Source organism: Aquarana catesbeiana, linkage group LG09, assembly GCF_042186555.1.
Source record: "Aquarana catesbeiana isolate 2022-GZ linkage group LG09, ASM4218655v1, whole genome shotgun sequence".
Taxonomy (NCBI): Eukaryota; Metazoa; Chordata; class Amphibia; order Anura; family Ranidae; genus Aquarana; species Aquarana catesbeiana.
The window spans coordinates 169,064,285-169,352,642 of NC_133332.1; the positions used below are offsets into that span (position 1 = coordinate 169,064,285).

A 288,358-nucleotide genomic window follows, 5' to 3' on the forward strand; every position below is an offset into this window, starting at 1 on the left:
GTTACAGTAAATAGCCGCAGACTACCTGAACTTACCAAATTATCTCTAGAGCTGCACTGACTTTACAAGCACCAAGTAGTGTCAGTTTATACTAATATAAGACCAAGATAAAGACAAGCTCTTTAAACTCTTATAATCAACAAATTTTAGAGGACATTCAAATGGGCAATTTATTAAAATCGGATCTAAGAAAGTGGAGACAAATGGCCACAGCAGACAGTTTACAGGTTTTATTTACTAAATGCATGTTAAAGGAGGAAATCCGAAGTCAAACTGTCAACAGTTGTTTTGTGTATATCTGGTACAATCATTGCAGGTGTTAATAAGCCTTGGCTACCTAAAACTGACACCAAATGTGGTGAAGACATCTAGGGAATAGGGAATCTAACATTACAGACAGGTGGCATTCCAAATACATTGATGTAAAAGATCTTAAACTTAAATAACAGAAAACGCAACATTTATAGCAACAATTTCATATTTTTTACAATGCAGAATAAAAAAAAAAAAAAAAAAAAAAACCACACACACAAAAAAACCCCCAAAAAACAAACAAAAAAACCCTACAAAAACAGTTTGAGAACAAAAAGCCATAATAATGGGATGATTTAATGTGACTATGTAGAGATTTAATGCAAGTCATGGTTTAAACATTGTGTGGGAAAAAATATCAGGTGTAGGGAAGCATGAAGCAGAAGCAATTTCCTGACGTGTGATTGGCTGCCAAAACTAAGATGGAGAAAGCCTGCATGGTAAACATCTGTCCACCTCACAAACCATTAAGTACTACATATCACAGCATGCCCTATATAAGAAATGAAGCAACTTTGTATCCTTAGGTTGCTGGCATTAGATATAAGGAATGTGCTCTTGTGGTAATATTTAGATTTTAAAAAAGTGCTACATGCCTACTTCTCTATACTCTTGAAAATTCCAGATAAGTGTTAAATGATGGTTTTCTTTATATGTAGATGCTGTGTACTTGTTTTCTCTGCTTATAAGAAAAAAAATAATACATTTCAGTGCTTGTGAAGAGAACTGCATTTATAATAAAAAAAAAAAAAAAAACCAACCATAAACAAAAAAGTTATATTAAAAAAAATGTGCAATTAAAATATCTTACTGGAAATCTGTCAAGAAAAACCATGGGAACAATATTTTTTTGATGAACCAGGTCCAATATATTTGCTCTACATGGTCAGTTACTGACCCGGAATACTTTTGTACATGCTTATTCCTGGACAGTGGCGCACCACGTAGTGAAGGATGGGTAAAGAACAGTCCTGGAGCATGCAACCTCAAAAACAAGTGCCACATATTTCTAACCCATACAGGTGATTTTAAACTCCCCAGACATGCAACACAAATCAAGCAAGTTCATTAATATACTGTACATTTGATCTATCCACCCCCCCCCCCTTCTCGTCCTTGAGAACTATACCATGATTAATCGAGGGTCCTGCAAGTTCACATTTATTTTTTTGCTTGGAAATGGTCTGCTGACATGGGTGTTAGATCAAACAAGCGATCCCTATGTTGCATGCCATTTTTAGTTAACTCCCAACTAGCTGCCTTATAGCATATGCACATTTGAAGTGATCCCTCACAGACCCTGTACACAACTTGTTATGCAAAGAGTATTCTAAAGAAGGCCTCCCTGGGATTACTTTAAATGTGGTGCTTCTCAACAAGTCCATGATCACCTGGCAGGAACCAGAACAGGAGCCTTCACATCTAAACAGATCCCAAGAACACAAGGCATTTGACATCACTATGTCAAGCTGAGCATTGCGCATACAACTTCCGAGCAGAAGTTTGAGCTGGCAGGACCTTGATGACTAAAAATCTCTTTAAACAGCATAAGAAAAAGAATGTTTTATAGCTGAACTTCTCAAAGTATGACTGAATAGAATAAGCCCCGGTTCACACAGGGGCGACTTGTCAGGCGACTTAGCCGCCTGACAAATCGCGTCCCGTTCTGTGCTACGGAATCGTTCTAATAGGAGCGACGCAAGTCGCTACGACTTAGAAAGAGGTTCCTGTAGTATTGTTGGGGCGACTTCAGGCGACTTGCATTGACTTCTATACAGAAGTCGTTTTGCAAGTTGCCGCTGAAGTCGTGTGCAGGTCACCTTGGTGAGTCGACCTGCAAGTCGTGCCGCCCCTGTGTGAACCAGCAGTAAAGGAAAGGGTTATTTTAAAACTGCAACTATTCTAGGATTTGCTTTATAAAAATTTGATATAGCATGTTTTAGTGAATCAGGAGCAAACAAAGCATTGGCTAGGTATACCAGTGCTCACAGACTACCACTAAGTCTAAATAGCTGGATCACAACACACCATAACTTTCTTTAACCACAGTGCTCCAGGTGGATGCAAAACAGACGGGGCCCAAATTTACAGCCCTAGGAAACCCATGCAAGATGTGTTCTACTCAATCCCCTGCAATAAGACGTAACTAGGAAAAATAAAAAACCATCAGCCCTTTGTGGATTTATTGGAGCATACAGACATGGCATGTAAAAAACTACAAGTAGCTGGGCAACACATTCCAGCAGCTTATGTACATGGTCTTATCCAGTCTGAATTTAGGTGGATGCAAGATGAAAGATTCTTCTGCTCATTGAAAACCAGTATACCTTGAGGCATGCATGAAATTGGATTAAACAAATAAATAAAAAGTGCACGCTTCAAGATCAATGGTTAAGAGGAAAGACAAAAAAAAAAAAAAAAAAAAGGAGAGTGTAATCCCATCCCAAAGGTCTGCGGAGGGCATATCTAAAACAACTGTTACTTGGAAAGAATTAAAACTATGCTTTGATTTTCGTGCCATCGGACTTGTTTCTTCTTTTTACATCCCAGTTATAAACTCTAGCCATATCTGGATGATTTGTTAAGGAACCAGCTTATGAAAAGATAAGGCAATTGAAACAATATATAGTTAACGTTAGACTGAAATCAAACTAATAGGGCCCAAGAGGTACACTTGTATTTGGGCCCCTTTCACACAGGCAGCAAATGATACTGCCCTCTGAGAAGCAATCAATGTGGATCACAGGGCAGTAGAACAGCCGCTTCCCAGGAGGCAATCCTGCTGTCTACTGCATGTGGGGTTTTTTTGTCTTTTTTTTTTTTTTATTTTTTTTTTTTACCAGTTTTGATTTAGTATTGATTTACTATGCTGCAACTGCTTGCCATATATTTGGCTTGTGGCACAGTCCTTTTCACCTCAGTGGTGCATTTGACAGCAAAGTATTGTGGGGCACAGCACTGGACCGAGATAAGCCTCAGGCAAGTACTTTGGAAGAAACATCCCAATAATTCTCTCAATTAAACATAGAATAAATTATTTTCTCATGGGATACTCACCAAATGGATAGACCCTTCCTGAAACCAGGTCCAACAAAGCTTGCAATATCAAACGAGCACCTGAATGCGATGAGAAGAGAGGAAGCAGATGAATTAAAAAAACAAGGCAATTCGTCTTGTTTTTTTATTTCATCTGCTTCCTCTCTTTTTTGTATTCTCACTGTGATATCGCAAGCCTTATTGGACACAATTTCAGGAAGGGTCTATCCATCTGGTGAGGATCCCATGAGAAAATTTTTATATTCAATTGAAAGACTTTGATTGAATATTGGGACATTACTCTGAGTGCTGTTTTTTTTGTTTTTTTTTAGATGATATGTTCAACCTGCCCAGAGAGGCATTGTGTTGCTAGCTGCTGTGGATTGTATATGATTGGCTCCTCCTGTGCGCTAATATTTTTTTTTAAGTATTTAGGAAGAACAGGGGGGCAGCTGCACATGAAATGTTTTTTACCTTAATGCAGAAAAAGCACGTAAAGTGGTTCTAAAGGCAGAAGGATTTTCATCTTAATGCATTCTATGCATTGAGATATAAAACCTTCTGTGTGAAGCAGCCAGCCTCATACCTGCCTAAGCTCCATCGCAATCCAACAATGTTGCACAAGAGTCTCAGCCATCTGGGGCTCTCCCTCCTCATTGGCTGAGACACAGCTGCAGGTGCCATTGGCTCCCGCTACTGTCAGTCAGTGAGCCAATGAGGAGAGAGGCTGAGCCGGGGCTCAGTTTCTGAAAAGACACACAGAGCAGCGGCTCGGGTGCCCCCATAGCAAGCCGCTCGCTGTGGGGGCACTTGGCAGGGGAGGAGGGGCCAGGAGATTGTGCAAGGGACCCAAGAAGAGGAGGATCTGCGCTGTTCTGTACAAAACCACTGCACAGATCAGGCAAGTATAACTTTTTTTTTTTTTCTAGGAAGTCTTCCAGGGCAGCATCTGAAAGATAGGGCTCCTCCCAGGAAACACAATGTCCACCATTATAAAGAGTTTGCACATTCCTGCATGCCTCAGTAATATAAAATGCCTTTTCACTTTACGCCAAATAATGTCCCCCCCCACCCCTTTTTTTTTGTAGGGAGGGAACAAGTGCTGCCCGGGAAGACTTCCTAGAAAAGGAGTTACCGGGTACCCAACTCGCTTTTCTCAAGTCGTCTTCCAGGGCAGCATCTGAGAGGATGTAGCAAGGAATACTTACTAGGGAGGGCCTACCGCATGGAAAAAGTTTGATCTTGGTTGGACAGGCAGTCGATACGATAGTGCCTTACAGAGGTTTTAAAGCTCGACCCTGACACTGTCCTGCAGATCTGTTTTTCTGCAAAGGAGGCCCATGCTCTGGTAGAGTGGGCTTTGATTCCCTCAGGCGGACGTAGACTTTGAGACAGGTATGCCAGTTTTATTCCATTATGCTATAGAGCTCTTTGAAGCTTGTTGACCTTTATTTTTTCCTGGAGTATAAAACAAAGAGCGAGGAAGTCTTCCCCCAGTCTTTGGTCCTTCCCGGGTCAGCCATCAGGATTCTCCCGACATCCAGTTCGGCGTAGTTTTCCCTTTTGTTGCTATGGAGGGAAGGTATGATGTCCTGTGACTGGAACGGTGAGGGGACTTTCAGTAGAAAGGCTGGGTCAGGCGAGAGGATTACTTTGCCTAATAGGATCGTACAGTATGGTTCCAGGATTGATAGTGCCTGAACCTCGCTGACACCAGAGATACCAATACCACAGTTTTTAGTGTTGGTGTTTTGTCTGAGCATTCATCTGGGCTCGAAAAGAGTAGAGAGGAACCCCTTTAATACTATGGATAGATCCCATGAGGGGAATTTCTTAGAACGTGCTGGTTTTGATTTTTCCACCGAGAAGAGGAATAGATTTAGAGTGGATAGAGTGGATCTTCCGCTAGACTTACATCAAGGAAGGAGGATAGGGCTGCGACCTGTACATTCAATGTGTTGTGCGATATATTGCTGTCTGCACCATCATGTAGAAAGTCCAAAATATTTGGAATAATTTTTTCCCCCTGACCTCTTGTCAAGCACCAAGATACAAACCTTTTTTGAACCTTTTCCTATATCGCTTGAGTAACTTTCTTTCTGCTGGCCAAGATGGTATTCACCACTTTGACAGGTCTTTGTTTTGATATTCGGGTGCCGGATTGGCCCCCTGAGTTAGTAGTTCTGTTTTGTATGGTAAGAGGAGGAGCGCCTGACTGCTCATGTTCTTTAACCCCTTCAGCCCCAGAAGATTTTAGCCCCTTCCTGACCAGAGCACTTTTTACAATTTGGCACTGCGTCGCTTTAACGGACAATTGCGCGGTCATACAATGCTGTACCCAAACTAAATTTGCGTCCTTATTTTCCCACAAATAGAGCGTCCCTATTCCTCCTTTGAAAGGACCATCGCTTCTTGGCTTTGTTTTGCTTGTAGCTTTTTTGTCTGCTGACGAAAGGGCACCTTGCTTTTTCTTCGGGTACGGAAACCCCTTTTTTCTATCCACTGACCTGTCAAGTACCTGTTACAAACCTGGTCCAAAGAGAAGGTTGCCTATGAAGGGGATACCACACAATTAGTTTTTTTGAGGCGACATCCGCTATCCACTCTTAGAGCCATAGGGCCCTCCTGGCAGAGTTTATCATTACCATTGCCTAGCTGTGGTTTTGACCGCCTCGGCAGAAGCATCTGCTACAAAGGCCGCCGCCCTTGTCAGGGTGGGCATGGTTATTAGTAACTGTTCTCTGGGGGTATCCCCTTCTAAGAGTTCTTGCAGCTGGTTTAGCCATAGCAGCAGGGTTCTTGCAGTGCATGCAATCACAGGGTTGAGGTGTGATGCCCCCGCTTCCCATGCCCTTTTTAGCAGTGATTCAGCTTTCTTAACCATGGGGTCTTTTAACGTACCAGAATCCTCAAACGAGAGGTCTGACTTGTTTGCTATTCTTGACAGTGATGTGTCTACCTTAGGGCATTTAGCCCAGGTTTGCGTGCCCGTGTCCTCTTCAGCAAACGGGTACCTGTGCTTTATTGCCAATGGCGTAAACAGTCTCCTTTCGGTTTCTTCCCATTCCTTCTTGATGTCTTTTAAGGTTTGGTGTACAGGGAATGCCCTGGGTTTCTTTGGCTACAAGCCCTTGTACATCTTGTCATGCAAGGACAATTATGGCTTCTGTTCTTTTATTCCTAGTGTGCCCATGATTGCTCTCACTAGTTCCTTCGTGTCCACTGTCGGAAAGAGTAGATTTTGAGAGCCTTCACCTTCTGAGTCTAAGCAAAAGCCTTCATCAGGTTCATAGGCAAGGGGTTTCTGAACTCTTTTCCTGGTCAGATCTACCAGGCTGTTCTTTGCTAGTGGACGGGGTGGCCGCCCGACTGGTGGAAGGGTTGCTCCCTGGCGCTTCTTTGGTTGGAGTTCGAAGATTTTTAATCGCCATGCGCAAGGTGTCCCACATTTCCTTTTTAAAAGTGGACATAAGATCTTTAAAGCACTCCTGTGATTCTTTTGCCACCAGCTTGCCGATACATTTTTGGCATAATGGTTTCGTCAAATCCAACACTAATTTATGACTGCATGCTTTATTGCTGGTCCTGGACTTTTTCCTCTTCTGGGGCTTTTGTCTGAATAAGAAAAAAGGACCCAGTGTGAGAAAGGTGCAAATAGTCTGCAGCATACCACTACGTAGCCTACAGCGAATAGTGGTTGGCAAGTACAGAGGTGGCCTGTGCATGCTCTGGCTCAGTGTTTCTCAACTCTAGTCCTCAAGGCGCTCCAACAGGTCATGTTTTCAGGATTTCCATTATTTTGCACATGTGATTTGATCAGTTTCACTGCCTTAGTAATTACCACTAAGACAGTGGTTTTATCTGAGGGAAATCCTGAAAACATGACCTGTTGGGGTGCCTTGAGGACTGGAGTTGAGAAACAATGCTCTGGCCAACCTTGGAGCTGTCCTGGCTTGCAGGATCTGCAAAGCAGGGCGATGCAGCTTCCGGCATGATTAGCCGACTGAGCCTCCTGCCAGGTGCTCTTTTATGGCTTCCCTGCCCCGCCCTGATAGGAGGTATGGGTGGACACATAACTCTCCACGTGATTTTCGCCTTGCATGTCTCCATTTCTATCCAGAGGAGATACTGTATCCAGGTTCCTGATCTGCAGCCAGAAGTGATGTCATCGCTGTGTGCCTGGGTTTGTTGTCCCCCTTAGCATTCAGGCACCCTCCGAAAAGATGGCGCCGGACGAAACTGCATCACTGGAAGTTCCGCCCACCGGAAGTGACCCACTCTGCATCCCGGGACTCACCCAACGGCATCTTGCTACACACCTCTGAACGCCCAGACAGGGGAGAAGTGAGGAGGCCAGATAGCGTCCCGCAGACACCATAGGAAGGCCGGTTTGTGCATGCTGCTGCACCACAGCACTAGAGGGGGACTGCAGGGAGGTATCCCAAGATACCTTTGTCGGCTGGGGGGGGTTGCTTACTCCCCAGTGGGAGGCTGATGAGGACCCTGGAAGACCTGGCCTAAGTCGCCTGACCCCCTCAGAGGCAATTAAAGACAACCGGCCAGGGGAGTCCCCTGCAACTAGCACAGGGAGGGGAAAGAAAAAAAAATAAAAATAAAAAAAGTGCTGATCCTGTTGGTCCAGAGCAAAAACACAAGAACTGAGGCATGCAGGTATGTGCAAACGCTTTATAATGGTGGACATTGTGTTTCACCCTTTAATATCACTTTTAAAAAAAGGTAAAAAAAACCTTTACAACCACTTTAAGACAGGTTCATTTCACCAATGCCTCTACCTTATCGTGGTTACCTACATAAACAGTCAATCTCCGCAATTGTCTAACAAAACAACAGCTACTATTCAATCAAGTAAAACCAACTGAAAACCACTTCTGAGAAGACCAATAATTTAACTTCACCACAAAAGGATACTGACTTCTGTTGTGGTAAACTGGTCCCGCAAAAAGTCAAGGTCCTGTTCTGTGGACTCAAGGTTTCTGGTGGCTGTAGACAAATTCTTCTCTAGCAAAGCCTGAGCTTCATCAATATCATATTCAAGCATCACATTGGCCTTATAAGGAGATAAAAACATAATTGTTAAACAAAGTACAAGTAAAAATATTTACTAAACTACAAACCTAAAAAGTGGTTGTAAACCCTATACATACACTTCGTGAAATGACTAGCCTCAGGTGATACAGAGATAAAACAAATCTAAGAGCCCTTTCACACTGGGGCGGTTTGCAGGCGCTATTGCGCTAATAATAGCGCCTGCAAACCGACCCGAAAGTGCTGCTACTTTCATTCCAGTGTGAAAGCCCCGAGGGCTTTCACACTGGAGCGATACGCTGGCAGGACGGTAAAAAAAGTCCTACCAGCAGCATCTTCGGAGCGGTGAAGGAGCGGTGTGTATACCGCTCCTGCCCATTGAAATCTCTGCAGAGGCGCTTTGCGGTGGTATTTAACCCTTTCTCGGCCACTAGCGGGGGGTATACCGACGGTAAAACGCCGCTAATAATATCGTCGTTTTACCGCCGACGCCTCCCCCGCCCCAGTGTGAAAGGGCTCTTACATAAGTTGTGTTCATCTGTAGTCTTTTCTCCGCTACATATGTTCAAAGTCCAGAATTTACATTTACAGCTTGTGTGAGCTTTCAGAAAGTAGTGGGTAGGGAGCTGAAATTAGCTCTCACTGAGCGCAGCATAGTGTGATTGGATGGAAGTTACACACCCCTTTTGATTCAGCACACAGGGACAGAGCCAAGGCTGTAAAGCAGAGACTGTCTGCTGGAGCTCTCTCCCTTATCACTTTTTTCTTGGTTTCAGGAAAACTTGTCAGAAGTGGCTCATGCAGACAGCAGAGGAACCAGGCAGTAAATGACACTTCATGCTCTGGATTGAGACACACACACCATAGGGGGGATATAATTTGTTCATATTTCAAGTGGTTTACAACCCACTATAAACAAGGTTTACATTTTTGTTGCTTCTGATAGCTAGATATATTCATATTCAAACCTCTTAACTAAAATATAAAATTACACATTTACTCATCAAGAACAATAAGCTGCAAGCACACTTTGTATTGTGTATTGTAAAATGTGTTGTGTTAAAAAAAAAAAAAAAAAAAAATATATATATATATATATATATATATATATATATATATATATATATATATATATATATATATATATATATATATATATATATATATATATATATATATATATATATATATATATATATATATATATATATATATACACATACATACATACATACATACATACACACACACATATACATACATACATATACACACCACGTCAGCCCCAGAAGGATTTAACCCCTTCCTGACCGGGCCATTTTTGCGATACGGTACTGCGTCGCTTTAACTGGCAATTGCGCGGCGCTGTACCCAAACAAAATTGACGTCCTTTTTTTCCCCACAAATAGTGCTTTCTTTTGGTGGTATTTGATCACCTCTGCGGTTTCTATTTTTTGTGCTATAAAAAAATAAAAAGTTTTCCTCAGCTTAGGCCGATATATATTCTTCTACATATTTTTGGTAAACACACACACACACAAAAAAAAAAAAAAAAAAAAATATTGCAATAAGCGTGTATTAAATGGTTTGCGCAAAAGTTAGTGTCTACAAAATAGGGGATAGATTTATGGCATTTTTATTTATTTTTTTTACAAGTAATGGCGGCGATCTGCGATTTTTATTGGGACTGTGACTTTGCGGCGGACAGATCAGACACTTTTGACACTTCTTTGGGACCGCTGACATTTATACAGCGATCAGAGCTAAAAATAATAATAGAAATACCCGCGCTATAGAGACAATTACTAAAAATCAAAATCGAAACAAATGAATTGTAAATATCTTTACGGGCTGCTGCTGTAGTGCAAGTTAAAAAACCCCAAGTGAACAAATGTGAATATTATTCTCAGCACTGCTCCAAACAATAAAGTGCCTATATTAACATGATCAATATAATGAATAATATTAAATCAACAATATAAAGTGCTTAGTGGAATCATATAAAGTCTATCCATATATATGGTATGATGAACTTGTGCAACTTGTAATGTGCAGATCCTGGTGACACTCCGTGCTCCCCACTCACCAAAAATAATCTTTAAAATCGCCTGGTATATGGGTTAGAGTATCACCTTCCACCAATGACTGGGACTGCTGGATATGTTCTGTGTATAGGTGAGGAAATAACCTTTCTTCCACTAACAAACTATGAGACATCAGGTATATCCTATATCCGGGTGAAGGTATCTCCTCTCCATCACTCCCAGTGATCAGATATCCATATTGTAGACGTATGGCAATGAAGAGAAAAAGGTGTATAGTGTAATACTACTAAAATTTATTTGTTAAAAAGGTCAAAATCATTACACTTACATCAAAGATTTAAAAACCATGCAAAAAACCGTCACTAGGTCTCCTTTGCTTGCCGCGTTTCACCCCTCACAGTGGGAGGGGCGAAACGCATCAAGCGAAGGAGACCTAGTGACGGTTGTTTGCAAGCCAAGGCGGCGTTTTTTTGCATGTTTTATCTGATCACTGGGAGAGATGGAGATGAGATACCTTCCCCCGGATATAGGATATACCTAACGTCTCATAGTTTAGGACTGCTGGATATGTTCTGTGTATAGGTGAGGATATCACCTTTCTTCCACTAATAGTCATTGGTGGAAGGCGATACTCTAGCCCATATACCAGACGATTTTAAAGATTATTTTTGGTGAGTGGGGACCTAGGAGGGGAGCACAGAGTGTCACCAGGATATGCACAAGTTCAGCATACCATATATATATATATAGTTGGACTTTATATAATTGCACTTTTATAAAAAAAAAAAGTTTGCACTAAGCACTCTATATTGTTGATTAATATTTCACTGTATTGATCATATTAATATAGGCACTTTGTTGGAGCAGCGCTGAGTATAATATTCACATTTAGAACTAAAAATAGCAGTGATTACTATATGTCACTGGCAGGGAAATGGTTAGCACTAGTGGGCGATCAAGGGGTTAAATGTGTTCCCTCAGCGTGTTCTAACTGTGGGGGGATGGGACTGCCTGGGGAAGAAGACAGATCGGTGTTCCTATATACTAGGAACACACAATCTGTCTCTCCTCCCCTGCCAGAACGTGGATTTGTGTGTTTACACACACACACACACACACACACACAGATCCTCATTCTGGGCACGTGCATCGGCTCCTCAGCAAGCGGTTAAGGTGCTAACTGACCCAAAAAATGCAGACAATGAGGTTGATTTACTGGTGGCGGCTTGTGTGTGCGCCATTCTGGATTTATATTCCTCCTTGGTCACTGGTCACGGATAAGTTTGCATGGATCATAAGTGAACACAAGCTTATATGGACTTGATGTTTATTTATGTTTATCTTTTTTCTGATTGATTGGTTTTGCAGATTGATTGCACTTTAAAAATCGATCGTTCATGGAGAAGTGCACATGGATCACAAGTGAATATGAATTTATATGTTCTTATTTATGTTTCTTGCCGTATATTGATAGGTTGTGCATATTGACTGCACTGCTTTACAACATTTTTTATCAGTTGTTCTTTCCATTGTCTGCATTTTGTGGTCAGTTTGCATCTTAAAAAAAAAAGAAGCATAGTCAAAGCTTTATTGGCTGTACTTCTCTCCTATGGATCACAGAAGTGCAGTTCATTCTGCACTTCTGTGACCGGTTTTCACCGACAGCAGGCTGACGTCAGAGCCAGTCCAGGCTGGGGAAAAATCCCGACCATATGGTCAGGATCCACTCAGAAACGGCACCTGGCTAAGCCTCTCAGCGATCCGCCAATAGCCCAAGCCAGCCCCTTCTGTCCCCTCCATAGTCCAGCGCTCCAGTGAGCGCGGGAGGGGCAGAGCAAAGAGCCAATGACTGACAGTCCAGGCTCTCTGCTCAGAGTGGAGGGGGATAAATAAGTGATCAGCTGTGTTTGATTGCTCAGTTCTCACTCACTACAGAGGCGGGGGTGGGGGGTGGGTGGAGATGTAGCATCAGGTCAATTCTGCAGCCACCTAGGCGAGTGTAATCTTTCTTGTTTAGAAAGCCATACTTCTCTTTTAATAGAGTTCATTTGTTTGGAGAGACATGAAACCCTACATGTTGAGAAGTTCATTTTTTTTAGCACAGCACGTTTTATACATCATATTCTAAACCTGTTAATGTTTTATCTATCTCTACAGACAAGTAGAAAACGCCTAGAATATTTAAAGCAGCAATGTCTGCCCCATATTTCGACACACCCTAAAATGTTTTATTTAGGAAAAGACAACTCAATTTTTTTTGCTGTGTTATAAAAACAACACAAACACACACACACATATACACACACTATTTTGTAATTCAAAGCAACATTTAAACAAACAAATTCCAAATCTCGCTATGCCTCCAGAAATCTACTTCCCTGTGACTGAACTTAAAAAATACACGCGTCCCTTGATGTAGTTATATCTTTTGGGAAATACTTTTGTAGTAGAATTTCATATTAATTTGCATATGTTTTATTGATAATATATTATTACTATTATTATTATTATAGTAGTAATTATCATATTATTAGATAGTAAAGCAATAGTTATTAGTCTTTATAAATGTATACTATGTTATCCCATAAATATAGAAGGTCTTCATTTTTAAATGTTGAACTTTAGATGACCCCTCTGCTTTATGCTGGTATTTTTTTTATAAGACAGTCACAAGTTTACTGGGTGAAAGGTTATAAGGATAGTTCATTTTAGGTTTTTCAGTCTACTACTTAGAAGGGAAACACTTTGACAGCAGTTGAATTACATCCTGATAAGAGAATATTCCTTGAGGGTAATAAATAAACATTGTCAAGAATAAGTGATAAGACGTTTTAAACTGGTGGTTTAACCACTTCGCATCCAGGCCATTTCTGACACTTCGCTCCTACATGTCAAAAATCATCATTTCTTTGCTATAAAATTAGATAGAACCCCCAAACATTATATATGTTTTTTTAGCAGAGACCCTAGAGAATACAATGGCAGTCATTGCAACTTTTTATCTTGCACGGTATTTGCGTAGCAATTTTTCGAACGCGTTTTTTTTAAAAAAAAAAACAGTTTCATGCTTTAAAAAAAAAACAAAACAGCAAAGTTAGCCAAATTTTTTTGCATTGTGTGAAAGATGAAGTTACGCCGAGTAAATAGATACCCAACATGTCACGCTTCAAAATTGCACACGCTCGTGGAATGGCGCCAAACTTTGGTACTTAAAAATCCCCATAGGCGACGCTTTAACATTTTTTACTGGTTACATGTTTTGAGTTACAGAGGAGGTCTAGGGCCAAAATTATTGCTCTCGCTCCAACGTTCGCGGCGATACCTCACATGTGTGGTTTGAACACCGTTTTCATATGTGGGCGGGACTTACGTATGCGTACGCTTCTGCGTGCGAGCTCACGGGGACAGGGGCGCTTTAAAAAAATTTTTTTTTTTATTGTTAATTTTACTTAAAAATTTTTATTTTTACACTTTAAAAAAAATTTTTTTTTTTTTTGATCACTTTTATTCCTATTACAAGGAATGTAAACATCCCTTGTAATAGGAATATGACACGATCAGTCCTCTTTACAGTGAGATATGGGGTCAATAAGACCCCACATCTCACCTCTAGGCTGGGAAGCCTAAAATAAAAAAAAAAAATAAAACGATCGCCGCTTCACAGCCGAAGCGGCGCCGTTTTTTTGAATGCAGAGGCCGGGCGTGACGTCATAACATCGCGCCCGGCCTCCGAACGATCATAGAGACTCCGGCGACCATCTGGTCCGCCGGAAATCTCTATGGTGAACATCCGGCGCCGGCGGATCCGCTATCCGACTCACCGATCGCTGAGGTGAGTTGGTAGTAGCACCGGAGGGCAGCGGGAGGGGGGGGGGACGTCCCCTCCCGCCGCCCGTAAGAACGATCAAGCGGCGGAACAGCCGCTATGATCGTTCTTATGGTGTACGGAATCGCCGGCTGAAAATGCCGGTATCTGAATACCTCAGACATCATTCAGATATAAGCCCCGAAAGTCGAGGACGTCATATGATGTCCTCCGGATGTCAAGCGGTTAAAAGCAATTATGTGGAATATGGGAAAGCTATGTACGTTAAATTTGACAGGGTCAAAAAGGTCTGCTTGTGTCCCAATTAAAAAACAGTTAAAATACATTTGAATAAGAAAACACTATTATGTGTATGTATGTATGTATGTATTAATAATTAGACAATATTGAATAAAGTAGTTAGCTTTGTGTATAATTACATACATATAGGATTGTATACTTAAATACTATAATACATATAACACATAAGGTGGGGTTATTGCAAGTCAATTTTCCCAAAGTCGTAGATCTGTTATCCTTGAGTTGGTGAAGTCTTAGGACAAGGAGGGTTTGATTTAACATGACTGGGTGCATACTGTCTTTACACAAGAATTTTAATGGGTAAAACTGAGTACTGTCCATGATACTTTTTTGATTTGCACTAACACGGCTACAATCACCTCAAGTATAATGGGTAAAACCATAGACAAAACCAGTTATAAATAATTTTAATATACATAGGAATTCTGGGAATTAATAAGTTTGTCTGGTTGTATGACAGGTGTCAGATTTATGGTTAGTTAAATTGACGTAGGTCTTAGCAACCAATCATGTTGTACCTAGTATGCTTGCATTGTTAGAAACTGTATAAAATTAGACCTGCATCTTGTAATACTTTGAACATGAACCTGTATGTTCCCAGCTGTTAATAAACCTGCATCACTGAAGTCCTGCCTGGTTCAATTCGTCATTATTCTACTTCACTTTCAAATCTCCAGTTATTTTGCAACACAGAGGCTGCTCAGAGGTGGTTCTAATGAAGACGACCCCTTGAAGTCTGTTTGAGAAAAGCTTTTATAAAAGGTTACGTCAATCTTTTCACAAAAGGAGCAGTCAAAAATACGGCCAAATGTTTCCTAAAAGCTTTGCAGTTCATCACAGATGAATAATGCTGTTTATCACTACCATATAACAGCTGTAAGAAGTAAACATTGCATAGCTTTCCTTTAAAACACAACATAAAAGTGCAAACATTTTATAAATATCTTAGCATTAAGGAGACATATTTACCTTTCCTTTAAAAAACTTACCCCAAGCCACAAGCAGACTTTGTCTGTAGGCGGTACTGATGCTTTACAATATAGATTATCTGCCAATAAAAACCTTGTTTCCATTGGCCCTGTAGTGCCCTGTCAAAAAAGAAAAAAATTTTTCACTTAAAAAGTATCTAAACCCAGGAAAAAAAAAATATATATTTAAGATTTCTATCTTAGCATTCCTTAAAGCTGAACTCTAGGCAGATCTAAAATTCCAAAAATTATTATTAGGAGCTCTGTAATTAATACACCATTAATAAACCCTTTTTTTAATGCAAGAAATGTTAAAAGATCACCTTTAGTAACATGTTACACCTGTCTTAGGGTGTAACATGTTATTAATGCAGCAGCCCCAATGACCCCCGAAGGGTTAGGTTATAAATAAAATATCCCAAGCTTTGAACATCTCACGGAGCACTGTTCAATCCATCATCCGAAAATGGAAAGAGTATGACACAACTGCAAACCTACCAAGACATGGCCGTCCACCTAAACTGACAGGCCAGGCAAAGAGAACATTAATCAGAGGAGCAGCCAAGAGGCCCGTGGTAACTCTTAAGGAGCTGCAGAGATCCACAGCTCAGGTAGGAGAATATGGAAACAGGACAACTATTAGTCGTGCACTCCACAAATCTGGCCTTTATGGAAGAGTGGCAAGAAGAAAGCTGTTGAAGGAAAGCCACAAAAAGTCCAGTTTGTGAGAAGACCTGTGGAGGACACAGCAAACATGTGGAAGAAGGTGCTCCAGTCAGATGAGACCAAAATTTAACTTTTTTCCCTTAAAGCAAAACACTAAGTGTGGCAGAAAACTAACACTGCACATCACCCTGAACACACCATCCCCACCGAGAAACATGATGATGGCAGCATCATGTTGTAGGGATGCTTTTCTTCAGCAGGGACAGGGAAGCTGGTTATATTTAATGGGAAGATGGATGGAGCCAAATACAGGAAAATCTTAGAAGAAAACCTGTTAGCATCTGCAAAAGACTTGAGACTCGGGCAGAGGTTCACCTTCCAGCAGGACAACAACCCAGACCTTAATCCAATTGGAGAATCTGTGGCAAGACTCAAAAATTGCTGTTGAGATGCTCTCCATCCAATCTGACAGAGCTTGAGCTATTTTGCAAAGAATGGGCAAAAATGTCACTCTAGATGTGCAAAGCTGGTAGAGACATCCCCAAAAAGACTTGCAGCTGTAATTGCAGCGAAAGGTGGTTCTACAAAGTACAGTAATACTTTGGTTTGTGAGCATAATTCGTTCCAGGAGCATGCTCTGTAATCCAAAACACTCATATCAAAGCAAATTTTCCCATAGGAAATAAGGTAAACTCAGATAATTCGTTCCACAACCATTTATTCATATAAAAAATGATCAAAAGCTCATATTAATACTGTACAGTACTGTAGTAGGAATACTGTACCTGTGTTGGGGAAAAAAAAAAAAAAAAAAAGAATTACACTCACAATGTTAAGGAGTCTGGACCTCATCCATGTAAAGCCGCTGTGTATATTACAGTAAAGCTGCTGGTATACAGTGCTATATGTGGCCAGAGGTTCGGGGGCTGAACACAATGTTGTTACAGTAAAACTACTGCTCGTATATTCAAGACATTTTTCTAAAAACGTTGCTCGCATTTCAAAACGCTCGTATACCTCAAACCAAGGTATTATTTTATTGATTCGGGGGGGCCGAATACAAATGCACACCACACTTTTCAGATATTTGTAAAAATTGTTGAACCATTTATCATCTTCCTTCCACGTCACAATTATGTGCGTATATATATATATATATATATATATATATATATATATATATATATATATATATATATATATATATATATATATATATATATATATATATATATATATATATATATATATATAAAAATTCTACACACACAAAATTTCAAGTCCTGCGCTACTAGCCAGTTGCCCCTAAACACGCCCTCAAATTATCTCATGGAATGACACTTAAATGTTTCATGCAGAATTAAGTTAATATTTATTTTTATAACAACAACTTTATCTATGCCCAGTGCCCACCCATGCAGACGAGGAGAGAACAGGAGAGCCGCCCGGATGATCAGAGCGCAGGGAACACAGCGATAACAGCTTTCATTTTGATTGCCGTGTTCCCGACGCTCAATGTCACAGATGTTACAGCCACACCCCGGGAACTTTGAGTGACAGATCGCCTGTCCTGAGATAGAGAGATACACACACACACACACTTTTTCATGTGACAACACTGAAGAAATGACACTTTGCTACAATGTAAAGTAGTGAGTGTACAGCTTGTATAACAGTGTACATTTGCTGTCCCCGCAAAATAACTCCACACAGCCATTAATGTCTAAACTGCTGGCAACAAAAGTGAGTACACCCCTAAGTGAAAATGTCCAAATTGGGCCCAAAGTATCAATATTTTGTACGGCCATTAATTTTCCAGCATAGCCTTAACCCTCTTGGGCATAGAGTTCACCAGAGCTTCACAGGTTGCCACTGGAGTCCTCTTCCACTCCTCCATGATGACACAGAGCTGGTGGATGTTAGAGACCTTGCGCTCATTCACCTTTCGTTTGAGGATACCCCACAGATGCTCAATAGGGTTTAAGTCAGGAGACATGCTTGGCCAGTCCATCACCTTTACCCTCAGCTTCTTTAGCGAGGCAGTGGTTGTCTTGGAGGTGTGTTTGGGGGTCGTTATGTTGGAATACTACCCTGCAGCCCAGTCTCTGAAGGGAGGGGCTCATGCTCTGCTTCAGACACGCTTGACACCATCTGAACCAAATAAGTTTATCTTGGTCTCATCAGACCACAGGACATTGTTCCAGTAATCCATGTCCTTAGTCTGCTTGTCTTCAGCAAACTCTTTGCAGGCTTTCTTGTGCATCATCTTTAAAAGAGGCTTCCTTTTGGGACGACAGCCATGCTGTGTGCGGCGTATGGTCTGAGCACTGACAGGCTGACCCCCACCCCTTCAACCTCTGCAGCAATGCAATGCAATATGACGCTGAGCACGTGCACTCAACTCCTTTGGTTGACCACGGCGAGGCCTGTTCTGAGTGGAACCTTTCCCGATGAACCGCTGTATGGTCTTGGCCACCGTGCTGCAACTCAGTTTCAGGGTCTTGGTAAACTTCTTATAGCCTAGGCCATCTTTATGTAGAGCAACAATTCTTTTTTTCAGATCCTCAGAGAGTTCTTTGCCATGAGGTGCCATGTTGAACTTCCAGTGACCAGTATGAGAGAGAGAGAGAATAATAACACCAAATTTAACACACCTGCTCCCCATTCACACCTGAGACCTTGTGACACTCAAGGGTCACATGACACCAGGGAGGGAAAATGGCTATTTGGACCCAATTTGGACATTTTCACTTAGGGTGTACTCACTTTTGTTGCCAGCGGTTTAGACATTAATGGCTGTGTGAGTTATTTTGAGGGGACAGCAAATTTACACTGTTATACAAGCTGTACACTCACTACTTTACATTGTAGCAAAGTGTCATTTCTTCAGTGTTGTCACATGAAAAGATATAATAAAATATTTACAAAAATGTGAGGGGTATGTATGTATGTGTATATATTATATATATATATATATATATATATATATATATATATATATATATATATATATATATATATATATATATATATATATATATATATATATATATATATATATATATATATCTCCCCAAAACTAGCCCTGCCCATCCTCACATACCCCAATATAAAAACACCTGTCAGGGGCAGCTATGTACGAAGACGTTGCTGCTTGCACTACACATGTTGCATATCACCATGCATGCCGGAGTGAGAGCAACAGGTTAATATATTTTGTGTGTTATAAAATAATCCAAGGTGTTAAAGACCATGTATCCAAATTAAAGCCTGATGTATTATTAAATTAGGGTAGACTTCAAATGCTAAAAATGAAAACACTTTGGAACTCAAGGGGATTTAGAGCGAAAAAGGCCTGGGGACTCAAGAAGGTAACCACTTCCCACCTGGGCCAATTCTGTCACTTCACTCCTAAATGTAAAAATCATCACTTTTTTCTAAAAAAATTATTTAGAACCCCCAAACATATGTTTTTGGTTTTTTTTTTTAGCAGAGACCCTAGGGAATAAAATGGCAGCCATTACAACTTTTTATGTCACACGGTATTTGAATAGCGATTTTTCAAACACTTTTTTTGAAAAAACAAAAAAAGAAACACACAGTTTCATGAATTGAAAGGGAAAAAAAAAAAAAGAAAAGAAACAGTAAAGTTAGCCCAATTTTTTTGCATAATATGAAAGATGATGATGTTACACTGATTAAAACACCCAACATGTCACACTTTAAAATTGCGCACCACTTGTGGAATGGCGCCAAACTTTGGTACTTAAAAATCTCCATAGGCAACGCTTTAAAAAAATTTTTTAACATGTTACCCATTTAGAGTTACAGAGGAGGTCTTGGACTAGAATTGTTGCTCCCGCTCTAACGTTCACCGCGATATCGCACATGTGCAGTTTGAACGCTGTTTACGTATGTGGGCGCAACATACGTATGCTTTCGCTTCTGTGTGTGAGCGCTTTTTTAAAAAAATTTTTACACTTTCCCTTTCAAAAAAAAAATTGCTCACTTTTATCCTATTACAAGGAATGTAAACACCACTTGTAATAGGAATAGTGCACGACAGAACCCTTCTATGGAGAGATGTGGGGTCTATAAGACCCCACGTCTCCTCCAGGCAGGAAAGACCGAAATCGAAAGAAAAAATAAACGATCGCTGCCTTTCCAGCCTAGTCCCCGGCAATATGTACATCTGCCGGGCTGGACGTGACGTCATGACGACGCGCCCGGGCCTCCGAAGTTCATAGAGATTGCCAGGGACCATCTGTCCCTTGGAAATCTCTATGCTCAACTTTTGGCGCCGGTGGATTCCTTCTCTGGCTCCCCAGTCGCACGGGCGAGCCGTTAGAAGCAACCGCCAGTAAGAACGATCAAGCAGCTGAACTGATAGTATGATTGTTCTTAAAGTACAAGGAATCGCCAGCCGAAAAAGAGGATATCTAGATGATGCCTGTAGCTGCAGGCATCATCCAGATATCTCAACTTAAAGTCCAGGACGTCATATGAGGTACCTTGGGCAGGAAGTGGTTAATCTGCTGGCCTACAGTAAAAAAGGGTAGGCCTAGGGCTGTAACCAGCACACAACATCGCGTTAAAAAGACATAACAATGGACAACCCACAACATGTAGAATCGTACATTTTTCTTACCATACCTTCCTTTCCTTTACCTTGATAGGAATTCTTCAGTTAAAGAGTACTGATATACAGTGTCCAGTCTGTCATTCCACCCCCTCCGCCCCTTATCGTCCCCCACTTTAAATGAATGAAGGTATTCTTCTCTCCTTGCCTATACTACACTCTTTTTGGGCAACGATAACCTTTTGGCATGTTGTCAAGGCCTGGACTCAAGCCTCTTGGACACTAAGCCTCCTACATTAATTGTGATCTTTGTGCATATTGTTCCGTGGTTGCAGATGGCCTGCATGCCACCGGAAAATTGCTCAATACACTGTTATTCTCTATGACTAGAGTGTGTGGTGTGAAATGCACCTGAGTGGTGTGTCTTAGGAGTTAAAGGCTGAGGCCATTCACATTCCTCTCTACCCGTTGAGCTAGTGGTGTATGGTATTCCTCATCCCGTCATGCTTTCTGGATCAAGCACAAGACAGCCTGCACCTTTACGCTGCTGTAAGACCCCAGGATTTTTTTGCTTTTCCCATCAGAGCACCTTGAGCGGCACTACAAGTGGTTACAAGATTTTGTGACTGTTTACCACTATGTCAGATGTCTTGAGATGTCTCTCAATCTCATACCTATTGTATGCAGTTGTATGTCAGTTGACCTTGTATTGGAGCAACTCACATTTCAATGCCAATCTATGCGCGCTTCACTGTACTGTTATCACTTGAAAAACTTTCTAATAAAAAAGCATTTAAAATAAAAAGAAACATAAAATAATAAGTACATTGCTTGGAAGAGATAACGGTTACCTTTTTCTTTTGCATATGCTTCAAAATTTCTAACGTCTGTTTAATTTCTGGGATCTGACTCTTTAGTCTGCCAAAAGTAAAAGAAAAACAAGTCAAAATTAAATTTAAAAAAAATACAAAACACACATACGTCTGCAAGAGTACGCACCTCCTTTTCTTCTGAGAAAGATTTAATTCCATAAACTTATACTTCTGATACTGTTCATCTAATCGCTTAAGAACTACATCAGCCGTTTCATTTCCAGGTTTCTGCATGAATGAATCCACATCTTCCTATAACAGATCAGAAACTGAAAGATCAATTTTCTTCACATTACTGCTGTACTGTGTTTAGCACAGTGGTTTTCACTGTTCTGTCAAAAACACCCTCCCACCCCCAAAATGAGCACTTAATGGGGAACTACGCTTCATCTGAGTGCCATAAACGCCTTTTTTTTTTTTTTTTTTTTTTTTAAATAGTCAAAGCAAACAATCCATCTAGGTCTACAGGCTTTATTTTGCTGAGAAATCACTTTGAAAAACACTCCCTTAGCATTTCTGGCTGCAGCCATCTTGAGTAAGGGCAGATGATTCATGTAACATTTACTTCCTAGAATCCATCTGCCCTTAGCTCAGCCTTGGAGGCAGGAGGGTGTGCTTAGCTGAGAAAACTACTCCTCCCCATCTGAAGACTCCTGGGATGCATCACATTTGCCTAGGCATGGAAACCAGAAAGAAACTGAAAAAAATTAAAAAAGTAAATATGATATACAGTCCCATCTTTTTACTAAGGCTAGCAGCATAAGGCCTCATGCACACTGGATGTTGTAAAAACATCAGTAGCATTAGCTGTAGAGTGAGTTTTGTAGCGTTTTTTGCAGGAGTACTGTTTTTCAGTGTTTTTTAGCAAAACTATACTCCCACAAAAGCTTATGACTCAAAAACGCTGATAAATGCATGGACACATAGGATAACATGCTGGGGAGTTTACTGGCTGCAGAAAAAACATCTGAAGCCAAAAATAGCAGCTGTAAAAACGTCCAGGGTGCATGAGGCCTAAGGATTACAATTAGTCAATGTTAATTGAGAGAGTGACAATGCACTTTAATATATTTCAGCCCACTAGTCCTTAAAAGTGATATTAATACCTTGTAAGCACTTTTGGGGCCCAATTTAAATCACTCGCTGAGTAAGCAGCTTTCATTTTTTTAATCCTTGCCTAGTAGAGCTGCACTATTCTGGCTAAAATGAGAATCACGATTCTCACGGTGGAACATCTTTCACATTATACAAAAAAATTGCACTAACTTTACTGTTTTTTTTTTTTTTTTTTTTAGATTCACTGAAGTGTATTTTTTCCCCAAAAAATATGTTTGAAAGACCGCTGTGCAAATACAGTGCGACATAAAATATTGCAACAACCACCATTTTATTCTCTATGGTCTCAGAGAGATGATAGATATATAGAGAGAGATAGAGATATATAGATAGAGATAGATTAGATAGATATATAAATAGATTCTATCCATCTATCTAACCTATTTGGGGTTTCTAAGTAATTTTCTAGCAGAAAATACTGATTTAAACCACATGCCGACCAGGCCATAGCCGAAAGACAGCTACAGCGCGGTCGGCTTGTTCTGGGAGGGTATCCATGGACGTCCTCCGGAACACGGGCACGGTAGAGTCCGTGCTCGCCAGGTTCACGGGACCCAGCGCAACACAGATCGCGGTAAAGGGCCAATGACAGCGGCCCTTTACCATGTGATCGCTCCCTCCAATGAAGAAGTGATCACAATGTCAACAAACTAGGGTCATGCAGAAGTCCAGCTCTCTTCTCTCCTCACACAGATACAGCGCAAGAGGAGAGAAGAGAGATCGTATGTCAAACAGTGAGTGTGACTAATTTGCAGAGTACAACAGTGCCCAGCAGTGCCATACAAGGGCCACTAGAGTGCTCATCGGTGCCATCAGTACCACATCAGCGTCACTAGAGTGCTCATCTGCACCACTACAGCACTCAACAGTGCCACTACAGTACCCAATAGTGCACATCAGTGCCCATAAGTGAGTGCTCATCAGTGCAACCATATCAGTGGATCCTTATTAGCGCCCATCAGTGCATCCTCAGTGTGGTGCATTAGTGTACAGCAGTGCAGCCTCTTCAGAGCCCAGCAGTGCAGCCATATCTGTCCAAGTGTCCCTACCACAGCAGCCCACAGTCACCAGTATTGCAAAACGATTTTTTCCGCTGAGGCGGCATACCAACTGCTTAGCTTAACCGACGAGAGCAGCGGGAAGCTCTGCGTCCGACTCTGGTTCAGAATATGAGCCCGTTGTAAGCAGTTGGGTCTGCTACAGAATCGGAGGAAGAGCAAAGTGTGCCCATGAAACTAAGGCGTGCAGGCATGGAGCAGCAGGCTACAGTAGTGCTGTGGCATCAACCAGCAGCTCAGTGCCATCCAGAAGAAATGAAGTACCACTGCAGCAAAGGCCAAGAACTGGCGGAGTGTCATCTCGGCCCCAAAGCATTAGGACCCATGCCAGCCTTCCCTATGCCCTTGAAAACCCTCTGTGACTTCCCTATAATTCAAGAGCAGCAAACATCCCCCCTTTCAGCGCCCAGCCAGGTGTTCAGGTGAACACAGAATGTTACCCCTATTGATTTTTTAAATTTCATTTTTACCCAAAACCCATTATCCTCAATCGTGGCCCAGTGCAACCTCTATGCACAACAATTCATAACAAGCAACCCTGGTTCAAGTTATGCCCGTCCCTAACATTTAATATGGGACTCGCAAAAAAAAAATGAATTATACTCCTATTGGTCCACCAACCCCATCCACCACATACCAAGATCAAGATGCCTTATGATAATGCGTTTCCCCCATTACAATGACAACACCCAGTGCCTTTCCTGAAATGACCAATCACATGACAAATTATTTAAAATTTCGGCCACTTTTTTTTTCGGAGAAATTCCCCCAGTTATTTATCCCCGACCAAAATATCTCCGTGAATGAGTCATTGGTACACTTCACAGGTAGGCTTGGCTTCAAGCAGTTTATCCCCAGCAAAAGGGCCCGATATGAGGGTAAGCTCTACAAGCTATGTGACCGAGCCACAGGGTACATCTACGCCTTCCTGGTGTACGAAGGGAAGGACACCCAACTGCAGCCCCCTGAATGTCCGGAGTACATCGGAGCCAGGAGAAAAGTGGTTTAGGAGCTCGTATATCCACTCCTTGGAAAGGGTTACCATCTTTATGGTGGATACTTACTATACAAGCTTGCCCCTGTTCCGCAATCTTTACCGCTAGAACACTCCAGCATGTGGTACAGTGCGAGCCAACAGAAAGGGCTTCCCGCAAAGGCTCGTTACTGAAAGACTACAACAACAAGGGGAGACGGCGTCTTTTCGGAATGAGGAGATACTGGCCATCAGGTGGAGGGACAGACGAAACGTCCACATGCTCACAACGATCCATAATGACACCTATGTGGAAATCCCCAGAAGAAATGGCCCAATCCAGAAACCAGCATGTGTCCATGACTATATTTTGTTTATGGAGGGGGAGTCGACTTCAATGATCAGATGATCGAACTCTACCTTCCCACAAGAAAAAGCTGCTATTGGTATAAAAAAGTCTCCATATATCTTTTCAGTTTGGCCATTTACAATAGTTATGTTATTAACCGTAAATCTACAGAGAGCCCTGTATCTTATCTTCAGTACCAAGAAGAAATTATCTCCACCCTTTTGTACTCTGAAGGCCCACCAGAAAGCATTCGCTCGGATTCAGTGAGCAGACTCCACAAACGCCACTTTCCTGAGAGACTCCTTCACCACGAAACGTCAGAAGAAATGCCGGGTGTGCTCTAGAAGGAGCTAGAAGAGACACCCTGTATTATTGTACCCAATGTCATTCCCAACCAGGCCTTTGTATTGGTGAATGTTTCTGCCGTTACCATACTTATCTACATTATTAGGGAAGTATGGTAAACGTAATTGTCATTTACCGCCACACCCCTTATGCCACTGTACATAACCCTGCCTTCTCCAGAACTGACCCTAGCCTGCTAAACGACCACGCTTCTGCCGTTAAACTGTACCTACCTCTGCCTGCTCTGGAACTGACCCTAGACTGTTTGACCATGTTTTTTGCCTGCCTCTTGGACTGATCTTTTATTTTGCTACTGGAGTAGTAGGCTTCATAACACAGGGTCTCACATATGTGAGGGACTCCAGAATTGTTTTTCTGGATGAAGAAAACTAATTTTTTAGTTTTCTCATTCCCGGATTAGGGTCTGGAGACTCAGAGGCTTCAAAGAGATTTGGGTGGGAGAAGCCTCTACCCCTGCCCCGATTCTTTCCTGGCCTGCTGCTTGTATTATGGACCATGTTCCCGTTTACTACCAGGACCAATATTTTGGCACTGCTGGCAATATCTCTATACCTATCTCTACCTGCACTGACCCTGGACTGTATATGGACAGTATCCCTGCCTGTACTGACTATGGACAATATTCCTGCCTAGACAATTCCATTCACTGTCGCTGACCACGTCCCTGCCTGCTGCCTGGATCAGGGCTCTCTTCCCGTGGAGAACTGCACTACTAAAACCACAGGTAATCTTTTGTTTACCCTTTGCTCAGCAGAATGTATTTTGGGGTGTAATTCTTGGTATGTACAAGCTATCTGTTAGAAATATCAAGGGCCTTCATAAATGTGATAGGATGTAAGGAAATTAGATGTGTAATTTATGTCCCTAGAACATCTGATGGTGCTCCTTGAATGTTGGGTCTCTGTATGTGGCCAAGCTGTGTAACGCGTTTTCATTTTTTTCCCCACATTTTCCAAAAACTTTTGGAAAAAAAAAAGAACTATTCAAAAGACTCATTATGCCTCAGATTATAAGTTGGGGTGTTTTCTTTCCAAAATGGGGTCATTTTGTGGGCATTTCCATTGTCCTGGAAAAAAAATCTTCATTTTGCAAAGAATTGTGTGAAAAAATGACAACTTCAAAAAACTAACCGTGCCTCTTTAAATACCTTGGAATGTCTACTTTCCAAAAAGGGTTTATTTGGGGGGGTATTTGTAGTTTCCTGGCTTGTTAGTGTCTCAGGAAATGATAGGCCTCAGTACATCAGGTGTAATCAGGTGTGATCAATTTTCAGAGATTGGCACCATAGCTTGTAGACTCTATAACTTTCACAAAGACAAAATAATTTATGCTGATTTGGGTTATTTTTACCAAAGATAGCAGTATAGTATAAGCAGTGTAGCAGTATAAATTTTGGCCAAAATTTATGAAAAAAAATTACTAATTTGAAAAATGTTATAACAGAAACGAAGAATAATGCATTTTTTTTTTACAAAATTTTTGGTCTTTTTTATTTATAGCGCAAAAAATAAAAAACCCAGTGGTGATCAAATACCACCAAAAGAAAGCTCTATTTGTGTGAAAAAAATGACAAAAAGTTCATGTGGGTACAGTGTTGCATGACTGAGTAATTGTCATTCAAAATGTGAGAGCACCGAAAGCTGAAAATTGGTCTGGTTAGGAAGGGGGTTTAAGTGCCCAGTTGTCAACTGGTTAACTTGTAAGCAACTGACCTTATTTACACACAGAAGTTCATTCCTTTGATCTAAAAGCTAGGAGAGATACAATGTATCTCTTCTCTATATCACAGCACTGAGGAATGTTGATAAACATTGCCGGTGTTCTATCGAGAAACGCCCTCCGTTGAAAAATGCTTCAGATGCGTGTGTCGCATGCGCAGACCCAACGTCATTCCAGCTATGTTGATCAGCTGGCGTGACGTCAAACGGGGCACATGCGCAGATCGTCAGGCATTATCCAACGATCTGCTAAGCGCCGAGAGAGAATGCAATTGTTGGATTCTTCCTCGCTATTGTGGGGCGGATTGTGAGTGTTATAACCCGCCCTTAGATACAGCCAAAACCTGCCGTTTAACATACTCAAGCCACATGCAACAGACAGAAAAAAACCCCCGTCCAATACAGCCAAAACCCGCCCCGCAACAGCGAGGCAGAATCTAACAATTTCATTCTCCCTCGGTGCTTAGCAGATCCTCAGATACTGCCTCCGATAATCTGCGTGTGGACATCACGCCAGCTGATCAACATATCAGCTGGAGTGACGTTGCGTACTGTGCAGACCCATCGTAGGCATTTTTTTAACAGGGGGTAATTTCGACAGAACACCTGCTTTTTTTTTTTTTGACAGCTCTGAGCAGCTCTGCACTCGTCACATAGAATCAAGGAAATGTCGGGTTAAGATTGTGAGGGGAGGGGGTTGAATCGAGATTGTGATCTTTTAACGATTAATCATGCAGCTCTATTGCTTAGGTTGCAGTTTAATCTGGTGCCATGATGACTTCCCCTAAGGTTTCCTGTTTCACGATGGCTCCTTTCTAATTCAGTATCCTATGTGGAGTCCTCTGAACCAGAAGTTCAGAGAAGCAGCACTGACAGAGCAAGAGCCAGCAGCACTGGAAACTGTAAACTGCAAGTGCTGGGGTAAGAATTTTAACAAAGTTTATAGTGGACTGTTTATTGTGCTCAGTGTGGTAAAGTAGTATTAAACCCTTGGGGTATTTTTAGTCTAATCATTAGCCTTTTTTCAGATTTTTCACAAGCTTAACCACTTGCCAACCGGGCCATAGCCGAAAGAAGGCTGCAGCGCGGTCGGCTAGTTCTGGGTGGACGTCCGTGGGACGTCATCCCAGAATCCTGCTCTCGTGCGCCCCCTGGGGCGCGCACCTGAGAACTTCCATGACCGCCGATCATGGCAAACGGCTGCTGATTGCGGCCGTTTACCATGTGATCGCTCCGTCAGATGACGGAAAATTGCTGCGCAAATACCGTGCGAGATAAAAAGTTCCACCAACTGCCATTGTATTCTCTAGGGTCTTTGCGAAAAAATATATATATAATGTTTTGGGGTTCTATGTAATTTTCTAGCAAATAAATGATTATTTTTACATGTATGAGAGAAATATAAGAATTGGCCTGGGTGCTCCAGAACGCCTGAAGGTGCTCCATGCATGTTGGGCCTCTGTATGTGGCCACACTGTGTAAAAGTCTCACACATGTGGTATTGCCATACTTTGGAGTAATAGCAGAATGTGTTTTGGGGTGTAATTTGTGGTATGCATATGCTGTGTGTGAGAAATAACCTAATATGAAAATTTTGTCAACAAAGAAAAAAAAAAAAAAAAAAAATCTTGATTTTGTAAAGAATTGTGGGAAAAAAAGACAATTTCAAAAAAAACTCACCATGCATCTTTTCAAATACCTTGGAATGTCTTCTTTCCAAAAAAGGGTCATTTGGGGGGTATTTGTACTTTTCTGGCATGTTAGGGTCTCAAGAATTTAGATAGGCCGTCAGTACTTCAGGTGTGATCAATTTTCAGATATTGGCACCATAGCTTTTGGACTCGAACTTTCACAAAGACCAAATAATATCCACCGATTTGGGTTATTTTTACCAAAGATATGTAGCAGTATAAATTTTGGCCAAAATTTACGAAGAAAAATTACTAATTTGCTAAATTTTATAACAGAAACAAAGAAAAATTAATTTTTTTACCAAATTTTCAGTCTTTTTTCTTTTATAGCGCAAAAAATAAAAAACCCAACGGTGATTAAATACCGCCAAAAGAAAGCTCTATTTGTGTGAAAAAAAGGACGCAAATTTCATATGGGTACAGTGTTGTATGACTGTGTAATTGTCATTCAAAATGTGAGAGCACTGAAAGCTGAAAATTGGTCTGGTTAGGAAGGGGGTTTAAGTGCCCAGTGGTCAAGTGGTTAACCTGCCAGTAACACTTCCTGCTCTAGGGTGACAATGCTCACACACTGCATCATAGCTATAGAAGAGAAGTGTCGTTGCCCTAGGTTGCTTCACCGATACGATTACAAACACCTCAGCCTCTTCATTACATAGGGAGGAGGTGTTTTCGAATTCACAGCAGATATCTAAGAAGAAGATAATATTGTTCATTTCAGTACGCAGAGAGTTACAGGATTTATGGAAGATCAACAGGGTTTTATTTTCAATACTTCTCCTAAAAAGGATATCAAAGCTTTTGAGAGAGTGATATAGATCTCAAGAGAGGTTAGCAAAACTTTTTGATGCAATATTAAAATTTTGTTTGGCAGGTTATCAGTCCTTGGATGACATCTCTAGATATTGAAAGGAAACCTCTTAACCACTTTAGCCCCGGAAGAATTTACCCCCTTCCTGACCAGAGCACTTTTTGCGATTCGGCACTGCGTCGCTTTTTGCTATAATAAATATCCCCCAAAAATATATATAAAATTTTTTTTCCCCTCAGTTTAGGCTGATACGTATTCTTCTATATGTTTGTTAAAAAAAAAAAAAAAAAAATTGCGATAAGCGATTGAGCGGTTCGCGCAAAAGTTATAGCATTTACAAAATAGGGGATAGTTTTATGGCATTTTTATTAATATATATATTTTTTTTTAAATGGCGGCGATCAGCGATTTTTATTGTGATTGCGACATTATGGTGGACACATCGGACATTTTTGGGACCATTGTCATTAATACAGCAATCAGAGCTATAAAAATGCACCGATTCCTGTGTAAATGACACTGGCAGTGAAGGGGTTAACCACTAGGTGGCAGTGTAGGGGTTAAGTGTGTCCTAGGGGCGTGTTTCTAACTGTGAGGGGGGTGGATACATGTTACATGTCACTGATCTCTGCTCCGATGACAGGGAGCAGAGATCGAGTGACACTGTCACTAGGCAGAACGGGGAGATGCTGTTTACATCAGCATCTCCCCATTCTTCCTCCCCGTGAGGCGATCGCAGGTATCCCTGCGGCGATCGAGTCTGTGGGACCCGCGACCCGACTCACGGAGCTTGCTGCGTGTGCGTGCCCGCCTCTTAAAGGGCAACGTACAGGTACGTGGTTTTGCCTGTACGAGCCCTTCTGCCGCAGTATATCTGCGTGAGGCGGTCGGCAAGCGGTTAAAGAGGAACTGCAGTCTACTCACATAATTTGTAATAAAAACATCTTTGCCATTCTGAAGCTTCCCTCCAACCACTTTGCAAATTATTTTATATATACTGCGATTCTGTACTTCCCAAATATGCTGCAGAAATCCCTCCACCGGGTATGGCTGCATCCATTTTAACTGTGGGCAGCTGAAGCTGCAGCCTGTTCACTTCCTGAATTTACACAGGCACCTCCAGTTCTGCAGCTCTCATTGGCCCTCTTATGACTCATCCACCCTCTCTTCCTGGCAAACTCTCACAAGAGTGAGAGAGAGCTTTGCAAGATGTCATAAGCCTAGGCTAATGACCAGACAAGAAACAGGAAGTGGGCTGTGTAAGGTATTTACTGGCAGAAAAAAAATGTTTTACTATCCAAAGTTAAAACAACAAGGGCAGGGGATTTAATAGATGGAAGCTTGAAAACATGACTGAAGGTCCGCTTTAAGGGAAATATCTGGGCTGCAATGGTTTGTCATGTCTACACGCCAAGGCAACAAGTGAAAGCATTCAGCACACAGCACCATGTGGGCATTACCTACTTGCCTACTAGGCACTTTTACCCCGTTCCTGCTCAGACCAATTTTCAGCTTTCAGCGCTGTCACACTTTGAAATGACAATTGTGTGGTCATACAACACTGTACCCACATTACATTTTTATCATTTTTTTTTTTAACACACAGAGCTTTCTTTTGGTGGTAAAAAAGTAAAGAAAATTTTGAACAAAAAAAAAAAAAAAAACATTTTTTATATTTTGTTATAAAATTTTGCAAACCAGCAATTTTTCACCTTCACTGATAGGCAGCACTGATGAGGAGGCACTGATAATCAGTGCTGATGCCCCTTTAAGCTGTCAGCATGGGGAAATCAAAGTTGTTAACTGGCTTTTGTTCACATTCTATTATCAGCAGTCATTGGCTGACAGCTGATTACGTGGTAAAAGGTGGCTGTGATTGGCCCTTTACCTCGATCTGCGATCCACTGAGTCCAAAGGACTCTGCGCTCACAGAGCACGCTGCCCGCATGCCGCAGGAGGTGCGTGGGCAGCATGATCACTGGAGGACATCCATGACTGCCCTCACTGCAAACTAAGCCCTCGCTGTATTGGTCTTTCAGTCTTTCAGCTATAGCGCTGGCAGGAAGTAGATAAAGGATAAGTTCCCCTTATGGAACATGTAATATATTCCAGCAACTGCAAACCCCCCCCCCCATGGCACCAAGCTAGCATCTTCTAACCCCACTCGCTGTCATGGTTTGAAATTAACATGGCCATGCGGGGGTCCGCTTGGCTGCATTCATCATACAAAGAGTTCTGTGATGGTCCCACAGTAGTTCTCAATGAACTACCACGTTAAGCACTCAGGTAGTTCATTGTCTTCTCCTGTCAGTGTGCATCTGTCTCTAAGAGGTACAAGCAGACGACTTAAGGCACGTACACACGATCGGACTTTTTGACAACAAACATGCAAATTAGCTGTTTTGGAGCAACATCCGACCATGTGTATGCTCCATCGGACAAACTTTTTCTGCTTTCATCGAACTTTTGTTGGCTGTGGGAACGCACAAACTTTCCGGCAACAAAAGTCCGATGGAGCAAAGTTCAATCGTGTGTACACAAAACCATCGGACTTTTGTACAAACCACAGTACACAGCCGCGACAATGTATCCAACGTAATCCCATTTCTCGGCGACACGGTACTGTACATCTCGCGCTGGCTGCAATAGGAAAAACACATTTTTCCTATTGCGGAATTCCCCTCTGGGAGCATACCAGGCCCAGGTATGGATTTTAAGGGGAACCCCCTAAGCCGAAAGAACAGCGTGGGGGCCCCCCCAAAATCCATACCAGACCCTTATCTGAGCACGCAGCCCGGCCAGTCAGGAAAGGGGGTGGGGACGAGTGAGCACTGCCCCCTCCTGAACCGTACCAGGCCGCATGCCCTCAACATAGGGGGTGTGGGTGCTTTGGGGGAGGGGGGCGCCCTGCGGCTCCCCCACCCCACAGAACCTTGACCCCATGTTGATGAGGACAAGGGCTTCTTCTCGACAACCCTGGCCGTTGGTTGTCAGGGTCTGCGGGCGAAGGGCTTATCGGAATCCGGGAGCCCCCTTTAATAAGGGGGCCCCCAGATCCCGGCCCGCCACCCTATGTAATGAGTATTATTATTATACAGTATTTATATAGCGCCAACAGTTTAGGTAGCGCTTTACAACTTGAGGGTAGACGGTACAAATACAATACACTTTAATACAGTAGGAATCAGAGGGCCCTGCTCCTTAGCGCTTACAATCTATGAGGGAAGGTCAAGAGATACAAGAGGTAATAACTGTGGGTGATGTGCTGATTGAGAAGATAAATGTACAGTTAGGTGGGGGCCAGATAGGCTTCTCTGAAGAGATGAGTTTTCAGGGATCGTCTGAAAGTGGATAAAGTAGGAGAAAATCGGAAGGATTGGGGTAGAGCATTCCAGAGGATGGGGGAAGCTCTGGAGAAGTCCTGAAGGCGAGCATGGGATGAGGTGACAAGGGAGTTTGAGAGCAGGAGGTCTTGGGAGGAGCGAAGAGAACGATTAGGTTGGTATTTTGTGACTAGGTTAGAGATGGATGTAGCTGGGGGCCAGGTTGTGGATGGCTTTGTAAGTTATAGTTAGTATCTTGAATTTAATTCGGTGACTGAGTGGCAGCCAATGGAGGGATTGGCAGAGGGGTGTAGGAGACGCTGAGCGGTTTGTGAGGTGGATGAGCCTGGCAGCAGCATTCATGATGGACTGAAGTGGGGATAGCCTATTTAGAGGTAAACCAATGAGGCGGGAGATGACCAGGGAGTGGATTAGAAGCTTTGTGGTGACATTGGTTAGGAAGGGGCGTATCTTGGAGATGTTGCGGAGATTGAGGCGGCAAGTTTTGAATAGTGATAGAATGTGGGGTCGAAAGGTTAGTTCAGAGTCCAGGATTACACCTAGGACCTTGGCGTGGGGAGATGGGTTGATAGTTGAGCCGTTGAATTGACAGGGAAATCAGGGGAAGTGGCACCTGAGGGAGGAAATATCATGAGCTCGGTTTTGGATATGTTGGGTTTGAGGAAGTGATGTGACATCCAGGCTGATATGTCTGCTAGTAAGTTGGTAATGCGTGAGGAGACAGATGGAGAGAGCTGGTTGATGGAGCGATAGATGTGGGTGTCATCAGCGTAGAGATGATATTTAAAGCCGTGGGAGGCAATCAACTGACCCAAGGAGGTGGTGCAGATTGAGAAAAGGAGAGGTCCAAGAATAGAACCTTAGGGGACCCCAACGGAGAAAGGGAGAGGAGGAAGTAGAGTTGTGACACTGAAGGAGCAGTGTGATAGGTAGGATGAGAACCAGCGAAGAGTACAGTCACAGAGACCAAAGGAGTGGAGTTTTTTCAGGAGGAGGGGTGGCCTCTTCCCGACAACCCTGGCCGTTGGTTGTCGGGGTCTGCGGGCGAGGGGCTTATCGGAATCCGGGAGCCCCCTTTAATAAGAGGGCAACCAGATGCCGACCCCCCCACCCTATGTGAATGTGTATGGGTTACATCGTACCCCTACCCATTCACCTAGGGAAAAAAGTGTCAATAAAAAAAAAAAAAAAAAAAAAAAAAAAAAAAAAAACACACTACACAGGTTTTTAAAGTAATTTGTTAGGCAGCTCTGGGGATCTTCTTCCGACTTCGGGGGGTCTCTCCGGCCTCTTCTCCCGATGTCCGGTTCTTCTCCGCTCTCTCCGGCCTCTTCTCCCGGTGTCCGGTTCTTCTGCCGGGCTCCTCCGCTATCTTCTGCTCTTTTGCCGCTCTCTTGCTAGCGGTGGCCCGGTCTTCTTCGTCGTCGTCTTCCGATGTTGACACAACGCACTCTCCCGCTGTAATGCTGTGTGAGCACCTCGCGCTGACTTATAGGCATGGGGCGTGGTCACTGAGTGATGTCATCTGGTGACCATGCCCCCTTATGATGTCACATCACCCGGTGACCATGCCCCATGCCTATATAAGTCATCGCGAGGCGCATACACAGCATTACAGCGGGAGAGAGCGTTGCGTCAACATCGGAAGAAGAGAAGACGGAAGAAGACGACGAAGACAACCGGGCCACCGCTAGCAGGAGAGTGGCAAAAGAGCAGAGGAGCTCGGCAGAAGAGGCCGGAGAGACCCCCGAAGTCATAAGAAGACTCCCAAAGTCGGAAGAAGACCCCCAAAGCTGCCTAATAAAATTACTTTAAAAACCTGTGTAGTGTGTGTTTTAATTGACACTTTTTCCCCCCTAGGTGAATGGGTAGGGGTACGATGTACCCCATACTCAACAACTTACGTCCCATCTCCTTGAAAGACTGGTCTACAACCGACTAAGCGACCATCTGACCATGAATAAACTTCTTGATCCCCTTCAGTCCTGTTTTCGCCCTCAACACTCCACAGAAACTGCTCTCCTTAAACTCTCAAATGACCTACTAATGGCTAAAATCAGTGGACACTATTGTGTACTACTTCTCCTGGATCTCTCTGCTGCCTTTGACACAGTGGACCACCCCCTCCTCCTCAAAAAAACTCCACTCCTTTGGTCTCTGTGACTGTACTCTTCCCTGGTTCTCATCCTACCTATCACACTGCTCCTTCAGTGTTACTTACAACTCTACTTCCTCCTCTCCCTTTCTCCGTTGGGGTCCCCCAAGGTTCTATTCTAGGACCTCTCCTTTTCTCAATCTGCACCACCTCCTTGGGTCAGTTGATTGCCTCCCATGGCTTTAAATATCATCTCTACGCTGATGACACCCACATCTATCTCTCCATCCCCCAGCTCTCTCCATCTGTCTCCTCATGCATTACCAACTTACTAGCAGACATATCAGCCTGGATGTCACATCACTTCCTCAAACCCAACATATCCAAAACCGAGCTCAAGATATTTCCTCCCTCAGGCGCCACTTCCCCCGATTTCCCTGTCAATTCAACGGCTCAACTATCAACCCATCTCCCCACGCCAAGGTCCTAGGTGTAATCCTGGACTCTGAACTAACCTTTCGACCCCACATTTTATCACTATTCAAAACTTGCCGCCTCAATCTCCGCAACATCTCCAAGATACGCCCCTTCCTAACCAATGTCACCACAAAGCTTCTAATCCACTCCCTGGTCATCTCCCGCCTCATTGGTTTACCTCTAAATAGGCTATCCCCACTTCAGTCCATCATGAACGCTGCTGCCAGGCTCATCCACCTCACAAACCGCTCAGCGTCTGCTACACCCCTCTGCCAATCCCTCCATTGGCTGCCACTCAGTCACCGAATTAAATTCAAGATACTAACTATAACTTACAAAGCCATCCACAACCTGGCCCCCAGCTACATCTCTAACCTAGTCACAAAATACCAACCTAATCGTTCTCTTCGCTCCTCCCAAGACCTCCTGCTCTCAAACTCCCTTGTCACCTCATCCCATGCTCGCCTTCAGGACTTCTCCAGAGCTTCCCCCATCCTCTGGAATGCTCTACCCCAATCCTTCCGATTTTCTCCTACTTTATCCACTTTCAGACGATCCCTGAAAACTCATCTCTTCAGAGAAGCCTATCTGGCCCCCACCTAACTGTACATTTATCTTCTCAATCAGCACATCACCCACAGTTATTACCTCTTGACCTTCCCTCATAGATTGTAAGCGCTAAGGAGCAGGGCCCTCTGATTCCTACTGTATTAAAGTGTATTGTATTTGTACTGTCTACCCTCAAGTTGTAAACTGTTGGCGCTATATAAATACTGTATAATAATAATACTCATTACATAAGGTGGCGGGCCGGGATCTGTGGGCCCCCTTATTAAAGGGGGCTCCCGGATTCCGATAAGCCCCTCGCCCGCAGACCCTGACAACCAACGGCCAGGGTTGTCGGGAAGAGGCCCTTGTCCTCATCAATATGGGGTCAAGGTTCTGTGGGGTGGGGGGGGCCGCAGGGCGCCCCCCTCCCCCAAAGCACCCACCCCCCATGTTGAGGGCATGTGGCCTGGTACGGTTCTGGGAGGGCACTCGCTCGTCCCCACCCCCTTTCCTGACCGGCCGGGCAGCGTGCTCGGATAAGGGTCTGGTATGGATTTTGGGGGGGGACCCCCATGCCGTTTTTTCAGCGTAGGGGTTCCCCTTAAAATCCATACCAGACCTAAGGGCCTGGTATGCCCCTGGAGGGGAACCCATGCCGTTTTTTTTATTTAAAATTTGGTGTGGAGTTCCCCCTCATGATTCATATCAAACACAGTGCCTGGCATTGGTGGGGATCCAAGGCGGATCCCCGCACCAGTGTGAACCCGGCTCACAGGGTGTCAATCTCGCCGATAAAAGCAGAGAGATTGACACAATATCAGACAATACAGAAGTTGACCAAAGGGTGGTGGTAAAGAGCTGAAAAACCACGTGATTTGGTGAAAGTTGGCTGAAAAAGTTCTGCCGTGTGTGTGCAATACAAACTTATGGCCAACGCCCTTTGTACAAAAATCCACGGGAAAGGTTGTACAAAGTCCTATCATGTGTATGAGGCTTTACACCCACAATCTGCAGGAATCCTGCACTGCACCCACAATCTGCTGACTACAGGTTCAATACTCTGCAGGATCCAAGTAGAAAAAAAATAAATTAAAAAGGAAAAAGCACATTGTTTTACCTGCAAAAAGATTACAATTTATTATTTTAGATTTTTAAAGGTGAACATATCCTTTAACAGCAGGGGGTAGGCAACCTTAAAGAGGTGGAGATCTACCTGAACAACATGGGAGAAGTCAGAGATCACCGGGGCACAGTGTCACCTCCTCACACCTGATTTAAACCTCTAATTGCCATACTTCCGTGTCACAATTGCGCGCATTGCACGGCAAATTATGGGTTTAAATCAGGTGGTGAGGAGACAACATATCACCTCCACTACCTGTCAAATACAATTGGAATGCTTTTCAGAGAAGCAGCAGTGCTGCACTTGCGAATGAGCCCTTAATGGCATTCAACGGTGGCGCCTTTAGGGTGCGTTCACATGTAGTAGTTTGGTAATTCATTGATTCTGTCAGCGTGAAAAGGTATGGGCAGACAGCTTACACTTATAACCTGCTGATGCAATGCTTTACAGGCTCCTGCAAAAAAAAATGAATAAATGCACATTTATTTTGTTTAGCAAAGACCCTAGAGAATACAATGGCGGTCGTTGCAACTTTTTATCTCGCGCGGTATTTGCGCAGCAATTTTTCGAACACTTTTTTTGGGAAATAAAACAGTTTTGTGCTTTAATAAAAAACAAAACAGTAAAGTTAGCCCAATTTTTTTGCATAACATGAAACATGAAGTTACACCGCGTAGATAGATACCTAACATGTCACCCTTGAAAATTGCACATGCTCGTGGAATGGCGCCAAACTGCCACACTTAAAAATCCCCATAGGCGACGCTTTCAATTTTTTTTACTGGTTACATGTGTTTGAATTACAGAGGAGGTCCAGGGCTAGAATTATTGCTCTCACACTAACATTCGTGGCCAAACCACACGTGTGTGGTTTGAACACCGTTTTTATATGTGGGCAGGACTTACGCATGCGTTTGAGCACAGGGGTGCTTTAAATGTTTTATTTTTTTTATTGTTAATTTTACTACTTTTTTTTTTGTTTGACACTTAAAAAAAAATTTTGATCACTTTTATTCCTATTACAAGGAATGTAAACATCCCTTGTAATAGGAATATGGCATGATCGATCCTCTTTACAGTGAGATATGGGGTCATTAAGACCCCACATCTCACCTCTAGGCTGGGAAGCCTGAAAAAAACAAACAAAAAAAAAACCACAGCACTATCTCAGCTTCCCAGCCGAGGCGGCGCCATTTGTTTGAATGCAGAGGCCGAGCGTGATGTCATAACATCGCACCCGGCCTCCGAATGATCAGAGAGACTCCGTCGACCATCTGGTCCGCCGAATATCTCTATGGTAAACATCCGGGGGCCGGCGGATCCTGTCTTCAAATCACTGATGGAAGCAGTGAGACAGTAGAAGGTCCGGAGGGTGGCAGGAGTCCCCTCTCACCGCCCGTAAGAACGATCAAGCGGCGGAACAGTCACCATGATCCTTCTTAGGGTGTAGGGAATTGCCGGCTGAAAAAGCCGATATCTGAATGATGCCTGTAGCTGCACCCATCATTCAGATATACCCTGCAAAGTCAAAGACGTCATATGACGGCCAGGAAGTGGTTAAAGGAGTAGAGCGGTGATGCCTCTCTGCCTCAGCATGCTGATTGGACAGTGAAGACTCAGCAGAAGACTGATGAGCTCATCTCTCTCCTAGCTCACCTGATGGAGCTGCCTGTCCCCAAAGAGGTGAAGTCACAGAAAATAAATGTGATCATTAGTGAATGCCTGGCTGTAATGATGCCTCTTCACCTCTGCCTTGTGATGGCTGGAAATGTACACAGTTTAGTAACCCATAGCAACAATTCTGTGACTAATAAGCTTTATAAATCAGGCTAAGGGACAAAGCTCCTCACACATCACCACCACCTCCCCCCCGGCACGTCTGCGGACAGGGGCGCTGCCATGTGCTGTACAGGAGAGGAGGGGCGCTCCGCAGTACGGGGCAGCCAGGAGAGTCTTCCTTGTATGGACACGGAGCACTCAGTACAGCAACATCCACAGCCGCCCCCCCACCACACATCACATCACATCACACATGTCCGTCCGTACACCGCGCCCTCACCACAAACACGGCCTCCGGGATCCCGAGGTGCGAGCTCTTTATACCGCCGGCACCAACACCCTCATTGGCCGCCGCCATCTTGGAAATCTTGCGTGCTTTGCGTCCCCGCGTTTTATTACAACATTCGCGGCGTCTGTTTAAACCCGCCCCCTAGAACACTGATTGGCCGAGTTGTGTAAGTGGCTGGAGACGTGTGTGGTGGAGAGAGCTATAGATGAGTATAGAGGAGTGGGGCTCTTCTAGGGGTACACACACTCGTCATATACACACATAAGGAGCTCTTCATCTCTGTACTTACATAGCTCCAAACTGTCCCTGATTTGGAGCAATGCCCCTCATTTTGGTCTGATCTATATAGTTGTATATAAAATGCACTTGTTATCTTTCAAAAAGTGTTTCCCAGCACTAAACCTTTCATCTAATTTCTAAATTGCTGCATTTGCAAATTTTAAAAACCAATATAAAGGAAAAGTAGTGTTAAAAAAAAGTCCTTGTGGATTTAATTAACCTTTTTTTTTTTTTTGGTTAATTCTCCTTTAAGAGGGTGTGGCAGGGGGCGTGTCCTATGCCTACATACATTTGTTTGTAGGTGTCGCTCATTCCCATCTCAAACTGTTGGGATGTATGTACTTAGCACACTCATCACACATGTTCTTCATTCTTCTCTGCAGTTCACATTTAGGCTCCATTCACACCTGAGCCTTATCAGCTCATAAAATGCCCAACAAGCAAAATCCCATTCATTTCAATGGCACTTATTCACATCTCAGCGTTTTGTCACCTGAAGCAAAATGCCTGAAAAACGCCAAGCTCAAAAAAAAACCCCACAGGCTTCTCTGGGGCAGATTACAGGTGTTTCTCAGCTTTTTACATTGGTAACCTGTACAAAAACGCAGTAAAATTGCACAACTTTGAAACGCTCAGGTGGGAATGCAGCCCTAGTGTTTATTATCTGAATTAAAGAAGAAGTACAGCCAAAGCTCGCTGTACTTCTCCTGTGACCCCGTTTTCAACAGACAGCAGGTTGAAGTCCGCTGTCTGCTGACGTCACAGAGCCGGTCCAGGCTCGGGCAAGATCGCAACACTGGAGTCGGGTTTCCGCCCACATGCCTGGACCAGCACCTGGCTCAGCCCCTCAGCAAGCTGCCGAGATCCTGAGCTGGATGTTCCCACCCCTCCACAGCCCAGCGCTCCAGTGAGGGGGCAGAGCAGAGAGCGATGACTGACAGTCACCAGCTCTCTGCTCGAGTAGCTGTGAAAACCATGCGATCTGCGGTGTTTGATCACTCAGTTCTCAGTGTTAGAGTCGGCGATGCTGCATCCACCTAGGTAAGTATAAATCTGCAAAAACCCCATACTTCTCTTTTAAAGTTTCTTAAATATGATCTCCGTCATAAAGTCATTTAGATATGATGTGTATTACTTTCTTGTCTTAAAGTGTAACTTAAAGCGGAGTTCTACCCAAAAGTGGAACTTCCACTTATATGCTTCCTCCCCCTCCCTTCCCCACTTCCAGGAGAGGGGCCACAGCCCGGTCTCCCAGAAGTTCAGCCCCCCTCCTCCTTCCCCCACCGTCGGGCCAATTAGAAAGCGCAGCGCACTTCTGTCAAGCCGAAAGGTTCCTTACCAGGAATGGTGGCGGCAGCACCCGGGAGTAAATCCGAAGATCGGCTGGGGTGCCGACATAACGGGCTCCCTGGACATGTAAGTGCCCTAATATTAAAAGTCAGCAGCTACAGTATTTGTAGCTGCTTGCTGACTTTTACTTTTTTTTTTTTTTCTAGCTGGACCTCCTCTTTTAAGGCATTGTTTTCATTTTGGATAGCATAAGGGAAGGTTTTTTTTCTGCAATCTGTATTCCATTGGGGAGATTTCCCTTCACTTCCTGTCTCTTAGCCAAAACAGGAAGTGAGAGTAAATCCCTCTAAAAAGAGGGATTCCCAGGGAGTCACAAGAACTCCCCACTGGAAGATTTCCTCTCTATTACTGTTATGATGTCAAACCAAAATTTTTGGATTTCCTGTTACTTTCACTTTTAATTGGGAGGTTAAATGTCCCTGAAGAAAATACAAACAGCAATAAAAACTGAGAGGGGATCTAATCTCCACTCTATCCAAAACGAAAAATAAAAAATAAAAATTGGACTTTAGCTTCACTTTAAAAGATAACGCCACTTTTGTTGATAAAAAAATATTCCCCTCTGGGTAATCTATGTACATTGCAAAGATTTTAACAAACTTTGTTGCAGATTCCTACCTTTTTCTTATTCAGAAGAAATCACTGTTTAGGTCCATGTGCAGAGCGAATCTAATGGGAGTGGTTTTATAATTATCAGTCAGCTGCTGCACCTGCATGGCTGAGGAAAGTGGCAGGGTCTGCATACCTTTAGATGTGATTTCCCTTGGAGAGTATCTCACCAAAAAGGCAATTTTTGTTGCAGAGGATGCCCAAAATCTGACTTGTATCTTATTGCAGACTTCTGGGAAATCAGTGAGCCAATCACACAAGCAGGAAATGAGTTTTCTGGGGAAGTTCTGCACACATTCTGTGTAGCCATATTGCATTTTATAGAAAATTAGGGCGCTGCAGATTGAAAAGGAAAGATAATTTTTAATATAATTGAAGTACAATATACACTCACCGGCCACTTTATTAGGCACACCTTGCTAGTACCAGGTTGGACCCCCTTTTGCCTTCAGAACTGCCTTAATTCTTTGTGGCATAGATTCAACAAGGTGTTGTAAACTTTCCTCAGAGATTTTGGTCCATATTGACATGATAGCATCACGCAGTTGCTGCAGATTTGTCAGCTGCACATCCATGCTGCAAATCTCCTGTTCCACCACATCCCAAAGGTGCTCTATTGGATTGATATCTGGTGACTGTGGAGGCCATTGGAGTACAGTGATCTCATTGTCATTGGTTCAAGAAACCAGTTTGAGATGATTTGAGCTTTGTTACATGGTGCATTATCCTGCTGGAAGTAGCCATCAGAAGATGGGTTCACTGTAGTCACAAAGTGATGGACATGGTCAGCAACAATACTCAGGTAGGCCGTGGCATTTAAACTATGCTCAAATGGTACTAAGGGGCCCAAAGTGTGCCAAGAAAAAATCCCCCATACCATTACACCACCACCAGCCTGAACTGTTGATACAAGGCAAGATGGATCCATGCTTTCATGTTGTTTGTGCCCAATTCTGACCCCACCATCTGAAAGTTGCAACTGAAATCAAGACTCATCAGACCAGGCAACATTTTTCCAATCTTCTATTGTCCAGTTTTGGTGAGCCTGTGCAAATTGTAGCCTCAGTTTCCTGTTCTTAGCTGACAGGAGTGGCACCGGGTGTGGTCTTCTGCTGCTGTAGCCCATCTGCTTCAAGGTTTGATGTGTAGTGCATTCAGGGATGGTATTCTGCATACCTTGGTTGTAACGAGTGGTTATTTGAGTTACTGTTGTCTGTCTGTCATCTTGAACCATTCTCCTCTGACATCAACAAGGCTTTTTCATCCGCACAACTGCCGCTCACTGGATATTTTCTCTTTTTTGGACCATTCTCTGTAAACCCTAGTGATGGTTGTGTGTGAAAATCCCAATAGATCAGCAGTTTTTGAAATACTCAGACCAGTCCATCTGGCACCAACAACCATGCCACGTTCGAAGTCACTTAAACCCTTCTTCCCCATTTTGATGCTCGGCTTATACTTCAGGAAGTCGTCCTCGCCACATCTAGATGCCTAAATGCAGTGAGTTTCTGCCATGTGATTGGCTGATTAGCCATTTGTATTACCAAGCAATTGAACAAGGTGTACCTAATAAAGTGGTTGGTGAGTATAACTTGTGTAGCAATTGTACATGCTATAATATTTTTTTGGTTTGCTATATTTTTTCAATGACAGTGAAGTTACCTTTTAAGTAATGATCAATACATCACTAAATAAACCAGCCAATTCTCCCTCAGTAAGGATATAAATCCACTTTTGTGCACCAAATGCAGGGCCGTCTTTAACGCAGGGCAAAAGGGGCAGCTGCCCTGGGCCCTGTCATTGCTGTGGGGCCCAAAGCAGCTGCCACTTAAGCCCTGCCCGCAGTTTTTCCGGAGTAGCGGGGGGAGCTGATCTCCCCTGCTCTCCCAAGCGGCGGCCACATTAATTATACAGGAGAACGGGACAGCTGCGGGCTTCATGTGTTTAAGCCCTCTCGTCCCGCTTCTCCCTCTGTCAGGAGCTGCGGACCGGAGTCAATGACAGAGCGAGAGCGGCGCTCCATGTTCCTCCCACCCCTGCCTGGCAGACCTGTGTAGCACACAGCCGAGTGAAGTTTTCTGGCTGTGTGCTGGGTCTGATAGGCTGGGACTGTGTTGCACCGCCGTGTGATCAGGTAAGAAAGAACAAGGCGGAGAGAAGGGGAAGAGGATTCATATGTGCAGACTGCAGAGACTTGCTGGTACAGAGGTGGACAGGAGGGGGGGTACAGAATTGAGAAGACATGGGGGGTACAGAGGTGGACATGGGGGGGGGGGGGGGAGTACATGGGTGGAGGGGGTACAGAGATGGACATGGGGGGTACAGAGATGGACATGGGGGGGTACAGAGGTGGACATGGGGGGGTACAGAGGTGGACACAGGTGGACAGGGGGGAACAGAGGTGGACGGGGGTACAGAGGTGGACGGAAGGATATAGAGGTGAACGTGGATGGGGGAGATACAGAGGTGGATGGGGGGGGGTACAGAGGTGGACGGGGGGAACAGAGGTGGAAGGGGGGTACAGAGGTGTACACAGCGGTGGAGGGGGGGGGGTACAAAGGTGGAGGGGGGTACAAAGGTGGACATGGGGGGGTACAGAGGTGGACGGAAGGATATAGAGATGAACGTGGATGGGGGGACACAGAGGTGGATTGGGGATACAGAAGTGAGCTGTGGATGGGGGGGATGCAGAGGTGAACATGGATGGGGGGTACTACAGAGGTGGATGGGGGGTACAAAGGTGGACATGGGGGGGGGTTACAAAGGTGGACATGGGGGGGTGGTACAGAGGTGGACGGAAAGATATAGAAGTGAATGTGGATGGGGGGTACAGAGGTGAACACGGAGGTGGATGGGGGGTACAAAGGTGGATGGAAAGATATAGAGGTGGACATGGGGGGTACAGAGGTGGATGGGGGGTACAGAAGTGAGCTGGGATTAGAGGGGTACAGAGGTGAGCTGTGGATAGAGGGGTACAGAGGTGAGCTGTGGATAGAGGGGTACAGAGGTGAGCTGTGTATGGGAGGGGGGGGGGGCAGAGGTAGACAGGGAATACAGAAGTGAGCTGTGGATGAGGGAGCAGAGGTAAGCAAAGCGATGTGCAGAGGTGACCAATAGATAGTTACTTTGCAGGAGGGAGGGGGATATGCAAGTACTGCCCCTTGTGCTGATTTTTTTCTGTGCCCTGTATGATACAAACACCTCAAAGTACACCCCCCCAATCCCTGTGTGTCATCCTGGACTCCTATCTCCCCCCTTCCCCCCATCATCTTGAACTCCCCCATCTCTGCCCCCCCTCAATCATCCTGGACTCCCATATCTCCACCCCCCACCCATCATCCTGGACTTCTCTATCTCTTCCCCCATCATTATTATTATTATACAGGATTTATATAGCGCCAACAGTTTTCGCAGCGCTTTACAACATTAGGGCAGACAGTACAGTTACAATACAATATATAAGTTTACGTGTGTTTTGTTTTTTCGAATGTTGGGGTGGAGAGACAATTTGCATGGAGGGGGGCCCAAGATTTTTTTTTTGCCCGGGGCCCAATCAATAGTAAAGACGGCCCTGACCAAATGCGTTTACAAACACAGTTATTACCTTGTAAAAGTGGTAGTGACATCAACACTGTGCTGTACATAACCTATACAGAGAGCAGAGCTGTGGGAGGGACCCAGCCAGCTCCACCTATTACCGACTGCCTGCAGAAAATGACATTAGTGGGTGAAGACAAGACCAGTCACCCTGCACAAGTTGAGAGAGCAATAGTGACTGCTCTTTGTTACAGGAAGCTTCTGCACAGAGGTAAAGTTTCACAATGGATTACTGCACAGATGTGGAAAAAAATACACAAAACACACCAAGATTTAAGGAAGAGCACACATGGCGAATAAATTCAGCTAATTGGTTGGGAAGGGTGTAGGTGTGGCGCTTATTCCTCTTAGAAAGACTAATATATGTGATGTTAAAGTGCTAGGAGTGAATAAAGTGACAAGTGCTTAAAAATAATAGCCGAAAAACCTGTGTGGTATACTAAATGAATATGTGTGACATTCTTTGCATGTAATTAAAGTGATATGTGCTTATGTTACACCCTCTACAGAGTGCAACGCTCAAAAGGTTTGAATACCTTCAGGGTTAATGAGGACGTGTGTGAAAATTACAGCCCCCGTGTGCTTTTACTCCTGCTTTTCGTTCCACGGGTATTAGTGAAATGTAAGGGGGTTTGACCCCCTGCTATTAGGGTAACAAATACTAGTTACATAAGCTGGTGTTTGCACCGTTCAATTGTTATAATCGATAAAATGACAACTGAAGTGTATTAAGAAAAAACTTGGTAAAAGAAATACACACAAGAAAAATATAATAATAATAATAATAATAAAAAACTAAAAAGTTATAAAAAATCCTTTTCACATTAATTGCAGTGATAAACAAAACAAAGTGACTTGTGCTCTTTAAAAGTGTTCAGTGCTTTGCAAAGAATGTTTCTTCTTGTCCTCTTAATTAGATGATAATGGTGTTGGTGGTCTTATCTGTGCTCTTATTATGAATGTACTCACCGGATTGCCTTACACCCCCCCCCCCAGGGGTGCTGCGCAGCCACAGTGTATGCCACTGTGTAGCACTCTGGAAATGATCGATCCATGATTTGCTAATAGCTTTCCACCAGTGTTAGCATATAAAGAAGAGAAGAGTGCCCATAGCGTAATATCGCTTTATAAACTTTTTATTGTATTAAAAAATGGAGATATACTCACACTTGCTCTAAAGGTTACAGACATGTAATGAAAAACCACAGGCACAGAGAGAAAAATCCTATCTGCGGCCCTGACCGGAAGTGACGCGAGGAGCCCATCACTACAGACGAAGTTGCTAAGGCCATAGCGGCCACCCTGGCTGGAAAAAAAAAGCCCGGGCCTGGATGGCTTCACTCCTAAAATTCTATAAAAAAAAAACTTTGCGCCCCTCCTTACCCCCTTCCTAACTAAAGTGTTTACCTCTCTGTCGGACGGTTCAAAGTTCACACCACAAACATTAGAAGATCATACCTCCCTCATCCCTAAACCTGGCAAAGACCACACTTTGTGTGCAAACTATCGACCTATCTCGTTGATAGGGGTAGACCTTAAGGTATTCGCCAAGGTGTTGGATAACAGATTGCAGCCCCTACTACCTAATCTGATACATTTGGACCAGGTTGGTTTCGTTAGTGGTTGCAAAGCTATGGATAACACCCTGAAAACTCTTCTCTTAGCTGTCTATGCCCATGCCCATGACATCCCGTTCTGTCTCCTGACTGTTGATGCAGAAAAAGCATTAGACTGGGTCGACTGGCAATTTCTTAGACTGTCACTACAACAAATAGGAGTGGGTCCCCATATGTTATCCAAGATAATGTCTCTATACTCCTCACCGTCTGCCAGAATTCGTATTAATGGTTTATTATCCCCTACATTCGCCATCCATAACGGGACTAGACAGGGGTGCCCTTTGTCTCCCCTCCTATACGTCCTCACCATGGAACACCTTGCTGTAGCCTTATGTAATAATACCTCTATTACGGGAATCACGATAGGTCCTATTCACACCAAACTCGCCCTATTTGCGGATGACCTGCTGATGTATGTGACAAACCCCCAATTATCCTTGCCCTCTATACTAAAGGAGTTTGAGGACTTCAGGACAATGAGTAACTTTAAAGTAAACCACAGTACAGGGGGTCCCCTACTTACAAACATCCGACTTACAAACGACTCCTACTTACAAACGGAGGGAGACAACAGGAAGTGAGAGGAAATCTACCCCTAGGAAAGGAAATTCACTCCTGTAAGAGTTAATATTGGAAAAAGTTTTTTCCACTGATGCTTTATCACCTATCTTTATTTCCCTAATAACCCCAAATTTTCAAAATCCAATTGTCATTGGGACAGAAAGTGAGGTGAAATCTTCTGAACAGGGGCACAGACAGCAAAACAAATGTTACAGGGGTGATAACCCTTCCCTATGCTATCTACAAAACTTAAAAACAGATTTTTTGGCTGGAGCTACACTTAAAAAATTTACCTGTTCCGACTTACAAACAGATTCAACTTAAGAACAAACCTAAAGTCCCTATCTTGTTTGTAACCCGGGGACCCCCTGTAAATCAGAAATTCTCAATATCTCCTTACCCGGGACGACCTTTCAACATCTCTCGACTTTCTTCCCTTTTAAGACAGGCTCCAAGTCTATTCGATACTTAGAGATCAACATCCCCACAGAAGCTTCCCGTCTTTTCTCTACAAATTTTACTCCCCTTCTTCTCAAAACCAAAGCTGATCTCTCCTCTTATGCAACCAAACGGCTCTTGTGGTTAGGTAGGGTGAACGCTTTGAAAATGGATGTGCTACCCCGATTCTTATACTTATTCCAAACCATTCATATTCATATACCGATCTCGTATTTTAGGAAGATTCGCCGACTGTTTTCCAGTTTTATATGGTGAGCAGCTCGCCTCAGAATTAAAAATGAGACCCTCTCTTCCGAAAACTGGGGAAGCAGGAGCCCCAGATAATTCTTTGTCCCACCAGGTGGCGGTACTTACACTGATTGCAGATTGGTGTCATAATTCTACATCTAAACTCTGGGTGCAAATAGAAGGCCTCTTGAACTCGATTGAACTTCATGCTCTACCATGGACCCCTGTGGATGATCGTAAAGATCCATCACTGCTGGCGGATCCTACCCGTCAAACAATTCAAATGTGGGAGCGGATGAACTTGTCCGGTGATGTCTCCAAACGGTTGGGACCCATGACTCCTTTCTTTGGGTCCCCGGCATACAAGCCTGCTATGCATAGGTCAAAATTCGGGCCCTGGAGTAAAGATGAACACAGGAGACTTGCCCAAGACCTCCGTGCTGATCCAGCCCTGATGACTGACTCCCCCACCTGTTCGCTTCCTTACTCCCCGACACACTGGCTTCAAAAACAAGAAGTCTTATCATACATTCGCAGTTTTCACTCTGTCCGCTATTTTATCTGAACCGTCAAGTTTTGACAATCTACTTCTACAGACTGACCCCCCCGACCCATGTAATCTCACAACTTTACTCTACGCTACGCAACATCTCTTCTCCTGACCTTCCACCGTATCCGCAGCCCTGGAAATTAGAACTACAACATTCTATTTCACAAATAGAAAATGTTTCATACTGACACACACACACTCTCTTCTGCGACCTCAACTCAAGAGAAGGGATTTAAATTGGTACAGATGCCCTGTAAACATAAAACGTATAGACCCCTCCCGTTCAGACGCCTGTTGGAGATGCTTGGGTTCTAGAACTATGCTCCACGTCTGGTGGGATTGCCCTGTAATTCAAAAGTTCTGGCAAACAATATTTGTACTGCAAGCTGATGGCACAACCCTCCAACCTACAGAAGAAATAGTCCTCCTCTCCATGATACCGGCTCCCTGAGTTGGGGATCATGGAGAGGAAAAAGATGTCAAAAAAGATGTACTCCGTAATTTCCTTGTGGTGGAGCGGACAGTAATCCCCCGCTTTTGGAAATCAACGAGCGTGCCCTCCCTTGCAGATTGGGCTATTGAAATAGACTGAATAAGAGACTTGGAACGCCTACTGGCCCAGGAAAAAGACAAAGAGTAACAGTTTTTCATCACGTGGACCTCTTGGTCCATGTTTCTATATTCTTTTGAATTTGTGACATGGGCTAAGGGTGAACCACCTATTCCCACCCCACAGCCATGATGGAGTGCCTCTATTCTCGCCCCTCTCTCCTGATACCCTCTTTCTACTTTACCACTCTGCCTTCTACCAATGAAGTGTTCCCATTGCCTTTGGAATGAGTTGTGATCCCACAAGCGATTATTCTTTGTAAGCATAACACTTGACTATTATAATTATTATATGTTTCTACTATTTGCTCATGTATCCTGACCCCTATGAGGATGTTAAGTATATCCCAAAAACAATGGGGTTTGATTTACTAAGTGTTATATGTTAATTGTATAAAAGAACATAAGGCCCAGACGAACTTACTATAACTGTTATGAACGTACCTCATGTCTACGATATAATTGTATACCTTTGCTTTTATTTTGAACTGTTCATATGGTCTTGTTTCAACAAAATAAGATTGAAGTAAAAAATAACAGTTCTGCCAACAACTTAGTCAGAAAAAAAACTCCACAACAATCTACTGAGAATTTTCCATCTATGAGTAAAAAATGCTTTGCTCCAAAATGTCTGAGTGATGCACTAGGGTTTATTTACTAAAGCTGGTGAGTGCAAAATCAGGCTCACTTCTGCATTGAAACCAATCAGCTTCCAGGTTTTATTGCCAACGTTTAATTGAACAAGCTGAGGTTAGAAGCAGAAATGAGTCTGATTTTGCACGCTCCAGCTTTAGTAAATAAACACCACTAAGTCCTTCAAATCCACACTTTGTGTGTTCCACACTGTGGTAAAAATGTCCATGCTCTCAACATATAGTCAAATGTGCCACTTTACTCCAACTTTAATTTTCAGTGCTATGCTCCACCGTGCTACACGTACAGTATATATGCACTCACCAAAACATTTGACCCTTTTAGATAAATGGGTCAAGGTGCGCTTCAAGCAATATAAGGCTCCGCCACTCTTACAATCCAACCACAAGGGGGGCCCTGGAGCAAACTCTGGTTAGGATAAAAATAAAAAATATATATATTGCCACTCACATTTTACAGTACCATCCACCACTCAATATGTTTATTTGACGTCAAACAAGAGGCTCCTGCGCTGCCAACGTTCAGTGCACATGGAACTGGCATGCTCTCCACAAATAGGAAATGTGTTCAATCTTAGCTTATTAAAGTTTTTCAGGTGGGGGGGGGGGGGGGGAGATAAGAGGAAGGAGGGAAAAGATGAGAAAGAAGAAAAGTAAGAAACAGAGGAACAGAAGAGAGAAGAAGAAACGTATTGATGTAGCCTGAAGTGGGCAACCAGATAAAATGTCAAATTTCTGTACACTAGGGCCAGGGCTTACCCCCTGCCCTGCAAGGAGGTTTTGTAGCTCAATGGATTCACAAAACATCTTCCAAGAGAGCCAAAGTGGGTGGTATTGTTCATAAATATTATGTTTACGAGCCAGAGGGGACTCCATCCTCTCAATATGGTCAATTTCTATAACCCTCTCAACCAGGAAGGTGGGTGGCACAGTGGTGTAGTGGGTAGCACTCTCACCTAGCAGCAAAGAGGGTCGCTGGTTCAAATCCCAACCACAACAACACTTGCCTGGAGTTTGCATGCTCTCCCTGTGCCTGCATGGGTTTCCTCCCACACTCCAAAGACATGCTGGTAGGCCAATTGGCCTCTGTCTAAATTGGCCCTAATATATGAATGTGAGTTAGGGACCTTAGACTGTAAGCTCCTTGAGAGACCAATGTGAATGTACAATGTATATGTAAAGCACTGCATAAATTGACAGCGATATATAAGTACCTTAAATAATAATAACCTGAGTCCTCTGTCAATGGTGAAGCATGGAGAGCATGGCTATTTGGGGAGAATTGGGCACAGCCACCCCAGCAACAGTGGTATAAAGCTGCAAGACCAAATCCCAAAAATTGTGGATAGGAGGGCATTCCGACCAGAAGTGTAGTAAGGATCTTCTTTCAGCATAGCAGCATCAACATAGATCAGGTACAGACAGATACATTCGGTGTAATAAGGTCAGGCAGCGGTACCAACCTGAAATAATTTTAAAGTTCATCTCCTGTGCCCTAGTCTCCAGAGATAGGAGGTGAATGAGGGCAAATGACTTGTCCTAGTTGTCCGAGGTGAATGGGACATTGAGATCAGCCACCCATTTTGTGGTATATCTTGGAGGGTCAAGGTGAAGTTTTGCTAAGAGAACCTTGTAGACCACTGAGAGGACATGAGCAGGTGGAGAGTCTTGCAGGAAGTTGGAGTAAATGTTCCTAGAAAGAGATTCGCTGAAGACAAAAGAAGAAAAGAAAGATGTCAATTGCTGATATTACAGCCATTGCTTGAAGGAAAACCATCGGACAGATGCCAGAGTGGAACACGAGGGGAGGTGCCCCTGGCAGAGAATTTGCACTAACCGGCGAGGGGACTCCTTCCATAGTAAATTCTAGTCACTGCAAAAAGGAATCACAGATTCCCAAAGGGAGGGGGGGGGGGGGGGTCATAGGGCCCACTGGAAACAAGAGTTCCAAACAGGCACTAATAGGAAATTATGTCACCAGAAGTGACGTATGTGTCCAGTAATCCTGCATGCTGGACACATATGTCACTTCTGGATATGTCGCTTCTGGATATTTTGGTAAACCTGGGAATTTATAGTTGATAATGTCAAGTGATCAAGGCCTGAGGCAGCAGAGCAAGCCCAAATCACGTTGTTCCCTCCACCATTGGGATGGTATTTTGATATTGGTAAACTGTGCTCCTTTTGGGCCATACATAGTGCTGAACATTCTTCCCGAACAGTTCAACCTTTGTTTCATCAGTTCACAAAACATTTTCCCAGTAGCGTTGCAGTTTGCCAAGGTGCCAAATGTCAAGCACCCAGAAGTGTTTTTTTTGGAGAGCAGCATGGCTTCCTCCATGGTGTTCTGCCATGGCCATCCTGACTGTTCAAAGACTTTTGTATGGTAGTTCCAGTGATGTCTTCCAGCCTTTAGCTGTTACTCGTGGGTTCTTCTTTACCTCATTGAGGATTCTGCATTGTGCCTTGGGAGTCATCTTGGCTGGGTGCCCACTTCTAGGAAGAGTAGCCATAGTACTGAACTGTCTCCATTTACAGTATAGACAATTTGTCTGTCAGTTGATGGATGCCTAAACACTTTGAGATTACTTTGTATCCCTTTCCAATCAATGCAGATCAACTACTCTTGATTGTATGTCTTCAGAGACCTGATGCGTCTTATGAAAAGCACCCTTAAAATGCTTGAGTGTCTTTTATTAACCAAAGTAAACCACACCTCCAAACTCATTTAATTCATTGGACTCCAGGAATGCAAACTACTGACTTCAATTAGCTTTCGTTGAAGTAATTAGTCTATGGGTTCACTTACTTTTTTCTCCTGCACTGTGTTTAATAGCTGCACTCAAATACACAAAAAATTAGAACTGTATGTGTATTATCAGCTTAAAGCGGAGTTCCACCCGCCCCTTTAAAAATGACACATACTATAGCTGCTGACTTTTAACATTAGGACACTTACCTGTCCTAGAGTCCAGCGATGTCGGCACCGCAGATGATGTTTCCATCAGCTGGTCGGGTTCTGCCACCATTACGGGTAAGGGAACCTGGCAGTGTAGTCTTTCAGCTTCACGCCCGTGTCCCTACTGCGCATGCGCAAAGCACGCTGCCCTCACTCACTGGCCCAGCAGAAGGGGAGGGAGGAGGAGGAGGAGGAGGGGGACCGAGCTGCTGACTTAATTCGCCGCAGCCTGGTCTCCCGGAAGTGGGGACAGGGTACCTGTAATAAAAAAATAATAGTAATAAAAAAGACCGGTATCTGCACCCCTCCCTCCCCCCGAAAGCTGCCAGATGTGGCACCGGAGGGGGGGAGGAATTAGATAAGCAGAAGTTCCACTTTTGGGTGGAACCCCGCTTTAAACATATTGTGTTTGTTTATTGTTGTGATGTAGATTAGATCTTTTTTATATATATATGTATATATATATATATATATATATATATATAGCAAATTACAGGAGGAAAAACAGTTAATCCCAGGGGTTCACATACTTTTTCTTGTCACTATGGGGGAGATTTACTAAAACTGGTGTACACAGAACCTGGTGCATGGTAGTCAGCTTCTAACTTCAGCTTGTTCAATTAAGCCGACAGTAAGCCCCAGGTTCACACTGCCGCAACTTGTCATGCAACTTGAGAGTACAGAGTCGCATGACAAGTCTTGCCCCATTAATGGCAATGAAACCGTTCTAATCTAACTTAGAAAAAGTTTACTGCTCTACTTTTGGCGCGACTTCAACAGGACTTGCATTGACTTCTGTTAAAGAAGACGTATACAAACCGCAATGAAGTCGCGCAGGGATGTCTGATTTAAAGTCGCAGCATTGTGAACTAGGGCTAAAACTTAGAAACTGATTGGTTTTCATGCAGAGCTGCACCAGATTTTACACCATGCAGTTTTAATAAATAACCCCTTGTATGTTTTGCAGACTGGTGATCTCTTGAGCCTCAATGTTCTGGATGTGCACAATCAGTATATCAGTGGCTGCAGTTAAAGCAGATTGGGATTGGAATTTGTCCCAAATCCTTTAGGTCTCATGCACACTAGGTGTCAAACAAACCCACTTTTAAGGGTGTTTGACTTTTTTTTTCCTGCCTCTAAAAGCCCCTCTGCATTAGGTGTTTAGAAGCAGGAAAAAAAAACAAGGCCAATGCTTTCAGAAGAGGAGCATCTTGCTGCAAAAAAATTGCCCAATGTGCTTAAATGCATGTAGAGGAGTCTAAGCACACTTAAACGCTAGGCATGTTTAGCACTTGAAAGTTCATTTATTTCAATGGCCAGAATACATTAATATTCTGGCCAATTAAATGAATTAATGCCAAAGCGCTTGATGCACCTGAACGCATCTAAACACATTTGAAAAAAAAAAAAAAGGACGTTTTTAACGCTGCTTTTTCCTGCCACAAGAAAGGCGTTCAGAAGAGTTGCAATGTGCACGAGGCCTTATTCTTCATTCTGAAAATGTATGTAAAATTCAATAAAAAAAAAAAAAAAAAAAACACATTGCAAAGTATTAAAATGCACTTAAAGTATATGCATTTTTAATGTGTGTGAAATGCAGAATTGTTATGTATTTCACCTCTGTGAAATAGAAAAGGATTTTGTATAGGTAATTAAATCTCAACATTGTTTTAATGAAGCACTCTTAATACGTTTAACTTACCTAACCATAACCTTCCTGGGTATACCATTTGTTATGTAAGGCAGTAACTGCGACTAAAAGAGAAGGAGTGTATAGATGTTAAAAGTCCTATTCATAAGTGATAATAAACCCTCAGTTTGAGCACTTGCACTAGCCAATTACTTACTGAGTATTCAGCTTCTTAAAGGGCTTGTAACCCTACATTTTGATTTTCTGCCAACCCCCTATTTTTTTTACCTTCCATCCTGCACTGTATAAAAGTGTTAAAATCGAAGTCTCTAAATACCTTTTTGTGAAGTATCTGCAGGCTGGTCACGTGACTCCTGCCGCTCTAATACTCCACTCCAGGGTTACAGCAGGAGGAGCCAAGCTCTCCCTCTGATGTCTGCCGGGAGTTATGTGACCGCTGAACTGATCGCTCGGCTCCTGCAGAAGCCCTGGATCGGAGTATGAGAGCGGCAGGAGTCACGTGACGGGCCTGAAGATGCATCAGAAAAAAGGTATTTAGAGGCTTAGTTTCCAATAAACACTTATACAGGGCAGGATGGAAGCTTAAAAGAGCAAAATTTTAGTAATTTACTAACAGCATTGGGAGGGGGGGGAGGGGGGAGACAGAGACACAGTCTCCCGAGCTGACAGGCAGGGAGGGGAGAGGGGAGAGCACAGAGGAGAGCTACGGATGACGGAGGCACGTAAACTGACCACGACGTCAGGGCTCAGCAGCCATGATAAACTGTGGTCAGTTTACAGGGGAGGGGAGCAGAAACTGGCAGGATCAGTCAGGTTTTTTACAGTTTCCAGAGGGGCAGGTTAGACAACACAAGCACTGTGCCATTTAACCTGCTAAGGAAACAGGATTTATTTATTTAGTTTTTTTTTTTTTTTTTTTTTTTTTTTTTTTAGGGAAACAACCACTTTTAGACTCCATTCCCGATTTTCTGTAACGGGCGACAAAGCACACAGAAAATGCTTGTTGTGCTGCGTGTTTTGAAATTGCACTGCAAACGCACATTGCGCTTGTGGTGCCATTAATGGTTACAGACACCCCAAGCGGAGGTAGCAGTCACACAGCATACACACTACAAAGAAGCCAAAAACGCAGTGTGAAAATCTCTCCACTATTAAAAAGGTTTTGGGGCATTTGTTGCATGTAGGGCTTTAGATGGGCAGCCCTTTGCACAACAAGCGGAAACACTCCAAAACGCACACAAAAAAAGCATTCGGGAACACTGGTTCCTGCTATGCTCAGGATTGAACCCAGCCATAATCCTTGCCTACGTTGGCGCCAGTGAAAGCATCAATGTTGGCTACAGCGTCCAGCACATGGCAGCGGCCTAGCCAATGTGTCAGGGTGCCGGATCATGCGACGTCCGTCACATTATGCCGTGGAGGGGCTCGCATCTCTGCGTTGTCCTTTCTTCTATGGCGACCAGGGCTGGTGGGGTTAACCATCTGTTCCACCCTCTCCCTGGGCGTCGAGCACCCAGCGTTGGGAGGGAGCCTTTGATGGGTCTGGGGAGCTATAAATAGGAAGGCTCAAACACCAGTCTATGCAATGCCTCTCAGGTGGTTGGACACACAAAATTTTGGTTAGCATTTTTTTGAATTTGGCAAGCATAAATCTTTATTTTTCACACTTTTACTTTTTAAACCTATTTTGATCTTGCATATTGGGGTATTCCCAGGCACTGATGTCACTGCTTCACCAAGTTGCACTTTATACTATATAGCACCTTATACTGTACAACACTTATACTTAATCTCACATGTGGATTCTCATTCAACTCAGCTGTGCAGGTCATTTTTACTATTCCCAATTGTACCATGTGGCTGCTTCTGGCCATTCTATCATACTTTAAAATTTTTAACCAATTTTTACCTCCCTATTATTTTTACCATTTTTCAATACAGTAGTGCACATAATTATTTCCATACACTCTTTTCTAGCCACGATGCTGGACGGTTTTGTTTGCCTGTTTTTGCTATGCTGGCCCATCATTGGATCCTTTACCCACAGCTCCCAGACGAGACGTCTCTGGCGCCCGCCGGTGCGACTTTGGCACGCAGCACCCTGCATCTTTGTGAGCATGGATCCCTCAGTTTGATTTCTACAATTCAATTTATTTGACATATTTCCATGTTCTTTACTATGTTATTTCCTGTTACTATTTTACTTTTGTAGATCATGTCTATGCATCAACCCCTGAAGAGTGAGACTAAACTCACGAAACATGTTGGGTCACCATAGATGCTATGACACACCTACTATGGATTATTTGATGACTGCATGTAACTATGTAATGGATATGTACATTTGGCATTTTGACATTTTCCCCAGTCCTATTGCTGGCATATTCAATAAATATTTTTTTATTAAGTACAGTACAGGACACAGGCTGCATATGCGTAGACCCAGAGATATAGGCTGATAACATCAAGTGATTGAACACTGCCAAAGCTTTTGGACACACCCCCCTGGGCACACCCTTGTAACCCTACCCCACATTGTGTGACCTCAGGGTTTTTTTTTTTTTAGCAAGCAATGCAAAGTAACGCAGGAACAGAGGAGAGGTTGGCCAGTGTCCAGTACTGTACTCCAAGATATGGAATTTACATGTCAGTCAAAATTCCTTTTATCTTAAATCGAACCGTTTGGGACACAGGCAGGATATCCACAGACCCTGGGCACTTCCAAGCAACAAACCAGAAGGGTGGGCAACAGCAAGGCTAACAGAACCCTACCAACAGGCCCATTAACAGAAAAGGACCCAGATCAGAGTGCCCCTGAAAGAACTCTGCAGCCAAAAGCTGTATCCACAGAGGCCTGGATATCCACCTGATAGAACTTGGAGAATATATGGAAAAAAACCTTGAATGGGGTTGTATCCATGACCAACTCAGATACTTTAAGCCACAGGTGTCAAACACAGGGCTCGTGGGCCAGATCCGTCCCGCCAAGCCTTGTCATGGGGCCCTCAGCGACTTTTGGCAACCACCTCCCGTCTCTCTTCCTGCCGTCACTTGTAAACACAGGAACTTCTGTGTTTACAGTGACAGCTATGGTCTAGGCAAGTCCCGGCTCCCGTGCATGCGACGGTTCCAGGCTATACAAGCCGAGCGTGGAGATGCTGCTGCCAAACAGGCAGCTTACAAAAATTAACTCCTTACATGCTGAGCGATCGGCCAGGCGCACAGGCTGGAACGGAAGACACACAGGCTGGATGAACCACTTGAATGCCAAAATTTGAGTGCTTATCCCTGGGGATTTCACAGGGGTTGTGGTCTGCTAGTGTGTGTGGGGGGGGAATAGTTGGGTGAGTGGTGGTCTGCTAGTGGGTGGGTGGTGATTTGTCAGTGGGTGAGGGGGTCTGTCAGTGGCTGGGCAGTAGTTTGGGGGGGGTGGGAGATCTGGTAGCGGAGGGGTGTTAATTGGTGGGGTAAGCTGAAGAGAAGGGTCACATATTGGTAAAGTTGTACACCCACAGCAAAGTGCAGGTAGTGTCAAGGGAGGATAGGAATGTGTAAGTATGCATGCCTGATGTCCACAGAGGATAGAAAACCTCATGAATAGAAGAAAGCAATGACCGGGTAGAGTCCATAGAAAATGTTTTAACCCATAAAAATCTGTTAGGCTCCTTTCACACTTGTGCAACTTGCAAGTGGTGCGATTTTGCCGCCTCTTGAAGCAATGCCTGTGTAATCTTGAGGTTTATGGACCTCAAGTCCCATCAAAGTCGGACCAAAGTAGCACAGGGACTACCTTGATGTCGGTTTGATCCGATGCTTTGGAGGCCAGCGGTAAAAGTATGGGGTCTAATAGACCCCAGGTCTCTCCATAGAGAGGATCTGTCACAGCCGTGTTCAATCAAGGAAAAAATTAAAATAGTAGGGTTTTAAAAATTTTTTGGGATTTTTGTATCACCGTAAAATCTGACTTTGGAATAGATGCTGTGGATGAGGAAAAAAAACCCATCATAGCTCTGACCACATCCGGGCAGTGAAGAGTCGCTGCTCTTGGATGAGGACACAAGGAAAGCAAAACTATGCCCCTGTTAAGTTGAAAGGCCGACACCACCTTGGATAGGAAAAGAGCCTGGGATGAAGAACCACCCTGTCTTTATGCAACACCAAAAAGGGCTGCTTACAGAAAGAAAAGTGTCTTGCGCTCAGACACTCGACAGGCAGAAGTGATGGCCACCAAGAAGGCCACCTTTTGCAACTTGGTTGAGAGAGGAATATCCCAGATATTTTCAATGGATGTTTATATAAGGGTAACAAAACAAGATTCAAGGCAGTAGAGGAGGCCTAGAATGCAGAGCCAATCCAGGTGAGCCCCCGGATAAAAGTGCACCATTAAGCTCTTTTGCTCGTTTTTTTTACAGCTTGAACAGTTGCCAGCGGCTATCCTGCAACAGCATTATTTAATGCAGGATTCTACTTAAATCCCTCAGTTGCTCATTTTGTGATATGTGTTGCTTAAAAGTATAAAGGTAACTAATGACTCCCCCTCATTACTATAATAGCTCACTCTCCTATTTATGGTAGCGTTTTTTGAATATAAAGGGGGACTCAGCAAATTCATTGGCGTGACAGATTAGCTTTTGGTATTAAATTTTCGTTTTTTTCTTTTTTATCTTCCATAAAGCTATATGTCCGTGATGTACCAAAAAACTTCTATTGGAAGGACCAGTTCATCTGATCATATCCCACTGCGTTAATATCTTTTCAAAGGGTTTGGGTTTTATAAAACCTTTATACCTGCCATATTGATAAACAATATATTTTGCAAACTCTTGCCGCAGTATCGCCACTTTGGGTTCTTGATTATGATGCCACTCATCTTGTCTAGGTAGGTTGGTTTCCCCTTATTTTTTCATTTAGGTAGTCTTTTTCTCCCTCTTACACTCTATTTCTACGTTAGTCCCTGCTACTCCCTCAATGAACTTAGCTGCAACATGTTCATGATGCCTGTTTTAACTATGGTTCTGTTTCAAAAAATTACATTTTACTTCTCTGTTTATCAGAATATAAATCCTCCTATATAAATTACCCCTGATGAAAGGACTTTGAGCCTGAAACGCGTTGGGTACTGTTAGGACTTATCCCGGATGTTGGACACTGCAGAGTACTACCAGACATTGGATTGAAACTACTTTGTGTATGTATTTTCATTACAAGTTACTGTTATCTGTCATATGTGCAATTGTGTTTTCTGTCAATGTTTTGTTTTATCAATCATCACATGTAGGTGATTTTTTAAATAGTTCTTCTTGTCTTTTATATGTAATAAACCAAATTTTTAACGAGATCCTCAGTGTTTTTGCCAATTTAAAGTCCCAATTTTTCAGGGTGGTACAAACTCCTTTTTTCCTGGATGAAAGTGTGAACAAAAAAGTTAGAGACTAAGGGACGACAAAAACATAACATGAATCCTGGGTTGCAGATGGGGGGGGGGGGGGGGGGTTTGGCCACCATCAGTGGACCACCCCCCTAGGCATGCTTTTAGTTTAAGTTGAACTAACCTCCTGCTCCTGAAGGTTTGGTGTGCGTGTGTGTGCCAAAAATGCCGCAAAGCCATTTCAATGTTAAAAATGATAAAGTATTCAGATTTATTCTTTCACGCAAGAAAAAAAAAAAAAAAAAAACACAATTGTTTCAGAATGCCATGTTTGTTTGCTGTAGCCAACCCTTACAAGATGGGGAGGTCCCCCAAGAACAGATACAAATGCTAAAAGTTCACATATCATTTTTATTGTAACATACTGAAATTTCATTCTTTGAGCTCTGAAATTGAAAAGGAGATAAACTTGTTTTTTCCTGACTAAGGGATATCCAGTTTTGCTTGGCGACCAGTGGCACGATTCACCTTTGCTTTGATGTCCTTTTTACCCACTGCCACATTGCTATAATAATAATGAAGTCAAGTGGCATTCTGGGCATAGTCTGATGCTTCATTGAGATTAAATAAATAGATACATTTAATCTACGTAATTAATTTGGCATTAACTAATTTTTTCAAAGACAATTAGCACATTTTCAAAATCCTTTTTGAAAGGACTTTTTTTTTCAAGAAAAAGAGCTAAAGATAAGGATGCATCAGCATTGAAGAAATTATTTCAGGTATATATAATATATATTTACACAATAAAAAAATTTACTTACTGTATTTTAAGTAAAGTGGCACAAATAGTAAGAGCTATAGGGCTCTTATTGAATGCTTACAAAGTACAAACTTTTTTTTAAGTGGTGGCAGAAAAAAAAAGAAAAAGAAAACGTCCTATTATATGCAATGCCTCCAACACAGTGAACTCATGGGTGGATTTAAAGGGGAGAATACACAGAAAAGGAAAGCAAAGTGTTATTAGAGCCAGGTTGCACAACATAAACAGTTAGTTTGAACGTAACAGAGGAAAAAGGTTTTCATCTAATGAAGTGATCATAAACATAGACTGGAAAAAAATACAAACTTCTGAAGCGATGAGACATCTTATTGCATTGTCATTGGCTTCTCTACTGGTTTTGTGTATTTCCAAAGTTCATTTTCATGTTATCGCCACAGTATAAAATTGTAAGCTTTCCTGTCGTTGACTTCATGAAGGTCATATTCTGTTCTCTAGTTACACAATATGGATTGTGTGGGAGTATTCCAGCGCACATAAAACCTGACAATCCGATTGTTCAGTTAACTGAGCAGACTAGCAGAATAGCCAAACAGTTATATGATCAGAGAGAAAAACAGGAAGAGAAATTTAAAAATAGAGAACAGGAAAAAAAATCCAATTACTTTACAAAACCCTTTCATGAGTGTTGTTGGACAAAGGCACCTCAATGTTCACATAAGGAAATGTTTTATATCCGATTTTTGCCTGTCACCAGTATAATAGAAGGAAAGTAAAATGTGGTCTTAGAGCAGCTTTACACAGTCAAAGCAGGTCACATCAGATTCCATGGTAGAGGGACAGTTATAATCAGCATCCTCTAAAGCACTGCAGTTCAAAGAATGGGTACTTTATATTACACCAGAAATACGTTGGTGCCCTAGTAAAGACCATGTTGGTGAGAGACTGGCCATTCACTTGTAGCCAGATTTTGGTTGTCGACGCATCCTTGCTGCTTTGGTGGCTTTACATGAATTGCATCTGTTCACAAAAAAAAAAATAAGTGATCAAGAAAATCTAATTAACAAATTACAATAAAATGTAACCTATTTATTATAAAACGGACATTGTGAGAGACATATTTCAGGGTTATACATTTAGACACATGCAGGCTTTTGCAATCTGTTCCTGGGAGTTGGGTAGGTGGGGCTTTAAAGCAGTATTAAACCCAAAGCAAACATTACCAATTATTAGATGTGAGGGCTATGTTAGTTTCCTTTTTTTTAGGCCCCTTTCACATAGGAATCATCTGTTCAGTCACTTCATTTAGAAGTAAAAACAGATTCAGTTTACGTGCATCACCCCTCCCTCCTGAACCATACCAGGCCACATGCCCTCAACAGGGAGGGGGTGGGGGTACTTTGTCAGGTTATGTTAGGGTCCTCATGTTATGAGGACAAGGGCCTCTACCCCACAACCCTGGCCCGGTGGTTGTGGGGGTGACTTATCGTAATCTGGAAGCCCTCTTTAAGAAGGGGGCCTCCAGATCCTGCCCCCTTATTCATTCACAGTAAAAATGACCAGTGTAAATAAACACACACCACAGTTTTTGACAAGTACTTTAATAATAATACAAAAAAAAAATTCACTTCTTCCTTTTCAGCCCTGCAGCTAACGTAAACAAAGCAGCGGGGTCACCCAGTGATGTCACCTGATGGCTCATCCCTTTGGTTACTTTAGCTGCGTGGAGAACAGACAATGCCATTAGTCTCCGGCAAGCAATGGGAGAGGTCGGTTTAGCGGGCTTCTTTTTCGTTTAGACCATCATGATTGACATGGACCTACATCGCTGGACAATGTGATATGTGATATGTGATTAATGATGGATCTACATAGGGGGACTATGTGAAGGTGCCCCTGTGAAAGGGTCCTTTGGTTTTCTTTCTTCTGTTTTCATGTGGTGATCCAACCAGCAAGTCTGTTTTTCACAAGCTCTCCAGCGGAATGTATCAGTTTACATGGATGAGACAAACCACCCAAAGAGTTTATTAACCCCCCCCCCCCCCCAAAAAAAGGATCCTGCTCCTTTAAAGCATTTTATACAGCACAGTGTTTGTGCTGTGTCATTTGGCCCCCTGTAACACCTAAAAAACCTGGCTGATTCTGCCAGTTTCTACCATCCCATCTGTATGCTGACCACGATATATCAGGGCTGCTGAGCCCTGACACCGTGGTCAGCATACTTGCCTCCATCATTCGCAGCTATCTGAAGCTCTCCTGTGTCTCCCTCTGTCTTCTCCTCCCTGCCTGCCTGCTCGTCAGCTCTCACTAGCACTGCTCTGTTTCTCTCCAGGCTGCTTAAAAATGATCTATCTCATCTTTAAATCATCCCCTCTGTCAGATAAAAAGCTGTATCCTAGTGCTAGCCCCGCCCACTGGAGCCATCAGACAGGGAGAGCAGGGAGAGGCTGTTAAAACAGGTAGAAATTGGCTTTTTCTTTTAAAGCACAGAAACTAGGATACAACTTTTTATCTGACAGAGGGGATGATGAGATAGTGGCTTAACAACCACTTTAACACTGGCAGGGGCGATTAAAATGATCCGCTTTTATTTGTTCATGAAAAATCTCCCAAAAGGAAAAAAAACTGTTTGCTGTAACTGATTATAACGTGCGAGCTGGAGTTTGGCTTGTTAGCTCATTTAGCTCTGCTAATACATTTAACACTAACTTCCCCTTACAACTGACAATGCTGCTGTCTTCATTCCTTCAGAGTGGTGTCTCAATAATACAGGAAGTGTTACTGGCCAGATCACCAGGTGAAAAACTGAGGGGGAAAAAAAGCAAAATAAAATAAACTGATGCAGTCACCACATCGAATGACTGGAAAGCTGCAATATATTACATTTTTGGTTTTGGGTTTAATACTGCTTTAACACGAAGTGGCTGCATATATCCATCTATAAAGAATGTTTTTCTGTGGTGAAGGCTCGCTCACTGCATGCAACCAGCACAGTAACTAAGATGCCATGGGAAGCTCCTAATGCATGCTTGTGATTGGAAGATTCCAATCAAGTGACAGCCTATCACAGAGGTCACATGATTGGAATGCCCACCTCTGCCTCCCAGCATTTAGATTCTCTAAAGGATCGTAGAGTCGCGGCAGTAAGAGGCTATTAAGCCGGTGTAAAAAAACAAGGAAGAGGCAGAAGCTCATGGTAACTAGGGGATTAGGATTACTGAGTACGGTCATTGGAGCATGAATTTGTGATTGGCTAATGTGCATTAAAAGCATGCTGACACTGCTAGCAGCATTTGATATGCCAGTTAAAGCGGGGTTCCACTCAAATTTTTAACTTAATCTTACCCCCTTCAGTTAATTGCATAGATGTTCAAATGCCGCACGAAAATTTTTTTCATCGCTGTAATTACCTTTATATTGTACTTTATTGTGGCACTTCCTGTCTCTCCTCCCATGGGAGTAGGAGTGTTTATTGCCTTTCCCTGGCGCCGCACTGTCTCCTGGGAGCTTAGTGTCAGGCTTCCCAAGATTCAGTGCGGGAAACCATGATCATGCGTGTGAACAAGCTGTGAAAGAACAGCATTCACCGCATCCAGGAAATCAATGCTTGTGGGCTTCACATGCCCACAAGCAAGATGGAAACAGCCAGCATCACATTTTTTAAGTTATTCTTCAGTACGAAAACAGACAGAGGCGGAAATATTACACCCAAACTGTGAGTATTATTTTGGGGTTAGCAAAGTGTCTCAATGACCTAAAAAAAAAAAAAAAAAAAAGAAGAAGATTGGTCGCCGGACTCCCGCTTTAATAGCAAGAACTTCTGAAAAACACCCATAAAAAGTTACAGATAAAAAAAAACCCAGGGTCTATTACATTTTGTTACAACAATTCTGTACCATTATATGTGTGCATTTTTTTTCAATTCTAAATCAACCTTTGTTGAAAAATACATATCTGCTACTATTGCTGAGCTAGTTCTGAAAAAGCTTGTTGGCTAGCTGCATCTGGATTTAATATTTCTAAGTCACTGACTGGGGAACAAGTATGCTGTAAGTCAGGGGTCTCAAACTGGTGGCCCTCCAGCTGTTGCAAAACTACAATTCTCCTGAGGGATTGCAAGGCTGACAGTTACAAGCATGACTCCCATAGGCATGATGGGACTTGTAGTTCTGCAACAGCTGGAGGGCAGCCAGTTTGAGACCCCTGCTGTAAGTGAACTCCTGAGCTGGAGTTCACCAGGAGAACAGCATGACTGCCAAACAACTAGCATTTGCAGAAGGAAGGGTCAGCAATATCATTCAATGAATTCCTCATAAGTTTAATGTGTACGTGTTCACAGTGCCTGAATACTGCTAAGGCATCTGGGAATGAAACTGAGTGTGAAGTGACAATCTGTGGATAAACTCCACCCAAAGCCTGGTCCTGCAAAGACTGTAGGAATAAAACAGCAGTTCTGTGAACACAAAAAAATTAACCCTTTTTTTTTTTTTTACACCCAAACAGGCACTTTTATCATAGTGCATGCCTTCACTATACCCTATGTGTTTGTAAAAATGGGGATCACTCCAACTTTAATTTCATAAATCTAACCATTACAGAGTCATGAGATCATTAAAAGGTAATTGGTATTTCAAAATAGTACACCTACCTGAGCTCCAGTTACAGGTGCAAATGGATTTGTTGGTCTGATTCCAGGCTGTGTGTAAAGAATTGGTTGAGGGACCATGAGAGGATTTGCCCCGATCTGTGTAGGAACCTGAAAAAGATAGGGAGATACAAAATCATAAGAATCTTAGGATTTTTGTACTAATATGTAAAATCCTTTTCTTAGAGCCCCATAGTTTTGAGTTATTAAGCAACATTGGGTTATACTGCCGCCTACAGGACAACTGGACACTAGGCATATAAAAACATCAAGGCCTGCCTCTTTAGGGCTTTAACTCCTCCCACCTTGCCTTAAAGAGAAAATATAATGAAATAGGTGACAGAGCTTTGTTCCTTAATAGACTATGAGAAAAGGATTTTACAATAAAGTACAACAATTTTATTTTCTCCATCATCCATGCAGTGACACAGCATGTTATTAAAAAACGTAAGACCGTCCCAAAGCTATCCAAGAAAAGAAAAAGGAGGGGGGTACACCTAAATAACACAGATGAACCAGGCCACCAAAAAAAAAAAAAAAAAAAAAAATCCAAAATGAGGCCAGGGCATTAAACGGTTCACGACCGGCTCACGTATTTTTACTGCAGCACAATGGTACCGCTGCGCGAAACCCCGTACGGGGTTCCCTTTAAGAGCCGCTGCACGGCGGGGGGAAGCAATGCGCGTGGCCTGCAGGTGCGATCCCATGCACGAGTGCCAGCAAGGGGATTTGTGTGTGTAAATACACAAATCTCTGTTCTGTCAGGGAGAGGAGACATATCGTTTGTTCCTACCAAGTAGGAACAACGATAAGTCTCCTCCCCCAGTCAGTCCTATCCCCTCACAGTTAGAACAGATCTAGGGAACACACATTTAACCCCTTGATCGCCCCAGTGTTAACCTCTTCCCTATCAGCCTATCAGTGACATTTACAGAGTAATCAGTGCATTTTTATAGCACTGATCGCTGTATAAATGTCAATGGTCCCCAAAAAAAAAAAAGTGTCAAGTGTCTGATCTGTCTGTCGCAATACCGCTAAAAATCATAAAAGCCATAAATCTTTCCCATAGTTTGTAGACGGTATAACTTTTGCGCAAACCAATCAATATACGAGAATATATTGAGATTTTTTTTTACCAAAAATACGTAGAAGAATATATATATTGGCCCTAAACTGATGAAGATTTTTTTTTTTTTTTTTAATTTTTGGAGATATTATAGCAAAAAGTAAAAAATATACATATTTTTGTTCAAAATTGTCGCTCTTTTTTTGTTTTTTTTAAGCGCAGAGGTGATCAAATACCACCCAAAAGAAATAGGATTTTTACATCATACTTACCTGTAAAATCCTTTTCTTTGAGTATATCATGGGACACAGAGTCGGGCTAATATTCAATATTCATTACCTGCTGGGTTATACTTCATCATTAGGTGAATGGACACTGGTAGACCAAAGGTCTTCAGACATGAAGTGATCCCCTATATAACCCCTCCCATACAGGAAGTACTTTAGTTTTGCAGCAAGCACTAAATCCTCAAAAAAGGAGGGGAGGGATCATGTGTCAGGCTAATATACATTACCTGCTGGGACGTCCCAGAGCAAGAGCAGAGCCTTGAGGGGAGGGAGACACCCTGCCAAACAAAAGCCATCAGAACTTATACGGCAGCCTGCAGTACACTGCGGCCAAAAGCCGAATCCTCGGCTGCTGGAACATCCACTTGATAAAATTTGGTGAACATATGCACTGAAGACCAGGTAGCAGCCTTACAAATCTGAGCCACAGATACCTGATGGCGAAAAGCCCAGGAGATTCCTATTACCCTGGTAGAATGAGCTCTCACCCTAAAAGGGAAGAGCCTTATGTTTCAGACCGTAGGCCTGAATGACCAATTGATGGACCCAATTGGCAATGGAAGATTTGGAAGCTGTCTGCCCCTTCTTGGGTCCTTTTGGTAAAAAAAAGAAAAAAAGTCTGATCCTCGGATCTCCGCAGATCTAGACAAATAAACCTTGACTGCCCGGACAACGTCCAAAGAATGCAGTCTCTCTTCCATCGAACAGGGCTGAGAGAAAAAAGGCAAAATAATGTCCTGATTTAAACGAAAGACGGACACCACCTTTGGCAAAAATGATGGAACAGGTCGTAACATGACTGTCATATTGAAGGATCAAGTACGGTTCCCTGCATGAAAGGGCCACCAGCTCAGACACCCTTCTAGCCAAGGTGATAACCACCAGGAAGGCTAGTTTGCGTGACAGCAAGTCTAATGGAATTTCCTTAATAGGTTCAAATGGTTGTTTCTGCAACACAGACAGCACCAAGTTCAAGTCCCAAGGACACATAGGTGACCTATTGGGGGGAAACAAGCACGTTGCCCCTTGCATAAAGGTTTGGATCAGTGATGGGAGGCTAAAGCCGTTTGGAAGAATACCGATAGGGCCGAAACTTGACCTCTGATTGTACTCAAAGCCAATTTGATTTCCACAGCTGACTGTAGAAAAGACAGAATTCTCCCAATCACATATTTCCGAGGATGCCAGTTTCTGGATTCACACCAAGCAATATAAGTCTTCCAGACCTTATGACAAATCTTCCTAGTGACAGCTTTTTCTACCATTCACTAGAGTAGACACCACTGGTCCCGAGATGCCACGGTCCTTTAACACCCTGGCTTCAATAGCTATGCCGTCAAAATTTAGAGACTGTAAATTGGGGTAGAATATTAGGACCTTGAGACAGTAGATCGGGGCGACGTGGAAGCGTCCATGGCCTGTCTATTGTCAGTCTCACAATCTCCAGGAACCAGGGCCTTCTGGGCCAGGCTGGTGCCACCAGAATGACTGCAACCCCCCTCTCTCTCTGAATCCTGTGCACCAAATGTGGAAGTAGAGGGATCGTAGGGAAAGCATAAACCAGAGAGTATTGGCTCCATGGAACTATCAGAGCATCTGTTCCAATTGCCAGAGGATCTCTTGTTCGAGACACAAACTGCTGTGGCTTGTTGTTGAACCTGGATGCCAGTAGGTAGACCTCTGGCCATCCCCAACGTTGGCAAATTTCCTGGAACACCTCTGGGTGTAGGGACCATTCCCCCAGGCAGATCTGCTGGCGGCTGAGATAATCTGCCTTCCAGTTCTCTAATCCCGGGCTATGGACTGCCGATATAATTGGCACATGTCCCTCTGCCCAGGCTAGTATGTAGTTCACCTCCTTAAGAGCTGAACGACTCCTGGTTCCGCCTTGGTGGTTTATATAGGCCACTGCCATGGCATTGTCAGACTGAACCCTGATGGGGCAGTCCTGAAGCTCCATCGTCCAGGACCATAGGGCCAAACGTACTGCCCGTAATTCTAGGATGTTGAAGGGCAGGGTCTGCTCTGTCCCTGACCATTTCCCCTGAGCCCGTACAGGGTCGCTCCCCAGCCTGAGGGACTGGAATCTGTAGTCGGTACTCTCCAAGTTACCGGGAGAAAGGATTTTCCCTTTCGCAGGTTCTGATCCTGCAACCACCAGTTTAGGCTTAAGCATGCCTGAGGAGATAAGCACATTGGATAATCCAGGGCTTTTCTTCCTCTGTTCCAAGCCAATAATATGTCTTGTTGTAAGGGCCTGGAATTGAACAGGGCATAGGGCACTGCCTCAAAAGAGGATACCATCCTTCCTAGAAGACTCATACAGAGCCCAATGGAGGGTTGTCTGGTGCCTCTTATTTGACGCACCTGATCCTTCATGACACAGATCCTTACGGGTGGCAAGAATACTCTTACTTGGACCGTGTTTAGGATCAGACCTAAATACTTTAGACTTTGAGCTGGTCTCAAGGCTGACTTTTCGGTATTTATGATCAGCCAAAGCTTTTCAAACACCGCACTGTGTATAATATGCTCTGTTCTAGAGCCTGTAGCGAGTGATCTCTGAGCAGGAGGTCGTCCAGATACCCGAGCACCAGGATCCCTTGGGCCCTTAAAAGACCCCGGTGCTAGGACATTTGTGAACACCCGTGGAGCTGCAGCAAGCCCGAAGGGTAGAGCCACAAACTGAAAATGACATTCCTCTACTGCAAAACGTAGGAACCTCTGATGAGGCTGAAAGATTGGTACGTGTAAGTATGCGTCCTTTACATCGATGGAAACTAAAGTCTCCCCTCTGGAGTAAGGTTACTACTGAGCAGACAGACTCCATCCGAAAGGACTGTATCAATAGATACTTGTTTTCCAAATGTCCGCAAAGTGCAGCAGCCTTCTTCCCACCCGATGGAGTGGGGGAGTCCCCTCAAAAGGATGGCTTGGTGCTAGGTTTAGAAGAATTTTGGACCCAGGGTCTTTTCTGGCTCTGGCCTTGCAGCTTGCCCCTGGCCCTAGCGCCCTGTTGGCTGCGGGACCGCCCTGACGCTGGCATTTGAGGAAGCAGTCCCTGGGTTTTTAAACTAGGGACGTCTGGTGCTTTTCTTCACGGGAAGCAGGGAACTCTTCCCTCCGGAAATCTTTTGGAATATATTTCTCCAAGTGATCACCGAATAAACATTCCCCATGAAACGGGAAACCTGCCAATAACTTTTTACAAGGAAGCTCGGCTGACCGGTTCTTAAGCCATAAAAGTCTGCACATATGTACAGACAAGAGAGCCAGATGAGAAACCTGCTGTATTGAATCCTTTAATGCATCAACAGCAAAACACAGCGCTCGAGGAATATCTGTCTTACTTCAGGCAGATCATCCTCCTGGTTAGGCATATCAGGCCGTTTGACCTGATCCTTTACAGACTGGCAAATACCAATTGCTGCAACAGCTGGCTGAATAGCTCAACTGGCCAAAGAAAAGGAAGCCTTTAATAATAACACCAATTTCTTGTCAACGGGGTCTTTCAAGCCCTGTGCATTATCTACCAGACAAGTTAAGTTCTTGTTTAAGGAAGGGACTGCTGCATCTACCGCTGGCATGCTCCATTTTTTAACGAACTTTTCATCCATTGGATATAATAGGGAAAACCTTTTAGGAGACAAAAAAATCCTGTCAGGATGTTCCCAATTAGCATACACTGCCTGTTCCAACAGGGGGTGTAGACGCAAAGTCTGTGTGACCTGAAAAGGTCTCAAAGATCCCAAAGAGGACCAGGGGGGCTCAGTCACCTCTGCAAGAGGCAACTTAAAGGCAGAACGAACCATTTCAGTCAGAGTCAGGATAAAAAGCCTCTGCGACTGAGAGGCAGACATCGAGTGGATATCTGCTTGTCCAGATTGCTTGGAAGCAGACTCATCTGCCGGGCACTCCACTGAATCCTGAGCTTTAAGTTCTTCCCCATCCTCAACCCACTCCTGCTCCAGACTAGGAGACTCCGGGGAGGGGTATCTGTCACACTTCCTGCCACCTTTGGGATGGAGGCAATCATGCCAGCAATCCTGTGTTCTAACCTGGCTAGGGCTGAGGACGATTCATCCTTGGTGATAAAGTGTGAAGCAGAAGCATTGACTGTAGGCACAATACCAGATAGGCGCAGTGGCTCAGATTGCCCCGGAGCCTCTGGTCCTTCAGGGGACACAACACTAGGGATACGACTAGGTTCATCAGGAACTACTGATGACATAGGTGTGCCCTTCCCTGTGGTGTTAGTCCCACTCCTCTTTTTGGAAGACATTTAACAGCCGCAAACAAAGAGTACTTGGGTGTAGTATTAAAACACCTCAGAAGAGAGACCCTTTAATAGGGCTCACCAAGCCCCTATGCAACAATCCTGCTAAGCACCTTTAGCCTGCCAAGCAACAGCTGGTGACTCACGTGACCCGGGTAAGGAAAAATTAACCACTGCAAGTGTCTCTTCAGAGCCTGCTCTGTGTCTCACAGCTGCCTTCTGGAAGCACCACATGCTTGGCCTACACAGCTTAAATAAGCTGGGTGTGAGCCGAAACATTCTGTGCGTGCGCGGTCTCAGCGAGCTGGGGTGACTGTATTCGCGTACAACGCAAATCTTTGTGCGCCCAGATAAAGGCTATGGCGCATATGCCGCGAAGCAGCATGTGCCATGGCCCCCAAACTGCTGAGCCCAGCAGCGCTCTTGCGAATGCACGTGCGCCATGGCACACCAAGGCGAAATTGCGCACCGTCGTGCACCATCATACAGGTAAAAAACAGCCAGACACAAGCCAAAAAAAAGGTACATTTTGCAAACGCCCACAGCTAGCCCAGAACTCCCCCGTATGGTCACCGCACACAGGTGTCCCAGCCTTTAGCTAGCTTGACTGATTGTTACAATCACTGGGACACCCCGCAATAAAATAAAGAGGTTTCACTTACCTGTACAGGCACAGGGCCACTTAGAAACTAAGGGCCCAATCTTCACCCTTCACGGCGGGTTCCTGTCACTTGGATCTTCAAGGTCTGGGTACCCTTTCATGTTTAGGGTCCACTCCCTTGGACCTGTACAGCACCCTGCAGGAAATGCCTTCGCGCTGTAGTGTCCAGGATTTCCACTCTGCAGGATCCAGCGCCTGGAGGCCACATTACAGGCAAAACCTCATCGGATCTTGAGTCTTCTTTGCGAGGCTCAGGTACAATTTATCTAGGCATAAAAGCCAGTGTCAAATGGATCGGATCAGGCAATCCCTTGATTCATTTTTGAACCGTTTGTGGGACTAGAGACCTGGAGCTCAGAGAGCTCAAACAAACTGTGCCATCCACCTTGCAGACACTGGTAAAACAACTAAAGTACTTCCTGTATGGGAGGGGTTACATAGGGGATCACTTCCTGTCTGAAGAACTTTAGTCTACCAGTGTCCATTCACCTAATGATGAAGTATAACGCAGCAGGTAATGAATATTAGGCTGACTCTGTGTCCCATGATGTATGAAAAACAAAAGCTCTATTTTTGGGAAACAAAGGACGCAAATTTAGTTTGGGTACAGCGTTGCATGGCCGCGCAATTGTCAGTTAAAGCGACGCAGTGCCAAATTGTAAAAAGTGGTCTGTCAGGAAGGGGGTAAAATCTTCCGGGGCTGAAGTGGTTAAAGAGCCGCTGGGAGAACTTTGTGCCCGAAACAAACATATGCAGCTGCAGACACATTGACCTTGTAAAACTTAGAAACGTGTGATGATGAAAAAGCCCAAGAGGTAACTCAATGCTATAGCAACTCATAGGCCTCAACAACAATATGTTGAATCCACTTAGAGGTTTTCTTGCTCTCAAATCCAGAATTTCTTTTAGAATGTGGATAACTTGGAGACCAGTTTAGATAAAGTAATGCCCACCAGAAGGCTAGCTTATGGGATATCAACTTCAAGGAAATGTTCGGAAAAAGCTAGAATGGGGTTTTTGTAATGACAACACAGCATTTAACATTCAAGAGCCGAAGTACCGGTAAGTAAGAATTCGTGAATTAGGAGCAAGAGTATGTCTAAAAGAACATCAAAGGCCAGACCTGAACTTTGAAGGTGCTAAGGCCTAAATGCCAAAAGAAAAAAAAACAAAACAAAGGCCACCAAAGAAGCATGCGGGAAAAGCCCTCAAAAACTCACAGCAGCGAAAATAAGCTTTCCGCATTTGATAACTCATTATGAGAAGCAGATTTACAAACTTTAGGCAAAATTGAGATAACAGAATCCGCAATGGGTTTCAACCAGTAAACTTTCCAAGCCAGTTACTAAGAAATATACTGGAAGATTAGAAGATGGGCAATAATCTCTGGGATGATAGATCTGGACGATCTGACAGATGCCACCGAGCATTAGCTAACAAACGTACGTATCACACTCTGAGGCCAGTTTAGAGCTAAAAAAATGACTGGAATGCCCTTGCATTCAATCCTGCGTAGCAGAAGAGGTCATAGCTTCAGCAGAGAAAATTCACAGAGATCAGGGCATACTTATGCCACGGTGCTAACAAGGCATCCCCTAATTCATCGTCAGACCTCCTGCCCTGGAAACAAATCTATTAGGCTTCTTGTTAAACCTAGATGCTAGCAGATCCATATCCAGCATCGCCCAATGTAGACATGCCTTATATTAATAGGAGTATGGCGTATTCCCGAAATACTTCATGTGCATTTTACGCTGATACACCAAAGCATCAGTGTACATCCAAGTAAACATGTAAACAACCATCCACTTTTATGGCCAGATGTATGCTCCATCTACGGCCCTCGGGCACAGAAAACTGCTGGGATTTTACTCTACACAGATTTTTAGTCTTTAATCCGTCGGTGTGCACGAGGCATAAAACCCATGAAACCTTTTAGATAAAGGAACAATAACTCCCAGATTTAACAATCCCTGAATGTCAGAAAGAAGGTCCATCAAAGTGGAGAATGAGGCCAAAACTGTTTTCTAACCTTTGAATACTACTTTCCACACCGAAGTGTCAGCTATGCGTACTTACCAGATCTGCACAAAGGCCATCAGATGTCTCCCCACAGGAGATGAAGTTAGTGGGACGGCCCTACACGCTGAAGCGAATTTATCGGCAGGTTTTGCTTTCCAGGATTGCTATGGGCATCTTGAAGCCCCTGAACCCAAGGAGGTGGAAGAAGACTTGTGAGATTGGAAAAGAGTACCTTAGAAAAATGAAAGGAACATTTTGATGCATCTGGGGTAGGCAAGTACTCTTACCCCATCGCCTTTTTAATGATTTCATCAAGTGAAGAGCCAAAAAGTCGGTCTCCCATGAATTTCGTTCTAACAAGCCCCCCTTAAACTGTGGCTACTCCAACCAGCACTTAAGCCAGATCGCTCTGCACATCTGAACAGAAGAAATGGATACCCCAGACAAAACAGGGCAAGCATTAAGTACCGTGTTGCACATAAAATGTGATGTAAAAGTTATCTGGTCAACACAATGAATAAAATGAGGATCAACACAAGCAACTGGCTGATCTCCACTTTGATTTAGACCAAGTCTGGGAAATAAAAAACAGTGGCTAGCAAATATTAAAGGGATGATCCCACTAAGCAGTAGAGGGATTGAGAATGTGCTTCCAACTTCTTGTCTGTAGGGTCCATAAATGACAGAGCACCTTTGACAGCAATGGAGAGAGCCTAGTTTAAGATGAGACACTTATGAGGATAAACACTGGGAGGAGTACATCATTTTTGACAAAATCTTCTGGTAAAAGTGTCTGGAACCATTTAGGGACAAGGGATTGCTTGTCCATGAAATCCCAATTTTTGTAAATAAATGGGCAATGAAGAGTGAAAAACCTTTGCAGCACATTCAGGTGTACGATAATCCAGGCTAGACACCATAGCAGGTGAGGCAACGATGGAATCCTCAAAATTTTAAGTGGAAAATACAGCCTCAAAGAAAAAGAAAAAAAAAAAGTTCCTTCTGATGCTGTGACACAAACAGTGACTGAAAGACAGCTGGTGGTTCAGTGGCACACCTAGCACATCTGGCATTCGGGGCCGGTAAATAGTTTTTAACCCCCCACCACTGCAAGGAATTGTGACTGTAGCCAAACTACATTAACAGTGGGAGGGGCATAGGTAAATAAAGCCTGAGCCCACTCCCCCTATAGTCAGCACACGTGACAGAAACATCGAAACCTCAGCACAGCGATTTTAATGAAATTACACCGTTCCATACATATTCTTTTCTACACACAAGCTACCTTAAAGAACTACTTCAGGAGTATTGTACTTATAGTTAGGAGTACGAAATGTAAAACAGTTATGGGGAATTGATAAAAAATGAAGCAGCTATGTATGGCAACCAATCAGCTTCTATCTTCAGCTTGTTCAGTTAGGTTTAGAAAATGAAAGTTAGCAGTTGATTGGTTGCCATGCACAGCTGCCTCAGGAAGGCGATGGGGGTAAAACCACTAAATGCTTCAGTTAACACACAAGATTGACATTCCTAGAAGTGTTTATCTTTCAGCAAATAATTCTTCTTAAATGGAGTTCGGTTTGTCAGCACAGGTAGGTGCAAAAGGCAACTTTTTACCATCTTGTTTTGCAGGTATTCTTTTTTGCCTGAACTGACCTCACTGACAAGGTCGACCTAAACAAAACTGGCTTATCCAGCATATAGTTTCATTTAAAATCAGTGGAAACCAAATAACGAATGTAAAGTTGGAATAATTTACAACAGGATAACCTTGAAGTTAAACCAAAAAAAAAAAAAAAGGAACTGTGAATAGAACCAAAAGAAAAGTGACTGGTTTTCCTACCATTCCATACACAGGCACTTGTGGTGTTGGTACTGGATAGGTCATTGGTGGAGGTGCCTTGACACAAAAAAATAAAAATAAAATAAATTAATGCCACTTTGTGACTATTTTCAGAAATTTAGTGACACAATAACAAACAAAAACTGAAACAACTGAAAACCATCCAAATGCAAGTTTACCTTTGGTATTTGTTTTTCCTACTAAATTCCCACTATGTAATTTTAGATCTCACAACTCGTATATACCAGCGGTCCTCAATTAAAAATGCTGCTTCTGCTTTTTCTTACGCAGCTGTAGGGGGCCTCTCCACAGAAACAGGCCTCTCAATCCCCCTCCATTCTGCTCTTTGCAGAACAGGCTGGACCCTACAAGTGTACGCCCCCTAGCAGCAGTGCAGCATGCAGTTTCCTTCTCTAGCTGCAGCAGCTGAATGAACAACAGTGTAAAATACAGTATTATAATTATAACAATTCAACATCTAGATTTAGAGTGATGACCGAATTAAAAATGTTTGCCTGTTTAGGACTGTTGAGGTCTAAAAGGACAAGCATCTAATGTTTTACAATGTATAAGCTCCTAACAGCAACAACTATAGCACAGTATAAGTAGCGAGAAGGCTTAGGTGTGCCTTCTGGTTATGCAGTAGGGAGGACTGCAGTCAGAATCGAAACTGTTCACAAAAATTCAAGGTTTACGCAAAAATTTGTGGTGTGTGTGTGTATGTAATTATATATATATACACACACACACACACACTTGTATATATACACGTTACATACATATACACTATATTACCAAAAGTATTAGGACACCTGCCTTTACACACACACAAATGAAAATTTTAATGGCATCCCAGTCTTAGTCCTAGGGTTCAATATTGTGTTGGCCCACCCTTTGCAACTAGAACAACTTTAACTCTTCTGGGAAGGCTGTCCACAAGGTTTAGGAGTGTGTCTATGGAAAAGTTTGACCATTTCTCCAGAAGTAAACTTGTGAGGTCAGGCAGACGAGAAGGCCTGGCTCGCAGTCTCTGCTCTTATTCATCCCAAATGTGTTCCATTGGGTTGAGGTCAGGCCTCTGTGCAGGCCAGTCAAGTTCCTCCACCCCAAACTCGCTCATCCATGTCTTTTTGGACCTTCTGCTGTGCACTGGTGCGCAGTCATGTTGAAACAGGAAGGGGCATGGCCAGACTATGGAGGAGCGAGGACGTGACTTCACTCAGCTCTGCTTTCACCACAGCTATACAGGGGAGATTCCTGCCGTGACTGACTAACGGGCACACTCCCAGCCTCTGAAGACAGATCAGGCGAGGCCAGGGGTCACTTGTCACATACTTCTCAGAGACCTGCCGGACCAGGAAGGGAGGACCCAAGATGGCGCCAGAGGAGGAGAAGGCTGCTCAGCAACACGCTGCTCCGCTCTCTGAGATGGCGGCATCTTCGATTCCAATACATAGAGCTCTGAAGCCGTCTTCCCAGGACCCCGATACCCCACGGGACATTATTTGCAAGCTCCATAAATACACACTGAAAGATTGCATTATGCAAAAAATGCGGAACAAACCATACTTTGATTTTGATGGGGCAAAGCCATTTTTCTACCAGGACCTCTCAAGGCGCACCCTAATGCAACGCAGAGCTCTGCGTCCTTTGCTAACAGCCATTCAGGATGCAGGCCTTACCTACCGCTGGGGTTTCCCCTTTAGCCTGCAAGTGCTGGAGGGGCGACAAGTTGCACTACGCAGCAAGGATGATTTACCGCACTTCCTCTCTGCTCTGTAGCTCGGAGACGTGAACTTTCTGGACTGAAGGGACAGCCTGGATTTCCCTGCTATCTTCCTCCCTCAGCCATAGTTAACCGCAAGAGGCAAAGGCCGTTCCAGAGGCGGCAAACACCATATTACCAGCCCCTCTCCCGGCCCTTCTACCACCAGAGACTGATGGAACGTTTCCCTATGGCTCCGGGTGACCCAAGTGCCTTCTCTCGTCTGGCCCAGCCACTCCTAGCCTTGATGGGCCAGGCTGGGAAGCCATGGTCCCATACTCAGGTTTCACTACTGGGATTGTGCCGTTGTTTTCCTTAGGTTACTGGCATATTATCTCTGCCCTAGCTGTAAGACTCTGGACATGAACAATCAGCGTCCCCTGCATACGTTGATACCCTATATAGGCAGTGGGCAGAGCTTGGGTTCTTAATTTTCCCCATGTTGGTTTATGTTCCCCCAGTAGGCCTATCCATAAAAGGTGTAAATCCTATATGGGATGGTGGGCCAAGGCCCTCCTTGTAGTTGGGGAGTGCCCTGTGCCTGGCTCGCTGAATTATCTGATAGCAGGCTGGTTAGATTCTACCTATTATGATATGTTCCGTCTTCTAATTGTTCAGTTGCTCTGATTTATGTGGTTTTTTTTTTTCTACTCCCTCTCTCTTCTCCACTCGGAGTTCTCTAGGGCACGCTACCCATCACATCGCTCACACCATGATCAGTGGTGCTCATCCGGTCTGACAGTATACCTGTGCCTCCATGGCGTCTGTTAAGGTAATATCTTACAATGTTCGGGGTCTCTGCTCTCCACAAAAATGAGGCAAGCTGTGGTTAGAATTGAAAAGCCTAGGAGCTCAGGTATTGTTTCTACAGGAGACACATTTAACTTCCCAGTCTACACCTAAACTACCCACCCACTTATTTAACCAATGGTTCCTGAGCTTCTCCATGGTCCCTCCTGAGCTCCTCCACGGTCCCTCCTGAGCTCCTCCACGGTCCCCAAGGCAAAAGGTACGGCCATAGCTAGCCACAAATCATGCCCCTTTAAACCTATATGCCATTTTTCAGATCCTTTGGGCAGGTTTGTCTTCCTGAAAGTGAAAATAGCCAAGACAGTATACACCTTTGCTAACGTATACGCTCCTAACTCAGCTCACCTTTCTGGATGCCACTTTGGAGAGGCTGACTGAATTTAGGGAGGGCCAGCTAGTCTTGGGGGGAGACTTTAATGTAAGCCCGAATCCCTTGCTTGACACGTCCCCATAGCTGCCCGACTCACTTGTACGCATTCCTCAAACATTTTAGAAAAACTCTCCAATCCCACCTCCTGATAGCTGGCGGGTACCATTTCCCTCGGCTAGGGACTACAGCTACTATTCTAAAAGTAAATTATGTATATACCCACATAGATTTCCTCTTTATGGACCAGTTTACCCTCGAGCTACTGCAGATAGCATCCATAGAGGGTATTAAATCAAAAATATGTTTAAAATAATTCAAACATTAATAGCGATAAAATATTCTTAAGATTGATACACAGTCCGCTTTGCCAGTGGAAATAGCCCAATGTAAATGAAAGATTGTCCACTCCAGGAACCAGCAGAAAAAAATCCTTGCAGATTATTGTTCCGACCAATCACTTTCATCACACCGCTTGTGTAACAATTCCCCAAAAGGAAATTCACTTACCAGATATTACTGGGTTATAAGCATGTCTTTAAATAATTGTTATCAGCAAACACTGTGTGTCTCCATTAGATAATGCTGGGTTAGCAAGTGGATATTAGGTGGCTGTTATCAGCAATCACTGCATATCTCCATATAGATTACTGCTCATCATAAGCAAAAAACAAGGGCGCACATAGCGTAATCCAGTACCAGAAGGTTTGTTTATTAAAATAATTCCTTATAGGTGTACACTTACATTTAAACAAAGTATTAAAAGCATAAATTAAATCTACTTATGTGGTTATCTCCTGATATACCTCTCACCACTACCGTGGTGTTCCCGGGTAAGACTAGCAGGGAATCCGACGACAAGGGTTGCTGTGTGGTCACGCTCTGACGCGTTTCGTCATTGCTTTCCTCAGAGGGCGCGGCCACACAGCGCAGCTCCCATCTTAATATACACATCCGAGCGCTCAGAAATTAACCCGCTCATGCGTTAATGGTACTAGTGTGCAGCTCTCCCCACCCATCAAACCAAAAACTTAACTACAATCATATGTTTTATATATGATAACAAAATACACTATAAGGCTGATCACAAAGGAGTCAAAATGCTCTTTTGTGCTATAAATGGGTGTATTCTAAGAACTACCAACATGGCCCATACTTAGATCAGATCAGTAAAACAAAATCACAATCTTAGTCGGTCGTTCGGTGTATGACACCCTAACACACTGCTAAATACAGAACGGCGGAGCAACTACAATTGTAATTCAAACTCAATACGGATGTACCTTCCCAAATGTGTTTTATCCATCCCCGGCTTCTAACATGTCAATTAAATGAACTAGCCCAAAATGAATATAGCCGGTTAGAAGTAATGTATAACAAACCATCCAAAATATACATATGAGCAAATTGTCATCTCACATCTATATACTAGTAACATGCACTATAAAATGCGTCATGTGAACAGTATAAAATTGCCTCAATGATTGGATGTATAAAAATACATACACCAAATACATGTCACTATATTACATTTTTTAGGACATAATTACTGTATGCTGCAGCTATGATTATTTCCCTACAACATTGTTAAATCAAAAACCGCATTATTAACTACTTCAATACAGGGCACTTATACACCTTCCTGCCCAGACCAATTTTCAGCTTTCAGTGCTGTCACAGTTTGAATGACAATTGCACGGTCATCCATCACTGTACCCAAACTAAATTTTTATCATTTTGTTCCCACAAATAGAGCTTTCTTTTGGTGGTATTTGATCACCTCTGCGGTTTTTATTTTTTGCTAAACAAATAAAAAAAGACAGAAAATTTAGAAAAAAAAAATAAAAGTTTTGCTTTTGTTTCTGTTATAAAATTTTGTAAATAAGTAAGTTTTCTCTTTCACTGATAGGCAATGATAAGGCGGCACTGATGAGGCGGCACCAATGAGCGGGCACTAATATGAAGCACTGATGGGCATTGATAGGCGGCACTGATGGGCACTCATGGGTGGCACTGATGGGCACTGAAAGGCTGCAAAGATGGGTTCTTATGGGTGGCACTGCTGGGCATTGACACGTGGCACTGATAGGCATCCCTGGTGGCACTGGCAGTGGTAGGCATTGTGAGTGGGCACTGATTGGCAGCTGCCTAGGCACAAATTAGTATTTCCCTGGGGGTCTAGGGGTGGCATACCTGGTGGTCCAGTGTGGATGGGCATCCTGGTGGTCCTGGGCGGCATGATTGTGGTCCTGGGTGGGATCCGAGGGGGGGCTGTGCTGATAAACAATCAGCACAGACCCCCCGTCAGGAGAGCAGCCGATTGGCTCTCCTCTACTCGCGTCTGTCAGACATGAGTGAGGAAAAGCCGATCACCGGCTCTTCCTATTTACATCGTGATCAGCCGTGAATGGACACGGCTGATCACGTGGTAAAGAGTCTCCGTCAGAGACTCTTTACCTAGATCGGAGTTGCGGTGTGTCAGTCTGATTGCCGCAATGCGCGCTCCCGCCTTAATATCCTGAGGACGTCATATGATGCCCAGTCAGGACATTGAAACCACTTAGCTGCCGTCATTCTGCTATATGGCGGGCGGCAAGTAATTAAATGCCTAAAACACGTATCAATGGGTACATATGAAAAATATAATAAAATATGATCGTTCATTACATAAAACCATATCATTATAATATTATACTACATTATAAAATTCATAAAACAAGTCAGATCGTTCTCAAACGAATAAAATTTCATTTATAAAATATCCCCTAAAAATCTATAAAAATCAATCATCACTAATAACAATTTAAATCTAACGCAACGTTCATTCCTCTCGGATTAAGGGCATCGGTTAAATAAATCTGCTTTGTTTTGCATTTGGAAAATTCCCTTACCCTATTACTTCCCCTCCAATCTGGGTGCATTTTTGTTAACCACTTTATCTCCAAAGGATTGTCCCTTTCTGTAAATAAATATTGGATTTTCTGAAATGAATTTCGTTAAAATTTTATCAGTGCTCAATAACTCCCAATATTTTTAAAAAATCACTTCCACCTCTTTATACTGTGCATGATAGGCGCTTATAAAGCCCCATTCATGCTTAGTGTCCTTTTGCTTGATTTTATAAAATAAAGCAACCACTCTGGGGTACTTTATGCATCTCATTTATAGACTTATCTAGGACTATAGTATCATAACCCTTCTCAACAAAATGCTTTTATAGGACCTGAGCTTGTATTGCATAGTGACCATCTTGTGTGCAATTCCTCCTAACTCTTGTAAATTGGCCCTTAGGTATATTTTTTTAGCCAAGCCATATCGAATGGTGTCCACTGTGGATTGACAAATAACTGTTTTGATCCGTCGACTTGAAAAAACATTTGGTCACCAGTTGGCGATTAATGAGCATCACTGAGACATCAAGATAATTACTGTATTTAGTGGCGTATAACACTCATTTTTTCACCATGAAAATCGGGTGCAAATAGCACGTGTGTGTTATACGCCAATACTTCAATTTTAGCTGCCTCGGAGGGGACAGGGAGGGGGGCGGGATGAGTGCGGTCAGATTACATAGAGTGAGAATCTCCTGTTTTTACTTGGCGGTTTCTGTAATAGGAATTTCCGTGTCCTTGGCCGCCATTGGACCCTGTTCTGTCTATCATAGGAGAGTCTCACTGTATGTAAACTGTAGGCGCTCATCCTGCCCCTCTCCCTGTCCCCTCTAGGCTGCAGATGGGCATCGATCAGGCTGCAATGATGGCAAAGGTGAGGCTGCTGCATTGATGGCAATGGTGAGGCTGCAGATGGGCACTGACCCTTATTTTGCTTCAAAGTTCCATATTTAAAATTTAAGTTTTTTTCCTGAAACCTCCCCCTTAAATGAATGTGCGTGTTATACGCCTGTGCGTGTTATACGCAGATAAATACGGGTAATTGTTTTCCGACTCCATTGGCACTCTAATTTGATACTATTATCATTGGTATTAGGATCATTAAATGTTTCTAGAGAGGATTCTGAACCCACCCATATGAAGAAGAGGTCATCAATAAATATCTTGTAGAACAAAAGTTCTTTTGCGTTATACATAGGATTTATCTTTATTGTAGCACACTGGGGCTGTTTGATTATGGACCTTCCTTTTTGACATACACAAGGGCATTTTGCTGAAGTGTCACTTATTGGAGACTCTGGAGCAGCTGTGCTCTGTTTTCAATCTTGTTTACAAGGCTTTATCAGCCTTCAACAATACACTTTGATTCAACCAAAAAGGTAAATTATACTCTTAGCCCTTTATGATAGCTACCCCTTTGTGCTTGTATGGGTAATATATCAACAATATGTTTTCTTTTAACATTTAGACTTTGGTTAGTGTATTCCACATATAGCCCCTCTGTTGACCATTACGTTCGGGAGGTCCTAGGCGGGTGAGACATATCAAGTTACCCTTGAATGTGAACCACTGGGTTTTCAATTTCTACGTTACTTCTCTTCAATTTTCGATTGGCTGGGTAAGCGTGTCCCACTTATGATGGTTTAACTCTTTGACTGTACGGATAATTTGTTCACAAATGTGGGCATATTTGACAATATATACAATATGATTATTATAATTGATTGTTTGAACTTTTTGGTTAATTAACATTTTGTCAGAGACATCTGTTTGAATTATATGATTACTTCTTCTTTTTGTATGCAATAAGTATTTGTTTATTTCTTTTGTTTGCCCTTTTTTTGCTTGTTTTCTTTATTTTAGATAGCATATGTACTGTATGTGCTGTTTCTGAGTCATCTGATTTGTATATTTTTTCTTTTTCATCTATAGTATGCCACATATGTACCAAAAACTCCAGATGAAGCTCACGAATTGAGCGAAACATGTTGAGTGGTATTCATTGAGTGGTTTTGTCAAATCTCCTGTCTTAATTGATTGATTCAGATTGATAGATTGGCTGTTTTTAACCTTTTGATGATATTTTTGTAAGAATAAATGTTTGAATAAAAGATTCATTTTACATAGTTTAGATTTTGCATACATTATTTTATTTGTATTTACTTGATACTGTAAGCACCTTTAAAGTCCCTGGGGCAAGTTTACCCCAATCCCTTTACCTTCGTATCTCTACTGGAAGCAGACTCAATTGCCTAGACGAGAGGCATGGACCCGGAAGGTGAAGGAGATTAAGGAAGCGGAAAAATTGGCGGCAACCTGCAATGGCACTAGGGAACGTTTCAACACTATTTGGGCCCCTTGGCTAAAACACACCTCTGACCCGAAGAATATTTCTTACAGCCTGGATGTCACCCTATTAGAGCTTGCCGAGCCCCCCCCCCTTAAAGGAAGTCTTGTTCAGCATAGCTCATCCTCTTAGGTCTCTACCCTAGACCTGACAGGACCACCATTTTCCATACACTTCACTCTTTTGCAGAGCTGATCTTTGGATGTGAGCAATTACCCGCATTTTTCTCTTCCTTCCCTTTTCTCTCATTTTTCAGGTCTTATTTTTGGGCTTTTATGTGATGTTTTGGATTCGCACATGTTTACCTAGACCATGCTACCTGGTGGCAATTAGTTATTTTACCATCACTAGGTTCACTTCTTACAAGGGTTAGCGCTCCTTCTCCTTTCTGTAATGAAGACGGGGGTTCATAATGGCGCCTTCTTCCTGCTTGTCCATGGGCTAGATACTGGCCGGAGAAGGAGGTTCTTCACACCCCCCCCACTAAGGACATGCAGGATAGAGCCTCTGCTGGACCTGGAAACCTAGAATGGCCACTCATTCCTGGAGGCAATACATACCCGCCTAAACACACCTCTATTAGCCTAGGTAGCCTCAGTGCCAGCCATGTAGTTTATCCCTTTATGGGAAAGGTCAGTTTTGCATTGGTAAGATGGCTCACGACCTACTGCTGCTTGTATTCATCGGTGTAATTGATTCATGCCTTCCAGTATGTTGGTGACGAAGTTCATTATGTGTATCCTCTTTATTTTATTTTTTGTCATAAAGATTACATTAAAAAAAAAAAAAGGAAACCGGAAGGGGCCATCCCCAAACTGTTCCCACAAACTTGGAAGCATTAAATTGTCCTGTCTTGGTATGCTGACGCCTTAAGAGTTCCCTTCACTGGAACGAAGGGGCCAAGCCCAACCCCCGAAAAACTCCACACCATAATCCCCCCCTTTACCAAATGATTTGGACCAGTGCACAAAGCAAGGTCCATAAAGACACAGACGAGCGAGTTTGGGGTGGAGGAACTTGATTGGCCTGCACAGAGTCATGACCTCAACCCGCTAGAACACTTTCGGGATGAATTAGAATAGACACTGCGAGCCAGGCCTTCTCGGCCAACATCAGTGCCTGACCTTACAAATGCGCTTCGGGAAGAATGGTCAAACATTCCCATAGACACACTCCTAAACCTTGTGGACAGCCTTCCCAGAAGAGTTGAAGCTGTTATTGCTGCAAAGGGTGGGACAACTCAATATTGAACACTATGGACTGGGATGCCATTAAAGTTCATGTGCGGTGGCTACGCACGGCATGTGATAGGACGTGTCTGAGCTAGCTCCACTGGGAATCCTGCACAATCCTGCTCAAAGCACCGCCATCCTTAGCTGCACCGACCCAGGACTACCCACATTTGCTCCCGTGGCTAATCCGCTACATCCGGCTGGGTGTATTACTGCACCACCACGTCCAGGAGAGGAGCAGGGCCTAAGCTTCTATCTGACACACCCGGCCATGATGGCGGCCTCCCGCCACGTTCAGCAAAAGAGGCAGCACTACGATTGTTTGGCAGGGGCTCTGCCCTGAAAGATCTAGCATCCCTCCAGCAGCTGGATTCTGGGGAAGAACACAGCGAGCCAGAGATGGGATCCCTGGATGGCGTCCCCAGGCTTCTGGATGATACCCAGGCCGCATCGCATAGGAATACCAGGCCTCAGGCCTTCAATATGGCGGCGATGTCCCAGCAAGACAGAGCTGACCCCAAGCCTACATTAAGGGACAAACTTACAGCGGTGACTACATGTAGCTCATCTATCGCAGACCTCACAGGGGAGGTGAAGGGAATGAAAGTTGAGATATCCCTGGTCAGGCAGGACATGCAGAAGTTGCGGGAGCGCACATCTGCCCTGGAGGAACGCCTCAGCACATTAAAGGATGAACGGCAACCCCTGCAAAGAGATGTTAAACACATACAGTCCGTGGCCTCAGCTAACGCAGGCCGTTTGGAGGACATGGAGAATAGTTTATGTAGAAACAATATTCGCACAGTGGATGTCCCTGAAAGGGCAGAGGGTAAGAACCTGGTGGCCTTCATAGAAGCATGGCTCACAAACACCTTCGGCCATTTTTCACCTATGTTTGCTGTGGAGAGGGCGCACAGGGTCCCTTGCAAGGCGCCCACCACAGGGTGCCCTGCCAAGGCCCTTCTTGTTTCGCTTACTAAATTATAAAGCCCGGGACGCCATATTGAGTAAGGTCAGGGCTGCTGGTGCACTAAAAGTTGATAGTGCCAAGGTCTCCCTATTTCCAGATTTTTCAGCGGAAGTTTAGAGACAAAGATCCAAGTTTATGGTTATTAAAAAGAGGCTGCGCGCTCTCAATGTCCAATATTTTATGCTCTATCCTGCAAAGCTGAAAGTTATCGCCAATGGCAACTCACACTTCTTTGATAATCCTACGGCTGCAATGCACTGACTTCACAGGGAGGAATCGCATCTGGCACAGCAACCACCCTAGGAATACTGGGAAGTTCACAGCCCATTACATCCACTTCAAAGGTGCTTTTGCTGACCCCTAGAAAACCAGCGGGGATGGCTCATGCAGTCTGACATCCCTATATCACACAGAGTTTTGTTTGGTTTGTTTTCTCTGTGTCCTGTTTTTCTGGCACAAGTTGTATTAGCCTCACAACTGCTATTAAGCCCCCACAAGATGGCCCTGCAAGGACTGATCCCCCTATGAGTTTGGGGGTGTTATATTGTTTTCTTCTGGGCCCAGTTGGCCGAAGAATGTACAGACTTATACCTCACCAATGTGCCGCTTTCTCTCTCTCTCCCCTTGACGCTTATCTCTCCACAGAAGATCCATTTGATGTCTTCGAAATTGCTGGCCATGTTCCAAACATCCACTAGGTGGTACAAGAACACTTTCCCTAACCGTATGGTAATGTTGCTGTACTCAGGCACATTTTATATGTACCTCAACTTAAAGGGGTGTTCCACCCAAAAAACAAAACAGAAAAAAAAAAAAAACACATTTGGAAAAATGTTTTTTTTAAACTCACCTCTAAATGGCTGTTGCTAGGGAGTCCCTCGTAGTCTGTCTCCTTCAGTGCCTGGGCTGGTGACATCACTTCCCCTCGGCGCAGGAAGGGCTCAGCTCTGCCCCCTCCCTCTTGTCAATCATCTGGGACACATTACAGGTCCCAGATGACTGAGCGGCCAATCACGGCGCGCGGCACCGCTCGCGCATGCGCAGTGAGTGCCGACACAGTTACAATGCCGGTGCCGCCAAACGGAGGGGGAGACGAGCGGGGCTTCTATCCCCTGCATCGCTGGACCCTGGGACAGGTAAGTGTCCGATTATTAAAAGTCAGCAGCTGCAGTATTTTTAATTTTTTTTTCTTTTAAGATGGGAACTCCTCTTTAAGGTTTGCTCTGAATGCTGTGGTAATTAAGCTATGGGGAGGGGATCTATTGGCCTCCTCTCTTAGGTGCCATTTCTAATGGCTGATGTAGCTACTACGGGCCTACTGCTCCTATCATGCAATGTAAGAGGCATGGGGGACAAGGTTAAGAGAAACGCAATATTTAAATATTTTGGTAGGCTGCAATCACATCTAATCTGTCTCCAAGAGACGCACTTACAGTCCGACTCTGTCCACCTTCTGCGCTCCCGCAAATACCCAACACAATTCCATTCTACACATTCCTCCTATTCCAGGGGGGGATGGTCAGTGTACTGATCTCTGCCACTATCTCATTTGAGTGCATTCAACAGCGGGTGGACAGAGAGGGCAAATATGTCTTCTTATTGTGTAAGCTAAATGGGTTCACGTGTATCACTGCAGCAATGTATATCCCTCTGCAGTTTTCAGCGGCCCCCCTCAGGAACCTAGCTCAGTTTATGGCATGGTTCCCGGATGTGCCGGTGCTAGCCCTCGGTGACTTTAACAAAACCCTGGACTCACGTCTGGACAGGTTGCCTTTGACACCTAGACCGGCTAGACCTACCACAGGAAGGATGGCTTTTGCCTCCTTGCTCTCTGAATTGGGGCTTCATGATGTGTGGCGAGAGAGGCATACTGAGGACAGATGCTACTCGGCTACACATGGACTCTCCCGCATTGACCTAGGGCTGGGAAACGGTACACTTATGCAGCGGGTAAGGGACTCAGCGTATGAGCCATGTCTCCTGTCTGATCACTCCCCATTTTGGATACGGCTGGATGCTACTGCCTCCACGGGCCGCCCATTGTGAAGAGTGAATCCCTTTTGGCTGACCCTATTCCCATCTCCTGATGGGGTTTTGGGTGCACTGAGTGAGTTCATACAATTTAATAGATGGTCTGCCAGTGCAGCGGTGGTTTGGGACTTGCGCAAGGCATTCCTGAGGGGCTGCCTTATTAGAGAAATCACGGGCATCAAGAACCGTTCTAGGGAATGGGAGGATAGAGTGCGGGACGAAATGAGGAAGAGAGAACAGGCGTTGGTTACGGATCCCTCCCAATCCAATAATAAGGCTTGGACTGAGGCGCAATCTCTGTATAATTCCACTCTAATGTCCACAGCAGAGAAGAGGAGATACTTCCTCCAACAGAGCTATTTCGAGGAGGGGGATAACTCAGGCCAACTCCTGGCTCTAGTAGCTAGGGAACAACGGGTCCACCGTGATCAGTCTGGGTTTATTCCTACCCAGTTTACAGCCGATAATATTCGGCATCTGTTTGTAAACCTGCAGATCCCGGTGGATAACCCTGGGGGTAGGGCCATTTTGTCACTGGATGCCAGCAGGCACAAGCCAAATTGCCAGCAGGGACAAGTCAAATTGCCATAGCACACAGCTTTAGATACTTGGGGGTAGTGGTGTCCCCAAACCCGACAGATTATCTTCGCTTGAACTTGGCCCACTACTAGACAGAAAATTAAATGTAATAGTTGGTGTAAGATTCCCTTGTCGGTGGTGGGACGAGTGAATATAATAAAAATGGTATGGGCACCACAACTCTTATAATTGTTCCACAATTCACCTATGTGGATTTTGAACAAATGGCTCAAACGCATAGATTCTTTAATGCGAGACCTAATATGGAAGAAGAAAAAAAAAAAGCTAGGATCAGCTTGACCACTCTACAATATGGAAAGGATAGGGAAGGACTGGCTGCACCACACCCTTAAATGTATTTTATAGCCTCACAAATCCAACAGATGGCGGGGTGGGAAAGGGATGCAGGTGATGACCGCATAATTAACCTGATAACTATGTCTAACCCATCACTGAAGGCAGCCTCTCATATAGAGATGGACTTGCCCAGCATTCCACGCTCTACCCCCACAAATGACCTCCTTAGAAAGGTGTGGAAGGAATTTCAGAAAGCTTTGGGGCTTAAGGGCCCACTGCCCTTTAACCCTTTGTGGAATAACCCTAGATATCCAGAGCTTCATGAACCACAGGGGTTCTCCTTCTGGAAAGAGGGGGGGGGGGATCTGGTACTTCCCACAGCTATATGAAGGGACAGTGCTGAAAACGTATGAACAATTATGTAAGGTATTCCAATTAGTTTCAATGGGCTTCTATAAATACCTCCAACTTAGACATGCTCTGTGGGCACAGCAACAGACCTATTCTCTAGCTGTATCAACATCTCCTCTGCTGATGGATGTCCTCCAGGCTGAGGCCCGGAAGGGACTTATATCTAAGTTATATGCGGAATTGTTGTCCTCTGTTCAGGATTATGCCTCTCTCAAATGTAGAAGTGGGTAGAAGATATTGGAGATATAGATGGGGATCAGTGGGACATGGCGCTGGAGTCAATACCTGAGGTATTCGTTTCAGCCTCTCATAAACTGTCACAATTATTTATCTTACACAGAGCCTATAGAACACCAATGCAACTCCATAGTTGGGGAAGTAGAGACTCTCCCCTGTGTCCAAAATGCAAAGTACATCAGGGTGACTTCATACATTTGCTCTGGAGGTGCCCGAAACTCCGCCGATATTGGGCGGAGGTATCCCAATGCATATCCAGACTAGCTCAGATTCCTGAACCCCCTGGTGTACTTGCTCGGGGCAATGGATGTGGAAATGTATCCGAAAGGAGTGTATTATTTGATCACTAGGCTGATGTATCTAGCCAGGAAACTTATAGCGAGGTACTGGATGGCATCTGCGGTCCCCACAGGGAAACAGTGGATTGCATATGTTAACTCTTTACTTCTCAGGGAGCATTTGGCTTACACCCGCAGGAAGGCTGTTAAAAAATTTGATCTCATTTTGCAGCCATGGCTGGATGACCCTAGCCTTGCCCCACCACAACTGGTAATAGACAGACTCCTTCTGTAGAGGCTAATCGCTGATGTGGGGGGGGGGGGGGGTGAGAGAGAGAGGTAGAAAACACAGGTGTAGTCACATTCAAAGGTTATGCACTAGACTCTGCTTTATCCGTAGGTTGAAGAACTGTCTAATAATGTTATCTTATAATGAGTTGAAAGAGCTGGTTGGTGTTTTGGGTTGGGGGGGGGGTAAAAGAAAATATATGGTCTGCTATTGTTCAGACACTATGGATGCTCGAAAAGATATGTTCTGAAAATAAACTGTTTTTATTTTCTTACTGCAGTAATTGCATGTATCATATGAGCAATTGATCAATAAACAAATTTTGATTAAAAAAAAAAGTTCATGTGCATGTAAAGGCAGGCATCCCGAGAGAGAGAGAAAGAAAATACAATTTTAAATTGCAGCAGAAAGAATGAAGGCAAATGTTAAAAAAATAGTGGAGAAAACTATGTAACAATCTAACAATATCACAGGATGAGCAAAACTTACATATCCAGGATAGTGGACTCCATTCTGTGATGACATAATTAAAACAAAAACACAAATCACCAAACACTAATACATACTAAAATGATTTCATATATACATAAAGTTTTTTGGGTTTTTTTTGTCCATATCAAAATACTGAAAACTTTCATAGAAAGTATCCCAAGTACAAATGACCAACAGCTTTATACCGTACAGATGCAGAATGACTACTACTACATCCAGTATGGGCAATATGTTGGTACAGGAAGGGAGGCTCCCATTCATTACCGGTGAACAAAAGTATTCAATATGTCCAGTATATTCACCTTTCGCCATAGATGTGAACTGTGGCCCCATTCTGCACATGCCAAAGCATAACAATGTACAAGATGCTTAAACATATCCCTTTAGCCCCTGTTTACACCGGTGCCGCTTTGAAATCATGTTACTTCATTACAATTCCAAAACCGCACATCAGTGTGATTTGCATTGCTGATTTAATTGTGGGTTGCGACTTCATACAACATGCAAATGGCAATGAAATTGGCAAATAGTAGTGCAGGAACCTTTTTCTGAGTCGCGGCAATTTGAATAGTTCCATTGCCGACAATGGGGTGCGACTTGACATGCAATTTGGAGCCGTCAAATCGCACTTGTGTGAACGGGGGCTTAATGTTACAAAATGGAGACCGATCAGGTGGTTATAATGAAGGTGGGTCCTGCCCATGGCAGTGCATTTGTGGAAAGACTTGGTAAAGCTTACAGCATTACATAAACATCTTCAGAACAGAAATAAGTAATAATTTGTATTTAAGTTTGCTAAAATCCTTGTAATGTATAGAACACACCTGGATGGAAGCAATTTTATCTTAACAAAACTTGAGTTTCACTTTCATCCTCGTTAAAATGTATGCAATTGTGGAGAAACATCCAATTTTTCCTTGTTATTAAAGTATTTGTTAACCTGTCACTGCAAGCCCCTCTATTAGAGGCTGGCACAGCACACTATGTATGTTGTTTTAAAAAACGAGCGTTGTAAATACTAAAATATGAGCAGTCTTCAGGCCGATCACATAACTCGCGGACGCTTTACAGCTCTGATGGATGGCTTCTGTGGGAGGGGCCGTAATCTCCCTCTGACGTCAACCTGGGTCACTTCAGGCCGGTCACGAGTTACATGACCGGCCTGAAGACAGCTCAAAATCGGTATTTAGAACACTTGTTTTTGAAAAAAACAACTTACATAGTGTTCTATGCCAGCGGCGGGGACAGATGCAGAGACAGAGCCAACAGGCAGGAAGGAGGGGGGTGAGGGGAGAGAGGAGAGCAGAGGGGACAGCAGCGTATGATGCAGAGACGCACTCTGACCATGGTGGTCAGGGCTCAGCAGCCCTGATTTTCATGGTCAGCGCAGACAGGGCATACAGGAAGTGGCAGATTCAGGGAGGGTTTTTTTACAGTTTAGAGGGGGGCAAATTACACGGCACATGCACTGCTCAGTGTAATCTGCTTTAAGGGACCAGGATCTGTATTTTTTTTTTTTGGGGGGGGGTTAAACACTTTAATAAATCAGCCCCAAAAGCGGTTTCAAGCCCACTTGAGAGCAGTCAAGGTTCTAAGAGCTACCTGACTGTTTCCAAAGGAAAAACAATGCTAATCATCTCAGTCTTCAAGCAGCCTACAGCAGCTGATGAGGAGAATCTATCCATTATTATATATGTGCTCAAACTTTGGAGGCTCTTAAAATTTATAGTTAGGACTGCAGTACACTAGGGTGCGTTGAAGTGGCCCTGCAGCTTACGCATATATTTGCAAATGTGTGCAAACTACACCCTTGTTTTTAATGTGAAGGCCAGTTGTAGGTTGGGGTGGTTGCCATTTGTTGTATCCAACACTAATGACACGAAGGATTTTAGTGCCAGCTGTGACATAGGCGGAAGCAGAGAGGGAGTACTTGAAAAATGAGTATCAGGGGTTTAGGGGGCAATTTACAAAAGGTACAGCCACTTTACCCAGAAGGGAAAATGTGGCAGTGTCTCTTTAAAGACATTAGTCTTCCATAAATTTCAAGTCTACGCATTTCTTTAAAGAAAAAAAGTTGTCCCAACTGAGTAAAAAAAAAAAAAAAACTACAAATTAGAATTAACAAACTAAACCCTATATAAATGGCACAAAAGCCCACAAAAATAGTCAAAAACTTCTAAAATGTGAAACCTTCTATGTAATGTCCAAAACGTATAACTTACCACTTGTGACACAGGAGCTACAGGGGCAGTGTTCCATGTCGTGGAAGTGCTTGTTCTGGCTTGCCAGTTTGTCCCACCAGTAAGTTTCTTCTCAGTAGGCTGATTCCACTGCATATCAGATCTAAAAGACCAGTAACAAAATACTTCAACTCTCTTCTATATTATTCAGGGTGAAAATATCAAACATCACATAATCCAGCCTTTAAAACTCGCCCGCTCGCATTTGACAAGTGAAAATATGTAGGAGTGGGAGTATGGACAGGGCTGTGCTGTCCTAAGAACTTATAGCCAGTGCCCCCCCGCTGCGCACAGACTCACAGCGTGGGCATTTTAATAGGAACAGTCAGCCGCCTTGGACCGCCTCTCTCCACCTCCCTCTTGCCGCACATCCCTGCCCCACACAGGCTTGTAGCATGGGCATTTAAATACCAACAGTCAGCCGCCTGGGTCCGCCCCTCTCGACCTTTCCCCGTGGCTGCAGGAGAATGGTAACTATGACAGTGTGCTGTGATTGGAAGCAGTAAATGTGCTTGAGGGGGTTGTAGACATTGAATTGGGGATTGAACAAGATGTGTGCATACCTGTGCCTCCAATTCCACCCCCCCAATCTATGATACCGTATGGTTGGGGAGGGAGGGGGGTGAAGCGTGTTGGAATTGGAGCCACAGGTATCATGGATTGGAGGGTGGGGGGGTGGGATGGGAGTCAAAGGAATGATGGATTGGGGGGGGGGGTTGGCATAGGTATGGTCAGCCCTCAAAATTTCCACTCGCCTGCCTAAATTTTGCGAGTGGAAAAAACTTGAGGGCGAGTGTAGAGCTGCCTTGAAGGGGGAGGGGGGGTTGGGCGAGTGCTGCCGGATCACACAGAGCTGGGATCTCCCGTTGTGACACAGCTTGGATTTGAATTGCCCGGCAAAGTCTCGCCTCCTATGATAGACAGCACACTGGTCCAATACCGGGAAATTTAAGTAGAGTGACGTCTATCATAGGAGGCAGGACTTCGTTTGACTGCGGCTGCCGGGCAATTTAAATCCAAGCTGTGTCACAGGGGGGAGATCCCCACTCTGTGTGATCCGGCGGCACTCCTCTCTAATCGCCAGCACTGGTGAGGCTGCATTGATGGGGTGGCACTAATATGCTGCACAGATGGGCACTGATAGGCTGCACTGATAAAGTTGTTAATTATTTTTGTAACTTAATTCTGCATAAAACAGAAAAAGGATACTCCTGCACCATCACTAAAGGTGAAGATAAAAATAAATAGTGCAACTGTTGCAAACACCCAAAGGTGAATCTGGGACCAAGAATTGGACAATATCTGTGAATGGTGCTGCGCTGTTGTAAACAAAATATTAAAACTAAAAAAAATAAGTGTAATACTTTGTTTACAACAGCGCAGCACCATTCACAGATATTGTTTAATTCTGCATAAAACATTTAACAGTGTAATTTCATGAGATAATTTATGAGGGCTTGTTCAGGGGCGGAATTAGGGGTTGGGCGGGGCAACTGGTGATGAGTAACTCTTAAGAGAAGTAAAGGGTTTTTAATTTTTTTTTGAGAATCATACTTACCTAGGTGGATGCAGCATTTGTCCCCGGCACCTCTAATACTGAGAACCGAGCAAACACCGCCGATTTTTCTGTGTTCAGAGAGCTGGTGACTGTCAGTCACAGCTCTCTGCTCTGCCCCCTCCTTACTCACTGGTGCGCTAGACTGTGGAGGGGATGGAGTGGGCGTTTTCATACTCTCACTGAGAGCCTGAGCCAGGTGTCAGTCCTGGCATGTGGGAAGATCCAGACTTTTGGGTACCTGTTTTTTGTATGGCTGAGTATTAACATTGAAGGATCATTTATCATCTCATCAGTGAACCTGCCATCCTGCAACATTCCTTGGATATTGCTACAAGCCTTTACTGACTCCCAGACTGAAAGGCAGGGTGTCATTGTGGTTTGGTAAGTGGGGACACGTGGGGGTGCCTTGGTGCACCTGAAAATTTTTCTGCAACATTTTCTCTGCACTTTCCACACACCAGATGTTTTTACACACTATTTGTGAAGCACCTTCATAGTTTTGTATGGACTTTATGTTTTTGTTATCACTAACTATGGGTTTTTGTTTGTGAGCACTGTATTTATATATTTTACCACTATGTTTAAGTGTCTAGCACTTTGTGTATAGCGGCTTCATTCAATAATTTTTTACCACCCATTTTTTTAACACCCATTATAAAAAAAATTTTTTCACACCATCAGTGCGAGTTTATATATTTAGTTCATATATTTTCCCAGGATCCAGACTTTGTCGCGATGACGCGATGCATGGACTGGGGTGCATGACGGTGACTTCAGCAGAGAATGGACTTCAGCACGCTCTCTGTGGAAATCGGGTTGCACTCTTGTGATCCATAGGAGGAGCACAGCCAAACGATCTTTGGCTGGACTTCTCCATTAAGGCCTAGCTAGTAGCTCAGGATTTGACATTTTTTATCAATCCCACTTTACTGAATTCATACAAACAAGTATGCAGACACAGTGAAGGAAAAAAGTATTTGATCCCTGCTGATTTTGTACGTTTGCCCGCTGACAAAGAAATGATCAGTCTATAATTTTAATGATAGGTTTATTTTAACAGTGAGAGACAGCATAACAAAAATATCCAGAAAAATGCATTTCGAAAAAGTTATAAATTGATTTGCATTTTAATGAGTGAAATAAGTATTTGACCCCTTTGCAAAACATGACTTAGTACTTGGTGGCAAAATCCTTGTCAGCAATCAGAGGTTTCTTGTAGTTGGGCACCAAGCTTTGCAGATCCTCTCCAAGTCATTAAGGTTTGGAGGCTGATGTTTGTTAACTCGAACCTTCAGCTCCCTCCACATGCTTTCAATGAGATTAAGGTCTGGAGACTGGCTAGGCCACTCCAGGACCTTAATGTGCTTTTTCATGAGCCACTGCTTTGTTGCCTTTGGCTGTATGTTTTGGGTCATTGTCATGCCGAAATACCCATGCATGAGCCATTTTCAATACCCTGGCTGAGGGAAGGAGGTTCTCATCCAAGATTTGACAGTACATGGCCCCGTTCATCGTCCCTTTGGTGCAGTGAAGTTGTCCTCCTGTCATCTTAGCAGAAAAACCTCCATGTTTGACGGTGGGGATGGAGGTCTTGGGGTCATAGGCAACATTCCTCCTCCTCCAAACAAGTCGAGTTGAGTTATTCTCAAAGAGCTTGATTTTGGTCTCATCTGACTAGAACACTTTCACACAGTTCTCCTCTGAATCATTCAGATGTTAATTAGCAAACTTCAGGTGGCCTTCTTGAGCAGGGGGACATTGCAGGCGCTGCAAGATTTCAGTCCTTCACCGCGTAGTACGTTACCAATTGTTTTCTAGGGGACTATGGTCCCAGCTGCCTTGAGATCATTGATCAAATTCTCCCCTGTAGTTCTGATTCCTCGCCATTCTCATGATCATTGAAACTCCATGCTGGGAGATATTGCATGGAGCCCCAGACCGAGGGAGATTGACAGTTATTTTGGGTTTCTTCCATTTGCAAATAATTGCACCAACTGTTGTCACCCTCTCACCAAGCCCAGTCCAGCCTTGTATAGGTTTAAAATCTTGTCCCTGACATCCTTGGACAGCTCTTTGGTTTTGGCCATGGTGGAGAGATTGGACTCTGCTTGCTTCTGTGGACAGGTGTCTTTTATACAAGTAACAAGCTGTATAAGAGAGTGCGCCTAATCTCAGTTCATTACCTGTATAGGAGACACCTGGGAGCTAATCGATCAAATACTCGATCAAATACTTATTTCACTCATTAAAATGCAAATCAATTTAAAACTTTTTTGAAATGCGTTTTTCTGGATATGTTTTTATTCTGTCTCTCACTGTTAAAATAAACCTACCATTAAAATTATAGACTGATCATTTCTTTGTCAGTGGGCAAACGTACAAAATCAGCAGGGGATCAAATACTTTTTCCCCTCACTGTATATCAATTGTTATAGTGTCTCAGAATGCGTTTTGGTGTCTCAGCAAAACACACATTGACAAGAACTCCAAAATACCTATTATCTACAAGTGAAGGGCTGTGTCTTTCTAGCTGGAACATAAATGCTGGTGTCACACTTGTGCAGTGTGGTTAATGCTAACATATAGTCAGTGGCATTCGTTTAAGTAACGTGCAATGTTCCTGTACTACACAGCACACCACACTGCATTCTGATGTGTTGCACTGCCGAAAATACAACAGGCAGAATTTCTTTGGCATTGAAATGCACAGCCAGCCTATTCAAAATAATTGGGCCAAACTAAAAGCAGTATGCCTCTAAGCAAGAGAATACATGTGTTGCACATGTGCAAAGGGGCTCTTAACTTCAAAACATTTTTTGAAAGTATCAGCACAGTAAATCCCAATGTAATAATGTGCACAACTATAAACGAGGAGCAGAAGATCAAGATTAGGAGCCCTAATGATCTGGACATGCCTTCCCAAAGTTAATCCTTGAAAATCAGGATTTTCATACTCCCTGTAAAATCCTTTTCTGTGAACTCCAGGAAAGGAAGTTTACTGTGAGTACAAAAATCCTGTTTTCTTCATCGTCCATTGAGGGACACAGCTTGATGATAATTAAGCAACCTAGGGACTTCCAAATGCATTCTAGAGGGGTGGGCACAGCAAGACAAATACAGATCCAGCCCAACAAGAGAAAAAGAAGGTCACTAAACAGTACCTTTCAGAACCTTTTAGTCAAAACTAGCATTTATCATATAGGACTTAGAGAACATACAAAAAAACAAAAACATGTTCAGAAGACTAGGCTACAGTATAGTACAGATCTGGGACAAAGAGGCCCGATGATGACAAAACCTCAAATTTACTCACTGCCCTAGTTCAGTGGGCCTAATAGTGAAAACTGCCTAATAAAATCAAATTGGGAAGCTAGAGAACCTCTTTTAGGACCTTTTGGAAAAACAAACAATGGGGAATCGGTTTGTTTAAGGAAGAGGTAAACTCTGATAGTCCTTTACCACATTCAGGCAACGGAGAGAGATCTCTTTTGGATGAACTGGTACTGGAACACATGGAAGACAACACAATAAGATGATTTGTGTAGTACAGGGGTAGGCAACCTCAGCACTCCAGCTGTGGTGAAACTATAAAGACAGGATACATGCTTGTGATTATCAGAGTCTTGCAATGTCTCATGGGTAGTTTCAAAACAGCTGGAGGGCCGAGGTTGCCTACCCCTGGTGTAGTGTTTACTTCCTGGAATCCATCTGCCCTTTGCTCATCTCTCAGGTTACTATCCTGGAAGAGGACTGGGGAAAACTTGTGCTCAATGGCCGACTGGAGAAACTTTCAGGATTTTAGCATTTGGCCCGAATTTACCAGTAGCTGTTGATAGTACAAAAATAATCCTAAAGCTGGATAAACACTATACAAATTTCTTTAGATTTTTTCCTTTAGCTTTACCAAAACCATATAATATGATTTCAAACTTAAACACCTTCAATTTGTATGTAATCAGGCAGGCCCTTGCACTACATAGTTGAAGGTAAATCTAAAGGAATATGAACAACAGTAGTATAGTGTGTATCCAGCTTAACAAAGAGAAAAAAATAAAAGCTGAAAAAACACATCCACTCTCCTGAGGACGCTAAGCAAAACCGGGCACGTGGGAGGGGTTAAAACCTTAAAAAGAACAGGCCTTCAGTTTTTATGTGCCTGGTGTCTCCTGTAAGAGGAAATATAACCTAGGTTTCTTAAATATCATCAAGATGTGTTCTTCAATGAACAAGAGAAGAAAAAAAAATGAATTCTGCAATATAAGTAGAGAAAAGAACTATAAATATTTAAGCATATATATTCCGATTACCCAGGTCTTACAGTACTGAATCAGGTAGAATTTTCAGCACCAAGTGTTTGTATGTTTGTCAGCAGTATGCACAATGCTTAGCATTAGGTAACTTGCCCTCCATTTCAAACTATAATAGTATATAAATCTACAGTTTTATAATGTAATTTTGTTTTTAAAAGTATCTTAGTCAAGACAAAAATTTCAAAGATTTAAATCTTGACACAGTGAACTGCAAAATGCCCAGATGCACTCAAACAGGTGTTACACAATAAATGGTGCAATACTCTATATAAAATGTTTTGTTTGATCTACACAATGCAAGACGCAGAAAAACATATGCTCACCTTTTTGGTGTTCCGCCAAAACCGAGATCTACAAAACATGAATGCAATTACTTCATATATTGCTCTACAATACAATGACAATAAAAATGAACAGCGACCCCAATCCGTCATGAATTTACCCATTAAATATGAACATAAATATGTCAAATTTAATTTCTCAGCCTTCTTTCTCATTCAATACAGTCAAATTACCTGCCCCAAAGAATCGGGAAAATATGTGCAGATAATGGGCTATTGAAGTCAGTTAAATAATTGGAAAAAAAAAAAAAGACTAGTCTAGCCACTTGCCGAACGGATCACGTCGATATACTTCGGCAGAATGGCACGGCTGCCAAAACAACGTATGGGTACATTGTTCCCTTTAAGAGCTGCCAGAGGCGTGTGACCACGGCTCGGCGGGGGACCCGAGGCGCGTGGCCGGCGGGCGCGACCCGCAAATCGCGTGCACGAGAGCAGGTGCGGGGATTTGTGTGTGTAAACACACAAATCCCTGTTCTGTCAGGGGAGAGGAGACATATTGTTTGTTCCCATGAAGTAGGAACAGCGATATGTTTCCTCCCCCAGTCAGACTCATCCCCATACATTTAGAAACACTAACTGTAGGAACACATTTAACCCCTCGATTGGCCCCCTAGTGTTAACCCCTTCCCTAACAGTGACATTTACACAGTATTCAGTGCATTTTAAAGCCCTGATCGCTGTATAAGTGTCAAAGGTCCCAAAAATGTGTCAGATCTCTCTGCCGTAAGCCATAAATCTTTCCCATAGTTTGTAGACGCTTTAACTTTTGTGCAAACCAATCAATATACCCTTATTACGATTTTATTTACCAAACTTATGTAGAAGAATAGATAGTGGCCTAAACTGATGAGGAAATTTGCTTAAAAACATTTTTTGGGGATATTTATTATAGCAAAAAGTAAAAAAAAAGTTGTTTTTTAAATTGGTGCGTATTTTTGTTTATAGCGCAAAAAATAAAAACCGCAGAGGCGATCAAATACCACCAAAGGGAAGCTCTATTTGTGGGAAAAAAGGTATGCAAATTTTGTTTGGATACAGCGTTGCACGACCGCACAATTGTCAGTTAAAGCGACGCAGTGTCAAATTGTAAAAAGTCCTCTGGTCAGGAAGAGGGTAAAATTTTCCGGGGCTGAAGCGGCTAGACTAAATTCTTGATATTTTTCTCTGTATCTGATCAGACTGGATCAAATTCAAAATAGATCTACCGAAACACATACATTTAAATTAGATATTTTAAATAAAGACCACTTACTTCCCACTAGATTAGCAAGTGAGGAATCAAGATCGCTGGCCAACAACATTCCACTCTGCTGACCTGCAGATACAGAGCTTTGGCTTTGTAGAGAAACAGTTGGCTGCAATACATCATCTGTGAAGTAGGTAGCTGAAAAAAAAAAAATTAAAAAAATGTCAAAAATGTTTTTTATATACAAAGGAGTAAATTCTGCAGAGTCTTTAAATGAAAAGGGACCATATCCACCCATGAAATGTACTTTCTTGCTGACACAGTGCTTTGGGGGCAGCTTAGACATACTCAGATGGCCCTGTGCACTAAAGCAGATGCCCATAAGTACACCTGTAAAGGGTTTCATTTATTTAGGTCATGGTTTCATTAGCTGTAGTTCACACACATTCAATTCCTCAGTCGAACAGATTCAAATGCTAATCATTGCATAAACATGAACGTCTCTTTATCTACTCAGAAATGATTTGTTTGTAACATGCATTTGCTCATATCAAATAATGTCAGATTGAAAACTATGAATAGGAAATAGACATGTGTACAACTATTCAATTATCTAAAAATAGAAAAATGTGCAAAAGGGTTGTTCATCTTACAATATTCAAAACTGAAAAAAGTTTCCGGAGTGAAAAAATTATTTATAAAAATAGACCTTTTAGACACTTAAAAGTCCATTTCCACTTTTATAGACCCCCACTATATATCCATGAGGTGTTTCCATTAACAGAGCACATACTTACAAAATAGGATTTTTGGTTGATCAATAAAATCCTTTTCTTGGAGTACAAGAAAGGATGCAGGGAATCTTCCTATCCATTACAATAAGGTTATGCTGGCACCTTCAGGTGACTGGACAATGGCACAAAGACAGGAAATCCCCTCTCAGGGATAACCCCTCCCAGACAGACACCACTTCAGTTTTTGAGTAAACCATAAATAAAGAAAAGAGGAAAAGGGGTGCGATTGTTGTGTACTATGATGTACTCCAACAGGATTTTACAGGCAAAAAAAAAAAAATCACATTTTCTTTATCATACATCCCAGGACATAGGGCATCTTCATATCCATTACAATAGAAATGTCCCAAGGCATGCACTGGGGGGTGGGGGGCAACAGATCCCAAACAACTAAACCAGAACAGGTTACAACCTCATGCAGCAGCCTGCAAGACTCACCAAATCAGAGGTCACGTCCTCACAGACTCAAACATCCACTTGGTAAAACTTCATAAAAGTATGAACTGAGAGCTAGGTAGCGACCTCACAAAGTTGAGTCGTCAAAGCCTGAGGTCTAATAGCTCAGGAAGCACGAACACTCCTGGTAGACTGAGCCATCATTAAGAATGGCAGAACTTTGCCCTTTAGACCAGTGGTCATCAACCTTGTCCTCAGGGCCCACTAACAGGCCAGGTTTGCAAGATAACTGATATACATCACAGGTGATATCATTTGCTGCTCAGTGATTACAGTATTCTAGTCTGCATCCCCCCAAGGTAATACATAAAACCTGGCCTGTTAGTGGGCCCTGAGGACAGGGTTGATGACCACTGCTTTAGACCACAAACCACAATCAAGGTATAAAGAGCCTTGTCCCCCGGTATCTGAGGCTTGGGACAGAAAGAAGGTAACACAGCTCCCTGGTTAAAATGGAACGAAGAGACAACTTTATGTAAAAAGAATAGCTGGGGCCATAAAACGTCTCAAATTTATTATATACGTCACTGCTGTAACCACCCAAAACAGCAGGGCAAGAAAAAGCGCCCTCTATTTAACCACTTCAATATCGGGCACATCCTTTTCTTCACACAACTAGAGCTTTCTTGTGGTGGTATTTAAATCACCGCTGTTTTTTTTTATTTTGTGCTAAAAATAATAGACAGAAATTTTTTGAAAAAAAAAAAAAAAAAAAAGGTTTCTTTGTTACTGCTACAACATATTAATAATAAATAATTATTATTATTCATAAATTTAGGTCAAAATTTATTTGGCTATATTTCTTTGAAGATAACCAAAATCAGTGTATATTATTTTGTCTGTAGGAAAAGTTATACAGTCCACAAACTATGGTGTATGTCTGAAAATCGATCAATCCTGATGTACTGATGGCCTCATTTCTTGAGGCCCAAAAATGTCAGGACAGTACAAAATATCCCCTAAATGACTCCTTTTTGGAAAGTAGACAGTCCAAGGTATTTAGTAAGAGGCATGGAGTTTTTTTTAAGTTGTTTATTTGTAATTTTGGAAAATAAATTAAAAAATAAATTAAAAAAAAAAACAAAACACACATTTTTTCTTCTCTTTTACATACGGTCACCAGTGCAGTAGAGCGTTATCATATAACTGGTGTGGCAGTGACCAGGGACACTACGACACGATAGCAATGAATTTCATTGAATGAAATGGAGTCAGTGTGCTTTGTTGTGATTGGCCACAGCTAATCACATGGTACAGATGGACTGTGATTGGCCCTGTCTGTACCAATGTAACCAATCACAGATAGCAACAAAATTTTACAAAATGGATGGCATGAAAGAAAGCCATGCATTGTTTACAATTGTCATGTGATCTGCTGTGATTGGGTGATCTTCTGTTATTGGGCACAGCAGTCACACGCTACCAGCAGCGAGCCGGTACACTGATCAGTCATTGGCTGGTGACCGATCATCACAGCCAGTGACAGAATGTGCCGTTCACAAGGCGGAATCCAGGACATTATATATATTATATTAATGTTGATGGCCAACGACCTCTCCTGTGGTGACCAAGTCCCCTGGACTGGGACAGTGTCCAGAACTCTACTAAAGCCCAACAAGGCTGGTGTCCATTGTCAAGACCCTCCAGAACAGAGGGAGGAATGTTTTTTCCACTCCCGCATTGGCAAAGAGAGCCACCAATTCGATCTGGGGTGCAGCTGCATTGTGAAATCCAAACAGCCGTTCCATGTTAATAAGACATTCATTGGAGGGCCTGAAATGAAACTGGGCAAAGAGAACTGCCTTAAAAAAGGAGGCTACCATCTTTCCCAGGTCCCTCAGGCAAAGTCGAATCGAAGGATTTGTCGGTGTTTGATGCAACTCTGAGTCCTCGGAGCAAAAAACATTTGCCTTGGGGGAGGATCATTCCCGAATGTCCAGCATTAAACCCAAATATTCCAGCCTTTGGGTTGGGACTAAGGTAGACTTTTGAAAATTCAAAACCCATCAAAATCTCTCCAGAGTTTGCACCATTTGAGTCACATGCTCCAGAAGCCGAAGCAAGTTGTTCAGGTAACCTATGACAGGAATACCCAGAGCCTCAAGACCAGGGCTAGCACCTTGGTGAATATTCTGGGAGCAATGAGGTGGACAGCAAAAACGGCAGGGCCACAAATTGAAAGTGATGGTCTTCCACTGCAAACTGCAGGAATTGCTGTTGAGGTGGTAATAATGAGATGTCTAGATAAGAATTCTTGATATCCACAGATTTTAGAAAATGTGCCTGCTGGAGGGCGGCAACTACACCATTTCCATCCAGAACTTCTGCACTCGGAAAAACTTGTTGTGCCTCCTGAGATTCAGGACGAGATGTACATTTCGGTTTAGTTTCAGAAACAAGATGAGGTTTGAGGATTAACCATGCAACCTTTCGCTCGCTGGAACCAAAACGATCAATTCCTGAGACAACAGGTGATCAAGTGCCTGAAAAAAATATGGACCGATTTGTGGATTCAAAGAAACATTTGAATGCATAAATTGTGGAGGAGGAAGGCACTGAGATTCGAGCTTGTGACCTTCAACTACTATGATGCAGATACACTTGTCCACAATATCCCTCTGCCAAACGTCCGCAAAAGCCTGCAACCCTCACCTTACCCAAATGAGGGCGGGAACCCCTTCACTGTGAGAAGGGCTGGTCTCATGGCTTAAAGGGCTTTGGAGTCCATATACTCTGAAAGAACTGGGCTTGGGGCCCTAGGCTTGCAGTTTGCAAAAGGAATGCTTTTTGGGGGAGAAAAAAGGCACGGCTTTTTCGACTTTAAGCAGCAACAGGCTACTCGCACACAGTTACCTTTTGATGTAATCCTCCAGAGCAGGATCGAACAAGCGTTGCCCTTCAAAAAGGTAAGTAATCAACCTGTTTCTTACAAGGTAACTCGGCCCAACCATAAAATCCTGCCCATGTGCATAGACAGGACGCTCAGCTGAGAGAGCTGTTGGATGGAGTCAATTAAGGCACCCGAAAAACTAAGAACATGAGGAAAATCCTCCAGGTATGTACCTGACTTGGTATCACCATGGTCAGGGTCAATAACTTTGACAAGCTCAAACCTTGAGGCTTTGACTCACACCAACAGCTGCAGTTGGTAAGGCTGCTCCTACCAAAGAAAAAAAAGGTTTTAAATAAAGATATTGGCCTCAAGACGTTTGTCTGAAGCATCCTTAAATACCAGGACCTCATCCACAGGTACCACAAGGGTCTTCTTGACATAGGAAACTGTTGAATTTACTGCAGATATACTCCATTTCTTATACTTTTTATCACGTATTGTTGAGCAAAGCATTTTGGCGGAACAAAACACCTTTTCAGGTGAAAAGAGGATGTACAGAGAAAGATTGGGGATGCTGCCACAATCTCAAAACTTTGAAAAAGAGAAAGGCAATTTTAAGTTTGTCAGTTCCCTCACGGAGGACATCTGGACCAAGGCCTTTTGGGTCTGAGATATAACCTGGTTCTGGGATTCCTCTGAAGAGGAATTCTCTGCATCTGCCTCTTCCAGCAAAGTTTCTCGTCTTACATCTCTTCCTTTAGCAGTTCTTCAGTAGGCTCCTATTAAAAGGAGGGAGGAGGGGAATGAAAACATTTTTATTTGCAAACAAGATGATCTAATCAAGAAAGGCTTCCGGAAAGCTGGTGTGGTAACCCAGTAATTGCAGATGAGAATTTCTCCCTTGAGACAAAGGAACTGGAGGAAGGTGCCTCAAAGGTAATGGAATGACCATACAGGTGAATGGAAATACAACCACAAGGAATTAACTCACCCCCAGGAAATATACCTCTCTACCTGATAAAGGGAATCTGGGAACAGTCTCCCTCCTGATCCCCCCCCTCTTAATGGACTTGTGCTATTTTTCAGCAATCCCAGTCAGCTGAGAGGAGTCGGTGCTGTTTGTTATTAAACACCTGTGTTAGTCTCTACCTCGTTGCGGGGGTACCATGTCCTACGTCCTATCTTTTTATGCCAGTGGTCCCCTCTGTGAACATGAAACAAATATAATGCGTTCTCAATTTAGCTACAAAAGTGTAAATAAAATCAAATTTCTGAAAACTCACCAATGGCAAAAACACCAGGTTCAGCACGAGAAAAGCATGCAGCAAAAGAGAACAGAAGACATTTTATTAGGTTAAGCATGCATAAGCGAACATAATTGCATGCATGTTATTAGCAACCTTTCCCAACTCAAAACAAATATTGTATACCAGTGGTCTCAAAACTGCGGCCCTTTACTTGCCTTTATCTAGCCCTTGAGGCACTATTCTTCCCACTTATACAAGATGCTATTCCTTCCACTGACACAATGAGGCACCATTCCTTCCTATGACACCAACAATGGGGCACCATTCCTCCCACTGGTACAAAACTATGAAGCACTATTCCTCCCACTAATAACAATAAGGCTCCATTCCTCCCACTGAAACCAATGATGAGGCACTGTTCCTTCAACTGATACCAACATTAGGGCACTATTTCTTCTACTGACAATAATGGGTCACTAGTACTCTCACTGATACCAACGATAGGGTACTATTCTCCTGGTAACACCAATGATGGGGCACTGTTCCTCACACTGACACCAACAATGGGGCACTATTCCACCTGTTATTACCAATAATGGGGCACTATTCATCCCACTGACACAAACAATGGGGCACCATTTTCACTATACTCACCAGACACGATGCAATTATTTATATCCCAATGACCAACAAGCCCCAGGGAATGTTTATTCCCACTAACACTGGGGCATTTTGTACTCTCACTGGCCAACGTCTGGTCCCCTTAAAAGTCTGAAGGACAATAAACTGGCCTGGCCCTTTTGTTTTTTTAGAAAGTTGGAAGACCCCTGTTATATACTGTAGTTACTAAACAAGAAAAGTAAATGTTTTTTTAAAGTATGCATCAGCAATAATATAATTTCAGCAAAGAAAATAGGGATTGGCATGCATTTTTTATATACTGCAATTCAATTTAGGGTTCAATTTAATAAAGAATGACCAGACAAAAATTAGTGCCTCTTAACAGAACCTTTTTGTGTGAGAAACTACAAATGCAAGTTGCTTGGCTGTCTGACTCCTTCTGCTTCAATACTGTGTGAATGACCTGTACAAAGTATTCAGATAAGAAATTGTGACTATTCTCCAATCTTCCTGACTTGCTTTCTGGTCACTGACCAGTGGCAGATTTACTAAAAGTGGTGCAGTTATGCATGGTAATCAGCTGCTAGGTTTTAGTGTCAAAGCCTAAATTGAACAAGCTGAAGTTAGAAGCTGGTTGGTTACTAGGCACAGCTGCACCAGATTCTGTGCGACGCAGTTTTAGTAAATCTCCCCAAGTGGATCTACATAACAACCAGGCAAGAAGCACCTTCACAAAGGGGGTCACCATTTAGAGACCCCTTCGCTCACTGTTTAATGACAAGTTTACGTTAACTACTTTTGCTCCCACACCTGTATACCCCCAGAGCAATTTTTACATTTTTGCTATGGACCTGTCTTTACTTAGGACAACAAAGTAATAGTGTGTGTGTGTGTATTTTATTTTTTTTGTTTTAAATACAAACAAGGCTTTCTTTTTGTGACATTGTCTTGCAAAAAAAATTTTTTCTGCAATGCTTAGATTTTTTTTTTTTACCTTTTTTGACCAATGTTAGTTTAACCCTTTTGCTTTCAGCTGACCAGGCTATACACATATGGAATTTTTCCTTTTGCTATAAGCCCATGATGAGTATCTCCTATGTTTCTCGCCATTTTGCATCACTTGTTGCTCTGTTGCATTTTAGAGGACAACACGCTCCTCTTTTGTGGCCCCACCCCCCAAGCACCGCATAGCCCCCTGCTGCACCGATTGCCTTGCGGCTCCCCTGCTATCAGCATCTACTCCTCTTCTCTCCCACTGTCACTGCCTGCACAGGGATGTAATGAAAACCTGTGCATCCCCCCCATGTGGTCAACAACATGGCCTTGCAAGGGCATTTCCTTTATTATTCCCCATGCGAACAAGGTTTTAACAAGAATTTAGCAGGAATTTTGTTATGTTACATTTGAAGTTGTGTTGCGTTTGTGTCCGCTAATAGTACAGTTTTAGCTTTTAGATTTAGTAGGAATTTAGCAGAAACTTTGAAAGTTCTGCTGTGTTTGTGGCCGATAAAAATGACGCTAGTGTATATTTGGAGAAAAACTGGGTTTTTTGTTACTCACTATAAAATCCCTTTCTCGGAGTTCATTGAGGGACACGGTTCTTCTTGACCACAGGGCATGGTTGGGCAATTACTTGCTCCCAAGAAGCCACATGAGACACAGAGACTCTTGTGGAGGGCCGAACCAATATAGGTTGAACTTAATTCCACCCTGCCAGCCTCTAGCGCTGCTGATGCACTTCTTGTGCCTCCCTGGTGGTTGACAAAGGCCAATGCAGTATTGTCCAATTGGATCCTGACCAGGAACCCCCAAAGAAGGTCTGTCCAGTGCTCCAGAGACAACCTGATCGCTTGCAGCTCCAGGACATCGATGGGCAGGTGAGCCTCCTCCAGAGTCCAACGTCCCTGTGCTGATCTTGAACCTGGGACTCCTCCCCAGCCAGACTGACCTGCATCTGTTGTGAATACCGTCCAGTGTAGGGGGAAGAAAGGACTTCCTGGCCCTCGTCAACCAGTTCAGACTAATCTAGTTGTCCAGGAAGGCCGTAGAACAGTCCCATTTGGACAGGATTTCCCTCTGCAGAACTCTCGTATGGAATGGAACTGGTCATACGAGACCGCCTTGAAGGTGGTCACTATAAGACCCAGAGCCTGCAAGCAAAAGTGCAGGGAAGACCATTTGTGGGACAAATCAGACAGCTAGATGGGTGAGCAAGGATAGCTATACAACACCAAAGCTCAACAAAACCTGCATGGATTTAGATGGGGACAAGTGCTATGTGTGCAGGATCTTCTAGGAGTTTTACAAAGGTCTGTTTTTTTAGTAATAGATCTTTAAATGTCTTTACAGATCATCAGTTTAGAGTTAACAGTAAACGAGGGACCTACATTTATTGTGGCAATATATGTGTAGCGCCCTTAATCACATACATGTGTACACGCACTTTGAGGGTCAAAAATTCAGAAACTGTTGTGGCCGGCCCAGTTTAATCCCTCCTATTTCCAGCATGTCTAGGTTTTATGGAAAAGCAATAATCAAAGCATAATCATAGAAACAGGGGGTGGGATCTTCATTTATTAATGAACTCCAAGAAACAGACTGTATTGAAAGTAAAAAAAAACTATTTTAAGTGATATTACGCCAACAGAGATAACAACGAACGGCGTATAATTTTAGCACCAAAAATAAGTTCACAAACTAGGTAAGAACACACACACACACACTAACTAATATGTCAAAATAAACATGCACAAAGTCTGTTATCGTCTTCAGAATAGAGGATCTGTCTGTATGCCCTACACATAAAATAACTTATGTAGATAAACATATGAAAGATTAACTGCCTGCACTGCAAATAGCACAAAAGACACAACAGAGTCAATTTACATGAGGATTATTACTCACATTGGGTGGCAATCCTGAAAATAGCTAAAAACAGTCAATATGGCAATTAATGTTCATTATAGTTTAGCATACAGAACATGTGGTCTGTCGATAATGTGGGTGAGGTAGATTCAGATGTCTGGCATGTGATCCAGATAAGACAAGCAACAGCAGAACCTGGCACATTACCCTACTAAACAGAGATATGAAATTACCAAATTCTCTCATATTCTCTACTTCAAATATACATTATTGCATGGTGGAGTGGAAATCACATACCAGTTGTGTCTCTATTTTCATGTGCAGTGGATTTTGCTCCAAACACTGCATCAAAATCCACATTCATTGCAGTAGATGTGTTTTGTATGCCAGAATGCAATGGGAAACCTAAATTTAATAACACATAAACAAATTAATTTGTGACAAACATTAAAAAAATTGCAACAAATATTGTATTGGAAAAATACTTCATCTTTTAAAAGGAACCTTGCCTTTAAAATTGAATACAACCATTACCGAAAACAGCAGTAATGGCTGGCTTTAAACCACACTGCTCAAAGAGAAAATAAATATTGGTTATTAAAGAAAAAAAACAAAATCAAAATTAAAATAAGTTATCTTACATACTGATATGAGCTTTACAAGTAACTGCACAAAGATGTCACCACAAATTAATATCTACAATGCCTTGCAAAAGTATTCACGCTCCTTGGCTTTTTACCCATTTTGTTACATTACAGCCTTAACCTGAATTATATGTGATGGATCAGAACACAATAGTCTAAGTTGGTAAAGTAAAATTAGAAAAATATATACATAAAACTATTTTTCAGAAATAAAAAACTGATCATTGGCATGTGCGTATGTATTAACCCCCTTTGTTATGAAGCCAATAAAAAGCTCTGGTGCAACCAATTACCTCCAGAAGTCACATAATTAGTGAAATTATGTCCACCTGTGTGCAATCCAAGTGTCACATGATCTGTCATTACATATACACCTCTTTTTGAGAGGCCCCAGAGGCTGCAACACCTAAGCAAGAGGCACCAGTAACCAAACACTACGATGAAGACCAAAGAACTCTCCAAACAAGTAAGGAACAATGTTGTCGAGAAGTACAAGTCAGTGTTGGGTTATAAAAAAAATATCCAAATCTTTGACGATCCCTAGGAGCACCATCAAATCTATCAAAACCAAATGGAAAGAACATGGCACAACAGTAAACCTGCCAGGAGACGGCCGCACACCAAAACTCACGGACCGTGCAAGGAGGGCATTAATCAGAGAGGCAGCACAGAGACCTAAGGAAACCCTGGAGGAGCTGCAGAGTTCCACAGCAGAGACTGGAGTATCTGTACATAGGACGACAATAAGCTGTACACTCCATAGAGTTGGGCTTTATGGCAGAATGGCTAGAAGAAATCCATTACTGTCAGCAAAAAACAAAATGGCACGTTTTGAGTGTTTGTGAAAAGGCATGTGGGAGACTCCCAAAATGTATGGAGGAAGGTGCTCTGGTCTGATGAGACTAAAATTAAACTTTTTGGCCATCAAAGAAAACGCTATGTCTGGCGCAAACCCAACACATCACATGATCTAAAGAACACCATCCCCACAGTGAAACATGGTGGTGGCAGCATCATGCTGTGGGGATGTTTTTCAGCAGTCAGGACTGGGAAACTGGTCAGAGTTGAGGGAAAGATGGATGGTGCTAAATACAGGGATATTCTTGAGCAAAACTTGTACCACTCTGTGTGTAATTTGAGGCTAGGGCAGAGGTTCACTGTCCAGCAGCACAATGACCCCAAACACAGTGCTAAAGCAACACTTGAGTGGTTTAAGGGGAAACATGTAAATGTGTTGGAATGGCCTAGTCATAGCCCAGACCGCAATCCAATAGAAAATCTGTGGTCAGATCGCTGTTCACAAGCGCAAACCATCTAACTTGAAGGAGCTGGAGCAGTTTTGCAAGGAGGAATGGGCAAAAATTCCAGTGGTAAGATGTGGCAAGCTCATAGAGACTTATCCAAAGGGACTTGGAGCTGTGATAGCTGCAAAAGGTGGCTCTACAAAGTATTGACTTTAGGGGGGGTGAATAGTTATGCACATCGACTTTTTCTGTTATTTTGTCCTATTTTGTTGTTTGCTTCACAATGAAAAAAAAAAACATCTTCAAAGTTGTGGGCATGTTCTGTAAATTAAATGATGCAAATCCTCCAACAATCCATGTTAATTCCAGGTTGTGAGGCAACAAAAACACGAAAAATGCCAAGGGGGTGAATACTTTTGTAAGGCACTGTATAGTATGCCCTATATTAACTGACTGCAATTTTACAACAATTACCGGTGTGAAGACACAAGTGCTGAAATACATTCATGAATGTTGTGCAAAGTCCACTCATCAAGTTCTAAATGCAAATTGCAATTGTAATGCATTATCTCAAATAAATCCTGAATTCACAGTGCCCTTTCTAAAAGTATCTATACACGAAACCCGCAATAAAAAAGATTTAGATTTTAAAGAATGAAGTTACTACTTTGCAACACAATGGGGTTTATTTACTAAAGCCAAAGAGTGCAAAATCAGGCTCACTTCTGCGTAGAAACCAATCAGCTTCTAAGCTCAGCTTGTCCAATTAAGTGAGCCCGATTCTGCACTCTCAAGCTTTAGTAAATAAACCCAACAGGGTATAGGGCTGCTATGGGCAGCCTTAACCACTCAAGGACCAAGCCTATTTTTGACACTTGCTTACAAGTTAAAATCAGTATTTTTTGCTAGAAAATTACTTAGAACCCCCAAACTTTATATACATTTATTTTTAGCAGAGACCCTAGAGAATAAAATGGAGATTGTTGCAATACTTTATGTCACACCGTATTTGTGCAGCGGTTTTAAAAACGCAATTTTTTTGGGGGGGGGATACACTTTTTTTAAATTATCAAATAAGAAAACAGTAAAGTTAGCCCAATTTTCGTCTAGAATGTAAAAGAAAATATTACGCCAAGTAAATTTATACCCAACAGGTCATGCCTCAAAATTGCGCACGGTGATGGAACGGCGGCAAAGTTGAGTACTTAAAAAATCTCCATAGGCGACTTAAAAATTTCTACAGGTTATCAGTTTAGAGTTAGAACTCTTTCACACTGAGGCGCGCTGGGCGTTAGCGCTAGTTTTAGCGGCGCTTTACCGCCATTTTAGCAGCGCTTTTGAGGTGCTTTTAACCCCCGCTAGCGGCCGAAGAAAGGGTTAAATGAAAAGCGGCTCTTCGGCAGCGCTGCCCATTCATTTCAATGGGCAGGGACAGGGGAGGAGTGCTGTATACAATGCACCTCCCCCGCCCCAAAGATGCTGCTTGCAGGACTTTTTCTAACGTCCTGCAAGCGCACCGCTCCAGTGTGGAAGCACTCTGGCTCTCACACTGGGGCTGCAGGGGAGGCGTTTTTCAGGCGCTATTTTTAGCCTAAAAGCGCCTGAAAAACGCCCCAGAGTGAAAGGGGTCTTAGAGAGAGGAGGTCTTTTGCTAGAATTATTGCACTCGCTCTAACAATCACAGCGATACCTCACGAGTGGTTTGAACACTGTTTACTTATGTGGGCACGACTTGTGTATGCTTTCGCTGCTGTGTGTGAGCTCTGAGGGACAGGACACTTTAAAATTTTAATTTTTTTTTCCCTTATTTTACTTTATATTTTTTATTTTTACACTGTCCCTTTAATTTTATTCCTATTACAACGAATGTAAACATCCCTTGTAAAAGAAAAAAAAAAAAAAAAAAAAAAAGCAGGACAGGGCCTCTTTAATGAGAGATCTGTAGTCAAAAAGACGTCAGATCTCACATTTACACTTAAAAGCAATAAAAATAAATTTAAAAAAGTTCCTTTAAGGCCGGAGGGCGGAAGTGACGTTTGACATCGCTCTGGTCCTCCAAGGGCATAGAGTTGAGTGGGGGCCATCTTACCCTCACTCAACTTCCTGCCCTTTCATCTGGGGATTGTATAGTTTCTGCCACTACTATGGCTCCGGTAAGTGGCGGAGACTACGGGGAAGCGGCAGGAGGGAATGGGGCAAATCTGCCACTGAAACCACTTTTATGTGAAAGCGGACCGCCCGTCGTTTAAAAAAATACTGGGGTTAATGGCAGCCATCTGCTGCCATAACCCTGGTATTTAATGTCAAAGTAGCAACATATATCCACAGTGGGCAGATATTAAAGTTTATCTACAGGCTGCAGTTTTCTTATTCGTGTAATAAAAAGGTATTTTCAATGCAAGCTGCCATTTTAAATGTCTTCAATAAATGTTATTTACCACTTATATGTCCCAATAATGGCTTAGAAGCAAACGTGGAAGTATTAAACTGAGGTGTTGACTTTACAACCTCTTCAACTGGCTGCATGTCAAAGATGTCCAAGTGTGGAGGTGAACTAACACCATTGGATGAAGAGAAGGGCCCTAAAATACATTTAAAAAAAAATGTGTTACCTTACATGCAAAACAGTATAAAACCATAAAAATTTTTATCAATATTTTTATTTATTACAGGTATTTATACAAAGCCGACAATTTGTTCAGCCTTTTACACATAGATGGTACATTCACATCAGTTCCTGTCTATAGGGAGCTTACAATCTTAGGTCCCTAACTCGCATACACATACCAGGGCCAATTTAGAAATGTCAGTTAAGCTAACGGTACTGTATGACTTTGAAGTGCAAAGGTCCCCAAAAGTTAACTTAGCCTTCAAGATGCATCTTTCCGGGAATCAAGCCGTATGAAAAAAAAAAAAAACAAACAACAAAAAACAAACATATTTAGTACATCTGTGAAATACATGCACATGGTTCTGAATTTCCATCAGCCCCTTTCTAAATTAGAAAATAAGACAACAGTAAAGTTATCCATTTTTTTTACATTGTGAAAGATAATGTTACACCGGGTAAATTGATATCCAACATGTCATGCTTCAAAATTGCGCCCGCTCGTGGAATGGTGACAAGCTTTTACCCTTAAAAATCTCCATAGGCGACCTTTTTTTTTTTTTTTTTTTTGAAAAGTTTTGTTTATTGCTTTTATAACATAAGAATTACAATTAAACACAAGACCCAATGGGCCACACGCACACAAAAAAGAACTATTTACATCCTTCAGCATTGACTCTCTCCTCCTCCTTCCAGACCCTCACTCACTGACCTGATCAGAACAATGATAGTAAGGCCCCTTACCCCTAATAGCAATTAACCATACATTTCAATATGTCAAATGATTATAAACATGTTAAGTCTCACATCAGGTGCATTTCATTATGTGCCACTTAATCTGCCACCGTATTGTCGCTATTCATCCAACTGCCCCACACTTTGTAAAATTTCTGTGGTATGCCCCTGCTAATAGATGTAGCTTTGTAAAAAGGAGCAGCTCTATTTACCACACCCTTCCATGCTGATACAGATAGAGGATTGGGCTTTTTCCATGATAACACTATTGTTTTCCTAGCATAATATATTAGTATTGTCAGTAATGTACGCGTTACTCTCTTTGGGGCTAGATTGTCTACCAAGCCCAAAAGACACACCTCTATCGTAGGCTGTCTATTAATGGCGGTTACTTCAGCTATACATTCTGTGACCCCCTTCCAAAAAGCTTGGATGCTCGAGCAATTCCAAAAGATATGCATGATATCAGCATTGAGGGAACTGCACCATCAGCAACTGGGCGACTGGGTAGGGAACATCTTAGCCAATCTAGCTGGAGTAAGATAAATACGATGCAGGAATTTAAATTGGATGATGTGTCCCTGGCGGAGACCAATCTAGCAAAATTAATGTCCCATACATCCCCGTCCATCTGGGGGAACACATCACCCCACGCCGCCCTACACTTTGCAAGGATATCTCCTCCCCCACTGAACATTTGTTTGTAAATTGTAGACAAGGCCTTGTCTAAAGTGTCCTCTCTCAGCAGAGACTCCAAATCACTCATCTTCAGGATAACACCAACATCTCCAAACTGGGCATTGTATGCATGCCTGAGCTGAAGATAACGAAACAAGTGAGTGTTGGGAAGATTAAACTTAGTTTTCAGGGCGTCAAATTGCAAAAAAGTTTTCCACCACCCACTATGTCCCCCAGTGTCTTAATACCAAATTTAGTCCAGATGATCGGATCACGGTACTCACAGAAGTGTATTCATTTAGGATGCTTTCAAAGTGGTGTGTGAGGAGAAATCTCAGAAGTGCTACCCATCTTGGTCACTGCTACCCATGCCCTACTGGTTGCACGCATGGATATCGAGAGCCTATATGGAGCCCTGACACCTCAAAGTGGGAGGTGTGTCAGCGCCTTATACGAACCAACAACAGCCACCTATAGAGTATTGCCAGTGTCATCCTCAGGTAGCGTAAACCACCTGTGTGCGAATACTAGCTGACCTGCTAAGAAATATCTGTGAAAGTCCGGGACCGCCAGACCTCCTTGTTTCCATGGCAGTTGTAACACCCGGAGTTTAATTCGGGGGTGTCGCCCCTGCCACAGGAAATTCGTTATAAGTTGATCTATTCTTTTAAATATATATCTCGGTATCCATACAGGAGAATTCCGAAATATATATAAAAATAGAGGTAGAAATTTCATTTTTACTAAATTCACCCTACCTATGAGTGTCAGAGGTAGATTCTGCCACACCTGCAATCTGGATTTTAGTTTAGTCAAAAATGGATCGATATTCAAAGCAATAAAATCTGATACGGAGTTGGAGATATGTAACCCCAGATATTTGATCACCTCTACCCTCTGCAAGGGACAATTTACGGGAATCTCACATCTGGGAGATGGCGTCCTGAGTGATAAAATCTGGGATTTTCCCCAGTTGACTTTCAAACCCGAAAAACAAGCAAATGAATTAAGAATGTCTAAAGCTGCCGACAGGGAATTCTTGGAGTCGCGCAAAAAAAGAACCATATCGTCCGCATATAGTGCCGTTTTTTCGGTCAAGCTACCCACCGTAATCCCTTGTCATAGGCGACGTTTAAAAAAAAATTCTACAGGTTGCATGTTTTGAGTTAGAGGAAGTCTATGGCTAGAATTATTTCTCTCGCTCTATCAATCGCGGCAATACCTCACATGTGTGGTTTGAACACCATTTTCATATGCGGGTGTTACTCACGTATGCGTTCGCTTCTGCACGCGAGCTCGGCGGGACGGAGTGCGTTTAAATTATTTTTTTTTCTTATTTTACCTTTTTATTTTTACACTGTTCTTTTAAAAAAAAAAAAATGTCATTTTTATTCCTATTACAAGGAATGTAAACATCCCTTGTAATAGAAAAAGAGCATGACAGGACCTCTTAAATATGAGATCTGGAGTCAAAAAGACCTCAGATCTCATAATTACGCTAAAATGCAAGAAAGAATAAATAAATAAATATAAATATGGCCCTTTAAGAGCTATGGGCGGAAGTGACGTTTTGACGTTGCTTCCACCCTGCAATGGTATGGAGACGGGTGGGGGCCATCTTTCCCTCACTCGTCTCCATACCCAGCAAGGCCCAACATCCGATCGCACGGCGGGAGGGCCCCTCTCCCGTCGCCGATAAAAGTGATCTCGTGGGAATCTGCCACAGAGACCACTCTTGTCGGAAAGCGGACCGCCGGCCGAAAAAGTTACTGGGGTTATGGCAGCTAACTGCTGCCATAACGATATTCCTCTTCGAAGTCAGGACGTATATTGGCGTGCGGCGGTCCGTAAGTGGTTAAAGAATAAGTAAGAATCTGTGAATGAGAGAACTACAAGGCCAGTCTTCCACCACAGCAGATGGCTTGTTGTTCTCAATGAACTGCAAGGTTGCTGATGAGCACACTCTTAATTCATTCATGAGTCCTGAAGCTTTCAAACTGACAGCCCATATAAAAGGTACGAGCTGTAGGGTCTGTCTACAGGAGACCGACATTACACCCCTGATCACTGTTCACAGGTGTAATACTTTGCAGTCTCCTGTGGAGAAAGAAATAGTAAAAACGCATATTTATTTATTTTCTGCAAAAAATATGCATTTATTTTTTTCCCAAAAGGTCAACTTAGCCCTTAACTCACAAGATTTCGGACATGATCAACGGGTATTGTTTGCACTTACTAAAACAGATATAACAAACACTTTCAATTGTATATTTACATACTGTAGTTATAGTTCGGTTAAATAAGACCATCTAGTTCAACCAATAGAAAAACATAACATACATAAATACATTTTAATATATTGCCTACTCCCAGAACTACACAAACTTTACTCCAATGTGGAAACTGACAATTTGTAGGTTCGGTGTTATTTTAAGTTTTACAAATTGATGCCTCCCCCCCCCCCCCCATCTAAAGAACCTTTCCCTAAAACAAAACAAAAAAAAACATTTAATAAAGGGTGCTTTCATGACCATAGCATCAAAAAGCATTATACATTTTTTAAAGAAAGAGAACACCAAAAGCTATGTCCTCTGTCTGACTTGCCCTGTGGAGGACCCAAATGAGAACAGTAGCAGTGAAGTTCTGGGGATTTCAGGTGTCCTGTAACTTTTACATTATTCTGTGTTGTTCCTGGTGATTGTGCCATCTTAAGTTCATCACCTGAGCCCTGAAGATGGATGAATTTCTTAGGCCCTCCAAAATTTTGGATTCTTGGACATTTGTTTGGCCCTCTCAGACTGGAAAAGCGTAAATATTCTCAACTATAGGTGCTCCCTTTTTCAAGGGGTGCCCCTGTTAAGTGGAGGGCAGCCGCACTGGAGCCTTTGTGCTCTCGGTGTAATCTGAGTGACCAACCAAAATTTCTTATCCGGACAGAACCTCTTAACATTTATTTGGACTACAGCAGAAGAGGGGTGAGAGGGGGCATGAGTCACTGCTCAGTCTCATTCCTCTATATACAAAATTTTGCGATATATAGACGCAGGGTTGCCAACTGTCACCAACTTCACGGACAGCTTGTGAAATCCATTTTTACATCTGTCCAGAAATGTCCATTACAGACATGCAGATTGTATGTCCGCAATGGACATTTTACAGACAGATGTAAAAATCATGGATTTTCCAAACTGTTCGTGAATTTACAGACAGTTGGCAACCCTGCGTCTCTATATCACAAAATCTTGTACATATACATTTTGTAGTGATAGAACATTTTAATGGCTACTAGAGGAATGTATAACCTTACCTCCCCATGTGCTATTTACAGAAGTTGCAATGGCAGGTGTACTCTGTACAGTCGGCACGAATGCTGGTTGCAGGTCGAACAGATCACTGCTAAGGTTGGGCATGCTGAAAGGACAAATTTGGGTATTGACTGCACTGAACACAAAATATCATGTAACTGAATAATATTAATGTAATTAGAAAAGTTTACCTAAATGTATGAAATTACATAGCAATGTAAATTAAAGTGTAAGGATTTAGAATAACTTAAGTATCTAACAAACTGTAGTCAAAACATCACTTTACGCACATCTGTTTACCAACTCCAAATCATGTTAAGTCAGATCAGATCGACTAATAAGGCTTCACTTCTGTGCAGCATTCACTTCTAGTTTTGCAGCACTTTTATAGTTGACTCAATCTACATCAGCCCGCCCATTCATAAACTAAAAGCTTAACAAAATTCCAGGTATTGCATTTTATGTCTAGTTACAGTTGTCCAGCTTGGATCTGTGGGATTTCTCCATAAGCTGGAAATCCCTGTTGTAGACATTGCGATTCCAGTGATCTTTACTAGCTTCCTGTGCCGAGTGGCTGCCCTATTGCCTTCTGAACACAGGTCAATCGCTCTGCATGGGCGCCATTCAGACAATGCTTTGCATTTTCTCAATGAATGCAAAGCATTCGAAGATTGGATGAGGTGAAGAGTATGATGTCACTGCCCCATCTCTCCACCTTGTCCAATCAGAGAACACTCTGAGATTATGGAAGTAGCGATGCCTACTACAGTGATTTCCAGCTTCTAGAGGGATCTCACAGGTATGGTATATGCATTGTTACATTGGTCCAAGCTAGACCAATGTAACTATGTTAAAAATTACATCTCTGGAATTCTTCATTAAAGAATTGAGATATGATCATTTCATAGTGGCAAAATAAACTTTAAAATGTAATAAATGTTAATCCATATTAAAAAAAAGAATAAATAATTGATATGAGATATGCAGCCTGCCATTGCTGACCTCTCCTGAAAATGCTAGTTACCGTGCATTCGAGTCACTAACCTGGAACAAGTATAGAAATAAGCGATTCTCACTTTTTTCTGACTTTCAAGCACCAAATGCTTGTTTTGGGATCGTGACTTCAAAGTACTGCAGCCAGATAAAGTCAGGGAACTATATTCATTGTGTCTATAGAGTAATAAATATAGTGACTGACAAAAAATGCATTTTGTGCTGAAACCCCATTAGATAATTAATGGGTGCACTGGAATGGAGAATGTGAGTACAATTCTGGTTTTACTTTAAAGCACTATGGAGTTTGTGTTCTTTTTGTGACATTATATGTTGGAGGAGTGGAGAGGAAAGCATGTTGCCTGCAGAGGATACCATTTTAAAGGAGCCATATACCTCTGGATTGGATCAGTGGTGGATAAAAGGTGCTGGAATAAAAAGCATCCAATTTAAAGGGGACACATGCATTTTATGACCTTTTATTAAATGGGAGTCATATATTTAAGGTGAGCCCAAACGTGGTGTTTACTCTTCACCCTTCAGTGAATAACCGAGTGGATGCACTACAAGAATACGCATTCACGTTTGTGTGCTTAATAGAAGACACTAAAAGACTGTATTTAATATGGACAATATTTTGCTTGTTTATATTGTATACACATTCAAGGTTTGAAAATTAACAGTTGGGACAGAGCTCTAGACCTATTTGATCTATATTAACCACTTCCCAATTCTGACATTTCTCTCCTACATGTAAAATTCATTAGCCCAATTTTTTTTGCATCATGTGAAAGATAATGTTGTGCCAAGTAAATAGATACCCAACATGTCACGCTTCAAAATTGCACACGCTCATGGAATGGCACCAAACTTCGGTACTTAAAAATCCCCATAGGCGACGCTTTAAAAATTTTTACTGGTTACATGTTTTGAGTTACAGAGGAGGTCTAGGGCTAAAATCGCTCTAATGTTCGCGTCTCTACCTCACGCGTGTGGTTTTCATATGTGGGCAGGACTTACGTATGCGTTTGCTTCTGTCTGCATGCCAGCACACGGGGACAGGTGTTAATTTTACTTTTGTTTTTTAGTTTGACACTTTAAAAAAAAAAAAAAAAAAAAATTTGATCACTTTTATTCCTATTACAAGGAATGCAAGGAATGTAATAGGAACATGGCACAATCGGTCCTCTTTACAGTGAGATATGGGGTCAATAAGACTCCACATCTCCCCCCTAGGCTGGGAAGCCTGAAATAAAAAAAATAAATAAAACTATCTTGGCTTCCAGTCAAGGCGGCGCCACTCGTTTGAATGCAGTGGCCGGGCGTGACGTCGCGCCCGGCCTCTGAACGATTATAGAGACTCCGGCGACCATCTGGTTCACCGGAAATCCCTATCGTCACCATCTGGGGCCGGCGAATCCTGTGCCCGACTCACCGATGGAATCGGTAGAAGCACCGGAGGGTGGCGGGAGGGGCGTCCCCTCTCGCGGCCCGCAAGAGTGATCAAGCGGCGGAACAGCCGCTATGATCGTTCTTATGGTGCAGGGAATCGCCGGCTGAAAAAGCCGATATCTGAATGATGCCTGTAGCTGCAGGCATCATTCAGATATACCCCCTCGCAAAGTCAAGGACGTCATATGACGTACCTTGGGTGGGAAGTGGTTAAATATAGTGAAGAATCCTTTTCAGCCTGCCATTGTTTAACCTCCTGCCCTATTAGAGGTGTTATAGGACAACAAAAGCCTGGACAGTTGGGAACCTTTCACACTTGTACGACACGACAGTCGTATGACTGTGGACTCGACTTTGCCCTGCGACTTGAAGTCCGACTTCATCAAACAAGGATCCGACTTTGATCCCCGACAATACCATGCACTGTCGTGTATGAATCTTTAGGGGGAACTCCATGCACAATGTAAAAAAAAAAAAAAAAAAAAAGTCATGGGTTCCCCCTCCAAGAGCATACCAGGCCCTTTGGTCTGGTATGCATTTTAAGGGGAACCCCCACGCCGAAAAAACTGCATAGGGGTCCCCCCCAAAATTCATACCAGACCCTCATCCGAGCACACAGCCCAGTAGGTCAGGGAAGGGGGTGGGACAAGCAAGCGTGCCCCCCCCACTCCTGAACCGTACTAGGCCGCATGCCCTCAACATGGGGGGGTGGGTGCTTTGAGTTGAGGCAGGGGGGGCCCTGCCCCCCCACCCCAAACCATCTTGTTCCCATGTTGATGAGGACAGGGGCCTTTTCCCAAAAACCCTGGCCGTTGGTTGTCGGGGTCTGTGGGCGGGGAGCTTACCAGAATCTGGAAGCCCCCTTTAACAAGGGAGGCCCCCAGATCTCGGCCCCTCCACCTTATGTGAATGAGTATCGGGTACATTGTACCCCTACCCATTCACCTGAAAAAAAAAAAAGTAGTGTCAAAAATAAAAACACAGTACACAGGTTTTTAAAGTAATTTATTATTAGGCAGCTCTGGGGTCTCTTCCAACTTCTTCTCCCTCCTCCACTGATGTCTTCTTGCCCTCGCCGGATCTTCTCCCTCTGTCCGCTGTCTTCTGCCTCTGCCGGGTCTTCTCCACTGTCTTCTCACTGTCTTCTCGCTGTGTTCTTCTTCCGATGTTGACTCAACGCTCTCTCCCGCTCGAATGCTGGGTGCGCAGGGTGCCACTACTTATATTGGCATGGGGCAGGTCACTGGAGGCCCACCCCCTTATGACGTCACTGCCTGGGGCATGTTGGGTGGTGACGTCATAAGGGGTGGGCCTCTGGTGACCCCGCCCCTTGCCAATATAAGTAGTGGCACACCGCATTAGAGCGGGAGAGAGTGTTGCGTTAACATCGGAAGAACAGAGGGATCAGACCGTGGAGAAGACCGTGCAAAAGAGCGAAAAGACAGCGGAGAAGACCCAGAGAGGGCTAGAAGACATCAGCAGGGAGGAGACCCGGAGAGGGGAAAAGAACCGGCAGAGGCAGAAGACATCAGCGGAGGAGGCAGAAAATGTCGCCAGAAGAGGGAGAAGAGCCGGAGAGACCCCAGAGCTGCCTAATAAATTACTTTAAAAACCTGTGTACTGTGTTTTATTTTTGACATTTTTTTTGGGGTGAATGGGTAGGGGTACAATGTACCTGATACTCTTTCACATAGGGTGGGGTGATCTGGGGGCCCCCCCTTGTTAAAAGGGGGCTTCCAGATTCCGATAAGCTCCCCGCCCACAGACACCGACAGCCAACCGCCAGGGTTGTCGGGAAGAGGCCTCGTCCTCATCAAAATTGGGACAAGGTGCTTTGGGGTGTGGGGCGCAGGCCCCCCCCCCCGTCTCAAAGCACCTACCCCCCCCCATGTTGAGGGCATGCGGCCTAGTACGGTTCAGGAGTGGGGGGAGGGCATGCTCGCTCGTCCCCAAGCCCTTTCCTGACCTGCCAGGCTGTGTGCTCGGATAAGGGTCTGGTATGGATTTTGGGGAGGGCCCCCCCCACGCAGTTCTTTCGGTGTGGGGGTTCCCCTTATAATCCATACCAGACTGAAGGGCCTGTTAAGCTCTCGGAGGGGGAACCCATGCCGTTTTTTTTTTTTAATTTGCCGTGGAGTTCCCCTTCAAGATCTTTACCGCACAAGTCACATGCCAAAGTCGGATCAGGTAATACAGCGATCCAACTTCAGTGATATCCAATGGGCTGAAGTAAGATAAAAGTCGGCAGGACTTGAAGTCGTAGTAATATGAATGGTAGTCATTGGAAATCATGGGGAACGACTTGTCATGCGACTTCGCAGTTCCAAATCTTAGGACAAGTTGTACAAGTGTGAAAGGGGCCTAAAGGAACTGTTTTTATTGAACTGTGGTATGGCCGAATTGCTACATAATTAGGAGTAATTGGTTACTTTTGAAAACTAGAGAGACTCTATGTTTATTATTAAAGTTCATATAGGTTATCAGTATTGTGGAACACTGTTGATTATTCTAGAAATGCAAATTTCGATGTATGTTTTCATACAATGACAATAACATATTATTGATTTTTATACACATATTTGCATTATCAGTAGGATCTTTACATAAAACATCTTTCATCTGCATCCACTGATCCTTGAAGTGCATAGTTATTAATTTGTGCAAAACACTAGTTACAGAATTAGGGCTGAAACAACTAATCGAGTAACCACTTAAGGACCAGCCTCGTTTTGGAATTTAGGTGTTTACATGTTTTAACAGTTTTTTTTGCTAGAAAATTACTTAGAAAAAAAACAATATATAATGTTTGCGGGTTCTAACACCATAGAGAATAAAATAGCGGTCATTGCAATACTTTTTTTCACACCGTATTTGCGCAGCGGTCTTACAAGCGTGCTTTTTTTTGGAAAAAATTCACTTTTTTGAATAAAAAAATAAGACAACAGTAAAGTTAGCCCAATTTTTTTATATTGTGAAAGATAATGTTACGCCGAGTAAATTGATACCCAACATGTCACGCTTCAAAATTGTGCCCGCTCGTGGAATGGCGTCAAACTTTTACCCTCTTCATAGGCGAAAAATTCTACAGGTTGCATGTTTTGCGTTACAGAGGAGGACTAGGGCTAGAATTATTGCTCTCACTCTACCGATCGCAGCGATACCTCACATGTGTGGTCTGACCACCGTTTTCATATGTGGGCGCTACTCACGTATGCGTTCGCTTCTGCACGCGAGCTCGTCGGGACGGGGCGTTAATTTTTAAAAAATTTTTATTTATTTTATATGATTTTATTTATTTTACACTGTAAACATCCCTTGTAATAAAAAAAAGCAAGACAGGCCCACTTAAATATGAGATCTGGGGTCAAAAAGACCTCAGATCTCATATTTACACTAAAATTCAATTAAAAAAAAATTAAAAAAAAAAGTCATTTAAAAAAAATAAATATGCCTTTAAGACGTATGGGTGGAAGTGACGTTTTGACGTCGCTTCCGCCCTGCAGTGTCATGGAGACGAGTGGGCGCCATCTTCCCCTCGTCTCCAGGCACAGCAAGAGGACAGACGCGATTGCCTCCACCGCTACTGACGGCTCTGGTAAGCGGCGGGGGGGGGGGCTCTCCAGCCACCGATAAAAGTGATCTTGCGGCAAATCCGCCGCAGAGACCACTTTTATCTTGTAGCCGACCGCCGCGCGAAAACGGGGATACTTACTGGGGTTATGGCAGCTAACTAGGACGTACATCAGTGTGCGGCGGTCAGCAAGTGGTGAATCGACAACTAATCGATTACTGTTTTCATAATCGATTAATCGGCCAGCCGATTAGTTGGCCTACATACAGAATGCATTATTTGTTTACATATTGGGAAATACAGTGCAGCACACATACAGCTCTGTACATCATCCATAAATGTCAGTAAATGCCTGAGAACTTGTGAATGTGTGAGGAGCAATGCCTCATGGGACATGTAGTCCTGGGCAGGAAGTGAGTGGTTCTAAAAGGCAGAAGTTTTCTTTACCTTGCTATTGGGGCACTCTATACTGTACTTCACGCACAGCAAAAAGCAGTGTAGAAACAGATCAAAAGCAAACTGCATAGGTGTGTACCGAGCCTTATGCTGACCACATGGATCAATTTTCAGATTAGAATATTCATATGAAAAATCTTTGTACATTTGCTGAATGAAATAATGTTTGAAAATTTTCACTTGCTTTTAACATTCTGTTTTAAAATGAGTGCAATATCTGAACGAAAACCACATCACATACACTGTCTGAAAATTTTTTTTGATCAAGCAGTTTTCTATTTCTAAATTTTCCTGTCACTGTGGTTGAAAACGAACGTCCATTTGACCCCACTAACGATTCGAAAATCAAATGAACGTTCTTAACCACTTCAATACAGGGCACATAGACACCTTCCTGCCCAGACCAATTTTCAGCTTTCAGTGCTGTCGCAGTTTGAATGACAATTGCGCGGTCATCCATCACTGTACCCAAACTAAATTTTTATCATTTTGTTCTCACAAATATAGCTTTCTTTTGGTGGTATTTGATCACCTCTGCGGTTTTTATTTTTTGCGAAACAGATAAAAAAAGACCGAAAATTCTGAAAAAAATAAAAGTTTTGCTTTTGTTTAAAAATTTTGTAAATAAGTAAGTTTTCTCCTTCACTGATGGGCACTGATAAGGCGGCACTGATAAGGCGGCAGCTATGAGGTGGCACCAATGAGCAGGCACTGATATGCGGCACTGGTAGGCGGCACTGGTAGGCGGCACTGATGGGCATTGATAGGCGGCACTGATGGGCACTTATGGGTGGCACTGAAAGGCTGCACAGATGGGTTCTTATGGGTGGCACTGATGGGCACTGATAGGCGGCACTGATGGGTGGCACTGATGGGCATCCCTGGTGGAACTGGCAGTGGTAGGCATGGGAGTGGGCACTGATTGGCAGCTGCCTGGGCATTGATTGGCAGCTGCCTTTGCAGAGATCAGTATTTCCCTGGGGGTCTAGGGGGCATACCTGGTGGTCCAGTGTGGCTGGTTTCCCTGGTGGTCCTGGGCGGCTTCCCTGGTGGTCCTGGGTAGGATCCGAGGGGGGGCTGTGCTGATAAACAATCAGCACAGACCCCCCCCTGTCAGGAGAGCAGCCGATCGGCTCTCCTCTACTCCGATCACCGGCTCTTCCTATTTACATCGTGATCAGCCGTGATTGGACACGGCTGATCACATTGTAAAGAGTCTCCGTCAGAGACTCTTTACCTAGATCGGTGTTACGGGGTGTCAGACAACAACAGACAACAACGATCGCCGCGATGCGCGCCCCCGGGGGCGCGCAGTGGCTCAATATCCTGAGGACGTCATATGACGTCCAGTCAGGATATTGATACCACTTTGCCGACGTCATTCTGCTATATGGCGGGCGGCAAGTGGTTAAAATTACATTTTTTTTTTTTTGAAGGAAAACATTGTTTTTGTATGGCCAGCATATAATATATTACAGTTCTGTTTGAAAATCTGCAAAACAGTCTTTAACCTTTTTTTTTCTTTAAAAAAAGATCTGAGTCTGATGATATTTACCAGATTCAACCTCTAATAGTATATACAGTATATCTCTTCTGTCTGTTATTCTCAGAGTGGATTAGAGATTTTGCTCTCTAACCATATAAAAAATATATGCCACACTTAACTGATTAATTGAAATCATGAAAAGAATCGTTAGTTGCAGCCCTAGACAGAATATTTACTTTGATTTGTTACAAACATAGATAAAATATCATGAAATTTTATGTTAGTCATAGATCTTAGAAAGCAATCAGATGTTTAAACCCAATCGTACTGCCTAAAGGGCTTTCTATAAACATACATGCTTGTATTGCAACAGCATGCGTTTATGGGCAAGCAGTAGAAAAAACAGATGACTCCGGGACCAACTTTACTTAGGGAGAAACCAGAATTGGATACAAATAACCAGCTATGCTGCTCTGGATTTCTCCAGAAAGTTAACAGCTAAAACACGTAGCACAGCCTGATGAAGACAAATCAACCAGATTGGGGTACAATGATAAAACCCATAGAAGGCAATAGCTCACCTGTTTGTCGTTGGTGCAGGTGTTGAGAACAAATCAACAGCTGTGGTATTGACACTTTTCCCAGATAAAGTGCTAGGTGAGGCTGATGTAGAAGTAGAATTTGACACAGAAATTTCTCTCAGTCGTTGCTCCTAAAAGTAAGAGAATTCATATTAATGCATAACACTGAGGTAACGTCAAGTATATTAGAGAAAGCTAGCATGACTTTCACGAAGAACAGAATATGAAGAGCGTGCTAAAAAGTGTGTTATTTTAAGTTATGAATGTTGGCAGACCTGAACAAAGTTATCAAAAAGGTTATCAAACATTTCTTCCTCCCTTTCTTGACAGAAGAAAACAAGTCCTTGTTGTGCATAATGAATATGCAGGCATTACACAGGGCAGTGCTGTCCACATTCTTAGGCAAGAAAGCCAGATTTGATTTCCTATACTAGGCAAACAGCCAGATAAACAAATGGCATACTTGTAAAAATCAATGAGACTATTATAGATTTGTTTTAAAAGGACAATCACAGTAATAGATGTTACTTTTCAGTCTAAGTAAACCATGTAAAATATTATCAACAAATCACAATTTTATCAATCTAATATTATAGGATTTGAGGATTCCACGCTATATGTTTATTATGTGTTCCCACTCAAACAGCATAGCGAACCACAATTTAAAAGAATATTCTGAATCTTTTTTAGTAATTTCTTTGGAGCAGGTTTATACATAGCATTATATAGACAGACTAAGGGGCAGTTATTTTTAAGTGTATTAAAATACAATAGACAGTGTACACATCTGGTTTAAAACTGATAATTAGATCTGCCAGCACAGTACAGACAGGATTAAAATATGGGAGACTCTCCAGCCCCATTCATAGCATTATAAGTTAGGTCCATATACATCTGGACACAGGCACAATTTTTATACTTTTGGCTCTGTATGCCACCAGAATAAAATTAAAATGAAACAATACAAATGAATTTGAAGTGCAGACTTTCATCTTTAATTCAAGGGGTTGAACATAAGTATCAAGTACAAATTTTATGAAACTGCAACCATTTTTATACACAGTCCCTCCATTTTCAGAGGCTTACATGTAATTGGACAAATGAATATAATCATAAATAAAATGTTCATTTTTAATATATTGTTGAGAATTCTTTACTGGCAATGACTGGAACTCATGGACATTACCAAAGGCTGGGTTTCCGCCTTTCTGATGCCTTGCCAAGCTCTAACTGCAGCTCTCTTCAGTGGTTCTTAGTTAGTTTTTAGTTCTTAGTTAGTTTTGCCTTCAGCAAGTAAAATGCACGATCAACTGGGTTGAGATCAGGTGACTGACTCGGCCATTGCAGAATATTCCACTTCGTTGCCTTCAAAAAGCTCCTGAGTTGCTTTTGCAGTGTGTTTTGGATCATTGTTTATCTGTACTGTGCAGAGCCGTCCAATCAACTTTGCTGCATTTGGCTGAATCTGGGCTGACAGTATATCTCTAAACACTGCAGAATTTATCCGACTGCTTCTGTCTTCTGTCACATCATCAATAAACACCAATGACCCAGTGCCACTGGAAGCCATGCATGCCATCATTCTGCCTCCACCATAATTTAGAGATGATGCTGTGTGCTTTGGATCATGAGCTGTTCCAAGCCTACTCCACACTTTTCTTCCCGTCATTCTGGTACAGAAGTTGTAAACCGTCGTGTTTTTTGCCTTAATGCATCCCAAAAACCTGGCAGTGACCGGCCCCCAGCCCCCCGTTTTACTTACCTGAACCCTCAAACTCAAATGCGCCGTCTCTCGGCTAGGGGGTTCTCAGCTGTTGATTGGATAGATTGATAGCATCGCAGCCATTGGCTCCTGCTTCTGTCAATCAAAACCAATTACGTGGCCACCGGGGGGGCAGGGCCGAGTCCTGCATTCGGTGTCTATGGACGCCGAATGCTGGACTCGGGAGCGCTCCCCGCAAGGTAACCCCCCGGGAGAGCGCTTTTCCCAGGGGGAAATCTAATGCTGAGAGAGCTGCCGTGGGATCCCAGAAGACGAGGCTCGGGGCCACTCTGTGCAAAACGAGCTGCACAGTGGAGGTAAGTATGATAGGTTTGTTATTTAAAAAAAAAAAAAATGTAACTTTAGTGTCACTTTAAGCTGGATACACACTATACAACTTTTGTTGTTTGATTTCCTTTATACTTACCAAAACCATGTAGTGCAAGGGCCTGCCTGACTGCATATAAATTGAAACTGGTAAGGCTTGACCTATTATATGGTTTTGATAAATCTAAAGGAAAAATCTAAAGAAATCTTTTTTATAGTGTGTATGGCCCCTTTCATTCGTCCAAAGAATGCTTTTCCAGAACTTGTCTGGCTTTTTTTGACAAAGTCTAATCTGGCTTTTATATTCTTCAGGTTTATGAATGGTTTGCAACTTGTGGTGAACCCTCTGTTATTTGCTCTTGTGAAGTCTTATCTTGATTGTAGACTTTGACAGTGATACGCCCACCTCCCTGGAGAGTGTCGTTCACTTGTCTGGATGGTGTGAATGGGTTTTTCGTTACCATAGAGTGGATCCTGCGATCATCCACCACTGTTGTCTTCCATGGATGTCCAGACCTTTTTTAATGTTGCTGAGCTCAACAGTGCGTACTTCTTTCCTCAGAATGTACCAAACTGTTGATTTGGCCACTACTAATGTTGCTGATATCTTTCGGATGGATTTGTTTTGGTTTTTAAAGCCTTACAATGGCCTGTTTCACTTGCATGGACAGCTCCTTTGAACACATGATGTAGGTTCACAGCAATAGATTGCAAATGCAAATACCACACTTAGAATCAACCCCAGACATTTTACCTGCTTAACTGATGAAGAAATAACGAAGGAGTAGCCCACACCTGGCCATGAAACAGCTTTTGATTCATTTGTCCAATTACTTTTGGTCTCTTGAAAAAGGGGGGGTTGACTATTCTTAAGAGCTGCAATTCCTAAACCCTTCCTTAGATTTTGATGTACATGCCCTCAAATTAAACCTGAGAGTGTGCCCATATCCATTATAGAACTATAGCTTAAATATGTTTTGGTAAATACCTGAAAAAACTAAAATTGTGCCTGTGTCCAAATATATATGGTTCCAACTGTACAGAAGGGAAAAACTAGGCAGGATTTTATGCAAGCTAAAAAAAGGTAAGCAGCAATTTAAAATTGTGTTTTAAGTTATGCGAATTGGAACATGTGAAAAACGTAGGCGTTATCCCAATTTGGCTGCAAATGTAGAAACGCAATTTAACCACATGCCGACCAACCGCAGCAGTTATACTGCGGCAGAATGGCACAGCTGGGCGAAACGACATTATGCAACGTCTCTTCGCACTGTGACCACTAGGGGCGCGCGCGTGCCCACGGAGCCGATGCGAGTGCCCGGCGGTCGTGATCACCGCCGGGCTCCCGCGATCGCTCGTGGCACACCGAGAACCGCGATCTGTGTGTGTAAACACACAGTTTCCGGTTCTCTGAGGGGAGAAGTGACTGATCGTCTGCTCATACAAAGTATGAACAGCGATCTGTCATATCCCCTACACAGTCCCTTCCCCCTATCAGTTATAACACACACTAGAGAACACAATTAACCCCTTTATCGCCCCCTAGTGTTAACCCCTTCCCTGCCAGTGACATTTTTGCAGTAAACAATGCATTTTTATAGCACTGATCGCTGTAGAAATGCCAATGGTCCCAAAAATGTGTCAAAATTGTCCAATGTGTCCGCCATAATGTCGCAGTCCCAATAAAAATCGCAGCTCGCCGCAATTACTAGTAAAAAATAAATTAATAATAAAAATGCCATTAAACTATCCCCTATTTTGTAGAGGCTATAACTTTTGCGCAAACCAATCAATATATGCTTAGTGCTATTTTTTTTAACAAAAATATGTAGAAGAATACATATCGGCCTAAACTAAGGATAAAAAAAATTTTATATATATTTTTGGGGGATATTTACTATAGCAAAAAGTAAAAAATATAGCGTTTTTTTCAAAATTGTCACTCTTTTTGTTTATAGCACAAAAAATAAAAACCGCAGAGGTGATTAAATACCACCAAAATAAAGCTATAGTCAATTTTGTTTGGTGCAACATTGCACGACCGCGCAATTGTCAGTTAAAGCGACGCAGTGCCGAATCGCTAAAAGTGCTCTGGTCAGGAAGGAGGTAAAATCTTCCGGGGCTGAAGCCGTTAAACATCACCTCAACAATTTACACAGTCAAGTCTATTTTTATCCTGTCCGTCATTTACTACGTACAGTTAAAAGAGCCCTCAGGGGGGGCGTGGCTTGGCCATGAGACGGTGAGGACGCTTCTCATGTGAGCTCCGGCACCTTCTTCATTAGCCTTTAACAGCACTTTTTAGCACTTCCACACGGATGGCAAGTATGGGGAAGAGAGCGGGCAAGGCTCAGCCTAAAAAGGGGACCCCCAAAAACACTATTAAGCGGTTCCTCGCTACGGAATCGGAGGACCCCGCTGAAGCAGATGGATTAGGCCGCTCGCCATGTGGATCGGGGGTAAGCTCTGCCTCTCGTCACAGGCTGGACTCCAAGCGCCGCTCTCCAGTATCCTCAGGAGGCTCCGACGATGAGGGAAGCCCGATCAGACACACGGGAGTGGCGGAGCTAATGAGCGGACTCCACACGAAGTCTGACCTAGTCTCTATGCTACATGGTCTGGAGAGGGTGATCAAAAAAGAGTTATCAGGTGTGAGAGCGGATCTAGCTCAGGTACTAGAACGTGTGGAGGAGACTGAACAGCGCCTCGATAGACACGCAGCAGCCATTAGGGATCTACAAACCTCCACCCGCAACCTCAATCTGGCGCACAGCATGGCTTTATACAAGATCGAGGATCAAGAAAATCGCAACAGGAGAAACAACATTCGCATTAGGAGGTTACCGGAGGCAACAAGGGACGATGACCTAACAGCCTCGGTACGAGGAATCTTCAACAGCCTCCTGGGAAACCCTGCAGACCACCCCTTGAAGCTAGACAGGGTCCACAGAGCACTCCGTCCTCGCAACATGGCCTCTGATACCCCTAGAGATATCATCTGCAGAGTGCATTATTTTGCGGAAAAAGAACTCATAATGCGCAAAGCAAGAGAAGCAGCTACACTGGAATTTGACGGAGTTACCCTGTCCTTCTTTCCTGATCTTGCCAGGGAAACGTTGGAAAGACGTAGAGCACTCAAACCCCTCACAGAAAAATTGAGAGTAGCATCAATTATTTACCGATGGGGGTTCCCGGCCGCCCTTATAGCACACAGGGATGGTAAAACTGCTATCCTCCGGTTCCCAGAAGATATGGATGCATTCTGTATGGATCTTATTATAGACCCTCCAGAACTTCCCGGATGGCAAGACACCATTCCCGCACTCCCTGCATCTTCGGAAGTTAAGTGGCTGAAAGTTTCCAGAAACCGACAATCAACCACATCGGGTGCTTCTCCTCAAGTGGGCTGAACACGCTAATATGCAAATCACTGCTCAGCCTAATGGTCGGTAATTTTGACAAATTCCCTTGAGTTTCGAAAACCGGATGCCCATTTTTTGTTTCTGTTTTTCTCTTTTTAGTTTTTTGGGCTTATCCGCGGATTATTTTTTATTTTTATTTTCATAGACTGGTTAAATATGAAAGAGATCTTTCAAGCAAGCTGTTCGATCTCTGCACCCAGTCTGGAAACTATTTCAGGTCTATAGTTAAAGTTATGGTTCACACTGTTAAACTTATATGCTGTTTCATGCGTCGGCGCCAGATCGCGCAGATGACGTATGTCGAGTTTTGGCATGCGTGGTCTGGGTCCTGCGTTTACTCCGCTCCCCAGTGCGGGGGGGGGGGGGGGGGGGGGGGTGGCGATCCCGGTGTTCCACAGCGTCTCCCCCTTCAAGGGGTGGACGCTCTGGGTGGCCAGGCTTCTCGTCATCCCGCATGTGGCACCGCAAGGCTTTGCGTGCACAAAAGAAATGTGTACATAGATGTTCTTGTATTTTTTCTCTTGATTTCTCTCTTCCTTTTCTCTCCCTTTTCTATTGCTATTCCTCCCTTTCTTACCAGCCTGGCAGAATAAGAGTAGAGGTTGAGTATCCTAAAAGTATCCAATGGCCACGATTAAGTTAATTTCCCTTAACGTACGCGGACTATATGCCCCTGGCAAAAGGCATTCACTATATAGAGAACTTAATCGCTTACATGGAGACATTGTATTCCTCCAGGAAACCCATCTCACGCACACAACCTCAGTTAAGCTTTATGCTCACTATTATCCAACATGGTACTATAGCCTCTCTGATGTCACAAAAGCAAAAGGAGTGGCCATTGAATTCCGGACGGGATCCTCTTATTTTGGAGGATACTCTTGCAGATCCACTAGGTAGATATTTGTTCTTGAAGGGCAGTCTGGGCAACTTACCATGTACTTTAGCCACGGTTTACGCCCCTAATCAGGGACAAGCCAGCTTCTTGGCTTCCACTTTAACGAAACTAAGGGATTTTTCACACGGATGCATTATAGTAGCAGGAGATTTTAACACTCCCTTGGAACCCTCCCTAGACACCTCCCAAGGTAGATCTAGTATTCCTCATAAACGTCTTACATTTTTACGAAAACAACTGCATGAATCACAACTTATAGATGTGTGGAGGATAATGCATCCGTGTGAAAAAGACTATACGCACTACTCGCACCTTCACAATTCTCATTCGAGAATAGATTATTTTTTTATAAACCATTACCATTTGGAGTCGGTCACTAGCTCTCACATTGAAACTGCAACGATATCTGATCATGCCCCAATTAGTATGCAACTACATATTCGGTCTCTACCAAATAAAACTGCAAATTGGAGGTTGAATGATTCACTCATCTCTGAAGAGGTGGATAGGGTAGAAGTGGAGAGAGGCCTATCTGAATATTTCCGAGAGAACACATCCCCAGATACGTCCCTAGGAGTTCTTTGGGAGGCCCATAAAGCCTACATTAGGGGAAAGCTGATTGAATTAGGCTCTAGGAAAAAAAAAAGAAAGAACAAAGAACACATACACAATTTCAACTTATTAAAGATATAAGTGCCCTCAAGAAAAATCATAAACTCTCTAATTCCCCACAGATTCTACACTCTCTCACACAGAAAAGAGAAGAATTGAAAGCACTATTCCACACAGAAAATACAGCCAGATTGCGTATAATATCACAACACTTCTACGAATGGGGTAACAAACCTAGTTGCTTGCTAGCCCGCTCACTAAAACAAAAGAAATCAGCTTCCTATATATCTAAAATAAAAACACCAGCAGATGTCTTCTTACACAAAACGTGCAAAATCACGAAAGAATTTCGCTCCTTTTATCAACTTTATAATGTTGGCAAAGGTGTAACAGAAGGCACATCCAGAGATACACTTATCAAAAACTACCTCACACAGGCCAATTTACCCAAACTTCCCGCTCAGGTGTTTGAGGCTCTGGAGGGGGGGGTTCCTCTGCAGAGCTTGAGAAAGCATTGAAATCTATGGCTAATGTAATGGTAAAGCTCCAGGCCCTGACGGCTTCACAGTCGCATACTACCGTGCATTTTCAGGGATTTTGCTCCCACATCTAACATCGTATGCTGATTCGATCTCCGCTGGGGGGGTAGGGGGGCCTTCCGTCCGGAGACTCTCCACGCCCATATTACAGTTCTCCCCAAACCAGGGAAGGACCCGAGCCTTTGCGGTAGCTATCGGCCAATTTCCCTGTTGAACTTAGATGCTAAAATATATGCAAAAGCCATTGCAATCCGTCTGTTACCCCTACTCCCTCAATGGGTCACTAAGGATCAAACGGGATTTATCCCAGGTAGGGAGGCGAGGGATAACTCCCTTAGAACACTATCCCTGATTTCCTATGCGCGACGGAACTCCCAGCCCACCCTCCTCTTATCTACGGATGCTGAAAAAGCGTTTGATAGGGTGGACTGGGAGTTCTTGATGACAAAGCTATCGCACTTGGGATTGGGACCACACATGTTAGCCAGAATTTCAGCATTATACCAGTCTCCCTCTGCTCAACTGCGAATTAATGGTACATCGAGTGAATCCTTCTCCCTCTATAATGGCACCCGTCAGGGCTGTCCTCTCTCGCCGATACTATCCGCCCTTTCCGTAGCAACGATTCGCCACGACCCCAACATCCATGGCATAAAAATAGGCTCAACGGAGCATAAATATGCAGCATACGCAGACGATATTTTATTTTATGTTCAACAACCCCTTTAACAAATTCGGAACCTTAGCTAACTTTAAAATTAACATATCCAAGTCGGAAATCTTAAATGTGTCTATCCCTCATAACATGGCTGCAACGCTAAAACAATCCTTTCCTTTTAGCTGGCAGCCCCATTCACTAAAATACCTAGGAATACAACTGACATCTAACCCATCCTCGCTTTTCCACAGAAATTACATACCACTATTGAATTCTACAAAATCAGACCTGCAAAGGTGGACCCAACTAGCTCATACATGGCTAGGTCGAATTAGCATAGTGAAGATGAACATGTTGCCCAGGCTGCTCTTTATGTTCCAGATGATACCGTATAAAATTCCACCTGTTTTTTTTAGACTAGTACAATCTATGATCTGTAAGTATGTTTGGAACCGCAGACGGCCCAGACTCGCTTATAAATTTCTCATCGAGCATAAGCGTGAGGGAGGTTTAGCGATTCCGGACTTTAAGAGCTATTACCTCGCAATTATATTAAACCGGATATCAGACTGGAAATACCATAGGAACTCCAAACTATGGGTGCAATTGGAAATTGAATTAAGTGGCACAATACCGTTCTCTTTAATCTGGGTACCAAACAGATTTCATAAGCTAGCAAGTACAACCTCGCCACTCACAAAATCAACCCTAGCAGCATGGGACTCGCTGGGTAAATCACAAAATTGGCGCTACAATTCCCCACTCATGCCACTTTCTGGTGATGATTATTTTCCCCCAGGAAATATGGATTCGAGGTTTAGCAGCTGGATATCGGAATCTCCGCTTTTATTACATCAAGTGATCACAGATGCAGGAATCCTCCCCATTACCCGCCTGATAACAACGACCCCAATTTCATTCATGGACTATTGGAAATATCACCAATTATCACAATTTGTCAAATCCCTCCCGCTGCCTTTACGATCTGAAACAGAGCTGAATCCAATAGAGTGCTTGCTAGCGGGGGACCAACCACCAGAGAAACCCATCTCATTCTTTTATCAAGCTCTACTGTCTTTATCCCCATCAATACAACTGCCTTTTCTCCACAAATGGGAACAAGAATGTCAAAGTCCATTAACGGACATTCAACGCACCACCATACTGCAGCTTTCTCATATTTCCTCAATATCCTCAAAAGCAGCTGAAGCAAATTATAAACTTTTGACAAGATGGCATTATACTCCTGCAGTGCTCCATAGAACTTTCCCAACCAAATCAGATCTTTGTTGGAGAGGTTGTGAGGAAAGAGGGACTCATGCCCATATCTGGTGGGGGTGCCCCCTAATCAAACCATATTGGTCCAACATTTTGCTCTGGATTAAAAAAATTCAGGGGAGTGAAGTTGTCAATGATCCGTGGGTAATACTATTTCATTGCACAATTGAACCAACGGGAGCATATAAAAAAATCTATTACACCCCATCTCCTAAACGCGGCTAAAATGCTTATACCAAAATATTGGAAACTACAAACTATCCCCACGTTGCGCCAATGGCTAAACGAGGTTGATCGTATCTACCACATGGTAAGCAGCACGCTCACATTACAAAATAAATCTGAATTGGCTAATAAAATATGGTCCTGTTGGTTCGCATTTAAGTTCTCAGCAGAGTATGCAGAAACAATGTCTCAATAGAGAAAGTAGTTAAAAATACCTGGAATTATAGAAGGAATTCTGCTAAGGCTGGAAGATACCCTTTTTGTCCCCCCCCCCCTTCTCCCCCTACGTTCATTTTCTCTTCTACCCCACCCCCCCCCCCCCTTTTTCTGCTTTTCTTTTCACTGTCCACTTTACTTTGAGTACAGTATGTGGTAAGAAATGTTTCCTAAATGGAATAGGTATTATGGATGCCTTGTACTAATATAAGATATGATGGTACCCCAATATTGGAGAGTACACAGAAGTTAGAAGTAATGATCGGCCTTATATTACGGTTTTCTAAAAAGAAATTCAAAAACATATGTATGTTGGGTTATGTCATAAGTAGGAAAACATTTTCATGGTATTTGTTTAATGGGGTTTATGTACCTTACCCCCATATTTGTATTTCAATACTGTACAATGTTCGAATAATATTCAATAAAAACTTATTGAACAAAAAAAAAAAAAAGAGCCCTCAGGGCTCTTCAAAACTTTACCATTCTGCTATCATTTAGCTGAAACTTCCTGTGCCTTCTATCTGTGCTGCAGTCTTATAATTAACCACTTCGGGACCAGCTCACGATGATATACGTTGGCACTTTGAAGAGGTATATCGTTGTTATGGCAGCAGCTAGCTGCCATAACCCCGGGATCCTCTTCTTCAGTAAGGCTCGGTTCACACTAGGGGCGGCACGACTTGCAGGTCGCCTCACCGAGGCGACCTGCACACGACAGGGGCGGCGACTTGCAAAACGACTTCTATATAGAAGTCTATGCAAGTCGACTCAAGTCGCCCCAAAAGAAGTACAGGAACCTTTTTCTAAGTTGGAGCGACTTGCGTCTAGGTCGCCTGACAAGTCGCTCCCGTGTGAACCGGCACTTAACGGTCCAGTTTTAGATAAAAGTGGCGGTTTCAACACGAGATCACTTTTATCGGCAGAGGTCCCCCCTCCCGCCACTCTCCAGTGCCCTCCACCGCTTACTGGAACAGTCGGTAGCGGCGGAGGCAATGGGATCCTTCTCCCTGTTAGATATGGAGATGGGGGAGGGGAAGATGGCTCCCACCGATCCCCATACCATTGAAGGGCGGAAGCGACGTCAAAAGAACAGTGTAAAAAAAAAAAAAAAAAAAAAAAAAGGAAAATTATAAAAATAAAAAAATAAATTTTTTTTGTTAAACGCGCCCCATCCCGCCGAGCTTGCGTGCAGATCGCATACGTGAGTAGCGCCCACATATGAATATGGTGCTCAAACCATACGTGAGATATCACTGCGATTGTTCGACCGAGAGCAATAATTCCAGCCCTAGACCTCCTCTAACTCAAAACATGCAGCCTGTAGAATTTTGTTAAACGACGCCTATGGAGATTTTTTGGGTAAAAGTTTGTCGCCATTCCACGAGCGGGCGTAATTTTGAAGTGTGACATGGACATGTTGGTTATCAATTTACTCGGTGTAACATTATCTTTCACAATATAAAAAAAATTGGGCTAATTTTACTGTTGTCTTATTTTTTTAATGCAAAAAATTGTATTTTAAAAAAAAAAAAGTGCGCTTGTAAGACTGTTCCGCAAATACAGTGTGACAGAAAGCACTGAAATTACCTCCATTTCATTCTCTAGGGTGTTAGAAGTAGGCATGAGGAAGGTGTTAGGGCAGGCATGTCCAAAGTCCAGCCTGCGTTCCAGTTTGATGTGGCCCCCACTTGGAATTTGCAATATATATATATATATATATATATATATATATATATATATATATACACACACACACACACACACACACACACACACACACAGGAGCGTGTTATGTTTTTTATGCTATTAATATATCTATCTTCTTTAGCCTGAAAAATCCCGAGCGCTGCGCCACTCATTGTTAGTATGAGCTGGGGCTTGTGGCTGGGCGTGTTCAGAAGTTGATGTGCCAGAGCCGCTATGAAGCTGACAGAGAGAAGAGCCAATCACAGGCACTGTGAATATTCCTGATCTCTGCATGAGCGGACTGCAGATGCAGAGATCAGGGAAATGTCACAGTGCCTGTGATTGGTGGTGGTGCTGCACGCTGTCAACTTCCTTGCGGGCTCGGACACATAGACTTGTGATTTAGAGACATAGAGATTTATATATATTTTGTTTTAAACATAACACGCCTGAGCTCATTGTTACCCTGAGCGGAGAAGATATATTATATATCATCATATATTGTCATCAATATTATGAAATGAATAGTATGCCGTTTGCAATAAACTTTGCATAAAATATTTAATTTGCATTTAATTTTAATGGTTAAAAAAAAAAAATCAGGCAAAATGGTCGGCCCTCACGCATGTTCACTTCATTAAATCTGGCCCTCTTTGAAAAAAGTTTGGACACCCCTGTGTTAGGGTGACTGACTGCCTCTCTACAGATACAATAAGGTAAGTAAACGTTGTCACCCTAGGACAAAAAGTGTGTCACTGGCAGGATCATCGGGTAAAAAAAAAAAAAAAGGGAAAGTTGGAAAACACTAATGCAGATCCATATCCAAGGACTGGTAATCTGCAATATATTATTTTTTGTGCTGTAGTTCAGACACACTTTATTAACCAGTTCGGCTCCAGAACTATTTTTTTCTTTGGTGCAGAGATGTAAAAATCCAAATTTTTGGCAATAAATTTATATAAACCCCCAGAACATTATATATTTTCTGAAAGCAGAGGCCCTGTAGAATAAAAAGGTGATAGTTGCAAATTTTTGTTTGACGTGATATTTGCACAACTGTTTATTAAAACGCAAATTTCCCGGGAAAAAAAAAATATAAAATGAGTTTTAGTGCAAAACCACGCCATATATTACCCATTTTTGGTTAAAATATAAAAGATGCAGTTGCACTGATGAAATAGATATTATGTGCGCCTGCAATATCGCCAAAAACTCACCATAGGTGATGCCTTAAAAGCAGTTGCAGTTCATCAATTAACTAGGAGCTGTGCAAAAAATTATTGTTCTCGTTCTGATGTTCGCGTCGATGTCACAAGTGTGGTGAGACTGCGGTTTACTGGGCAACGGGGGTTTTGCAATTTTTTTTTTTAATTGCAATATATTTTATCGTTTTATTTATTTTTTTCCTTTTTTTAATGTAATTGCCATCACAAGGGGTGACAGGTACTCCTTTTGGAGACATAAGGGGTTTAATAGACCCCAATGTCTCCCCTGCCCTTCACACCATCTAACCAAGTACAGACTGGCTTGGTTAGATGTCTCCTGGCTGTTCTGGTCAGGAAAGGGTGCATATGAAACAGGAAGTGACATCACTTCTGGTTTCACTGTTTGCATGCGAGATCGAGGCATGGATTTGACACGGTCTCACTGCAGTCTCTCTCCCTCCACCGGCGGATGTGTTCCTGGGCGTTGGTAAGCACAGGGCAGCCCGGGAATCACGGGAGGACAACGGGCGGCACCATGCGTTCGGCTGTGTGAAAGTGGTCGGCAGCTATGGAGCTGCCGCATCACTTTCACTTTGAAGCCGGTCGCTGGCTCTACAAAATCCACACAGGCTGATGGCTGCTACTGGTTCACTCTTTGGACATACATAGTACACCCAAAGAGCTGAACTGGTTACGGTCCTTTTTCCCCACCTGCAGAATGCTGACAAGATGGCTCTAATCTCTGCGTGCATGCTGCCCTGTGCCATGGTGGAATGTAGTAGTAGGATCAGTACCTACTAAGTGGTTACCAATCATGGTGATGGTACACAAACCTCCTCTACTGCATGTCACATCATATCTCTTCTTATTCACAACAGCTACAGCTGTGAGGTGAGGAGATATAACAGGAAGTCACAGAAAAAAAAAAAAAAAAAGATAAAAATTGATAAAGCTAACAACAAAATTAATATGTCAGGTAACAGGTTAGCTAGTTAGTCAGTTAATAAATAGGTTAGTGTTTGAGGCAGAAAAATGTTCTCCCTGATTTTTAAGCATCTGAATTACAGCCAGTCCAATACTAGTAACGTCTAATATCTAGACGTCTAAAAATGTACACACACTTGCTTATCAACCACACAGCACTAATGTATGTATCAAAACCTAACCATATTTGTGGTCCCTGCATTTAGGACAAATAGGAGAAATTGTTTACTAACATATTTGTAGTAGTATTAATATTACAAAATGCACAGCAAATTAGAACTGCATGTTTGTGTTTTGTCCAGTTCTCTGCTTATATAAACAAAAGTTTTTTTTTTTTTTTTTAAAGTGATTGAATTAAGGCCCCATATATGAAATTGTAAAGATCAACTGGTATGCTGGTATGTTAAAATAGCTTAACCACTCTCAAAATCAGCAAAGAAAAAAATATGCATTTTGGTTTTTGCTAGAAAATTACTTACAGCCCCCAAACATATACATATATATATATATATATATATATATATATATATATATATATTTTTTTTTTTTAACGACAGGCCCGGAGAACAAAATAGTGGCTGTTGCAGTCTTTTATGTTGCATGATATTTGTCCTGCGTTTTATCACGCAAATCAAGGAAAAAATAACATTTAAAGGATCATCTTTTAAAAAAAGAATGAAACTTTTTTTTTTTTTTTTTTGGTACAAAGAAAAGGGAAGGAGAATGATAAATGCACACCTTTTTGCAGTTAAAAAAAAAAAAAAAAAAAGTTCATTTATTTATTTTTACTTGGAGCCTGTAAAGCATTGCACCCATGATTAGTAGATCGCAGGTGCCATACAGGACTCCTGCAGACTTGTCAGTGTATCTGTCTGCTCGTACCTCATACGGGCAGGCAGATACACACTTACAGGAAGAGACAAAGAACTAAAAGCCGACAGCCACAAAGGCTGTCGGTACTTGTAGATTCCCATTTACAGAACTCTGTGACTGATTGGTGCGGCCAGGCAAGCAGAGCCCCGCACGGCCAAATTTTTTACAAATAGTACCTTTCGAGTGGGAGGAGAAGATCCCCCATTTGCTGTTACTAGAGACAGCAGAGTGGGAACATGTTACACCCTGTGACTAAGGTGGTATATTGCTTTCTTGGTATTACCTTAAGTGCTTGTAATCTTGCCTGCTCCTCTTCCAGAGCCAGTTGCTTTTCTTTTTCATCCATTCTAGAAAATGATAAACCAGTGGAAGCTAGAGAAGATACTGCACTGGATAATGTGCTGGCTCTAACGAGATAAAAAAAAATACATATCATTGCACAATATTTCTTCCTCATAGGTTAAATGTAAATTTGAAAGCAAGAAAAAAGTAATCTTGAATCCAACACTACAGTTACCAATTTTTCATCAAAGCAAAACTCCAATTTTGAGAAAAAAAAAAAAAAAACAGAACTACAAAACAAGTAATTTTAACTGCATGTTAATAAACATTACCTTTCTATTTTAATCAGCACTGATTTTACAGAATAGGGGGTGAAATGCAATATGGCTACCTGGAGACTTCTGTAATCTGTATGGTTTAAAAAAGGTATGAATCTGCAAAAACTGCTTTAAAGCTTTTTTTTTTAAACAACAAACACTGTATACTTACCTGCTCTGTGTAATTGTTTTATATAAAAAAGTGTCCCTAAACCTCATCTTCTGGGGTCCTACACCTGCTATGGGGGTATTTGTGTGGGCTCAATTCTGAGCCGGGCTGTGTGTGCCCATTTTGAAACATATAGCACCGCTCGACCCTGCCCCCCTGCTCAGACGTTTTGACTGACAGCAGCAGGACCCAATCGCTCCCTTGAGCTCAGTCAAGCCTATGAGAGAGGGCAGAAGAGCTGCTGCAGACAGAACAGCGCTGGATCAAGAGCTGGGCTCTATTTAAGGGGGGGTGCCACCACTGAAAGGTTTTTTTTTACCTTAATTTATTTATCTATTACAGGTACATATATAGAGCTGTCAATTTAAGCATAACTTTACATATTCGAGGTAACAAACCTTTTCCCTTTACAACCACCTGTTTACATTTGCATTATCTGCATCTACCGTGGATCGCTCTTTAGAGAGCATTTGACATCACCTGGTTTGTCACCTCCTCACAGCATGTATTGCATGCAGTTGTGGGTGCTTGAAGTGTGACCTGCAATGGGGGAGAATATTTGGTATGCATGTGTATGCCCCCACCTGCTGCCTTTGCAGCTTAAGGGGAGCGGATGGGGGCAGTAAAACGTGGCTCAATTGCATGCATTTACCACCCCCAAACACAAATGTAAACAAGGCCTAACACAGTTGAATAACTATCTCCTAGAAGGGATTTTATTATATTCAACTGAACTCAACATATATTTTAGTGACCAAACAAACTATGTTACAGTGCAACTCACCTGCTAGCAGCTGACAGTTCCTTTGTCTTTTTACCTTCAAGGGATGCCAAGTGCTGTTCAAGTGCCTCCAGCAAACTGCTGGGTGCCTGAAGAGGAATAGTTGCCAGTTAGTGATAACCAAACACTGGAAATAAAAGTGCAGTCTTAAACAAAAGTCCACGTTTTTTACATGAATTCCAACTAGATACCAGGGCATATGTTTCTATATAGCTGTTCCTTACAAGCAATACATACATTTTATATACAGCTGAATAACTTGCTACATAAAGCAGCACAAGTTCTCGGAGATTACTTAAATCACATAGACATGTAGCAATACCCTCTCTGGGACATGAATAGCTAAAATCAATGAGCCTTGACCATATTCCAATTATGTAGGTCAGTTACATCCACCATTATTGTTTGGAATAACTTTAACTGTTTTCTATAGATTATATACACACACACACAAAATCTTTGTTTTACAGACAATCATGATATGCAATACATGACTATGGCTTAGCTAAAGAGACAGTACAGCACAAGTTTGCTTTACAGCCCCTCTTGTGTGTATAAACCTCCTAATGAGGTGTGTGATAACAGATGGAAAAAGGTTTACTTTTTTTTTTTTTTTTTTTTTTTTTAGACCTAGCCATAAAGAAAAAAAATATACACAAAATCACTAAACAATACCTTTAAAAAAATAAATAAATAAAAAGGCCCGTATACACTTATTTCAGGGTTGTACATATTCCAATAGCCAGGTATATAATCTGTCTATAACATTTACACCTGGTAACTTTTTCTATCATTGTCAACAGGTAGCATATGATCTGGCCAAAAAAAAAAAAAGCCCTACAAAAAGCCCTATAACTACCACCGACTGATCTGGAACATACACTAGTCTGTCCATCCACTGTATAAAAACGCTCCTTTAAAGTGGTATTAAAACACTGACAGGCAGGGTTTTTTTATGACATTAGAGGCCTTAATGATCACTTGTTATGCTTCCACCTTACTCAGCAGCAGCTTAGAGTACATTTACAGCACCAGATCTGTGTGGTGATGAAGTAGCTGCCCTGTGCATGCGCGGGAGTGATGTCATCATGGGCTAGCCATTAAAAAGACTGAACAGACCAAACCCAGAAGGAAGACCGGGAGAAGATGGAACTGCCCCAGCACTGGAGGGCATCTTTTGACAGGTAAGCCTGTCATAATGTGCTAGTATGTATTGCACTCTTGCACTTTATGGCATAAACTTGCAAATAAAATAATTAATTTTTTTAATGAGAAATTCACCTTTAATAAAAAAAAAAATAATAAATGCACATTTTTTTGCAGGTAAAAAAATGCATTTATTTTATTTTTTCTAAGGAGCCTGAAGAACATTGCACCCAAATTTAGCAACCTGTGGGTGAAATCTCAGGCTCCTGCAGAACTCAGTTAGCTTGCTTGGGGCTTCTTTATATTTGCAGTTGACTTTGGTGACCTCTGCTTGACCAGATTTGTTTGGGGTGCGACTGCTGGTGTGATTTCCGGTCAGCATCATGGATGTTAACCTTTGGTTTTTAATGCCCGATGGCTGTTTATAAATTGTGATCCACCACACCAGTGATAATATTCTGCATATTTTACACCCCTGAAGAAAGAAATTAATTTTGGAAAATGTGTCGGTTGATTCCTGTTTGATTGGTCCATGAGAGACTATTGTAATATCAACAGGCATTGTGGAAAACCATTCCTTTATTATTCGTGTTATTCCAGTGTGAATCATTTTTTATTGTTGGTAAAAATAAATTTTGTACAAATTATTTTATATATATTCAACTTTTCCACACATTGACTTTTGTTGCTTATGGCTGATAACATCCTCTGGGGGGTTAGATTAGATTTATACATTGTATTTGGAATGATAGCCTAACAGGTTTCTGACTATACCTCTATTTGTTATGCTTTTCTATGGGTCATGATCTTTCAGGAAATGTATGGCTTAGGGGGGGTCTTTTACAAAACTCTGAAAGCTGTAAATTAAAAATGAAAGAATTTTAGAGAAATTTGATTCTTTACATTTTTGCATATGTTCAAATTCAACCATTTCGCAAAAAGGCGCAATTGAAAATTTACAAATATTTGTTATTTATTAACACAATACAGATTACGCTTTCATATTTAGTAGGAATTTAGCGGGAATTTTGTAAAATTTGCTGTGTTTGTATCTGCTAATGATGATTGTAGTGCATTTTTAGCAAAAATATTGTTTTGATAAATATTTGTGCAAATATTGCGGAGCCTTAAAAATCAGTAGGACCTTTTTTTTATTCTACTGGTCATTTACTTTCAGACAATGTATGGTGTGGGGTGGGGTGTCTTTTACAAACTCTGAAAGCTCTAAGGAAAAAATGGTCTGGCCACTTGAGTTTAAAAGTGGAGCACAGGGCCTGGCAGCGAGAGGGTTAATTCCACTTTAGGATTATAAAACATTTCTTTATTTTCATTAATATGATCACTGTTCATTCACACAGCCACTCATTTTGATACAACACCCAGATCAGTGTATTGCTATCTAGTTTCAGACTTTACAAATCAATGGCAGGTTGAGAGGCTCTGCAGTTCTGCACATGTAATTGCACATGGAGTGATTACCTTCAGTTAGGGACAATTTGTAGTCCTTGGACACAGTCTGCTCATCTGTCCCTAGCCGGATTAATCAAATACATCAGTTGTGAATGGTGTCATCCTGTTATTGATTTGCACAGGCTTCCTGTTAACAGCAGAACGTAAACCCTGGCCACACCCATCGCAGATGGGACAATGTTCTTGACACTGTACTCACACGGCTGTATGACTCACCCCCAATGCTGTATCATGGGATCAAAAAACTACTTAAGAATGGACTAGCTGAAAAAGAGACACCTTTATGTTCTGCCCTAACAATGAAGGAAACAAACCCAAATATAGATCAGTTTTCTATATGTTTCCTGTAGATCTCCAGTACAGAGTTATAGTTCACATGTATCATTTTTTTGGTGGTAACCATGTTCAGATAAAAAAAACACACACACACACACACACACACACACACACACACACCTTGTAGCTTTACCTAGAATACACTTATATCAGTCAATAAACAAATCATGAATCTGCATCTCAGAGAGGCATAGTAGCTTTAAGTATTTGGCTCACTGCTATAAACTTTTACAAAACACATCTCAATCCTCAGCTACCTGTTGACAATACATTTTGACCAGGCCCAGTCTTATGCATTCTTACCGGAAGAACGTGACACTGTGTTAGAATGAAAAATCATGGAACAGTTACGACCCGAACCCCCCCCAGTTGATGATGACATACGAGTTCACCAGTTCACATGAATAGTTTCCATATATAAAAATTATATGGAAGAGAAAGCTTCTCAGGAGAATGGTTTATGGCTAAAGCAACAAACAGAGGAAGGAATTGGAAATGATAATATATAGATGAATGTGAAATGCACACTGACCTGAGTAAGATCTGGAATATCACCCTGATCAATTCCAACTTGCTGAGTTCACAATAAAGGGGGAAAAGAAAAGTGTACATTATTTCATGCAGTGGCAATGGAGAGTGCTGTGGGTTCTGAATGTTTACACACACATATTATGATGGAAAAAGGGACTTTACTAAGGTAATGGACTGGTACAGTGGCACTTGCTAACCACAAATATCACAAGCGTTACAAAAGTAATCAGGCAATTTAAAACTTGCACGCATATGCCAATCGTTGAACTGTAAATATCATGCAACTGCTGCTAATGCAATTCAATACAAGTATGAAATAGAGTAATCAAACTTTACATTTCGGCAAGAAATGTTATATAAAAATAACAAAACAAAGGTTGCTGTTGGCCACAAGACAAACCTAAAGGATGACAATGGTATTAAGCAGGATAAGCATTACTTAGGTGGTAGTAGCTTTGTGTTCAATGACAGTTTGCAAACCAAGATTCTTTTTGCAGCATTCAAATTGTATCGTCATGCACAATCCATGCTACTGTACCAGTGCCAAGAGCTAAATAAGGCCCCTTTGGTGCATGACTGACTGGACTTACCTCTGCCACTTTAAGGAACTCTGACAGTTTGGTCATACGGGCTAGAAATTTCTTATAGATATCTAATGCTTCTTTACACTGGTTCTTCTTCATGTCAAAGTACTTTTCTACAGGAAGTAAAAATGGCACACAAATATATTGGGATTAAAACTGTTTCAATGGAAGTAAAAACTGAAATGTGAAAAGGGTAAGTACACTCATAAACCAGGGTTAAAATCAACAACATACAAAGACACCCACAACTGCATCACCAACCTCATCTCAAAATGTCACTTAAACCATCCTCTCTACTCCTCCCAAGACCTCCTGCACTCTAGATCCCTTGTCACCTCCTTCAATGCTCGTGACTACAGCAAATCTCTTCTCCCTGCCTCTCACTGACAGGAGTGACTGCAATGTGACTCCCGTCAGCAGGGCTTTGTTTCCCCCCCTAGAGTGCAGTGATACTCAGTACCCCCATCTCTGTCACCAGCCATGTGCTCACCACTGTCACTTGTCCTAAAAACAGAAGCTTGCCTCCTGTGCTTCTTTGCATCAGCATTTACTGCGCATACATTTTTTTCCGAATGCGCATGCACGGGTAAAGCTGATGCAGAGAAGCAGGTGTTTTTACAAGAGTAAGGTCATGATGTACAGTCTTTCATCCAAATTTAGGGGCTATAAGCAGCACGTGCATCTCCCTGGGATGGGAAAGCACTGGGAGATATATATATTGGGCATAAAAAATGTCTATTTTAGTCCGTGTGCATAAACCCCTTAAGCTGTACACAGAGATAAGACTCTGGCTATTGAGTGAACCATATTAAATAAATAAGCATCCCATAATGTGTAGACTCTAAGCTGACAATCTTCTGCAGAGAGTAGCAGGCACAAGAACACCTACAAGGATGCTCTTTACACATCAACACAGCTGAAAGTTCTCTACCACTCCCACCCCGCCATTTTATTTTCATTTATGGTTTTGCTTCCAGCCATCGCTCTTTCCAGAAAATTTAAAAGTGAATGTTCTACATGCAGTTGAGCATGTGTCAGAGTATAATTCAGGAGTATAATTTTACACACATCCACCAGCTGCTTAAAATGAAAGCTATACATTATACAATTTTTTTATTTAATTTCCTTTAGATTTACCTTCAACCATGTTGCACAAGGGCCTGCCTGATTGCATACAAACTGAAAGCATTTAGGTTTGACCTTATATGAATTTGGTAAGTCTAATCGAAAACTGTAGAAGAAAATTGTATAGTGTATGGCCAGCCTTAAAGAAGAAACTTTTTATAAAACATGGCAATAAAACTTGAGCCAAACATACCTAGCAAATTAATAACACCTTCATTGTAGGCAGCAAACAACCTTATAGAATCCTTGAACAGAAGCATGAAGCCTGTATTTATGACACCATTCGTTAATTCGTTTGGATTTGCCTTTAAATGAAAAAAAAAAAAAAGAATTCAGAAAACATGAAAGTAAAATGGTAGAACAAAAAAAAGCCTCATATTAAAGTATGCAAAAGTATGGCAACTATCAGCCACAAGGAAGGCTGTGGTCACATTAGGTTACAGACTTATAAATGAACTACCAATACTGATATATAAATAACATAATACGAAGGCCGGCCATAGATAGAGCAATTGGAGGAAAGAAATTTGCTTGATTCTCCCATCAACAGACAGTGTTTACAGGGGAATCCCTCCTGCTGAGCCATTGTATGCTCCCGTCAGGGTGGGGGAACGATGACTACATAGGGATTATTGCTAGCGGTCTTGCATAAGAATACCCAGGTATAGCCCTCATTAGAATAGAGTACAACATAGTTCTATTTTCTATAACCAACATAATGCTCATTCTGAGGATTCAAACTTGGGAACAAAGCTGTGATTTTACATTATCCAACCTTATACAACAGGGAGAGATAGATTATATCTATCACACACATACATGCACACACAAAGGGTATACATACACTACTGTGCAAGTGTGAAACAATGCTGTAAATTAAAAATGAGAGAAATCTAAATCGAATATATAATCACATTTGGTGTGACCACCTTTTGTATTCAAAACAGCATCAACTCTTCTACATACACTTACACACCGTTTTTGAAGGAACTGGGCAGGTAGGTTGCTCCAAATATCTTTGGCGCACTAATCACAGATCTATTGTGGATGTAGGCCGCATTAAATCATTTTGTCCCTTCATGTAATCCCAGACTGACTTTGATGTTGAGATCAAGGCTCTGTAGGGGCCAAATCCTCACTTCCAGGACTCCCTGTTCTTTACACTGAAGATAGTTCCTAATGACATTGGCTGTATGTTTGAGGTCGTTGTCCTGCTGCAGAATAAATTGGGGGTCTTCATGATGGTATGGCATGATGGATAAGTATCTGCTTGTATTTCTCAGCATTGAGGACACTATTGATCCTTTTAAATCAAACCTCCGATTCTATTTGCAGAAATGCAGCTCCAAATTCGCAAGTAACCTCCACCATGCTTCACTGTTGCTTGCAGAAATTCATTATTGTAATGCTCTCCAGCAAACAAACTACTACAGCCAAATATTTCAAATTCAGTCGAGAGCACCTGCTGTCATTTTAACTGCATCCTAGTCCCTATGTTTGCATTGAGTCGCTTAGCCTTGTAGACAGTAGATGGGTGTACCTGGATCACATCGGTTTCTGACAGTTCTGTGCTGATGGAACTGCTAGACATCTTCTGATGTCAAAGGGAAATAAGCATGAGGTGTCTCATCTGCCACATTAAATTTCCTTGGCCGACCACTGCATCTACAGTCCTCAACGTTGCCCGTTTCTTTGTGCTTTTTCAAAAGAGCTTGAACAGCATGTCTTGAAACCCCGGTCAGCTTTGAAATCTTTGCCTGGGAGAGACCTTGCTGATGCAGTATAACTACCTTGTGTCTTGTTGCTGTGCTCAGTCTTGCCATGGTGTATGACCTGTGACATGAAACGGTCTTCTATACCCTCATATTTGTGGCAGAGTTTGGCTGTTCCTCACCAGCCTTCTACTACACAGCTGTTTTTAATGACTGTTTCAACCTATATATGAATGATGATCATTAAAACCTGCTTGGTATCATTGGTTATTCATTCACCTGACTATAATCCTACAAAATCCCTGACTTTGTACACTTGCACTAAGTGTGCAAATGTAAGAATTGATGTTGGTTTGAAGCCACACACCAAATTTTCATTGGATTAAGATTTTTCTTCTGTTTGCTCATTTTTTAAATTGATAAAAAATAAGCAATTAAAACATTTTTTCTTTGCAGCATATCTTCACACCTGCCTAAAACTTTTGCACAGTACTGTACATACATACACACACACACACTTACATCAAAATCTAGTAATGCATCCAGTTGGTTCTGAATGATTGGAAGAGTTTTCAACAGCTTTTCTGTGGCCATAGTTCTCATCACCCCATCTATCCTAAAACACAGAGAAAATCAGTTAGTTATTGAAACCAGCAATAGCTATGCAGACTGCAGCTAAGAATGAATGCTTCGGTGACCTACCCTCTTTTCATTTTGGTAAAGTCGACAGCTACAAGTCTGTAAGAAAGTGCTTTTTCATTTAAATATCTGCTGTAACGCCTTATGAAAGTTGACATGTCATAACCTAGGAAAAAAAAAAATGTAAAACATATTTACAGAAGAAATTATATTTTCATCAAAGACTGTACACATAAGTTACACACAAAGGAAATAAACCAAAGAAACAAATGATCTACTTACCCTGCATAGCACCTTTATCAAGGAAATTGTTGAGGTTAAACAATGTGTTTCTGGATGCAAGATACTGAATAAATCGCTGAAAAGAGTACAAACTGCAATAAACATACTGTGTACTATTAAAACAAAAGTGCTAAACATGTAACACAATAAGCTACATGCAGAGTGACATATCTAGAAGTAATTTCTATAAGTCTAAGATCTATTCATTCTGTTACACAAAATTATTTACCAAAAATCGTACATGGACCATCAATAAAGATTTATTGACATCGTTCACAGCAACACCATGTAAAAAGTTCTTGTTTCTACTGTAATCACTTAGGCCGCCACATGCACCTTGGACAGCAGGACAGTCAGATGAACCATGAAAATGTGATGGCCTTCTCAGTAGGGGGATAAGCAACATACGCTGATCCCCGCTGAGCAGGCGGATGACATGTCCATGTCTGCTCGGGCTTATGCAGAGCGGACACCAACACAGCCCCCTGTCCTCTATGGGCAGTCGGATGTAAACGGACTGCCTGTCCATTTACATCCAACTGCCATCCGATGCGATAGAGGAATCCCCCATCCATCTGTTTTTAGCGGATGGGATTGGATGTCGGTGGGTGTCCGTTTATATCCACCGCTCCATGGAGGGCAATGGATGGTCCGATCAGGCGGACCCAATCGGTCTGTCCGTGTGAAATTTAAAATTTGGCCAGTTCAGTAGGGACTGCTCAACAAATGTAGGAAGACTTCTCTTTGTTTATTAACCAGCCTAGAGATTCAAGGAAGTCCTGTACAGTCTGGACATCCGCAAATAACTTTTGGTATGAATCCACCACCACTAGGAGGTCGCCCAGGTAAGGGATAATAGTTATCACCTTAAACCTTAGTGGAGCCACCGCCTCCCCCAACACCTTTGTGAAGATGCGTGGGGCTGAGGACAAACTGAAGGGGAGGGCTTGAAATTGAAAGTGCCGAATCTCTGTTCCCATCTTGACTGCTAGTCTCAAGAATCTTTGGAAGACTGGATGAATAGGGATGTGCAGATAGGCATGCCTCAAATCCAAAGTGACCATGAAGCAATTTGGGTAAAGCAGCTTTTTGATTGAGAACACCGTCTCCATACGAAAGTGCGTGTTCCTGATAAAAAGGTTCGGGATAAGCCGATATTTTCCAGACGGTTTTCTGATGACAAATGTATGGGTATAAAATCCCTTGACCTGATCCGACCAGGGAACTGGGACCAGGACATTTTGATCTATCAAGTCTACAATTTGGAGAGCCAGGGCCCCCGCTTTTACCTGATCTTGGGGAGGAAAGGTGACCAATAATCTTTCTGTTGGCTGGCAAGAAAATTCCAGCCTGTACCCATTGGTCACTAGGTCCAGGATGAAGGGACTTGAGGTGACTGCTGCCCAATGTGGGAGAAAAACCCTCAATCTTCCTCCCACTGGGAGACACGAGTCACTGTGGCTTGGCGGCTGTTGAGGAGGGTTAAACAAGACTCCCCCTCTACCTCTGCCCTTGTGCCCTGCCCAATGCTTTTTGAGCCTATTGTCCCTTTCTCTAGGACCTTGCTGCCTACTTTGGCCACGAAAAAAACTTTCTGGCTGTCTGCTTTTTCTTATTCTCTGGAAAGGTCTTTTGTCTATTGGCCGTGCGTTCCAGCACCTCTTGCAGACCTGGGCCAAAAAGATGATCGCCTGTTAAGGGAAGACCACATAGGCACAACTTTGAGGCAGCATCGCCTGACCAAGTTTTAAGCCATAGGCTTCTTCTGGCCGAATTCACTAAGGCTGAGGTCCTGTCATTCTTACCAACTCTGCAGAAGAATCAGCCAAAAACCCTACTGCACGAAAGATTTCAGAATCTGTTCTCTAGGAGGTACCTGCCAACAAGTGTGTTTGTATTTGTGTCAACCATACTTATAAAATTTCTGGCTACACAAGATGAGGCCAGAGCTGGTTTAAGATTACCAATGGCTGAGTCCCTGGCTCTGTGAAGAAGGATGGTTGAAACAAATACACAATTTTATCCATCGGATCCCTAAGCGTGCCCATATCATCAAACACTAGGTCTGAGTTTTTTTAAACTTTTGAAAGAGGTGCGTCTAACTTAGTATTTTTGTTCTATGGCTGCGCTGTGTTCTCTTCAAATGGAAACCATCTTTTTAGGTTACCGGAAAAGAAAGATTTTCTCTCTGGATTTTCCCACTTCAGCTTGATAGTATCAAGAAGGGAACTATGCACGGGAAAAACTCTAACCTTTTTCTTATGCAAACCCTTGTACATAAGGGTCATGTTTAGACAATTGTATCTTTTCTTCTATATCACGTGTCATATAGATAGCCTTTAATAAGTCATCTACATCTTCCAATGATAACTTATACCTCGAGCCACTTGCGGATTCTCTATCCATGGGCCCCGTATCTGACCATGATTCTTCCAGAGAAGAATGGGCAGATACGGCTTCAGCCTAAGTCTTCTCTCCGCACTCTGCTGTGGAGTGCTAGGACCGGATGAAGTCCAAACTGGAGATGGACCCTCTGAGGGGACTTGAATCTTGTCAAATAGAGTTTTAAACGAGCTAAACGTAGACGTAAGTTCATCTAACAGAGGTCAGCATTTTCTGACAGGAGACTACCGGGTCATCCTTAACTAGGATGTCTATACAGGTGTAGCAAACTGCTTTGCTCCATGAGGAGCTCAATTAGTTTACGCAAACCGCACATTTCCTTTTTGGTGGCTGCGCTTGGGCCTTGTACTGAGTCTTGGCCTGCAAGAGAACAAAATGACCCCAATGAATTTTATGCCACATACACTCAATAACACCCCATATGCACCATTCACTTAGTCCCTACTGTGCAAGCAAGTAAAACACACTTCAGGCTTATCTGTGAGGTGCTGGCGTTAGGGCCTGCTTCCGCTGTCCGTGCAGGCATCGCAGAGGAGTCCATCCCACCCCTGTAGTGGTCCGCAGCCTCTGCTGGGTTTCACAGTTCTTAAAACCACTAGCCTCCCAGCATCCCTGTTCGTGCAGTTTACAGCCCACCGATGACGTCACACGCTCCGGAAGTGACCCTGCCGGGTACCTTCTGTGGGCCAGCTTGGAGCGCATAGGCTCCGCCCCTACACACACACGGCTTCCTCTCTACCCCTGCACACTCCAGCTCCGCTGTTTAACAAGGAGAGACAACCTATCTGGTGGGGGTTAACGTGTTTCCTGTCCTGGTAGGAGGAGCGCTAGGTCTCATGGCTGTCCTGGAAGACGCTTAGAGAAAACGCTGTTGGCATTAAAAACCCACCTAAGCGGGGGGCGTGTCTAAGATGGCGAAGTGCCTGGATGTCTTTCCCGGAGCTCTGCTGGAGTGACCTCCTGCAATTATCTTTACCTGGGGTGCTGCGTTTCCTGCGTTGCTGTAATGACTGCAGATGCCTTTTAGATCCTTGGGCCATGGAAAAGGGGGCAAGAAGCGTTTTCCCCTGGGAATACCCACTTCACCCTGCCCGGAGCCTCGGCCTAGCCCCGATCACCTGCCACGCGCCAATATGGCATCCCAGACGGATCCCTTGGCGGAGCCTGCCACATCCACACCGGGGATTCTGGAGGTCATGGCAGCGATCACCTCCTGTCACTTAGCCTTAGCTACCTGCCAAACAGCGCTCACCAGCAAAATTGAAGCAGTGCAGATAGACGTGGGGCTTATCTGTCAGGACCTGGACAAGGTCCGTTCCCACCTGACTGCTGCTGAGGTGAGGGTGGGCCATGTAGAGGACACAGTGGCGGAACATGATGGGGCTCTCCGCACTCCAAGATAAAGATGCTGGAATATAGAGCCGAGGATGCTGAAAACAGATGCCAGCAAAATAACATCCGCATCACTGGCCTGGCGGAGGGGTCTGAGGGTAGAAATCCTACTGCGTTTGTCTAAGTCCTGCGTTCCATCTTGCCTGCGACCCAGTTGTCACACTATTTTACTGTGGTGAGCACCCATAAGGTACCACCACAGCCAAGGCCACAGGGAGCCCCTCCACGCACCTTTATTCTCCAGCTTCTTGATTTCAGAGATTGAGATGAAGTTCTGAAGGCCACGAGACTGGCGGGTGAGCTGACATACAAGAACAACCAGCTGCTGATCTTCCCTGACTACTCCCTGGAGATGCAGAAGCTCATTGAACTCTGTCAAAGACACTATGCGCACCAAGGGGATCAAATACAGTGTCCTGTTCCAAGCTGAGGGTCGTCGGAGAAACGGTCCGTTTTAATACCTCACAAGATGCGGCGGATTGGTTAGAGTCTCTGCCTCTGTAGGGTTGAAGATTTCCAGCTTAGTGCAGGAATGGTTGCTGCTTTCAATGTTACTCCTACCTGTTGTGCTTGAATAAGGCTACACAGCCACCTTTGTTGGACATGGGAATGGGGCCCCTTTCTGTTTTCATGGAACCTTTATACTTTTGCAAATGCCCGTTCTATTGTTCCTTTGGTTTGTCCCAAGTTTTTTGACTCCCTACTGACCTATGAAGGGCGCTACCGAATTATAACTATACAGGTTAGTCCAAGTGATCACCCAGACTCGGGTAATATTTTTCTGATCCAGCGTCTCCTTATGGGAACTCTATGCACTTTGTCAATAGAAAAAAGACTGAGAACTGTCACAGGGTAATTGCTGCTCCGCATTCTATTGCTCGTCTCCAGAGTTATCGTTGAATTCGGACTGGTTATAGGGCATCCAAGCTGCCTCACATTATGTGGGACTTGCGGGGTGGGAGGAATGGGAGGTCGGCCGTTGCGGATCGAGGTTGGACAAATGGGTTTTATCTCTATCTTTTTTTGTGTTCCTGTTTATTTCTATATTAAATGTCCGTTTAAGACATGGAATGGGAGTTCTCTATGATGTACAATATATTATGCTGCAGACTTGGATTGTTGCGGGGTGTGGCGTGGTCCTACATGGGCAGATCTGGGAGTATGGTGCCCCTTGGGGGGGCTGGAGTATATGTTCCCTCGTTCACCTTGTACTTCATTTATATGACACTGGTACAATGTCAACAATATCGGTAATTTGTCAGAATGCGAAGGGATTTAACTCACCTATTAAGCAATCTTAAAAAAATACAACCCTCAGATTTGTATTCTGCAGGAGACGCATCTTGTAGGAGCATACTAGGCCTTAAGCGGGCGTGGGTTGGTTTGCATTACCATGCACTATACTCCAGCTACTCCAGGGGGTTTAGTGTCCTGGTGCACAGATCACTTCCTTTTCAGCTTGTGGATGTCAGGACAGACCCAGCGGGTCGCTATATTGTGATGCATGTCTTATATGCAGATTCTCCCTTAATTTTGGTGGGCCTTTACATACCTCCTCGGTATACGCTCTCCTGGTCTAATGCAGTGGTGTGCCTTGAGGCAGCCATTTTGGGATCTCTTCAGGAGCTGGTGAAATTAGTTTACCGGGGGCCCCGGGCATATCCCAGTTTGCGATGTCCCACTAAGACCACTCTTAGGGTTTGGGTGGTAGCTAGGAGCAGATTTCGAAAACTCGATAGATGGTCCCCCTTTATGTGGGGCAACCCAAACTTTCCACATCTCCGTTCCATCCCTGATCCTCAGCTTTGGGCTAGACATGGGGTCAGGACTCTGCGTGACGTTTTCAGGGCAGGCACACTTCTTTCTTTTGCAGAACTCAGAGCCAAATTTAAACTGCCCAGCTGGATGCTTTTTCGTTACTTCCAGCTACGACATGTGGTACAAGCCTAGTTCCCTGTTAAACCATGTCTCACTATGGACCCTCTTTAGAGGAACTGCTGGCCTAACATTCATTGGCTAAACCCTTGTCTTCTCTTTACTTTGACCTGCTTAGCATTGACTCTTCTAAGATGGAGCATCTGTGGGACCAGTAGAGGGCTGTCATACCTGATCTGGACAGAGGACTGGGAGGACTGCCTTGAGGACAGCATTAAATTATTGATCTCATCTCTGGACAAGTTAATCCAAATAAAATTCTTGCATAGGGTGTACTACACAGGATATATCCCCAGAGATACCCAGAATATACCCGCTGTGGGAGGAGATGTAGGTACCTATCTTCATATGTTCTGGAACTGTCCAAGGGTGGCTCGCTTCTGGGGAGAGGTGGTAGAGCTCACAAATATCCGTCTTCAGCTGACCCTTCTGACTACCCCCGAGTTGCTTCTAGGTATCCACAATGACAACCAAAGGCCTAGACGTACTAAGTTTATTAATCTCATACTTGTTTTACTATGCTAAAAGAAAAATTATTGTCAAGTGGAATTTGCATCGCGTTCCCCCACCCCCCCTCCGTAGCTTCCTGGGAAAAGTTTATTGATGATGCTCTTCCTCTTTATAAATTGACCTAAGAAATTTGATAGCCATGGACTGCATAGGGCAGCTGTTTACCCGCTGCAGTGGCTGCTATGCCCTCTCACTGTGATCTTTTAATGGTTTTTGGTACACAGGCAATGTTGTAGCAGGACTTTCACATTTTACCGTGCTTTTGTATATGCTCCGTTATGACGACTATGCTCTGCATTTGTTATTCATGTATACCATATTTCTTTGTTTATTTCCATTTTTGGAATTTTTGTACCATGCTTTTGTTTTAATAAAGAACATTCTGTTTGCCTAAGCAATTTTTTTTTCACACCAAATTAGCTACGTTTAGCAGTGTTTGGGCATTTTTCTTTAACCAGAATCCTATTCTGGCCATTGAAATGAATAATCAATTAAATGCTTAAAGCGGAGTTCCGCCACCCCGCCCTGGCAAAAAAGTTAAAAGTCAGCAGCACTTACATGTTCTGGAATCCAGCAATGTCAGCACTCCAGCCGATGTTTTCATGGGCTTTCGGGTGCTGCCTCCGCCATTGTCTGTAAGGGTTTCCTATTGCGCATGCACGAAGCGCGCTGCGCTGTCTGAATGGCCGGGGAAGGAGGAGGGGGGAGCTCTCGGAAGTGGGGACAGGTACCTGTCAAAAACAGGTACCCGCACCCTCCTCGTGGTGCCAAATGTGGCAACGGAGAGGGGGGGGGGGTTAGTCAGATAAGCAGAACTTCCACTTTTGGGTGGAACTCAAAATGTGGTTTCAAAATACTAAAACTACACTATATAGTTTTCATAAACCATATCTATCCGACTATCTGCATTTGTCAAACCTGATTCACTGCCTTCAAATATGCAGCAATTAGTCCTGAATATGGAGATTTGTACTTCAGTATACTGACAAAAAACTGCAAAGAATTACTCTCACATCACAGGTTGGTTTATTTTACAAAATGCCTCTTTCATACAAGCTGTTTAGGCAAGGTTATAGCTCAGACACCGAGGGGGAGAGGGAAATCACCAGTTGGTAGGAGTTAAAGAGAGTAAAAGAGAAGGACCGGAAAATGGAAAAAAAAAAAAAAAAAAAAAAAAAATCAGGAATAAAACTGATAAAAATGCTAACCGCGACATGAAATGCTGCATAAATACATGGGTGACTTGTGGAAATGAATGTAAAGAACTTGGCTTCCTCCAGTCAAATTCTAGCTGGATTTTTTTTTTATCTAGAATAATCTGGAAGATAAAAGCCAATATATGTTTGTCAGATTCTTTTGTTCTGGCTAAAATGAATAGGACCCACTTTAGTCAGTTTTACAAAACTTTAGATAACATTACTTGGTCTTACCTCATTACCATACATCATAAGGTGATGCGTTGTGATAAGGGCTTTGAATACTACAACCCAGCTACCATTGGCAGTCCGTTCAAAGAGTGTATCAGCAAGCTGTGGTATATTAACATTCATTTCATTTGTGCACTGGATAAGATCTGAAAAAAAAAAAAAGTAAACATACTGCATAAAAAGTAAATAGCTATGGGGTCCTCTATAGCACTAACACCAGTTTCAATCAAGAAAAATAAAAGAGGTATCAAAATATTAACATTTTATGTATAATTCCCTGCTATATGTCCCCCACAAAAAAAAAAAAAAAACTGTTTAAAGATATTGATTCTATACACTTCTTTACATTCCCTTGGTACCTTTAACCACTTCCCGCCCAGCCTATAGCAGAATGACGGCCAGGCGTGGTTCAGTTATCCTGACTGGGCGTCATATGACCCTGTGGGGGCGCGCATCGCCACGAGCGGTAGTGCGGCGTGTCAGTCTGACACACCGCTACACCGAGCCTGTGACGGAGGCTCTTTACCACATGATCAGCCATGCCCAATCACGGCTGATCACAATGTAAACAGGAAGAGCCGTTTACCGGCTTTTCCTCACTCGCGTCTCACAGACACGAGTAAAGGAGAGTCGATTGGCGGCTCTCCTGACAGGGAGGGTCTGTGCTGATTGTTTATCAGCGCAGCCCCCGCCCCCGCGGATGCCCACACTGGACCACCAGGGACACCATTAGGACCACCACAATAGATGGATCACCAGGGATGCCACCCTAGACCGACAGGGATGCCAGTAAGTGCCCAAACAATGCCAATCAGTGCCTACACATATTGCCAGTCAGTGCCTGCCAGATGTCTCCTCAGTGATGCCCAGCAGTGCCATCTATCAGTGTCCATCAGTACCATGCATCAGTGTCCATCAATGCCCACCCGTGCCACCCATCAGTGCCACCCATAAGTACCCATCCATCAGTGCTGCCTGTCAGTGCCCAGTGCCGCCTATCAATGCCCATCAGTGCTGCATACCAGTGCCGCCTATCAGTGCCACCTCATCGGTGTCCATCAGTGCCACCTTAGTGCCCATTAGTGCAGCCTCATCAGTGCCCATCAGTGAAGGAGAAAACGTATTTATTTACAAAAACAGAAACAAAGAAAAACTTTTTTTTTTTTTAATGTTCAGTCTTTTTTTATTTGTTGCGCAAAAAATAAAAATGCCAGCAGTGACCAAATACCATCAAAAGAAAGCTCTATTTGTAGGAAAAAAAAATAATTAAAAAATTTGTTTGGGTACAGTGTAGCATGACCGCACAATTGTCAAAGTGCGACAGCACTGAAAGCTAAAAACTGGCTTGGGCAGAGAGGGACAAAAGTGCCTGGTATTGAAGTGGTTAAAAAAAATTAAATAAAAAAAAAAAAACAAAAAAAAAAAAACTTTCCCTAACGATACTACAACTCCCACCCTTTTAGGGCGACTTAACATTCTAATCCTTCAGAAATATTATTATGCCTCCCAATTGGTTTACATTCCTTGGTGGTTCTTCCCCCAACTAAAGAACACATCCACTGCTGCAGAAGCCGTCGTATCCTCAACTGACGAATCTCATACGATGTACACTAACCACAACCGCTGGAATTGAGATTTTGGATATATCCCTAATAATCTATAAACCAAAAACTGACCAATGTATCTCTCCAAACCACCCATTTCATACAATCTTTTGCTTCCACATTTTTACTCATCACCTGATGGTCTACAAGGGACACAGAAGGGTCAGAAAGATGTTCATCAATTATACAGCTGTGTCTCAAAAATTGAGATCATCAAAAAGTTTCAGTAATTCAATTCAAAAAGTGAAACTCATTGTATAGATTTATTACACACAGAGTGATATATTTCAAGCATTTCTCTCTTTTAATTTCGATCATTAAGGACTTGCAGCTAGTGAAAACCCCAGATTTCAGTATCTCAGAAAATTTGAATAATGACAAAAAAAAAAGAAGGATTTTTAATTCAGAAATATGGGCTTAGCGAAAAGTATGTCCATGTACAGTATAGTATGCACTCAATGCTTGGTCGGTGCTTTTTTATGAATTACTGCAACGATGCGGTGTGTCATGGAGGCGATCAGTCTGTGGCACTAATAAGGTGTTATGGAAGCCCAGGTTGCTTTCAGCTCACCTGCATTGTTGGGTCTGGTGTCTATCATCTTCCTCTTGACAATACCCCACAGATTCTCTATGGGGTTTAGGTCAGGCGAGTTTGCTGGCCAGTCAAGCACAGTGATACCATGATCATTAAACCAGGTATTGGTACTTTTGGCAGTGTGGGCAGGTGCCAAGTCCTGCTGGAAAATGAAATCAGCATTTCCATAAAGCTGATCAGCAGAGAGAAGCATGAAGTTCTCTAGAATTTCCTGATGGAGGGCTGCACTGACTTTGGACTTGATAAAACACAGTGGACCAACACCAGCAGAGGACATGGCTCCCCAAATCATCACTAACTGTGGAAACTCCATAGTGAACCTCATGCAATTTGGATTTTGTGCCTCTCCACTGTTCCTCCAGACTCTGAGACCTTGAATTCCAAATAAAATTCAAAATTTACTTTCATCCTAAAAGAGGACTTTGGACCACTGAGCAACAGTCCAGTCCTTTTTCTCCCCAGCCCAGGTAAGGTGCTTCTGACGTCTCTGGTTCGGGAGTGGCTTGACACAAGGAATGTGAGAGTTGTAGCCCATGTCCTGGATACGTCTGTGTGTGATGGCTCTTAAAAGCACTGACACCAGTTGTAGTCCATTCCTTGAGAATCTCCCCCAGAGATTAGGAAAACATTTTTTCCCCCCCCAAGTTTTTTTTGTGTGCTTATTTAGCAAAAAATAAAAAACCCTGCGTTGATTAAACAACAACACAAGAAAGCTTTATCTGTCTCAAAAAAAATAATAAAAAAATTAATTTGGGTAGTGTTGCATGACTGCTCAATTGTCATTCAAAGTGTGATAGCACTGCAAGCTGAAAATTGGCCTGGGCAGGAAGGGGGTGAGAGTGCCCGGTAGGCAAGTGGTTACCACCTGGGGAAAAAAAAAAAACCACTTTAGCTCTGCTGCGGGTAAGCAGCAGGGCTAAATTTTTTTTTCCATTTTCCGAGTGTAAACCTATGTCGTGCATCTGTATAGAAACATCAGGGCTAAATAAGAGAAGGGGCTTGGTCGTTGAAAATAAAGCTTTGTTAGTTTAAACTAAGCAAATATATTTACCTATGCTGATGGTGTTTTGGACCAGTCACCAGATTTCTCCAGCAGCTGGCTTCAGTGAAGAGGAGGGACAGCTGTAGCCAGCGGCTGCAATGCTTATATGGTGACGTCACCCACAGGCTTACTATAAGGCCCCTTTCACACGATCGGACCGTTCAGGTCCGCCTGTCAGTTTTGACGGCGGACCTGAACGGGCGCTCCATGTTAGTCTATGGAGCGTCGGATGTCAGCGGAGACATGTCCGCTGACATCCGACCCGGTCCGATCCGCTGAAGGGCAGACGGATGGCCCTACATCCAGGTCCGTCGCTGGCGGATCGGATCGGGGGAGATCTGACGAAAACGGACACGCTGTCCGTTTTCGTCCGATCCCTCCATAGGTGTTGGTGTTTGATCAATTTAGTTATTGATCCATTTTATTAGGGCAGGGTCATATTTGGGCAATGCTCTTGCATATATCTCCACGTTTATCAATTTTGTACCAATAAATATTCATTTCGTATTTAATACATATTGAGTTTGCCCCTCCTTTGAGCCCCGCTTTTCTTCTTGGTCCCCCTCTGTTTGGGAAAGTTTGGTGTTATATGTTGATGGGGGTTGGAGGGCAACCATAGTCTTATGGTACTGAATTTATTTACATGATAAAACAAGCCTCATCATACCCCACTTGTTTCATGTTCCTCCATAGGCGGCAGCGGCACCTGACAAGCCCCTCCCCGCTCAGTGAGCAGAGAGGGACCTGTCATCCGCCGGCTCAGTGGAGATCAACGGACAGATCTCCCGCTGAGCCGGCGGACCGAGGCGGGCTCCGTAGAAACGGAGTCCGCCTCATGTGAAAGGGGCCTAAGGCATCCATTGTCAGCTGTCCTTCCTCTACACTAAAGCCAGCACTGGGAGCTGATCATGTGACCAGACCAAAGTGCCCTCAGCATAGGCAAGTTTAGACATCTTTGCTTTACAGGGCAGTTAGAATAGGCTTAGGATAGGGGTGGGAGCAGGTATAATTATAGTTAGGATTTAACTGTTACTCCCAACACTTTTCATATTCCTGATGTGTGCCTGCTGTACCATGTACTTGTATGAAAAAAGTATCCTGTTCTCATTGTATTTCTTTCTTTGTGTGAAACCTCTGGTGTTCCTGCCAGTAGCTCTACTTTCCTATTAAATAACTGACCACACTAAGCAGGAGAGCACAGCGTGGCCAGTTCTCTAGCTATGCTCGGAACTGAGTCTGCTCTACTCCAGTGATCAGACTTGTCCTGACACACCCCTACTGCATAGCCATTCACCAGGAAGCTCAGTGTGCTGCTGGTTCTCCTCCCCCCAGCACTTATGCAGCTGAGAACAGAGGGGATGTGATCATTTATAAAAAATGAAAAAAAAAAAAAAAGTGAAAAAAAGGCATTTATACATCTTTTTGTTTATCTCTATACAAACATGTTTTGCCTTTCATTTGTTTTAAACTGAATTGGTTGTTTTACAAGGTGATCGTTTACAAAAAAAAACTTTAAACCCAAAACCAAAAATGTAATATACTGCAGCTTGTCAGTCATTAGATGTGGTGGATGCATTAGTTTCCTTTTATCCCCCGTTTTCACCAGGTTACCTGGCCAGTAACACACCTGCATTAAAGTGCACCCACTCTGGATGAATGAGCAGAGGGGACACCTCTGAACAGCAGCATTGTCAGTTTGGGGAGAGGGAAGTGTTAGATGCACTAGCAGATTTAGAAACACTAACAAATTCAAACCAAACTTCACTTAATAATTTACGAGCAGTTACAACTGATCTTTTCCTTTTGTGATAAAGGTTATCCATAAATAAATGAAGGCTGATCATTGCAAGCACCACTGTCAGTGGTAAATGGGTTGTCTTATCCCTGGAACTGGACACTGCAAGACAGCGTGTGGTTTTGAAAAACAAGCTTACTAGCTGGATGACCAGATGAAAATATAAGAGCCTAAAAAAAAAAAAAAAAACATGAATGCAACCATCACACCTAAAAACTTGTAAGCTGCAATATAATGTTTGCTTTTGAATTTAACAACTTAACACTGCTTTAAGGTATAAAACCTTCCATTGTGTGTTCTCCCTTTCCCTTATACTTACCTGACTCCAGCGTAGATCCAGCACTGTGCCTGTCTTCTCTCTTCTCCCCACTCTCAAAGGCTTGGCTGAGAGCAGCGAGAACCATTGGCTCCTGCTGCTGTCAGTCGAATCCTGCGCTGTGTGTTTATGTGCGTCTATGGACAAACACAGTCCAGAGGAGGATCACAGCGGCTTGCGATGAGGGCAAACATAGAAGAGGAAGAGCCAAGATCTCTAGCGGGGGACCCCAGAAGAGGAAGCAAGGGGCGGCTCGGTGCAATACCACTGCACAGAGCAGCAAGTATAAACCTGTTTATTTTAATTCATAAAATAGACTTTAGGCCGACCATAGAGGGTGCGAATTTCTCCCATCAGGAAAAGACAGGGATTATTGTTAGAGGCTATAGCAACTGGTAGCGATAATCGCAAGTGAATCCAGCAGGCTGGTTGTACCCAAGTTCCTGCGGAACCGTCCGAGATTTACTGCCCGGCCTTACTTTAAACAGAGGGAAGGAATAAGGCCCCTTTCACACGAGGCGGGCTCTGTTTCTACAGAGCCCGCCTCGGTCCGCCGGCTCAGCGGGAGATCAGTCCGTTGATCTCCGCTGAGCCGGCGGATGACAGGTCCCTCTCTGCTCACTGAGCGGGGAGGGGCTTGTCAGGCACCGCTGCCGCCTATGGAGGGATCGGACGAAAACGGACAGCGTGTCCGTTTTCGTCAGATCTCACCCGATCCGATAGCGACGGATCTGGACGTAGAGCCATACGTCTGCTTTTAGCGGATCGGACGGGGTCGGATGTCAGCGGACATGTCTCCGCTGACATCCGACGCTCCATAGGCTAACATGGATCGCCCGTTCAGTTCCGCCGTCAAAACTGACAGGCGGACCTGAACAGTCCGATCGTGTGAAAGGGGCCTAAGAAACAAAAACAATGCTCCATAGTAAAAAAAAAAAAAAAAAAAAAACACACTTTAAAATAAATGAATTACTGTTCAAGAATACATTTTCCTAAAGAAAGAGAAAGGACAATCCAAGAATACAAGCAGAAATACTTATATCTGACCACAGGCAGTTTGTTTCCAAATAAATTTCCCTGTTTCAAACAGGAACAGGTTTCTAAAATGTACTTGGAAAGAGGTTTTCATCATGTGCTAAATGTTTCGCAATCACTAGTGAATATGCTGAGAACAGCTGCAACAGATAAAAATAAGACACCAAAGTCAAAAAACTTTTCTCTGACTCCACATTATAATGGTAGATATAAGCTGCGGTTGTTGTCACAGTGTATGGGGTGAATGAAAGATATGCAGTAAAACCTGCATACAGGATGAAATAGGCATCCAACAATGGCTGGGCTTCAACAAAAAGATCTCATGCACGCTGGGCGTCTGACAAAAACCCTCTAAGGGTCCTTTCACATTGGGGCGGTTTGCAGGCGCTATTGCGCTAATAATAGCGCCTGCAAACCGACCCAAAAGTGCCGCTGCTTTAATTCCAGTGTGAAAGCCCCGAGGGCTTTCAAACTGGAGCGGTGCGCTAGTAGGACGGGAAAAAAAGTCCCGCTAGTAACATCTTCGGAGCGGTGAAGGAGCGGAGTGTATACCGCTCCTTCACCGCTCCTGCCCATTGAAATCAATGGGACAGCGCGGCTATACCGCCGGCAAAGCGCCTCTGCAGAGACGCTTTGCAGTGATTTTAACCCTTTCTCGGCCGCTAGCAGGGGGGTAAAACCGTCCCGCTAGTGGCCGAATACCGGCGGTAAAGCGCCGCTTACAATAGCGGCGCTTTACCGCCGACAACGCCCCAGTGTGAAAGGGGCCTAAATGCCAGAACTCCTGGTAGGAAAATGCTGCTTAACAAAAATGTATTAAGGTGTTTAGGTGCGTATGGTGTTTGAATGTAAATGCATTCTACTGGTCAGAATATTAACATAGAGTATATCACAAAAGTGAGTACACCCCTCACATTTCTGTAAATATTTTATTATATCTTTTCATGTGACAACACTGAAGAAATTACACTTTGCTACAATGTAAAGTAGTGAGTGTACAGCTTGTATAACAGTGTAAATTTGCTGTCCTCTCAAAATAACTCAACACACAGCCATTAATGTCTAAACCACTGGCAACAAAAGTGAGTACACCCCTACGTGAAAATGTCCAAATTGGGCCCAATTAGCCATTTTCCCTCCCCTGTGTCATGTGACTCATTAGTATTACAAGGTCTCAGGTGTGAATGGGGAGCAGGTGTGTTAAATTTGGTGTTATCGCTCTCTCACTCACTCATAACGGTCACTGGAAGTTCAACATGACACCTCAAGGCAAAGAACACTCTGAGGATCTGAAAAAAAGAATATTGCCAAGACCCTGAAACTGAGCTGCAGCACGGTGGCCAAGACCATACAGCGGTTTAACAGGACAGGTTCCTCTCAGAACAGGCCTCACCATGGTCGACCAAAGAAGTTGAGTGCACATGCTCAGCGTCATATCCAGAGGTTGTCTTTGGGAAATAGACAGATGAGTGCTGCCAGCATTGCTGCAGAGGTTGAAGGGGTAGGATGTCAGCTTTGTCAGTGCTCAGACCATACTCCGCACACTGCATCAAATTGGTCTGCATGGCTGTCGTCCCAGAAGGAAGCCTCTTCTAAAGATGATGTACAAGAAAGCCAGCAAACAGTTTGCTGAAAACAAGCAGACTAAGGACATGGATTACTGGAACCCTGTCCTGTGGTCGGATTAGACCAAGATAAACTTATTTGATTCAGATGGTGTCAAGCGTGTGTGGTGGCAACCAGGTGAGGCGTACAAAGACAAGTGTGTCTTGCCTACAGTCAAGAATGGTGGCGGGAGTGTCATGGTCTGGTGCTGCATGAGTGCTGCCGGCACTGGGGAGCTACAGTTCATTGAGGGAACCATGAATGCCAACATGTACTGTGACATACTGAAGTAGCGCATGATCCCCTCACTTCAGAGACTGTGCCGCAGGGCAGTATTCCAACAAGATAACGACCCCAAACACACCTCCAAGACGATCACTGCCTTGCTAAAGAAGCTGAGGGAAAAGGTGATGGACTGGCCACGCATGTCTCCAGACCTAAACCCTACTGAGCATCTGGAAGGTGGAGGAGTACAAGGTCTCTAACATCCACCAGCTCTGTGATGTCATCATGGAGGAGTGGAATAGGACTCCAGTGGCAACCTGTGAAGCTCTGGTGAACTCCATGCCCAAGAGGGTTAAGGCAGTGCTGGAAACTAATGGTGGTCACACAAAATATTGACACTTTGGGCCCAATTTGGACATTTACTTAGGGGTGTACTCACTTTTGTTGCCAGCGGTTTAGACATTAATGGCTGTGTGTGGAGTTATTTTGAGGGGACAGCAAATTTAAACATGGGGGGAAACATGTAAATGTGTTGGAATGGCTTAGTCAAAGCCCAGACCTCAATCCATTAGAAAATATGTGGTCAGACTTAAAGATTGCTGTTCACAAGCGCAAACCAACCCAACTTGAAGGAGCTGGAACAGCTTTGCAAGGAGGAATGGGCAAAAATCCTAGTGGTAAGATGTGGCAAGCTCATAGAGAGACTTATCTAAAGCGACTTGGAGCTGTGATAGCCGCAAAAGGTGGCTCTACAAAGTATTGACTTTAGGGGGGGAGAATAGTCATGCACATTGACTTTTTCTGTTATTTTGTCCTATTTGTTGTTTGCATCACAATAGTAAAAAAAAAAAAACACAACATCTTCAAAGTTGTGAGCATGTTCTGTAAATTAAATGATGCAAATCCTCAAACAATCCATATTAATTCCAGGGCAACAAAACACGAAAAATGCCAAGGGGGTGAATACATTTGCAAGGCACTGTATGTCTTTCAATCCATTTCTGACACTCAGGGAGGCCAAAAATTACTCTATAGAGCAAACAACTATTTATATAAAGAGACCCTGTCACCTTGTCCATTACCAGCAAAGTGACAGTGTCTGTGTAAAGCCTCCCCCCCCCCCCCCCCCGACCACCTTATACTTACCCCCTAAGGGGTCCCATGCCACACCTCCTTACATGGCTGCCACTGAAAAATACCCAGTGTCTAGCATTAGGGGAAGCACGTGACCACCTTCCACGATGCAGTACTTGGGGCTATTGGCCAATCACTAAGCCTGAGTGCTGTCACATGCCAAAGATGTCAATGCTCCCTCAAAGCATTGATAACTGGTATTTTGATGACATCTGCAATGAAGAAAGGGGCAAAGGCAGCACTGAAGTGGCGAGTAAAAAGTAGATGAGGGGTGGGCTTTACAAAAGACTGTCAGTCATCGACAGCTTTGGGGCAAGGAAAGATTATAGACTATAGATATGAGTAAAAATATGGATCCTTTTTTAAAAGCCATAACGGGTGATCTTTCTACTCATAATGAAAACTGAAATGGAGATCATGGTCCACATGTGCAAGCCCAGTGGAGTCTGTTTGGGAGCAAGCTGTGCAACACCGAGGGCTATACACAGCAAAGATCTCAAAGAAGGGGCGAATAGAGACTTGCAGGTGAGGGCTGGAGGTGATCAAACAGAACCAAGAATTGCAACTGAAATTGCAAATACACTTTAAACTAGGAATTGGCCGATATTTTTTCTGTGCCGACACGATACCGATATTTCGGCCACCTCTCCTGCCCATAGCCGATATTATTTGCCAGTATTTTGTACATTTAAAAACTTTCTCTTTTTTTTTTTTAACACTGTCCTTTTACATTTTTTTTAGTTTTTTATCACTGTTATTGCTTGTGACAGTAATAGGCATTGACAGGTACTCTTTATGGTGTCTATAAGACCCCAAACCCCTCCTCTGCTCAAAGTATTTAAAAATGTCAAGATCTGCTTTTTAGAAAACTTTAATTTTTAAAACTGGCGCCATTAAGATGCCAGTAATCGGGAAGTGATGTCATGACATCTCTTCCGGGTTACCACATACAAAACCCGAAACACTGGCTTTGTTCGGGTCTTCGGCCAGCCGGCGTACATGTGGGACTGGTTGCTCGGGCCTCCCAATGGAACAGGAGAGCCTGGGTGAGCGGCGGAAAGCAGCGGGAGAGAGGGGATGTCCCCTCCGGCTGCTTATAACAGCCAAGTGGCTGCTGAGCCGCATGGATTGTTATTAGAATAAAGCAAACCCCTTGAAGCAATATCGGTTCGTTTTATGACAGATACTTCTGAAAAAGTGAATATCGGCCGCACCAATAATCGATCGATCCCTACTTTAAACTAGATCCTCAAACTATCAGCAGTTAAATAAAGCTTAACACCAGGCAGATATAAAAGACCCCAAATTATTGCAGTTCTCTGTTCATTAATACATCATTAAAGTGGTATTAAAGACACAAATACTAACCTACGCTCCAGAGGTCTGACACCCACAAGGTTCCCGTGCTGGCATCTTTTCTCCGGCTTCCCCTATGTGCCACTCTTCGGCCGTCTTGATTGCCCTTTTTTCTCTGCGATTCTAGGTTTTGTACTTTTTGCACACCCTCTTTTCAGGTGGTCTGTAATATATTTTGATTGGGGCAGTTTACACCCTTGTAAAAAACAGAAAAGCTACAGTACCTAAAACTACTTCTGAAAAAAACTCTCGATAGGCGACACTTTAAAAGCCTTTACAGGTTACCATTTTAGAGCTACACCGGAGGCCTGGTGCTAGAATTATTGCTCTTGCTAGGACATTCGCGGCGAGATCTCACATGTGTGGTGGGATCTCCATTTACATATGCATGCGGAGTGATGTATGCGTTCGCCTTTGCACGTGAGCATTAGGGGAGGGTGCTTTAAATTTATTTGATTTCAATTTTTATTTATTTTTTTTTTTTTTAGGACTTAAACATATTTTTTTAGCAACTTTATGGCTGATTGCAAGGGGTTGAACCACATTTCTTGTGACAGCATGTGCCGTGACAGGTCCAATTCTTAATAGGGAGATCTGAGGCCTATTAGGCCCCAGAGCTCTCCTCTGCCCTCAAAAGGATCTGATCAAACCAAGATCGGTTTGATCAGATGCTATTACAAGCAGGCTCCCGTTCCCTGTATGAAGCAAACTGGAAGCACCCATAAACCTGGAGTGACTTCAGGTAGCAGCGAGTGCCACCAAGTCGGGCAAATCTCCAGGGCCAGATGGCTTTACCATGCAGTATTACAAGCCCTTGTTACCCAATTTGGGCCCCTACATGGTTAAAATGTTTAATGCGCTCGGCACTGCAGCGTCATTCTGCCCAGAGTCTGAATGCTCATATCTCGGTCTTATCCAAAAAAGGCAAAGATCCAGCCTCCTGTGGCAGCTATAGGCCAATATCTTTATGAAATATAGACCTGAAACTGTTCATAAAAATCTTAGCCTCCCATTTCCAGCAACATGTGCCGCTATTGATGCATTTGGATTAGGCTGGTTTTATCCTGACCCGTAAGTTGAGGGATAACACGATCAAGGTTCTAAACCTCATAAATGTGGCCAACAAGAGTTATACTAATGTATACTCTTTGCGGACGGCAAATTCATTTTACCAAATCAGAGGCAATCGGAGTGACGATACTAGAGCCCTTGGGTTGGACATTGCAGCTCAGCCATCTTCTCATTGCCGCCAAATCATGTATCCCTTTCACCTAGAAAAGTACGCAGCCCCTGTCCATTGGACTCTGGCTCGAGGAGCTGAATCTGATGGAAGACCTGGTACTCACCTCAAAACAAACGAGACGTGTACTCCAAAACCTGTACTTTGTGGACAAGGTTTATCTACTCTGAGGAGGGTAAACCCCGCTTTGATGTGAGCTCCACTGGATGAGGAGGTATTTTAGGTCTTTTTTTTCTCTGCCCAAGGATAAAACCATCCTTGGGCAGATGGTATGAAGTCATTGATGGTTATTCAAGGTTTTGTCTTCTTCTGCAGGACGAACCCCTCGTCAGCCCTATATGTGCTTTTGTTACGTTTACAGTCCACAATCTCTTGTTTGCCACAAATTAATCTTACTGCCAAGTCCACTTGATGTTTGCATTTGTACTCTGTAACCATGGATGTACCGTCTTTTGTATCTTATGTCTTTTGGTTTGATCACCTTAGATACTGCCTTTTCTTAAAAAAAACAAAAAAAAAAAAACAAAAAAACGCAATCCAGAAGCTCTATAGCCGCTCAGATCGCTTTTACATTATTCAGCATCAATGGCTGGGGGGGAAAAAAAAAAAAAAAGTAAGTTACCGTCTGCAGCCATGACCCCAGTATAACCACTGAAACCTTAGGACACAGGGGTACATCCTAAGGACGGAAAGTGGTTATATCACACAGGAGGGGTTAATAGCCAGGAGAAAGGAAGCCTAAAAAAATAAATTAAAAAAAAAAAAAAAAAAGAAGAAGGAGGGGGGTTACTATTTCTTTAAAACATGTTAAACCGCATAGTGCTTGTGCCTTGTCATTTTTTCCCTTTGTTTGCTGTAAAAAAAAAAAACAAAAAAAAAAACTGCTTGATCCTGCCTGTTCCTGTCCCCTCCCACATTTGTGTGCTGACCATGGTAATTATGGCTGCTGAACCATGATACCGTGCTCAAGTTACGTGCCTCTGTCAGCCCGCAGCCACTCCTTCTCCCCCTCCCTGCCTGTAAGCTCCTGTGTGTGAGCCGCCCCACCCCTTCTGTCGCTATTCCATGTGGCAGTAAAGGTAGTGTTCTCAATCACTGGCAGCACCTCTGTATAATAGGATACACAACTCAGTGTATGTTTTTTTTTCCCCTTTTAAATTTGAATCTTAAATACCTTAATCCACATCGCCCATGTGCGATCACGTGACCGCCTGGCTGACGTCAGAGGGAGATCTCAGCCCCTCCCAATGAATTCCTTAGGTCGGGGAAGGAGAACAGTGGGCGGTCACGTGACCGCACATCGGCAATGTGGATTAATGTATTTAAGATTAAAATTAAAAAACAAAAAAACAAAAAAAACAAACACACACAAAAAACACACTGGGTTGTATAGCTTGTTATAACAGAGAGGCTGTCAGTAATTGAGAACGCTGACTTAATAACCACTTTAAATCCCAGGCCTGAGCAAAAACTCCCCCACCCCTAGATCTCCCTATATCACCAGTCCATACATATTCACAAATTTATTTTCTAAATGTACACCCTTTAGTTACCAGAGTTCATCTTCACATGATCCTCTGCAGCACCTTTGCCATGTATGGAGACCAGTGATCTGCTGCTGCAGTCCTGGTCCTGTTTCCACACCACTGCAGAAAGTCTTTGAGATCCTGTAAGGACCTTGACATTGGCATCTTTATCAGCCAGTAATGTAAGTAAAGTTGGGGACCACTGTATCAGACGCATACAAAACATACAGTGCTGACATACCGTACCAAATAGTACATGATGTGTGTCATACTATGACCCTAACGCAAGAGGCTCTTGTTAATGTGTTGCACCCATGGCATCCTTCGATTACCTGAAAATGTTAATCCCCTACTTGCCACACTGGCCCTGGCCCAAATAACTTAAATTGTTTTTATGCCAAAGGCTTATAAGAACTATGCAGAGGAACTGTTCTTCCTGATCTGCAAGTTTGTCAAAGGTCAGATCAGTGACTTAGAAAGCATTAAAGCTAAAGACAGACATACAAACTAGCATTTCTAAAAGAAGGTCAGCAATAGAAGCACATTTCTCTCAGTACAGGTTTCCTTAACTTCACCTGCTAAAATGCTTTCAGCCCTGCTTGGCACTGCGAAGCCTTTAGAAAATGAAGTCCCAGCTGCATCCAGCTCCTACTACACCTGTGCACTGCTTTCCATAATTCCTATGGCTGGAGTATGGACCATTCAATAGCAATGAATGTGCCAAGTTAAATTGTCCTTTAAAAGCAAGCGTGGATCAAAGGTGTACATCCACTGGCTTAAAACTGGAATTACGCATGTAGAGTTAGTTTTAAAAGATGTTGTTTTCAGAACATTCTTTCATCTAAGTTTTAAAAAGGGGAAGATCCAACAATCGGATTCAACGAGACCGACTGAACCCCCCCCAAAAAAAAAAGAAGTTTGTAATATTTTTTTTTGGCCAGGAGCAAATTAAACTAACAACTAGTCATAAGTCATAAGTGCATGCACTTGTCAGGCTGCATTCACACCTGAGGCAGAAAAGGCAGAAAAATGCCTGTAATTAGTGCGTTTTTCAGGCGTTTTGCTTCAGGTGACAAAAACACTCAGATGTGAACATGTGCCATTGAAATGAATGGGATTTTGCTTGTTGGGCATTTTTTGGGTGTTTTACAAGCTGAAAATGCTCAGGTGTGAATCCAGCCTCAAAGTTATCTGGAAGTAGAATGTTCGTTTTACGGAAATTGAGACACGGACATGGGACTCAAGCAAAACGTTGTTCAAAATTAGTGGAGTCCACGGTACCTTCGAATGGTCAGATGAGCAATTATACTTTTTCATCTGAACATTCTACAGGTTTAAGGCCACCTTAACAGGCCTTCCCCAAACGTTAAAGTAGAACTAAAAGGCAAAACTTTTTCTAGATGTACTCTAGATACCCCTGTACAACTACAGCTTCAGCTTAGGGAGGTTGTAAAAACGCATCTCAACCACCTGTTTATTCTACCCTCAACTGCAAGTATAAACTTGGCCTCAAAAATCACAGCAAAGACTCTAAAGTCCACTTTCAATCATTTCTAACAGTTTAGAAACATCTTTTGGCTGTTCACGAGGGGTTGGCAGGCTGTCAAGATTTGCTCTTCATATAGAGACTTTGAAAATTAATTTCTTCACAATGCTTATAGAAACAGATTAACGGGGGCTTGTTTCAGGCTCATGTACACAGGACGTTTTTACAACCCCTCCTGAACAATTTAACTCGACAGATAGTAACCCAGGTTATAAACCGTCCGTTTTGCTGCGTTTACATGTCGCGCTTAGCAGCGTTTTGCGTTTAGAAGAGTTTTAAAAAATGAAGCATTTTAATTCTCCTCAAAATAGGCAAAAATGAAAAACGCCTGTAAACGAAGCGCGGCTAAACGAGAGTTATTGCTTTTAGCCTAGTTTAGAAGTGTTTGGCGTTTGAAATGCCTCTAAACTGACCTCTGAATGCTTTTTTTTGCGTTCCAAAAAAAAAAAAAAAAAAACCTTCTAAACTCAACTGCCTAGAAACTACTGTAAACAACCCTGTGTACATGGACAGATAAGATAACAGAGGAGAGTTCAGGAGCAGTTGAAAAAATGCCCAACTGCTCCTAAACATCCATTTAGCAGCAGCAGCAGTGTACATGAGGCCTTACAGTGCTTTTACTGACCATTGAGAATATAAATACAGGTGTATGGCCATACAGCACCTCCAGATGATTTATCCCCCCTTACTGACCAGGCCATTTTTTTGCGATACGGCACTGTTACTTTAACTGGGACTTGCGCAGTCGTGCGACGCTGTACCGAAATAAACATTGTCCTTTTTCCCCCCCACAAATAGAGCTTCCTTTGGTGGTATTTGATCACCTCTGCAGTTTTTATTTTTTGCACTATAAACGAGAAGAAAAAAGACTGACAATTTTGAATTGCTCTAAAACATATCGAATAAAAAAAAAAAAAAAAAAAAAAAAAAATGCAAAAATCTAAAAATGTCTTCATCAATTTAGGTCAATATGTATTCTGCTAAATTTTTTTTTTTTTAAACAAAAACATCTCAACAAGCCTTTATGGATTGGTTTGCGCAAAAGTTACAGCATCTACAAACTATGGAATAGATTTATGAAATGTAATTCTTTTTACTAGTAACGGCGGCGATCAGCGACTATTAGCGGGAATGCAATATTGCAGCAGACAAAATCGAACACTTGACACTTTTTTGGGAACCAGTGACACCAATACAGTGACCAGTGCTAAAAAAAAAGTATGCACTGTCACTGTACTAATGACACTGGCTGGGAAGGGGTTAACATCAGGGGCAAATGGTTAACTGTGTGCCTAAGATGTGTTTTCTAACTGTGGGGGAGGTGCTTTTACTAGTGGAAGGCATGGATCGGTATTCCTACTTTACAGGAACACAGGATCCATGCCTTGTGTGGTGACAGAACGGCAATCTGCCTGGTTTACATAGGCAGACTGCCATTCTGCCTTTGTAACGAACAATCAGCCGTGCCGGCGGACATTGGGTTCCGTGGGACCCTCTGTGTAGATTCACAGCAGGAGTGAGCCGCCGGCGGCACGCACTCGATACCCAGAAGTGCAGGATCTCTCACACACACACACAAACGTGATCCTGCGCAGCGCGGCCCACTGTAACAGTAAGGCAGTATTCACACCTGAGTGTATCGTTTTTCAGGCAGAAAGTCGCGTGATTTTGCAGCTTTTTTGAGCTTCAGGCGACAGAATGCTCAGATGTGAACAGGGTAACTTGGAACTTTTGAGATGAGCGTTTTATGAGCTGAAAACGCTCAGGTGTGAATGGGTCCTAAATGTGCTATGGGGCGGTCGTCAAGTCGATAAAATACACCTGTACTCGCAGGACCCGAGAGCCCCAGTTGCAGTGTATTTCTGCCCAAATAACTTCATTAGAAAATTCACTATGCCCCATGAAATGCAACTGCCGGTGCTCACAATTACACATGCAATTAAGTATTTTCCTAAATGTGCAGTTCTCGCATTCAGGAAAATATGTCCATGCACTGTAACCATTGGCATTTAGAGAATACAGGAGCACACCATATTTTGTAATACAGGCAAAATTTTGCCCAGGCGTAGTAAATACAGGCGTATTTTGTTCTGTAGGGCCATACACTTTTATTAATGTCCATGTGCATGAGCCCTAGGTGAATTACTTCCCAGTGTCTGCAGCTATAGTGGTTCATAGCCTGGCTACAGATCTATTTTAAAAAGAGTAAATTTTACAGCTAACAAATTACAGGCATTTTAAAGGAAAAACAGAGGCTGCTGTTTGTAAAAACTCTCCTGAAGTTACTATTTGATTGGATTTTCACACTGACCCTTCTTCTAATACTCCGCTTATTCCGCTTTTTCCTTTTTGGGTCAAAAACATAGAAATGATTAAAGCCAGAAGAATATAACAGAAGCACCCATTTATTTCTCATGACAGGCTCTCTTTAAAAGTAGAACTATAGGCATAACTACCCCCCCCCCCCCACACCCCCATTATGGATAGCGTAAAGGAGGGTTAGAACCCGACAGGTTTTTTTTGCCATCATTGTACCATTGGGGAGATTTCTCTTCACTTCCTGTCCCATCACCAAACAGGAAATCCCTGCAAATTAAGGGCATTCCTTGGGGACCCCCCAAGCCATCAGAACTTGGGTGTCCCCATTGGAAGATGGAAGATTTGGAAGATTTGTTCTCTATTACGTTTCTGGTGACAACCCAAAATTTGGGATTTTCTTTTACTTTCAATGATAATGGTAAACAGGACAAATAGAGCGGATGAATCTCCTTGAACAGAGGAACAGACAGCAATAAGAACTGACAAGGGGTCTAACCCCTCTCCACTCATACTTTAACGCTACTGCAGATCATTAGGTATAAACTATTTGTTCAGATATGTATTCCCAATACAATTAGAAAAGTTGCACATCTCAAATGTGAAAAAGTGGGTGCTTGGTTTATGTAATGTGTACAACAGCTCACTAGAAAGAAGTATTCAACAAGGTATTTGCTTCCTTTTAATTTGTTTTATGTCAAAGAAAATGTGCTGGTCCAAGTCGATAATTCATTGAAAATGCAGGCATAGTACAGTCACCTACATGTACAGTGGTAGCATTTCTGCCTGGCAGCACTAGGGGGTCGATCCTAATCCCAACCACGGCACTTCCTGCATAGAGTTTGCATGTTCTCCCTGTGCCTGCGTGGGCTTCCTCGCACACTCTAAAGAGGTAAATTGGCCCTAGTATGCATATGTATGGATGCAAGTTAGGGACCTTCGATTGGAAGCTCCATGAGGGCAGGGCTTTATGTAAAGTGCTGCATAAATTTACAGAGCTATATAAATACCTGTAATAAATACTGTAAGGCTTCATGTACACGGGATGTTGTTCAACCACTCCTGAAAGATTTAACTTGACAGCTAGAAACCGGCATCTAAAAAACTGCCGTTTAGCCACGTTTACATTGTATGTTTGTGTCTAGAAGTGTTTTTTGAAAAACATCTGTAAATGAAACGCTGCTAAACGCAAGTTACAGCGTTTTCAAGCTGTTACAGGCATTTGGCGTTTCAAATGCCTCAGAACATCCGTCTCCACCCATTTTTTTGCTTTCCAAAAAAAAGCTTCTAAATTCAACTGCCTAGAAATGACTATAAATGACCCTGTGTACATGTACTGATAAGATAACAGAGGAGAGAGTTCAGGGGCAGCTGAAAAAAATGCCCAACTGCTCCTAAACGTCCGTTTACCAGCAGCATCAGTGCACGGAGATAAGAAGCCAGGAAGAAAGGCTAGTTTCCACCCCAGGGCAAGGCAACACAAATTGCTTCAATATACAAGAAAGTGTGAACCCATGACTAAAAGGAGGGCTTTTGGTGTAGTGGCTGTGGGTAAAAAGAACTGGTAATCTTTCAATTACGCTTAAAGTGGATGTAAACCCAATGTCATCCTTTCTAAACTACTGCCATAGAGGTTTTCTATAAGGATATACATGCCTCCTGCATGTATCTTTACCTGTCAAAAGTCTCCCCTCTGTCTGTAATGAGACCCGAAAAACTGCAGATTCTGTGGGTGGGTCTGTTGTCTGGAGCTCGGTGGGTGGAGTTGTGATGTCAGTAGACTCCCCGCCCACCTCTACACTCCCCTTGTCAATATGCATTTTCTCCTGTGTTTCTTACACTGAACTTCTGCTATGATCTCTAACATCCAGTGAAAAGACAGGAAAGTAACCACATGACTTCAGCATGCCAAATCCTGCTGAGGTGTGGAACACCCAATCCTTGCAGTGCTGCTGAAGAAAGGAGTGGGGGTGGGAATTAGAAAACAATGCATGTCTTAGGCTAGTGCACGAGATATGTAAATCACCTGTCACTCACAGCAAGGGGGAGGATTTGACAAAGTTTTTCTGTTTGTCAAGATTTATCTCACTGAACAATAAAAGAGGATTGCTCAGAGCTGGATTAACTCTGTGTGGCAAGACTGGGCTCAAATGATAGGAAATCTTATACTCTACATTATGACATAAAATAAATAAATAAATACATTTCGGGTTTAAATCCACTTTAATACTAGAGATGCACTGAAATTTTGGCATTTTTGCTGGTAGAGAAAAAAGGTGCCGATAATGCACACGATTTTGCCGCAATTTTACTGTGCTTATGGTGTGTTTTTCATGCGACTCAAAAACTGCTTCAAAAGCGGAAAACAGATGCGTTATTGATGCGTTTTTAAGGGAGGTGCAGTTTTGGTACTTTTTTTTTTTTTAACTGACCAAACACGCAGTAAGCAAGATTTTTAACACCAAAATGGAAGCGCAATGGACCAGTGTGAAGACATAGAATTTAAAGGGATGCATTTTTTCTTGAGGTGCCGATAATGGCCGACAAATTCATGATATTGATAAAAAGTAGAATATATATATATATATATATATATATATATATATATATATATATATATATATATATATATATATACACACACACACACACATACATACATATACACACACACGTCTTCAGCGGCTGCCTATGACGAAACACGTACGGCGTCACTACGCACACCACGTGACTTTCAGTAACCTGAGTGAGTAGGTGGAACGCAGTTGGAGTGCAGGCCCTCACCCATAGCTCGGTTGTCTTATGCTTTGTACTGGCAAGTGCAGCCCCTTATGGGAGAAGCATTTAAGCTGCACGAACTGAAAAACTTTTTGTCTACTTGTTTTTATATTTTTTTAAACATTTTTAATAAATTGATTTTGTTGAAATACTACACTATGGGAACCAATTTCTCTTTTCCATGAGGATTATGAGCATTTACACTTACTACCACTCGGATATCCCAAGGCTGCTCGAGGGACTGCAAAGACTGACACCTGTGGCTACCGGTCTACACTGAGGATTTACATGCGTATCACCCCTGTAGGGGTAATAGGAGTTGGTGAGTGGGGATCCTTGAGGGGGAGCACACAAGTCACCTGTCAAGATTCTGTGAGCACTAAAGGTCACCTGCTACAATCCTAAGCACGAACAGTCACTCTTACTGGAATGAATGCACCTATGCATTTTTTGCACATGGTGCGATTAAATTGCATTTTTCAGTTTTTGGTGCGATTTTTTGGTGCAATTTTTTGCATTTTTTTTTTTGTTTTGCTTTTTGAGTTTGCAATATATATCTTAAACACATTTTTGGTATACTTACTTTCTATTTTTTTTTTATTCTGATTTTCACACCAATATATATTGATATCTTTTTCTGTTATTTTTTTTTTTTGAAACAATAGAAGTTGGTGTTTGGACATTATATGCACTGTCATAAGCAGAGGATCATTCTACTGTCATGCAACTAATGTTTGGACTTTACATGCACCGCTATAAGTAGAGGATATATTATTCTTCTTACACAATATTGTTTGGGATTTACTATTTATAAGGTGTTATATAATTACACTGCTGGTGCTAATTATCCTTTTTAGGATTGGTTCCCACAATCAGAATATCTTAGCACTTCCCTACTTTGTAGGTGAGCTGTAATTATTTCACTTTACCACTGTGTTTTTCATTAACTGTTTGGAGCTGTTCCAGCCACTAAAGAGTGATCTGCTAGATCACTCTTTGGTACATAGGTAGCGCCACTCACCCCTCTTAATTCTCTTTTTTGTTTACTTTCAGTATTCGATGGGGCCACTCTTAAAATCCTCCGGGATCTCTCCAGAGCCACACTACAGCGCCGAGCCATGCTTCGACCGCTCCTGGATCTCGCCAGAAGGAAGGATGCCACGTACCGATGGGGTTTCCCCCTATCGGTTACTTTTCGCAAGGACCGGAACAGTCTTTCACCCTCCGAACACCGGACTCTTTACCGGCTCTCTATGCTTTCCTGGGGGCTCATCCGATTATGGTCCTAAATTGGCAAGCCCTCCTCCCAGGATCCTCTGGGTGACCGAACCCCTCCGCGCTCGGAGGTAACTTTCAACCTAGGCCGCAGAGAATCCACCACTGTCCAAGACCACCATCTCCGGAGGAACCACGCGAGTCAAAAATATACCCACACTTTGTGAACGCTGCCCCCACTAAGTGCACTTTTGGCCAACTTCATTGGAAATGCATCTGATCCAACTATCCCCTTGTTCTCGTGACACCCTTAAACCGGAACTCTGTCCTGGCTCACGCAGTGACCCTTCCTCCATGATCATAGTACATTCTCTTTACACGGAGCCCTCCCCTCCACGAGAGATACCCTCTGCTGCCGTTACCCTTCCTGAGGTCTCCAACTACACACCGATGACTAACCCCCACACGAGCAGGATTCCACAGCTCAAGGTAATTAATGGAGTTTGCACCCCAACTCCCCCTCACCCCATACAACCACCTTGGAGGTCTTTCGTGCCTCAATTTTTCAATTGGCACTTCGCCAGTGCCACTTTTCAACATGGAACTCTGATCTTCCGATATATCCCGCTGTCTTACACATTGCTTAATGCACAATGACTATAGAAATGTACCCTAACAAGTGGTTTCTTTTCTATACGGGGGGATGCTGAAGGTGGAGACCCTCCTGGGGAGGCGCGCACCCACCTCTCTCCCGAACTACACCGGGAGGAGACGGGTCTAGTGCATACTTGACCTGTAAGGAACTTGACTACTGGGAATCTCCGGATCTGGGGGGGGTAGATTAGATGGCGCCTCCTACTTTGAGATTGACCACCTTGGACACCCTGCGGAGTACCTGCTCACTGTCGTGTTGACAGGCGTTTAGGTGGTCGCATACGGTGTGGGGGGAGAAACCCCTCCCCAGATATTCTAATACAGATATATGCCATGTCATGCTAATATGATGTCATACCTTCGGCTACACTAGATGCTTTAAAATGTTTGCACGCACAGGGGGAAAGCGGATCCACACTCATAGCCACACACTCCCAGGAGTGCCCTGTCTCACGTATAGTTGTCTCTCCAGGGCCATGACCTATTTTAAGGTCGCTGTGGACCCCCCGTACGTAACTTGACGATTGGGGACGCCGAAGAAGTAGACCTAATGACCGCCAAGACACCTTCCTTGATCGTGTCCTAGAAAAGCTTCTGGAATTTACAGAAGGACAAGTGATCCTCGGTGGGGAAACAACAATATCTGCCGACCACAGCGAATTGGCTGAAGGATGGAGGATTTGATTCTGACAGCGCAAAATAAACGTGAGACTTACACGAAAACCTGGGGTCTCTGGAACAAGTTTACACTCTCAGATGAGGGGAAAGCCCTCTTTCGGACATAAACCTCTCAAAAGCTTCATATAGATAACTAACTTTACCGACCTGAGCCATAGTTGTACCAATCTCCCTATCCTCCCCCCCTTTTTTCTAGCTATTCTTATTCTACTTCTCTCTTTCCCTCTCTTTGCGTATATTATTTAAAGTAAAATAGAAAAGAAGAATGGGCAGCCCTGTCTCCTTTAATAGCTATTATACCTCAGTCATCAATAGTACAGGAGACGTCAACGTACAAGATAACCGCAAATTTTATTTTAAGTCTTTTCAATATATGTAATACAGGGGGTCCCCGGGTTACAAATAAGATAGGGACTGTAGGTTTGTTCTTAAGTTGAATCTGTTTGTAAGTCGGAACATGTACATTTTTTAAGTGTAGCTCCAGCCAAAAAAAATATTTTTAAGCTTTTTGGATAGCATAGGGAAGGGTTAACACCCCTGTAATGTTTGTTTTGCTGTGTGTGCCCCTGTTCAGAAGATTTCACCTCACTTTCTGTCCCAATGACAATTGGATTTTGAAAATTTTGGGTTGTTGTGGAAACAAGCCTTGGTGGTAAAGCATCAGTGGAGGTACCTTTTCCCCATAATAGCTCTTACAGGAATGAATTTCCCTTCCTAGGGGTAGATTTCCTCTCACTTCCTGTTGTCTCCCTCCGTTTGTAAGTAGGAGTCGTTTGTAAGTCGGATGTTTGTAACTAGGGGACCCCCTGTAATTGTTTGTTGTACATCCAGATTCATTGTGATCTGTTGATATGCGATTGCGACCTCATCTGTTTGAATGTTACTGCTGTGATATTTGGGCCTTGCCCTTTCATGAAATTTTATAAAAGTTATATTTCAAAATTGAGAGATTAGATTGAGAGCGTCTAGCTGTAGCTTGTTCAGGTACACTTTGACAACGAAACCTAGAAGCTGATTGGTTACTATCCACAGCTGCTCCAGTCTTAGCAAATCCCCCTCATTGTCTCTCTCTCCTAGCAACCCATCCCTTATATGCTCCGACTGGCTATAGCAACAGGAGAGAAACTGGATGCGCCATAAGACTGTGCAGTCAGGTACCGCCATCCTAGATCTGCTATTGCCAATTAGAACAAGTACAAAACGCACGCGTGCTTGATAAATACACAAAGTATTTGCAAAAACATCCTTGATTCTGGAATTACAATGTTTTGCTTTAAAGTGGTAGTAAAGTCTCGCTCTTTATTTAAGAAATGGTCCCCTGTGCAGGCTTAGATCATAATGTACTAGTATGCACTGTATACTAGTACATTATGACAGACTTCCCCGCAGACGGAGCCCTCCAGCGCTCCACAGACACGGATCTCCGGCAGCTTCCATCTTCTTCTTTCCGGGTTCCTGATCTTCAGCTGCTTGAATGGCCGTGTCACAGATAACGTCACTCCTATGCATGTGCAGGGGAGTCACATCGCCGCAGAACGGACTGTAAATGTGATCTACACTGCGTATGTGTGGCTGATCACATTACCCGCTGAAAGGCAGAGGGGGACATTTATGACAGAAGAGACCACTAGAGTTTACTACCTCTCTTTAGGGCTGCAAAAAACAATTAGGTTTTAACCACTTGACCACTGGGCACTTAAACCCCCTTAATAACCAGACCAATTTTCAGCTTTTGGTGCTCTCACATTTTGAATGACAATTACTCAGTCATGCAACACTGTATCTATATGAATTTTTTGTCCTTTTTTTCACACAAATAGAGCTTTCTTTTGGTGGTATTTAATCACCGCTGGGTTCTTTATTTTTTGTGCTATAAAAGAAAAAAGACCGAAAAATCTGTAAAAAAATAAATTTTTCTTCATTTCTGTTATAAAATTTTGAAAATTAGTAATTTTTCTTCATATATTTTGGCCAAAATTTATACCGCTACATATCTTTGGTAAAAATAACCCAAATTAGTGTATATTATTTGGTCTTTGTGAAAGTTATAGCGTCCACAAGCTATGGTACCAATATCTGAAAATTGATCACACCTGAAGTACTGACGGCCTATCTCATTTCTTGAGACCCTAACATGCCAGAAAAGTACAAATACCCCCCAAATTACCCCTTTTTGGAAAGAAGACATTCCAAGGTATTTAGAAAGATGCATGATGAGTTTTTTGAAGTTGTCATTTTTTCCCACAATTCTTTGCAGAATCAAGTTTTTTTTTTTTCTTTTTTTTCTTTTTCACAAAATTGTCATATTAGCAGGTTATTTCTCACACACAGCATATGCATACCACAAATTACACCCCAAAACACATTCTGCTATTACTCCCGAGTATGGCGATACCACATGTGTGAGACTTTTACACAGCGTGGCCACATACAGAGGCCCAACATGCAGGGGAGCACCTTCAGGCATTCTGGAGCACCCAGGCCAATTCTGACATTTCTCTCCTACATGTAAAAATCATCATTTATTTGCTAGAAAATTACATAGAACCCCAAAACATTATATATGTTTTTTTAGCAAAGACCCTAGAGAATACAATAGCGGTCATTGCAACTTTTTATCTCGCACGATATTTGCGCAGCAATTTTTGGAACGCGTTTTTTTTGGAAAAAAAACTGTTTTTTGCTTTAAAAAAAAACAAAACAGTAAGGTTAGCCCAATGTTTTTGCATAATATGAAAGATGAAGTTACGCCGAGTTAATAGATACCTAACATGTCACCTTTCAAAATTGCACACGCTTGTGGAATGGCGCCAAACTTCACCACTTAAAAATCCCCATAGGCGACGCTTTAAAATTTTTTACTGGTTACAAATTTTGAGTTACAGAGGAGGTCTAGGGCCAAAATTATTGCTCTCGCTCTACCGATCGCAGCGATACCTCACATGTGTGGTTTGAACACCGTTTTCATATGTGGGCGGGACTTACGTATGCGTTCGCTTCTGCATGCGAGCACACGGACAGGGGCGCTTTAAAAATTTTTTATTTTTTTTTATTTATTTTAGTTTGACACTTTTTTCCAAAAAAAAAAATTTTTTGATCATTTTTATTCCTATTACAAGGAATGTAAACATCCCTTGTAATAGGAATATGGCATGACAGGTCCTCTTTACAGTGAGATATGGGGACAATAAGACCCCACATCTCACCTCTAGGCTGTTCCTGAAATAAAAAAAAAAAAAAAAAAAAAAAAAAAAAGGATCCTGGCTTCGATCATAGCGGTGAGTCGGTAGAAGCACCGGAGGGCGGCGGGAGGGGGGGGCGTCCCCTCTCGCCTCCCGTAAGAACGATCAAGCAGTGTAACAGCCGCTATGATCATTCTTATGGTGTAGGGAATCGCCGGCTGAAAAAGCTGATATCTGAATGATGCCTGTAGCTGCACCCATCATTCAGATATCCCCGCACAAAGTCAAGGACGTCGTATGATGGAAGGCGGGAAGTGGTTAAAACGCTTTTTTTTTTTTTAACACAAAGTTGTCCATTTATACAATATTTCTAACACATAGCATGTATATACCAAAAATGACCCCCCAAAATAGATTCTCCTACTATTCCTGAGTACGGCGATACTGAGACTTCCACAGCCTGGCCACATACAGAGGCTGGGTACGGCTGAGCATGGTTGGGTATTGCAGAGTATCGCCGAGTATGACTGGGTATGGCAGAGTATGGCTGGGTATCACCGAGTATTGCAGAGTATGGCTGGGTATTGCAGAGTATGGCTGGGTATCACCGACTATTGCAGAGTATGGCTGGGTATCACCGAGTATTGCAGAGTATGGCTGGGTATTGCAGAGTATGGCTGGGTATCACCGAGTATTGCAGAGTATGGCTGGGTATCACCGAGTATTGCAGAGTATGGCTGGGTATCACCGAGTATTGCAGAGTATGGCTGGGTATCACCGAGTATTGCAGAGTATGGCTGGGTATTGCAGAGTATGGCTGGGTATCACCGAGTATTGCAGAGTATGGCTGGGTATTGCAGAGTATGGCTGGGTATCACCGAGTATTGCAGAGTATGGCTGGGTATTGCAGAGTATGGCTGGGTATTGCAGAGTATGGCTGGGTATCACCGAGTATTGCAGAGTATGGCTGGGTATTGCAGAGTATGGCTGGGTATCACCGAGTATGGCTGGGTATCACCGAGTATTGCAGAGTATGGCTGGGTATTGCAGAGTATGGCTGGGTATCACCGAGTATGGCTGGGTATCACCGAGTATGGCTGGGTATCACCGAGTATTGCAGAGTATGGCTGGGTATTGCAGAGTATGGCTGGGTATCACCGAGTATGGCTGGGTATCACCGAGTATTGCAGAGTATCACCGAGTATTGCAGAGTATCACCGAGTATTGCAGAGTATCACCGAGTATTGCAGAGTATCACCGAGTATTGCAGAGTATCACCGAGTATTGCAGAGTATCACCGAGTATTGCAGAGTATCACCGAGTATTGCAGAGTATCACCGGGTATTGCAGAGTATCACCGGGTATTGCAGAGTATCACCGGGTATTGCAGAGTATGGCTGGGTATTGCAGAGTATGGCTGGGTATTGCAGAGTATGGCTGGGTATTGCAGAGTATGGCTGGGTATTGCAGAGTATGGCTGGGTATTGCAGAGTATGGCTGGGTATTGCAGAGTATGGCTGGGTATTGCAGAGTATGGCTGGGTATTGCAGAGTATGGCTGGGTATTGCAGAGTATGGCTGGGTATTGCAGAGTATGGCTGGGTATTGCAGAGTATGGCTGGGTATGGCAGAGTATTGCAGATTTTTGTGGGGTATTGCAGAGCATGGCTGGGTATGGCAGAGTATGGCTGGGTATCACTGAGTATTGCAGAGTATGGCTGGGTATCACTGAGTATTGCAGAGTATGGCTGGGTATTGCGGGATATTTCAGGGTATTTCAGGGTATTGCAGGGTATGGCAGGGTATGGCAGAGTATTGTGGGGTATTCCAGGGTATGGCAGAGTATTGCGGGGTATTGCAGGGTATGGCAGAGTATTGCGGGGTATTCCAGGGTATGGCAGAGTATTGCGGGGTATGGCAGAGTATCGCGGGGTATGGCAGAGTATCGCGGGGTATGGCAGAGTATCGCGGGGTATGGCAGAGTATCGCGGGGTATGGCAGAGTATCGCGGGGTATGGCAGAGTATCGCGGGGTATGGCAGAGTATCGCGGGGTATGGCAGAGTATCGCGGGGTATGGCAGAGTATCGCGGGGTATTTCAGGGTATTGCAGGGTATGGCAGAGTATTTCGGGGTATTGCAGGGTATGGCAGAGTATTGCGGGGTATTGCAGGGTATGGCAGAGTATTGCGGGGTATGGCAGAGTATTGCGGGGTATTCCAGGGTATGGCAGAGTATTGCGGGGTATTCCAGGGTATGGCAGAGTATTGCGGGGTATGGCAGAGTATTGCGGGGTATTCCAGGGTATGGCAGAGTATTGCGGGGTATGGCAGAGTATTTTGGGGTATTGCAGGGTATGGCAGAGTATTGCGAGGTATTGCAGGGTATGGCAGAGTATTGCGGGGTATGGCAGAGTATTGCGGGGTATTCCAGGGTATGGCAGAGTATTGCGGGGTATTGCAGGGTATGGCAGAGTATTGCGGGGTATTCCAGGGTATGGCAGAGTATTGCGGGGTATTGCAGGGTATGGCAGAGTATGGCAGAGTATTGCGGGGTATGGCAGAGTATTGCGGGGTATGGCAGAGTATCGCGGGGTATGGCAGAGTATTGCGGGGTATGGCAGAGTATTGCGGGGTATGGCAGAGTATTGCGGGGTATGGCAGAGTATTGCGGGGTATGGCAGAGTATTGCGGGGTATTTCAGGGTATTGCAGGGTATTGCGGGGTATTTCAGGGTATTGCAGGGTATGGCAGAGTATTGCGGGGTATTGCAGGATATGGCAGAGTATTGCGGGGTATGGCAGAGTATTGCGGGGTATTCCAGGGTATGGCAGAGTATTGCGGGGTATTCCAGGGTATGGCAGAGTATTGCGGGGTATGGCAGAGTATTGCGGGGTATGGCAGAGTATTGCGGGGTATTCCAGGGTATGGCAGAGTATTGCGGGGTATGGCAGAGTATTTTGGGGTATTGCAGGGTATGGCAGAGTATTGCGAGGTATTGCAGGGTATGGCAGAGTATTGCGGGGTATGGCAGAGTATTGCGGGGTATTCTAGGGTATGGCAGAGTATTGCGGGGTATTCCAGGGTATGGCAGAGTATTGCGGGGTATGGCAGAGTATTTTGGGGTATTGCAGGGTATGGCAGAGTATTGCGAGGTATTGCAGGGTATGGCAGAGTATTGCGGGGTATGGCAGAGTATTGCGGGGTATGGCAGGGTATGGCAGAGTATTGCGGGGTATTCCAGGGTATGGCAGAGTATTGTGGGGCATTGCAGAGTATTGCACAGCATTGCAGGGCATGCAGAGTAGTGGGGATGGCTGAGTATGGATGGATGGATGGCTGGATGTCTCTGTGCAGCGCTGTGGGCACTACAGATGCAGCCCACAACGCTGCAGCCATCCATCCATCCGCCTCTTCGGTCACTGTGTACCGATCGGTACACAGGAGGGGAGGAGAGGGGGAGGAGAGGAACCGGCGTCATCAGATGACGCCGGTTTGTTTACATGTGATCGCTCCGTCATTTGACGGAGCGATTACATGGTAAACGGCCGCGATCAGCGGCCATTTACCGGGATCTGTGATGCGCCAGGTCCTGTGGACCCGGCGATCACGGATGCTCTCGAGTGCGCGCCCTAGGGGGCGCGCGAGAGCAGAATTCTGGGAGGACGTCCCTGGACGTCCTCCCAGAGTTAAACAACCGCCCTGTAGCCGTCATTTGGCTATGGGCCGGTTGTTAAGTGGTTAAGCTTTGAAAGATAACTTCTCTTGATTTTGATGCCATTACATGCTGAGTGTAACAGCATAATGCAAAGCGGTGTTAGAAAATGCTATATGCCCCATACAAGACTTTGTAACAAAAAAGAGCTCTTAGACCCCTGTCACACCGAGGGCGTTTTGCAGGCGATATAGCATTAAAAACAGCGCCTGCAATCCGCCCTCAAACAGCTGGAGCATTGTCTCCAGTGTGAAAGCCCGAGGGCTTTCACACCGAAGCGCTGCGCTAGCAGGACGTCAGGAAAAGTCCTGCCAGCAGCTTCTTTGGAGCGGTGTGTTTACCGCTCCTCCACCACTGCTCCCCAATGAAATCAATGGGGCAGCGCTGGGATACCGCCGGCAAAACGCCGCTATTCCGGGTGGTTTTAACCCTTTCTCGGCCGCTAGCGGGGGTAAAAGCGCCCCGCTAGCGGCCGAAATGTGCTGCTAGTCCGATGTTAAAACGCCGCTATTTTTTTTACTGCCGACGCTATGGGCGGCCCGCTGTGAAAGGGCTCTTAAAAGTAACAGAGAAAGTTTGCTATATAGAAAAAAAAAAAAAAAAAAAAAAAAAAAGAAGTTTTTAGGAACCCAGGTATTAACATGGAGAACATACTGTACTTTCCTAGTGGACGGTGCAAGAGCAGCTCAAAACACATCCCGACTACAGAAGTACAGACTAGTTCAGTGCTGTTTAGATAAGCACAGACAGAACATTTTAGTTCAGGTGCAAGCACTGATAACAACAAATTAATGGCAACATAGCATGCACATAACTCAGATAGGCGTGTGGAGAAAAATGTTAACGGAAAAAAAAACACCCAGATGAAGTGCTAAATAGAAGGCACCATATAGGCATAGGGACAGAAAATGTGTGTGGTAACATGCCACAATGGCTGTTCTCTTCGTATCCCATAAGTTGGGGTATTTCAGGAACACTGATGGCAATGGAACAAAAGCTATAAAATGCTTCGTCTGATTCATTTGAAAGCAGCACTCCACCCAAAAGGGAAAGTTCCACTTTAAGTCCCCCCCCAACAGTCTTCTGGGACATGTCAGGGGACCATTCACAAAGCGCAGTATGGTTCACACATGTGCAGTAGGCAGTGAAGCCAAAAGTCACACAGCCGGGTGCCCACAGTTAGGATGCCGGCACTGGGAAACTGAAGGCTAGCTAATAACTAACCAGGGGGTGAGGACGGAGCTGGATCCCTGGACAGGTAAGTGTCCTTTTATTAAAAGTCAGCAGCTACAGGATTTGTAGCTGCTTACTTTTCTTTCCCCCCTCCCCCAGAGTGAACAACAACTTTAACTGATTCAATACCAGGCACTATTACCCCCTACCTGCCCAGGTCAATTTTCAGCTTTCAGTGATGTCGCACTTTGAATGACAATTACTCACCAAGTCATGCAACACTGTACCCAAACTACATTTTTATCTTTTCATAAATAGAGCTTTCTTTCAGTGGTATTTAATCATCACTTTTTTTTGGAAAAAAAAATGAAAAAAAGACCGAAAATTAGGGGAAAACTATTCTTATAAAAGCATTATTGTTCAAATTTTGCAAATAAATCTTTCTTCATAAATTTAGGCCAAAATGTATTCTGCTACATTTCTTTGGTGAAAATAACCCAAATCAGTGTATATTATTTTGTCTGTAGAAAAGTTATAGAATCCACAAACTATGGTATATATCCTAAAATTGATCAATCCTGATGTATTGACACCCCATCTCATTTCTTGAAGCACGAAAACATCAGGACAGTACAAATACCCCCAAATGTCCCCTTTTTGAAAAGTATACGAGGAGGAGGAAGGAGGGACAATTTTGAAAAAATAAAAAAGCAATACTTTTTACTATAATAAATATCCCCCAAAAAAATAAATGTATTTCTCTGTTTAGGCCGATATGTATTCTTTTTAATCTTTTTTTTTTTTTTGTAACCAAAAATATCGCAATAAGCTCATATTGATTGGTTTGCACAAAAGTTATAGCGTCTACAAAATAGGGGATAGATTTATGGCATTTTTATTTTTTTATTAGTAATGGCAGCGATCTGCGATTTTTATCGTGACTGTGACATTGCGAACACTTGACACTATTTTGGGTCCATTGTCATTTATACAAAGATCAGCGCTAAAATGCTCTATTACTGTGTAAATTACACTGGCAAGGGGTTAAACACTAAGGGGCGATCAAGGGATTAAGTGTGTCCCAGGGAGTGATTCTAACTGTGGGGGGGATGGGCTCACTACAACATGACAAAGAGCACTGCTCCCGATGACAGGGAGCAGTAGATCTCTCATGTTGCTAGGCAGAACAGAAAAATGCCTTGTTTATATAGGCATCTCCGCGTTCTTTCCACTTCGTGACACGATCGTGGGACACCGGCGGACATAGAGTCCGCGGGACCCGTGGGCACAGCACGCGCGCCCACTAGCCCCACAAATTAAAGGGGACGTACAGGTACGCTTATTTGCCTACCACTGCCATTGTGCCGACGTATATCAGCGTGCAGCGGTCGGCAAGTGGTTAAAAATGCTTTAGATATTGTCACCAGTGCAGTACAGCATCATCATATACAGTGCCTTGCAAAAGTATTCTCCCCCTTGGCAGTTTTAGTGTTTTGTTGCCTCACAACCCAGAATTAAACATGGATTGAGGATTTGCATCATTTAAATTTACAGAACATGCCCACAACTTTGAAGGTGTTTTTTTTTTTATTGTGAAGCAAAAAAAAAAAAAAAGCGACAAAATAGCAGAAAAAGTCAATGTGCATAACTATTCACCCCCCCTAAAGTCAATACTTTGTAGAGCCACCTTTTTCGGCTACCACAGCTCCAAGTCGCTTTGGATATGTCTCTATGAACTTGCCACATCTTACCACTGAGATTTTTGCCCATTCCTCCTTGCAAAACTGCTCCAGCTCCTTCAAGTTGGGTGTTTTGCGCTTGTGAACAGCAATCTTTAAGTCTGATCACAGATTTTCTATTGGATTGAGGTCTGGGCTTTGACTAGGCCATTCCAACACATTTACATGTTTCCCCTTAAACCACTCAAGTGTTGCTTTAGCAGTGTGTTTGGGGTCATTGTCCTAGCCTCAAATCACACACAGAGTGGTACAGGTTTTTCTCAAGAATACCCCTGTATTTAGCACCATCCATCTTTCCCTCAACTCTGACCAGTTTCCCAGTCCCGACTACTGAAAAACATCCCCACAGTATGATGCTGTCACCACCATGTTTCACTGTGGGGATGGTGTTCTTTGGGTCATGTCACATGTTGGGTTTGCGCCAGACATAGCTTTTTCTTTGATGGCCAAAAAGTTCAATTTTAGTCTCAGCCCAAAACACCTTTCTCCATACATTTTGGGAGTCTCTCACATACCTTTTCGCAAACTCAAAACGTGCCATTTTGTTTTTTTTGCTGAAAGTAATGGATTTCTTCTGGCCACTCTGCCATAAATCCCAACTCTATGGCATGTACGGCTTATTGTCGTCCTATGTACAGATACTCCAGTTTCTGCTGTGGAACTCTGCAGCTCCTCCAGGGTTACCTTAGGTCTCTGTGCTGCCTCTCTGATTAATGCCCTCCTTGCCTGGTCCATGAGTTTTGGTGTGCGGCCGCCTCTTGGCAGGTTTGCTGTTGTGCCATGCTCTTTCCATTTGGTTATGATAGATTTGATGGTGCTCCTAGGGATCAAAGTTTTGGATTGGATTTTTTTTATTATAACCTAACCCTGACTTGTACTTCTCAAGAACATTGTCCCTTGCTTGTTTAGAGAGTTCCTTGGTCTTCATGGAAGTGTTTGGTTAGTGGTGCCTCTTGCTTAGGTGTTACAGCCTCTGGGGCCTTTCAAAAAGGTGTGTATATGTAATGATAGATCATGTGACACTTAAGTCTCATACACACGATCGGATTTTCCGCAGCCAAAACCGCTGACTTATGTCCAAAGGGCGCTGGCCAGGAACTTGTCTTGCATACAAATGCCAACAAAACGCAAATGTAGTGACGTACTACGTGGTTTTTAAGCTCTTTAGCGCCACCCTTTGGGCTCCTTCTGCTATTTTCGTGTTCCTTGAAGTTTGGTGAGTGTTGATTCACGCTTTTCAGTTCATCAACCAGCCATGTTGCGGAATCGGAGGAGATAACATGTTATTTATTATTGGCCTTGGAGTTATTGCTTTGACCCAAGTGCAGGAACATGAAGAGGAGCATTTATTGGACCAAAAATTGGTTGCTTTATTAATCGTGACCAATTATGCCTTTGCTGCGGGAGCTCCAGGAGAATAATCCGGATGATTTTCGGAATTATCTCCGGATGATGGACCCCTGCTTTCACCAACTCTTGGCATTATTGACCCCCTATATTAAGAAGCAGGACACATGCATGAGGCTTTTATTTTATCTTTTGGTTGAATAATGATACGAATTGGTATACAACAGACATTTGTCCGCGGAAAATCCGGCAATTGTCCAATGGAGCATACAAACGGTCGGATTTTCCGCCAACAGCCTGTCATCACACAATTCCCGTCGGAAAATCTGATTGTGTGTACGGGGCTTTAGACTGCACACAGGTGGACATCATTTCACTAATTACAGTCAGGTCCATAAATATTGGGACATCGAAACAATTCTAATCTTTTTGGCTCTATACACCACCACAATGGATTTGAAATGAACCGAAAGATGTGCTTTAACTGCAGACTTTCAGCTTTAATTTGAGGGTATTTACATCCAAATCAGGTGAACGATGTAGGAATTACAACAGTTTGTATATGTGCCTCCCACTTTTTAAGGGACCAAAATTAATGGGACAGATTAACAATCATCCATCAAACTTTCACTTTTTAACCACTTACCGACCGGCTCCTGTACATATACGTCGGCACTTTGAAGGTGGATATCTCGATAATGGCAGCAGCTGCTGCCACAACCGAGGTATCCACCTTTACAGTAGCCGGTCGTGTTTCTGATAATGGTGGTCTCTGCGGCGGGTTTGCCGCGAGATCACCATTATCGACGGTGGGAGAGGCGCCACCCCCCTCCCGCCGCTCTCCCGTGCCACTTACCGGAGCCGTCGGTAGCGGCGGACGCGATTGGGACCTGTCACTTCCTCGGTATGGAGATGAGTGAGGCTAAGATGCCCCCCACCCGTCTCCATACCATAGGAGGGCGGAAGCAATGTCATAACGTCAGCTCCTCCCATTTGCCTTAAAGGCATATTTTTTTTTTTTTTTTTTTTTGCATTTAAGTCCAAATATGAGATCTGAGGACTTTTTGACCCCAGATCTCATATTTAAGAGGACCCGTCATGCTCTTTTCTATTACAAGGGATGTTTACATTCCTTGTAATAGGAATAAAAGTGATCCAATTTTTTTTTTTTCTTTTTTAAACAAAATAAAATAAAGTAAAATAAATAAGAAAAAAAAGTGTTTTTTTAAAGCGCCCTGTCCCGACGAGCTCGCGTGCAGAAGCAAACGCATACGTGAGTAGCACCCGCATATGAAAATGGTGGTCAAACCACACATGTGAGGTATCACCGCGACCGGTAGAGCAAGAGCAATAATTACAGCCTTAGACCGCCTCTGTAAACGCAAAACATGCAACCTGTAGAATTTTTTAAACGTCGCCTGTGAAGAGTTTTAAGGGTAAAAGTTTGACGCCATTCCACGAGCGGGCGCAATTGTGAAGCATGACATGTTGGGTATAAATTTACTTGGCATAACATTATATTTCACAATATAAAAAAAAAAAAAATGGGCTAACTTTACTGTCGTCTAATTTTTTTTTTTCAAAAAAGTGAATTTTTTCCAAAAAAAGTGCGCTTATAAGACCGCTGCGCAAATACAGTGCAAAAAAAAGTATTGCATTGACCGCCATTTTATTCTCTAGGGTGTTAGAAAAAAACAAAAACAATATATAATGTTTGGGGGTTCTAAGTAATTTTCTAGCAAAAAAAACTGTTTTAAACATGTAAACACCTAAAATCCAAAACGAGGCTAGTCCTTAAGTGGTTAATACTTGGTAGCAAATCCTTTGCAGTCAATTACAGCCTGAAGTCTGGAACGCATAGACATTACCAGACTCTGGGTTTCATCCCTGGTGATGCTCTGCCAGGCCTCTACTGCAAAAGTCTTCAGTTCCTGCTTGTTCTTGGGGCATTTTCCCTTCAGTTTTGTCTTCAGCAAGTGAAATGCATGCTCAATCGGATTCAGGTCAGGTGATTGATTTGACCATTGCATAACATTCCACTTCTTTCCCTTAAACTCTTTGGTTGCTTTCGCAGTATGCATCGGGTCATTGTCCATCTGCACTGTGAAGCGCCATCCAATGAGTTCTGAAGCATTTTGCTGAATACGAGCAGATAATATTGCCCGAAACACTTCAGAATTCATCCTGCTGCTTTTGTCAGCAGTCACATCATCAATAAATACAAGAGAACCAGTTCCATTGGCAGCCATACATGCCCAAGCCATGACACTACCACCACCATGCTTCACTGATGAGGTGGTATGCTTTGGATCATGAGCAGGATCCTTTCCTTCTCCATACTCTTCTCTTCCCATCACTCTGGTACAAGTTGATCTTGGTCTCATCTGTCCATAGAATTTTGTTCCAGAACTGTGAAGGCTTTTTTTAGATGTTGTGAAGTCTTCTGTTGATTGTTGACTGATACACATACACCTACCTCCTGGAGTGTTCTTGATCTGGCCAACTGTTGTGAAGGGTGTTTTCTTTGCCAGGGAAAGAATTCTTCGGTCATCCACCACAGTTTTTTTCCGTGGTCTTCCAGGTCTTTTGGTGTTGCTGAGCCCACCAGTGCGTTCTTTCTTTTTAAGGATGTTTCAAACAGTTGATTTGGCCACACCTAATGTTTTTGCTATCACTCTGATGGGTTTGTTTTGTTTTTTCAGCCTAATGATGGCTTGCTTCACTGATAGTGACAGCTCTTTGGATCTCATATTGAGAGTTGACAGCAACAGATTCCAAATGCAAATAGCACATTTGAAACGAACTCTGGACCTTTTATCTGCTCCTTGTTAATGGGATAACGAGGGAATAACACACACCTGGCCATGGAACAGCTGAGCAGCCAATTGTCCCATTACCTTTGGTCCCTTAAAAAGTGGAAGGCACATATACAAACTGTTATTCCTACACCGTTCACCTGATTTGGATGTAAATACCCTCAAATTAAAGCTGAAAGTCTGCAGTTAAAGCACATCTTGTTCATTGTGGTGGTGTATAGAGCCAAAAAGATTAGAATTGTGTCGATGTCCCAATATTTATGGACCTGACCGTATGTAACTTCTGAAGGCAATGGGTTGCACCAGAGCTTTTTATGGGCTTCATAACAAAGGGGGTGGATACATACACATGCCAATTATCAGTTTTTTTATTTCTGAAAAATTGTTTTATGTATATATTTTTCTAATTTTACTTCACCAACTTAGACTATTGTGTTATGATCCATCACATATACCGTATTTATCAGCATATAACACGCACTTATTTCCCCTTAAAATCAGGGGAAAATCGTGGGTGCGTGTTACACGCCGATCCCCGCTAATTGTGAGCTATCGGCGGCGATCGCTGCCGACATTCACATAGCGAGTAGTTTTAAATATGGCGGCGCGGAGTTCGGAGGGACTCGGCGGAGCTGAACGAGCGCCGCTGAAATCACAGAGCCGAGATACACATAGTCGAGTGTATTCAGCTCTTTCCGGCTCCGCTCACAGTCACGCCCATCCCGCCATTGGACCTGTGTTATGTCCATCATAGGCCGGCACCGGGTCCCTCCGAACTCCGCGGCGCCATATTTAAAACTACATGCAGCTATGTGTATGGCGGAGGCGGTAGGCATGGACACTGGGGGCAAGGCTGCACTGACCACTGGGGCAAGGCTGCACTGGGGCAAAGCTGCACTGACACTGAAAAGGCTGCAATGACACTAACAAGGCTGCAGATGAACACTGATGAGGCTGCATTGATGGGTATTTTAATGTAAGTTTCTTTTCCTTAAACTTCCCTCCTAAAAGTTTTTTTCCTTAAAATTCTCTCCTAAACTTGGGGTGCATGTTATACGCCGATAAACACGGTAATTTAGATTAAAAAAAGATTGAACTAAAGGCTGTAATGTAACAAAATAGGTAAAAAGCCAAGGGGGTGAATACTTTTGCAAGGCACTAACTGGTGTGGCGGTGAACAGGGACATTGACTGGTGACAGTATGTAAAAAAAACTTTATAATTTTTTTCAATATTCATTACTTTTTTTTTTTTTTTTTTTTTTTTTTTTTTTAATACAGTGATCAGAGCAATACAGGTGTTACCATAGTTACCAACACTCTACTACTTTGGGGAGGTGATCAGGAATTTTCACACACTACAGTTGCCTAACTTTGCATTTTACAGAGATAAGCAACCATTTTTACTGAATGAAAATCATTTAGTGTTTTCTATTGCGATTAGCTGATCATTGGCCACAGTAATCACATGGCACAGATTAGCTGTGATTGGCCTTGTCTGTACCATGTGATGACTGACCAATCACAGAGCTCATCACAATAGTACCAAATAAACGGCATGTAACAAAGCCTTTTATTGTGTACAATTGTCATGTGACCTGCTGAGATTGGCCACAGCGGTCACATGGTACTGGCAGTAGGCAACGGGGTCCGTAGGGAGCATTCCTGGGAGGACATCATACGACGTCCTCCTGTCCGGCCTACTATACAGTAGGATTGCGCCCTACGGGACCCAGTGCCTGCTTCCAGTACCATGTGACCGCTGCCAAGGTGTTAAAAGTGATATTTAAAGAAAAAAAAAAAGCCTTTACTATCATATTATACTTTCCTGCTCTGTGCAGTGGTTTTGCAAAGAGCAGACTGCATCTGCTTCTTCGAGTTCCTCGCCAGAGCTCTTGGCCCCTCCCTCCTGCCGAGTGCCCCCAGTGCAAGCCGCTTGCAATGGGGACACCCAAGCATGGCTCATTCCTGAGCCACGGCTATACATGTCCATTCACTCACAGAGCCATTACTCAGCCCTGCCCCCACTCTCTCTCTCTCTCTCTCTCATTGGCTCCTGTTGCTCTCTCAGCATATAAGGGGGGGGGGGGGGGAGAGTGTCCCTGGAGAGCTGAGGCTCTTGTGCATATCGCTGGATTGAGAGGGAGCTTAAGAGCCAGTTCACACTGGGACTCACTGTCGCCTGAGGCAGTCGAGCTGCAAGTCGTGCTGCCTCAGTGTGAACCGGCTCTCAGTGAGTATTACAGCAGGCTGCTGCACAGAGGTGTTTTTCTTTTTTACCTTCATGCATAGAATGCATAAAAGTAAAAAAACCTTCAACCTTTACAACCACTTTAAGTACTGGAGTACTTTAAACAGTTTTTAAAGACAAAGTAATACCATACCAGCATTGCTTTCTAGAACAGATATATTGTTGCCAATAGGTCTAGGTAATTTTCCAGAGACATTCTGTTCCTGAATCAATGTTTTTTTTTCTTTTTTAACAAAGACTGAACAAAACCCAACAGCCAGAATGTTAGTTGAAAGGTAATGATCACACCACAAGCAGCCAAGGTGCACATTCCAGTGGTGTGTCAGAAACCTCTTTATAAAGCTGCATCTATCTTCCCTAGAAAATCAGGGAGTCTGGCTTTGGGATCACATGCACAGCCTTTCATAAACAAAAGGTGTGTACTGCCCATAAAAAAAAAAAAAAAAAAAAAAAACTTAGCAGCACCTATATTTAAAGTGCAAGCCCAACATTTCATCTTCCTGATATGTGCCTGCTGTACCATTTACTTGTGTGAAAACATATCCTCTTTGTACGAAATCCCTGGTGATTCTGCCAGTCCCCCCCTCCTTTCCTATCAAAAACTGACCACACTAAGCAGAACACACTGTGATCAGTTATTTAGCTGTGCTGGGAACTCCTCCAATAAATCAGATACAGAACAGAGGGAATGTGAACACTTATGAAAAAAAGTTATTTATAATGTTTTTTTACAGTGCCTTGAAAAAAGTATTCATACCCCTTTAAATGTTCCACATTTTGTCATGTTACAACCAAAAATGTAAGTTGATCTTATTGGGATTTTATGTGATAGACCAACACAAAGTGGCACATAATTGAGAAGTGGGAGGAAATTATAAATGGCTTTCAATATTTTTTACAAATAAATATCTGAAAAGTGTGACGTGCATTTGTATTCAGCCCCCTTTACTCTGATACCCCTAACTAAAAGCTAGTGGAACCAATTGCCTTCAGAAGTCACCTAATTAGTAAATAGAGTCCGCCTGTGAGTAATTTAATATCAGTATAAATACAGCTGTTCTGTGAAGCCCTCAGAGGCTTGGTAGAGAACCTTGGTGAACAAACAGCATCATGAAGGCCAAGGAACACACCAGACAGGTCAGGGATAAAGCTGTGGAGAAGTTTAAAGCAAAGTTAGGTTATAAAAAAATATCCCAAGCTTTGAACATCTCATGGAGCACTGTTTAATCCATCATCTGAAGATGAAGAGTATGGCACAAATACAAACCTACCAAGACATGGCCGTCCACCTAAACTGACAGGCCGGGCAAGGAGAGCATTAATCAGAGAAGCAGCCAAGAGGCCCATAGTAACTCTAGAGGAGCTGCAGAGATCCACTGCTCAGGTGTGAGAATCTGTCCACAGGAGAACTATTAGTGCACTTCACAAATCTGGCCTTTATGGAAGAGTGGCAAGAAGAAAGCCATTGTTGGAAGGAAGCCTTAAGAAGTTCCGTTTGCAGTTTACGAGAAGCCATGTGGGGGACACAGCAAACATGTGGAATAAGGTGTTCTGGTCAGATGAGACCAAAATTTAACTTTTTGGCTTAAAAGCAAAACGCTATGTGTGGCGGAAAACTAACACTGCACATCACCCTGAACACATCATCCCCACCGTGAAACATGGTGGAGGCGGCATCATGTTGTGGGGATGCTTTTTCTTTAGCAGGGACAGGGAAGCTGGTCAGAGTTAATGGGGAAGATGGATGGAGCCAAATACAGGGCAATCTTAATAGAAAACCTGTTAAGAGTCTGTAAAAGACTTGAGACTGGGGCGGAGGTTCACCTTCCAGCAACCCTAAACATACAACCAGAGCTATAATGGAATGGTTTTTATCAAATCAAAGCATATTCATGTGTTAGAATGGCCCAGCCAAAGTCAATCCAACCTGACAGAGCTTGAGCTATTTTTCAAAGAAGAATGGGCAAAAATGTCACTTTTTAGATGTGCAAAGCTGGTAGAGACATCCCCAAAAAGAATTGCAGCTGTAATTGCAGTGTAAGGTGGTTCTACAAAGTATTGACTCAGGGGGGCAGAATACAAATGCACACTACACTTTTCACATATTTGTAAAAAAAAAAAAAAAAACAAACAAACTTGAAAACCATTTATCATTTTCCTTCCACTTCACAATTACGTGTAACTTTGTGTTGGTCTTTCACATAAAATCCCAATATAATACAATTATGTTTTTGGTTGTAACATGACAAAAATACTTTTTCAAGGCACTGTTTATCTACACAAATGTTTTGTCTTTCATTTCTATTTTAAACTAAATGGGCTGTTTTACAAGGGGAGGGCTTACAATCACTTAAAAAAGCAGCAAATACAATAGAGAGCAGCTAGACATGTTCACATTCACACCCATTTTCAGAACCCTGAAAATGAACAGCTGACAGGAGCAGGCTCGACAAAACCCCTTCAATACCAGCTTATCAGGGGAAAAAAACATAACTACCGAGATTTCAAACCTTTCCAATCACTTCTCCCAACAAGCCTCAGCCAGCAGGTGTCCAAAGACATTTTCCAACCCCAAAAAAAAAAAATGTGTTGACCATCAGACATATCCTATGGCTTTCGTTTGGTAGAATCTGGCCTGGCCTATATCCTACTATCCAGTATTTGATGCTGATTTGCAGCACCCATAAGGTGAGAGGCCCACTCAGCAATCTTCACCAGCTCACAATCATTCACTGCAAAGCACAGCAGGACTGAGAACGCATCAATGTCCCCAAACCTTGACAATGACCATGCACACTGTCCCTGGTGTCATACATGTATAGATTTATTTCAAGCACAGCACAGACAGAAGAATCCCACCTGCTGGGCTATTGTGTTCTCACAGCTGGCACAATGGCCTGTCACCACACCCAAAAAATGCCTCCCTCTAAATAGATGTTCAGTCAACCGGCCCCTTCATCAGAAGTTGATGGAACAATCTAGTTTTGTTGAATGAAGCGCTGCCCGTAGGACCACACACTGCTGGATTCACTCCTCAGCACAGCATATTCCCGTGGACTTTGAAGTGGTTTTCTTTATCAGGCGATTTTCAGCCATATTACAGGTGTATTTTACATGTATTAAGCTTCAAGAGTTTGTTTCCTGGGCTGAGAAAAAAAAAAAAAAAAAAAAAAAAAAAAAAGGAGAACAGTTCTATAGCAGGAGAAAAAATACATGCACTGCCGAAGTGCTATCTACAGGTTCTCCCATTGAAGTCTATAGGATGGTAGGGCTAAGAGCAAAGGGGACCAGGCCAAGTGTGGCCATGGACAACCAGACGGAGAGGTTGATTTATTAAAAGGAAAATATACTGTGCACGTCAAGTGCATTTGCTCTAGATCTGAGGGGAACCTCTACTGATTTCTATCATCCAATCATGTACAAGCAAAAATGCTGGTTATTTTTCTTGCACGTTATTGGGTATTCTTTGCAAAGAAGAGCTTTACCTCATTTACTAAGCTCAGGAGGAAATGCACTTGCGGTGCACAGTAAATTTGCCTTTAGTAAATCGTTCCCTTAGAGTGACCAGGGACAACCAGACTTATGCCCCGTACACACGGTCGGACATTGATCGGACATTCCGACAACAAAATCCTAAGATTTTTTTCCGACGGATGTTGGCTCAAACTTGTCTTGCATACACACGGTCACACAAAGTTGTCGGAAAATCCGATCGTTCTGAACGCGGTGACGTAAAACACGTACGTCGGGACTATAAACGGGGCAGTGACCAATAGCTTTCATCTCTTAATTTATTCTGAGCATGCGTGGCACTTTGTCCGTCGGATTTGTGTACACACGATCGGAATTTCCGACAACGGATTGTTGTCGGAAAATTTTATATCCTGCTCTCAAACTTTGTTTGTCGGAAAATCCGATGGAAAATGTGTGATGGAGCCTACACACGGTCGGAATTTCCGACAACAAGGTCCTATCACACATTTTCCGCCGGAAAATCCGACCGTGTGTACGGGGTATAAGTGTGAATGGGACATACGAGAGAGAGCAGCCGGACTTAATTCATAAACGCTGGGCTCTGGTACACCTGCTACTATACGGCGGCAGTACGATCACACAGCGGAGTGCACTGTACGGCGGCAGTACGATCACACAGCGGAGTGCACTGTACGGCGGCAGTACGATCACACAGCGGAGTGCACTGTACGGCGGCAGTACGATCACACAGCGGAGTGCACTGTACGGCGGCAGTACGATCACACAGCGGAGTGCACTGTACGGCAGCAGTACGATCACACAGCGGAGTGCACTGTACGGCGGCAGTACGATCACACAGCGGAGTGCACTGTACGGCAGCAGTACGATCACACAGCGGAGTGCACTGTACGGCAGCAGTACGATCACACAGCGGAGTGCACTGTACGGCAGCAGTACGATCACACAGCGGAGTGCACTGTACGGCAGCAGTACGATCACACAGCAGAGTGCACTGTACAGCAGCAGTACGATCACACAGCAGAGTGCACTGTACAGCAGCAGTACGATCACACAGCGGAGTGCACTGTATGGCAGCAATAGGATCGCACAGTGGAGTGCACTGTACGGCAGCAGTATGATTGCACAGCAGAGTGCACTGTACAGCAGTAGTATGATCACACTGGGGGGGGGGGGTTCTCCTCCAGGCTGTGTAGTGAGTATGTCCCCCTGTCAGTCCACATAGAGCACACTATACAGCAGTATTGGGAAAGGCAGGGGGTGCCTGTCAGTCCACATAGAACACATTATATAGAGGTAATGGAAAGGGGGAGAGGTCTGTCCCCATAGAGAACACTATATAGGAGGTATGAGGTATTGGGAAGTGGGAAGGCGGGAGGGAGTCTGTCCCCTGTTAGTCTCAGGGGCGGGCTGGGCATTTCCCCCCAGGCCGTCCCAATTTATATGCAAAATGGCCGGCAGCCACCCGCTGATGATTTTTTTTTTCAATTTTTTGAGGTCAGGGGCACGTGGCATTCTGGGAGCCGTAGTCCATGCAAGTGCCCTGTGATTGGCCGAACAGGGTCATGTGCGGACGGCCGACTTGGGCATCTGCGATTGGCCCCTGTGCGGGACCACTTTGCTTTCTTTTTCTTCAAGCCGGTATTCTGGCATTGTTTTGTACCGGGGGGGGTCTGTCCCCTGTCAGTCCCCTGTACGGCGGCAGTACGATCACACAGCGGAGAGCACTGTACGGCGGCAGTACGATCACACAGCGGAGAGCACTGTACGGCGGCAGTACGATCACACAGCGGAGAGCACTGTACGGCGGCAGTACGATCACACAGCGGAGAGCACTGTACGGCGGCAGTACGATCACACAGCGGAGAGCACTGTACGGCGGCAGTACGATCACACAGCGGAGTGCACTGTACGGCGGCAGTACGATCACACAGCGGAGTGCACTGTACGGCGGCAGTACGATCACACAGCGGAGTGCACTGTACGGCGGCAGTACGATCACACAGCGGAGTGCACTGTACGGCAGCAGTACGATCACACAGCGGAGTGCACTGTACGGCAGCAGTACGATCGCACAGCGGAGTGCACTGTACGGCAGCAATAGGATCGCACAGTGGAGTGCACTGTACGGCAGCAGTATGATTGCACAGCAGAGTGCACTGTACAGCAGTAGTATGATCACACTGGGGGGGGGGGGGGGGGGTTCTCCTCCAGCCTGTGTAGTGAGTATGTCCCCCTGTCAGTCCCCATAGAGCACACTATACAGCAGTATTGGGAAAGGCAGGGGGTGCCTGTCAGTCCACATAGAACACATTATATAGAGGTAATGGAAAGGGGGAGAGGTCTGTCCCCATCAGTCCCCATAGAGAACACTATATAGGAGGTAGGAGGTATGAGGTATTGGGAAGTGGGAAGGCGGGAGGGAGTCTGTCCCCTGTTAGTCGCAGGGGCGGGCTGGGCATTTCCCCCCAGGCCGTCCCAATCTATATGCAAAACGGCCGGCAGCCACCCGCTGACAATTTTTTTCTTCAATTTTTCAGGCCAGGGGCATGGCCGCAGCAGGGTGTTCTATCAGAAAGCCACTACGCTGTGGCATTCTGGGAGCCGTAGTCCATGCGAGTGCCCTGTGATTGGCCGAACAGGGTCCCCTGTCAGTCCCCATAGAGCACACTATATAGGAGGTATTGGAAAGGGGGAGGGAGGACAGACCCTCTGACAGTCCCCATAGAGCACACTATATAGGAGGTATTGGGAAGGGAAGGGGGGGCCTGTCCCCCTGTCAGTCCCCATATAACACACTATATAGAGGTATTGGGAAAGGGGGAGGGGGTTCTGTCCCCCTGTCAATCCCCATAGAGCACACTATTTAGGAGGTATTGGGAAGGGAAGGGGGGGGGCCTGTCCCCCTGTCAGTCCCCATATAACACACTATATAGGAGGTATTGGGAAGGGCTGAGGGGGGGTCTGTCCCCACAGAGCACACTATATAGAGGTATTGGAAGAGGGGGGGGTGCCTGTCTCCATCAGGGAGAAGGGGGGGAAGAGGGGAGGAAAAGGGGGGGGGGAAGAGGGGAGGAAAAGGGGGGGGGGAAGAGGGGAGGAAAAGGGGGGGGGGAAGAGGGGAGGAAAAGGGGGGGGGGAAGAGGGGAGGAAAAGGGGGGGGGGAAGAGGGGAGGAAAAGGGGGGGGGGGAAGAGGGGAGGAAAAGGGGGGGGGGGAAGAGGGGAGGAAAAGGGGGGGGGGGAAGAGGGGAGGAAAAGGGGGGGGGGGAAGAGGGGAGGAAAAGGGGGGGGGGAAGAGGGGAGGAAAAGGGGGGGGGGGAAGAGGGGAGGAAAAGGGGGGGGGGGGAAGAGGGGAGGAAAAGGGGGGGGGGAAGAGGGGAGGAAAAGGGGGGGGGAAGAGGGGAGGAAAAGGGGGGGGGAAGAGGGGAGGAAAAGGGGGGGGGGGAAGAGGGGAGGAAAAAGGGGGGGGGGAAGAGGGGAGGAAAAGGGGGGGGGGAAGAGGGGAGGAAAAGGGGGGGGGGGGGGAAGAGGGGAGGAAAAGGGGGGGGGGGGAAGAGGGGAGGAAAAGGGGGGGGGGGGAAGAGGGGAGGAAAAGGGGGGGGGGGAAGAGGGGAGGAAAAGGGGGGGGGGGGAAGAGGGGAGGAAAAGGGGGGGGGGGGAAGAGGGGAGGAAAAGGGGGGGGGGGAAGAGGGGAGGAAAAGGGGGGGGGGGGAAGAGGGGAGGAAAAGGGGGGGGGGGAAGAGGGGAGGAAAAAGGGGGGGAGAGGGGAGGAAAAAGGGGGGGAGAGGGGAGGAAAAAGGGGGGGAGAGGGGAGGAAAAAGGGGGGAGAGGGGAGGAAAAGGGGGGGAGGGGAGGGGAGGAAAAGGGGGGGAGGGGAGGAAAAGGGGGGGAGGGGAGGGGAGGAAAAGGGGGGGAGGGGAGGGGAGGAAAAGGGGGGGGAAGAGGGGAGGAAAAGGGGGGGGGGGAAGAGGGGAGGAAAAGGGGGGGGGGAAGAGGGGAGGAAAAGGGGGGGGGGGAAGAGGGGAGGAAAAGGGGGGGGGGGGAGAGGGGAGGAAAAGGGGGGGGGGGAAGAGGGGAGGAAAAGGGGGGGGGGAAGAGGGGAGGAAAAGGGGGGGGGGAAGAGGGGAGGAAAAGGGGGGGGGGGAAGAGGGGAGGAAAAAGGGGGAGGGGGAAGAGGGGAGGAAAAAGGGGGAGGGGGAAGAGGGGAGGAAAAGGGGGGGGGGGAAGAGGGGAGGAAAAGGGGGGGGGGGAAGAGGGGAGGAAAAAGGGGGGGGGAGAGGGGAGGAAAAAGGGGGGGGAGAAGAGGGGAGGAAAAAGGGGGGGGAGAGAAGAGGGGAGGAAAAAGGGGGGGGGGGGGAGAGAAGAGGGGAGGAAAAAGGGGGGGGAGAAGAGGGGAGGAAAAGGGGGGGAAGGGGAGGAAAAGGGGAGGGGAGGGGAAGGGGAGGAAAAGGGGGGGGGAAGGGGAGGAAAAGGGGGGGGAGGAAGGGGAGGAAAAGGGGGGGAGGAAAAGGGGGGGAGGAAAAGGGGGGGAGGAAAAGGGGGGGAGGAAAAGGGGGGGAGGGGGGAGGAAAAGGGGGGGAGGAAAAGGGGGGGAGGAAAAGGGGGGGAGGAAAAGGGGGGGAGGAAAAGGGGGGGAGAGGGGAGGAAAAGGGGGGGAGAGGAAGAGGGGGAGGAAAAGGGGGGGGGGAAGAGGGGGAGGAAAAGGGGGGGGGAAGAGGGGAGAAGAGGGGAGGAAAAGGGGGGGGGGGAGAAGAGGGGAGGAAAAAGGGGGGGGGGAAGAGGGGAGGAAAAAGGGGGGGGGAGAAGAGGGGAGGAAAAAGGGGGGGGAGAAGAGGGGAGGAAAAAGGGGGGGGGAAGAGGGGAGGAAAAGGGGGGGGGGAAGAGGGGAGGAAAAGGGGGGGGGGAAGAGGGGAGGAAAAGGGGGGGGGGGAGAGGGGAGGAAAAAGGGGGGGGGAGAAGAGGGGAGGAAAAAGGGGGGGGAGAAGAGGGGAGGAAAAAGGGGGGGGAGAAGAGGGGAGGAAAAAGGGGGGGGGAGAAGAGGGGAGGAAAAAAGGGGGGGGGAGAAGAGGGGAGGAAAAAAGGGGGGGGGAGAAGAGGGGAGGAAAAAAGGGGGGGGGGAGAAGAGGGGAGGAAAAAAGGGGGGGGGGAGAAGAGGGGAGGAAAAAAGGGGGGGGGGAGAAGAGGGGAGGAAAAAAGGGGGGGGGGAGAAGAGGGGAGGAAAAAAGGGGGGGGGGAGAAGAGGGGAGGAAAAAGGGGGGGAAGAGGGGAGGAAAAGGGGGGGGAAGAGGGGAGGAAAAGGGGGGGGAAGAGGGGAGGAAAAGGGGGGGGAAGAGGGGAGGAAAAGGGGGGGGAAGAGGGGAGGAAAAGGGGGGGGGAAGAGGGGAGGAAAAGGGGGGGGGGAAGAGGGGAGGAAAAGGGGGGGGGGAAGAGGGGAGGAAAAGGGGGGGGAAGAGGGGAGGAAAAGGGGGGGGGGAAGAGGGGAGGAAAAGGGGGGGGGGGAAGAGGGGAGGAAAAGGGGGGGGGGAAGAGGGGAGGAAAAGGGGGGGGGGAAGAGGGGAGGAAAAGGGGGGGGGGGAGAGGGGAGGAAAAGGGGGGGGGGAGAGGGGAGGAAAAGGGGGGGGGGGGAGAGGGGAGGAAAAGGGGGGGGAAGGGTCTGTCCCCGTCAGTCCCTGTAGAGCACGCTATATAGGGAGGTATTGGGGAGGGGGGTCAGTCCCCATAGAGCACACTATATAGGAAGTATTGGGAAGGGGGGAGGTCTGTCCCCCTGTCAGTCCCCATAGAGCACACCATATAGGAGGTATTGCGAAGGGGGGAGGTCTGTCCCCTGTCAGTCCCCATAGAGCACACTATATAGAAGGTATTGGGAAGGGGGGAGGTCTGTCCCCATAGAACACACTATATAGCGGTATTGGGGAGGGGGAGAGGTCTGTCCCCTGTCAGTCCCCATAGAACACACTATATAGCGGTATTGGGGAGGGGGAGAGGTCTGTCCCCTGTCAGTCCCCATAGAACACACTATATAGGAGGTATTGGGAAGGGGGGAGGTCTGTCCCCTGTCAGTCCCATAGAGCACACTATATAGGAGGTATTGGGAAGGGGGGAGGTCTGTCCCCTGTCAGTCCCATAGAGCACACTATATAGGAGGTATTGGGAAGGGGGGAGGTCTGTTCCCTGTCAGTCCCCATAGAGCACACTATATAGGAGGTATTGGGAAGGGGGGAGGTCTGTTCCCTGTCAGTCCCCATAGAGCACACTATATAGGAGGTATTGGGAAGGGGGGAGGTCTGTCCCCCATAGAACACACTATATAGCGGTATTGGGAAGGGGGGGGGGTGTCTGTCCCCATAGAACACACTATATAGAGGTATCGGGAAGGGGGGAGGTCTGTCCCCATAGAACACACTATATAGCGGTATTGGGGAGGGGGAGAGGTCTGTCCCCTGTCAGTCCCCATAGAACACACTATATAGGAGGTATTGGGAAGGGGGGAGGTCTGTCCCCTGTCAGTCCCATAGAGCACACTATATAGGAGGTATTGGGAAGGGGGGAGGTCTGTCCCCTGTCAGTCCCATAGAGCACACTATATAGGAGGTATTGGGAAGGGGGGAGGTCTGTTCCCAGTCAGTCCCCATAGAGCACACTATATAGGAGGTATTGGGAAGGGGGGAGGTCTGTTCCCTGTCAGTCCCCATAGAGCACACTATATAGGAGGTATTGGGAAGGGGGGGGTCTGTCCCCATAGAACACACTATATAGAGGTATTGGGAAGGGGGGAGGTCTGTCCCCATAGAACACACTATATAGAGGTATTGGGAAGGGGGGGAGATCTGTCCCCATAGAACACACTATATAGAGGTATTGGGAAGGGGGAGGTCTGTCCCCTGTCAGTCCCCACAGAGCACACTATATAGGGGTATTGGGAGGTTAGGGGTGACACTTACAGTCCAGGTGCTTCTTCTTGGGTCCCATTAGCTCATGGGTGGTCGCCTTACACACAGCCTTGGCCAGGGCCGATCCGGTAACACTGTGCTGGGCCGCCGTGATCCGGTCTGTGATGGACTGTCCGGACATCTTCCCCCGCCGGGCCTACACTCTCACGGCTGTCACTGTATGCCGGCTTCCTTCCCTCACCCTGTGCCGGGGCTCCGTGTTCCCTGGAGGAGCTGTGCCTTGTAATATGACCCGGCCAGGGAGAAGAGTCACCTCGTCCTATCTCCGGCTCCTCTCCTCTCTCTTCCTCCCCTTCTTCCTCCTTTCCGGCTCCTCTCCCCTCTTCTCCCTTTACCTCACACTTCACTTCGAAGACAAAATGGCGGCGCCGTGTCACGTGACCGCTGTCCGCACAGCGCCGGCTGTTGTTAAGGTGACAGTGCCGCTCGGTGCCAGGACCGGGATGGGGAGAGGAGAGAAGCTGGATGCCGGCCGGGGGAGGGTGACGTCTCCCGTATTACACAAGACTCATTAATGGAAGTGTCCGGGAATGTGGAGAACATTTCTAGGTCTGTGCTGTGGCTGGGGAGAACGCTCTGTCATGTATTGGGAACTTCCAATCTCCTCACAGCTCCCTCATTGACCTCTATCTGGAACCAAGTTCCTCTGTCCCTCTCTTATAGTTCATTTAAAGGGACAGTCCCTCCGGTAGAACCCGCACCCTCAGTCCCTGGAACTTCCCAGCTGTCCCTAGTTCTCTGTCCCTGTGTCTAGCTGGTAATTATATATCTCCACCCCCGAGGAGCTGCGGGGTTCATTGCGTTCCTCTGTCCTCCAGTGATGACCTGGCCTGATATTCATCCCACTGATGCCAACAATGGGGTACTATTCCTTCTACTGATGCCGACGACGGGGCACTATTCTGCCCACTGACACCAATGATGGGGCACTATTCCTCCCACTGACACCTATGATGGGGTACTATTCCTCCCACTTACACCTATGATGGGGCACTATTCCTCCCACTGACACCTATGATGGCGTACTATTCCTCCCACTGACACCTATGATGGGGTACTATTCCTCCCACTTACACCTATGATGGGGTACTATTGATCTTTTATTAAAAGAATCAAGCAACCAATTTTATACAAAAGTAAAAAACAAAACCATAGTACAAAACTTCAACAGAAATCCAAGGAATACACATCCATGTTCAGAATATATACAATATATACATAATCCATTACCAAAACATTTTTAGAAAACTAAGGGCCTAAGAGGCACAACCCATCACCTATGTACGCAGCCATTTATCAAAAATTAATCCAAAAAAAAAAATAATAATCTAGGGTGATAAGAGACAGACAGCCACACCCGGGAAAGAGACTCCTGGCAGTCAGGGAGGCTTGAAACCCCTCCACGCCTTCAACCAAGCCCCCTGACTCCGCTTGTCTCTCTCGAGCACCCAAATCTTCTCCACCTCATGCAAAATGTCATACACCACCACCTGAACAGGAAGGATTTTATGCCGAATGCTGACCTGACACCGTGCATTCCAAGTGAAATAACAGACTACTAGGCTAACTAAAAACAGTGTATCCAAACAAAAAACACCACCAGTATTGAATGCTCCATACACCCACTCAGCATAACCCAGCCTGGAGAGGAAAGGGACACCGAGGGCCCGTCCCACCTGTTTGTACACCTCTATGTTAAAAGGGCAATGAAGCAGAAAATGGTCCATAGTCTCCTCCTCACCTGCACACTCCTCCCGAGGACCCCTACGATCCATCCCACTGCGGAATTTCAAATTGCCCCTAACATAGAGCCTCCCATGGAAGCACATCCAGGCCAGATCCCTGAATTTAGGAAGTACTCTGTCCAAATTAATAAGTCTTAACCCTGCCCTCAAAACTGGGCCTGGGCAATCCCTTAAGGCCAGTGGGTCATGAAAGACTTCGCTCAAGATTCGACTCATAAGGACTTTCCTCGGGACCAATCTGAGATCTTCAGCCGACAATCGCCACTGCCGTAGTAACTTCAAGCACGGAGCGACATAGGCTGGTAGCTGACCACGATGACCCCTGAGATTCTTCACTTGGCCATCTTCTTCCCAAAGTCGTAGAAAAGGCCTAAACCAAGATCTAAATATGCCTGCCCATCCAGGAGGTTCCACTGCAAGTATATTACCAATATTAAACTTGAGAAAAAGCAGTGAAAAGAAAAGAACTGGGTTGACCATACCTAAGCCACCCTCCCTCCTGGATAGATAGGTGACATTCCTCTTGATGGGGTTCAGTCTGTTCCCCCACAACATCTGGAAGAACACACTACTGACCCTGGCATAAAGAGACACTGGCAAGATGCAGACAAAGCTGACATACAAGAAGATCGGAATCATGTAAGTCTTAATCAGATCAACCCTTTCCCTCATAGATAACTTCCATCTCTTCCAGCTGACCACCTTAGTATTGGCAATTTCCAGTCTGCCTTCCCAGTTTTTGAGGCCATAATCGCCGGGTCCAAATCCAATGCCTAAAATCTTAATTCTTTCCTGGTGCACTGGAAAGGTGTCCGGGAGATCAAACCCCTCTTGCCCTTTTAACATCCAGAAAACTTCACTCTTTTCCTGATTGATCTTGGAGCCTGATGCTTCAGAATACTGTGATGTCAGAGAGACCACCTCCTCTGCTTCATCCGCCCCGGTGACAATCACCGACACATCGTCCGCATAGGCAACAACCCTCAAAGGCGGCTCACCCGGGAGCCCCACTGGCACCCCACACAACATGCTGCTCTCTAGCCTCCTGATGAAGGGGTCAATTGCAAACACATAGAGCAGGGGACTCAGGGGACAACCCTGGCGCACCCCGGAGCCAACCTCAAAGGACTGCCCAACCCAACCATTAACAAGAGGAAAGCTCTCTGCCCCCTTATACAAGACTTTTAACCAATCGACAAAACCACCCGGCAGACCGTACTTACTAAGGAGCAACCACAGGTACTCATGGTTAACACGATCAAAAGCCTTTGCCTGATCCAATGTCAGCAAATACTTTCCCCAGCCTGCAGCCCTGCACTGCTCCAAGGCCTCCCGGACAGCTAAAACTGCTGTGAAGGTGCACCTACCCTGGACCGAACAGTGCTGATGGCGAGAAAGCAAAGACTCTGCTAATGACGATAGGCGCCAGAAAATGATCTTTGCCAGTATCTTTCTATCGACATTAAGAAGGCTGATGGGGCGCCAATTCTCAATCATCGAAGGATCTTTACCCTTTGAAAGAAGAATCACAGCTGAGTGCCTCATGGAAGGGGGAAGTACCCCATCAGCAAGGCAACTGTTAAAAACCTCTACCAGATGTGGGGCCAGAATAGACTTAAAAGTTTTGTAAAACTCAGCCGTCAAGCCATCCGGTCCAGGTGACTTTTTGATGGCAAGCTGTTCAATTGCCCTTATCACCTCTTCAACTGTGATCTCTTCAACCTTCTTGACCCCTTACAGTCTGGCTTTCGCTCGCAGCACTCCACGGAAACTACCTTACTAAAACTCACTAACGATTTACTAACTGCTAAAACCAACAGCCAGTACTCCATACTCCAACTACTTGACCTCTCTGCGGCCTTTGATACTGTTGACCACCCGCTCCTTCTCAATAAACTACATTCCCTTGGCCTCCGAGATTCTGCTCTATCCTGGTTCTCTGGCTATTTATCACAGCGCTCCTTCAGTGTCACCTACAACTCTGTCTCCTCTCCATTGCCCCTTTCTGTGGGGGTTCCCCAAGGCTCGCTTCTTGGACCCCTTCTCTTCTCTATCTACACCTCCTCCCTTGGTCACTTAATAACTGCCCACGGCTTCCAATAACACTTATACGCTGATGACACCCAAATCTATCTGTCTACTCCTCACCTCACTCCTTCAGTCTCCTCTCGCATTACTAACTTACTAACTGACATATCAGCATGGATGTCGCACCACTTCCTTAAACTAAATCTCTCTAAAACTGAGCTATTAATATTGCCCCCCGCCCGTGCCCCCCTCCATGACTTTTCCATCAAATCAACAATGCAACCATCAGTCCCTCCCCTCACGCCAGGGTACTAGGTGTAATCCTAGACTCTGACTTGTCATTTCAGCCTCAAATCCAATCGCTGTCAAAAGTTTGTAGAATTCACCTCCGTAACATCTCTAAAATTCGCCCTTTTTTAACAAATTAAACCACCAAGCTCCTCATTCACTCCCTTGTTATCTCTCGCCTTGACTATTGCAACTCCTTTCTCATTGGCCTACTGCTCCATAGGCTATCCCCTCTTCAGTCTATCATGAATGCTGCTGCCAGACTTATCCACCTTACCAACCGCTCAGTGTCTGCCAACCCTCTACTCCAATCCCTACACTGGCTCCCAATCACCCAGCGAATTAAATTCAAAATTCTAACCACAACATACAAAGCCATTCACAACTCTGCCCCAAGCTACATCACTAATCTTGTCTCCAAATATCACCCAAATCGGCCTCTCCGCTCTTCTCAAGACCTCCTGCTTTCAAGCTCTCTCATCTCCTCCTCCCATGCTCGTCTCCAGGATTTCTCCAGAGCCTCTCCCATCCTCGGGAACTCGCTACCTCCATCTATCCGGCTATCCCCTACTCTTGCTACCTTCAGGCAATCCCTGTAAACTCATCTCTTCAGGAAAGCCTATCACGTCTCCAACTAATCTCCTACCACTTCCACCAGCTCATTCCCCACATTTTCAACCTTTTGTACCACCTGCCCCACCCTATTAGATTGTAAGCTCTTCTGAGCAGGGCCCTCTTAATCCTATTGTATTGTATTGTATTGTATTATAACTGTATTGTCTCCCTTTTATATTGTAAAGCACTGCGTAAACTGTTGGCGCTATATAAATCCTGAATAATAATAATAATAATCATTTAGACCTGGAGTAGAGTCCAAAAAGCTTTCCATCTTGTCACGGTCAAGCTCTTTCCTCCCAAGAAGGTCAGCATAAAAGGACCTCACGACCTCCAGTATCCCTGACCTGGACTTTGTCAAGGAACCTGTACTGTCCTTAAGGCCAACGACCGCTTTAACTGCTACACCTTGTTTGCAGTTCTGGTAAGGGTCAGGCGAGTGGTACTTCCCATAGTCCCTCTCCAGAACCAAAGAGGCGTGCCGGTCATATTGACACTTCCTGAGAAGGAGTTTCACTTCAGAGATTGCCCCAGGATCTCCTCCTCTCGAGACAAGAATATCCAGCTTCCTCCGTAAACGTTGGTAGGTCATGTATTTATTAAACTATTGGCTAGGCCCCTGAAGAATCCAGCGATCCTCTTTTTGGTCAGCTCCCACCACTCAGCCTTGCTGCTACAAAAGTCCAGGATGGTCACCTGTGCCTGAAAGAATTCCTCAAAGGATTGTCTTACATGTTCTTCCTTGAGTAGAGTTGAATTCAATCTCCAGATGCCCTTGCCCCTCTGAGGGGCGTCTGAAGCATTCAGGACCACAGATAGCATACAGTGATCAGAGAACTCTACTGCCTGCACCACTGGGGGTGAGAAAGCAGAGGTCTCCTTAAAAAAAAACCTATCTATTCTACTCTGACTATTACCTCGATGAAAGGTGAACCCGGTGTCATCCGGGAGGTGCTTAATGTGCACATCCACAAGACCAGCATCCCTAACCATACTATTTAAAAAAACGCTATCATATCCCAGCCTGTCCTTGAAGTCCTTCCTGTCCTTGGGCCTAGTTACTGTATTAAAGTCACCTCCAAAGACCACTTGCCGGGATGTAAAAATAAATGGCTTGATCCTTGTAAAAAGGCACTTCCTGTCCCACTTTGTGTGCGGCCCATAGACATTAATTAGGCGCAGGTCCTGCCCTCCCACAAGGACGTCTAAGACCATACATCTCCCAATCTCCACCTCAATAACCCGCCGGACAGTTACCATGCCGGTTTTAAACAACACCGCCACACCGCCGTAAGGCTCGGCCGCAAGAGACCAGTAAGATGGACCATACCTCCACTCTCTATTGGCCATATGAATATCTGCCAAGGAGGTAAGCCTAGTCTCTTGCAAAAATAAAATTTCAGCATCTAATTGGCTGAACAAAAAGAAGGCCATAGAACGAGCTCTTACTGACTTAATGCTGGCGACATTTATTGTCACCACTTTTAACGGAGGGGGAACCGCCATTTGGGTTATTGGGTGGATTGCTTCTTAGCTCCCCTCTGCTGCTCATCACCAGATGCCTCTCTCTTTCTTGAGACCACCTCAAACTCCATTTCGGAATCAGAACTTCGCTCCGAAGAAGCTCCAGATGAAGAAATATCCCAATTAGAGGACCTATAACGGTTGGAGACAGGCACTGGAGCCTGTCCCGTCCTTACCACCTGCTTCTTCCGCTTCCCAACCTTCCTTCTCTCCTCCAGGTACTGCAGGTCAGCTTCAGAGATGCCCTCATCTCTTACTTTTTTCTGTGAAGTCTTTCCACAAGACTTCTTTACAGAGGAAGAAGCAACCTTTTTAGTACATGTTACCACTCCTGGTGGGGGGGGTGCTCCCTTTGAGTCAGACTTAGTAGGGGTAGACTCCTGGGGGGGGCACGGTCTCGGGGGGCACAGACTTGGAAGGTTCTGACACAAGAGGAGGGGATACAGTAGGCTGGGGGGGACACAGAGACAGATACAGAAGGAATACTTACAGACACAGGAGGGGTGGCCACAGGAACTGGAGAGGGACCCTGAGCAGGACCAGGGGAGTCGGTCACCGCAGAGGAGGATGGTACACCAGGGGCCTCACCCTCCATCCTGTCCAGCCCTGACAAGTCACCTAGTACCTCCTTCTCCATATTGTGCCAGGCTTCAGGACATCTGCTGTAGGGGTGGCCAAGGCGCAGGCACAGGTTGCACCTGATCATCTCGGTGCAGTCCTTGGCCATATGACCCTGACCCCGACACACTGAACATATCAAGGCTGAACAGGAGGAACTCAAATGCCCCTTTTCTCCACAGCGGTGACACAGCTTTGGCTGACCAGGGTAGAAAATAGCCATCCTATCCCTCCCTATAAAAGCTGAGGAGGGCAGGTGACGGACAACATTCCCATCCCTGGCCAACCTGACTGTAACCGACCAACCCCCAGTCCAGATGTTACGCTCATCAAGTATTTTATCGGGCTTAGTCAATACCTCACCATAATTCTTTAACCAGACCTCTAAATCTCGAGCAGGAACACTCTCATTAGTGAGAATAATTGTGATTTTTTTTCACTGTAGACCTTTGTGAAACCGCAACTGGGGTCAGACCTTCCCATTCGGGTCTTGACCTGCACCGAGCCTCATATCTCTCCCAGAACAGGTCAAGACCCTCTGGCCTGGTGAAACTAATAGTATATTCCCAGCTCCCAGCAACATGTATTAGGGCATACAGATCGTTTGCCCCAAAACCCATCTCCTAAATCATGTCCACCACCGCACACCGTGCTGGAGGGATTGCACCACCTTCCCATTTAAGAATCACTACATTTCGTCTCGGACCCCCAGCAGAAGCCAGAGACCCAAGACCAGATCCTGGGGTGCTCAAGGTGGTAGGTTGCAGGGGAAAAACCCTCTTGGGGGCGGAGCTACCAGGAGCAGAGCGTACCACCTGAGCAAATGTAGGCTTATCAGGGCCAAGGCCCCACACTGATGTCACATTAGTCTGTACATTACTATTATTATTATTATTATCTGCTGGAATGGAGTTGGTAGGACTGTCCATCACACTTGCACTGGGATAATTTTTATCAGTCACACAAACATTCACATTCCCATCAGGAATAGTCACAGTTTCTGCTGCAATACCAGCTGTCTCCTGAAGCTGTGCTGTAGAGTCCTCAGCAGCTGTGGGGCAAACAGCTTCAGACTCAGAGTCCTGGGAAGGCATGGGGCTGCTTACCTCTCCCTGAGGGGGCAGGGGGTCTGAACTGGGGGTCTCCTCCTCCACCTCTATTTTTGTCATCCTGGCAAACCTTCGGTCATTGCAGAATTTTTCCTTAAAGGGCCCATCTCTGCCTTCCATCATGGCCACAATGGTTTCTTGGTGTTCCACCCGGACCTTGGCCAGTTGGATCTCCGGATCCATGGATCCACGTCTCTGGCTATGTAAGCCCTCACGCTGCCTTCTCAAGCGCTTCAGCTCTGCTCTCAGTTTGTACAGCTTGTCTCTTTCTCTATTCAGGACCTTAATCCCAGCCACCACTCGCTCCTGAATGGCCTCTGAGCCTTCACCCTCACCAGGGGCAGAAAGATCACAAGCCATGGTTTGTACAGGGGCAGGCATGTCACCTGATGGCCCAGGAGATGGCTGCGAGCTTCCAGCAGGAGAGGCCCTGCTGGCCTCCATGGCTTCCCCAGAAAGGGGCCAGGAGAGCTGGGATAGATTTCACCACCACTCCCCTCTCACACGGATCACCTGGAGCAGCTCCAGAGACAGCTTCCTCCTGACACACCTGTGCTCCAATGATGGGTGGGGTGCTATTCCTCCCAATGATACCAATGATGGGGTACTATTCCTCCCACCGAACCAATGATGGGGTACTATTCCTCCCACCGACACCAATGATGGGGTACTATTCCTCCCACCGACACCAATGATGGGGTACTATTCCTCCCACTGACACCTATGATGGGGCACTATTCCTCCCACTGACACCTATGATGGGGTACTATACCTCCCACTGACACCTATGATGGGGTACTATTCCTCCCACCGACACCAATGATGGGATACTATTCCTCCCACCGACACCAATGATGGGGCATTATTCCTCCCACTGACACCTATGATGGGGTACTATTCCTCCCACTGACACCTATGATGGGGTACTATTCCTCCCACTGATACCAATGATGGGGTACTATTCCTCCCACTGACACCTATGATGGGGTACTATTCCTCCCACTGACACCAATGATGGGGTACTATTCCTCCCACTGACACCAATGATGGGGCACTATTCCTCCCACTGACACCTATGATGGGGTACTATTCCTCCCACTGATACCTATGATGGGGTACTATTCCTCCCACTGACACCAATGATGGGGCACTATTCCTCCCACTGACACCAATGATGGGGCACTATTCCTCCCACTGACACCTATGAAGGGGTACTATTCCTCCCACTGATACCAATAATGGGGTACTATTCCTCCCACTGATACCAATGATGGGATACTATTCTTCCCACTGATACCCACCATAATGTATTCCTCCCACTAATACCAGCGATGGGTCACTAATCCTCCCACTGATACCCACCATGGGGCACTATTCCACCCACTAATACCAGCGATGGGGCACGATTCCTCCCACTGGTATTGAAGATAGGGCACTATTGCTATTCACTAATACCCATTATGAGTGACAATTCCTCCTCCTAGTGACCACAGGCCCTATGTAATTTTCTTACTCCCACTACAGTCTGGCCCCCCTAAAGCCTGCAGGGCAGTAAACTGGCCCTTTGTTTAAAACGTTTGGAGGCCCCTGGCCTAGTTGATCTGACCAGAAGTGGGAGCGTGCACCTAACAAAACTAGGTACTCACTTCCCCAACACAAAAAATGTTCCAAAAAAGCGGGTGGCTTAAAGCAGACCCTCCCTTTTTAGGTAAAGTTCCGCTTTAAAGTGATTGTAAAGTCTTGTTTTTTTGTTTGTTTTTTTTATTTAAAAATCACAAACATATCATACTCACCTGCCCTGTGTAATGGCGATGCACAGAGCAGCCTGGATCCTCCTCTTCTCAGGTACTCTTCGGCTCTCCTGGCCCCTCCCTCCTGATGAGTGCCCCAACAGCAAGCAGCTTGCTATGGGGGCACTCGAGCCGAGCTGCAGCTCCGTGTGTCCATTCAGACACGGAGCCCCAGCTATGCCCCGACCCCTCTCCTCATTGGCTCACTGACTTTGATTGACAGCAGCAGGAGCCAATAGCGTTCCGCTGCTTGTTTAGCCAATGAGGAGGAGAGTCCCGGGCAGCCAAATCTCTCCTACAACATCGCTGGATAGAGATGGGCTCAGGTAAGTATTAGGGGGGCTGCTACACACAGAAGGTTTTTTATCTTAATGCATAGAATGCATTTAACCACTTTAAGTACAATAATAAAGGACAATAAAGTTAAGCTGGGTATACACTAGTAGAATTCTGTTCAACATTTTCAGTTGTAAGAATGTTATAAGAATAGTATTATCTTATGATTATCTAATCGTTAGTGGAGTGTTGGAAGGCCCAACATGTTTTTAATATCAGATAATTCTGGACTGTTGAGATCTAGTTATACCTAAGCCCTCTGGACAGACACGAAGTCTTTGAATGCCAGTAGAGCAGGATTACCTAGCAGGGTGTGTATAACAGAAGAGTGCATAGGATTCCTTATCTGGAAGAGGATTCACGCATACCCCCTGGCTATGGTGTATGAGAATAAGAGAGCATGGTCTCAGTCCTCATGGTGATGTAGAGATTAAAGTGTCTAATTGCTTTGCCTTCAACATCGAAAGGGCCAACTGTTGCTGGAATGCTGACCTCGTCTAAGGAATTTGCCTGCAGTACCACAACGCCATCTGCTGGAGGATGTTCAGGACAGCGCCATACTTCCTGGAGGTTATCAAGGACAGCCCTCATAGTTTACAGAGTGTTGCTCATTGGGCAGAGGGTGTCTGTGTGGGTGTGCTTGTGAGGGCCAGTGATGAACACCCCCTCTTTTTTCCTAAAGCCCAGCCAAGGTACATGACTTTGAGGATTACTTACATAATGTATCATCTCTGCTCTTTTATTTCTTTATATATTCTGTAATCTTAGCTTTTAATGTTAGGGGTTTTCTTTGTAAAAAAATAAGAGCTTTGCTTTTGTGAGCAGTATCTCTATTATTATAGATATTATTATTCCTAATATCACAATTAATATTATCAGAGCTCTAAAAGAATAATCCATTATAGGGACAGACAAGATAGTACATATTTATAATTTAAGTAGCGGAAATCCAAAAACCACCCCCTATTTATTTAATCGGGTCAAATCGAACTTAATTTTTGACCGAAGTGATGATAAAATTTAAAGTTGCAGGATAGAAAGTTTTTTCTCGATTGTACCAATTTCTGTCAGTGTATATGGTTTTCATTCACTCCAAAATCGAAAGTTAAGAGCAAATGAAACTACTTTCAAATAATGTTTGAATGCTCTGCGAATATTCATAAAAATTTTCCTAAGAATTTTCATAAAAAATGTTTGATATTCTACTAGTCTATACCTAGCTTTAGCAAGATGACCTATCTTCAAATACAAGGTCTTTGCTATTCACCTGCCCAGTGGGACTAAATAATAATAAAGCAGCTGTGCCAGAGGGGGAGCTTTATTCCAGCAGTGGAGGTCTCAGCTGAACAAAACAAGATGGCGGCCAAGAGGCCTCTACTCAACAGCAGGTCTCAGGGTTCCCAGCGGTCCCTCAGTGGCCAGCAAGAGGGCCCTTTCTCTCGAGCCAAGTTCTAGCAAGTGTTCTGGGCATCCTCTACTTGAAGTTCAGGAAACAGCAGCCACCTCGCACTGGACCAGGGTCTCTCCAGGGCAGGTAACAGACAACTGGGACACTGTACAGGGGTAGGCAGTCTTTGAGACACGGAGATCTACTTGAACAACATGAAAGAGATCAAAGATCGCTGGGTTTGGCTCCCTTATTTTTTTAAAGAAATTAACTAGCAAGGCTTCACTAATTAGTAAGGAAAATTTAGAAAATTATACTAAAACAAATGCCACAGTAAAAATTTAAATCTATCCTACATTAAAAGTGGAAAGTGTAAGTCATTAGGGCAGTGGACTTAGTCACTACAGCAGAGGACAGTGTCAGTGCTTTTTTTAATTGTTATTTTATTTTTTACAATATTATTCTTTTATTTTTTTTTAGGAGAACTGTTGGGGGGCTTTGGTGAAATATCAGGGGTCTAAACAGACTCCTTATGTCTCACTTTTGAAACAGAGAAAGGGACTGAGGACAAAGATACCCAAATCCTATTCTCTGCAGCCTCAGCTGCAGTGGACAGTGAATGAATGGGAAGTGGTCTGTGCTGAGCCGCTTCCTGTTCATTTAAAACCCGAAGCATAGTAAACACAGTTTACTATGCTTCAGTTATGAAAGAACACAGTAAGTGATCAGTACCGATCATTCACTGTGCTCATTCTGAAAAGAAAGGCCTCTTCCCCTGCTCTCAGTTCTGAAACATCCCCCATAACAGCGAGAGAGGAGGGAAGCTGACAGCACTGCAGGGGGGGTGGACAGCCAAAAGAGGAGAAACAGGGTCAGGAGGGGCGGCATTTACTGGTACCGATCCCCTTTCCTCCTGCAGATGCTGAATGCCAGCAGGAGGAAGAGAAGGAGAGGTGGCTTTCAGCGGCTGCAGGGCATCAGTGCCAGTAAATGCTACCCCTTCTATGCAGGTTCCGGGGGTTGGCAAGGAAGGATCGTGGACTTCTGCCACCTAACGGCGATCGATGGGTAGAATACGATCAATGGTTTGCCGACTCCTGCTCTAAAACAATCTGACAGTGACCAACCAGACACTGGATTAAGTGAACATGGGGACAGCACCAGACTAGCACAGTTCAGAAACGTGACCTTGGGGCACTTCAGGCACACTCACCCTAGCACAGCAGTCACAGGCTCTCAACAGCACATGGTCTGGAGGGCATTTAAGAACCAAATATCAGCCCTGAATAGCAGTAGTCCTCCTCTAGTGGCCACCACATATTTTTTGCAGCTGTCTCCATGTGTGGCAAGGGCCCTGACCCCTAGAGGCCTAAGGGTGACCTCCAGAGTCAGGGAGAGCTGACATCCTTCCTTGTGAAATGGGTTACCAGGCACGGTGGGTGTGATGCAAGTAGAAATGATGGGCGCCTGTCACGTCTCAGGTGCGAGGCCGGATTGCTGAGACGGAGCCCCTTGCGGCTAAGTGCAATGTACCCCTGGGAGTGAGACAGGGAATACGGTGCCCAAAGGAGCACGGATTGCCGGTACTGCTGCTGGGTGAGCTGGTTAGCAGAGGGCAGCTGGGGTGCACTGGGTGAGCTGAGTTGGCAGCCGTGCGAGGAAGGATCCCAAGATTGGAACAACAGGGCAACCAGGAACAGAGTCAATAGCCAGGCCAGGGGTCATACACAGCAGGATCAGTCCCCGCACCCCTGCATGCACCTACATGTGCACGGGGGTTCGCCTGGCGCAACCATGATGGGTACTGGCAGGATTACCCATCCTTCGGCCATTTCCCTGACAGTGCCCTCCTCAAGGGGCAGCCTCCGGATGCGTAATCGGGCCCATCTTTCGGGGTGTCGGACCCGGAACCTCTGTAAAAGTCTAGGAGCGTGAATGTCATTACATGACACTAGGAAAAGGAATGAGGAAGGGAACCCATAATTTGACCAGAAAGGTGACTTCTTAGCGGTTGTATGTACTGAATTGTTGTATGCAAACTCCGCACAGTAAAGAGATCCGATTGTCCTGGGAAAAAGAGCAGAAGCAGTGTAAATATTGTTCTAAGGTTTGGTTAGTTCTCTCGGTTTGACCGTTGCTTTGGGGATGATAGGCTGAAGATAGGCACACTTAAATTGACAGCATTCTGCAGAGCTCTCTCCTGAATCTGGAGGTAAATTACACCCCTCTATCGGACAATGTTATCGGGTAGGCCGTGTAGTCTGACTATCTCCTTTATGAAAATTTTTTCCATGTCCACAGCAGATGGTGTACTTATCATGGGCAAACAGTGTGCCATTTTGGACAGATGGTCAACGAATATCAGGATAGTTGTAAACTCTTCTGAGGGAGGTAGCTCTACTATGACGTCCATAGATTTTTTTCTCCATGGTTGCTCTAGCACTGGCAGTGGTCGTAACATACCCCAAGACTTGACGTTGGACCCCTTATTTCGCTGACAGTTAGTGCAGGAGCTAACATACTCCCTACAGTCGGATTTCAGAGTAGGCCACCACAAAGATCGTTGGATAAGTTCCATTGTCTTTCGCACCCGGAAGTGGCAAGTTGGTGATCATGTAATGTCTTTAGGACCTGGATTCTGGCTTGCTGTGGGACAAAGATTTTATCCTGATACCAAAGGAACCCTTCCTGGTTTCTTAGGGAGGATGCCTCTGGTTCTGAGCATTGGAAGGAAGCCTGTTTAAGTGAAGAGTTTAGATCAGATTGGATCATGAGAAAGTTTTGTGGTGACAGGATTGTGCTGGGAGCTGTCTCTTCAGGAGTATCAGGAAACATCCGGGATAGAGCATCAGCCTTCCTGTTCTTGGACCCAGGGCGGTAGGTAATGTGAAAATTGAGTATAAAAATTTTTTGCGCCAACTCCTACAAAGTAGAGCAGCCAACACAACAACCTGACCCGTGTAAGTATGTGAAGAAATAAATAAAGTGTGGCGCTAAAAGTGATGTCATTTAGAAATAGTGATAACAATATTACATAAATGAGAGTGCACAATCCTGAGGTGTGTACAGAAAATATTGATCTTAATATTGTGGGGTGACTGCAGAGGTGGTAACCTCCACAAGTGTATGTCAAATACACCAGTAGTGATCCAAAAACATGTATAGGGAGATATTAACCTCCCCACCTAAATTCTCTCTTGAACAAATTCAACAGTGATGAGATTACTTGTACAGTGATATAACCACATCCATATGCCAAATAAATGAAAGGAATGGACTAATATTCAGTATCTCAGCTTTGGATGAGATAACTCAGGTAAGTACTTGAAGATTCAACTACAAGATATAAACATCAAAAGAAAAAACAAAAAAAAGGTGTAAATTATTTGGAATAACACAGTGATGTGTATTAAGTAACCTATAATCCTATGAATAAACCGAAATATAGGATCAAAAAGTCCATCAGGATGGTAAATACACAGATATAAAAATATTTTAATATTTGAAGTCCACCATCTCAAGTTCTGGATTGCTTAATAACTGTATGGGTGCAGTCAGTTCTTTTAAGTGTGGTAGACAGAAGCTGTTGGACGTATCCCTGCACACAGGTAGGTTCTTTCCTTAAACTGGTGACATTGGCTCAAAGGAATAAATACACAGTGCCCTTACCAGATAAGGTGGACTCACAGGCCCTTGGCGGTGAGTCAAACGAGCTTGTACCTTCAAGCGGTGTAGGGCTATAAAGCCGTATGCTGGTCCTGGGAAGAGTTTCCACTGATGTCACCGAATGGCACGTCTCTGGCCCAATGAAGTTCAACAGGTGTCGTCTAATAGCGTGTCCTTGGTGGGACTCGGCTGGAATCCGGGGTCATCCTCAGTCATCAAAATGAAGAAAGAGTTTCCTCAGCGACCAATACCATATTGATAAGTAGAAAAAGAAAAAAGCTTCCACATAGTGTTAAGCTTTCTCAAACGTAGCGACGTTTATTAAAAATAAAGGTAATTTTGCAGTAAATACAAAAATTGGGCGGTAAAAACTTGGCTCAAAGTAATATCAAAAATGCCGGATTTTAAAAAATTTTGCGCAGTAGGTGTAAAATACACAGAGACCCGACGCGTTTCGTCCTCAAAGACTTCTGCTGGGGTATGAATTTGCCCCCCATCCACTGCGCTTATATATGCTATAACAAACAATCAAAAAAATCTAATCAGCGGTAATGCCGGACATGACTTCCGGGTGGGGCGGCGTCAACAATGACCAACGGGTCATGTGGTGTTAGTAAGGCCAATCATATCCCACTTGGTTGGTCAAAGCCAAACCTCACTTCCATCCTCCAATCCGCGGTAGCGCGTCAACCCTTGTGTTACATTGATCACGCCGCCATCACGTGATCTATTCAATGCGGGATGACGTCAGACCGCTCGGGGTCTGCGTACCATAGGTAATAGGAAGCGAAGGTTTGCCAGACTGAGGCCTGGTGCGCAAACAACGTGGCGATCATGGATAGGGAGAGTATTTAGAAACTAAATATGCCAAGTCAGATAACCCGGAAGCCATATCGCAGGATATTTACATGCCAATTGTAAACAATCCACCATTGTTATGCCGACAAAGAAGGATCTTTCTTTAGAACATTTACATGCCATATAATAAAATAATAGAAACATAAACCAGGATATTTGTGAATCTCTTATAAGACGTTTGTATACAGCATCAGAACATATAAAATAAAGTAATATGGATCTGTCATGCAGCATCAGAAAGAATAGAGTCATAATGTAGCTGTGAAAATCTAGGATTTGTGAGTCTCAACGTGCCTGTCAGTATAGGCAGACTCGATGTACATGTAAAAATAAAGCCATTAATAAAACATTAATGGCCCAATTGTGTATGTAAAAACGAGGGGCTGTTTACATAGAGCCCAAAGGGGTGATGTGACCAAGAAGAAATATCTATATAACTATATATCAGCCAGAGTCAACCCCACCAACTTAAATATAAATAGTATTGGTGTAGAGAGAATAAAAGAAACCAAAAGAGGTAAAAAACAACAAAAATAGAAGAAACAATGGTGTGGGAGCCCACCAATACCTCTAGATAATAGACGATGATCTCAGTGACTATTAGATATGAAAAATACTAATCAAAAAAGGGGAGAATGGTAATCTCCCAGCTCATTCAAATCAAATGATCTTATACAACTCCCAAGGACTCACCAAGAGGGAGAAGAAGGAGGAAGAGAAGGAAAAGGGGGGGAAAAGTTTCAACGGATAAGTCTAACGCTATGTGCCCAAAAGACTCATTGGGGGCGGCCATTGAAAAGGGACATCAGTGTTCATGATTGATTGATAAAGGCATTGATGTCCCAATCAACATTGAGTCCGTGGGGCACATAACATTTGATGAGATGTATCCAGAAGGTCTCTAACTTAGAGACACCTCTCACATTCGGTTCCGGTTCCCTCCAATGTGGTGTAAATTTATCTATAATTTGAAACTTTGTTCCAGATGGATTTTGGTTATGATGGTATAAATAGTGTTTTGGTACACTATGGTTTGTGCGTCCTTTTCTTATAGCTGTGATATGTTCGTTCACTCTTATGGCAAAATTGCGTTTTGTGCGACCTATGTATTGTTTTCCACAAGGACAAGTGATGAGATATACAATAAACTTTGTGGTACAGGTGGCAAATCTTTTCATCCTATATTCCTTCCCGGTCGTGGTTGAAGTAAATGTTTCGATCTTTCGTGCTTTGCAAGTATTAAGTTTGCATACTGTGCATTTACGACAGGGGAAAAAACCTTTCAGGTCATGGAAGAAAGATGGAATTTTCGGAGGTTCTATCACCTCTGGCACGATCTGCCCTCCTATTGATGGTGCGCCTTTGTAAATCACTCCAGCGCATTCAGGGAGTAAAGGGCCCAGTATACGGTCGTTTTTCAGTACTTTCCAATGTCTTGTAATAATATCCCTTATCTGTTTGTGTTGGATGGAATAATTAGTGAGGAAAGCCCATCTGTTTCTGTTTTCAGTGGGTCTTCGAGGGTTCTCATCCAGTAGAGATGATCGATTGATACAAGCTACTTTTTGAATTTCCTGATCGATTTGTCCTTCATCATATCCTTTTTCTTGGAATCTTAATTTGATGGTCTTAGCCTGTACATAATAGTCCGATAGACGAGAGCAATTGCGTCTAATTCTCATCAGCTGGCTGCGAGGGACTGATTTCAGCCAGGCTGCATGGTGACTGCTGTCGGTTGGGATGTATCCGTTGCGGTCGGTAACCTTAAAAAACGTTTTCGTTTCCAAATGACCATCCACAGCCGTAATCTCTAGATCCAAGAAATGTATTGAGGAGGCACTGGCTATAGATGAATCCCAATCTCGTTCTCATTGAGATGGAGCATGAAACTATTTAATGATTCCATAGTGCCTCTCCATAGGAGGAGGATGTCATCAATATACCTAGCCCAAAGAACCAGTTGGGGGGGGGTTCAGGGCTCTGACGACATCCTCCTCCCATTTGGCCATGAAGATATTGCCCCCATAGCAATCCCCTTAATCTGTAGATAATATTGATTATCGTACCAAAAGTAATTCGACTTGGTGGCAAAACATAAAAGATCCATAATGAACCTTTTTTGTGTCCTGGGAATGGTCTTGTCTCTTGACAGAAACAGTTCAACAGCTCCCAGACCAAGCTCATGGGGGATATTAGTGTACAAAGACGTCACGTCAGCTGTGACTAGTATAAGATCATTGCTGTAAGTGTTCTGTTGTAGCTTGATGATAGTGTCCCTAGTATCCTTCAGAAAAGACGGTATGTTTTTAACTATAGGCTGCAGGTAATGATCAATATATTTCCCTATACGTGATGTTATGGAATTAATCCTGCTAATAATCGGGCGGCCAGGAGGTCGGGTGGTATTTTTATGTACCTTGGGCAGGTAATATATTATAGGGATCCGTGGGGTAACCGGAACTAGAAAACATATAAAAAATGTAATATATGTAATATAAAAAATGCCAGATTTTAAAAAATGTTGCGCAGTAGGTGATGGTAGGGATAAAATACACAATGTGAAAATTGAACCTAGCAAAGAACAGAGCCCATAGAGCCTGTCGGGGTCTTAAGCGTTTGGCAGTGCGAAGGTACTCTAGATTTCTGTGATCTGTGAATATCATAATAGCGTGAGTGGCACCTTCAAGGAGATTTCGCCAATCCTCTAGCGCAGTCTTAATGGCCAAGAGTTCTCGATCACCTACATCATAATTCTTTTCTGGCTGGCTCATCTTACGTGAGGAGAAGGCCACGGGATGAAGTAAAGACTTAGGCCCCTGGCATTGTGATAAAACTGCCCCTGTGGCTACTTCTGAGGCGTCGACCTCTAAGATGTAAGGCAGAGCAGGATCAGGGTGTTGTAGGATTGGTGCAGAGGTGAATAAAGATTTCAGTTATCAAAGGCGGATTGAGCTTCTGGAGACCACAGGAACCGAGCATGTAGACGGGTTACTTGGGTTATAGGTGAAATGATGGAAGAGAAGTTCTTTATGAACCTTCTATAAAAGTTTGCAAAGCCCACAAATCTTTGCACCCCCTTTTTGTTTGATGAAGTTGGCCAGTCTAGGATTGCCTGCACTTTTTGTGGATCCATAGCTACACCACCAGAGGAGATGATTAGCCCCAAAAACTGTATTGATTTCTTTTCAAAATCACATTTTCTGCTTTCACTTAAAGTCCATGCTTTCTCTATGTGTGCAACACTGTCTTCACATGTGTTCGATGAAGCTCTAGGGTAGTTGAGAATATGAGGATGTCATCCAGGTAAATGATAACAAAGTAGTCTAGATATTCCCAGAAAATATCATTTACAAAATGTTGGAACGTGGCCGGGGCGTTACAGAGTCCAAATGACATTACTAAATACTCGAAATGTCCGAACCGCATTCTGAACGCTGTCTTCCATTCGTCACCCTTTTGGATGCGAACAAGATTGTAGGCCCCCCGTAGGTCAAGCTTGGTAAATATCTGAGCAGTCTGGAACCTCTGAAAGAGCTCAGGGACTAGAGGAAGTGGGTAGAGGTTCTTTATGGTGATTTTATTAAGCTCCCTGTAATACACACATGGTCTTAATGTCTTGTCCTTTTTTTCGACAAAAAAAGAAACCGGCACTGGCAGGAGAGGAAGAGGGATGGATGAAGCCTTTTGAAGTTTTCATCTATGTATTGTCGCAATGTTCCTATCTCCATCTCAGAAAGGGGAAATATGCGTCCTGGGAGTAATTCAATAGGACAGTCATATAGCCGATGTGGTGGTAGAACATCAGCTTTGCTCTTGTCAAAGACATCCAGAAACTCCTGGTAGGCTGGTGGTACACTCTGGCTATTTGCAGGTACAGGTTGAACTGTCAGGAAACTGGTAGCATCTCTGGATTCAGGAGCAAGGCAGTGCTGCTGGCAGTAGGGAGAGGTGAACAAAACCTCCCTCTTGATCCAGTTGATCTGGGGATTATGCGCTTGGAGCCAAGGAACACCCAGGTTGACTGGGAACATAGGTGAACTCAGGACATCAAAGCTTATGAATTCCTGATGGCCATCAGGAGTAGCAACAAGGAGAGGGGCAGTCTCTTTCTGTGATGGGGCCAGAACTAGGCATGGTACCGTCAGCCAGAAGAACTTCCAATCTACGTTTCTTGTGGAGAAGGGGCAGACTAAGTTTTCTTGCCAGGCTCAAGCCAGGTTCAAGTCCAGGAAGCAGCTGCATGGACCAGAATCAATTATTGCCCGAAGCCGAACCCCCTCTTCTGCAGTTCCAACTACAATGTGATGGGGAGAATGGGATGAGAAGGGGACGTTCCGGAAACCTGGAAGTACACTGGGGTGTAATTGAGTGGCTTACTGAGCATTATGGGGCAGTTGCATAGGAAGTGCCCGTTTCCTCCACAACAGAGGCAGAGATTGGCTAGACAACGTTGTTTCTCTTCAGGGTTCAGTGCAGATCGCACCGGGCCAACTTGCTTAAGTCAATTCCAGGGGTAGATGTATTGGAGGGCACAGGCATTGATGGAATGGGAATCTTAGGTGGCACCCAGACAGGCCTGGAGGTGTGTAATCGTCGGCCTGTCGCTCTTGCAAGCATCTATCCAGCTGGATGGCCAATTGAATGAGACCCTCAAAAGTAGTAGGGGTCCCAAACCTGGCCAACTCATCCTTGAGGGATTCAGAAAGTCATAAGCGGAACTGGTGTTTTAAAGCGGCTTCATTCCAGCCTGCAGACCATCGACGGAAGTCCACGGTATAGTCCTTCACCGACCGACCGTCCCTGCTGTAGTGAGTGCAGAGCGGCTTCAGCGGTGACCGTATGCTAGGGATCTTTGTAGAGCTGTGCCATAGCTGCAAAGAATGTGTCCACTGTGTTAATGACTGGGTCTTTCCGTTCCCATAAACTGTGGGCCCATGCATGGGGTTTATTGGACAAAAGAGAAATGAGGAACCCAACTTTAATAGTCTCAGTGGAAAAAGTCTGGGGCTTCAAGGCCAGATACAGTAAGCAGGCATTCTTGAAGGATCTGAACTTTTGAAGAAACTCCAGAGCATCGCTCAGGAGTTGGTACTCGTGGTTTTGGAGGAGGGGCTACCACCGTAGGGCCACAGAAGGTCGTTCTTGGGCCATGGCTGTGGAGCTGGTGGAAGATGGACCTGAGCCCACAGAAGCAGATGGCACTGTCAAGTGTTGCAGCTGACCTTCTAACTGGAGGTATCCTTCCTGTAGTCTTTGGGCTGCTTGAGTCAGAGTAGTGGCCTGTTGGCACAAAGCCTCTATCGGGGATGCACCTCTGCCGGCCTCAGACATGGCTGGATTATACTGTCACGTCTCAGGTGCGAGGCCGGATTGCTGAGAGGGCGCCCCTTTCAATTAAGTGCAACGTACGGGTGCCCAAAGGAGCACGGATTGCCGTACTGCTGCTGGGTGAGCTGGTTAGCAGAGGGCAGCTGGGGGAGCTGAGTCCGCAGCCGTGCTAGGAAGGATCCCAGGTATGAAACAACAAGGCAACCAGGAACAGAGTCAATAGCCAGGCCAGGGGTCATACACAGCAGGATCAGTCCGAGATGGGTACAGCAGGATAAACCAGGAACAAAGTCAATAGCCAGGCCAGGGGTCGTACACAGTGCGGTTAGATAAAGTACAGATGCGGAGACTGGAGAATGGTCAAAGTTCAAGCCGGGGTCGATGCAGGGGGAGAGCAGGAATAGTCAAACCAAGCCGGGTAGGTAACTGGAATCAGATGCAGATAAACAGGTACAGGACGATAATCCAGCAACATGCATGTGTCAGCGGCAGGTTTAAATAGGCCAGAGGTTGCCAACAACTGTCACGGTGTGCGCGCACCCACCATTGCGCACCTGTCGTCGCGCACCTGCGTGCGGGCATGCGCACGGGGGCTCGCCTGGTGCAACCATGACGGGTACTGGCAGGATTACCCATCCTTCGGCCATTTCCCTGACAGCGCCAGTCACTTTTGGATGCGAACAAGAGATTTATTGTCTCTTAACAGAACTGGGGGAGAGAGGGTTAAGGCCAGAACACCCTTGAGTAGATGCAATGGTAATTGGCAGACTCCGAGACTTCTATAGGTAGACAGCTATACAGTGGAAGGCCTCCAGTCGGATGACACTTCTGTATAGGTAGGACCGCTATCTCCTATGGCAACTAATCTTGTAACAGTCACTAATGGTAGTCGTACATAACTCTTGGTAACACCGAACAGTCCTTTACTTATCTCACAGTATCCCACTGTAGATCTTCACTCACTGAGCTCCCAGTTTCTCACTAGACTTCCAGATCCCAGTTGTCACTGGATCCCCTGAGCTCTTCCACGGCTACTCCGCTGTATACTCCTCAAGCGTCACCCCCGCTTTCCTGCTGGGTCCCTGGCTTGGCACTTGCGGATGCTTTTCCACTTCTTCACCGTCTGTCCCCAGCTGGTGAGAAGACTGCTCAGGTACTTGCTTCAGTTTACTCACAGTAGTCTCTGGTAACAAGGTGAATGGTCCCTTAGTGGCGACAGCTTCCCCTCTACCTTCGACCACATACCAACGTTGAGTCCCCATAAAACCATGTGAGGAAGAGATAAGAAGTTAATCTGTACCCCGAAACATGTGTAATTTGTGTCTCTTGTAGGCATATCACATTTGCCGCATAATGCTGTAATTCTTTATTTACCTTATACCTTTTACTGCTGGTATATCCCCTAACATTATAGGTTACTAAATTTATTGGAGCCATAATGAAGCAAAGGAGCAGCTGGCAGAGCCTTTACTGCAGCAAGATCCTGAAAGGGAGGGGAGAAGAGAAAAAAATATATATAAAAAGAACACCACCCTCTCCCAACCCCCCCACCTCTCGACCACCCACCCACCCACCCTCCTCTTCCCTCAATAACCCTTCCCAGGAAGATTAATTCTTCGATGGACTGAATGAGTAACCCGTTCTTGTTCAGTGTACGGATCTGGTAGCACCCCCCTGGGTGCCGCCTCCTGTTAATACCTTCCTAGGGGCAACCACTCCTCACATTTCTGACTGCCCAGGCTGCTAGATCCTCAAACCCCAATCCCTCCCTCGCTGTCCCACCACCCCCATTACCCTTTTCTGCTTTTTTTTTTTTTTTTTTTTTTAAAGGTAAATTTTTATTTGGTTTTGTGGTACAAAACAGACGTACAAACACAAATACACACATTTCGAGCAAACATTGCTCATTACAATACAGAGTGTCAGACAATGGTATATATTTGGCATACATGTTTTCATATTGTACAGCTGCATATGTCTATTCAGTTTTCATCAAACTTGGTATCATTGACTGGAGTTTCTTTATTAGCTTTATATGGTAGGTGTAATAGTGTTTTCAGAGCTAGTCCACAAACCCCATATTTTGTAAAATTTTTTAGGGCATCCTCTGGCTTCGTATGTTAATTTGTATAATGGTATAGCCTGATTAACCATGTTCAGCCAGAATGCTATCGTAGGTGGGGATTGTGATTTCCAATGAGTAGTAATAGATTTTTTGGCATAAAATAATACAATTCTCAGGAAAGTTTGCTTGTTTTTAGATATACTCTCATCGTCCACATATCCTAGTAGGCATCTCAGGGGGTTGCAGATATTAGGCAATTGGGTCAGGGAACTGACAAAAGCAGTAACCCCTGACAAGAACCGCCTGATCTCGGTGCATTCCCACATCAAGTGGAAGAAGGTGGCCTCCACAATGCTGCATCTGGAGCACATTGCCGATGGTAGTTTTCTAAGTTTAAATAATAAGGATGGCGTAAAGTATGCTCTGTATAATAGTTTGGTTTGTATGACCCTATCCCTGGAGGAGATGACAAAGGGGACCTGGAGGGGAAGTATGTCCTGCCAGATATCCTCCGTCAGCTCAGGGATATCAGCTTTCCACTTAGTGAGCGTGTTACTGAGTCTGTGCGTTGTGGTGTGCAGTAGAGTTTTATAGTATGTGGAGATCAGTTTGTCATGGGAAGGATCTATTAGTAATTGCTCTAGCGGAGATAATCGGACAGTTACATTAAGCAACCCAAACTGGGTGGTTGCTGTGTGGCGTATTTGCAAGTAATGAAAATAGGCTGTGCGTGGCAGCTGGTAGTCCTGGCGAAATTCCTCAAATGACCTAAACATATTATTTGAGAATAAATGCATTATGGTTTTTACCCCTTTTTTCAACCAGTATTCCCCATCTGTCCTACGGGCGAATTCCTGTAGATTTGGGTTCCCCCATAATGGAGTATTTGGAGAGTAGGTACGGTGCTCAGTATCTGGCTGCATTTTAGTTAATTTGAGAATTCGTAGAGTCATTTCAAGGATTTTAGTGCTTTCCCTCCCTCTAAGAGATAGACGGTGAACCAGATATTGTAAGGATTCGTACGAAGTGAGTATGGCTGCTTCTAGGGACGTAGCCGCATTGTTGGCTTCAGGGAAGAACCACCAATGGGCATGAACCAGTTGTGCGGCTATATAGTATGTCTGGAGACATGGTAGTGCCAATCCTCCCTCCAACACCGGCAGTTGAAGAGTATTTTTTGCAATTCTCACTGCTCCCCCCTTCCAAATGAAGGCGATAAGGATAGAATCAATCTCCTTAAATTTAGTTTTAGTGATATATACTGGTGAATTGCATAGGAGGTATAGGAAACGTGGGAGGAATATCATTTTAAAGATATTTATCCTACCTAAGATCGTTAAGGGAAGATTGGTCCATGTCTTCAGTGTGGTCTTCATTCTGTTAATAAGTGGGTCTAGATTATATTTGCTATAGGAGGACAGAGGATGTTGGATCATGACCCCCAGGTATCTGAAAGAGTCAACTATTTGTAATGGGCAGGAGAAAGGGGGTGTAAACACCGCTTCCTGATCTATTTTAAACATGAGGGATTTGTCCCAATTGACTTGAAACCCTGAGAAGAGGCCGAACTGTCGAATCATTTCCAGCAGGGTTGGGAGAGACGATTGGGGGTCCGCCAGGTATATTAACATGTCGTCAGCGTATAGAGATACTTTCTCTTCTAGGCCCCCAATCGTCAATCCCTTTATTTCCCCACTGGATCTTATCAATGCCGCCAGAGGTTCTATCGCAATTGCAAATAGCAACGGCGACAGGGGGCAACCCTGCCTAGTACCCCTTTTAATCAGGAATGGATCGGTTACTGATGTATTTATCCGCAGCCTAGCAGTAGGCTGTGAATATAAAAGTTGAACCCACTTGATAAAGGTATTTCCAAACCCAAATTTCGCCAGGAAATCCAGCAGGTAGGGCCATTCGACCGAGTCAAATGCCTTGTGCGCATCTAAGGCCAGCACCGCTCTATTCCCTAAAACATCATGGGTGGCCTGCATGTTTGTGAACAGTCTCCGTAAATTTATGGATGTTGATCGTCCTGGAATGAATCCAGTCTGATCCGCCCCAATAATGGTGGTGATAACTGAGTTCAATCTCCGGGCGAGCACCTTGGCTAGAATCTTGACATCTGAGTTAATTAATGATATTGGTCTATATGACTCACACAATAGGTGGTCTTTATGAGGCTTGGGGATGAGGACAATCAATGCTTCTGACATAGAGGGTGGTAACTGTCCCGTTTTTATAGCAAAATTATAAACTCTCAGTAAATGGGGTATCAAAAGTTCCTTGAACTGCATATACCATTCTATGGGGAAGCCATCCAGTCCCGGTGTTTTGTTTCTGGCAAAGGACTGCATGGCTTCTCCAATCTCCTCCTCCGTTAGAGGGTCATCAAGGAGTGAGGCCTGTTCTTCTTGGAGCCTTGGCAGCGTGATGCCGGCCAAGTAGTCATCTAGTTCTACAATAGTATAGTGAGCTTTGGTAGCATATAATGAGGAGTAAAATTTCACAAAAGCATCGACTATTTCCCCACTCTGTTCCACCACTGTACATATTGTATTTTTAATTCTTGGGATACTGCACGGTTGATAATCAGGCCTAGATAAATACGCTAGTAATCTGCTATTTTTGTCTCCAAACTCAAAGATTCGCTGGTTTTGATACAGCAATTTCTTCTGAGTGTGCTCTAAAAGGACTAGATCCAGGTCTCTGGATCTATATTTCCAGGCATTGTGTGTTGCTGGGGAAGGGGTGGTGGAGTAAGCAGCCTCGGCTGCCCTAAGATCCTTCTCCGCGTCCTTTAATTTGGACCGGGATGCCTTACGGGCCTGCCCAATCGCCGCAGCAAAAGTGCCACGCGTGGTGGCCTTAAAGGCATCCCAGGTCAATGGGACAGAGACACTCTGACGGTTACGTAACCAATATGCTTTCATTTCCACTGTGCCCTGATCCACCACCATCTGATCTGCTAGCCACAGTGGGCTCAGTCACCACATGCGGTATGAGGTGGGGGGGCCCAGGGCAAGATCCACCGTTAAAGGGGAATGATCAGACACCGCTCTTGGGAGATATCTGGCCTCAGTCACCTTGTTCAATAGCTCAGATGAAACCAAACATAGGTCTATTCGGGACAGAGTACCATGCGTTTCAGACTGACATGAGTACTCCCTCCCGTCTGCGTGCTTCCACCTCCAGGTCTCCACCAGATCAAATTGGGCCAGAAAAGAGCACAGGGGTGTGGGGGGTAATGTAGAACACTTGAACCTGTCTATGGAATTGTCGAGTACCGTGTTGAAGTCCCCTGCTATCAAGAGAGGGCCTTCTGCTATTGCTAGGAGGGAGCTCATTACCCGTTCAAAGAACAATTTAGTGAAGGGTGGTGGGACATAGAGGCTTGTGATCGTATAGGGCTTACCCCATAATTCAAGTACCACAATAACAAAACATCCATTAGGGTCAGTTTTAATATGTTTTATGGTGATAGGGGCCGATTTTGCTATAAGGATAGACGTGCCTCTTGCATACGTGGAGTAAGTAGAATGTATTGCATAGGCAATTTTAGCTCTCTTTAAAGCCATTACTCTTGATCCCTGTAGGTGGGTTTCCTGGAGGAGGATCACGTGTGGACTATGTCTTGCCAAATAATCAAACATCAGTGACCTTTTGACCTTGGAGTTAAGCCCCCTAACATTCCATGAAACTATACGGAGCTTAGACATGCATATAAACAATTTATAACTATTCGTGTCCATTTCCCATTGCCCGCCAGAGCCCAGCCCCGGACGAGGTCCAGCGAGCCCTGAGAAATAGACCCAAACATAAGTATCTTTGATATGTTACTCATCAATCTATGAATCTCACTCCTAGATTGCAGAAACTGTAGAACCAAAAAATCATTTTTAAAGTATGCATATACCATTGAACACCAGCGTCTTTTGTAGATCACCATGACGTTGTAGCAAAACCCCTCAAAGTATTCCCCAACAAATTTTCCCCCCTCCCTAACCCTCCCGGCTCTCATCCCCCAACATATGAGAGCTTTGTTCCCATAACCAAACCTATTTGGCAGGAGGGCCATGGCTCAGACCCCTAGCCAACTAATCTCAGGAGACGTGGAAAGGTCCACAGCTCTGGGTCTCCATCCGCATTTGTCCGCACAAAATAAAGAATGTGTGGTGTCTCTTGGCCTGTAAACTCATGGTGATAAAGAATAATAATAAGAATAATAGAAAAAGGAAAAATAAAAGCCAGGGAGGATGATAGGTTGCTGAGTGGTATCCGAGGGTAGCGTGGGAGATGTCTTCTTCTTCAGAGAGGTGCAGGATTTATAGTCCCGTCTCGACTGTGTGTAGTTGGAGATGTATTTTCTGCTTCTGGGGGTGCAGGAAAGAAAGTCCCATAACAGCTGCAATGGGGTGTAGTGAAGGCCGCCAGGTGGGCTTCATGTAGAGTGCGGCTCTATCGGGGAGGAGATCTCCTATCCTGGTTCCTGCGATTCGGATGTGCCAAGGTGTCCACCCATTGTGATGCCTCTCTGGGATCTGTAAAGAAATAGGCCTTGCCCTGGTAGATGATACACAAACGTGCAGGATATAACATGCCATATGGAAGGTGAAGCTCACGTAACCTGCGATTAATTGCCAGAAAAGTGGCTCTCTGCTTCTGCGTAGCTACGGAGAAATCTGGGAAAATGGTGATGTTGTTGCCATTAAAGGAAACTTTGCCCTTCTCTCTAGCTACTCTGAGAATAGCCTCTCTGTCACGGAAGTGTAGCAGCTTTATAATCATGGCACGTGGTGGGGACCCAGGTGGTAAAGGGCGCATGGGGATTCTGTGTGCCCTTTCTATGGCGAACATTGGTGAAAAGGTGTTTGCCCCGAACTCATTCAGCAGCCATCTTTCCATGAATGTTTCTGGTGTTTTGCCCTCAGCACCCTCTGGGAACCCCAAAAAACGCAAATTGTTCCTTCTTAGGCGGTCTTCCATATCCGTGAGCTTATCTGTAGTATACTCATGGGCCTGCCGCAGTTCCTTCACAGAGCCTTGTAAGGGACGTGTCTCATCCTCCATATCACTAATACGTTGCTCAGCATTAGACACTCTATGGCGAATATTGTGGACATCCTGTTTCAAAAAGGATAATTCTGTTTTGATGGTGTCCATTTGTGTAGTGAGAGATGCATGGCTGGGCTGGATGGCTGCCATAATCTGGGCTAGTGATGGCTCTGCAGGGCCTGCATCATCCCTGTCTGCTCTGGGGGATTGAGGATCATGTCCCTCCGCAGGGGAGAGTAAGAGAGGGTCTTCTGGGCTTATGGTAGGGGGGGATCTTTGTGACTCACCCTTCCCCTTGAGCTGCTTCCAGGGTGTGGATGTGGAGGCTGCCTGCCGCTGTGTGTCTCCCTCATGCTGATCAGCGCCATTTTGGTGCGGCCTGCATGGCGGTATCGACGGCCCGATTCCCGGGGCCTCCTCCATCGGTGGACCGTATTTGACAATCCCCGGATGGTCTCAGTGCTCTCCGGGTACTGTGGGGGTATATGGGACCCTCGGATGTCGGCCTGGATCACAGGATTTTGGCAGGATGTGTGCGGTGTGGACAGAGCTCAGGCTGAGCACGTCCTCACATCCCAGGTGCTGGCCACGCCCCCCACCCTTTTCTGCTTTACTTTTAATTTGCTGTCTCAAACTTCAACATTCTCCTTAAGACAAAAAAAACCCTCCTCAGCCATCACCTATAAATGGAAAGAAAAACACAAACTAATTATTTGGTTAGAGGAGGGGGTCCATCATTATCAAAAAGGGTCCTTCTGCCCTGTTATTATATCTCAATCCCCCTTGCCACCTCCCCCTCTTTTCCCTCCAGCCCAAGTCCATTGCTTGATCCGAGGACACCACGTTGTTTCCCTGTTTGCTTCCTCTCACTGCGGCAGGGCTGGGGGGTAATATATCCAGCTTGTTGCAAAAATCCTTTAGTTCCTCTGGGAATCTTAAAACTGCGGCGCGACCCTCTTTTTTTCCTTTAAGACAAGCTGGGAAGCCCCAACGATGTGGGACAGTCAATACCCTCATTTGCTCTGTCAGGGGTTTAAGTAGCCTCCTTCTTGTCAAGGTTTCTTTTGATAAATCATCATATATTTGCAGCTCTGTACCCTCCAAAGAGATTCCCTCAGATTATCGGGCTTTTTCCATTATTCTTGTTTTCTCTTCTGCATAATGGAGCCTAACTGTCACATCTCTTGGGGTGTCAGCGGCTTGGTTTTTCTATCTCATCACTCTATGCACTCTGTCAATTTTTAATGCTGATGTGGTCTCCTTACCCAACGTGGGATTAAATAGACCCCTCATTTTAGCTGGCAACTCTTCCTGTTTATACTTCTCCAGTATGCCTCTTTTCTTGATCCTCGATTTTGTATAGTAGGGATCTATTAGCCCCCTGCAAGATTTTCATATGTTCACTTATCTCCTCCAATATCTGGTAATGCTTGTCCAACCTTTCCTCCATCTCTTCCACCCAGGCCAAGGACCTGTCCTATATCTGCACGAACTGCTACATTGTTTGTTTTGAGGGAGATTTCAGTTTTAGACAGCATCTCCGCTAGGGCCTCTTTAATTAGGGGCATACTTTCTTGAAACCCTTCGGCCCTTCTTCCCCTCCAGCGGATGAGGTTAAGCATCCTTTTTTAAGCTCCCTACTTCATGCTTTAGGCTTCCTAGGGGGTTCCTCCCCATGCTTCTTGGCCGAGTCAACCCCATCATTAGTCCATACAGCTGTAGTTTCTTCCATTATCGTTTTGTTTTTTACTTGTCCCCGTCCTTGCTAGCCCAGTCTGTCGGAGGCTGCCAGACCCATCTTCCGACATACTTGTCTCTGTTGACATGTATCGCTGGATATTTCCAGGGCTGGCAGCGGGTTGAGTTGTTTTACCGGCCCCTGCTTTGTTTGCTTTACCTCTCATCTTCAACCCTCAATATTTTACATAAAGGATTGGTAGATAGTAAGCTTGGGTGTAGCCAGTAACTGAGTAACTATTTAGCTGATCAATGCGGGGACAGGGGTGGGCACAGACAAGAATCTTCTCCAAATAACTAACAGACTACACTGTCTCCCTTTGGGCCACTGATTTAGCTACAGGTTTGACTATTTACTTCAAGCCTCCCTTTTGTTGCTCTTCATCAAGTAGCATGTATAGTTTTTTATAGTCCTATTTACAGTATAAAGTAGTAGTTTAAGGACTGCTTAATAGGAGGGGTCTCACAGCATGCCCAGATTGACAGGTATGTCACAGGGTGAGGAAGCTAAGCTTCAATGGCCCAGAGCCGGCCAAGTGCACACCGGAAATAGGAACATATCAGTGAGAGATTTTTTTTTGCTCTGATAGTTACTCTTCGCTTATCTGATAGCTGGAACTCTAGTGTAAAATATGCAGTTGAAGAAAAAGAGAGCGAAAAAAAGCAATTAATTTCAGCAGGATAAAACAGTTCCTACTTCAGTATATCCAGACTTAGCCAAGCTGTATATCAATCTTCACAATGTTTGAATTCTTAATCAAGGGCTACTGACTTCTTAAGGGGTCTCCACCTGTTTCTGGTTTTGGGGTCTACCCTCTTCGCTTCTCCTGGTGCTCTGCTGAGGAATCCTCTGTGTTAACCTCACAGCTGATATAGACAGTAGAGGCCTGGGGTATCTTCTCCAGGCTTCAGGCTCCAGTCTCCTCTGGAGACATGACAGAGGGACTTAAAGTGAGCTCCAAGCTAGCAGATCTTTACCTTCTCCTTCCGGGTTCTGGATATCCCCTGCACCTCCACCTGAGATCGCATTCCGGCGGGTCAATGGGATGCGCCAAGCCTCCGACCAGTCAGTTCAGTGCCAGCAATACCCGCCGGGGGGGCTGCCTCAGATACATGAGCTTCCCCGGTCTCCTCCAATGGCGACGGCAGGTGAGAGGCATACAGAGCAAGCAAGGCTGGTGTAGCGGGGAGCATCAGCGTCTCTGCCTAATGGAGTGTCATGTGGCTGGACACTAATCTCCACAGGGCACAACTCGTTTGCTTCATCAGGCAGCGGAGGGAGGTCGGACAGTGGCTCACTAGGAGCACATGAGCGTCATCACGTGATGGAGCTCCCCCCCACCCCATCTGAAGTGGCGTGTTTTAAAACTGTCATCCGTATTTTTGTTTCACTAACGAAAAAGTTGCTGACCTGGAACAAGCATGCATGCAGCAGGTTTTTGACACACGTGATATGCATGTTCTTGTTCCAGTTCAGTTGCTTACTAGGTAGTAAAAAAGGACAAGTGTGACAGCCTGAAACATGCACCTGCAAAAAACATTTAGGAATGGCAATTTATTTTTTCTTAGCATACTCCCTTTCTCTAGGGAACGCCTAGTGTATTTTTAGATAGTGCTTAGTGAGTTACTGCATGTGAATCCCGATTAGGCTAAGTATAACAAAAAAAGACAAACACTGTTGGATAAAAATAATGTATATGCAAGTTTGATTAACCAAAAATTAAACTGAAAAACAAAATGGCACAACTTGCCCAATAATACAGTGGAGTTTTGTTAATGCTCTACCATCTAAATAACATGAGAGTAAAAACGTTGAGTCCAACAGACCTTACTTTTTCGTAACAGCCAGTCTCGATCACCACTTATGTGAGGTCTGCGCAAACATTTAATTACCTTGCTTTTATCTCATGCACCTAATGCTGGTTTTCCACAAAATGCATTGAACAGGCTTTTTGATGTCCAAGCCCTTGCTGCACAACAGAGCTGTTATTGTCATTTTAATATCATCCAAAGGCTTTTGAAAGCATCTCATGAGAGGGCTTACAGTCTAACCATCATTTGTCAGTGTGCACAGACATTTCAGCAAATAGAATGGAGACATTATCGAGTTTCTTGACTATGCATCTGAACACCACAAAACAGAAATGCTATTTAATTCATTTTTAGTATTCAAAGCAAACTCCCCCATCCATTCATCCATATCTCCATTCTTTACTTTGCTGAGCAATCACCTTGAAAAACACTCCCTGGCATTTCTGGCTGTGGTCATTCTGAGTAAGGGCAGGTGATTCACTTAGGATTTACTTCCTGGAATCCATCTGCCCTTAGCTCAGGCATGCCGACAGGAGGGTGTGCTAAGCTGAGAAAGCCCCCGCAGAACACTCCTGGTATCTCTGCCATCATTTGCCTAGGCATCATGGCGGGTTGTGCTCAATATTTTAGGGGAGCGGCAGACCAAAGCCAACCTCCCGTGGGAGACAGACAGATATGCGGCGATGCCCCCTCTGCAGGAGACGGACGGGAATGCGGCAATCCCCCACCCACGCGAGAGACAGCTCTGGCCAGTGATCCATCCTCAAGTCCCAGTAACCCAGAGGATTTTCAGTGGGAAAGGTGTCCAAGTCTGAACTTGCCCCTAGATATTCCTGCACCATGTGAATCAGACGCTGGCGATGGTTGCTGGAACCGATCATACCTTGGGGCTGCGGACTAAAAAATTGTCTGAACGCATCGGTCAGACGGCCACCTTCTCCACCGCTCCTTCTGTGACTGACCGAAGCCTCAGCAACACGTTGTCCAGGAGGACCAGGAAATTGTAACCTCCCAGGCTCTGGAAACACGTTCCACAAACCTTTCTGCAAGGCCTCCCGAAGATATTTCATCCTCTGCGACGGCAAGATAAGGTCCACAACCTTACCCTTGTAACGTGGATTAAGGAGGGTTGCCAGCCAGTAATGATCACTCCCCTTGATACCACGAATACAAGGATCCTTTCACAGGCTTTGCACGATCAGGGAGGCCATGCAGCGTAGGTTTGCTGAGGCATTCGATCCAGAGTCCTCTGGGTCACTAAGGACGACATGATCCGCAGCCACTTCCTCCCAGCCACGTACAAGTCTATGGGTTTCTTCGGACTGTAAATGATCCCTCGAAGACTGCTGCTGATGCTGAGTGCCAGCCTCCACCTCCATGCTGACACAATCCTCCTCCTCCTCGTCCTCTTCCTGTGTGATCGGCGGGCACGCAGGAACACTGTCTGGATAAAGGGGGCCCTGAGAGGTAAGGAAGTCCTCCTCTTCCTCCCTCTGTTCTGCCTCAAGTGCCCTGTCCATTATTCCATGCAGAGTGTGCTCCAACAGGTTGACAAGAGGGACAGTGTCACTGATGCATGCACTGTCACTGCTCACCATCCTCGTGGCCTCCTCAAATGGTGACAGGACAGTGCATGCATCCCTGATCATGGCCCACTGGCGTGGGACATCCTGTAAGCCCGGGTACCTGCCCAAGAATCGCTGCACCACCAAGTTAAGGACGTGAGCTAAACAGGGCACATGGGTCAGTTGTCCCTGTTGGAGGGCGGAGAGGAGATTGGTGCCATTGTTGCAAACCACCATACCTGGCTTAAGCTGGCATGGTGTCAACCACCTCTGAACCTGCCCCTGCAGAGCTGACAGAATATCTGCCCCAGTGTGGCTCCTGTCCCCCAAGCACACCAGCTCAAGCACTGCATGGCATCTTTTTGAACACCTACGGAGCACCGCTGGTTCCGAGGCTAAATCAGCACAGGAAGAGGCCATGGAGGAAGAAGAAGAGGAGGCAGTGGAGGAGAGAGGTGTGGCAGAATCATCACTAGTAGAATTTTGGAGGCATGGTGGCGGAACAACCTCCAACACTACTGCACCCTGTCCTGCATCCTTCCCAGCTGCCAGAAGAGTCACCCAGTGCGCTGTGAAAGATAGGTAACATCCCTATCCATGCCTGCTGGACCATGAGTCAGCGGAAATATGCACTTTACCGCTGACCGCCCTGTCCAGCGAGGCCAATACATTGCCTTCCACATGCCAGTAGAGAGCCGGAAAGTGGCGTTTGGGAACCTGCCACTGAGGAACCGCACATTCCACAAACTCACGGAAGGGGGCAGAGTCTACCAACTGAAAAGGCAGCAGTTGAAGTGCTAGCAATTTAGCCAAGCTAGCATTCAACAGCTGGGCATGTGGATAGCTGGGAGCGAACTTCTTTTGGCGGTGCAACAGCTGGGGCAGGGAAATTTGCCTGGTACAATCTGACATCGGTGTAACAATAGCAGATTGCCCGCAAGTACTTGGCTGTGACACACCTAATTCTACACCTTCATTCCTCTCAGTGCAGGTTTCAGAGAGGACTGAAGGTATAGTGGGGTTGGAGATCCCAGCTGATGAGGAGCAAGGAGAGGTCCGCTTTGTTCTTTGGTGTGGGTCTTTTAGGTACGCTTGCCAACGAACTGCATGGCAGGTCGACATATGTCTGGTCAAGCATGTGGTGCCCAAGCGGGTGATGTTTTGGCGACGCAAGATACGCTTGAGACATATGTTGCAAATAGCAGCGGTGCGTTCTGATGCACTCATCTCAAAAAAGGCCCACACCAAAGAACTTTTGGAATAACGCGCAGAGACAGCAGAGTCCTGCACATGCAGAGCTCTGCGGTGTGATGCAGTTGGTGTGCTGCCCTTAAGCTGGCCCCTGGAGGGCATCCTGCCTCATTGGAGATGTGCCTCCTCCTCCTCCTCCCTCCTATCAGGCACCCACGTGGAGTCAGTGACTTCCTCATCATCCCCTCCTTCCTCATCACTGGGGAAAACCTGGCAGTATGCTGCAGCTGGGGGAACATGACTGCCAGATTGCTGTCCTTCTTGGGCACCCCCTCTCTCTGGGCTCACATTTCTGCCTTCCTCTAGCTGGGTACCATCATTGGAGCCTTCAAAACGCTGGGCATCCCCCTGGAGCATGTATCCAACACTGTGGTCAAACAGTTCGGGGGACTCCTCAGGAGGACATGGTGGGGCTAGGGAAGGAGTGACTGATGCCATTGATCCGAGGGAAGAGGCCGCATTGGCAGCTGCTTTGCCAGGCAAAGCACTCTGAGCCGTGTCCATGACCAGCACTGTTGCCTCTAGACACAGCCTGCTTGCCCTCTTTTATTGGTTGTGACTGTCTGCCTCTCCTTATTGGCCTTCCAGACATACTAATGGCCTGCAGTGAGATGTAGCTGCACAAAGCTGGGATGTGTATATATATATATACTGATTATACTGCAGTTAGCAGAATCAACTACCTGCCTGTAGTATTATTAGTATGAGAACACCAGCAATTGTCTTCAGGTAGCTTTAGGTGAACACTGTGCAGAGGACATAGTACACTAACTGTAAATACTGCAGCTGCCTGCCTGTGGTACTAATAGGATCAGAACAACAGCAATTGTCTTCAGGTAGCTTAGGTGCACACTGTGCAGAGGACACAGTACACTAACTGTAAATACTGCAGCTGCCTGCCTGTGGTATTAATAGGATCAGAACACCAGCAATTGTCTTCAGGTAGCTTTAGGTGCACACTGTGCAGAGGACACAGTACACTAACTGTAAATACTGCAGCGGCCTGCCTGTGGTATTAATAGGATCAGAACAACAGCAATTGTCTTCAGGTAGCTTTAGGTGCACACTGTGCAGCGGACACAGTACACTAACTGTAAATACTGCAGCTGCTTGCCTGTGGTATTAATAGGATCAGAACAACAGCAATTGTATTCAGGTAGCATTAGGTGCACACTGTGCAGAGGACATAGTACACTAACTGTAAATACTGCAGCTGCCTGCCTGTGGTACTAATAGGATCAGAAGAACACCAGCAATTGTCTTCCGGTAGCTTTAGGTGCACACTGTGCAGAGGACACAGTACACTAACTGTAAATACTGCAGCTGCCTGCCTGTGGTATTAATAGGATCAGAAGAACACCAGCAATTGTCTTCAGGTAGCTTTAGGTGCACACTGTGCAGGGGACACAGTACACTAACTGTAAATACTGCAGCTGCCTGCCTGTGGTATTAATAGGATCAGAAGAACACCAGCAAATGTCTTCAGGTAGCTTTAGGTGCACACTGTGCAGCGGACACAATACACTAACTGTAAATACTGCAGCTGCTTGCCTGTGGTATTAATAGGATCAGAACAACAGCAATTGTCTTCAGTTAGCCTTAGGTGCACACTGTGCAGAGGACATAGTACACTAACTGTAAATAATGCAGCGGCCTGCCTGCGGTACTAATAGGATCAGAAGAACACCAGCAATTGTCTTCCGGTAGCTTTAGGTGCACACTGTGCAGAGGACACAGTACACTAACTGTAAATACTGCAGCTGCCTGCCTGTGGTATTAATAGGATCAGAACAACAGCAATTGTCTTCAGGTAGCTTTAGGTGCACACTGTGCAGAGGACACAGTACACTAACTGTAAATACTGCAGCTGCCTGCCTGTGGTATTAATAGGATCAGAACACCAGCAATTGTCTTCAGGTAGCTTTAGGTGCACACTGTGCACAGGACACAGTACACTAACTGTAAATATTGCAGTGGCCTGCCTGTGGTATTAATAGGATCAGAACAACAGCAATTGTCTTCAGGTAGCTTTAGGTGCACACTGTGCAGAGGACATAGTACACTAACTGTAAATACTGCAGCTGCCTGCCTGTGGTATTAATAGGATCAGAACACCAGCAATTGTCTTCAGGTAGCTTTAGGTGCACACTGTGCAGAGGACACAGTACACTAACTGTAAATACTGCAGCTGCCTGACTGTGGTATTAATAGGATCAGAAGAACACCAGAAATGGTCTTCACATAGCTTTAGGTGCACACTGTGCAGAGGACACAGTACACTAACTGTAAATACTGCAGCTGCCTGCCTGTGGTATTAATAGGATCAGAACAAGAGCAATTTTCTTCAGGTAGCTTTAGGTGCACACTGTGCAGAGGACACAGTACACTAACTGTAAATACTGCAGCTGCCTGCCTGTGGTATTAATAGGATCAGAACACCAGCAATTGTCTTCAGGTAGCTTTAGGTGCACACTGTGCAGAGGACACTGTACACTAACTGTAAATACTGCAGCTGCCTGCCTGTGATACTAATAGGATCAGAAGAACACCAGCAATTGTCTTCCGGTAGCTTTAGGTGCACACTGTGCAGAGGACACAGTACACTAACTGTAAATACTGCAGCTGCCTGCCTGTGGTATTAATAGGATCAGAAGAACACCAGCAATTGTCTTCAGGTAGCTTTAGGTGCACACTGTGCAGGGGACACAGTACACTAACTGTAAATACTGCAGCTGCCTGCCTGTGGTATTAATAGGATCAGAAGAACACCAGAAAATGTCTTCAGGTAGCTTTAGGTGCACACTGTGCAGCGGACACAGTACACTAACTGTAAATACTGCAGCTGCTTGCCTGTGGTATTAATAGGATCAGAACAACAGCAATTGTCTTCAGGTAGCTTTAGGTGCACACTGTGCAGAGGACATAGTACACTAACTGTAAATAATGCAGCTGCCTGCCTGCGGTACTAATAGGATCAGAAGAACACCAGCAATTGTCTTCAGGTAGCTTTAGGTGCACACTGTGCAGAGGACACAGTACACTAACTGTAAATACTGCAGCTGCCTGCCTGTGGTATTAATAGGATCAGAAGAACACCAGCAATTGTCTTCAGGTAGCTTTAGGTGCACACTGTGCAGGGGACACAGTACACTAACTGTAAATACTGCAGCTGCCTGCCTGTGGTATTAATAGGATCAGAAGAACACCAGCAATTGTCTTCAGGTAGCTTTAGGTGAACACTGTGCAAAGGAAACAGTACACTAACTGTAAATACTGCAGCTGCCTGCCTGTGGTATTAATAGGATCAGAACAACAGCAATTGTCTTCAGGTAGCTTTAGGTGCACACTGTGCAGAGGACACAGTACACTAACTGTAAATACTGCAGCTGCCTGCCTGTGGTATTAATAGGATCAGAACACCAGCAATTGTCTTCAGGTAGCTTTAGGTGCACACTGTGCACAGGACACAGTACACTAACTGTAAATATTGCAGTGGCCTGCCTATGGTATTAATAGGATCAGAACAACAGCAATTGTCTTCAGGTAGCTTTAGGTGCACACTGTGCAGAGGACATAGTACACTAACTGTAAATACTGCAGCTGCCTGCCTGTGGTATTAATAGGATCAGAACACCAGCAATTGTCTTCAGGTAGCTTTGGGTGCACACTGTGCAGAGGACACAGTACACTAACTGTAAATACTGCAGCTGCCTGCCTGTGGTATTAATAGGATCAGAAGAACACCAGAAATTGTCTTCAGGTAGCTTTAGGTGCACACTGTGCAGAGGACACAGTACACTAACTGTAAATACTGCAGCTGCCTGCCTGTGGTATTAATAGGATCAGAACAACAGAAATTGTCTTCAGGTAGCTTTAGGTGCACACTGTGCAGGGGACACAGTACACTAACTGTAAATACTGCAGCTGCCTGCCTGTGGAATTAATAGGATCAGAACACAAGCAATTGTCTTCAGGTAGCTTTAGGTGCACACTGTGCAGAGGACACAGTACACTAACTGTAAATACTGCAGCTGCCTGACTGTGGTATTAATAGGATCAGAACAACAGAAATTGTCTTCAGGTAGCTTTAGGTGCACACTGTGCAGAGGACATAGTACACTAACTGTAAATACTGCAGCTGCCTGCCTGTGGAATTAATAGGATCAGAACACCAGCAATTGTCTTCAGGTAGCTTTAGGTGCACACTGTGCAGAGGACACAGTACACTAACTGTAAATACTGCAGCTGCCTGCCTGTGGTATTAATAAGATCAGAACAACAGCAATTGTCTTCAGGTAGCTTTAGGTGCACACTGTGCAGAGGACATAGTACACTAACTGTAAATACTGCAGCTGCCTGCCTGTGGTACTAATAGGATCAGAAGAACACCAGCAATTGTCTTCCGGTAGCTTTAGGTGCACACTGTGCAAAGGACACAGTACACTAACTGTAAATACTGCAGCTGCCTGCCTGTGGTATTAATAGGATCAGAAGAACACCAGCAATTGCCTTCAGGTAGCTTTAGGTGCACACTGTGCAGAGGACACAGTACACTAACTGTAAATACTGCGGCTGTCTGCCTGTGGTATTAATAGGATCAGAAGAACACCAGAAATTGACTTCAGGTAGCTTTAGGTGCACACTGTGCAGAGGACACAGTACACTAACTGTAAATACTGCAGCTGCCTGCCTGTGGTATTAATAGGATCAGAACACAAGCAATTGTCTTCAGGTAGCTTTAGGTGCACACTGTGCAGAGGACACAGTACACTAACTGTAAATACTGCAGCTGCCTGCCTGTGGTATTAATAGGATCAGAACAACAGCTATTGTCTTCAGGTAGCTTTAGGTGCACACTGTGCAGAGGACATAGTACACTAACTGTAAATACTGCAGCTGCCTGCCTGTGGAATGAATAGGATCAGAACACCAGCAATTGTCTTCAGGTAACTTTAGGTGAACACTGTGCAGCGGACACAGTACACTAACTGTAAATACTGCAGCTGCCTGCCTGTGGTATTAATAAGATCAGAACAACAGCAATTGTCTTCAGGTAGCTTTAGGTGCACACTGTGCAGAAGACACAGTACACTAACTGTAAATACTGCAGCTGCCTGCCTGTGGTATTAATAGGATCAGAACACCAGCAATTGTCTTCAGGTAGCTTTAGGTGCACACTGTGCACAGGACACAGTACACTAACTGTAAATATTGCAGTGGCCTGCCTGTGGTATTAATAGGATCAGAACAACAGCAATTGTCTTCAGGTAGCTTTAGGTGCACACTGTGCAGAGGACATAGTACACTAACTGTAAATACTGCAGCTGCCTGCCTGTGGTATTAATAGGATCAGAACACCAGCAATTGTCTTCAGGTAGCTTTAGGTGCACACTGTGCAGAGGACACAGTACACTAACTGTAAATACTGCAGCTGCCTGCCTGTGGTATTAATAGGATCAGAAGAACACCAGAAATTGTCTTCAGGTAGCTTTAGGTGCACACTGTGCAGAGGACACAGTACACTAACTGTAAATACTGCAGCTGCCTGCCTGTGGTATTAATAGGATCAGAACAAGAGCAATTGTCTTCAGGTAGCTTTAGGTGCACACTGTGCAGAGGACACAGTACACTAACTGTAAATACTGCAGCTGCCTGCCTGTGGTATTAATAGGATCAGAACACCAGCAATTGTCTTCAGGTAGCTTTAGGTGCACACTGTGCAGAGGACACGGTACACTAACTGTAAATACTGCAGCTGCCTGCCTGTGGTATTAAGAGGATCAGAACAACAGAAATTGTCTTCAGGTAGCTTTAGGTGCACACTGTGCAGGGGACACAGTACACTAACTGTAAATACTGCAGCTGCCTGCCTGTGGAATTAATAGGATCAGAACACAAGCAATTGTCTTCAGGTAGCTTTAGGTGCACACTGTGCAGAGGACACAGTACACTAACTGTAAATACTGCAGCTGCCTGACTGTGGTATTAATAGGATCAGAACAACAGAAATTGTCTTCAGGTAGCTTTAGGTGCACACTGTGCAGAGGACATAGTACACTAACTGTAAATACTGCAGCTGCCTGCCTGTGGAATTAATAGGATCAGAACACCAGCAATTGTCTTCAGGTAGCTTTAGGTGCACACTGTGCAGCGGACACAGTACACTAACTGTAAATACTGCAGCTGCCTGCCTGTGGTATTAATAAGATCAGAACAACAGCAATTGTCTTCAGGTAGATTTAGGTGCACACTGTGCAGAGGACATAGTACACTAACTGTAAATACTGCAGCTGCCTGCCTGTGGTACTAATAGGATCAGAAGAACACCAGCAATTGTCTTCCGGTAGCTTTAGGTGCACACTGTGCAAAGGACACAGTACACTAACTGTAAATACTGCAGCTGCCTGCCTGTGGTATTATTAGGATCAGAAGAACACCAGCAATTGCCTTCAGGTAGCTTTAGGTGCACACTGTGCAGAGGACACAGTACACTAACTGTAAATACTGCGGCTGTCTGCCTGTGGTATTAATAGGATCAGAAGAACACCAGAAATTGACTTCAGGTAGCTTTAGGTGCACACTGTGCAGAGGACACAGTACACTAACTGTAAATACTGCAGCTGCCTGCCTGTGGTATTAATAGGATCAGAACACAAGCAATTGTCTTCAGGTAGCTTTAGGTGCACACTGTGCAGAGGACACAGTACACTAACTGTAAATACTGCAGCTGCCTGCCTGTGGTATTAATAGGATCAGAACAACAGCTATTGTCTTCAGGTAGCTTTAGGTGCACACTGTGCAGAGGACATAGTACACTAACTGTAAATACTGCAGCTGCCTGCCTGTGGAATGAATAGGATCAGAACACCAGCAATTGTCTTCAGGTAGCTTTAGGTGAACACTGTGCAGCGGACACAGTACACTAACTGTAAATACTGCAGCTGCCTGCCTGTGGTATTAATAAGATCAGAACAACAGCAATTGTCTTCAGGTAGCTTTAGGTGCACACTGTGCAGAGGACATAGTACACTAACTGTAAATACTGCAGCTGCCTGCTTGTAGTACTAATAGGATCAGAAGAACACCAGCAATTGTCTTCCGGTAGCTTTAGGTGCACACTGTGCAGAGGACACAGTACACTAACTGTAAATACTGCGGCTGTCTGCCTGTGGTATTAATAGGATCAGAAGAACACCAGAAATTGTCTTCAGGTAGCTTTAGGTGCACACTGTGCAGAGGACACAGTACACTAACTGTAAATACTGCAGCTGCCTGCCTGTGGTATTAATAGGATCAGAACAAGAGCAATTGTCTTCAGGTAGCTTTAGGTGCACACTGTGCAGAGGACACAGTACACCAACTGTAACTACTGTAAAAACACCTGCCTGCCTGTCAGTAGGAAGAGAATAACAGGAACGGATATAGCTAAACTGAATACAGTATATATATATATATATATATATATATATATATATATATACAGTGGGGATGGAAAGTATTCAGACCCCCTTAAATTTTTCACCTACTCTATCTAACTTAAATCAAATGACACTGTCTATCTCTCTCCGCCGCCGCAACACACTACATAAGGCCGCCACGCAGGCGGCCTTATGTAGTGTGGGGCGTGTACTAAACCCCCTGAGCCATAATTGGCCAAAGCCAACCTGGCTTTGGCCAATTACGGCTCTCTGTACAGACGGCGCTGTGATTGGCCAACCATGCGGGTCTTAGTGCATGCTTGACCAATCATCAGCCAGCAATGCACTGCAATGCCGCAGTGAATTATGAGCCGTGACGCGCCACTCGAATTTGGCGCGTACGGCCCATAACGTTCGCAATTCGACGAACGGTCAAACAGGGCGATGTTCAATTCGAACATGGGTTCGACTCGAACTCGAAGCTCATCCCTAGTCACTAGTATGGTATTTGTACATTAAAATCATATCCTCTCTCAAGTTTCTCTTCTCCAGAGAGAACAAGTTCAGTGCTCGTAAACTTTCCTCATAACTAATGTCCTCCAGTCCCTTTATTCGTTTTGTTGCCCTTCTCTGGACTCGCTCCATTTCCAGCACATCCTTCCTGAGGACCGGTGCCCAGAACTGGGCAGCATACTCCAGGTGCGGCTGGTTCGGAGTCTTGTAGAGTGGGAGAATTATCGTTTTATCTCTGAAGTTAATCCCCTTTTTAATGCATGCCAATATTCTGCTTTCTTTGCTTGCAGCAGCTTGGCATTGCATGCCATTGCTGAGCCTGTCATCTACTAAGACCCCCAGGTCCTTTTCCATTCTAGATCCCCCCAGAGGTTCTCCTCCCAGTGAGTAGATTGCATTATTTTACATTTTCCTACATTAAACCTCATTTGCCATGTAGTTGCCCACCCCATTAATTTGTTTAGATCTTCTTGCAAGGTTTCCACACCCTGCAGAGAAGTTATTGCCCTGCTTAGCTTAGTATTGTCCGAAAATACAGAGATTGAGCTGTTTATCCCATCCACAAGGTCGTTTATGAACAAATTACATAGGATTGGTCCCAGGACAGAACCCTGGATGACCCCACTTTCTGGACCATTCTGAGTACTCCCCATTTATCACTACCCTCTGAACTTGCCCCTGTAGCCAGTTTTCAATCCATGTACATCTCACCCTATGGTCCATGCCAACGGACCATGTATGCAGCATCACAAAGTGGGCTTTCTACCATAGTACAGTGGGGACGGAAAGTATTCAGACCCCCTTAAATTTTTCACTCTTTGTTATATTGCAGCCATTTGCTAAAATCATTTAAGTTCATTTTTTTCCTCATTAATGTACACACAGCACCCCATATTGACAGAAAAACACAGAATTGTTGAAATTTTTGCAGATTTATTAAAAAAGAAAAACTGAAATATCACATGGTCCTAAGTATTCAGACCCTTTGCTGTGACACTCATATATTTAACTCAGGTGCTGTCCATTTCTTCTGATCATCCCTTGAGATGGTTCTACACCTTCATTTGAGTCCAGCTGTGTTTGATTATACTGATTGGACTTGATTAGGAAAGCCACACACCTGTCTATATAAGACCTTACAGCTCACAGTTCATGTCAGAGCAAATGAGAATCATGAGGTCAAAGGAACTGCCTGAAGAGCTCAGAGACAGAATTGTGGCAAGGCACAGGTCTGGCCAAGGTTACAAAAAAATTTCTGCTGCACTTAAGGTTCCCAAGAGCACAGTGGCCTCCATAATCCTTAAATGGAAGATGTTTGGGACGATCAGAACCCTTCCTAGAGCTGGCTGTCTGGCCAAACTGAGCTATCGGGGGAGAAGAGCCTTGGTGAGAGAGGTAAAGAAGAACCCAAAGATCACTGTAGCTGAGCTCCAGAGAGGCAGTCGGGAGATGGGAGAAAGTTGTAGAAAGTCAACCATCACTGCAGCCCTCCACCAGTCGGGGCTTTATGGCAGAGTGACCCAACGGAAGCCTCTCCTCAGTGCAAGACACATGAAAGCCCGCTTGGAGTTTGCTAAAAAACACCTTAGGAATCCAAGATGGTGAGAAATAAGATTCTCTTGGCTGATGAGACCAAGATAGAACTTTTTGGCCTTAATTCTAAGCGGTATGTGTGGAGAAAACCAGGCACTGCTCATCACCTGTCCAATACAATCCCAACAGTGAAGCATGGTGGTGGTGGCAGCATCATGCTGTGGGGGTGTTTTTTAGCTGCAGGGACAGGACGACTGGTTGCAATCGAGGGAAAGATGAATGTGGCCAAGTACAGGGATATCTTGAACGAAAACCTTCTCCAGAGTGCTCAGGACCTCAGACTGGGCCGAAGGTTTACCTTCCAACAAGACAATGACCCTAAGCACACAGCTAAAATAACGAAGGAGTGGCTTCACAACTCCATGACTGTTTTTGAATGGTCCAGCCAGAGCCCTGACTTAAACCCAATTGAGCATCTCTGGAGAGACCTAAAAATGGCTGTCCACCAACGTTTACCATCCAACCTGACAGAACTGGAGAGGATCTGCAAGGAGGAATGGCAGAGGATCACCAAATCCAGGTGTGAAAAACTTGTTGCATCTTTCCCAAAAAGACTCATGGCTGTATTAGATCAAAAGGGTGTTTCTACTAAATACTGAGCAAAGGGTCTGAATACTTAGGACCATGTGATATTTCAGTTTTTCTTTTTTAATAAATCTGCAAAAATGTCAACAATTCTGTGTCTGTTAATATGGGGTGCTGTGTGTACATTAATGAGGAAAAAATGAACTTACATGATTTTAGCAAATGGCTGCAATATAACAAAGAGTGAAAAATGTAAGGGGGTCTGAATACTTTCTGTCCCCACTGTACCAGCATGAGTTAGAACACTTGATTGAGAGCCCCCAGCACCAAGAATAAGCTGTTAACAACAGCTCCTGGTCTCAGATTATTAATCAGGAGCTGGTCTTACCAGCATCCAATCACTGTGATAGGCAATCACTGTGATTATGGTGTTAGAACCCACCCCTGTACTGTTTCTCTTCTGTGACATTTATCAAGTAAATTAGCAATACAATTGATCACAAATCAGGCTGCCTCTTATTTACCAAAGTATTTTTGACAAGTTTACAAACTTGCGCATTTGGACTCCTTGGCAGCCAAGTGCAACAATTTGCAATGTTCTGAGACATATTTTCACTCTAAGCAGGCGAACAAATAAAGCATTATTATACTCACCTTCTGGGTTCCAATCTTCGGCCATTTTGCTTCGCCAGGCTTTACACATTACATATTTTGCCAGGCTGAGATGATGTCACTTCTGCATATGCACAGATTAGTGTACATTGTGAACTTGTTAACAAACAGGTAAACATACTTTATTGCAGAAGAGCAAAACTGGAGCAGCCAGAATTTACAGCAGGTGTGTATGAACATCAATCAGCTTCTATGTTTAATTTTCAAAACTTACGCAGAATTCAAGCCTAGCACTAACTATTCTTAAAAATGTTCTCTACCCCTCCTCCTACCTATCTTGCATAACCTGTGTAAAAAATATCTGTATACACATCTTTTTTTAGTCTTCTCCAGTCCAATCACATAGCATAATCCTGCAGGTCAGGCTTCTTTGTGTTAGTGAGTGACAGCTATATGGGAGAGGTGGGAGCATCCACAATGGCTGGGATATGGAAACATATGGGTGACCTCACAGCTCCTGGAATTCCCATCCATTGCCAAATGCTCCCTAAGACGGAACTGCAGGATCGCATAAGTATACACATCTTTTTTACACAGGGTAGGCTGGATAGGTAGTTGGAAGGGGGAGGGAACATTTTTAAGAGTAGTTACTGTACTGTGGGTTGTCTGTATTGAGGGAGGTCCATACTGGGTGGGGTCTATATTCAGGGGGTTCTGTACTGAGAGTAGTGTGTACTGGGGGAACTCTGGGGTGTCTGTACTGATTGGATCTGTACTGGGGGGGAGGGGAGGGGGTCTGCACTAAGGAGTTAGGCTGGGAGGGAGTTGTCTGTACTGGGGGATGTCTGTACTGGGTAGGGTTCTGTTATGAGGGGTTAGGTTGGAAGAGGGGTTCGGGGGGGGGCTTGTGCTGAGGGGTTAGTCCAGAAGGGGGATTTGTACTGAGGAGTTATACTGGAAGGGGGATTTGTACCTTTGTATTGAAGAAGGGGTCTCTACTGGCAGAATAGAATGGGAAGGTGGTGGGAAGGCATATTTAGGGCTGTGGGTACGATTGGGAAGATTGGGGCCTGGTTGGGATTTGTACTGTGGGGGATATGGGCTTGGGATCAGGGGGAGATTTATATTTGAAGGAAGGTGTAGATTCTGGTTGTATTATGTGCAGTGGTTGGAGTCTATGTGTTATGCACTCTTGAGAGTGTATGTACAAGTACCATGGAATATGCGTGCCATATATAAAGTAAGTAGGCTCGGGTTTTATTTAACTATGGCCCTTTAAGTCACTCACATTATTAGCACAATTTGGCCACACTCACAAAACAACAAAGAAAATATCGCTAACTATATAGCAGCCATGGAAGTAGGGTGGCAGCAGGTGGGACAATCAGAAGAGCCTCCTTCGGGAAGGGCTTGATGGTGCATGTAGAGCAGGTAGAATGTGTGCTTTTCCTAACATCTGAGACTGACAATACACACCCTGCTGATTCCTGAGACCTACAGTACACAACCTCCCAATACCTAGGGTTAATAATACGCAACCCGCTGATACCTGGAACTGACAGTACACAACCTGCCAATACCTGAGACTGAAGCCCCATACACACTATCAGATTTTCTGCTGATTTTTTCCTTCAGATTTACCAAAACCATATAATATGAGGTCAAACCTTAGGAGTTTCAATTTGTATGCAATCAGGCAGGCCCTTGTACTACATGGTTTTGGTAAATCTGAAGCTAAAAATCAGCAGAAAATCTGATAGTGTGTATGGGGCTTGACAGTACACAACCTGCCAATACCTGGAACTGACAATACAGAACCTGCAAATACCTGGAACTGACAGCACACAATCTGCTAATAACTGAGACTGACAGTAAACAATCTGCCGATACTTGGAACTTACAATACACAACTTGCCGATACCTGGAACCAAGGCCGGACTGGCCTACCGGGATACTGGGAAATTTCCCGGTAGGCTGCCTGCCCTGGGGCCGCTTTATGTGCAGCGACTGCAGCGCTCTCCTCCCTCTGTCGTCCGGTGCTCGTATGTCATGGAGCTGGGTCTGTGTGCAAGGTGCCGCCCCCCTAGACCGGCTCGTGTGATAGTAGCTTGAATCAGTGTTCCAAGAAAGTGAAGTAGATGTGGCGCTGTTCTGTTGTTCTATACACCTGATCACATGCAATCTTTTATGATAAAAGTGAATATATACTGTAACTAGGATGAAAAAAGAAAAATGTGATAACTTGAGTAGATATGTGAATGTGCACTAGTGAATTAGCATACACTAGATTCCTGGTGTTTAGACATTGGCAATAATTAGCCTAAACCTTATCAATAATCTATACTGGTTAATAAACATCCCAATTGATTGTAAAATTACGTAAAAAATACAAAAAATGTGACAATAGTGAAAATAGTGAATAATAAAATTGATAAGTAATAAGCTTATATAATGGTGAGCTTGAATTCCAAAAAAAAAAACACAAGGGACAGATCACTCACATATAAAAACATGCGTTACAACCAAGTAAATTAGAGTCCTACTTTTTAAATTGTGTGCAATAAAGTGCTTCTGTGCTGGTGAGAAATAGCGCTAATATATTCCACTTTTCAAAGGTGACCACAGCACACGTGTCTTATCCGTGCTCTTATTGTGGCTGCACTTACCGGAATTTTCTCCCCCTCTTGGGGTGTGGAGCATTCACAGTATCTGCCACTGTGTAGCACTCTAAAGACTGCCCGATCCCCGATAGTTTGATAGTCCTCCAATCATATATCATATATCATACAAAGGAGAGAGGAATCTCAATAGTGTGATACTATTTAAACTTTTTATTCAATTAAAAAACGTGAAAAGGTACTCACATTCAATACAAAAAATAGTAAAGCATTTGATGCTGACACTAGCGCCGACGACCGGAAATGATGCAAGAGCGTGTGCTGACCCCGCCCTACGCGTTTCGTCACTCTGACGTCATCTGGAGCGTACATTCGTGTTTGCCTCACCTCCTTTTTATACTGTACCGTTACCTGTGTAATTGCAGTGGTTATTAATTACGGTGATCATTTTTGGTAAGATATTTCAGACCGAAGACCATTAGTGTCTGTACTATAGGTGCCTCCTGCGGCCATTTTTGATGAGATTATTCAGACCGAAGTCTATAGTCTGCACTACTATATATGTGTTATCTAAATATTACTCCGGCGGCAATTTTTGATGAGATTATTCAGACCGAAGTTCATAGCCCACACTACTATATATATATATGTTATCTACATCTTACTACGGCGGTCATTTTTGGTGGGGTTGTTGTGAATCAGTGTTCCACCTATCACACAAGCCGGTCTAGGGGGGTGGGACCTTGCACACAGACCCAGCTCCGTGACATACGAGCGCCGGAGGACAGAGGGAGGAGAACGCTGTGTTATCCAGAAAATGGTGAGACACAGAGGCTGCAATTGGTGGGCAAAGTGAGGCTGCATTCATGGGCACAGAGAAGCTGCATTGGTGGGCACAGCGAGGCTGCATTGGTGGGCACAGGGAGGCTGCATTGGTGGGCACAGTGAGGCTGGATTGATGAGCACAGTGAGGCTGCAATGATGGGCACAGAGAGGCTGCATTGATGGACACCATGAAGCTACAATGATGGGCACAGTGAGGCTGCAATGATTGGCACAGAGGCATTGATGGGCACCATGAAGCTACAATGATGGGCACAGTGAGGCTGCAATGATGGGCACAGTGAGGCTGAAATGATGGGCACAGGGAGGCTGCATTGATGGGCACAGGGAGGCTGCATTGGTGGGCACAGTGAGACTGCATTCATGGGCACGGTAAAGCTGCATTTGATGGGCACCGTGAGGCTGTAATGATGGGCAGAGTGAGGCTGCAATGATGGGCACAGTGAGGCGGCACTGGTGGGCACGGTGAGGCTGCATTGATGGGCACCGCGAGGCTGCATTGATGAGCATGGCAAGGCTGCATTGATGGGCACGGCAAAGCTGCATTGATGGGCACAGTGAGGCTGCATTTGATGGGCACTGATGAGGCTGCATTGTTCTCTTGTATCATGTCTGCAGTCTCTGGCCATCTCTTGTCACATGTCTGCAGTCTCTGACCATCTTTAGTATGATATCCTCAGTCTCTAACCATCTCCTGTACCATGCCCGCAGCCTCTGACACCTCCTGTATCATGTCTGCAGCCTCTGACATCTACTGTACCATGCCTGCAGCCTCTGACCATCTCTTGCATCATGTCCGCAGCCTCTGACCATCTCTTGTATCATGTTCTTAATCTCTACCCATCTCTTGTATCCCGTCCTCAGTCTCTACCCATCTCTTGTATCCTGTCCTCAGTCTCTAGCCATCTCTTGTATCCTGTCCTCAATCTCTAGCCATCTCTTGTATCCTGTCCTCAGTCTCTAGCCATCTCTTGTATCCTGTCCTCGGTCTCTAGCCATCTCTTGTATCATGTCCTCAGTCTCTACCCATCTCTTGTATCCTGTCCTCGGTCTCTAATATAAGGGGGCACTGATATAAAGGTTTCCCCCTTATATCAGTAACCCCCCCCCCATTCTGTCTGCGGAAGGTGGTCTCTGGAAACCAGAGTCCCCCCCACGTTCCTGGGGTGCCCCTTGATGATGGACCAATTTTACCACTTTTAATATATATATATATATATATATATATATATATATATATATATAAAAAAAAATATATATATATATATATATATATATATATATATATATATATATATATATATATATATATATGTATATATATAAAGCCCTATGTGCTTTCATATCTGCCTTCTATGTATATATATAATACACTCTTCAAATGTGCTTTGAAATGCAAGGTTTTCCCTTTCGTGAACAAGGAAATAATGACATTATGATGTTGGGCTGGTATAATAATGCTATGGGGCTGGTATGATATTTTTTCCAGGGCTTGTTTTTATTCCCAGTCCGGCCCTGCCTGGAACTGACAATACAAAACCTGCAAATACCTGGGACTGACAGTACACAATTTGCCAATACTTGGGATTGACAGTCCACAACCTGCTGATACCCGAGAGAGACCTACAGTACACAACCTGCCGATTCCTAGGACTAAGTCTGGGTTCACACTTAGATGTGAACGACCATCTTTGAACACAATGTGTTTTTGGATGACATGCGAATCTAGGTTTTTCTTAGCGCATCAAATTCACAACAATTTTGCATCAGTGTGAACTGGCACTGACAGTACACAACCTGCTGATACCTGGAACTGGCAGTACAAAACCTGCCAATAGCTGGGACTGATAGTCCACAACCTGCTTATACCCAAGACCTACAGTACACAACTTGCCGATACCTGGGACTGACAGTACACAAATTGCCATTACCTGGGGTTGACAATACACAACCTGCTGATACCTGAGACCTACAGTACACATACTGCCCATACCTGCAACTGACAGCACACAGATAAAAGAGACAAGCGGAGCAGATCTAAGTGCAGCATGCAGTAGAAAATATACATTTATTTGAAATAGCACACACATGTGGACACAATGTGAGTGCTTTTTCAGATAAATGTGTATTTTCTACAGTATGCTGCACTTAGATCGGCGCCACTCATCTCTTTCATCTCTCCACATACAAAGCTGCTTCTTACTCTGATAGCTGGCTTCCCATCTTCTCCAGTGTTCTTTAGTGCAATCCACACCAGCACTTATGAACTTTACTATGTATATTATGTAACCATATTATGAACTCACTATGGACTCTTTATGATTTTTTCTATGATTTTTTTCTATATTTTTAGTACTGTCACCATCTTATACTGACCTGCCCCTCTGATTACCATTACCTATGGCTCACATCCAATGTTACTCACCCGCAATCTCTCCTCTTTAGCGCTCACCGCTAACACCAACTGACAGTACACAACCTGCTGATACCTGGGACTGACAGTAAACAACCTGCTGATACTTGGGACTGACAGTACACAATCTGCTGATACCTGAGAACAACAGTATACAATCTGTCGAAAACTGGGGCTGACAGTAAACAACCTGCTGATACCTGGGACTGACAGCACACAGCCTGTAGATACCTGAGAACTACAGTATACAACCTGCTGATACCTGAGGCTGACAGTACACAACCTGCTGATACCCGGGGCTGACAGTACACAACCTGTTGATACCTGGGGCTGACAGTACACAACCTGCTGATACCTGGGACTGAAAGTACACAACCTGCTGATACCTGGGGCTGACAGCACACAACCTGCTGATACCTGGGGCTGACAGTACACAACCTGCTGATACCTGGGGCTGACAGTACACAGTCTGCTGATACCTGGGACTGACAGTACACAATCTGCTGATACCCGTGTAGTGGAGGGTTTTGCTACCAAAACTATCATGCTAAGTAATGTACTGTTTCTTAAGCAAGGGTTTGTCTCCCTCTAGTGACCGCTAAAACTTTGTCAGGACCTTTTCTTTAATTAAGAAGCAGACAGCTATGCATTGTGGGATTTGTAGTTTGATGAGGAAATTACTCATGTTGATAACTCAGTCTAGGAACTACTAGACCCACAATGCCAAGTCACAGAACAGCCTGCTGGGTAAACAAATAAAAGGACAGGCGTGGCCTGCTTTCGGCCTCTCCAGACGCCATTCAACAACCAGCAGGGGGGCCTGTGTGTGTGACCAAAAGACTGCGGCCTACACGGCGCGGAGCGGGATTGCCAGCCTCTGAGGGACTTCAGAATACAGCCCCACCAGCTTAGCAAGCGGATCGGTGTGTAGTGCCAGGACATCTGGAAGTTTCCTGCATCCCAGCTATCCGGAGGAGTGGTACATCGCGGCGGCGCCATCTTTCATTAGACTGAGACATCAAGAGGAGAGTCTGGACAGAGCCTCACAGCCTCTGGGTCTATTGTGGTGAGAGGGCACCTGCCCATTCCAGTAAAGTGCACTATTTGCTGTGTGAGTTAGTTACAGACTGCGGGTGAGACTTGTAGTTCCACAGAAGTGATTCCACCTACCAGGCATGTACTGGCCATCGGGACTACCGGGAGATTCCCAGTGGGCCGATGGCTCAGTGGGCCAGTCAGGTGCGGTCCCGGAGCCGCTCTTCTCTGACAGTGAGTGATCGCAATTTCACTCCTGTCAGGAGGAGCAGCTTCCGTCATATGCTGGAGAGAGCATTAGGCGTTATGCTCCCTCCAGCCTGCAGGGGGAGATAGACCAACGGCAGACTTTCCTTCCTCTCTCCCCTTATCACTTGTTATCACATGACTGGAGAGAGGAACGATAAGCTGCCTTAAAACTGTGAGTACATGTGGGAGGGGGAGGAGAGGGAGGACACTCTGATGTGAAGGGGACTGCTGATGGATGCTCTCTGATGTGAAGGCCTTCTGATGGGGACACACTGATGTGAAGTGGGCTGCTGGTGGGGACTCTGATGTGAAGGGCTTCTGATGGGGACTCTGATGTGAAGGGCTTCTGATGGGGACACACTGATGTGAAGGGAGCTGCTGGTGGGGACTCTCTGATGGGGACTCTGATGTGAAGTGGGCTGCTTATTGGGACTCTCTGTGAAGGAAGCCGCTGATTGGGACACTCTGATGTAAGGGGGACGTTGTTGGGGACACTCTGATGTAAGGGGGACGCTGTTGGGGACACTCTGATGTAAGGGGGACGCTGTTGGGGACACTCTGATGTAAGAGGGGCGCTGTTGGGGACACTCTGATGTAAGGGGGACGCTGTTGGGGACACTCTAATGTAAGGGGGATGCTGTTGGGACACTATGATGTAAGGGGGACGCTGTTGGGGACACTCTGATGTAAGGGGGATGCTGTTGGGGACACTCTGATGTAAGGGGGATGCTGTTGGGGACACTTTGATGTAAGGGGGACGCTGTTGGGGACACTCTGATGTAAGGGGGACGCTGTTGGGGACACTCTGATGTAAGGGGGACGCTGTTGGGGACACTCAAAATTAAAGTGGGCCGGTCATGAGAAAGTCCAGGGCCAAATTTTTGTCCCAGTCCAGCCCTGCCACCTACTCACAGGCCGCATACAGCTGAACTCTAGGATTTTATATTTCCTGTGCTATAAAGTCAGTACTGTACTGCACCCACTGATAAGAATGAAGTGTCACAAGTACCATATATATATATATATATATATATATATATATATATATATATTCAGTTAACAGTTACCAGAGCATCATTTATTCTACGGTTTGCTTTCTCTTTATTTCCCTGTTGGATTACAAATACTGCAGTTTAAAACTACAGGCTAGCTGAAGATATCTGAAGACAAGGAACTTTTATCATCTTCTACAAAGCGTCACGGTTCTAGTTGTGACATTGAATTACAACCTAAGGGGAGCCCTTGAGTACAGGTTGAATATTGCATTGTGTTATTACATGTGAGAAACATTGCGTTGCAATTTGGTTATCAACCGTCATTTATTGTTTATATTTGAATCCATTGCTCTTTCTGTTTAATACTCACTTCAGTAAACTTCCTGAGTGTTTAATTGATATTCTCTGTGTGTCTCTATTACTACTACAACTAGTGAAGGGACGGGATCCAGGGCTATGGTAAATATATTTTATGGGTTGTCATTACTGTGTTTCTCTCTACTGCTGGGTCCCATACTAATATTACCAAGCAGGTGTGCCAGAGGGGTGGAGACCGTTCTTGGGGTTGAGAGGCAGGGTGCAGAATCTGCTGATACCTGGGACTGACAGTACACAATCTGCTGATACCTGGGACTGACAGTACACAATCTGCTGATACCTGGGACTGACAGTACACAATCTGCTGATATCTGGGGCTGACAGTACACAACCTGCTGATACCTGGGGCTGACAGTACACAACCTGCTGATACCTGGGACTTTCAACTCTAATGTAGCACTGTTCTTTTGAAAAGGGGAACTGCTGGCATTCCTCTTTTGGAAAAAGGCACTGTTTGTACTGCTGCGTTGGAAAAAGGAATTGATTGTAGTCTTCTATTGGAAAGGGATAGTTCAGCAGAACAGGAATGTTGTAAGCAAAACAGGAAGTGATAAGAATTCTGCATAACAAGGCTACAGACAGCTATTAAATCTAATCCTGCCCCACTATATCCATTTAGAACTTTAAAACACATTTTAGTGGCTTCATAGCACAAATATGTTTTTACTAGCTTTGTATTATTCCATACCTCCCAACAGTCCCAGATTAGGCGGGACTGTCCTGCATTTTCACCTTTGCCCCACAGTCCCGGAGTACAGGGCTTGTCCAGCATTACTCCATTATATGGTAACATATAATGTTGGGCGCCCCTGCTGGGATACCCACTCCAGCTCCCGGTTGGGAGCACTTTTGGATGGCTTGCACTACCCGGCACCATATCACCACCACATGAACATGAGTGAGTTAAGCCATAAGTGGTATGGGGGTTTCCAGCCCTACCCCTATCCATTTTTGTATTGCTCATACTTATTAACCTTATATTAATTTTCTTACCCATAGTTATATCAAGTGCTTTCTCCTGACGAGTGTCCCTCTAGCCACGAAACACGTAGAGCTGCCAATTACCATGTTTCTGATGAGAATATATATTGTACCGTACCAGCCAATATTGAATACCGTGTTTCTGGATCAATGAGGCCAGAGGTTTTTGCAGGCATTAACTTTTATTATACAATTAATCCAAATGCGTTATTGGTGCACTCTGGAGGCTATTGTTTGCCATATCATGCGATATTCTAATTATGATTAAGATGTACTGTATTACTCCTTGTATCATTTTATTATGGTTATGTATTTTTTTTTATATATTCCAATTGTACTTTATGACAATTAATAAATTCCAATTATGTTCACCAGTTTTATTCTTTTGCAACCACGTGCCTCATTTAAAGTCCCACCTCCCTTGCCCTTCCCCTTTCTTGGACTTTTCTTTTCGAAAATTCTGACGGACCTAGAAATGGAACATGCTCTAAATATTTCCGACGGAACCAATTCCTATCGTGAAAACTGCTTGTCTGTATGCTGTTCCAACGGACCAAAAACGACGCATGCTCTGAAGCAAGTATGAGACGGAAGCGCTCTGTGTGGTAAAACTAGCGTTCGTATTGGAGCTAGCACATTCCCGACGCTGCTAATTGTGTGATCTTTTAATGCAGCGCATTCTTTTCTTCTTTATAATGCTAGAAGAATGAAGTTGTTTTGCTGCTCATATTCACACAGAGTTCTCACAAACTTATTTTCTTCATTTAATAATTTACAATTATTTTTTATACTCATCTTTTATAATGTTTTATTTCATAAAGATTTATTTTACTACTACTTAAAAATGATTTTCTAGTGATCTCCATATAATTTTTTTGTGTGTGTGTCAAGTTACCACAATAACATTATTATCTTGTATTTTTTATTAATCTCAAGGAGGTTGGTGTCCCTTGTTAATTTGACATTGTCTTTTTGAAATGTACCTGCCTACTCACAAACAAACTGTCCTTTTTGAAGAAAAACACATAGGAAAGTATTTATTGAAAATAAAATATCCATTTATTCTGGGTAACAAAATAAAGAGGAAGTCAACGCTGGAGAAACTTTTGGAATTTGTGAAGCCTTTTGGCCCCCAGGGCACACATCAAGTCTGTGGAAAAGAAAATTGGAAGCTTGAGGAGTCCATGTAATAGGGAGCACAATCTGGTCAAGGAATCCCAGAGATCAGGACCAGCAGCAGAATGTCTGTCCCCAGGCTATGGTACTACACCAGCCTGCATCTTCTGTCAGACCAGACTAAACCCAGGCCATCACTTTCTTTTATTCCCTCCACCCTTCCCTCCACGCTTCCCTGCAGCCTTCCCTGCAGCCTTCCTTGGAGGCTGTGGCTCTGGTAGTGGACTTGTGGCAGGAGGAGGAGGAGGATGGGCTTGCTCATATATGTTGCTGTTCTTAGTCAGCTGGCCCCTCAAACCCTTCTGAAGGGCATCAAAAAAAATTCTCTCACAGAGGAGGCGTTGGCCCTTCTCCAATTCCAGCAATCTGGTGGCTAGATAGCAGCCATAGGCCTCTTCAGCGTCGGGGGGGGGCTCCTGAGGAAATCGATGGCTTCCCAAATGAGGCCCAGTGCTGCCTCCTCCGTCATTGTCCCCTTCCTGGGCCTTTTGGTGGTAAGGTAGAGGGGAGGCACCTGGGATTGGTTGAGGCTCCTACTGGGCTCAGCCACCTCCTGGCTGCCACTGGACACGGCCTCCACCTAGTTGCCACTGGGCACAGCCTCCTCCTGACTGCCACTGGGCACGGCCTCCTCCTGGCTGACGCTTTCCAGACCCTCCTCCTGGCTGAGCTCATCCTCTGTATAAAAAAGGGACATAGTTGTAGTTTTTGCTTCATCAATCACACACAATTTTCAGCTCATGACTTGCAAATTGAATGTTAATAAATAGAAAATATTATTCTGACCCCAGCATTTTTGAAGCTGGTCACCAACATTTTTGGCCACTACTGTCTACTGATATGTATACATCATTTGCATAAAATCATTGATTTGTGAGCAATTCTAACATCTAGTTAACATCATTAATATTAGGACAATAAATATGTCTAAAAAAGAATATACCTGACTCCAGCTGGGCGCATCCACTTCTTCCAGGATGGAAGGCCCAGGTTGTTCCTCGTCAGCCTCTGCTGGGGTTGAGGGAACGGTGGAGGGAAGGCTGCAGGGAAGGGTAGAAAGTGATTCCCTGGCTTCAGTCTGGTCGTCCAGAAACCACAGTTTGTTGAAGTACCACAGTCTGGGTACATACACTTGCTCTGCTGATGCTCCTGATCTGAGGGATTTCTTGATTTTATTATGCTCCTTCTTGTACATGTTCTTCAAGATCCCAATTTTGTTTTCCACAAATTTGATGGTTGCATTGGGGACCTGAGTCTTCACAGATTCCAGAAGTTTCTCCAGCAATGAACTCCTAGCTGGTTTATTATAATATAAGCTGTGTTTCACCTCCCACAAATTCCTCATCTCCCTGTATCTGTCTATGAAACTGCCCATGAATTCTGGGTCCTTAAAGGGATTCATCTTTGCTGTAAGACAATACACAAGACAAAAACACTAATGTCAACCTAAACTCTCATTATCTTATCCCAATATAGTAAACAATTAGGGAAACCGTGCTAGGGAACCTGAATGAAAAAACAGAACTGTAGCTGCACAAATAAAACACCAATATCCGTGCAAAATATACCAATAATTCTAGATAAGTGCGCTTACAGTCTGTGTGCACAAGTGATGTAATTAAATGAAAATATTGAATGGATTGAACTTACAAGAGACATGCCATTTCCAAGCTTGATATGGAGTGAATTTATAAAATCCGCTCTCTTAGGCCTCTAGGTTTGAATGTGGGCATTGAGTTAAACGCATTTATTGATAATTCCTAAAATATTGTTTTTCCTCTTTCTTCCTCCTTGCATTTATGTGATTTAAATTTATAAAGAATAATATGTGACAATGTCATTTCATATTTTATATTTTTTATTTGTATATGATCCTTTATTCTGACTCTCTAGATGAGTCTATGTGAAATTGGAATGCTTGAAAGTTATATATTACCGACTATTTATCCAATATAAGGGTGCATCCCATAGTACCAAGCGGATTGTTGTACTTTGTGATACTAGGTGCTCTTCACGCAAATGAATGTGCCTTCCAATATTGATTTAAACTAGAGGGGTCCTATGTCAATTTGTCCATACAATATTTATTTTTTATTTTAATTTTGAATCTTTAATTTCAGTTTTTAATTTTAATTTCAATTTTATTTTCAATTTTTAGTTTTTAATTAATGTTTTCTAAATTAATTTATCTTATTCCTGGAAATATTTTCCCTCTTTACACACTGTTTATAATGGTGATATGTAGAATTATCCCTTATAGTGATTCAGGTGAATCATTAAGGCCGTTTTCCAGATTAGAGTATACCCAGATGAGAACAGTATGTCTTTAGAGGTGTATAGGAAAGCGGACCTACGATCACTTACAGAAAGGGTTAAACCTTCTCTTTCTGGCACTTCCGTGTAAGTGAGTTACCATGGCAGCATTCATCCAGGGGAGAGCACCAGGTAGAGGCTTGGTTTTTCCCCTTCAGACTCTTCTGATTAAGGTTAACAGTGTTTTGAAGCTAAGTTGGAAACGAGGCTTGGCTCACGCTTAACACTACCTAGGTGATGGCTCAATGCATCACCCGTGCCCCTTTGAAGACGTCAGTTGTGACAAAACATGTAGGGCGTGGCTACGCATTGTACGCCATCACAGAGCTCGCCCCATGATATGCACGGGTGTTCGCTTCTTTTATACGCCGGCTATTTTTATGTATTTTAAAAAGTTTTTCCACGTTTTTTTTTCCACGTGTTTCCTCCAATTTCGTTTTTACCTTTCTGAATAAATCTATTGGAATTTACTACACCATTGGAGCCCTTTTTTTGTTTTTTTCATCCATTACCTTGAGGGCAAGTTAGCACTCCCCCCTACACCAGGTGGACTAATTGGACTGCGCCAGGTTGGAGACGCTGGACACAGCAACGGGGTTGGACGACTTCACTTAATGGTCCCTGCAGAGGGCTAAATCTGCTAAGCTCGTAAGACCTTGCTATAAGGGAGGTCCACCATTCGTGGTAAGGGTCCATCTTTAGCACTGTTTTGGAATCACTTCAACAGGCAGTCACAAGTTTACACTCCTTCCCTTTCACTTCACCTACATGAGTCACGGCGGGACGGGACGTGGATGTGTCTCCCTATCTGCATGAAGCTGACACTTATTTATGGAACTCCTTTTGCTTTTTTGTCTTTTCAATTTATGGACTCACATCATTATTTTTATTGTGTTTTTCACCACTAATGAAGTTCACTCTGTCCACTGATAGTTTGATGTGATTATCCATTCAGTATATGGTATATCTGTATCGTTTATACATGTGTTTTGTATATCATTTAAGATGTTCATTTTGATTACACTATCATGCACGTATAATTTATTTTTTATTTATTAATGTCACTAAATTTTGCGTACAAACTGTAGGCGCACTTATTTTGATTTTTGAGTTTTTTGTAAGTTCAATCCATTAAATTTTTTCATTTAATGACATCACTTGTGCACACAGACTGTAAGCGCACTTATCTAGAATTATTGTTATCCCAATATAGACCTCAAACTTGAAGCAATATAGGCCACTGTTATGGGCCAAGTTCAAATTTTACCTTTGTTTAGCACGCTCGCCACTTCTGTTCGTCCTTTCTACATACAGATCGCACGTACGACAAATGCATGTTAGCTTTATATACACTGCGCATGCGTGAAACTCTGCCCGCTTCGCCCGCCCCTGACGTTCTTTTTCACAAATATTCCCCGCCCTTCTCTCTTCAGTGCACAGTAGGAGCAACATGGCGGAGACACAGCAGGTGGTTGGAAATTATTCCAGTAATGAGGAAAGCCCGGAGCCTGAAACGTCCCGATCCCAGAGAAGGAGCTTTAAGTCCTCCAATATGGCCTTTGAGGAAATGGTGGAGATGGTGGACATATTGCGGAGGAACGATTATGATGGGAAGCATGGACCGTACACCCAGCCGAATTTGCGCAAGGCCAAAATCATGACAAAAGTTGTGAAGACTCTGCAGCAGAATTTTGGGGTACGACGCTCCAAAGACCAATTAAGGAAACGTTGGTCCGACCTTAAACTGAGGGAGCCGGATCAGTATAGAAGAATAAAGAAAGTGCTTCAAAAAAGTAGGTACTTGTCGTGTGTTCCTATTATGATTATTAACTTGCATGCTGCTCCATGTGCTTTCCTTTACTGTTGTACAGTTGTAAATGCCTACTTTCATGTTTCGTAGGAAACATTGTTCGTTTGCAAATAAATACGATGTTTTTAGCTCATACAGGGTTAACTACATTTTGGTCATGCTAATTTGTCTTATTAAAAGAAGTTTAGGACATTGTTGTCTAGATGTCTTTGAAACTAGAATGAATTGCAAACTTCATTCAGTGGAATGTAAGGAGAGGACACTCAGCAGCTGTTTACACATCTGGACTCAGGAGCACTAGTGTGGAACACCAGAGCACATTTTTTAGGGTGACCCACATAGGTGCTCCAGTGGATACTTGGGGTGTCTCCATCTGTGAAACGTGGCCAAAAAAGTTAATTATTCCAGCTTGGTTAAAAGGGAATTAATCATGTCTTCAACTTGGATCTCTACCGAAACAGACAATTATACACCACTTCCATGCAATGTTTCATATTCCTATTTCTGGACTCAAATATCTGTGTGCTAAGTATACCTTTTGTTTCATTCTCATAGGGGAGAAAAGACTCGGAGGACAACACTCAGAGGACACCAGGGACCCCCCACATCGCCAACATGATTGGGAAATCAGCCCAAGCCCCCCGAGGATCTGGAGGAAAGAGAGGTGGAGGAAGTGGGCGAGATGGTCACCCAAACAAGTGAGTGTCTGACACCCCCAGCTTCAGGTAATCTATGTATGCCTGCATATTTCTAAATACATGTTTTTTAACCAATTTTTAGGTGATGTGCTGATTGTGGAACAGGAAGCTGAACCTTTCACTAGGGCCAGTGCCCAAAGGCTCATCCACGACATCATGCAGTGGAATGGAGAAATCAACAATATTCGAAATAGACTGAATATTATGGAACAGCAAATGAAGAACATGATAGATGTGTTGGGGAGAATCTAATTTTTTGCCTAATCACATCTATTTTCAGTTTTGTTGGACTCCCAAAAAAAAATGTTTTTTGTACATTTTAAAAGCCAAATTTTGAAGATGCACACGGTGTGTCAACATGTGCTATCTGCCATCAGGGGATCTCAATGTACGCATTTTGTGGGTGCAACCCCTTCCTCGTAACTCTAGTAGGTGAGAGGAAGGGGTTGCACCCCCAAAACATGTCCATTGATCCCCCATGGTGGGAGATAGCACATGTTGACATTACCCATTTGGACTCCCAATTTGTGTGCATCTTCAAAATTTGGCTTTTACAGGGGTGACATCACCCCATCTGATGAAGGCAATATCAAGACATTTTTGACACTATAATGTCTGATATTGCCTTCAGTTTTTTATACGTTGAACTTTGTAAGTTCCAGAGTTGTGTATGTTATGTTTTAAAACACGCCTGTTTGTAAAAAAAAAAAAAAATATCGAGAAAAAAAAAATTTTTTTTTGAAAAATTTTCTAAACGCACATGTGAATGTGCACAGAGTAAAAATTTTGAGAAACAACAATGTGTGACTTCTTCTTTCAGAGCTCAATACCAGTTTTGTAAGTAATTTTGTGTTTACAGTGACAATGGGACTTATTTACTAAAGGAAAATCCACTTGGCACTACAATTGCACTAGGAGAACCTAGGAGACAAGCAAAAAGAAAAGAAAGCAATAAAGAAATGTCAAGATTTTATCTGATCATTTTTTTTTATTAATAAAAATTAGACATTGTCTGGCATTGCAATGGCTCCCCTACCCGTAAAATAATTAACATATTTCTCCCTAACTTCATGGGCGCTTTGGGGGGCCAAGCCAGTATTCAGGCCCGTCAGGGAATTCTGTGTAACAAGTCCGGCCTCAGGCCCAACTGAGGCTATATAATTCTGTGAATTTTTTCGTAAATAATTGTGTAGTATGCAGCAGCATAGGATGATATGGTTGATTTTGTAGTCCACCATATGGATTGCTGTCAGAAACAGGCGGAACCGGCTGGTGGCCATTATCCCGAAGGCATTCTCAACGACTCTTCTCGCTCTGGCCAGCCGGTAGTTAAAAACCCTCCTCTCCTGGGTGAGGGTCCTTTGGGGGAATGGCTTCATCAGATGCTCGCCCAGACCGAAGACTTCATCTGCAATAAAGACGAAGGGGAGTCCTTCCACGTTATCCGCATCAGGTGGCAATGCCAGGCCACCAGTCTGGAGACACTGGTAAAACTCTGGGCGAAGACTCCTCCATCCGACATCCGGCCATTCTTCCCCACGTCCACATAGAGGAACTCAGAGTGTGCCGACACCACCACCATTAACACTACACTATTAAACCCCTTATAGTTATAATTAATGGGGTGGTGGCACAATGTGGACATGCTTCCCATCTATAGCCCCTCCACAGTTGGGAAAGTCTCAACGGTCAGCAAAATGGGAGGCCACAGTCTGCCATTCCTGTGGCGTTGAAGGAAACTGTGGAGTCAAACAAGAAAAAAGTATAAATACTTTTGCACATAATATTGCAAGCAGATTACACAAAAAACATTCTTGCACAACATCAGTATAACATTTATTTTAAGGAGTATTTAAAGACAAAAATATAAGGCCCACTTATCAGATTCCTCACCCCGTCTGATGGCCCATTGATAAAATTGTATAGGGGGAAGGGCTTGAGGTGACTTTGGGAGCCAAAAAAAAAAAGCCTCCAGCACTCTGCCTGAATTTAAGGACACACATAACATTTGGACACATTTTAGGGGGTGGGGGAGGGTTATAAATGAATTTAAGGACACTCATAACATTTGGACACATTTTATGGGGGGGTGTTATAAATGAATTTAAGGACACATATAACATTTGGACACATTTTGGGGGGGGGGGGGGGTTATAAATGAATTTAAGGACACACATTGTTAAAGGACTAGGCTATAGGCCTATATGGGCCCAGGATAGCATGCTGGGGAGGTTAGTGAAGGCAAATATGCATGTAGGCCAAAAAAGGAGCATTAAAAGCTTCCAGCATGCATGAGGACAAAGGGGACATTCACAGCATATTCCAATCATGGTATTTAGGGAATGATGAAATAAATACCATACATTAGCAAACATTAAATACATATAATGTGATGTTAAAGGAGAACGCTTACCTTAATATAGTCCTTCTGCAGGACCTGAATGATGGCAGAACAGGTCTCTGAAATAATGATCCCCAGAGCCTGGGGGGAGATACCTGTTGAGAACTTGAGGTCCTGCAGGCTTCTCCCAGTCGCCAAGTACCACAAGGTGGTGACTAGCCTCTGCTCCGGAGTGATGGCTTGCCTCATGCAGGTATCCTGCCTGCTGATATAAGGGGTCAGCAAAGCCAACAGACGGTGAAAAACGGGGTCTGTCATCCTGAGATGATTGCTGAAATCATCAGGATTATTCTCACGGATCTCACGAAGCAAAGGCATGTGCGAGAATTGGTCACGCTGAAGTAACCAATTCTTGGTCCATTAACTCCTCCTCGCCCTGTTCATGGACTGGACTTGGGTCAAAGTATGAACCCCAACACCAAGCCCCCACACAGCACAAACTCTACGACGAGTATGTACCCGCACCATGGTTTCAAAATGGTCGGCTGTTCAGAACGAACTTAACAGAACGCACTGAAGAACAGCAAGGCCTGTGAAGAGCGAGCTGGAAATCAGCGACGAGCGGACAAGAACGCACTGAAAAAACAGATACAAACTGACTACATGCACTGAAAACCAGACCCACAAGCACAAACTGTAAAACGATCTGAAAAAGCTGGAGTCTGAAAAGCGCAAATCGTCTCTAACCAAACTTCTACTAACGCGAGATAAACACGAGATTAGCTGAAGGAGCCCAAAGGGTGTCCCACTGGGTATTGAACTTCCTTTTTCTAGTCCCGTCGTACGTGCTGTACATCACCTAGTTCTTGATGGTCAGACTTTGGTCGGACTTTGGTTTGACCGTGTGTAGGCAAGACCGCTTGAATGGAATTCCATCAGAAACTTTCGGAGTTTATTCCAATGGCAAAACCGGTCGTATGTACAGGGCATAAGGTTAACTCATGAATCAGCAATGTCATCAATAAACAGTGCATAGAAGTATTAACTGCAATGTGAATAATAATACTATCACTAGTCTAGTGTGCACTCTAGGAGAATGGCTAGGATATGGTGCAATGTCCCCTGAGAGGTACCTCTTAGCATAAGCAATAGGTAAATATCTCTGTGTAGCAGCTGTAAAGGGGCAGAATTTAGTCCTAATGCTTCATCCGGCTAGTGCTGGGGCCCAGTGGTACCCCTGGTACACATAAGAATAGTCTATAGCTTGCCGCCTCAACCTCTGCAATATCTCCAAGATATGCCACTTCCTAACCAATGACACCACAAAGCGTCTAATTCATTCCCTGACAATGCCTCCCACAGGCTTCCACTCACCCAACAAATTCAATTCAAGATACTAAAAATAACTTACAAAGCCATCCAGAACTCTGCCCCCGGCTACATCAATAACCTAGTCTTAAAATACCAACCAAATGGTTCTTTTCGTTCCTCCCAAGACCTCCTGCTCTCTAGCTCCCTTGTCACCTCATCCCACGCTCACCTCCAGATTGTAAGCTCTAACAAGCAGGGCTCTCTGATTCCTACTATATTAAATTGTATTGTAATTGTACTGTCTGCCCTTATGTTGTAAAGTGCTATGTAAACTGTCGGCACTATATAAATCCTGTATAATAATAATAATAATAGTACCATTCAAGCCTGCGAGCAGCAATAAGGTTACTAGAAGGCTGGTGAGTCAGTTCCTAAAGGGCTCAGTCTCCACCAGCAGATAGTAAATCCCCACAGCAGCTTACCAGTCCCACTGATATTGCAGCTCACCATCAGATCAAACACACATTAGTCCACTCCCCGCTTTGCACCCAGGTGACTCTGGCTGTCGGCATATCTGGACTCAGCGATTCGGTTCCTGTTCAGGCTGCCGTTTTGCAGTGGTAGTGGTGCACACTGGGCAGCAATGTGCACTCTCTGGCTTTCTCATGGCAAGATAAAGCTGTGTCCTATACAGCGTGAGAAAATTCACCTCTTTCTTCTCCTGCTGGCAATTTCCCTCTGGGAAATGCAGTTCAAAAGCCCTTAATTACAGTAGGGTCACTTTTTTCTGGACTATAGTTCCCACAGTGCATTGCTGCCTGACTAAGTCTATTGAAATATTCATGCTTAGCAGCATCCTCCTCTTGTTGATATAGCTGTTAACCAGTTCAGCACCACAGGATAGCAGTTACAGAGAGGAGCTGCAACCAGAGTTTCTCTCACTTTCCATTCTTAGCCAAGAAACTGGCTACACCCTGGACAAAGAAATACACTTGCTGACTCAGACCAGTCTGTTTCCACTTTGGTTGCTTAGGTCCCTGATGGTTTTGCAAGGTTGATTGTTTCTTCCTTCTTAGATGAGAAGTCCTTGTCAGTGCAAGAACAGTATACATAGTTACATATTAGGTGAGGTTGAAAAAAGACACAAGTCCATCAAGTCCAACCTATGTGTGTGATTATGTCAGTATTACCTTGTATATCCTTGTATGTTTGGGTTGTTCAGGTGCTTATCTAATAGTTTTTTTAAACTATTGATGCCCCCCACTGAGGCCACCGCCTGTGGAAAGGAATTCCACATCCTTGCCGCTCTTACAGTAAAGAGCCTAGTTTAAGGTTAAACCTCTTTTGTTCTAATTTTAATGAGTGGTCACGTGTCTTGTTAAACTCCCTTCTGCAAAAAAGTTTTATCCTATTGTGGGGTCACAAGTAAAGTATTTGTAAATTGAAATCATATCCCCTCTCAAGCGTACCTTCTCCAGAGAGAATAAGTTCAGAGCTCGCAACCTTTCTTCATAACTAATATCCTCCAGACCCTTTATTAGCTTTGTTGACCTTCTTTGTACTCGCTCCATTTCCAGTACATCCTTCAAAAGGACTGGTGCCCAGAACTGGACAGCATATTCTAGGTGCGGCCGGACCAGAGTCTTGTAGAGTGGGAAAATTATTGCTTTATCCCTGGAGTTAATGAATGCCAATATTCTGTTTGCTTTGTTAGCAGCAGCTTGGCATAGCATGCCATTGCTGAGTCTATAATCTACTAGGACCCCCAGGTCCTTTTACATCCTAGATTCCCCCAGAGATTCTCCCCTTAGTGTATAGATTGCATTCATATTTTTTCCACCCAAATGCATTATTTTACATTTTTCTACATTAAACCTCATTTGCCATGTAGTTGCCCATCCCATTAATTTGTTCAGATCTTCTTGCAAGGTTTCCATATCCTGCAGAGAAGTTATTGCCCTGCTTAGCTTAGTATCATCCGCAAATACAGAGATTGAACTGTTTACCCCATCCTCCAGGTCATTTATGAACAAATTAAATAGGATTGGTCCCAGCACAGAACCCTGTGGGACCCCACTACCCACTCCTGACCATTCTGAGTATTCCCCATTTATCACCACCCTCTGAAATCGCCCTTGTAGCTAGGTTTCAATCCATGTACTCACCCTATGGTCCATGCCAACAGACCTTATTTTGTACAGTAAACGTTTATGGGAAACTGTGTCAAATGCTTTTGCAAAATCCAGATACACCACGTCTACGGGCCTTCCTTTATCTAGATGGCAGCTCATCTCCTCATAGAAGTTTAATAGGTTGGTTTGGCAAGAACAATTCTTCATGAATACATGCTGATTACTGCTAATGATACCGTTTTCATTACTAAAATCTTGTATATAGTCCCTTATCATGCCCTCCAAGAGCTTGCATACTATTGATGTTATGCTAACTGGTCTGTAATTCCCAGGGATGTATTTTGGACCTTTTTTAAATATTGGTGCTACATTGGCTTTTCTCCAATCCGCTGGTACCATTCCAGTCAGTAGACTCAGTAAAGTTAGGAACAATGGTCTGGCAATTACCTGACTGAGTTTCCTAAGTACCCTCGGGTGCAAGCCATCCGGTCCCGGTGATTTATTAATGTTAAGTTTCCCGAGTCTAATTCTAATTCTGTCCTCTGTTAGCCATGAGGGTGCTTCCTGTGATGTGTCATGAGGATAAACACTGCAGTTTTGGTTACTAAAGCCCCCCCGATTCCCTCGTAAAGACTGAGGAGCAGAATAAATTCAATATCTTCTCCATCTTCCCATCCTTAGTAACCAGCTGTCCTTCCTCATTCTTTATGGGGCCAATATGGTCTGTCCTCCCTTTTTTACTGTTTACACACTTAAAGAATTTCTTTGGATTTTCTTTAACTCTCCTCCGCTATGTGTCTTTCGTGTTCTATCTTAGCCACCCTAATTGCACCCTTGCATTTCTTGTTGCATTCTTTATAAAGTCTGAATGCTGATGATGATCCCTCAACCTTGTATTTTTTGAAGGCCTTCTCCTTTGCTTTTATGTGCATTTTTACATTGGAGTTAAGCCATCCAGGACTTTTGTTCGCTCTTTTAAATTTATTACCCAATGGGATGCACTGTCTAATGCCCTTATTTAATATGCTCTTAAAGCAAACCCATCTTTTCTTCATGTTCTTTGTTCCTAAGATTTTATCCCAATTTATGCTTTCTAGCAAGGTTCGTAATTTAGAGAAGTTGGCTCTTTTGAAATTCAGTGTCTTTGTATTCCCCTTATGTTTCCTATTTGTGTGATTTATACTGAAGCCAATAGACCTGTGATTGCTGTTTCCTAAATTGCCCTGTATTTTCACATCCGTGATCAGGTCTGTATTGTTGGTAATCAGTAGATCTAGTAACGCTTTATTTCTAGTTGGTGCGTCTACAATCTGACCCATGGAATTGTCTTGCAAGACATTTAGGAACTGGCGAGCCTTAGACGAATGCGTGGTTCCCTCTGCCCAGTCTATGTCTGAATAATTAAAATCCCCCATTATAATAACACTTGGCATCCTTGCTGCTAATCCAAATTGTGATAGGAGGTCCGTCTCCCCCTCCTCCCTCAAGTTAGGGGCCTATAGCATACTCCCAGTATTATTTTCCCCTTAGCTTCATTTCTTTGGATCTCTACCCATAAGGATTCCACCTCCTCCCTAGTTCCCTGAGTGTGTCATCTCTCACTTTTACTTGTACATTATTCTTAATATATAGACATACCCCTCCCCCTTTTTTATCCTTTCTATCCCTGCGGTTGCATATTAGCCTCTTATTGGGTGTTCCGAGATTGCAACTAGGACTTATTACTATACTTACCTTGGGTTTATGTGCTTTAGTCAACCTACCACTAATGCCTCCAATACTACCCTCTGGAATATGTTCCGCGCTGACTATCTCTACCTCTGGACCCTCCTCCCCATCACCTAGTTTAAAAAACCCTCTAACTTTTGTGAAGTAACACATGCAAGAGTTGACAAAGCTGCACACCCCCAAAAAGCATTGCAAAATTAGTGGAAAAGTTTCCCCAGGGGGCTTTTAAGCAGCAAAATATTTCTGAAACAATGTTTAGTAACCATGTTTAGTAGGAATTAAATCCTAATGGAATTTTTTGATGTATCTCCTTAGAATTAAAAAACCGCCCTGAAGAAGACCAGAAAAGGAAAAAGGGTCAAAATGCATTGGGGTATTCATGGGGACTTATATGGATAGTATTGATACAATGTAACTGTACAATTAGACATTTTTTAATGAATTGATTGCCATGGGAGATGGTCCTTTGTTGTTGCTTGTGTCGACTACTGGAAATTTTATGTGATATTGATTGTATCTATGTAATGCATTCTATGTCTGAATTAAATAATATTTTTACTAAACATGGTTACTAAACATTGTTTCAGAAATATTTTGCTGCTTAAAAAGCCCCCTGGGGAAACTTTTCCACTAATTTTGCAACCCTCTAACTTTTTGGCCATCTTTACTCCCAGCAGATCTGCACCCTCCTCATTTAAGTGCAGTCCATCCCTTCTACAGTACTGGTGACCGACTGAGAAGTCAGCCCAGTCCTCCAGGAACCCAAACCCCTCCTTACTACACCAGCTCCTCAGCAACTTTTTTACTTCCCTAATCTCCCTCTGCCTTTCTGGTGTGGCTCAAGGTACCGGTAGTATTCCTGAGAATACTACCTTGGAGGTCCTTTTCCTCCAAGTAGAGTTCAATCTTTTCTTTAACACATTAGAGAGTGATCCATCTGTCACACCATCACTGGTTGTGCTCAGGGGGCCATCTTATGAGGATACAGTCCAACAATGCCACTGAAGTGGTGTCTACAAATCAAGGCTAAGTTGACTTTACATTCCTCATCTTACTAACCATTATATAGCCTCCTATTAAGCTTTAACCCCATCTGCTAATGCAAACAGCCAAATCCCAAAGTGGATCTTTCTAAAGATAGACCTTGTTGTAAATGTTCTACTTGATTGTTCTGTTAAAATGTATTCTTTGTAGTACTCATTCTTCGTATGTACTGTACAACTGCAGCAATTTTCTAGCTCCATGCATGAGGACTATAGCTAAAATATGGTTTTCAATATTTTCTATTAAAACTTTTGAAACAAAAAAATGTGAAAATAACATATAAATGACCCTATAGAAATACTGCCTTTTTGTCCTTTTAAGAAATAGTGACAGTGTGTATATAAAACTCACCTCTTCCGTGATCCCGTGCCAGGTCCTCTTAAGTATGAGGGAGCATGTAACCTCTTTCCATAGTGCATTGTTTGGGCTTAGTGGTCATTTGTTAGGCCTCAGCAGTGTCACATGTCAGAGAGGTGACGTCATCACTTCTATCCTCTAACACCAGCCGACACAGGGTTATTTTGGTGGTAGTTTAATGAAGGAAGGAATGATAGAGGATCACTGGAGAGGTATCAGTGGATCGAGGGAAACCGACAGCCTGAGGGGAACAAGGCCCTGGAGTAGAGCGTGTGCCTCTGTCACAGTGTGTGGGCCAGTGTTTATGCGTGTGTGTGTGTGTGCGTGTGTGTGTGTGTGGTGGAGGGGTGGGGGTGGGGGTCAGAATGTCATTGACCTCTCTCTGACCACCAAAGTTAATGTGTTTGGGTTAGGGTTTACAGCCTTCCACAGACTAGCAGCACTGCGGAGGCACCAAGCCTGAGGCAGCCACTTGAAAGTAGGTTGCCTACAAAGGTGTTGGTGCAGTCAGTAGCTAGCCCAAGCTGGGAGGGAAAGAGCTAATGTGTGTGCTGCTGTTCCTGGACTTTTTGGATCCCAGCCTACCCACCAGTGATATAAATATGGTGGAAGGCTGGGTTCAGGACCTTGAGGCCACATTGAGCAGGACATGCTGGGATGTCTGTGCTGAACTCTGTACAAATAATTACTGCACATGGTGACATGGTTCATCTCTAAGTCAGGGAACTGCCTTAACCACTTAAGAACCGCACCATAGCAGATATACTGCTACAGGGCGGCCCTATCTGTGCAGAATCACATATATATGGGGGCACACGCATGTGCCACAGGCGGCCTGCTTCTGCTGTGATTACTCACAGCAAAAGCCGATCTGCGGGTACCAGGCAATGGATGTACAACCTGGCCACCAATTTTGAAGATTTATTACAGCCTGCAACTGACCAGCAATGTTGGGGGCATATTTACAGCCTGCTACTGGGCCAGCATTGCTGAGGGTGTTATTACAGCCTGCCACTGACCACCAACATTTTTATTGCTATTCTAGGTTATTTTCATGTGTTTGGCTTACTACAAGCATTTTTCCTCTTCAAATACACTACAGAGCCACATGTGTCTTTTGGCTAGAGAGCCTGGAAGGAGAAGACACTGGAGCTCTGGTGATCTCTGGAACAGAAGAGAGTGAGACATGAAGCGGAGACTCAAGCACTCTGGAGTCGATAAGTTTAGCCACCTGTCCTGTGGCTGGAGAGCCTGGTGGAAGAGGATGCAGAGGTCTTGGTGTTTACAGGTAGAGAAGAGTGAGACATCTTCTGAAGAGGAACAGGACAGGCCAGAAAAGCCTGAAGAGAAACCTCAAGAACCCTGGAGTGGGTATGTTTAGTACACAACCTCTATTGATTTTCTATATATGTTTTGCATTATTGCATAAAATTACAAAGAAAGAACCCAGGCATTATCACATTTGCTTTTGTGGTAACAAACCATTCAATTGCTTGCAAGCATATTTTATGTAGGTGTATATGTGTAGCGCTAAAGTGTTTGGGTTGATTAACACAACCCAGCCATTAACATAAAAAAGTGAATCACAAAATCTTAGTAGACCAAATTAGGTAAATCTACAAACCATAGTGACTAAACAAATATACCAAAAAAAAAAAAAAAAAAATACCACATGTGATATGTACCATATAAGTGACTAAAAACTAGATGAAAAAATTTGTGCGAAAGAGATAAATAAATGAATGAATAAGTCCGTGAAGTTCTTAGAAATCCACAATGTGCAATGGGTGATTGAAGGTCCACAGTATATAGTGAATAGATTGGAGGTCCTGATCACCGCATAGGCTTCCAATATGGTGGATGAAAACCGAAAACACCAGTGTAATTAAGCCACCACCGAGGTAGATGTAAGCTTACCGGATGGTTTGAACTCAGAAGAACGTACGTTCTGTGAGTCAAACAGGCTTATGTTGTCAGCCGACAAACAGGTATGGAGTCTTAGGAATCCTCTGTGTTTGGAACCCAGAATATCCCGGAACCTAATGAGAAATCGATCTCCATACTCTAGGAGTGGACCACTGAGCTAACAGATGGTCAACAACGCATGTCCCATATGGGTATAATGGCCAAACAGGATCCAGATCCACCGTTCGATATCCCAGGGGTATAATATTAAGAGAGATGCAGAATCTAAGTGCACACTGCTGATTTCCTTTTAAAACAGCTTTATTTAACAAACAAATAGCTACTCACATGGGCTTCAAAGAAACAGCGCAAATAGGAGCAGACATCTTAAGCATGGGGGTCCAGGATGACAGCGGGTGACGTCAAAACGTGGCTCCTTCCCCCATACGCGTTACATTAACACAAACTTTCTCAGCGGGGCAGGACCGCTAGATCAGGCAGTGCGGTGTACCTCTTTACACTAAGCATATTTTATGTCACAATTTGTAAAGTGAGAGTATGGAAGGTTAATAAATTAATTATTTATAAAACATCTGCAATCTGCAAATTGTTTTACAAATTGTGCCCTGCCAGCACTTCAACGTTTCATAACAGCTATAGCAAATCTACTTAATTGGGAGGGGGGGGAGACTTGGTCCTCCTATTTTTCTGTATATGGAATATTATGGGTTAGTTTTAATTTTGCTTGTACATGTATATTGTTTGAGACATGTGTCACCTATTGTAAATTCATTTTTAATACTATGCCCAAGAGACGTGCTGCTTTTATGCCCAGCTAAAAAAGGACCTTCCATTCTTGAGCGAGACTAAATAATGTTCTATGCAAAATATGCCACTTATCATTTACTTATCTTTTGTTGGTAGGACTTACAGTCAAGAAGATGAAGCACAGCCAAGAACAAGGAAGCTTGAAAGCATGGGCCGGATCTAGATATGTAACCACTTTCTTCCGCCATTTAGAGCCTTCTAGCAGTGGTTTGGATCTAGCAATTCAAGAGGGTCTTTTTACAGTATTTGCCATAACCAACGTTTATGGTCTAGAGACTGCATGTCCAGGTTACAAAAAAAATCTACACATCCAAATTTGGTTGTGAGTGGAGAAAATGGGAGGTTATTGTCACTTGGGCAACAGATGACTTTAAAAACATTTGCCATGGTGTTGATTCATTAATGGTATATAGGCTGTTCACTTTGTAAGGAAAGTTGCACTTTGCAAGGGGATTCTCCCCAAAGCTTAGTAAACGAGGCAAAGCTCTGCAGACCTCCAACATCCAATCATTTGCAATCAAAAATGCTGTTTTTTTATTTTCCTTGCAAGGTATTCTTAGCAAAGCAAAATGTTACCACATTCACTAAGCTTTGGGAAACATTCCCATGCATGGTGCGACTTCCCTTGCAAAGTGAACAGCCTACCTGCCTTTGGTAAATCAACCCCTATACGTCTATTTCTGTAGATGACTCTAAACATGGTCACACAAAATTACTGCCAGTAAAAAGATGAAAAACCATCTGTTAAGACTAAACTACTTTATTTTATAGAAGTGCTTTCTGAAAAAAGCAGAGGTCCTTTCTCTGGACCTTTCTTTGGTCCAAAACTTTCATTTAGAATCCAAAGTAGTAGCTTTCTCGGCAGATAATACTAACACTAACTTTGTTTTGTTTGTTTAGAAAAGATTGAGGAAATTTGCACACCAAAGTGGAAATATTTTTGGAGTGTGAGCTTGGTTGTCCTGCACACATTATGTACAATTGTGCCAAGCAGCATTTTACAACATTCAAGGTGATGTGGCATATGCCCTACACAAAATATTTGGACATTTCTATGTGAACACAGTTGGGATTGAAAAAATAAAAAGTTTCTGTGATTTTGTTAGCTGGGACTTGTTAGCTTGGGAACAGAATGTACAGTGTCTTTCCATGTTGCCTGCTTTAGAGTGGGTTTTGCTTTTGTATTTCAAAAATTGAAAATTGTATCAAATATTTACAATAATTTTCCTTTTCTGGCGCTAATCCATGGCAGCATAGTAAAAGACCACATGTAAGTTGCCATGTTGGTACCAGGAAAATTAAAATTTTTATCAAATACTTAATTTTCCTTTCCTTGCGCCAATCCATGGAAGCATACATGTAGTCTTTTAGTATACTGCCATGGATTGGCGGCAAGAAACCAATTTTTTATTTGAGGAAAATGAGCCAGTGGTTCTCTGGAAACATTTTTGAAGACCCAACCACAGAACTGTTGCTAACATTTGTACAGGGAAATCTACCCATTTTCAAAGCCATGTAAATTATAGGTGTGCAATTGAACCTGCAGAGATTCTGTACACTTTTAACAAGAAACTTTTTGCATAATATGTGGATAACTTTATTCCAGAATTGGTAAAAAAAAGACTTTTGAGGGAGTTAGATGGCATAATTTCTGAAAATACATAACTTGGAAAATCAAGTTAATTTTACAGTGCTGCATCACAGTACTTACTTGTAGATCAGTGGGGCAAAACCTTCAGTGTTTTACTTTAAATAAAAAGATTCCTAGCAGATTCGACGTTAAAAAAGCAATTGTGGGGGGGGCGTGGCCGTGGCATGGAACGGAGCAGACGTGTGTGAGCTGAGCTCCGTCTGACCCGCTCCACACAGCGCTAAATGCAGCAGTATCCAACCTCAGAACACTGGCCCAACGAGATGCCAGCGTGGAGGAAGCAATCCCTGCCACCCCGGAGGACTCCCCGACTCCGATCCAGCTCCCTGGAGGCATATTTCACCGGCGGAGGCCGGCGGCATGGAGCCGAATCCAAGATGGTGCCGGGTGAGTCTTCCAAGGCCGCACACGCGGCATCCCGATCCCATCACCGCACCATCCACCTGCATCTCCTCCTCTCCCCTCCTCACCAGAGTCCCAGGGAAGCCCCTTCAGCAGCCCGAGCCGACAGGATGCGGGGAGGAACCGCAGCAATACCCCACACAGATCGCCTCATGGCTATCAGGTGAACTCTGTTACTTCTCCCTCCTCCAGCCCCCAGATCCCCCCGCATGGTTCCTGGGCAAAAGGGGCCCGCAGATAGCCCTGGAAGATGGAGACCTGAGGTCCCATATCTTAGCCCTCCCCACATGGGCTGATCTGGAGGGCTTCATGGCCCGGATGGAGAAAGCCTTCAAGGAGGACATTGAGGATTTGCAGGCAGACACAGCTCACATTGGGGGCAGAGTAGAGGCCTTAGAAACAACAGTGGAGGACATTACCCCTACCCTGCAGGCCCTACAGAGACGCTGCAGAATGCAAGATCAACGTATTGATTCTTTGCTTGCCCAACTTGATGATGCGGAGAACAGGAGCCCGAAGGGTTAATATTCGCATACGCGGTTTACTAGAAGCCACGGGACCCAGAGACATTATCCCTTCCCTCCAGGGGTTATTCACACAGATTCTGGGTAGGGAGGCTCCTGATCACATAGAGATTGATCGAGCCCATCGGGCCCTCAGACCCCCCTCTGATGATCCTGACAAACCCCGGGACATTATTTGCAAGTTGCACAAATATACCTTGAAAGAACGTATCATGTACCATGTCAGGGGGACCCGCCACGTGGACTTTGATGGAGCCAAGCTGTCCTTATTCCCAGACTTATCCAGACGCACGTTGATGCAACGCAGGGCCCTAAAGCCACTGTTAGCAGTCCTGCAGGACGCCCACCTGGTATACCGCTGGGGGTTCCCCTTCAGCCTCTCGATCACCAAGGGGTACCAGCAAATCACGTTACGGAACAAGTCGGACTTACATCACTTTCTTTCCCGCCTCGGCTTACCTGCAGTGGACATACCTGATTGGCGCACATCTCCAGATGTCCCAGCTCCAGCTCACCCGGAACCTTGGCGACAGGCTTGTCGCAGACGCCGCAACAAACCTCATGATGGTCCCGCTGTCACCACTGAGCAGGGTCCCTCTTCTTCCTCAGCTGCGCACTGACTGCCTGTTATAACGCCGGAGGACTCTTTCTTCCATTCTCAGGACTGGTGTTTTATCTTTGCCTTGTTTTTTGTTTTTTGTGTTCTTATTCATGTATTTTGCTGCTGCAGATAATCTGAATGCACATCCGATTCGCGGACGTGCTCATGTAATGGAGCGGGTCCCCTAGCAGGGCTCCTGCCTGATGTCCCCCCACTCACCCCCCATAGGTGAACTCCTGGGAGTTACACTCCTCGGCCGAGGATGTCCACGGTGCGTGGGTTGCCCGAACCTTTTGGGGCCGGCTGGCCGAGAGGTGACCCTTGCACCGTCTGTGTTAGAGTTATTCACTTGCCCACTGGGCATTATGTTTTTTTTTCTCCGTTATGTATTACCTATATGTTTTTTGTCCTTTCACTATCTTGGCTATACTCACATGTTTTTTCTTTTCAGCACCTCAGGTTTAATGGGTCAATTTGCTGCGGGTCTCTCCTCATCCTCCATACGCCCTTGGGGCGATGTTACCTGTGACCAACTATGGCTGATCTGAAGATCGTATCGTACAATGTCCGTGGCCTAGGCTCCCCATCCAAATGCAGTAAGTTGTGGCTTGAGACAAAGAGACTGGGTGCACACATTTTACTCTTGCAGGAAACTCATTTCAGGACTGACTTGGTTCCCCACCTCCCCACACACATATACAATCAATGGTATCTCAGCAACTCACCCAGACCTAAATTGCAATACATAAGAATTGCCCTTTTACTCCCCTAGACCACTATGCGGATCCCAACGGCAGATTTGTCTTTCTGAAAGGCACTTTGTTCGACCACAAGTTTACACTTGTTGCGCTTTATGCTCCTAATTCCAGGCAACTAGAGTTTTTGGACAAGGTATTGGACACTCTTTCCACTTTTCATGAGGGGCGACTGGTGGTGGGGGGAGACTTTAATGTCTGCCCCGACCCGCAGCTGGATACCTCCTCTGGCCGCTCTACACACTCGTTTGCCTTTCTTAAACAATTCCGTAAGACCTTACATGCTAATCATCTGGTCGACTGCTGGAGAGTGACTCACCCCACGGTAAAAGACTTTGGCTACTATTCTGCCACACATAGTGTATACGCAGATAGATCTCCTATTGGTTGACCAATGTTTTTTGGAGTCGCTCTATGGCTCGTCGATTGGATCACTGACGATCTCTGACCATGCACCCATCTCCGTCTCCCTAGCTCCTCTATCTCCAGATGTTTGTCAATGGACATGGCGGTTAAATGAAAACCTGCTGGACGATGCAGTGGCACAAAAGCGGGTCTCAGATACCATCTCTTTATATTTTAAAGAGAATATGGCGGGGGAGGCGGGGATGGCATATGTATCGGAGGGACATAAGGCCGTGATACGGGGCAAATTTATTTCCCAGGGCTCTAGACTTAAAAAGGCACGCAGTGGGGAACTTCAATCCCTGCTGGCCCAGCTACGCACGGCGGAGCTCAAACATAAATGCCAAATGACGCCACTCCTCTATGAGGAGATGATGGCCCTTATAAAAAAGCTTTCCAACCTGTTAGAAATGCGAACACGGGATAGACTGCGATATGTTTCCCATAAATTTTACGAGTTCGGAAATAAATGCGGTAGACTACTAGCTAGGGCCCTCAAACGACAACGCACATCCGGCCATGTCCATAAACTCTAAACTACCTCGGGTTCCCAAACCGTATTGTCCTCCAAAATTGCGGACACCTTTCGGGAATATTATGCCCAACTTTACCATCTTCCTGCCACACTCGCCGGTCATACGCCCTCACAGAAAAGGGAATGTATTTTACAATATCTAGAAGAAGCACTAACTCCCCAGCTGTCGATACAAATCAGTGAGCAGCTTGACAGGCCTATAGCTGTAACAGAGATTGAAGCAATTATTAAAGACCTTCTGCAAGGAAAGAGTCCTGGCCCAGATGGGTTTACCAATGCATATTACCACAAATTTTCACACCTTTTGTCTGATAGCATGTGCACATACTTTAATGCCCTGGCATCAGGCACTTCCCTTCCTAAGGAGGCATTGTTGGCACACATTGCTGTCCTTTCAAAGGAGGGTAAGGACCCATCCACCCTTAGCAGCTATAGGCTGATCTCGTTGTTGAACACTGACATCAAGATATTAGCGAAGGTCTTGGCTAATCGACTTAAACCCGTCTTTCCGACGGGATTTATAACAGGTAGGGAGGCCAGGGATAACTCCAATCGAGATATACAACTGATCCATTGGGCGAACCTGCAGCGGCCCAGTGCACCCTGTCTCCTACTATCCACGGATGCTGAAAAAGCTTTTGACAGGGTGGACTGGGCCTACCTTCGGGCGGTGTTATCCAGATTGGGCCTAGGCAACAATATGCTCAGGTGGATAGGCTCCTTATACAGTTCCCCAGAAGCACGGGTTAAAGTAAACGGGACGCTTTCTAACCCTTTCCTTATATGGAACGGGACAAGGCAGGGGTGCCCTCTGTCCCCCCTGATATTCACCCTCACCCTGGAACCGCTACTCAACATGATACGGTCTAACCCTAACATCAAGGGTCTCACGGTAGGGACGACAGAACACAAACTATCGGCGTATGCTGATGATGTTCTATTTTATGTCACAGACCCACTGATTTCCCTCCACAACATTATGGCTGGGCTACGGAGATTCCATTCTCTCTCCAACTTTAAAATTAACTATAGGAAATCAGAGATTCTCCCCCTTACTATCCCTCCTGCAATGCGCTCACAATTACAAGCCTCCTTTTCCTTCACATGGTGCTGCTCCTCCTTAAAATATTTAGGCATTCACCTTCCTGCTACAATTGCACAATTATACACGTGTAACTTTTCCCCCTTACTCACCACGATTAAAGCTGATTTTTTGCAATGGGACCGTACCACCTTCTCGTGGATGGGATGAGTCAGTATCCTGAAAATGAATATACTGCCAAGAATTCTTTTCTACCTCCAGATGGTGCCTATAGCACTACCCAGATCTCTCTTCTTGGCCTTCAACAGCCTGTTCATAAAATTTATATGGCAGGGTCGTGTACCCCGCTTCGCCCTCCGCACACTGCAGCGTCCTAAGAGACTTGGGGGTCCCCTCAATACACAGGTACTACGAGGCGGTTGCCTTGCAAAGGATTCTCGATTGGCAACACCATACCGCCACCAAATCTTGGGTTCCCCTTGAGAAATTCCTGGCCGGGCGTAACTTGTCTCACACTCCATGGCTCCACCGGGAATGTCGAGGCCTTTCGGGTTTCGAGTCGCTGGTCTCTGTCCACGTGCTGAAGTTATGGGATGCACTAAATGCGCGGGAGTTGCTATCACAGCCGGTGTCCCCACTTGCACCTCTTGGGGGCTTCCCTAGTTCACCCCAGGGGAACACCTCTCCTATTTCCACGCGTGGGCAGGGGACAGGGAGATGCGATGCGGGAGTTTTATACACGAACAAGGACTAGTTTCCTCAGATTGGCTATGCTCCCAATTCGGCAGCTTCCCGAAGGATGAATAGTGATATAGAAAATTACAACACTTTATCAGCAGTTTGCCTCATCCTGTCCAACCTCCCTCCTCCCTGACCCCGTTTGAAAAGCTATGCAAGTCTGGGGGCCCCATCCCTCACTCTGTTTCCGTGTTCTACGAGATGTTGCAGTCTGCGGAGTCCCAGGGCAAACCAATATACATACGAGAATGGGAGAGAGACCTGCGGCATACATTCCCGGAGGCTCAATTGAGTCATTTATACCAGCTTACCCACAAGAGCTCAGTGGACACTAAAATGCAAGAGAATAGCTTCAAGCTATTGACTCGATGGTATAGAGTCCCAGCGACTTTGGCTAGGATATATCCGACAGCTTCTGCTGCCTGCTGGAGGGGCTGTGGGCTTCAAGGCACCTTCCTACATATTTGGTGGGAGTTCCCGAGGCTTCGGCCCTTCTGGCAGGATATCAGAGCCCAGATAAAAATTATCCTGGATATAGATCTGCAGGATTCCCCATTGGAATTCTTATTGCACGTGCCATCCACCCCGCTAAGCCTTTACCGTAAATCTGTTCTCCCACACCTCTTAAATGCCGCCCGGCGTCTGATTCCTATACATTGGAAGTCGGCCCACGTTCTGGGGCGACCTGATTGGGTGCGATTGCTAAACTCTATTATGGCAGCGGAGGAGTGGATGGCAAAGTGCAGGGACAGGTATGATAAATTTTATGATATATGGGCCACTTGGATACATTATACGTCTAATATGGCGATGACACCACCTTCTGCCACCCCCAGGCAGGCAGTTTGAAGGATGATGGCACACAATTAATTTCTTGAAGGATGAGACCCACGCACTTTACAACTCTAGGTTTTCTATAACAGGTAATGATTTACACTTATGCCGCGTACACACGGTCGGACTTTCTGGCATACTTGGTCCGGCGGACCAGAGTGTGCCGGACAATCCGCCCGTGTGTGGGCGGCGGCGGACTTTTCCGGCGGACTTCTTCCCAAAAGCCCGCCGGACCTAGATTTTAAACATGTTTGAAATCTTTCCGTCGGACTCAGTTTCGGGCGGAAAGTCCGCTCGTGTGTGTGCTGGTCCGACGGAAAGCCCGCTCGTGTGTAGGCTGGTCCGACGGACCAAATGCGACACGAGGGGATGGTATTGCATCTCGCGCTCGCTGCAATAGGAAAAACAAATCTTCCTATTGCGGCGAGCGCGGGGCATACCAGGCCCTTAGGTCTGGTATGGATTATAAAGGGGAACCCCGCTACGCCGAAAAAACGGCGTGGGGTCCCCCTAAAATCCATACCAGACCCCGATCCGAGCACGCAGCCTGGCCGGTCAGGAAAGG

The 288,358-nt window shown here is 44.1% G+C and overlaps 2 protein-coding genes across 5 annotated transcripts; both read right to left on the bottom strand.

Annotated features, from left to right (window-relative positions):
- Positions 1 to 215: 215 nt before the first annotated feature.
- On the bottom strand, positions 216 to 39,523 carry VBP1 (VHL binding protein 1). Its single transcript, XM_073599397.1, has 6 exons — positions 39,380 to 39,523; positions 21,778 to 21,902; positions 21,630 to 21,696; positions 15,555 to 15,653; positions 8,278 to 8,416; positions 216 to 2,881 (listed from the first exon to the last, which is right to left on the bottom strand). Exons 1-6 carry the CDS (start codon positions 39,455 to 39,457, stop codon positions 2,811 to 2,813), a joined length of 579 nt encoding a protein of 192 aa, XP_073455498.1. The 5' UTR covers positions 39,458 to 39,523; the 3' UTR covers positions 216 to 2,810.
- Positions 39,524 to 60,271: 20,748 nt separating this feature from the next.
- On the bottom strand, positions 60,272 to 208,228 carry LOC141108129 (phosphatidylinositol-binding clathrin assembly protein-like). 4 transcript variants are annotated; one of them, XM_073599399.1, is made up of 21 exons: positions 207,708 to 208,204; positions 158,397 to 158,539; positions 150,727 to 150,802; positions 150,508 to 150,610; positions 150,328 to 150,421; positions 148,287 to 148,398; positions 146,975 to 147,081; positions 146,386 to 146,427; positions 142,905 to 142,990; positions 141,636 to 141,759; positions 126,665 to 126,795; positions 118,128 to 118,231; positions 113,238 to 113,381; positions 109,209 to 109,316; positions 100,162 to 100,278; positions 98,889 to 98,916; positions 92,680 to 92,800; positions 90,455 to 90,478; positions 75,462 to 75,518; positions 65,310 to 65,417; positions 60,272 to 61,681 (listed from the first exon to the last, which is right to left on the bottom strand). In XM_073599399.1, exons 1-21 carry the CDS (start codon positions 207,835 to 207,837, stop codon positions 61,667 to 61,669), a joined length of 1,974 nt encoding a protein of 657 aa, XP_073455500.1. In that variant the 5' UTR covers positions 207,838 to 208,204; the 3' UTR covers positions 60,272 to 61,666. The 4 variants fall into 4 exon arrangements, with proteins under 4 accessions (XP_073455500.1, XP_073455499.1, XP_073455501.1 ...); XM_073599398.1 differs by having other exon boundaries at positions 100,162 to 100,293; positions 207,708 to 208,203; XM_073599400.1 differs by lacking the exon at positions 75,462 to 75,518 and having other exon boundaries at positions 100,162 to 100,293; positions 207,708 to 208,227.
- Positions 208,229 to 288,358: the final 80,130 nt, after the last annotated feature.

What these genes read in the sequence shown, in the direction of transcription:
- VBP1 (XM_073599397.1), bottom strand. Translation starts at nt 39,457, where the DNA reads ATGGCGGCGGCCAATGAGGGTGTTGGTGCCGGCGGTATAAAGAGCTCG. An exon ending in AAGTCTGCTTGTGGCTTGGG is followed by an intron (nt 8,417 to 15,554) that starts GTAAGTTTTTTA and finishes TCTCCTTATAAG; the next exon opens with GCCAATGTGATGCTTGAATA. An exon ending in GTTTACCACAACAGAAGTCA is followed by an intron (nt 2,882 to 8,277) that starts GTATCCTTTTGT and finishes CAAATCATCCAG; the next exon opens with ATATGGCTAGAGTTTATAAC.
- LOC141108129 (XM_073599398.1), bottom strand. Translation starts at nt 207,837, where the DNA reads ATGTCCGGACAGTCCATCACAGACCGGATCACGGCGGCCCAGCACAGT. An exon ending in TGATAAAGGTGCTATGCAGG is followed by an intron (nt 150,611 to 150,726) that starts GTAAGTAGATCA and finishes TTTTTTTCCTAG; the next exon opens with GTTATGACATGTCAACTTTC. An exon ending in AGGTGTTATTAATTTGCTAG is followed by an intron (nt 147,082 to 148,286) that starts GTATGTTTGGCT and finishes TACTTCCTGTAG; the next exon opens with AAAAGTACTTTGACATGAAG.